Source organism: Periplaneta americana, chromosome 10 (genome assembly GCF_040183065.1).
Source record: "Periplaneta americana isolate PAMFEO1 chromosome 10, P.americana_PAMFEO1_priV1, whole genome shotgun sequence".
Classification (NCBI taxonomy): domain Eukaryota; kingdom Metazoa; phylum Arthropoda; class Insecta; order Blattodea; family Blattidae; genus Periplaneta; species Periplaneta americana.
In genome coordinates this window covers 47652406-47940763 of record NC_091126.1, presented here as the reverse complement: position 1 = coordinate 47940763, position 288358 = coordinate 47652406, and the positions used below count along the sequence as shown (strand labels likewise).

Genomic DNA, 288358 nt, shown 5'->3' with positions numbered 1-288358 from the left:
GTCATGCTGCATAGTATATTGACATGAAGTTCGCGGCACCGTAGATACAGCCAGTGCCACCGTTTCTTGCGTGAGAAATAAGTAATGGCAAGTTGAGAGCGAGTGTCTTATCTTTGTCACAAAATGTGGGCGAGAAAGCTGACAACTATGACGTCATATCTATTTAGGAGGTGGTACCACTCTCAGCCAAAGTGGCAACAGTAGTCACCGACTGGACAGTGTACTCAAGGACACGCCCCAGAAACGCGAAGTGCGAGTGTCTTGCCTTTAACGCAGTGGGCAGATTGCTGACGAAGTTTTGGGTGGTACCGTTCTCAGCTGCACTGACTGGCTTTTTACTAAGGACAAGCGCCAAAAGCGCCTCACTGGTTATACCGCGTCTCATTAAGGCACCATCTGTCCGAGGGAGCTACACTCCCTCGTCTGACGTAGTCAGCTGTGGAAGCCCTACACTTCTCTTGGATTTGTGCAGCTACCCCAGACAGATGGCATCTGCAGGCGAAGCACGGCACCACGTCTGTAGTCTCCTGTAACAAAACTATTGAAGATGATAAAGTTGAAATTTAATGAAGGCAAAATGAGTCCGCAGTCCAATGCCGAAAGTAACCTAGCAATTCTGCTTCAAATGATTCAGGGAGAAAGCCTCGGAAAAAACTCCAACCAGGCTACTCGATCAATCATACTGTATATAGAATCTGGGCCCGCTCATTACACGGTGAGACATGCTAACCTTTACTCCACAGCAGCGGACTATGTAGATATTATTATGTAATCTAAATTCGTGGTTCGGCGCCGAGCTGACCCCACGCCACTTGTCTCAACTGTGTGTCAGTGTAGTGGAGATAAGAGTCCAAAATATAGTAGCATTGATATAAGCTTCGCTGGGAATATGACGAACTCTTTATACGAAACATAATAGAACTGTATTTTATATCGCTTTGTAAAGGCACATTCAATATACAATGATTTTCAAAGTAAGTGGTGAAACAGTCCCTGGAGCGTTGCGACCTTTGATCAAGGTTGCCATCGAAGTTTATTTGACAGGGTGACGACCGCACGCCGTGTTAACATTCTGTGCGCTTGTGATCTCTAATTAATATCTTCATCATTCCAGTTCGTTTTTTCCTCCACAGACTTTCAAGTCTTCAGAAATTTACATATTGTAACGAGAAACACTTTAAACCAGTTCAGAAAAATGAATGAAAATAATATCCATTAAAAAGACACATGTAAATGAGAAAAATTACACTATATTGTAAAACATTTTTATTTAAAGACATGAGCATGATGTAAAGTTTAAGGGAGTCGTGGCCAATGAAGATGAAAAAACCACAAGACCGCATAAGTAGAAGCAACAAACATACGGTCTGAGGCTTATGTTTCATAATAGTAAAGTAAAAATACTCTAGTAGTTTATTATGGCAAATTCAGATTTGTACCAAAGTTCATTTTCATAAATTTTTACTATCTCTGCAAAATTTTTACTCTAGTATACTATAGCCTATTGGACAATACTTACGAATACACCATCTAGTAGGATGACATGTGAATATAATAAGAGCCCATGGCTATTGTTCATGTTGAAAGAGTGTAGCAATGTTTTCTAGTGTCATTTGAAACTGATGAAAACTTTAACCTGAAAAGTTCACTGAATTAATAATTATTTACAAATCTATCAAACTCTGTCACCTGAATCTGAAGATTATTTTTATAATTTCCTTCCTTTCGCTTGAATATTGTGCACTAGCAATTAATTTTAACCAGCTATGGAGTTTAGTAAAACACCTCAACATTTAACAAAAGTAAAGTTACCGTATTAAAATATAAGAAACACCTTCTTGTTTACCTTATTAAAAAACTGAAGTAAGTGCGAGTTCCTCTTACAAGCAAACGTTCTGATGGGGGCAGATAAAGTTAAATTTTTTTCTTCCACCATATTAATAATGTCGAAAGAAGTGCTTTTACAAATTTTGGCCACTCGACTGCAATTACGAGGCCGTCCAGAAAGTAATTTTCCCTGGGGCCATTTATAGAAAAAAGCACAATTGCAAAAAAATATTTACTGAAACAGATACAGCAGTTTTTGCGCTATTTGTCAACATATCCCTCACTGGAATTGAGACATTTATCATACCATGGGATCAATTTTTGTGTCTTAGAAGTCAGCCGTCTCAGATCGGAACCAGCGTTTGACTGCGTCTGCACCTCTCTCTGTCGATCCCATGATATGAGAAATACCTCAATTCCGATGGAAAATATGTTGAAAAATAGCTCAACAATTGTTGTGTCCGTTCCAATAAATTTGTCCAATGAAATTGTGCTTTTTTTCTGTTAGCGGCCCCTGGCGAAATTATTTTTTACGGCTCTCGTAATTGCGGTCGAGTGGCCAAAATTTATATAAGCACTTATTTTGACATTATTAACATGGTGGAAGAAAGAAAATTAACTTTTTTATCTGCACCCATCAGAACGTTTGCTTGTTAGTAGTTACTATAGTAGGCCTAATTATTATTGCCCTAATAGTTATATGAAACGCAGGTTAGTAAATACCATAGTAGGGTGAAATTTACTATAGTGATTATTTATTTAACCCTAGTTATATGAAACACAATCCAGGAAACTAGTTTGGTAATAACCAAGACTTACCAATACATACTATAATAAACTTTTATGAAACAGGCCCCTAATGTATTTTTCCAACAATGAAACTAACAAAATCTACTTTTCAGGTTGGCTTCATCTTCTCATGAACACAAACTAATTTCAACGTTAATTTCCACCAGCAAGTCGCTCTAAAAGAATAATTTAGAACTCTTGACGTCCTTCCCCATTCCATTGTAATAATGGGTTCTATGCGTGCTGAAGTTATTTTACTGTAACTATTGAAATACTAAAGTGAGATTAGTTCTGAATCCTGAAAGAAACGCAGTAAACTCTCCCCAGCTTGAAGTATCTTATAGAAGCAATGATATTGTTCACTTCTTGACAACTTTTCACTGAAAGGAAAACGGTACAATGTACGGACGAAGTTATTTCGACCGACTGGAGGAGGACATGAAGTAGGGGACGCAGGCAGACTAGTGTGCAACTACTGCAATAAAATCCATCACAAGATATGAATGCTGGGTTGCATGTAATTCTTTTACTTGAGTATTTAAGTACGGTAACTTGCATTTAGTTCGAGTCCTCTGAAGAAGAATCATATTCCTCCAGTCCCCTGCGGTAGTGGCTGAGTGGTCATACATTCAGCCTGTCACTCAGATACACCGGGTTCAAGTCCCGTTAAGAACTGAGATTTGTTACAGAAAAATCTAGTGACAAGGTCGCAGTTACGGATTTTCTCATGGTTCTCCCGTTTTCCCATATTAGGCACCTACATCATTCCGTCATTATTCCACAGCATTTCCCGAACATCGGCTGGCGACGCATGGAGGGGACTGACCTAAGTATGGGAGGGTTATCTACTCTAATCCTGCGTAAGCAGCGAACCTTAGTGCAGTCTGCCGGTGTGGGTTAAAAAAATTATGATTTAACGACGCTCACAACTGCCGAGGTTATATCAGCGTCGCCGGTGTGCCGGAATTTTCTCCAGCAGGAGTTCTTTTACATGCCACTAAACCTACTGACATGAGCCTGTAGCATTTAAGTACACTTGAATACCATCGACCTGGGCCGGGATCGAACCCGCAACCTCGAGCACAGAAAGCCAGCGCTATACTGACTGCGCTACCGAGGCCGACGTGTGGGTTTAGAAATGTTTCATGTTTGAGGGTTAAAACAATAGATCTTGAGAGGTCGCAGTGCCGGGTAGTTAATTATGGTGATACACGTTCTATGTTGTTACATAAAGCATGGAATTCGTTCTTTTTTTACCACATGTAACATGTACAAATCGAGAGGCGAGACCTGGCATGTGAGCTACTCGAGAGGGAAAACGATGGGAGATCAGAAACTAAGTTTATTTCAGTTCGGTTAGTATTTGACGAATCTACAGACACGGAAATTCAATTCAGACTACACCTTATTTCCCCCTTCCATACCCACTGGTGATATAGCCATTTCGTGTGATGAGGCCACAGGACAAGTCTTGGCTCCTCTACTATAGCTGGGCCAATGAATGTTGGTGTCGTCTTCATTAATGACATTTCCAAGTAACTCCCAAACCGAGACACGTCTCTTCCCAACGCCAAAATTTAATCTCGTTCAGATTCCATTGCCGGTATTCGTCTGAATTTGAAGCCAGTGGACATAACGGTATTCTTAAAAGTGTTATTTTATGGTATGGGAATCAATGTTCTGTATTTTCTGTTTTCTATCGGAATGCAGAACGTATCTTATCGATGATAGACTGTCGTCGTGCATTACAGGCTCTATGTTCGGTTCAAGTTTGTCGAGTATGGCGAAGTTAGACATTCGCAGATGTCCATCTCTCGTGTTTGTACCAATAGGCCTATATCTGCAATGCTCGGGAAAAGTGACATACGTGAATTTCCACAAAATTTTTTATTAGTTTATTGACAACTTACGCAACATCTGCTCGCTTGGAAAAACAGACAAGTACTGTATTTCTCCCATTAGAATAATTCATACAGAAGAAAATCAAATCGACATATACCAGTGTGAAGACAGTTTTTCCCTTCTGTAAAATTCACATTTTTTACTTGTGCCACTTTTTCCGAGCTCTACAGATATAACATTGTAAAATTCTTTTGCAGAACTTATTCTGATCAAATTCCTGCACATTTGAAGCGCAAAACTAAAATTCTTTCAATCATATATCATAATACACTGCTCTCTTAAAATGACCTGCATATTGGGAATTAAATCAATGGCTTTCTCAAAATATGCTATGATACGCGTCATATAAAACAAGTTTTATCTCAAAAAGAAAGCAAAAACGATCAAATTTGTATTAAATATTTTTGTTTGAAATATCTCAAAAAATAACCTCCTGAAATTTACGACACTACTTACGGTTAATTGCCTTCTTTTTGCAACGAAACGATTGGGAGCTCAGCTCCAATTTCACTGTAAATTTACTACCAAATGCTCGGAATAACACAGTTCTTGCACTAAAAGGTCGGGCATATTTTTAACGTATGAAACAAGCAAAACATTAATTTGATCAAAAAGTGGAGTCACCCCTTTTTTGCAGAGAGCCCTTCAATTAATATATTCATTTTTTTAAATATAATTTTTATTTATGCATTGTCCATGGCCAGTAACAATTATCGAAAACCAATCTCATTGCACTCGCGCTCGATCGCTTAATCCAAGGTTCTGCAAAACTCAGTTTTAACGTTATTAAGGAAATAAATCTCGCCGGAATAGGGCTCGAACCTATTCCCTTCCGCATAACACGCAAACGCTTAAAGCCTTGGTTTTTCTGAACCGACGCATGCGAATTGGGAGGCCTCGCACAAATCCGGAATACACAGAAGATAGTGAGTGGTTTCTATAACCTTTTAGTTACAGAAAGCACTCACTATCTTTTGTGTATTCCGGATTTGTGCGAGGCCTCCCAACTCGCATGCGTGGTTCAGAAAAACCAAGGCTTTAGCCAACTTAGCTATTGAGATCAGACAGGAGGCTCTTCTGCGAGGTATGTCGAGCTCGTCAATAAGGTCTAAATTTCGATGTTACTGCAGGGTTTTGATATGAATTTATTTATTTTTTTTTTTTTGCACGATCGTGCTTTTGTATCTACAGATACTGTTGTTAGGCCTTGAAAGTTAGAATTTCGACACAGAAACTTGTTGCTAGGGAAACCATTCTTCAAAGCAAAACTATGCTGAAATAGACCCATTACAGTGCACTTATTGTTACTTAGTTACCATTACAGTGCAGTTTTGTGAAGGCTTTAGAAATAATATTGCTCTTAAATTTTCAATATAAAATATACTGCATTTGCATTTTTAAAAATATGATCGTCCAAAAAAATGTTGTACAATACATGTTTGTGAAGTGCATTACAAAATCTCTGAAATTTAAAAACTCGCCCTGTTTTTTTTTCCAAACTTCTCGATTTTGCAAAAAGCACTTCCCCACCTTGTGTCGTAATATATTATTACAACACAGTTACATTTTTTGCAGTTTTCAAACGAGTTTCGGAATGAATTCCCACAACAAACCAAAAAGAATTAATCTAAGTAAATCAGTTACGCGTCATCTTGTGTAAGTATCTGTGTTCCGAGTCTCCGATCATGCGCAGTGTCTTGTATCAGGGCCTTGGAATATTCCAAGTTCTCATTCTTTTTGGGGACTACATTCAATCTGCTCCAACACGACTAAATCGTGCACTTCTCCCTATTATATTAATTTAATAATTACTTCTGATGAGTTTTTATTATTTTTATTTTAGTTGGTTATTTAACGACGCTGTATCAACTACTAGGTTATTTAGCGTCGATGAGATTGGTGATAGCGAGATGATATTTGGCGAGATGAGGCCGAGGATTCGCCAGAGATTACCTTGTATTCACATTACAGTTGGGGAAAACCTCGGAAAAAACCCAACCAGGTAATCAGCCCAAGCGGGGATCGAACCCGCGCCCGGACGCAACTTTAGACCGGCAGGCAAGCGCCTTAACCGACTGAGCCACGCCGGTGGCTCTGATGAGTAAAATTAATAATGTAACAAGTAGATGTTTACAATAAAAGAAAAACTCAAATTCCACAAAAAAAATAGCAGCAAAAGTAACTATCATTACCTTTAATAACTTAATAAAAAATATTTGTGATTACTTTGAGGCTCCTGATATCGTACCTGCCTCCCCTCCTTAAAACACGCACGCACGCACGCACGCACGCACACACACACACACACACACACACACACACACACACACACACACACACACAAAATCAGCCGTTCAAAATTACTCCCGCCCGTATTATAACTAAAACCCTCGCTAGAAATAACGTCACTTCATCCCATTCGTTCTATTGTAGCCTACATCATTGAACATTTTCTCTCCAAATTCGAGTTAAGTTTTATTTTCTCAATCGTACTATCAGGGACTGGAATGCTTTACCTGCAGATTTATTAAAGGCCTTACCAATAACCAAAAATGTATTTAAAAATAGGCTTAAGGACTTTACTAATAGACGGTAGTAACTATTTAAAATGTGTAATTGATATCTTGTTATTTGAAGTGTTCTATCAGTGAGGAAGTGTGTAGTGTCAGTGAAGTCTATTGTGTAAGTGAAGTCTATTGTGTCAGTGAAGTGGCTGTGCAAAGTATTTGAACAGTGAAATGGTTAGAAGTGTTAATGAAATCAGGTAGAATCAGTGCAGTGAGTGAGTTGACAGCGAAATAAGTGTAGTGCCGAAAGGTACTTGTGTAGGTATGAACCTGTCACACTCGTGGGTCTTAGTTCGAACTTAGGGTTAAGATACAAATTAGATTTACTTTAAATGTTATTTTAAGTGACCATGCTTCATTTAATTTAGGATGCTCCTTGTTGTTGTTGATATTATTATATTATATTATTATTATTATTATTATTATTTATTGTTTTTATTAGTTGTGTTTATTATTAATTGTCATTATTGAGAGTAATTAGTTACCACTGCCACCGGGTATATACCCATTTGCAGTGTGAATAAATACATACATACAAATATAAATGTTCTTCTCATGGAGCATGAAATGTACTTCGAGATAAAGAATAATTCTTCTAATAGGTTCTCGAGTTGCAAAACTAATTTTACACACATATTATATACAATGTTTCCGGGAAATTAACATTATATCGACATATAGAAGTTCGAGTTACGTAAGTTTGACTGAAAAAATATACGAATAACTCTTGCGTCCACTGCTGCGGAGTAACGGTTAGCATGTTAGAACCAGGCCCGGGTTCATATCCTGGTTGGGACAAGTACCTTGTTCGAAGTTTTTCGAGGTTTTTCCTCAACCCAGTAAGAGAAAATGCTTTCATTTCTGTAAGACGTCAGATAATCATCGCAACTGATAAAAGATCGTAAAATAAACCAATTAAAATAACTATTGCCAACATCAATTTTTACCAAATTAATTACACATTCCTAATGAAACTGTAGATTTTTAAATGAAGTGAGATATCTTATGTTTCATGATCATAAAAATGTTGTGTGTGCAATAGGTTTGCTTTCTCTGTAGGTTGATTCTGAAAATATATATATATATATATATATATATATATATATACGCAATAGACGGAAATATATTTCGGAACACGATAAAGTAACTAAATTTTTGCAAAAACGTACAACTTATGAGGAAGTATGCCACGTCTACATGATGCAGATTCTTACATTTTCATGCAACGCTGACCTTTCACATATTTCTTATCCAGCGGTCAAGATGCTATTCACAAGTATTTCACACATCTTTATGTACTGTGCAGGCTACAACTTTACCTTCACATTCTCACGATTAAGACTTGTAAACCATATAGCAGAAAACTGCATTGTCAGTGGCGGCGGATGTTTCGTAATCCGTCAGCTGAGCATTTATGTATTACAGTGTGTCGGCAATTTTCAGCAGCTCCCGATTGTATTTTTTTTAACTCAAAACGCTGATCCCTACCACCAACTCGTCGCTGATTGCATTGTCATCTAAGTACTGTATGTCATTTCATGTCAGTCCCGACCAAATCGGAGTGTCATGAGTTCTTTCATTTACGACTGTCGCTATGCAACTTTTCGCTGACGTTTCAGAATTCTTTACAACATGATCCAATATTGCTCTGAATATATGCACATAATCGAAATGATTTTCATATACAGAGTGTTTCAGAATTGAATACACGAATCTGGAGTAGTTTGGGAGGCGAAGGCAAACACTCGGCGTTATACTGCTACGCGAAGATCAAATTGTATTAGTGAACAACTAGTTAGAAAAACGCTAGAACTTGGGTCCTTAAATTACTTACAACAATGTTTCAAAGTGTCTAATTCACTTGCAAACAAGTTCACAGCGGTGCACCATGGATTCTCAATTTTTCAACATTCCTGGAGAATCACGGATTGTTTGTGCTGCTGCTGATACTTTTATGGAGAACTTCCATGTCATTAACTGCCGAAGCGAAAACCAAATTGCTGATATGGTCCCACAAAAAAGAAGTCCAAACGGATTAAATCTGGTGATCTTGGTGGCCAAGCAACCGGTTCAGCGTGGTCAATTCGTTTGTTGGGAAAGGTGGCGTTGTTCCGATTGTTCAGCATCTTGACGTTTATGACTTTAGGCCTTGGAAAAATTTCATTCGGAAGTTCTGTGATAGTGTTTTGTCACTTGGCACAAATATTATATTGCATCAGAGAGATAATGTGATAAAACTGCAGTTCTTAATACAATCAGTTTTCATCTCTTACATATACGAATATGTTTAAATAACTTATGGATGGAATGAATCCCGGTACCTTGACAACAAACCTGATAAATTCTTCACTTCCGTAGAATTCTGCTTTCACATTGATGTACAGTACTGCTCTAAAACTGACTGTGAGAAACTTACTTTTCTGAAATGTTAGTGGTGCAAAATTCCACTGTGTTTTGAGCATTTTTACAGCGATTTCCGCTACTCTAATCAGTAAAATGAGTAATTTCAGGTACTTATGCTTATATTTCTCTATCATTTCTTCATAGATTATTCTGAAGTTAATTTCATGAGTATTATGTATCTAATATGTAATTTTGACAACTTACACTATTTAAGGAGATTTTGACAGTACAGTATGCAGCTAGGGGATATTTATTGCCTGATATGTCTAGCACATAGCACTGTTTGCATTATCTGTTATACCTCTGGATTGAATAATTTGAAATATAATCTCGAAAACTAGGCCCTTTCCTGATGTAAGAATTTATAGAGGTTTCTTATTTCAAATGAAACGTATGCGGGGGAACAATCGTTGTGAAAATCCATTATCACTGAGAGTCTTCCTTGTTGTTTATATGTATTGTCCCATCACCGCCGCCACTCTACGAAACTTGTACAGAGCATTAAGCGCCGAGTTGGATGATAGCACAAACGCCGCTCGCTGATTCGCATTTCAATGGCTCACCTTGTGCAAAGAACGACCTATTCTGTTCGAAAGCTCCTTCTTGGCAAAGGAGACATCTTTAATATGTATTTCTGAATTTAAAAATCAGATTTCTTCACAGACCATATTATATTATCTCACACAATCTCTCAGGAATCAAACTTACGCACTAGAGGTGCAAATTATTCATTGAAAGGTTGGTGGTATCAAGCTCTTGTGCATCTCGTACGTGTAGAATTGCATCGGCGGTCTCACAGCCTCATTACACAGGTGAATGTGGATCAGCTACATTATTAATCAACCAGTCTCTACTATTCTTCCGTCAGATAGGTCCTTATCTTCCCAAAAGTTATATGGGTAGCATCTGTTACCATAATTTGACAGCGGGATACAGTGTATGCAGCTATGCAATTTATTTTTAATTCAACTTTATTATCCTAAAATCAATTTTCCGCGCAAGAGATCGAACTCGCGTGCTTTAAATCTAATTAAAAATGGCAACCATTACACCACTGAGGACGATCGTGATTATAGTGAGAAGGGAAAATTTATAATGTTAACATGTTAGAGCGAAAAGACTTTACTGGTTCATCCACAAGAATCCTCATTCCGACAGTGTTTTTACAGGTATCCATGTTAAAAATAGGAAATTACTGAGTCACAGCACGAGTTTTCCTGGTCATAATTCTACCAGAGATTTTCAACGGTTTGATTTTCTTAAGCGCTACAAGCAAAAACTAGCAATTTATTCCTAATAGCTACTAAAGTGTTCTTTACACATTTATTTTTCCTAAATAATAAAATTAGGCGCGCGGTATCATCGCTGTTTAGGTGTAACGCTGCAGCACCGTAGGTCGCGGGTTCTATTACCGATGGAGTCATGGATTTCCTCCATTGATCTAGCCTAATCCTTCCGACCGCACTATAGCGCTGGGATATACACTCAAGCCAGTATTTAACAGAAATTAGTAACAGGGTTGTATGTTTTGGGGTAAAGTTGTCTTGCACATAACACTGAGATGTCTATTGTCATTAAGGGGTGAGGACGATATTTTTTGGTAAAAATGAGTAAATATTTTTTTCTTTAAAATACCCTGCGATGTATGTGGAATACATTGCATAACATTTTGTGGGTATTTGTGCTTTTACCGGATGTTGAGGCGCCATTTTTAAAGTTCGTGCACTCTAGGTTTTTTTAATCACATAATCCCTTTGATTGTTTCCGGTAACTTCTTTTTTTTTTTGCTACACTGCCAGACAAAAATGGATGTAATTTCTGAACTATTAAAGATATACGCATGAAATTTAGAACACACATTCTCTATACTATTAGGAAACGTTTCTCTGCAACAGAATTTTGCTAACTGATTTAATTTTAAAAAATATATATCTGTTTGCAAAAAAAGAAAATAAAAATGTGTTATTACATTTTAATTGCTTATTTTACAAATGTAAAGGCTAACATCAAAATTCTGTTACATACAGTTTGTAGAACATGCTTTTATGTAAAAAAACTGCTTAAATTTAACTTTAAATATGGCTTAGATATATCGGTTTTAGTAAAATCCAGCATTGTGTATTTTTTTTTTCAAATCTGAGCCCCCAAATATATGTGTATATGTATATATATATATATATATATATATATATATATTTTTAATATTCATATTTGGTTGAGTTGCTATAGACATGAGCTCTCTACACACAAAAATTAATATTTTACACCAAATAGGAAAAAAGTTAAAAAAATTACAGTCTTCTTCCCTTAATATCGGTTGTCTTTAAAAGTGGGAGTCAATCTGTGGTTCTCAATGACCTGTAATGAAGATTTCCAAACAAATAAAACATTCAACGCCGTACCAATTTACAAGAGAAACTTACGTCTCGATTGGAAAAATCTTCAAATAAAATATCAAGAGGTGCATGTAGCCTAAATACATTAGTCGTTTTCATTCCCTCAACACATGATCATCAATAGTCATTCTCGAATGTTACTAGTCTAGTAGAATTAAATTCCAAATTTGAGTTGGAGGCAATTATAAGAAGGAATTATTTTTTCTAATGATCGGATAACAGACCAAGACTACTACTTCATTTCACATTTTCAGATATGATACCGTAAATAATCACAAAGAGTCATTTGCAGTTGAATTTTAAAAATGTAATTACATCAGAAAGGCAGTTTAGACCTGGTTATATTTTAGTAGTGGTCGTGGTAGCATCAGTATCATTATTTATTTTACCTGCTAGAGATAAGGCCATCAAACCTTCTCTTTCCCTCTCCCAGGGGATTATAACTACAATATGAAGAATATAATTACAATTATAATTGCAATTATTATTAAATCTACAATTACAATTGCAATAAAAATGAAAAAAACTAAAAGATTACCTGGTTGATAAAGGCTAGACAATTTATTGAAACTAAGGACAAAGAAATTTGTTCACTGAAGTACAAATTAAACCTAGAATAATAAAATTTTTAATGAAAAAAATACCGGATATTCAAATATTTTGTGCTAGAATAGAAGAGAACTATTTACAAGAAACCATGTCTGAACGAGTCTCAATTACTGACCTAGTGCCTAGTAAGTTTACGATTGAATTCAATTTTGTTTCGACAGTCCATGATGCTAGCAGGTAGTGAATTCCAGACTTGGTAGGACTGTTGTGAAAGAGGATGAGTATGAGGAGATGGTAAACTATCCATCACAAATTTAGTGGCACAGATTTCAAATTTATTTCCCTTCAGAAGGAAATTCTAGTCTTTTCTCCTTTCGAAAATGCCAGGTTTTTGGGTATGAACCGGCGATAATTTGCCCAGAGACAAGAATGGTAATAATTACATTATCGTACACGACAGAATGAATTGATGTAACATTTACTGTTATAGGAATCGAAAACTGATAAGAAATACCGCTTTGTTTTAAAACTTCTGACTAAAGTCGAGTAGCAGATAGATTATTTATTCATTCATGTATATAATGTAGCCTATATGTATGTATTTATTTATACTGCAAGTGGGCAAGCACCCGGTGGCAGTGGTATACACAATATAAACAATACACAAAAAAATGATAAGCAATACACAATAAATTTACTGTACACAATACAATTATACAATACACAATACAATTTTATACACAATATAATAAGAATACCCAATTTTTTAAATAACAATGATCAGCGAGTTGCGGTTAAGAATGTTTGCCATGACGGTATTGCTTACAGAATATTGAATATTATTCCAGATTTTTTCTGAAGAAGACGAAAATTATAATTCTCGTTTTTCGGGACATCCTCTCACTACTATCTTATTCGATTTCTTTGGTGTGAACACTCGTAAATGATTTTCTAATAATTAACACAAAATATATAACGAGAAAGGAATGTGCGATGTAGGCTACACTGCATTCTTTACTTAGCGGCGAAAGTAAATCTTTTGTTGCCAGAGTCGAGACTTCAGAAGGAAGCATACGTATGGCTCTCAAGACGAGTCATTAAATTTCCGTCCATGTAGGCTGAAGCATGTGCGGGAAGAATGTTAGTACAGCTGCTGATTTTCTCTCTCGTAGATGACTCAAATCACAAAATTTCTCAGCGTAAACATTGTTTCTGACAGTTTCCCACGCGAAAATTCCGATAGTGTCGTATCAGAGCGCCTTAAAAGACAGGTTACTTGTTCAAGTCTTCCAATCCACTGAGCACGGCACACGACATTCAGAGCACGGACGTTCGACTTTGGACAAGACTAACATCCATCGACGTGTGAAGACAAAGTTTACACAGTGCCTTCCCCTCCACAAGTAAAGTATAAATCGTGACGCACTAGGCTTTATGAAATTCATTTCCACAACATTTATTTTACGCAAATCAAATTGCGTGTTTCCAGCCAAAAGTCAAGTCAAATGACTGTCTTTCACAGAAAATATTTGTGTTCGAGATTTGTGGCTACAAACTGCAGTGAAACGTGTTCAGAAAGTATTTCCTTTCACATGTCTTCTATTCTCAACATGTTACGTCAAAATCTCTGGATATTAATATACTGTATAAATCTCCAAATACAATAAGCAATAAAGTTAAACTACCTGCAATGAACAAGGTACAAAATTTATAGATATAACAATGATGTAAAACTTTCGCAGAGTTCAACATGGCGCAAAATTTGTGTTATATTTCGACTACATCAGAAAAGAAAGCAAGGAAAGGAATCTACTGTATCTTTCGGTCCGTTACCAAGAACTGTTCATCAGGGCTAGCTTGGCTAGACTTCGAGGACTTAGATTTGCCTTGGTCTAACGTGCGCCCTATTTTATGACTAGACTTCGAAGTTCAGGTCCCAGTCGCGACGATACAGTTTAACTGATAACGAAGTATTGGGTGTAGGTGGGGAAACAGGCTCGGGTTTGTTTACTTTTTCTGTCTTATTCACTGTGCTGTCTGTCTAGGTATGGTTAACACGGAATGTTTCGTACGTACAAACACTGAAGTTGAAACTTGGGACAACGTGAAGTCATTGCGATATCGAAAGCTAATTGCAATTGGAACAAATTTAAAAAATACATTGTTAACTTTCTTTGACAAGAAAATAAAATTAGTTAAAACTTTACAAGAAAATTTATAATGCATTATAATTGCTGACAAATAATTAGGCCTTAATTATGGACTAAACATTTGTAACATGATTTTAGAAGATACAGTATATAAATTATTAGGAAATTATAACATATATTAACAAACTCAAAAATGGAAGAGAGATTTAGAATACGTAATTGAAATTGTTATTAATATATAATTGACCGATACTTTATAATTCGTCCACACCTTTGGAGTAACTGTCAGCGCGTCTGGACGCGAAACCAGGTGACCCGGGTTCGATTCCCGGTCGGGGCAAGTTACCTGGTTGAGGTTTTTTCCGGAGTTTTCCCTCAACCCAATATGAGCAAATGCTGGGTAACTTTCTGTGTTGGACCCCGGACTCATTTCACCAGCATTATCACGTTCATCTCATTCAGACGCTAAATAACCGAAGATGTTGGTAAAGCGTCGTAAAATAACCTACTTAAAAATGTATTATAATTCAACGATTCTAAATTTACTCCATTTTATTACCAAGTTAACCTACAGAACTTTCATTTTGACTTCTTACTAATATTATATTCATACTAAATACAATATTCGAATTATTTTCAATTTAAATATGCCATTATCTGTCTTTCTCCGTAGCAATTTATTAACCTATGTACTCTATGCTCAAAGTTGCAAATTTTATTCATACGGGAGTTATATTTATAGCAAATAGAACAGAATATTTGTTTTTCCAAATGTTTATCCAAATGTTGCGTCTTTAGCAGTAATATTATTTCAAGACAGATTTATTTGTGTGATTTATACTTTACAATTACATTATTTATGTCGTTTCTCTTAATGACAAATTGTATGCTACAATAATTTTTTAAACCGTACTACCACAGTCTAGTATATACAGTCACGAAGTTCAATACGTAGTAAACATGCATCCATAGATAGTTGCTAACCACTAGGATCGCTACTATCGCCTCATCAGAGACATTGCGAAATAGTACCGGCCCATTCTATTGTTCCTAGCCCTCTCAACTCAAGCTTCGTGACTGTATATACTAGACTGTGGTACTACTCTGTGTAACTCTTTATGGGCCCAAGAAAATGTTGCTTTTTACATCTGAGAGACATTGTATTCTGGCCAACGGTATGCGTATGATGAGAGAGCTCTATAAAATAGTAACAAAGCGTTCCGTTGTCAGTCTCTCTGACATCACATGGGTTTAGCTCTTTGTAACAATGCCAGAAAGTATGACAATTTTCTTACACCGTTGTTCATCTAACTAAAGATATAGGTGAATCCAATTTTCTAAACTTTATTAAGGTTTCAATAGACTTCACTAACAATGGGACAAATACTCGTACAAGCTGCACCATTTCTGAAATGCACTATGAAATATGGTATTAGAATGCTTCATTTCTAATTTACAATACAAAGAATGAATAAAGAATACAAATTGAAAATGATCACTCCTTAACAGGGTATGCTCATAAATAGTACAATGTTTATAATTGTTCCAAATTCACGTCCCTGAATTCGTAGGCAGATGTATATATACTCGCTGCCCCACTGACTTTCTAGCGCCTTTCAAATCGATCAACTCGTTTTCCAATAAATTTGCAGTGACGAACAATTTGTCGCTGCAGTGTCTGTTCTAACAGGAATGTTATAATGCACTAGTGACACAGCAGGTAGAATTCCAGGGTACACCAAGACTAGCAACGTTGCCGACCCCACGATATATTGATAAAATTTGTTTAGATAGACAGCACTGAAGTAATTCCTTGTTAACAGCTGAAATGCATAGGAGCACCAATGTGTTTAAACAATAAACTGAGATCGAGAGAAACAATACCATTTGCTGTTATTTCTTAACACTGGAATTCTGAAATAAAAACATTTTAGTTAAAAAGCGGTTGTTACAAAATAGTAATATACGTTACAAGGGCGGTATGTTGACGTTTTCATGGTCGAGGAAAATATTGAAAAAGCGAAACCTAGTTGAGCTTTTTTAATTTCCAAGAACATGAAAACAAACATACCGCTCGTATATCGTACATTATTTTGTGCGAAGATCGTTTATTACATATCTGAAAGACGAATTTCTAATTAGTTTCAATGAAATCTCCATCTTGGTTTCTGTTTAATGACGGTAACTTCGGAAAACCAAAATATCTTTCTTCAACATTGTTGCTATAAAATGTTTTCTGTGTTTACTATACTCCAGCAGGCCGTGATATAAGTCTGTCTTTTTTTTCCCAGTCTATAAATGCGAACTTAAAACAAACGTTAAGGTTATGTAATGATTTATTTTTCATTTTAATATTTTAACAATATTATTTATATAACATATTGCAGTACTAACATCCGCATCTGGAATCTTATTGATTTTTTTCACGGCTTCCTTAATGTTACTTGTTGTTTGAACCAATAAATTATTGAGATTTGCAATAAAATAATGAGTCTAGGAAATTGTATATTTAGTATGAAGAACTACATTTGTTTATAGATCTTTTGTTATATTATTAAGTTTTGTACCTGTGAACTATATCAATAAATCAATATGTCAATAATGTTACTTGTATCAGGAATGCAATAAGTTTCGTGGAGTAATACACTTTACTTAATTTTTGCAAATATTTAAAAACAATAATTAACATTGCAATTTAGGTGAAATTGCAGTGGTAAGTTTCCAATTTATAATTATTACTATGTTAAACGTCTCTAAAAATAATACGTTAAAAGCCTAAAGCAGTAAAATGAATGTCGCGCTTAAGCGGTAAGAAGAGGGAAATTGTTATGTGTGTTACGTTGGGAATACTGAATGTGGTATTTCACACTTACCGCGTATTGGTTCTGTGCGGAAAACAAGCAAATACGCACGATCTCGCACAAATATATAGCAATGAAGTTAAGATTTTCAAGTCTCTTATTTTCGAATGGCATATTTGCAATATTAGTTTATTTTCTTAAACTGCTATTGTAAATGTGTAAAGGACATCATTTAACAGGCATCCAAATGGGTATGTAACATTAGTTTTCTAAATTATACACCAAAGTCCTATTTCATAATCGCAAAAGTAATGCATCATACTTAATTTATAAATGTTATGGTTTAAGCGAGTATGTAATTAATTTTCCAGAAATTTACATCTGAAGTTATATGCATATTGTAATCCTTTCTAATATTTTTCTCCATTACGAAATTTGGAATTTAGGAGTGACATAAAGGTTACCACATCAATATATAAATGATATTATGACATTAAGCAAATTCCTACCTTTCCATTCTAGTCTTTCATGACCTTGCTTCAGTAGTTAATTTAGTCTATATGTAGAAAATTCTTAATCATTCACCCAGTTAGAAAAAACGGTAGAAGCATAATTTCTCTGGAATAATCATCAGTAATGAATTTTTACTACGCTCTCTTATCTTCAACATTAATCCACATTTCTGGGGAAAATATAAAACTTTATGTAAACAGGAAACGTATCTTTATTTTCGGCAAAGAATCGCATGGTGAAGCATGTCCGCAAAATTTCTACACGCAAAAGTACTGGTAGTGGTAGTGGCAGCAGTAGTAGCAGTAGCGGCGGAGGCGGCGGAGGCGGCGGAGGAGGCGGCAGCAGGCTATTAGTAGTACTATACTAGCAGCAGCAATAGCAGTAACAGCGGTGGTGATGGTGATAGTAGTAGTAGCAGCAGCAATAGCAGTGGCAGTAACAGCAGTAGTGTTGGTGGTGGTGGTGGTGGTAGTAGTAGTAGTAGTAGTAGTAGTAGTAGTAGTAGTAGTAGTAGTAGTAGTAGTAGCGGTGTTTTTACTTCGTTTTAACGACGTTATATCAACTACAAGGTTATTTAGCGTCGATGGGATAGGTGATAGCGAGATATTTGGCGAGATGAGGCCGAGGATTCGCCATAGATTACCTGACATTTGCCTTACTGTTGGGGAAAATCTCTGAAAAAAAAAAACCATGTAATCAGCCCAAGCGGGATTCGAACCCGCGCCCGAGCGCAACTCCGGATCGGCAGGCAAGCGCCTTAATCGACCGAGCTACGCAGGAGTTTGTAGTAATGTCGTGGAGAGAAGTCGTGATGGGCTAAAGCACACTATCCGACTACTGGCATCCCGTCCACGTCTAAATAGAGGTAAACGATCTTCCAATCATTGCGAAGGTAACGTATGGTCGGAACGATGATCCCCCCGCCGTTACAGCTGGCTTTCGAAACCGGATTTCGCTACCTATCGTGGCGACAAAATTCTTGATGTTGAGTGGGCACCGATCCCATACCCTGGCCGAAAATTTCGTGAGAAAATTCCTTCCGCATGAGGACTCAAACCAGCGCTCGTTCCGTAACGGGAGTCGAGGCATGATGTTTTAGAGCACAACTCAACGGCGCGGGACTCACCCTGACAAGTAAAGTCTGGTCCACAATAAACCGAGAACGGTTCATCGTTCCGTTCTCGTTTCTATTCCCGGTTTATTGTGCACCGGCCGTAAGTAATACCCTTGCATAATTATTCGGCGAAGTTCATGGGAAATGCATCTATTATACTACTTAGTGCAATTATTGAAGAAGTATCGGTGAAGTAAGAAACGTTACAGAGGCATAAAATGATCCTCTCTGACAGTCTGCACGTTCCACTTGTTTTCCAGGTATTTTCCAGCCCGCTTGAATGAATGCATTCACCGTTCGGTCAACGCGTTACACACGCTGTCATTTTCAATCGTCTCGATGTACTGACCTTGCCAGTATAAGGAGTTCACATGTCAAAGCAGGGCTGTACAGTGCTGAAGCTTTACAAACTCAGCTTACAAAGCCTTCAACACGATTCGCAGTCTTAAAAGCTTCAATATTTTACTCAGCAAAATGTAACATGTTTGTTTCATCTACCGATCAAACATTTTCCTACTTCTTTCATGGTTTCATCTTAAATACATATTTAGAGACACACTTAACACCAGATATTACAAACAATGATCAAGAACTTTATCCCTATCACAACTTTAGAAAGATTCGTCAAAGTTTCATCAACGTTCGTGATCTCTGACATTCATCAAATAGATTAAAGTTCATATTTCGGCCCAACAATTGAGTTAGTGTCAAAATCGCTGTAGTAATTCATAACTGTTTACCGTTTATAGTCGTACAATGGATATAAGTCAAGGGTGTTTTCCTGAAGTAGGTTATAAATTTCAGGAACATTTTCGGTAAAATGGCAGAACTCAGCCTGCGGTATGGTATCTGGAAAGTCGCTCAATCAATCGCTCGATGAAATGAAGACGAACTGAAGGAAATTATTAAAATCCCCTAGATTCAAAACCTCCTAAGACCATTTCCCTCACAATTCTGTTATGCATACCAATCAGTTCTACTATTTATATAGGTCTAAGTTCCAAAGTCACTAAATTTCGTGCAAAAGGATTGTTAAAAGTAACTGCTAGGTTCAAAATCCCCTCTAGGTCTATCCGCCATCAATTACTTTCAAAATCCTTGAATTTATGAAAGAAGATGGAGGTTCTTTAATCTATAGCAGCCCTGGGCATAAAGGGGAAGGGAAAAGGAAAGGAGATACCCCCGTCTATGTCCACTTCGCTTACACCGCTTTAGAAAGAAACACACAGTTAGGCACAATGCATTAGTAGTGAATTTCAGACGACCAGCGAGAACCGAAAGCTATGGTGTCTGTCTTATACAATCCGCCACTCAGCAATGCTTGCCTTCCTGCCTACTCGTATGCGTCCGAAAAATGTCTCAGTCGGGAAAGATGGATTGGGGAGTTAAGGAGTAGTGTGAAATGACTCGATTGATGTATTAGATTCTAGCCTCATAGAGGCCTATAGATTAATTTAGCGGTACCCGAGCATGCGCCCTTGCAAGGGATTTGGGGCTGTGAGAATGAATATATGTGGGCTCCAATTCAGTAGGCCACTTGTCTCACTCCATTGAATGGAAATAGAATAACTGTTAAGGAAAGAACTGAAAATGGGTATAACCTAATAGGTATCATGTATGGTGAATGGATGTCGCAGAGCACCGTATCGGAACATTATTTTACAGCCGCAGAGCAGTGTCATTTAAGATGTTGGACGGCAGAAATCGAGAGGCGAGGGCCAAGGGAACGCCAAAATTCTCACTAGTCGAGGGAACCGAGCTCTTAGATAAAGATAGAGAAGGCCAAGCAAACTCGCCAAGAAGTCTCTAAGGCGGAAAACTTGGAGAGTCCATAAAATATAGAGTAAAGATGAAAAATATTAAGTTAGGAAATATTATGTTGGCTTTAAATTTCATAGTTACCGCCACGTGGAAACACTATTTTTTGTCTGATATCTACTAGAGAACGAGACTCGGTAAACAGTTAAACTCCACAGCAATTTTTAAGTGATTTCAATGGAATTCTTGTATCAACTAACACGTCTTGTGAGACACTCCATTTCCATGCAAGTTACAATATTTTACATAACACGTTCGTGTAGTGATAACGAACAACTCTATGTCAGTCAAGTTACGCTCATAACAGTATTTTCAAGTAGCTTATGTTCTATGCTGCCGATTATTTTGGACAAAACCTGTGTGTAGTTTCTCTTACTATTTTAATACCTATATATTTTAAACGCATAAGTACATACATAATATACTGTACAGACATGTACATAGAAGTACGTATGGCTTACAGAAAAAGAGCAGGTACCGATGGTAAAACATGGTTAGGTGTCTATTAGTCTGAATGAAATTGTTCTTTACCACCTGTATAGGAAATAGAAACATACAACCACATCATCAACACACAACCCACACCACATCGCCTGAATCGATTACAGTATTAGTAAAGGTTTTGCATGTATTGGTGGACGAGGGTCATGCCAATACACACATCGATGCATCATATTTTATATACGCACAGTAACTTCTTGTAAAATTGAAAGTAGTTATCTGAACTATAAACATAGCTTACCCGAAAGGAGAACATTTTCGTATGAACGTCAATTTTAAATATACATAGTCATTCATTGTAATGGATTTAAAAGTCCTAAAATGTATTGTTTTTTATGTTTGAACAGAAGTTGTAGTTTTGATTGTTGCGAAAGTCTTGTTATTATAAACACTCGTATATATTTCTTCTTATAATATAATAATCACAGTGTTTTGCAGATAAATACACTAGTTTCTTTCGTAAGCTGAATGTACAGTTGCAAAAGAAAAAAATGGCCCCTCTCTAGAAACTAAGCTCCCTTCGGGTATCTCCGCTACAATTCGGAGACAGGCGATGTTCTATGTTGTTGGACCACACTGCCTGATATCTACAGTTATAATTGAAGTGCTGTCTGTGTTACTGTTGTAGCGTAATGGTAGCGTTTCGGGCTGATATTCGTGAGGCCGTGCGATCAAATACAACCTAGTGTTTTTTTATGTTTTTTTATGAGAGAGAGACAGAGAGGGAGAATTATAATTGCTGCTCTTTCTTTTATAAAACTGTTTTAGTAATTAATAATGTGTGTATAAACTTGTAACGTAAATTTAATTTTAACTTTATTGTAACTTTATGAACGAAAGACAAAATATAGCTCATAAACTTGTTTGATCCTCGTGGGGTTTTAACGTCGAAAACGCGTATTATAGACCTAGTCAATACACCGTGAGGTGCAGACAGAATCATTTGCCAAGGAGAACCCTGTCAAAGCTGCTAGTTAAAGTAAAATTGCCTTTGTCACTTCGAAGTAATTTATCGCCATTATTTGATTATGTTATCATTTAAGTGTATAATATCGTTTTATAGCGATGGACTTTAAAAGCACAATATCTTTTATCAAAGTTAAAATATCGTCGAGCGTAAACACAAACTGCTGATTGTTAACAAATGTGCATCATAAGAAACGACTCGCTGTTATGGGTTGGTTAGTAAATTGTCATATTAACAAGACACAAAATTAGCAAAATATTATGAGTGATAGTGGAATACAACTTATATCACGTAAAAATAAAAATAAAAAATTAATGAATATGCGAGGACCGAACACGGTAACCTTTTTTCCATTGTCCACAATTTTACCCATGGGCCACCACACACTTCGGCAATAAATATTTACCCATGTCCTTCCAATATGCATGCGAGGTAAAAACCGCGAGCACCTGGAAAATTTTTATTTGTTGTTAAAGTCGTGTATTTGGAAATGTCGTGAGTTATATCGTTATCAAAATTAGAGACATAGCGGCAGAACAGAGTTAAATGCATTCTAAAGGCGTGGAAGGGAAAACAGTGAGTGAAATCATAAAGATAATAATATAATAGTTATTTATGCAAGTGAATAATCTTGGCGATTATGGCATGAGTGAATGTTCACTATCGTTCGTGAGACAATTTTCACGAGTGTCATAATAAGATTATCCACGAGTTTGATACAACAATTTATGGCAGCTTTGCATTATAAATTGTAGGAAATAAATTATGAAATAATTCGGCATCCATAACTGACATAAGTGTTGATATGTTCCTATCGATCGTATTGATTAGTTGCGCCTGGCATTGGCATCGAATAAAGATACCTTGCAGGTATTGCAAACTCTAGTTATACCTCAGGTATCAAATTTTATGTTACAAATATTCCTTTATTTTGCTAATATAGTTTCTCTGAACCACAAGACTGTTTTATGTGATGTTACAAAAGTGATACAAAATTGTTAAAGACTGGAAATAAATGACACCTTACCTCCTGTCCTACATTTCATTTCTTGTTACGTGGCGCTTAGAAGCGGTAAGCAAGAGAGCCAGACGAGTTGCATGCATCTACACCCAAGCGTTCTGGTAATGCGACATAGCTAATACGTCTTTCCTATTATTGGCACGCGTGCCATAAGCAGATTACGCACAATACTCCATGTAGTAACAACCTGTTTATAATGCTAGGATGGCACAGAATACTTTATGTATATAGCTGTACTGCGTGGCCACCATGAAGACTGTTCCCAACCGGCCAGTTGAGATTTATAATTAACTAAAAGTTTCAAAGGAGAAAAATATTCACTAAATATATAATAATAATAATAATAATAATAATAACAACAATCAAAATAATAAGCCTAATAATAAAAATAATCCGTGGCGCTATAGCTGGTCTCGCGCCCACATGCCGAAGCAGAGATGAACGATCATCAAACCAGAATGGAGGTATCGTGTGGATAGCACGATGATTACCCCAGCCGTTATAGCTGGCTTTCGCAACCAGATTTCGCTCCTCAAGTGCATCAAGATGCTGGGTGGGCAACGGTCCCATACACTGGCCGGAATTTCATAAGAAATTTTCTTCCCCCATGAGGATTCGATCTAGCGCGTATTCCGTAACGCAAGTCCTAGGCAGGATGTCTTAGACCACGACGCCACGGCGCGAGAAATATACTCTATTTAATATTGACGCACATACCTGCCGTTTTCAGGAAATATAACTGTCACCATTTTATGTGCACGCGCAACTTCTCTTTGTCCCTTCTTTAGTTGCATGATACCTAGACTTCGTTGAATTGCCACACGCAGCATGCAATCAGGTTGCCGATGTACGGTAGTATTGAGGAGGTGAGCGACCGCCCGGTTTCGTAGTATAAGCAGTTCATGTTAAGAGATGTGACCGGTCCAAATAGATGGAGCAGCTACAGCTAATGTATACCTATGTAAGCACTTGTTTTTGTGTTACTGTGGTTGGAATAGTCAAAGCTTAACATTTGTTCAGTGCAGACAAGAAATCAATCAAACATACTACAATGAGCATGTTGCTGTTCCAAACAATTGCCTCTGGAATACCCTTACCACCGCAGCCAGTCTTGACCCGTTGGGGAACGTGATTGGATGTTGTTAATTATTATGCAGAACATTACGGCAAAATAATGGAGGTAATTGATGCATTGGATAGCACAGACAGTTCCGCTGTTGCAGCTGTAAAATCATTGCTTTCTGAACAGTTATTAGAAGATATTCTGGTCATTGATTCTAATTTTAAAATCCTGTCCAAAAGCATTATCCTGTTAGAATCGTCTAAACTACAACTCTCAGAAGCCCTTAATATAGTGGATAAAGTATCACAAACCGTTATCCAAAATAACAATTCACTAATTTCAGAAAAAGTGAAATGTAATTTGAGAAACATTATTGCTAAAAATTCTGCCTATTCACAACTTCGTATTATAAATGATGTACTATCAGGTCACGCCAAGATGTCTGAAGTTGGTGTACTAAAAAGTAGTGACTTTCCGTTCTTAAAATACGTACGTATTACATCGTGTTATGTTGAAAGTATATTTTCCCTATATAAAAACTGTCTGGGTGACCATCGAAGGAGGTTACTTTGCAGTCGCTCAAAATGTACGCAACTCTTCATTGCACTGCACATATTCAAGGATGATGCGAGTATCTTACATTTAAGAGTTAATATATCCCACTATAAAATAATTGTGTATTTACATGTTTAGACATTTCCTACTTCAATAATCATTCAATACATTTCTTGAATGCAGGATACAAGTTTTATTGTAACCGCAGTATACTGCTCAGTGTTTACATCAGAGGCATACTCCATCCTTTGCACGCCCCCTTCTCATACAGTCTATACTGCGTGCGCAGTAAACCTTGCGAGTCTCGTGGCAATTCCACGAAGTCTAATGATACCCGAAGAGCAGCAGATGCTCCGGAGTTGCGCTCTGACTCGGGTTCGATTCCTGCTTGGGCCGATTACCTGATAGTTTTTTCAGAGGTTTGCCCCAACCGTAAAGCGAATGACAGGTAATCTATGACGAATTTTCGGCTTAATCTCACCAAATACTATCTCGCTATCACCAATCCCATCAACGCTAAATAACCTAGTAGTTGATACAGCGTTGTTACATAGCCAACTAAAAGCAGCAGATGCAGTGTTTATCGAGGATTAATTTAGACAATGTGAAAGAACATATTGGAAAAAGAAAACATGAAGTGGGGTTAAAGTAATGGAGTGCAGACAAACACTTCACGTGTGTTAGAGCCAATACCAATGCACTTGAAACTGCACGCTCGAATTATGAAGCTTTCCCAAAGCTTAAGGACTGCCGTACGTTCACAAGAGCACATCAATATCAATACAGGTTGATTCACAAACGTCTTCACACATTTTAAAGCTTACAAAAATTATTGGAAAGTCTTGCACGTCTTAGAACAAGTGAGGGATAGCTTTGTTCGCAGCCCTTCGAAATCAACGCTGCGTACTTCTCGTGAGACTGGGGTTCGAAAGCATATTGATTTACAATGGTGCAGCACATTACAGTAATTGCAGAAGTGACGCCGAATCTTCTGCGTCGAGTTTGGGACGAAACTGACTTCAGGTGGAATGTCTGCCGTATGACCAATGGCAGTCACATTGAACCACATTGAATGTTTATGTGTCAACTTAATGTGTTCTGCCATAAAATGACATTAAATGCAATTATGTTTCTCAAATTTTCGTAAGCTTTCAAAGTTGTAACATCGTTTTTAATCACCCTGTATAATTTAGGACTTCGCTCATGCAGTACCAGGTGAAGAAGTATGTATTTATCTAATTTTAAACCCATCCGTCCACATCTGTGGAGTAACAGTCAGCCCGTCTGGCCGCGAAAACTGGTGGCCCGGGTTCGAATCCCGGTCGGGGCAAGTTACCTGGTTGAGGTTTCTTCCGGGGTTTTCCCCTCAACCCAATACGAGCAAATGCTGAGTAACTTTCGGTGCTGGACCCCGGACTCATTTCACTGGCATTATCGCCTTCATTTCATTCAGACTCTAAATAACCAGAGATGCTGATACAGCGTCGTAAAATAACCCAATAAAAAAATTAACCTATCCGCCTCACCTGGGATTCAACCCGCTGAATCCAATGGCTACAGAGCAAAAAAAAAAAAGACAAAATCTCATGCAGTAGTGTATCAAGAAGTAGGATATTGTCTTAGTAGGTTATTTTACGACGCTTTATCAACATCTTAGGTAACTTATCGTCTGAATGAGATGAAGGTGATAATGCCGATGAAATGAGTCTGGGTTCCAGCACCGAAAGTTACCCAGCATTTGCTGATATTGGGTTAAGGGAAAACCCCGGAAAAAACCTCAACCAGGTAACTTGTCCAACCAGGATTTCAACCAGGGCCATCGCGTTTCAACGTCAGACATATTAGCAGTCACTCCACAGCGGTGGATTCGAAAACTATTCGTTTGCGGACGAATGACAATTTTCTTGCTTACTTTTATGTGTGGTTTCACTATTCACAGTTTTACAATTATTTATTCATCACCCTGTGTGATTATCCAAAACTCTACTTGTGCCTTATATGCAATTTCAAGATCAAATTCAAAACAAATTGTACACATTGAGACGTTTAGTTATACATAGTATTTACTTTCACGTAATAAAACAATAGAGTCCACACCTGTGGAATAACGGTCAGCGCGTCTGGCCGCGAAACCAGGTGGCCCGGGTTCGAATCCCGGTTTGGGCAAGTTACCTGGTCGAGGTTTTTTCCGGGGTTTTCCCTCAACCTAATACGAGCAAATGCTAGGTAACTTTCGGTGCTGGACCCCGGATTCATTTCACCGGCATTATCACCTTCATTTCATTCAGACGCTAAATAACCTAGATGTTGATACAGCGTCATAAAATAACCCAATAAAACAATAGAAAAATTGCAATGAAAGTCCGAGAACAGCCATTTGCGATACAAGTGTTAAAAGTTACATTTTAATTTGTGAGTAGGTCTGTTTGCGAAACGAGACCTCTGGTCGATCTGAGCGATCCTATGAACGAAATAATATTTTTAACATGTGTGTCGTACACTATTTTTTTAGACAACCGTTCGTCCGTCCTGACATAGATACAATTCCCCCCCCCCCGACTTCTCCACTGCTGTAATCCGCCTCACTATAACAGTGAAACTTCATCATGTTAAAAGCAACCGGTGTTATAGTTCAGTCATAGAGCTCCACGCTACAGAACGAGAGGCTCGTAGTTCGACGCCAGATGCCTCCTAATGTCTTAAATTTAGGTTAAAATATATCACTCCTCTTAACACGCTTGCACAGCGTTAAAAATCTTATTTTAGGAATAGCTATCGAAAGAAAAAGAATTTTCGAACAGAGTTATTTGCTTTAACGTTCATGCGACTCAAATAATAAATCCACATTTGAACTTTTTCTCCTCAACTTTTGGATTTAACTTAAGCCGACTCTCAAATGTTACGAATTTGTAAAGTGGCACACCTAGTCCCTGAAATTCCCAATCTCAACGCGATTTTCAACTAGCTTTGAAGAGATGTCGTTAATAGCAATTCGATAACACACCCCTGTAATAACATTTCTAGCCAAGCCGCTTAAATAGCATCGATTTAACAGAGTTAATAAGTCCGCCAAGGCCTTTATCGGTTGTGATTTCATTACTTGTTAATTGAATCAACCCAGTTAAAACCGTAAGAAGCTCTTGCAGACAATCCAATTGCATTTCAACGTCACAGAATTGAACGACAAAGTGATTGGCTGAATGGATGATTGAAAGACTGACTCAGTGATTGAATGACTATGAATGACTGAACTATTGAGCGATTTCACTTTCATCAAAGTTTCTATCAAACTTTCACTTCGTTTTAAGGCTTATTAAAATAAAATATGAGGACAATTACGATTTCAAATAAGTCAGACGGAAAATCTTACTGAATTTTCATGCTCACATATCCGCCATTCATTCACATCGGTTTTAATCCATTACGCATTGGTCACTTACTCGTTAGGATATGTTTTGCTCAGGAATTTTATAATGATTATCGGTGACTTGTGAATTTAATAAGTTAAATTTTCGCTGTCTACTACAACAATGATGAGTCATAAAAACGCTACTGACTGATTAAAACTTAAAACCCGATATCAATCCTGACCACTCATATACACAACAGAGAAAGGGGTTAGCTTCCCAAAAGTTATTGGTAGTTTCCACGCATTTATTGTAATTCCAACCATTTTATCGTCAAAATTATGTACTTATATTCATATATATCTTTTTCCGAAACGTGTGCTCTTAGGATTAAAGGCTTCAGTATTGATAACGCCTGCAACAGGGATCATATTTATTTACTCATACCTAACCTTCCTTCCCTCCCCTACTGTCACACCGCTTGAAGATCGCTTTGCCACGAATAGCAAAATTTAGTCTAATTAATGCACTTTCGTAAGTAAAATTTCTAGTCTATTTTACACCACACGATTAAGGTCTTTATTTTTTCACCTCTCTGCAATAACGGTTAGCGCATCTGGCCGTGAAACGAGCGGGTCCGGGTTCGACTGCATCCGAATTGGCTCCGAGAATAAAATATATCCGGGTTGGCTCCTATTTTTTTTTTGCACTGGCTCCCAAGGAAAGCAATTAGAATTCTAATAGGCTCCCTTACACAGACACATCGGAGCGTTTAAAATGTTTCTATCAAAGGTCACTTACAATTAGATGTCGCTGTTGTCACACACTATATAGCCAAACACGGTCCACATCTGTGGAGTAACGGTCAGTGCGTCTGGCCGCGAAACCAGGTGGCCCGGGTTCGAATCCCGATCGGCGCAAGCTACTTGGTTGAGGTTTTTCCGGGATTTTCCCTCAACCCAATACGAGCAAATGCTGGGTAACTTTCGGTGCTGGACCCCGGACTCATTTCACCGGCATTATCACCATTTCATTCCGACGCTAAATAACCTAGATGTTGATACAGCGTAATAAATAACCAAATAAAATAAAATCCAAACACGGTATGTTTCATTGCGACGAGTTCAACCAATTTAGTTCTTTTCGAAGTTGAATTCTCAATTTCATTCCGCTCATTCCAATATTTTTCACTTTACTAATGTTTTGATTTCTATCCAAAATAACACACATTAAACTGTACAGTAATAAGCAGTATAGAAACAAATGACTTAAAGATAATTTTATCAAAAGTGTTATGTAAGAATACAGAGAACGTGACATTACACTGTGCAGTTTTTTAAAAAGGCGAGTTTTAAGTTTTTGCCGAAAATGTATAGAAGACGAAGCTAATAGCTGAAGTACTGCACAACTAAAATAGCACTTTTAACCAGACCTACGTAATGTAGATACTCCCAAGTCCGTTAAACTGGGAAGGAAATATTGATACAATTGGGGTCGGTACAGAATAGCAGTTTCGGAGCCAATTCGAATGTAAACCATGCGCCAACTCAGTAAATCGGAATTTATGCTCTAGGAGCCAATTCGAGAACACCGCCGGGTTCATATCCTGGTTGGGACAACTTACCTGTTTGGGATTTATCCGGGGTTTTCCCTCAATCAATTGAAACATAATTGCTGGGTAACTTCCGGCGTTGGATCTCGGACTCATTTCACCATCATTAATTCACACATCATCCATACAAAAGCCCAAGTTAAGTATACGGGGCGGCGTGCTGTACTTGTACAAGTGCGCGGCCGTTCGGCTACTCATTCACAGAATAGAAGTGGTAAGCACAATAAGCTCAGGCTGCAGTGCAAGTCTTAAGAGTCCCTCCTTCGTAAAAAAAAAAGTATTTACTTAAACACAATTCTTATACCTCAAGTTAATGAGCCTGTTTTTTTCGGTGTCAAGAATGTTAGAACACATAAGGCTGGTTCACAATAAACCGGAAACGAGAATCTGAACGAAAACGAAAATGGTAAAATTGATAAAAATGTGTACATTTAAATGTGAGCATTCACAATTAACGAAAAGCTTCCCGGAGCCCAGGATCGGAAACGGAGAGTTGGCCAAGTTTCAACTTTGGCGTTCACGTTTCCGATCACAGCCCACTAGATTCATTCTATTGCCATCTAAAAGCTATTTTGTCGTCGTATATTTTGTAGCAAGAAGACCGTGACATAACCTATGCATTATTTTGTTCTGTGCTGTGCATCATGGAGCAAGTTTTATTTGATGAGATTCTAATATTTAGTGTTGAGGGAAATCCTCACGTTTACGATAAGCCTCGTATAAAGATGAGAAAATGGAGAATACGTGGCTTTCAATAGCTGCATCTTTGAACACCGAACGTAAGTGAATCATATTTTATTACTGTATTGGTTGTATTACACACTACATATTCATGCTTCAATTCAATAACTACTGTTGTGTTCATTTTTGTTCTATTACAAATATTTCTTCTATAATTAATTTACGTTATGATAGACTTAAAATAGGTTGTGATAAATATGCATGGGCATATTTATAGTACCGTACCTAATGAAATGTTTCAGTTGAAATTTCGAAGTTGGTTAACCTGTGTTTATGTTGACTGCCTTGTACTCATGAGAGAACGCCATTGGTCAATTATACACAAATAACATCAGAAAGCGTAATATCGACTTTACATATCGTTATTGACATGCATATCGATATGCATAGTCGTCTACGTTCTCGGTTTATTGTGAACAAAAAATGTTCATATTCACGTCCTCTGCTTCTCGTTTTCATTCCGGTTTTCGTTCCCGGTTTATTGTGAACCAGCCTTTACAGTCTTATGTATCTCCATGGAGACGCATTTACTCGTACGTACCGTTTGTAGGTTACGGTTCTGTGTACTTCTAAAAGATGAAAGAAAAATACCGTACAATCTTTTCTTAGAAACATCTCTGTACGTCATTATTTCTCCTGAAATAGCCAAGATCTGAAACAGTTTCTGCAATAAGAAGATTGATATTCAAGTATTCAGTAACTTTCCCGCCTGTTCTGGGAGTTACAATAAAATATCGAGATTATAATAATTGTGAAAGGCCTAAATTCCACTGATTTTGGAAAACCAAATTAAATGAATAAACTTTCCTCACAGCTATAAGATCGAAATCTCAAGCCTTTCGTGTAAGGCCATTAATTGAACTTACTGATTATGTGCAAAATTTCCATTGACAGTAAAGGCCGATAAACAGTTGTAAGAGGCTGCATATACAAGATGGAGGCAATATATCTGAGCAGATTTAATAGCTTACTCCTTGGACAGAGTGCAACAGAAAATTCTATTATCACATCAGTCCCAAATAGCAATTTTCTAAAAAAAAAACTCAATGTTAACACCGTTATACTCGATAAGTACTATAAGAACGATTCTGACTTTTACTCGTATCTTTAGAGAAACTGATTAGAAATAATTTATCCCTTTACACTATGTTTATAACTAATCTCCGATATGAAGTAATGTGAATCATCTGAAGGAATACTTTGAGTCGATGCAATGTAATACGATGCAATATAAGATGGAAATTTATTCTTCAAACCACTAATTTTCGCACTCATTGCAAGGTGATATAACATTAAAGCTTTGGTTTTTCTGAAAAGACGCATGCAACGTGCGAGGCCCGCCTTGCACAAATCCGGACTATACGAGAGATTGTGAGTGGTTTCTATAACTGCGAGATGCGAGGTCTGCCGCACCTCGCAACTATAGAAACCACCCACTCACTATCTCTCGCGTCTCGCAGTTAGAGGAACCACTCACTATCTCTCGTGTAGTCCGGATTTGTGCGACGCGGGCTATGAGTATGTGCATTAAAATAAAAACATAAAAAATGACGAAAAGGGATTCCAAACCGAACTTCATGCACCGACTACACTCGTGTCCAACGAGTTGCCATCTGAGCCATGCCGCCACATCATTTCTTGTTGGAACAATAAGCAATTAAACGATGAAAGAGTAATGGAACGGAGAAAAATTCTCTCCGGCACCGGGATTTGAACCCGGGTTTTCAGCTCTACGTGCTGATGCTTTATCCACTAAGCCACACCGGATACCTATCCCGGTGTCGGACAGAATCGTCTCAGTTTAAGTTCCAACTCTTGGGTTCCCTCGCAGAATATCTGCATGGAAATATCATATGTACTTCGGTACATTAAAATATATCTGATATGCGTAAATCACTTCGTGATTTAAGACGGCGCTTATTCCGTCGGATCCCGGCCAACTAGTCACTCATAACCAGTGCACCTCAGCACATGTGTGGACTTCAGTCCTACGTTCATAGACATCTATGACGTAGTGCAGAAGGCGGCCACTAGAGGGAACCCAAGATTTGGAACTTAAACTGAGACGATTCTGTCCGACACCGGGATATGTATCCGGTGTGGCTTAGTGGATAAAGCATCAGCACGTAGAGATGAAAACCCGGGTTCAAATCCCGGTGCCGGAGAGAATTTTTCTGTTCCATTACTCTTTCATCGTATGATGACGCAGAATATCTGCATGGAAATATCATATTTACTTCGGTACATTAAAATATATATAAGCAATTAAGCTACAGTAGCTTAACTCGTAATTTCCCCATACTTTTTTCTCTTGAACCCAGGCCTATATGAAAAAAAAAAAAGCAGAGACACGTGTCTCATGGATTTGGCCATACTTTCACCCAAACTTTTCCCGACCCGAATCTCGACATCAAAGTGGGGCGGTCCCCTTGTGAGAGAAAAACTGAACTGGACGTGTGTGGGCACAACTATGTTTTTCCATCATGCTCATCAGTTATTCTCGTCAGTTGGGTTCTCAGTGTTCTCGTGTAAATATGAACAAAAGAAGGGCTGCAATTTGTTGTTTGCTTCCCGCTTCATATAATATATGCTATCCGACAAGCAGAAGAAAACAAAGCGAAAAATGTAGAGAAAATGTGGTATTCATGCAGAGGGTGTGCACGGACGCAGCTGAAACAGCGACAGAGATACGAAGTAGGAGGACGGAGAAGCAGCAACAAACAATACCATTACTCTTCAATGAATAAAGGTTTATTCGAAAAACCAAAACTTAACCCTAGCACTACTAAGGTGCGGTATGTCACGTTTTGTTTTGAATTTTTATTGGACTAGGAGTTACTTCACTATGTTACCACACAATTTTTATATATCAGGAACATCCTAAAAGACACAAATATAAGACTTTGTGAAACTAATCTAATGCAAATGTATTTCTCATATAGACTAACACTTAGGCTGTTTAACTTCAGACTTTTCTGTACTAAATCAACAAAAACATATTATTGCAAACAAAGAATAGCAAAACTCAAACTCAGAGTCATAAATTGTTTAATTATCAAGAGCTTTGTTTTTGCATCACTTTCACTTTCACAATTTGTGCATATGTCTGGGGGGCGGGCAAAATTTCCCGCACTAAAAATAAAGATTATATGCAGATTTAAATAATTCATAAAAATTATAAATCCATGTCATTATGTACTTGAGATATTAATCTACAACTACCTAAAATCTTGCTTCTTCAGTTCAACAATTACAGTAATATTACACAAATAAAACCAATACTGCGGGAAATTTTTGCCCCCCTCCCAGCAGTGCTAGGGTTAATTTCACTCTACATTATTATTCGGCGGCCGGGTATCTCAGTTGGTAGAGCAGCTGGCTACGGACTGGAAGGTCCGGGGTTCGATCACAAGTGGTGACAGGATTTTTTCTCGTTGCCAAACTTTCAGAACGGCCCCGAGGTTCACTCAGCCTCCTATAAAATTGAGTACCGGGTCTTGCCCGGGGGTAAAAGGCGGTCGGAGCGTGGTGCCGACCACACCACCTCATTCTAGTGCCGAGGTCATGGAAAGCATGGGGCTCTACCTCCATGCCCCCCAAGTGCCTTCATGGCTTGTTACGGGGATACCTTTACCTTTTTTTTTTTTTACCTTTACCTACATTATTATTCATTCATAGTTTTGTGACCAAGGGTAGGTCTTTCACTCCAAACCCAGCATTCTCCAATCTTTCCCACTTTCTGCCTTCCTCTTTACCTCCGCATACGATCCATATATCTTAATGTCTTTTATCATCTGATATCTTCTTCTACCCCGAACTTTTCTCCCATTCACCATTCCTTCCAGTGCATCCTTCAGTAGGTAGTTTCTTCTTAGCCAGTGATCCAGCCAATTCCTTTCTCCTCTTCCTGATCAGTTTCAGCATCATTCTTTCTTCAGCAGAACTTCATTTCTTATTCTGTCTGTCCGTTTCATATCCATTCTTCTCCATATCCACATTTCAAATGCTTCCAGTTGCTTCTCTTCACTTCGTCGTAATGTCCATGTTTCTGCCCCATACAATGCTACAATCCACACAAAGCACTAAACTAGCCTCTTTCTTAGTTCTTTTACCACTACGACTACTGTCATTATTTTGAGACTATCTTACAACCCGAGACCCCTGGCGGTCGCTGGGTTTGCCAATGCATTAAAACGCACTGAATAAAAGTGAGTAGGCTACGGTAGCAGTAGCAGTCATGGTCGCGGCGGAACGCAGACTGAGGAATCGTACAGCCTACACAAAATTTTACCGGCCGTCAGAGTCAAAATCTCACATTGGAAAACGTCGTGCTTATTTCGTGAAGCGGGATATACTCGCACGGAGTTGAGCAATAATAGACCAACCGACAATTTGAAAAAAAAAATAGATGTTTGCACAAATCTGATGATGGCAGACTAATTTAACTCTGAAGAAATCAAGAATGCGATATCTGAATTTTGCTGCTCTTTATAAGCAAAAATTCGTTTATTGCATAAAATTCATTCATTTATTTATTTTATTTTGAAATATTAATTCAACCGCTGGTCTCTTATGAAAAATCGGTTAGCCTCTTTTCGTATTATTTGTGCTATTTTTTTTGTAATAATATGAATTTTATAATACTTCTTGCATAAAATGTTTTATAAAAAAAAAGATTTCAATGGCCAATATCTAGATACAGGTTTTTGGCGCTAGGTCTCCTATTGCATAACTCCGTCCAATTATAATTCAGGAGGACATTGCAATAGTTTAAATATATTATATATATATATATATATATATATATTCAGTTCTTTATCGTGGCTGCGAAAGAGATGCGTGCGCAATTCAAGCGTAACTATAGGAAGTTCATACAAGATTGGCATTAATTACATACAAATGGATAACTAAAATAATTACGGGATACTCTAGTGTGATTTTACACAGCATACCATCTATTTGATAATAGGTCTGTGGTTCATATACAGTTCTTCACCTGTCCTTTCATTTTATTTAGTGCATTATTGTAATAATATTATTATTATTATTATTATTATTATTATTATTATTATTATTGGATTGACTTGCAAGTTATTTCATTAGAGACATTTTACAGCAAATTGTACTAACTCCATTATCCTAATTCCTGTGTAGACGTTAGATGCAATGATAGGAATTTCTTAAAATTCCTGGTTACTTTTTCGTTTTGAAAATGCTAATATTTTATTTTGTAAATAAATCCAATCAGTTTAATGTTGACGTTTCTGTAAAAAAAAAAAGAATAAAAAAGGATGGACAGATGCAGAGGAATGGAAACGGCTATTAGTCTGAAGGAACCTAAAACAAGTTTTACAATATAACCCTGCAGTGAGAGTCTGTCAATTTAAATATTAAATAAAATGTGTGTGCACATTACTGTAAGAGGTGATCAAAAGAGAACTTAAAAACACCTGCTATAATGACCAACCTTGCAAATATCGAACGTAACAGTTTGTAACCGCCTATCGCTACTTGCTATATGATTAGGTAGAGTAGTAAAGCAATGACAAATGAGCGTGTAACATTACGCTTATTAGTCATTTCGGGCGATTATTCTCACAGGAAAGTGTTGTTCCAGGAATAAGTGAAAACAGTCTAGCTTCAACTCCGTTTCATTTCGGTTGTAAGTATGTCTTAATAAGTAATCTCGTAAATTAAACAGAAAAATTCAGCTTTACTATCGATAAAAACTGACTGACTAAAACTCGACTGTTCAGGAGCAATAAAACCAAGACGGAATTGTATAGTCAATGCTCTCATTCATATGCACGATGCTGAAACGTAACAGAGATTTATCAGATCTATCACTCAATACCACTTCGGTTTTTTATTCTAAAGCAGAATTGATTCGTGTTAACGACAGTGCTATAAACAGAGCCAAAAAGAAAATAAATATTCATTGTTATACGAGTACCGAAGAACCTACAGCAAAATATTTAATATGCTTGTAGAATGCAGCATCATTCATCTAAAATAAGCTTTCTATAAACTTTGTGTTTATAAAAGATAAACTCATATAGCAGTGTTTCCGGTTAAAAATCCTGTATATTTGGATTCCATTCCCGACGAGGAAGTAAAGCTTTTTCTCCCCCTAAGAAGCGCACATTTTGTCCGTATGTCTGTTCCGATTTGTCTGCAACACTAACCCCGCACCATTCTGACCACATGGCTGGAGTCACGCCATGGCGATGACAGCGAAAGAGGAAAATATTGCGAATGTTCTTGGTATGGCAACAGAATGTTTCAGATTCCGCTCACTTGTCAGAAAAACAAATTCTAAATACCCGATCAACAACGAAGTTAGTGTGAAATTTATCTATAGTTCCTTTTTGCTTTGTTTATTAATAACAATTTTCGCGCTAGAGTTGCAGGAAATATCACCTCACACAACAACCAAGCACAGCATATAGTTATTTCATGAAAATATATTAAAAATTTATTCCTTTTGCCAATATCGTGCCTGAGTGGTGTAATATTTTGCAAGTGTTTTAATAAATACTGTACACTTATCACAGAGACGACGATCAATTAAAAAACTCATAAGAATGATATGAAATTTTACAAATTTGAAAACTTCCCGCCGAAGGTTTTACAACATATCAAGGATTTTATTATCTTACAATTTAATATCTTTCACTAAGGTACTCGGGTATGATAATTGCATGACGCCGTGCAAAATGAACAGCAATTTCTATTCCTTATTCAAATACTTGAGGCCTAGGCCTACTATAAGCAATAAAGCCTTGGTTTTTCTGAACCAACGCATGCGACGTGAGAGGTGCGAGACCGGCCTCGCACAAATCCGGACTATGCAAGAGATAGAGAGTGGTTTCTATAACTGCGAGGTGCGCAGACCTCGCAACACTCAGCCATAGAAACAATCACTATCTTTTGTGTAGTCTGGATTTGTGCAAGGCGGGTCTCGCACCTCGCACGTCGCATGCGTCGGTTCAGAAAACCCAAGGCTTAAGAAGAGCTCCTGACGGGAAGTCAAAAGGTGGATAGTAATGGAAAAGATAGTTTTTAATAGAAAAAGGAGCATCTTCTGCGGACCTCTAGAAAAAGAACTAAAGAAAAGACTAGTGAAGTGCTTTGTGTTGAGTGAGGAATTCTATGGGGAGAAACATGGGCATTACAAGGAAGTGAAGAGAAGCGGCAAGAATCATTTGAAATGTGGATATGGAGAAGAATGGAACATGTGAAATGGACAGACAGAATAAGAAATGAAGCTGTGTTGGAAAGAGTGGATGAAGAAAGAATGATGCTGAAACTGATCAGAAAGAGAAAAAGGAATTGGTTAGATCACTGGCCGAGAAGAAACTGCCTACTGAAGAATGCACTGGAAGGAATGGTGAATGGGAGAAGAGTTCAGGGCAGAAGAAAATATCAGATGATAGAAGACATTAAGATATATGAATCGTATGCGGACACTAAGAGGAAGATAGAAAATAAGGAAGTTTGGAGAATGCTGAGTATGCAGTAAGACATTATGTGTGTATTCAAAAATACTGCATTTAAGTAATATTCGTCGGAAGTCAAAATTTGAAAAATATTCTAAATACTACTACATTAAATAGCTGCAGAAATTCAAAGTATTAGCGAAAATCACTGCGAATTCTGTTCCACAAATTCTTAGAATCAATATGTTCCAAAATTTAAGAATAAAAAAGAAACATTAAGAATTTAGAGAATATTGTGGCACGAAGACGGACAATTAATGTTTCCCAGATATGCTTTCCTCTTAAAGGTTTCGAAACAATTTCGATCAAAGTGTTCGAACGTATCCAAAAACAAAATATTCAACGCCAGTTATTCTGGCACTTTGCTATTCGAAATAATCCCACGTCATAGGAACTGTATGCTCTTCGATTATAAATCGCGTCTGAGATCTTGCAATGACATTCGTATCTCCACTACAGTGTAACACAATTCACAGAAGATATATTTATACTTTCAGACAGTGGACATCGGAAACGTCCACAGAGAGAAGACCAAATCGATAGAAAAAAAAAACAACGTATATAAAGTGGTATGGGAATATGTATTTCCCACTATCTGAGAAATTGTCCCTTTGATCTACTGAGAGCAAGGAGAAACACTCGCCTCTCAAGTCTCTGTACATGACAAAGGATTTTCAGGCAGCAGCACTACACGCGTGTTATATACGTAAAGAGTAACGCCAGAAATGTAAGCACAGAGGCTTCGATGTCGGGGAACTTTAGCTTTAATACTAAACGAGACAGCCATTATGTGCGATGCAGGAATGGAACGTCGACGGAAATTTTTATGTCCAACATAAACTTGAGAAGCGATGTTTGATATTCCAAACCTAAATTATTTCTCATTAAATATCAAATTACTTACTAACTGCAAGTCAAGGAAGTACTTTTCTTTGGTAAGATTATGTGGATTGTTAATTTTAATAATTTAAAATGAATGTATGTTTAAAATGTATTATTTTACCGTATTTTCGTAATTTCTGTGGAGAGACCTTGAAGGTTTTGTAGACAGTGCAAAACCAATACAATCTGATGCAAGCTGGGTCGCGTGACGTTTGTGGAAGGTCACCTGATTGTGTGTAAAACATTTCTAGTATTTCTGGACAACTGCAGTACAAAGAGTATTATTGTTCTGTTGTGACATTCAGGTAGGCCAGACAAGTGAGAAAGGAATAGAACTGCCAAAGTACGATTATAAATGCATACGCTACATTCCTAATAGGATAAAAACAATAATTTCTTGAAAACAGTGGTCGCATATTCGCTTGTTTATTTAGAAAAAAATACCAATATTACTAAAAGAATTTATGAAAAATTTCTGCATATAATCATCTCCAATATCACCATCTGCGCAGCCACCGCCGTAACTCAGTCGGCTGAGGCGCTTGCCTGCCGATCCGGAGTTGCGCTTGGGCGTGGATTCGATTCCCGCTTGGGCTGATTATATTTGCACCTGGCTCTAAAGCTACTTGTGAAGGTATGAAACTACGCACTATCATGCTGAAAATGTTTATATACATTATTTACAACAAAATGTAATTAAATAATTACCGGTATATAATAAAATACACTACACACGCATTATTTATATTATAGGTAATAAAATTTTGACTGCTAAATGGAATTCAAGAAACTCTCCAACATCTTCGCCGAACCCGTTACCGAAATTTTTACTTTCGTCTATTGATATCCTATTTATTTTTTATCTACTCCTACCAGGAGGTAGGAGGCCCTTACGCTAAAGGGATTATCTTAGCATACTATTTACCTTGTATTACTCAGTACCTATTCTCTGATTGAGGTTCTGGCTCATATGTACAGTAGTGGCAAAAAAACCGGATCGATCCTTGTAGCTGATTTCAGAGCCTTGTTCACTCCAGAGCACGATAGCCTGGTAACTAAGACTTTCGTGGTTCGAATCCTGCCTGGGAAGGAAACTTTTTTTTTTTGTTCCTTATTCAAATTTATTCCCAATACTTTTCGATACAGCGATATTGCACTACTCAATTAACTTATTATTCCCAGAACATGAATTTTACCAGCTTATTTTCTAATGGCTTTCGAAATAGGCTACGTCAGCAATGAAAACTATAACAATTTCAATAGATTACTCGCCATCTTGTGAATGCGGGCGTGGCATGCGCAGTGGCTCATTTCGGCGACTTTGATTATTCCGTCGGTCCGGTTTTCTTTTGTCACTACTGTACATCTATTTATCAGGCAGTACATCTCACTTCACGATATGTGTCAGATGAAGAACAATTTCTTGAATACAGTCCACACCTGTGGAGTAACGGTCAGCGCGTCTGGCCGCGAAACCAGATGGCCCGGGTTCGAATCCCGGTCGGGGCAAGTTACTTGGTTGAGGTTCTTTCCGGGGTTTTCCCTCAACCCAATACGAGCAAATGCATCGGTAACTTTCGGTGCTGGACCCCAGACTCATTTCAACGGCATTATCACCTTCATTTCATTCAGACGCTAAATAACCTAGATGTTGATATATCGTCGTAAAATAACCCAATAAAGTAAAAAAAAAAATAAAAAATAAAAAAATGTTTTGTATACTAGGTTAGGTTATTTTACGACGCTTTATCAACAGCTTAGGTTATTTAGCGTCTGAATGAGATGGTGATAATGCCGGTGAAATGATTCCGAGGTCCAGCACCGAAAGTTACCCAGCATTTGCTCATATTGGGTTGAGGGAAAACCCCGGAAAAAACCTTAACCAGGTAACCTGCCCCGACCGGGAATCGAACCCGGGCCACCTGGTTTCGCGGCCAGACGCTCTAACCGTTACTCCACAGGTGTGGACGTTTGTATACATCTGGAGTCTGATTAGTGTAATATGCAACTAGTCAGCTATGTATGCAATGGAGGGAGAAAGGAACTAGCCACCCTACTCCATTATATCCTGGCCCAGTTGCCTCGTAAGTGATGCCTTGTTGGTGTCGCTTGTGGAATCCAGAGCTGTCTTCGGACAGTTCACTAAACAACTACTCAGCAAGTAACACTACTATTTCCACAAAGTTGCTTCGCGAGTAATTTATTATTGGTGTAATTTTCCATGCAAGCTGTAATAGAAAGAGTGTGCAGTAACGGGAATATCAGCATGCACTAACATGCGATAAATTTTGATTAAATTTCAGTTTGTTTTCTTGGAACTCATGGCATTGAGGGCATACCTTACTCTTCTTTCGGTCGTAAAAATTAAACCTGCACTTTGTGTTTTGTGCTGTTGTATAAACGTTGTTTGCCTTTACTAATCTCTAATATGAGAGGTATCATACATACACATCTAATTTTGGTACAATTAGTCCAAAAGTACTAGGTTCCGAATTCCTTTACAGAAAAAATGCTGTCACAGAACAGGGAATTCCTGATCTGCATATTTGGACTAAATTTAATGTAATTTAAATTTCACAACAACAGATATTTATGTAGGGCAACACAAACGACCTGTGCTCCATACACACATGACTGACGACTTATGTCCGGAAAGGGATTGTACAGACTCGGAAACAAGACAGGTTTGAATCTCATAAGCGACACCAATAAGGCATCACTCATGAGGCAACTAAGTCGGGAAGTGATGGGATTGGATGGCCAGTTCCTTTCCCCCTTCATTGCGCACATCGCTGATTAGTAATATATTACACTAATCAGACTTCAGATATTGCTAGTCTTTATGTTAACATGATTCCTGTGTTCTGGGTCAAGTGATCTCTAGTTATAACACTTGAATTTAACATAAAAAATAGGACATTTCCTTGATAATGTTGTAGTATGGCGCTAAAAAGACACTGAAAACAACACAGAATAAGAAGAGAATAGAAGGCCTGATGGCCTTATCTCTACCAGGTTATATAATATAGTATATATATATACATACTTACAAATGGCTTTTAAGGAACCCGAAGGTTCATTGCCGCCCTCACATAAGCCCGCCAGCGGTCCCTATCCTGTGCAAGATTAATCCAGTCTCTATCATCATACCCCACCTCCCTCAAATCCATTTTAATATTATCCTCCCATCTACGTCTCGGTCTCCCTAAAGGTCTTTTTCCCTCCGGTCTCCCAACTAACACTCTATATGCATTTCTGGATTCGCCCATACGTGCTACATGCCCTGCCCATCTCAAACGTCTGGATTTAATGTTCCTAATTATGTCAGGTGAAGAATACAATGCGTGCAGTTCTGTGTTGTGTAACTTTCTCCATTCTCCTGTAACTTCATCCCGCTTAGCCCCAAATATTTTCCTAAGCACCTTATCCTCAAACACCCTTAACCTATGTTCTTCTCTCAGAGTGAGAGTCCAAGTTTCACAACCATATAGAAGAACCGGTAATATAACTGTTTTATAAATTCTAACTTTCAGATTTTTGGACAGCAGGCTGGATGATAAGAGCTTCTCAATCGAACAATAACACGCATTTCCTATATTTATTCTGCATTTAATTTCCTCCCGAGTGTCATTTATATTTGTTACTGTTGCTCCAAGATATTTGAATTTTTCCACCTCTTCGAAGGATAAATCTCCAATTTTTATATTTCCATTTCGTACAATATTCTGGTCACGAGACATAATCATATACTTTGTCTTTTCGGGAATATATATATATATATATACACATATATACACACATACATATATACTATACTAATAAACATTAAGACAAAAGACAAACACCAATTAATGCATCATATAGGTAAACCTCCACTTCCTCGCTGAGAATAGAATCCAGATCCGCAGATATATAGGTGTTTCAAAAGTGATTGTAATTTTTATGTCAGAATTATTGACAAACTAACCCAAACAAAACAGCTCTAATAGTCCGCAAATTAACCGTTGTCTAGATAATGCACATTTCCTGTCGACATTCCTCGCTGACTAAGAGCAGACGTGCAGACATCCCTAACTGAATTATATCTAAATCATGTGTTCAAAATACTGTCCATGCATCTGAACGCAACGTTGTGCTCTTCTGTGTAGTGAGCTGCGAATCCTCTCGGGCATTCCTGGATCATTCGTTATTTGCTGAAAGGCACGTTCAATCCGAAACCACAATTCCTGAAGTGTGTTGACCACAGAAGTTTAAACAGGCTTGTTACATCACCCCAAACACAGAAATCAAACCGGATTTAAATCCGGTGATCTCGGAGGTCTTGGTACAGACCATTCTCCACCTAAGAAAATATCGCATGAACGGTTAATTCGCGGGCCACAGTAGAGAACACAAATTCAGTCGTCCTACTAGAACTATGGCAGCAGAGAGACTTTGATGGCAGCAGAGAGACTTTGATAACAGCAGATAGAACTTCTGATAAATTCAATTCAAGAAATAGTGATTAATACTGGAACTGTATCGAATGTGTTTCTCAAACTGCAAAAATCTTGGTATAGTTAACATCCGGAGTATTGATATCCCATTTTTTTTTTAATTTCGAGGACCCGTCCACTATCCAAACCAAAGTACATTGTAGCCATTTCTTTACCTTATTGTGTTCGCCTTCATATTTTCTACTTTTTCCATCGCACATCCATAATCGTCTCTGCTGTTGCTGTTTCCGAAAATCTTGATCTACACAAACATTTGCATTCTCAATTTAAATCTCCAGTTATATAAACGTCTGTTCACGAGGCAGAGAAATTTGTAGAACAATGGACAGCTCACCAGTTGGCCAATAAACGTTGTCTCGAACTGTCAGTTACAGGGTTCTTTTACGTACTACAAATCTGCTATATGGGACTTCTTGCTTTACTTTCCTTCCAAAAACAGGAGGAAGAAATTTTATTGCCCTTTTGAAACGAATCGCCCTAGCACAGGTTTGAACTCGCGAATTCTGAATATTTTTAATTGGCCATTTAACTACGCTGTATCAACTACGAGGTTATTTAGCGTCGATAAGACTGGTCATAGCGAGATATTTGGCGAGATGATGCCGAGGATTCGCCATAGATTACCTGGCATTCACCTTACGGTTGGGAAAAATCTGGGAAAAAACCCAACCAGGTAATCAGCCCAAGCGGGGATCGAACCCGCGCAACTTCAGACCGGCAGGTAAGCGCCTTAACCGATTGAGCCATGCCGGTGGCTAATTATGAATAGAATCACAAACGTAATAACCAGTAGACCTCGGAAAACAGACCTTTCCATCTTTAGTCTAATGCTATAAATGTTTAGCCGTTTGGTAAATGTAATGGAGACTCTAAAACACCACATTCAAAACACGTTCCGATTAGCTGCTAATGCACCATGTTAACATGGACTAAGAACAGTGTAGCGTGCTAGGTAAATTATTGCGAAAGTGTTGTCTGCAATTGTTACTTCACTGAAACTAAAGAGTTCCATGTTTTCTTACCTATTCCCCAGAAGTAACATGATGACCATTGGATCCAAGGTTGCGGTTTCAATTCCTGCCGACGAATGAATTTTAAGGAGATGAAAATGCAAGTAACAGTATTCGTGTATGTTGTGCGTAATGTCCAATGTCCTGCAACTCCTTGCATATTATTTGACACTATTTGGCACAGAATTCTTTGTCGCTTATCTTGAAATCAGACCTCATGAGCATTGCGCTACAATTTTAATTTTTTTGACATATCATAGTAAATAATTAATCAAGAAACGCGAAGACGAATAACGAGCTAAAGGTGCATATACATGGTTCAACTTTTCTTTCAACTTTAAAAATTAAAGCAATGCATGCGAGAGTGAACGAAACGCATTGAATTGTACTTGCTTTTTCACTAAAATGAGAGCGCATGCGGCACAGTGCGCAAAAACGCAAATGTAGCTGGACAAAATTAACAACTCCGAATTCTAACGGATTATTATGGAACTTTGTACAGACCTTATAGGTAGCACATATTATTGTGTGAAAAATTCCACCCTTAACACAATGTTATTCACCGCATCGGGTAGCTACGCTGTCTAAAGCGCGCTCCACTCGGGGATCGTGGGTTCGAATTATGCCTCGGGCATAAATGGATGTCCCTTGTTAATTTCCTGTGTGTCTCAGTGGAAGCCCCTACGCTCCGCCGACCCCAGGCTAGGGGAGGCCCACAAATCTGTCGATGTTTAATGTGTTCATCCACAGTATTATTCCCTCCCCTACAGGCACTGGTATGCAAGACCTACAGTATAAGTTATAACAGGAAAGGTTAAACGACCAATAAAAAATACAACTTTAACTCCCAAATGTAAACAAAAAAGTAAGGGACCAAAAGAAAGACGGAAAGAAGAGACGAAAGTTGAAGATGCGTTTGGTAAGTGTTTGGCAGATGACGTGACTTCGAATTTTTACTCGTTCAAAAGTAGCATCCAAATTACATAAAGTGATAGATTAACGGTAATAATAAATTATGCTACGTTGCATTTTTTCAAATTGGTAAAAATTGTTGTGAGTTTAAAAATATGATACCTGCAAGAACAACGCCTCCATCTACATCAGCAACAATAACAGTAGAGGCAGCAGCATTATCATCATATCGTAGTCATCATCAGTATTTTAGCATCAGCAGACACTACTACCACCAACAGCAGCAGCTTTGCTGTTTTGAAAGACTGACAGTGTGAAATATCTCACAGAGAGAAATGCTTTAAATAAATGTTGACTTTATGGGGGAAATCAAATTGCGTTATTTAAGTTGTATTTGAAGGACGTTTCGAAGGTCATTTGAAGGCCAATCTAATATTTTAAAGGAAAGCCATAAGTTTTTTTTTTAATTTTTTATTCTTGTTCTTCATACAAAAGTAAACAACGTTTGTAAGAACAATTTTTCAATTTGGTGCGTAGTGCCACAGACTTTTTAAAAGTAAAAAATAAATAAATAAATCAACAAATGAAAGAATTGCGTATATTTATGAACATCTAAATTATAATAAAATCAAGGAAATAACATTCAACTAGATTATTTAAAAAGATAGGTACGCAGAGTGTTATCCTAACTGAATACACTTTCAATTCTTTCTTTGAAGAAAATGTGATGTGTATGAAAAGTACAGGGACATCATTTTATTTTTACTTCAATTTTTATTGTACCTGAGTTTTTTAATGTACTTCACTCCCACCCCCTCTATTAGTAAACTTCCAACCGTTTTCAACACAGAACCAAGCGTATACAGTCAAAGTCGCCTTACGGTCATAGTAAACATAAACAGTATAGTACGTTCCAGAAATATGTTCGCATTTTCCAGTGACGAAAGAGTTTTCAATATTGAATCATATTCTCGCACAGATATTGTCTTCCGTTTGCCTATGTCGCATCCCGGTTTCCCCCCATCTGCTTCTGCTCGCCCTTCTGTAAAGACTACTGGCTGGGCTGTCTTAGCTCTTTTCTGAAAACATTAATTTCTGTTAGGAATTGGTCGTCTACGTAATATTATACAACTGTTTAAAATAGCTTAAATAAAAGGGCCTCGTTAATTAATTAATTAACTGTCACGTCATTTCCTTCAACAGTATCGTACGTAAGGTAATCTTTTATAGAGCAGATACAGAATTATTTCAACATGTGTTACTAGTACGAAGGACAAAACTGGTAATTGAAATTAGGTACAATAATCGATAGTGCGATAATATATAAAAAAAAGAACTGAATCCTGTATCGAAATGAACGGCCACCATTTTCAAAATTGTGTTTAAATATCCATATTATGATTATTTTTCAATTTAACTTTATTCTCTATATTGTACGCTAATGTGCTGTAGACCGTATAATGTATACTGCATAATGAATACGTCCGAATGGATAGGTCAGTTCGTAAGTAAAAACATTTATTATTAATACAGTACTGCATTTTGATTAAATAAAAACCTAATAAAATCATCAAACTCAAAATCGTGATATTTCCTAGTTTACGTAAAAGGGATGAATTACTTTTCTTCCCTCCTATACCTAGTAAAGTGATTTGTATGTATTTTACGCCAGTATCATCCAACTCCAGTCGTGGAAAGGGGTAGCAAACGGTGTTTCCAGTTCCAAAGGTATAGCCAGGTTAATATTAGAAATGTTATTAAAAATAAAATTATGTCCCTGTACAATCACAATAATTAATAATAACACCCCTCCCCCTTGAAAAAATTCTGCTTATGCCACTAGTTATGGACAACAGTTCAAGAACATGAAGTATGAACAATAATATACTTCGCAACAAGGTAAAGTATGTGAATTCTAACGAAACGCATGAAACATATTGAGAATCTGTGTGTGTATGACGTAGCATTATAAATATTTATTATGCTCTAAAATGACTGCCTTTTTTCTAAAAGGCCTCGGTAATATCCATACAATGTTTTGAGACGTGGTTCAAGTGCAGTAGGAGAGTTGTGAGTAAAGGGAATGGTGTCACCAGAGCTACTGGGATCCACAATCCTGGAGTGTGTATGACTGCTACGCAGACATCAAGGTCGGGTGAGCCAGCCAGTCATAGTAGTTGGCCTTCAAAGTTTTCGAGGTTCCCTCAGTCACTCCAGCCACTTGCCTCGATATATCTTTAATGTAGGTCACGGCCGATTCCTCCCAAAAAGTAAATTATGTGTACTTCATCTCGATTGTAAAGGAACTTTCAACCTTACTCCAAATGGTAGACGTAATAATACTCAGAATTAGTAGACGAGTTTTCAAACGTGTAAAAATACACAAAAAACAAAGTTATTTCTGAATAAGCAGCACATAGTTTAGAAGCAGGTAATATTCAGACTTTTTGTACGTGACCTCGGTGTCGATGGCTCTTATTTGCTCCTGAACCGAACAGATATAAAGTCAAGAACCGTTTTCATCTCGGGATGAAAACTTTTTATTGCACGACGACGGATTTTATTGCGTCGGATACGTTGATGTGACGAATGGGGTTCGATTCAGTTTATAGACTGAATATTCTGATGCGCCGTGTTCGTTCAAATTCAAATTTAGACATATCCGAGCTAGAATTCCTGCTTGATAACGCAAGCGGGATTCGAATTCACGTGCAATCGTTCATATCGTCCCATTATAGGAGTATGGGCCAACGTAACAATTTGTTGACTTTACAAGAGAGGAAGAACGATTAAAAAATCACCACTTTCTTAAATTTTCCTCATAAAATGTTGATATAACTCAGCATTTAAGCAGTTGCAACTGCTTAAAAATACGTAACAGAGTTTATTTGTAATTGTAAAATTACTGTTAAAACTGAGACCTTAACATTATCTTTGAAACACACATTTAAAATCTTAATTTTGCAGAGCTACTGAATACAAAAACACAAAACACTGAATGAAATTCAAACTTACTTTTAATTACTGCTCATTTTTAAACATTTGGCGGCGACTATTACACTTTTACTACGTCATACTACTTTTGACCAATGACACGGCACGAAAGGACGTCTTCCGACAAATCATGGCTGCTTATCGCACAATTTTATCGTTTCCCTAGCATTTGTTTTATCACTACCCTAGCATTTGTTTCTTTGTTTGCCAACATTTCAAGCTGCAAATTCTTTACGGTACTATAAAACATGCTTTGCGATCTAATTTGTTTCCCGCATAGATAGTCGACTGAAAATGGCGGCTCCGTTAAAACATTTTGGTGAAGGTAATTAGTGAAATAGAATTTAGTAAGTAAATTAGGGTGTTATTCATAGACATTTCGCTAGCCCGCGCTACGAGCGTGCTAAACTAGCCCGGCTATCGACTGGTTACTTGTACGGGATCCATATATCATATCATATATATCATATAGCTATATAATATCGCTAACCCTGGTTTATGAATATGAAAAAAGTTAGTTCGCTGATCATCCACCGGAAGCCCGCGCTAATTGAGAAGCTTTTGTCATCTAGTCTGTCAAAAAATCTGACGTTAGAATTTATAAAACAGTTATATTACCGGTTGTTCTGTATGGTTGTGAAACTTGAACTCTTACTTTGAGAGAGGAACAGAGATTAAGGGTGCTTGAGAATAAGGTTCTTAGGAAAATATTTGGGGCTAAGAGGGATGAAGTTACAGGAGAATGGAGAAAGTTACACAAAGCAGAACTTCACGCATTGTATTCTTCACCTGACGTAATTAGGAACATTAAATCCAGACGTTTGAGATGGGCAGGGCATGTAGCACGTATGGGCGAATCCAGAAATGGATATAGAATGTTAGTTGGGAAGCCGGAGGGAAAAAGACCTTTGGGGAGGCCGAGACGTAGATAGGAGGCTATTAAAATGGATTTGAGAGAGATGGAATATGATGATAGAGAGTTGATTAATCTTGCACAGGATAGGGACCTATGGCGTGCGTGAGGGCGGCAATGACCTTCGGGTTCCTTAAAAGCCATTTGTAAGTAAGTATTAATTGTACGTCTGAATATTCAGCGTGACTTCTTGTAATGACTTCTGTTGCTTCTAAATACTCTAATTGAACCGATGAGCAAAGGAGAAAGAAATTATTCCTCTTCCGATTCCTTATGAAATCATATGTTCCTGCTTGTAGAGACAGGGCTTGTAGAACGACATGATACCGCCACTGCTTGTTTTCAGTACGTGAATGGGACAGACAGATGTACAGAAAACTTTCCTTATCCGTTTGAATGTCTGTGATTACACAATGTGATCACGATACCAGGTCTGGTCACCGCTGCTCTACACGTTCACCATTTTTAAACTGTTACAATATACATTTTAAATGAACAATGTGAACAGGTGTGATTACACATTTTCTGTATCAATTTTGTGGTTTTCGTGCAATTTACTCGAGACACCGACACAAGTTCGTTATTGAATGTCAACTAATCTATTTCAAACTAGTAGCCTACCTTGTCGATATAATTTACTGAAACTGCCAATTACCTAGTTCCGCGTCGCTCCATTAAAATGAGCTGACAGATAGGGGAAAAAACATAAAATGCTTCACGTATACATGCTATATGGGCAACTACGCGTAAAAACATAGTCTACCTAGTTAAAATGTGTTGATTTCAGATCCATCCCATCGAATTTAGGAGAGAATGTAAGGCACAATAAACCAATTACAATTAATTACAGAGAAATACGTTAAACGGTTTGCTGTTAACCTCAGGAAGAACTTTAAATAACCATGACAACGAATATCTTGTATATTCTGTCCTCGCCATCACTTCATTTCACCCCTTTGATTTGATTACCTGGTTGGGCTTTTCCGAGGTTTTCCCCAACCAAAAGGCAAATGCCGGGTAATCTTTTGGCGAATCCTCGGACCTCACCTCATCTCCCTACATCTCGCCAAAATATTGTAAAAAATTGCACAAAATTGTAAAAATTTTAGAAAATCACTAAATTGTAAAACTGTAAAAATTGTAAAATATTGTAAAAATTGTAATTGTAATATTGTAAAATTTTGACTTGTTCATCTTAAAGCTTCATTGCTCATGTAAGATCAATGGAATAGAATGAATGAATGAATTAATTAATTAATTAATTAATTAATTAATTCACGTGTAACACAGTCTCCATCTACTCTATTTTAAGGCAATTGTGTTCATTAACACTAGAAGTTATTTGTGGCTTGCATCTATGCACGAAATGTAAATAATCCCATTTTGATTGATTTTAAGATGGAACTATAATAATGGCGTTCTGGTATCTAACGGACAATCTCATCCATGCAATTTCGATAGAATATAACGTTAGGAACAGAGGCTGCACGCAAACGAAGCATGCCAATACATCACAACCACGACATAATATTGATAAAACTTTTTGTTAAATATGATATAAAGTACATTAAGAAGTCGAAGAAATCTGTTTTCGGTACAATCACGTATGTGCAGAGCTAAAGTGAAAGGCATACATTTTGTCATCACGGCTGAGGTCTGTACGCAACTCCAAATCTAAAATTGATATTTTTATTAAATAAGATATTTAGCAAGTTTGCAAAAATGTGTCACAAAAATTGGGGCAAATAAACATAGTGAATTCCTATCGACACCTCAATAATTAATTACGGCATTCTTCTACCAAATACAGCCATTATTTTAATTTCAAACACCCTAATACTGCCTAAATTACTTCTTAGTTATCGAGAAAATTAGAGTCCTGTAAATATGATCTATTATTTCACCCTACGGAAAGTAATTATTCACCTATTGTAAATTTCTAATAGTTTTGCTAACATCGGCAAACCGCCAGCCGAACCGCTAGAACGTCGGCTTCTCACACGGGTAGCGCGGATTTGAATTCCTGTGGATCCAAGTGAATCTCCTGGTGAACAAAGCAATTTGACCACATTCTGCAGAAAGGAATCTACCCACAAACAAATTTAATGTCTCAATAATTAAATAATTCCAAGGATCCATATTTTGAACAAAGATACTTCGTACAGCGGAATCTCAATTGTAGGCACTGATTTTAGGCAGTTCGATTCTAGGAGAGAGCACTTCGATTCAGAGTTCAGCCACCTTACAGGGTCCGGAAGATTAATGTTCACTATTACAGGTTCTCATTGCGTATCGTAATTTTACCAAGAGAGAATCGAGGCAATTCGTAAATTAGATCGCAAGAATGTAACAAATAGGCATATTTCAAAAGAAATTAATTTATTGCCCTTGAATTTAAACATCTGATAAATAAATGGACGATTATTAAAACAAGGAAAAATTTTGAACTTCTGTGACATCTGTTATTACGAAAGAACTCTGCACTCTGAAAAAAAAAAAAAAAAAAAAAAAAACGAACGCTGCTCATTCGGTCCTCAAATTTTATTAATATTGTTGTATCCTCTTTTTTTATATGCATGTATTATTTTATTTATATTTCTATTGTTGTAATTATATCCTTTAGTCTGTTTTATATTATGTATTCTATATTAAGAATTTAGAAAAAGAAACTTAAAATACAATTACCGATTTTCTATTACAGGGCAAATAAAAATATTTATATCACAGTACATACTGATCCTTTTGAGAGAGCAAAGCAAGAGCATAATCTCTCCATTGTTTATAGTTGGTCTCTTTACTGTTTTCTATGTTCAAGAACTGAACTGGAAATAGTATCAAAATCACTGTTGCCAGTAATACTCCTCTTTCACTTCGTTGTGTACTCTCTGGTATGGACAGTTCTATAGCTAAACTTGCCACACTTTCACCTTTCTTTAGTCTCTATCACAGTGAACTTAGTTTTCATTGAGTAGGAATGTATTTTTCTTTTAAGCGTGGTTGCGCTCAATATAAAACAACAGACTACTACCAAGAGAAAACTGTACACGAATACCTCACCTTCGTTCACTCACTCCCCGCCCCCTACTGTCTTATAAAAAAAAGGATAAACGAGGCATTTTCCCTGCCTACAATTGAGGCTCCAGTGTATATTACGCTTTTGGGTAAATCAATAAATATGTACAGGGACATCATTTTATTTTTACTTCAATTTTTATTGTACCTGAGTTTTTGAATGTACTTCACTCCCACCTCCTCTACTAGTAAACTTCCAACCGTTCTCCACACAGAACCAAGGCCGGATATGTAGTCAAAGTCGCTTTACGGTCATAGTGAACAGCACTGAGTTAGTCAGTATAGTATGTTCCAGAAATATGTTCGCGTTTTCTAGTGACGAAAGAGCTTTCAATATTGGATCATATTTTCGCAAAGGTACTGTCGTCCTTTTGTCTACGTCGCATCTCGGTTCCCTCCACCCACTTCCGCTCGCCCCTCTATAAAGGCTAGTGGCTGGGCTGTCTTAGCTCTTTTCTGAAAACATTAATTTCTGTTAGGAATTGGACGTCTTCGTAATATTATACAACTGTTTAAAGTAACTTAAATAAAAGGACATCTTAAGTAATTAACAGTCACGTGATTTTCCCCCTTTCTACAAACCCACTTGGACAGACAGTAGATAGCATGTCTCATAATTTTATCTTTTCGGATCGGGAAGAAAGGAAGATTGAATTTACAGTACGCAAGGTACTCTTTTATAGAGTAGGTACGGAATTATTTCAACATGAGTTACTAGCACGAAGAACGAAACTGGTAATTGGAATTAGGTACAATAGTCTATAGTGCGATAATATGAACAAAAGAACTGAAGCCTGTATCGAAATGAACGACCACCATTTTCAAAAATGTGTTTAAATATCCATATTATAATTATTTTTCAATTTAACTTCAGTCTCTAAATTGTACGCTAATGTGCTGTAGACAGTATAATATACACTGCATAATGAATACGTCCGAATGGATAGCTCAGTTCTTTAGTAAAAATACTTATTGTTAATATTGTACTGTATATTGATTAACCAAAAAACTAATGAAAATTATCCAACTCACAATCACGATATTTCCCAGTTTACGTAAATGGATGAACTACTTTTCTTCCCTCCTATACCTAGTAAAGTGATTTGTTTGTATGTTATGCCAGTATAATCGAACTTCAGTCGTGGAAGGAGGTAGCAAACGTGTTTCCGGTTCTCAACCGTTAGTTAAAAGGTATAGCCAGGTTAATATTAGAAATGTTAGTAAAAATAAACTGATGTCCCTGTAGTTATATTTACTGCTTGTGAATTTATCACTCACGTTTAACTTCAAAATACATTTTTCTCAGATTTAATATCATGTGGGTTGGTTCCTTTCTGGAAAATGTGGTCCAATTCTTGGTGGTAAGTATTCGTGAGTAGCCTACTCAGGTTTCCTCTAACAGCATCCCATCACTGCTCCATTTGTCATAATCATCGCGTGCATTGTAGATAGTTTCCCATGGTGCACCGCAGCTGAAAGATCTACGTATAGTTACGGCAAGTCACTCCTAAAGGGGATGCTTAGGTGAATGATGTAAAGGCAAGCACCCTCCATTATAGTTCAATATTTAAACGCGATTTAAATTGTCAGCTGTTAAAACGAGAACAAGAAAGAAGATAATAGCCATATGGTTTCTTCTAGACTAATTTTTTGTTATACAGTGGCTTTCGCTGTCAAAGTCGCCCGTCGCACAACGGCCGGCGATAGCAACCTTTGATAACAGAGCTCCCAGCACTGCGGCAGACTTGATTCCCTTCCCCTTCGAAGGAGCGCGGGAGTCATTCAATCAGTCTCACAGCGGTTTTGTTTCAGCGTGGTCGTGCTTTGAAGTGCTTCGTATGAAATGTTATTCCTGTATTAGTGCTATAAGTGTTATTGTGCCTGGTATTAAATGTGATTTCTGTATTAGTGCTATAATTTACATAATGCCTCGACATACACATTACAACAAATAATTTTTTTGTATGATTCGTATGTGTTGTCACTAAATTTAAAGAAACGGGGTCTATTTTTGATAAGAAGCGAAGGATAAATAAAAGTGAGCTTACTGAGGAGAAACTAGACGAAGTGGGAGAAAGATTAGAACATACTCTACAGAAATCCCTTCGATGGCTTGCACAGGAAACTTAAATTTAGATTACCTCAGCATGGCGAGCTACCAAACCCTTAAAATTGAAACCATACAAGCTCACTGTTGTTCACGAATTGTTGCCACGTGATCATGAAAAAAGGTTTAAGTTTTGTTAATTGAATTTTGCAAAACGTTCATGATGGAGTAATTGACCCACGCTTAATTTTCTTTTCTGATGAAACATGGTTTCATTTACATGGGCATGTGTCCATTCAGAATGACAGGTACTGGAGCGCAGATAAACCCAATTTTATACACGAAACTTCCTTACATGATGAGAAGATCAGGGTTTGGTGCGCAGTAAATGCATATAAGGTTATAGGGCCTATATTTTTTTTTGAAACTACCATTAATGCACAGAGATACAGGGATGACCTACGCCATTCTTCGAACAGTTAACTGACACTGAACGTCGATCAGGGTTTTCCAACAAGACTCTGCCACGGCGCATACAGCTGACGAGATGTTAAATTTAATTCAGGATTTTTTTTTAATCTAGGACCATTAGTAAAGAATTATGGCCGCCACGATCCCCCGATGTTTGCCACTTTTATCTACTGGGGGCACTTAAAGTGTATGCAAAGAACCCCCACACATTAGAAGAATTGAAAGAAAGTATCAGGCGTGAAATTGACTATTTTGGAAGATTAATTAATTCGTGTAAATGCACATTTCCTTTAAAAAATGTGCCAGACATGTGTGGATGAAGGAGGACAACATTTCCAACATCTCATGTTATAAAGTAAGTGATTATTTTTCTTTGTAAAATTACTAAATTGTACATGGTCATTTTCTTTGTACATTGTATACTTGTACTGAATTGGCTGAGGGTAAAATCGGTTGCTATCGCCGGCCGCCGTGCAGGAAGGTTTTGCTTTCGATTTTCCGGGAACTGAACTATCATCGGTTGCTATCGCCGACCGCCGTGCAACGGACGACTCGACAGCGAAAGACACTGTATTATAATCACGTAAAATGTAAGTTCTCCGAAACACAAAGGTGTGGGAACATAGACTACTGCCCTTACCATTTTGTTGTGAGTTAAGTGGGAAACATTTTAAGCAAAAATGTTGAAACTATATTCCAGTAAATCGCCATTTTGTGTGTTTCTTTTTTTTTTATAAGCCAAATGGATAATTCCCGGCTGAATTCACTTGCATATGCTAAACTTGAACTAGTCTAGTAGTCCTCGAGACATTGCTGTAGACAAACGGCCAAGATGTTAAAACGAAACTAATAAATTGTGACAATCAGGAATGTTGAAAAACTGTATTTGTTAAATCTCAAAATGTATGTTGTCAACATTACAATACTGTGTGTAATTTATACAGCAAAAAAGTAAAATGATTAGGGATCCTATTTTATGGTAAATGAAATCTCAAATTTCGGTATAAACATTTGCTTAATTTCGGAGTTATTTCGCAGAAAAATACATAAATTCGGTATTATTTCATGTTTACAAAATACAACTTTTTTGTCGTACAAAATACATTACTGTATATTCCTGTAAATACTAGATGTCTTTAACATCAAGGAAATCTTAAAGCTATTTGTACATTTTAAAAATACTTAGTTTTCTATCGGCACTTACATGAAGTGTGTAGAAATTTGTGTAGCAGACTCGCATCCTTTGTGTGGATAATACATAAAACTATAAACTAATAGGCACCACAAAACGTCCACGTTATTTCTACTTCATATTCAAAAAATGAAGTCACTCTAAATCCGGTATCAATATTAGATTCAAAACTCTGTGTTGAAATAGGGTTGAAATTATTAAATTCGAAATTTTGCACATAAATATCAATATTTGTACACTTTGTAAATAAAATATTTCTCTTGAAAAACCATTTCGAATAAATTTGTGCTAAAAACAAAAACTTCGCGTAGGCGCAAAATTTCGCGAGTTAAAACTGACGATATTTTGAACTGTAAATATTTACCAAATAAAAGGTTTGCTTTTAACAGCTGAAGAACTGCACTTCGCGAATCCGTGGTTTGCAAAATCTAGGCATCTCTAAAAATAATTCAATGCTGCAATCTACGCCATTCTATAATGAAATGAACCGAAAAAGAACAGCCTTCGATGGAGAAATTTTATCTATTAGAAGAGCACTGAACCAGTTACATGTAAACATAGACGAATTCAAGAAGTGTGCTATATTAATTGATTCAAAATATGCAATTCAGGTCTTAGCCTGTTGTGATTTGTCCAAAAGTCCTGACATACACGCCAAAGAAATTGTGTAACTCCGGACTCATTCCGCATCTTAAAGCCTCAATGTTAATGTGATATCCGTGGAACACAATAAATGAAAAGTAATACCAGACTCTACAATCGAGATACAAAACAATGTCCTTGATCACTGCGGTGTAACTGAAAATGAACTAAAAGACATGCTATAATATACAAGCAAGAAAAGGCACTGAAAGACAGGAGTTCCCAGAGATACTGTAGATGTCAGTCCAGCAAAAGATAGAATTAAGAAATCATATAAAAGATATTCATTATGAAAGAACTCGCCCAATGTTTACAAGACAACAGTGGAAAGATTAGAAACACCATACCCAACAAAACAAGAAATGAAGTTTTTGCTACTTTCCGCTTCGTTGCAAGACAACCTTCTAGGAAAACAACTACACCACATTTTTTTATTAATTTTCTTAATCTCGTCTTTTGACGGCTCTTTTAAAGACTTGTATTTTCCCTTAATATAAAATGTTAAAAATATACAACGAGGCACAGAGTAACAAACAAATTTCTATAGAGCTTATCATAACTTTTCAACAAAAACATGCATAAAGGCTCAAAATAATATTGAGATGCTAAATATTATAACATAACATTTCAACTAAACATACAAACAGCCTGATAGTATCAATGACCAGTTTTAGAGTTTAAAAACATTACCTTTTACAAAAACATAGACATAGAGGCTCAACCACTTGAATCGCACAATACCATGCAATTTTGCTAATCTACGGGAACATAATTATGCATAGAAACATCTCAAAAATTTCCAGCATTCTCCAAAACAATCGAACGTACAAAATATTTGAAAGCACGACATTTATTAGAAAGTGTGTGACTTAGTTCACTGTTCGCTTACAATTAGAATAAATAAATACTCAAACGCGAATTAAAGAAGGAAAATTCTAACACTAAATAATTAAGGTACATAAGCTTTGACGTGTAAAACTCAAGGTAGTGGCTTAAAATTTCTCCTACAGCATAGATAAGTGTGACTAAGGGTGCTATGCATTGACATTTCGCTAGCCCGTGCTAAACTAGCCCCGGCTATCGACTGATTACTTGTACAGGATTCATATCATATCGCTAACACTGGTTTATGAATACGAAAAACGTTAGCTCGCTGATCATCCACCGGAAGCCCGCACTAAGAATATCTATGAATATGGCCCGACAACAACAAAATCCTGCTACGGGCATGAAGAATGAAATAGTTTTTTTATTAAAGTTCTTCGTTAATAAAAAATATTTAAGTAAAGACTGATTATAGGTCCTACAAAATTCATCTGTTATAATAACAATAACAAAAAATACTTACTCGTACTGATAGCAGTTTTGTCAACCACAAATTTTACAAACTTCGGAGATTGAATCGCTATCCTCCTGACAATCCTACGTCAGATGATTACCTGCGACTATTTCAGCTGGTTTCGTAAAGTTCATCAGGTTAGTTGAAACTGGTCAGGTACCAATGAAAATAACGACTGTGTACAGTAACGTCAAAGGTTTAAAAAAATTATGACTAATTACGCATTGCAGAGGTCGACGCGGACAACATAAAACGATGTAAATTAATTAATTGCTAAGTAGAAAGAGAAATAAGTATGTCATTTCATTAACTGCTCCCACATAGGTAACAAGGAAAATGACACACGTCTAACTTGCGGGAACTGAAAATAAACTCTCTAGGCTTATTTCAAGAACATATATCGCAGCTACTTACGATCACGACGAATCATTCGATCTGGTGCGAAGTTTCATATCGGTCGTATTAAGAACTAATGTAAATTAACAACTGATGTAAATATCCTAAAATTGCAATGGAATAACTCTGCTGTAAAATGGAAATTAAATTTTTACGACATCCGAAGTCTCGATTTTGTGTAGACTTTATACCTGCAACATGCAGGTGTGGTTAACTATTCCCATAGTCAGTATGTGTTCGGAAAATTATATTTCATGAAACTTGTTTGAATCTAAACCGGTTTTCGTTCCTCTGTCAGTACTCACGACTTCTAAATTTCTATCTCTGCATTACGATACCCTGCAAACAAAATAGTTTAGGCTACAATTAATTTACCGTTATTGCATAAAAATATACGGTACTTATTGGAATATTAATATTTCATCTGGAATTTAATAACATATAAACCTCCTAACCATAGGCTATAATATGTAGAGCATATAAGAGTTTGTTTTCTAACTCTTAATGAAATATTTTCGAAAGATACTGTATTTCTTAGGTATTTCTTACATTCATGATAAATATAATTATTCGCAAAGCGCAATTAGCGTGTGTTCTTTCCACTTTAAGTGTTATTTTAGTACAAAGAATATGGCTTTAAATATTATTTCTAACGATATGCTTAAATATAATTATATATGCTCTTTTTTCGTCGTTAAGCCAAAAACAAACAGAAGAAAGTTCTCATTTCTATAGTGAATTTTGCATTGAGAAATTAAATACAAATCAGTTCATAATGTCAGTATTGTAAGCTTTGTTTCTTGTACGCATGAAGTAAATTACGTAATTAGTAAATGTACACATACAAAATAGAATTTCTAGAGCAACTTTCAATGATATATGTATGTATAAATTCAGACTTCGAAACTGCCAACCCGGAGATTAAATTTTAAGGTATTCCAAATATTTCACTGAAATAAAATAGAATACAAATTGATTTGTTTCTTATATACTATTGTAATTCGTGTTGACTAAAATATTGCTAAAATTTTGTGACCGTAAAAAAGGCTGTGAAGCGGTGAATGAAAAATTCTCGCGGTACTCCAATTCTATATGCATACTTAAAATCAATACTGGTTACCCGAGATACAAAGCCATGTGTTTGTAATACGAGGCTGTTTTGTGAGTCTACACGCAAAGCATTCGCTTCTTGTCCGGTATTCCAAAATCCTTATGTTATAGGGTCCAAGCACAAAACTGTCTGTAAACTAAATTCAAGTACTTAAACAAGGCATTATGATTCGATATAAACAGCTGCGAGTTTGATTCCTAGAAAAGGAGTAGAAATTTATCTATGTAAGGTCTTGTGTTTGCCCTGTGTTATTTTAAGCGTGGCCTTGCACCATGTTATCCCCATCACTTTGAAGTCCCGCTATTCAAGAACGACCAACACTGCTTTGCTATCTAAATGAAGTTCAACGGCGAAAAGCCTCAATGAGTTCTAACGCTAAACAATAATGTCCGTTTTATGGCATTTAATTCAATAATAATAATAATAATAATAATAATAATAATAAACTTTAAGGATTAGGATTTTTGGTCATTCGTCCTCATACTTGAGAAGAAAATGACAAAATTCTAAAGAAATAGAAACTTTTTGGTTATGGTAAGCACAGCTTAAGGCCACTTTCAATAAAACGCAGGGCGAAATGAGATAAATAATATACACCAATTCCCAATGTACGATAAATGTCCACTTTCCTGAGAACAGTTTTTTTTTTAAATCAGCTTAATACTCCAAACGGAATCTTATACGTTACATTACGGTGTAAAGGTCAAACATCCCGCTAAAACGCACGTATAACAATGTCTATATTCGTACACAACAAATAAACCTACAATTACAGTTTCCTATACACTAACAAACTCTAATCTAAATTAATATGACCTAACACAATGCTGGAAAATTAGTGTGATTACAACAAAAATACTGTGCCATATGACGATAAACGCATGAGAAACTAACGTTGCCATAATTATTCCATATGCAGCAACAGTTCTTTTGACAATAAGAGCCTGGAACTTACTGGAAAAGTAAGTCACCAGCTTTAGCCCCGACTTCTTAAGCCCTACCCCCAGAAATTGAACCCTGACTCACATGATTTATAACCTAGTAATGCTAGCGCACGAGTCGTGGCAATTTGTAAACGAACAAATTTAGTTAACAGGGCAGCGTTACAAAAACCACGAATACTATGAATTTAATCGTATTACGTAACAATACGATGTTATTCCTAATCCCTTCCTTTATTTCTCTTTTATGTTGTCTCTCTTTTAACATTTTAACGAACAGAAAAGACAATTCCATTAATAAACGCTAAAGAGAATATTTCTCGGTTTCAAAGGGACGACGTATTACGTAGAATTCAATGACTGACACAGCAGGTAATCCTCAGACTTGTAAACAAAAGGGCACAGTGACGAGGCATGCTACAGTTCCCTTTACCCTGGCAACATAAAAAATTGTTAGCTTCAACTGCTACAAACATTTGAGAACTTGCGTATTTGCTGCGTACATTGATCACTAGCTTATGACATCTATAAAGGCACTGTATTCACATCTAGGTTAAAGAACAGCGATAATGACATTTGATAAGATATTGGGTATACCATTCTCCCATCGTAGTAGTCAAAGTACATCATTCCGCCACAAGCACCAAAATACAACAGCGTCCGTGTACAGAAGCAATGAAATAGTTTTTTCTCAAACGACTGTATGCTTTAAAAGCGGGCTACTACATTGTAAGGACATAACGTCGAAACTTAAAAGTACCGGTAAAAGACTAACTTAATATATTCGTTTATACATATCAATTGAAGGAAGCATAATTCAATATTATTTATGCCTGACTTCTAAATTTATATTCTTGAAATTACAAGTAGAAGCAAGTACGATATTAGAGCCACTACAAAACAGAATAAATGTCTCGTAAAATATTAACAATTATACGTATTTACGTAACGTTCGAATATATCAAAATGACAACAATGTGCGCTCAATATAGGCAACTCAGGGTAGCCTTCAACTCGTGTACCGCAGGCACCAGATTAAAAAAAGTGTGCCACCTGCTAACGAAACGAATATCACAGTTCTTTTAAGCGACTTGACTAATACCTGAATACATGTTTACGCTTAAGCCAACCTGAGAAATACAATTCATAAATTCGAGTACCGTATATAAATTTAATTACGAATTATTAATACTTTACTCATGTGCACAAAACAATGATCTGTTTATATATCCAACCCAAATTTACAGTCCTTCTTTCAAATAAAACATACAATATTTAAATATGTAATCAATAAAGATAAGCAATCTCTTAAGAATATATATATATATATATATATATATATATATATATATATATATATATATACTTTGATAGCAGGATAGAAGGCAAACTCTTGACATAACTACAAACTTATTTTACTTACGTTCCAAGTAGCTCCTTCAAGTTGTATTTATCTTCCACTGAGGGTTGTTTATCTGAATCTTTTTTAGATTTTTTCGCGGAATCCTTTTTACCAAAGAGAGGCATCTTTTTCTTAATATTTTTACATTCACGTTAAAAATTGACAGAACTTGGTTGGACTGACACCCTTTCAAGTCCGTTTCGAGGCTGTCAAATTATCGGATTATTTAAAACTCTGTAAATCCAAGCGCGGAAATGATTAAATGCGCCTACCGTACAAGAAACAACGAATAATGGATAATACACATTGTTTTAGGCCGCTCATACAAATACGAAAGTGCTCTGTGCTCGTCCCGTCACCCGCGAACTTGTTCACTAACAGAAGAACTCTTGGAACCACGCACGCTACCTCGTCCCAGCGAGTGTCTGATTGGTCGGAATACATGTGTGCGCACCATCTCTTGGCGCAGAGTTTTAACAATTATACGATCAGGCTGCCATCTTTGGGTAACAGATTTAAAGTTCAATTCACAGAGCGCGGGTCAGTGTAGCGAACGAATTGGTAGAAATAAAATGAAATTACTGTTGGAACCAGTGACTCAAGTGCAAACGATACATATTGTACATTATAGCTCCCGTATGTTACCCTAATTTTTAATAATCTTCCAGCTTCCGTATTTTTCTTCTCTTCGAGCACTTTTTTACTTTTTCTCCCTTATTTTTGCATAATATAAAATATCTTTATTCTGAACATTTGATTTTGCCGTGAATGGTGATTTATGTGATGCATTTTTTTGTTCAAGAAATGCATTAAATTGTACAGACTTTGTAGACGTGCCAGAAATGCGTTTTAGTTTCTCATCCGTTTAAAATCAGACAAAGTTACTTTTATAAATTAGGGACAAACTGACGAGTTTTCTTCTACGCATACAAAGTAATAGTGCTCATGTAAAAAGGATGTTTCATGTAATGAGCAATAATAAACAGATGTCCGAAACAGGAGCACGACATATGTAAGCAAGTTATAACTGCAAACTGCAGTCGACTTTAACTATTACGCCAGACGAAATCTGTCTCAAAGTACTCTTAATTTAAGCCTAGCTGCTGAAATCTAGAATAAAATTATTTTTTAGTAACTTAACAGAATAATCTGTCAAATTTCTATGTGAAATTTTGTAGATTTCTTACTCTCCCTATTTTCTTCAAAGTTGGCGACCCTAATTATATCATAATTAAATTGAATAATCCTTTCGAATTTTGTAATTCAATTTCTACATTTCAATAAAATTGTTTGGAACTTTATTGTATAATTTTGACTTACAGTGGCTCAGTTGGTTAAGGCGCTTGCCTGCCGGTCTGAAGTTGCGCTCGGACGCGGGTTCGATCCTCGCTTGGGCTGATTACTTGGTTGGATTTTTTTCGAGGTTTTCCCCAATCGAAAGGTGAATGCCACGTAATATATGGCGAATCCTCGACCTCATCTCGCCAAATATCATCTCGCTACCAACAATTTCATCGACGCTAAATAACCTCGTAGTTGATGCAGCGTCGTTAAATAACCAACTAAAAAAACAACCCTCTTCTTTATCAATTCCTGAAATACATGTTAGTAGTTTTAACGTCAACAAAATAAAATTTAGTGTACGTACAATTATTTACTCATAACTGAGATCGCACTTGCTACATTAAAGCTATAAGAAATACATAGAACTTATCAGCAAGCTTCTCAGTGGTAGACGGAAAGTGTATACTCTACCGATAAAATACTTTGAAATCTCTTATCATATTATGCAGTTTAGAAGAATAATTAAAGAATAAATTAATATATATATTCAATATCCTAAAATACGTATCGATTTGCTACAGATATATATCTTAAGGAATTAACAAGTGCAAGAGAAAGTGGAAAATAATAGACTGTCACTGCCATCGTGATCTAATACAGGCCGTAAGGCAGACCATGTAACTCGCTCAACCTGATCACGAAGGGCGGCGTTTCAACCATATAAATTAGTTGGAATGCATAAAGAGTAACATATATTTCTCTAAAATGTAGTGTAATTGCATTAATAAAATTTAAAACAATGATTATGAGACACTTCAGGCATAAATCACTTGCGAGTTAAGATGAAATATTATTTTTTGTGTGAAAATTACTTTGTTCGTATGTGTAATACTTTCCTTTATTTTGATTAAATATTGCGAAATTCTTGTACATTCGTTTATGCACGATTCAATAATTTTCAGTTGCACCGCACGGATATTTAGATATGTTTAAATTATAGGTTATGTTTACTGTCCCAGTTGCCCCTTTCTGTCTAATTTTAGTGGTCTCCAATGCCCTGCCATTCATATAGAAATATTATAGGTATGTTTACTATTTCTTATATTCTTAAATTCGCAATTATACATTATAATTAAGCATAATGTCATGTATGATACTCCGCACATTCAATTTGTCTGTATTTTAACACTACAATTGAGTATTGAATTATTGTATTTATCTACTACCTAAGAGACGAAGTAACAATCGTACGTACACTAATTTCATAGGAGTGGTATGGTAAATGTTCTGTCTTTATTAAGGAAGGTAGATGTGCTATATTAAATCACAATATAAATTCTTTTTATTAAACCTCAAAATAGCTTCCATTCTAAACTTAAAATGTTGATGCGAAAAGATTATGTTAACATGTAAAATTCTTTTCACATTAAAATAACACAGTTCTGTAATTATTTCTGCAACATAGGCTATTATGCAACAAGGAGTAAAGGGAACCTATGGACACATTACACTAAATAAAACTTAGCTATGATACGCAATAAAGTTATAATATAATAATTCACTGAGCTCCATACACTGAAATAGAAAACCGGAACATAAATTACGGCCTGGTCTAGATCGAAAAGGCATTGACTGTGCAGTATTTCGCATTGTTGTGAAAAGTTGTGTAAACTGTGAAATGTTCGTTATCGGGTGTAATAACTGTAAATGGCTAAAATACAATAATTTGAATAATAATATGGGACAAGGAGACGTTTGTAGCACTATAAATTCTAAGAAAAAGAGGTCACAGTTATCCTTCTTCCGAAAGATCCAGGAAGGTGAGTTTATAAAATATAATATATACTTTATGAAAACAATATATATACCCTTTTGTATTTCGTATTTTAATAGTGGAAGGAAGGTGTTAATTTTTCAAAAGAATACGATATCAAAAGTACAATACATTTTATCGTCTGCTAGGGAAAGAGTCTGGGATGAGGCGATAGTAGCGATCCTGGTAGCTAGCAACTACCTATGGATGCATATTTCAACTGTCTATGTTTGCATATTTAGTAAGTATTGAGCTTCGCAACTGTATATACTAAACTGTGATAATTACCATGCTGATCAGGTGGGTCCGCTCCACGAATCTCGAAAACTCGGGGGTGTCTCTGTCCGGGTGTCGGCACATGATTAAACACTTTCGAAGCTATTAGTTCGCATCATACATCTTTGGGTGAAATGTCAGAAAAATACTAACGCCCTCTCATGACGGGTCAGGGAAAATTCCAAAAGCGTACTGATCACATAAGATTCGATTGTTTTCTAAAGCGAATCGTTAATCGCTTCATGGTACATAGCCTACTTTCTAAACCTTCAAGCGTCCGTTTTTGAACTAACACTAACATAACTTATACACTTTTAATCATGAACCAATTTAATATGATGCTGCTTCAGAGCAATATTCCTGGGTTCGAATCTCTCTTATGTGATGGATATTACCTTCAATGCAACGTCATATCGGGAGCTCAGAATGACAAGTGTCTATTTGACATTTTTAATAAAATCGAGATTTTTACTGCAGTGAGTGGTAGGCCTGCTACTTTTAGCACTATCTACCATATAAATTTTATGTTGATATTACATTTTTTTTTGTCGTAGGTACAAACAATTTGACAAACTTGTAATTGCCCTCTTGAGTGTTTCATGAGAGCAACAAGGGTCTATTTGAACGTTTCTTTTAGAATTGTGTAAACCAACATAATCAACATTTACGAATTTTAATATGTCACAATAATGTCTAAAATCAGTTATTTAATACCATTATTCGTTTTTGTTTATTATAAAACAAGATTGTTCAATGAATACATAATATTTGTAGTATTTTAAATCCAGTTTAATAAAAATTTTAAGAACAATAAGTTTAGTACTATTGGTAGCATTGCTACACTTAGTCCGCTTTCTTAATGTGTCTTTGTTGACGATTGGTGTTTATTTGCAATCATATTTAACAATTTTTCATTGTATAGTATTGCGAGAGATAAGGAAATGGTAGAAATGGTGTTATCGAATCCTTTTAAAAAGAAACTGGATTCAGACACAAATTCTGACGACGATTATATACCAGAAGCCCGGCGATTAATAAAGTAGTAATTAATGAAGAAACATTTTTTCTTCCTCATCAGTTTCAACATTAGGTATTATTTCTTCACCCACTCTTTCTAGCACAGTCTCCTTTCTTATTATATCTGTCCATTTTCAATTTCACACGCTCCACTATTTTTAATATCCACAATTCAAATGCTTCTAGTCGCTTCAATTCACTTCGTCGTAATGTCCATTTTCTGCCCCATACAATACCACACTCCACACAAAGCACTTCACTAGTCTCTTCCTTAGTTCTTTTTCTAGAGATAGGCAGCATATGCTTCTTTTTCTATTAAAAGCTTCCTTTGCCATTGCTATCCTCCTTGTGAATTCCTGACTGCAGCTCATGTTACTGCTTATACAGGGACATCATTTTATTTTTACTTCAATTTTTATTGTACCTGAGTTTTTGAATGTACTTCCCTCCCATCTCTTTTACTAGTAACTTCCACCAGTATTCCACACAGAACCAAGGCCGCATATGGAATCAAAGTCGTCTTACTGTCGCAGTATACAGTAATGTGTGAGTATAATACGTTCCAGAAATATGGTCGTATTTTCCAGTGAATGGAGTGCATTCATTGTTGAATCATATTTTCGCACAGGTACTGTGTCCGTTTGGTTACATCGCTTCCCGGTTTTCCCCACACATTTCTGCTGGTCCCTCTGTTAAGGCTAGGCTGGGCTGTCAGCTCTTTTCTGAAAAGATTTGCTGCCAGGAATTGGACGTCTACGTAATATTATAAAACTATTTAAAATAATTTAAATAAAAGGGCCTCGTTAAGTAACTGTCATTATTCTTATTTTCATTTTTATTTATATTCTTCCAATGATTAACATTACAATTTAATTTACTTATTTCAAATTTATTATTATTATTATTATTATTATTATTGTTATTATTTCTATTTCTTCATTATTGTTATTTTCATTTTTATTTATATGCTTCCAATGATTAGGCTTAACATTACAATTTAATTTACTTATTTCAAAATTATTATTATTATTATTATTATTATTATTATTATTATTGTTGTTGTAAATTAATTGTATTCACAATTTAATTCTGTTTATTCTGTATTATTATTGTATCATTTGCGCTGGGCCATTATTGGCTCATGACTGTTGACCAGCACATTAATATTATAATAAATAAATAAATAAATAAATAAATAAATAAATAAATAAATAAATAAATATTGGTTAGTATTCTCTGCTTCTAATTATTGCATTTCTGATCTAATCAATTTTTATGAACTGTAGAAATATTTCTTTTTTCAATGTATTTTATGTTAAATACTGTGCTCATCATCATCATCATCATCATCATCATCATTATTATTATTATTATTATTATTATTATTATTACTATTAGTAGTAGTAATATAATTAGGAATATTAAATCCAGACGTTTGAGGTGGGCAAGGCATGTGGCACGCATGGGCGAATGCAGAAATGCTTATAAAGTGTTAGCTGGGAGGTCGGAGGGAAAAAGACCTTTGGGGAGGCCGAGACGTAGATGGGAGGATAATATTAAATGGATTTGATGGAGGTGGGATATGATGATAGAGACTGGATTAATCTTGCACAGGATAGGGACCAATGGCGGGCTTATGTGAAGGCGGCAATGAATCTCCGGGTTCCTTAAAAGCCATTTGTAAATAAGTAGTAGTAGTAATATTAGTAGCAGCAGTAGTAGCAACAGCAGTAGTAGAAGCAGTAGCAGTTGTTTAATTATTATTATTATTATTATTATTATTATTATTATTATTATTGTTTATTGTTGCTGTTGTCTGCTTATAACTATTCATTTGTGATTAAAATAATTTTATGAAATGTAGAAACATATTACACAGGAATTAATAAATATTACAATATTTTAAAATTGTAATACAGAATTGTGCTTTTAATTTTGTAGCATTTTTATAAATAAAACTAAAATATATTTTAAATGTTTAAAGCCACTCAACATGTGACGATACATTTATCACCTACCTCAGGGTATAGAGATAGTTTTAACTCGTCAACTTTTCTCTTGTGATCTTCGCCAACAAAATCATGATACACAGCTTTATGTATGGTGTCGTAGTGGCGCATTGTATTATGTTTTCGTGTTCCTCTTATAATTTTCTGCGAATATTCTCCAGCTGCTAAAAAAATAACAGCTTTCCCATAACATATGAAAAGAACATGGTTGGTGATCACGTTTCTTTCATTTCCCTACGTCCATTATGCACTACAGGTAATCACGAGTCAAGAGACAAGAGAATATTGAACAATTCTGAACAGTTAACTAGACCACCCTACTCCTCCTCTTCCACCGGAACGATACCACCCCTACTCTGCGCTCGCGAGTTATTTCTTCGACTCCCCTCCTTCAGCTGAGTGTTCGCCTTCAGTGAGCACCGTTTGGACAGGGTTGATATATCCATTCACTAATTTTCGTATATCGCATCATCAACAATTCTTCACACACGAGCGGTAAATAAATAAATCAAATCAACTTTTATTTATTTACTTAAAAGTAACGAACTATCCATTATGTGCTATGAGGAAATAACTAAATATCTTATTATGCCTGTACTCTTTCTAAATTAATTTTTTGGAGTGGAGATTTGTAAGATAACAGGAATTAATGTAGATAAGACGTAAGCGTGAAAACCATTTCTGACGACTTCCGGTTATTGCTCTGAGCGCCACTCGTGGGGTCGTGGAAGAACGCGAAAACATCCATGGAGTAAAGTACGTATTCAAGCATTAACCTATACCGATATGCAATTTATTTACACTGATGTATAGGCCTAATTAATTTCTCACCTAAGAAACATTTTCTATATGCTATTTATTTATATTCATGTATACATTAATGTCACCTACCTTGTTCTTTGAAGACAAAACTAAAATTTCTATAATTTATTTTATTATATTTTCAGAATCGCCGCCGACTAATAATAAATGAATAACACCTATCGAGAAATACGAATAATAACAAATGAATGACACCTATCGACAAAATGACAAACGGCTATCACACATGAAAATGTTAGCGTCCAAAAAAGGGTATTTATTTAAATTAAAAATTATTAATAATAATAAAAAATTATTAATAATAATAATTTTTTTATTAAAATCGGACAAAAAATACCATGCAAAACATGTGTTAAATGTATAACAAAATCTCGGAAATTGGGAAGACTCGACTTCGCGTCATCTTCTCTAGCTTTTCTTCGATTCTGTTATAATGGACTTACCACGCTTGTATCGCAATATGCTATTTACATACTTAAGAATTTTAGAAAATAAAATTAGAATAATTCACATCTCTTTTGTTTTTACACACATATACAAACATCCGGTTTTGTCATTGTTCGTGAAAGTTTCATCTTTTAAATGTTTATGATATTCTCTAGAAGTAATTCTTCCGATGTCAGTTTTGCTGGAAACTATCCTCACAGTCTACTATATACAGTCACGAAGCTTGAGTTTTGAGGGTGCTAGAAACAATAGACTGCGACGGCACTATTTTGCATTGCCTGTAATGAGGCGATATTAGCGATCCTAGTGGTGAGCAACTACCTAATGTTTGCATATTTGCTACGTATTGAGTTTCGCGACTGTATATACTAGACTGTGCTATCCTCTTAATGGACTCCATGTGAGAATCTGTCAAACGTTGTCTTCGCCTAGTTTTATTGAGATTACGGTAATCTATGAAAAAAACTATACGTACCTATATGTGTTCCCAAATATTGACATTATTTCTGCTGCAAACTTATGAGCGGAATGGAATTTAAACTAATAAATAATAACCACAGTAAAGGTTTTGAAATTCTTAAAAACACAGCGATATAACTTTTAGTTAGATTTAGTAAAATTCTGGACTGATAGTTGAAAATGTTGTATACGAGGCTGAGTCAAAAAGTAACCTTAATATAAATAAATAAAAATCAGACTCACATACAGGGTTGTTTCCGATCTCTGGAAACGAATTTCTAATGACGTCATATGCATCAGGCGTCACACGACAGCTGAACTGTGGAAAGAGGTGACAGACCAGTAGTGAATGATTTCATAGTCAGAGTGCACGGTGTCTCACAGCAGCAATGCCCAAGAAAATCGAGCCTCTTTGGGAGGGGTACATTGCGACCCTTTCCAATGCCAAGTACAGTTTAGTGAAAATAAAAGAAGCCTGCAAAAAACGTGATTTCGTTATTTCTAAGAAAGGCATCACCTGTGTACCTAATAAGACTGGCAAAGCTCGGATGGGATTAATTCCAGAGGGGAAAAAGCAAGCAAATCCACCCTCCGCCACAAGCCGCAACAAGCTCAGTCGCTTAAGGCGCTTGCCTACTGGTCTGACGTTGCGCTCGGACGCGGGTTCGATCCTCGCTTGGGCTGATTACCTAGTTGGGTTTTTTCCGAGGTTTTCTCCAACCTTAAAGTGAAAGCCAGGTAATCTATGACGAATCCTCGGCTTCATCTCGTCAAATACCATCTCGCTATCACTAATCTCATTGACGCTAAATAACCTAGTAGTTGATACAGCGTCGTTAAATAACCAACTAAAAAAAGTATATGTATGTATATAATAGAAGCAGTATTTTATTTAACGACGCTTTACTTGTAGAGGATATTCAGCTTCGACATTCAAGTTGTGCGAAAAATGACAGACGAATGTTGCCTACTGGCCTCTATAACGGACAAAGTTATTTTACATGCAGTAAAGAAACAGAACCCACAGTCTTACTTCCCAATCTGAGGAAGCCATACTAAAAATTGTATCGTCATTTATATTTCATCGTCCTTGGTTTAGTTTGAACACGAGAACATCAAACCAAACGACTGATAGTGATAACAGTAGTAGCAGTAGTAATAGTAGTAGAAATAGTAATATTAGTAGTAATAACACATTCCTTCTCCGTATAATATGACGTCACGGGGCACACAGAAAATTGCCTCCCTACACAGCGTATTCCGAATCTCACCGGTCCGGTGGCATCAATGACGTCACGTTGCAGCGAAATATGGAACAAAACTGCTGGAAGGATCGATGGCTGTCATGGCGACTGTATAAGTTGTTGCCTGTGCTACGATAGCAAAATTTTTCGAAATTTCCGTACTGCCATCTCGTTAAAAGAAAAGATAGCATAAACAATTTATTTCTTGAACCAGTAGTAATAACGGGTCCGTTGACATGTTCGCTCATAAGCCATTAACATATTGTTTTTACGTTGTGCTCATTACAAACAATGCAGCAGAACACACCGCCATGACACAAGAGTGCACGATGTTATTCGTCTGCTAATTCCCGCCCTATACAAGAACCAATCAGATTCACTGATGGCGGCTGATGGAGACTGCCACCAATTCTGCAAGTTGATGGCACCGGTGTGACACCGGTGGTGCATCAATGACGTCATCGGTGGAATTCGGAACACCGTGATGCCATCGGATTGCTCACCGGTGAGATTCGGAATACGCTCACAGTGCGGCTGTTATACATGTCGAACTTCAAGTGTTTCCCGGACGTTGCATGCCAACAGTCTATTTTTTTTATTTTAGTAGGTTATTTTACGATGCTTTATCAACGTCTTAGCGTCTGAATGAGATGGAAGTGGTAATGACGGTGAAATGAGACCAGAGTCCAGCACAGAAAGTTACTCAGCATTTGCTCATATTGGGTTGAGGGAAAACCCCGGAAAAAACCTCAACCAGGTAACTTGCTCCCACCGGGAATCGAACCCGGACCACCTGGTTTCGCGGCCAGAAGCGCTAACCGTTACTCCAAAAGTGTGGACACCTCAGTCTATTATGAGCTATTAAAGGGATTACCCATTCACGCATACTGTAATGCAAAATATTACATTTTCTATTTGTTTGGAAACACTCTATAGGGATTACTCGTTTGTTCGTTATTCTTTTAATTGATTAAGAACAGTAAAGTGATTACTCATTCGTGCGTATTGTTGTGCAAACGATTGTGTTTTTTTTTCTGATTGTTCGATGGCAGTGAACAGCACATTGCAGCGAGTTTTGTCTTTTTAATTTGTGCAACATCTGGAAGAAAATATTGAAATCATTTCGAACATTTCGCAAGAAGAGATTAGACGAGTATTTCAGAACAATCTTCGGAGATGTCTAAAATGTACTTAAGTAGAAGAAGGGCATCTTGAATATATCTTGTGACATGCGTACGATGTACTGGCGTTTATTTAATTTGTCTATAAATTTTTTCCCAGTTAAGGGGAGGCAGAGGTGAAATTTTCGAACAAAACTGAAGAAAATATGAAAATTTGTTTTTTTTTATTTTTATTATCTTTATTTTGATATTCCGATATTAGTTTTTGATTTTGTGCCCTTAAAAGTATGAAATTAAAACCAAGATAACTGTATTACTCTATTATTCCCATAATAAACTAATACTTATCATTATTTATATACCTTCTCGGAACATATAAATAAAAAGAAATATTGAAAATTTCTTACAATATGGTGCATGGAGCATTTTATATCAAACGATATAAAGTTTTATAAAATTATTAATATTTACAGAACTATTGTACTTAGAAATTTGAAATGTGGTATGTCCATTACTAATAACATACTTAGTATCCATGATCAATTTCAAACAAATCGGATAAATTTTGTGGATTTTGAAATATTCACCTCTGCCTCCCCTTAAACAGGTTTTAGGATTTAACTTAAAGTTACTGTCGTAGAAACGGCGGCCGATTTCGTGATAACAGTGCGAGGAATATAACATAAAATGTACGTTTGTCTCGTTGCAGGAAGAGTTTTGTGTCCAACTGGAAGTACCTATCGAACAGCGACACACGAGCGGATAAATCTCACCCTCGACTCTCTTCATTGCGCATGCGCGGTATTTTACAAAGTATGTGATAAAGTTAGTGGGTTAGTTAAGGGGATATATAAGTGTCGTGAGGCCGAGGAATATGTGAAAAGATTTCAATTATTTAAGACCCTCGGATTCACGTTACTTACATATCCCCTGAACTAACCCACTAACATTGTCACATACCTCGTAAAAGGCCGCGCACGCGCAGTGAAGAGAGTCGATGGTGTCGGTTTTCGATAGGTACTTCCGGATGGAAACAAAAATTTTTTTGCAATGAGACAAACATGAAAATGTTGCTGAGCTTGCAGTGTGGGAGAAGCTTCATATATGAAGGAACCTGTAGTAGTAGTTAGTAGTTAGTACGTTTAGTAGTAGTTGTGGTGATGACACTCGGGAGGAAATCAAACGCAGAATAAATATGGGAAATTCATGTTATTATTCGGTTGAGAAGCTTTTGTCATCTAGTCTGCTGTCAAAAAATCTGAAAGTTGGAATTTCTAAAACAGTTATATTACCTGTTGTTCTGTATGGTTGTGAAGCTTGGACTCTCACTTTGAGAGAGGAACAGATATTAAGGGTATTTGAAAATTCTTAGGAAAATATGTGGGGCTAAAAGGGATGAAGTTACAGGAGAATGGAAAAATTTACACTACGCAGAACTGCACGCATTGTATTCTTCATCTAACATAATTAAGAACATTAAATCCAGACGTTTGAGATGGGCAAGGCATGTAGCACGCATGGGCGAATCCAGAAATGCATATAGAGTGTTAGTTAGGAGGCCAGAGGGAAAAATACCTTTGGAAAGACCGAGACATAGATGGGAGGAGAATATTAAAATGGATTTCAGGGAGGTGGGATATGATGATAGAGACTGAATTAATCTTGCACAGGATAGAGACCGATGGCGAGTTTATGTGAGGGCGGCAATGAACCTGCGGGTTCCTTAAAAGGCATTTGTAAGTAAGTGGTAGCAATAGTATTTTTATTTAGCAACGCTTTCATTTACAAAGGTTATTCAGCGTCGAAATTAAATTTTTGCGAGAAATGATAGACGAAATTTGCTTGGAGCCCTCTGTCAGAGCATATCTACGACAATTGATTCCTTGTCTATGGTAAATTATTACGTAACCGAATATCGACTGATTTTAGTTTTCCTAATAACAACTCGACACAAAATAAATGTATCCTCATCCTGTACAGCAACAGCAAGTTAAACAGACCACATAAAAAATTCTGTACCTAAGTCGTAAATTTCATAGAATACATAGAAATATTAACTTCAAGTTATTATAAACTAGATAGCACTAAGCCAATTACGCTATAAGCCTTCTAAGCCCTCTTCATTAATTTATATACTACTAACAAACGTCAAGAGTCCCTGCATTGGCTCAGTCATAGAACGCGGTGCATCGATTCGGGGAACCGGGTGCCATCCCCACTACTGAGTACAGTAATGCTTATGAAGGAGAAGAGCGGGAAATGAGGATTTTTCACAGAAGTACTTTTGTTTCACTAATTTTTTTTTTTTAATTTAACTTTGTCAATACTTTTCCATTTCAATCCCTCTTCCCCAAAAATGAAGAAGATGAAGAAGGGAATTAGTTCTTCATAATAATCTACTTTAATTGGCAATTCACTTGCGTCCTGAGCACAGTTCTTTTATGTTCTACTTATAAACAATAAAAGTGGAGTTCGCTTAGTTCTGAGCACTATACGGGGTGTCTCAGGAGCCAGGATAATGTAGTTTTGGTTAACCTACATCGATTTAACCTGATATACCTACGTCCACAGTCTAATGGTTGGGAAGAAATTAAGGAGAGATACATACCCATGCGTTGGTTGAGTGGTCAGACCTCTGATCTGTCACGCAGGCGGCTCGGGTTCGAGTCCCGGTCAGGTCTGGGATTCTTCTTTTGAAAAATCCATAGTGACACTTGTGGCGGACAAGTTCGCAGTTGGGGTTTTTGTCGGGGTTCTCCAGTGTTTTTCCCCATATTAGGCATTCACATCATTCCGTCACCATTTCGTCATCATTCCATAGCATTCCCCGATCGCCGGCTGGCGACGAACGGAGGGGACGGGCCTAGTGACGAGGTGGGTTGCCTGCTCGACAACTCGGTACGCAGCGAACCTTAGTGTAGTCAGCCGATGTGGGTTTGGGAATGCGCTTAGCTTGAGGGTTAGCGCAATAGACCTTAACAGGTCGCAGTGCTGGGCCATAGTGCCCCCCTCCCGTAAATTCAATGCAAAAATTTAAGGAGAGGAATACATGTATTGGAACGTCTTGCAGTTTCGTATATTATAGGCCTACTTGACGTGTTGCACCAGATCTTTTGCACATACGACAGCATCTGAGCACCGCAACGTCAGAACGACATATACAACTGAACGTGATGGGAATATTATATTCTCACCACGCAACTGAATACATGTTCACGTGATATTTAATTCGTGTATTCGCATATCGAGGATGAAGAAATGCGTTTTGTTTATGGATTTTATGATGGCAATGTACTGGCTGCAGTTGAGGAATGCAGACGACCTTTTTCCAATCGAAGCGTTCCATCTAGCTCCGTATTTTCCCGTGTTTACGGGATGTCATCTGAAAATGGAAAGCTACCAAGTGTTTCACTGAGGTCGGTCGGACGGACAGAGAACCGGTACAGTTACCTGATATAAATTTACAATTCATGGTATCTATAAGAATGGCAACCTTAGTAATTTGTCTTGTGTAATTATTTTATTTTCTTACTAAGTTTGTACTTAAGTATGAAATACAGTCCACACCTGTGGAGTAACGGTCAGCGCGTCTGGCCGCGAAACCAGGTGGCCCGGGTTCGAATCCCGGTCGGGGCGGGCAAGTTACCTGGTTGAGGTTTTTCCGGGGTTTTCCAGCAAATGCTGGGTAACTTTCGGTGCTGGACCCCGGACTCATTTCACCGGCATTATCACCTTCGTTTCATTCAGACGCTAAATAACCTAGATGTTGATACAGCGACGTAAAATAACCCAATAAAATAAAAAAATAAAATGAAATACATTTATTGGAACAACAGAAGATGAAGCATTTTCAATAATTTATGCTCGACCTTGCCGAAATGTAGTAATTATACACCTGGTAGCAGTCCTTTAATGCATGTCATTAAAGTACACCTACTCATTAAAGTACAGGTGTTTTCAGCCAATGACAACTCAGCTTACAGGTGTTCAGCCAATAACAAGTCAGCTTTGTACCGTTATAAAACCGCAAGTATCGATTATTCTCGGATATGCAATCGAAAGAGAATTAGCGAAAAGTCACGGAGGCTGGAAATCCAATACTGTCGCAGAAGGTTATGTTCTGTTACTATAGTAATTAGCGTTAATTGTAAATAATATTCAAATAAATTCAATTTGTCATCTCGTTTTTCAATGTCGAATTCAATAATCAAGGTTATACCAAGTTTAACGGGATTACACAAGGTCAATGACATTATTGTTCCTCGGAAAAAATCAATACTTTCGCGTCTGCGCACATCTCACAATTCACGACCTAGAACAAGGTCACTTCCGATCTTGTCAGATACAAATAAAATGTATACATCTGAATTTATTTCAAGTTAGAAATATGGTCGAGCATAAAAAGTCGTATGAAACTCGTCTATAATGGTAATTAAGAAGCTCGTATGAAAATTATGAAATTCGCTTGCGCTCGTTTCATAAACATCCATACTCGCTTCTTAATTACTATCATTATAGGCTCGTTGCATAATGTACTATTATCATATCACAAAGTTGTAAATTATATAAATACGTCTATAATGCCTCTCTTCATTTAAAAGTTCGCTCAACAATAACTTTCCAACTATTACATTTAAGACATAGGTGTATCAGGTTAAATCGACGTAGATCAACCAAAACTACATTTTCCTGAATTATTTTACATTCCTCCTGTATAATCTGAAATCTAAACTCTTGAGCCATAGCTATGTAGTGACCTGGATACCACATTTTAATGCATGCGTGCGACTAGTAAAGTCTACTTTCGGTTTTTTTCAATGATACAAATATTGCCCACTAAAATTGACATTAGAAATCAAAAAATTAATAGCTCCTCGCATTATCTCACATCACACACAGATCAAATATTCGAATTACATATGGAAGCAAACTGCAGAAAACTGCATCAGAAGAAATGTCTTTATTTCATTCCTAGATGATTTAAAAGGACAATTAAATGAAATATTCATTAATCATAAATCAATGATTTTATTATTATCTTTGAAACAGCCAAAACAATGTACTGAACAGAAAGCAATTCGGAGAGTGTACAGTTCAGTGATATTATTGCATCGTTTTCTATGTTTTTCCACAATGATGGACTGAAATCAGAATTTGAAATATGGAAATGTAAATGAAAATAGTTCCAAATGTTGATTGCCCACATTGTACGCTTACAGTGTTATTTCAATCTAATGACTTCTTTGTAAACATGAACTCTGCGTTACATACCATAGCTACAATTTCTCTATCTACAGCAACACCTGAAAAATATTCTCTACACTAAGGAGGCTGTAGAATTATTTGCGAAATTGCATCAGTGATGAAATTTTTTATGACCTCTTTTAAGGTATGTTCATAGGAGCACTGCTATTCAAATAAAATCTGAAGAAGTGATAAAGGAAAAGGTAAAGTCAAACCTGTGACAGGTCAAATCGGCCCAAAGGGTGACGAGTGGTTAAGGCTCCGAACTTTAGAGACAATAGGCATTTAATGACAGTAGGAATGTCAGCCTTTTCTCCTAAGGAGATGCCCCTGATACTCATTTCTGTTAGAGGCTGAGTAGCCCAGGACCATAGAGCGGCTGGAAGGAGTAGATCAATGGAAAAATCCATGATCATATCGGGAATCAAACCTGCGAACTTCCGGTTTGCAGTGTTACACCTTAACCGTGACGCTACCGTGCGGCCCTGAAGGAGTGATAGTAAAGACTACCAGTGTTATAAGTTCGCGCCACGGATTTTGGCAGATGGATTTTGTTAATGTGAACTCGAGAGCGAGTTCCTCACCGCTGCAAGATCGGTTATCTCTGTCGCAGCTGGAATGGGTAGGACATAAGAGTAAACACGCACTCCCGAGTGTTCTATTAGACTCTGGACAGTCACCTCCAAAACCTAAACAAATATTACAGTAGTCTATATGTGTCTCTGGTATTCCCAAGTAACTAGTTCGATTAATTAAAATGTGTCTCAATGAAACTTACAGCAGAGTCCGTATAGGCCAGTTTCTATCTGATGCTTTTTCAATTCATTGTGGGCTAAAGCAAGGAGATGCACTATCACCTCTACTTTTTAACTTCGCTCTAGAGTATGCCATTAGGAAAGTCCAGGATAACAGAGAGGGTTTGGAATTGAACGGTTACATCAGCTACTTGTCTATGGGAATGACGTGAATATGTTAGGAGAAAATCCACAAATGATTAAGGAAAACACGGAAATTTTACTTGAAGCAAATAAAGCGATAGGTTTGTAAGTAAATGCCGAAAAGACAAAGTATATGATTATGTCTCGTGACCAGAATATTGTACGAAATGGAAATATATATATATATATATATATATATATATATATATATATATATATATATATATATATATATATATGTGTATGTATATGGGAATATGTTAAACCTTAGTCAATAGATAAGACTGACTTTTACGAAATACGAACATTAAGAGATGGAAAATGGGAGGCAGTAATAATCGAAATAATTATACCGATTTATTTTTTTTAACCAGCAGACGTGCAGCCTTTAAATTTAAAACGAAGATTCACTCATAAAATTGGGTTAGACTATTCATCTCATCTCTCAGAATTGTTTCTAAAATGTATAAGGAAAGTAAAAAAATTCAATTCCATGTAGGCTATTCCATTCAAATAACTTCAGGTTTTTTTTTTTACTTCCGAGCAGAGGAGAGAGAGAAAGGAGTTGGCGATTTTAAAAATTCACTAAAGTATATTTAACTAGAGACGCAAAATTTAAAATGAAGGTTACTCTCTACAATATTGATTAAACATTCTTACATTTTTTAAATACCATATCCTAAGGTACTGATGAAAAGGCAGAAGGGAGTAAGAAATCTCATGTCATCTTATGTCGATGAAAGTCGATATCTGGGGATCTTTGCAATCACAGAATACGAATAAGGTATTATTTTGTTCGACTTTGTCCCTAAAGTGGTGGAGTGGGACAAAAATGGGTGCAAATTAAATAAGATAACTTAGGAGTTTTCGAGACGAAAATTACGAATAATACAATAATACATTTTCAGTACTATGAATTACGAGGCGCATCCAGAAAGTAAGTTTCCCGATTTCTTCCCCTTGAAAGTAAACGTAATTAGCCGTATCAATTGCGCATGAGTAACAGATCTATGACGTATCAATCATATGCCAGCCGGATAGGTCCCGCCTGGTGCCAGTAGCGTGGCAGCAGTGGTCCGAAATGGAAGCTCTTATTCCTTCTCCCGCCGCCAGCGACGTTCGATCGGTGATAAAGTTCTTTAATGCACAAAGCATTGCGCCAATTGAAATTCATCGGCAGCTCTGTCAGGTCTATGGGCCGAACATCATGAGTAAGCAGATGGTGCGTCGCAGTTTTCCGAAGGTCGTCGAAGTGTCCATGATGAAGAACGCAGTGGGCGACCGTCCCTCATCAATGATGATCGTGTTGAGCTGGTGCGGCAGTGCATCATCGAGAACCGTCGCTTCACGATTACGGAGCTGAGCAGCCATTTTCCGCAGATATCGCGATCCTTGTTGCATGAGATTGTCACTAAGCACCTGCTGTTCAAAAAAGTGTGTGCCAGGTGGGTGCCGAAAAACCTGACACCCGAACACAAAATGCAACGTTTAGGAGCAGCACTGACATTTCTGCAACGGTATTACGATGACGGCGACGAGTTCCTCGACAGGATCGTCACGGGCGATGAGACTTGGATTTCGCACTTCACCCCGGAAACCAAGCAGCAGTCAATGCATTGGCGGCATAGTGGATCTCCGGTCAGGACGAAATTCAAACAGACTCTGTCGGTACGGAAAGTGATGTGCACGGTGTTCTGGGACAGGAAGGGCATTCTGCTCATTGACTTCCTTCCAAGAGGTGAAACAGTGAACGCTGACCATTACTGTGAAACACTGCGAAAATTCCGAAGTGCCATTCAAAACAAGAGGCGTGGAATGCTTACTGCAGGTGTTCTGCTCCTCCAAGACAATGCTCGTCCACATACGGTTCGGCGCACAGCAGCTGTTTTGACGGAATTTGGCTGGGAGTTGTTTGATCATCCACCGTACAGTCCTGATCTTGCTCCCAGCGATTTTCACGTTTTCTTGCACCTCAAGAAATTCCTGTCCTCCGGTGAGCGTTTTGGCAACGACGAAGAGCTGAAGACATATGCCACACGCTGGTTCCATTCACAGGCGGCAGAGTTCTACGACAGAAGGATACAAAAGTTGATCCCACGATACGACAAGTGTCTCAATTCTGATGGTGGCTATGTTGAAAAATAGCTGAAACATTGCTGTACCTGTTGCCAATAAATTTTTTCCTGAAAGTGTGTGTTCTTTTTTTTTAAATAGGGAAACTTACTTTCTGGATGCGCCTCGTATATTTAAACAAATGAAACATCGGGTACCGCAAATATACATAAACACAGGTAACACATGTACAGTATTTAAGGGGGTATGTAATACCTTTTGATAGTAGGCCTATACATTTAGTAAAATCCAAAGTGTAATTTCTACATATTCTGAATGGATTTTGTGCTGGAATTTAGTATAGTCATCAGCCAATACCTCTAAATTAATAAACAATTTTTTAGAATCCATAAAATACAGTATTTATTGTGAATGGTAATTATATTTTTCAATTGGTGCAATTTGTGCAGGGAAAATTAGTTTCTCCGATATTTTGTACGATTTTGAATATTTTAAAATGCTTCCTTCTCTGTTCTATTCACAATGTGCGTGTTAAGAAATTATTACCCTTGTAATATCCATTACAATCCTACTTATTATACCTTTATATAAATCTAACTTCCGCAGGATGCAATTTTACCCAATTAACCAAATTATATTTTGATTAATAAGAAGAATCGTAATTTTATTAATGTGAATTGTCGCCCACCAGTAGAAGATCCCTAGATTAGTGCTGGACAAATCTTGTATATTGATCTGGTAAGGGTAGGATTATACATATGAAGAGTCCACTGCAAGAATGATGGATGTCACTTTCTTGTCGAAAATGAACCAAGACTGTCAATGCATAGCTTAAGACATATAGAATGTACAGCTGTCAAAAAAAAAAAAAGTGGCCGCACTCGTGAACAGCGAATATTTTCAAAGTCCACTTCGGTTCGCGGCGATGTTACACGATGCACGTGCTTGTACAAGCGGTTCCCGAACTATGAAAGTGTTCCACGTCTGCGCCTCGTAGGCCAGCGGTAGCGTGCTTGTTTAATGATTCAAAGGTTGTGGGTTCGGGCCTTCTTCAAGTTTTCATTTTATTTTTTAATCGTTCTTTAGCGATGTAAATGATATTCAAATTATCATTTATATTCAGTTACCGGTATCGTTCTTTATGGATATCACGTTATTTATATTTTGTTATCGTTCTTTAGAGATATGAATAAAATTCAAGTCATCATTTGTATTCTGTTATCGTTTTATAACGATATGAATAACAATTATTATTATTGTATCTCCAATGGCGGTTAGCCCTATTTTACATATGTATGTTAGGGCTATAGTTTCATACACAAAAAAGATAAGCATAAAGAGAAATAGAAAAGAAAATTAAATTAGCTTACGCGATGTAAACAAAACATAAACAAACCGTAAATTAGGCATTGCGATTGCAAAATAAATATCAGGTATCAATTTGAAACATACAAAAACATTAACAACACACATACGTAACACTTCTATAACACAAATACGCAGCTTTCCGTACCATACATCATAAATTAATACACAATAGTCACACAAACACAATCAAGCTATAATTACGACATTGCGACGACATCAAGCATCACATAACTGACTCACATACATAACAAATCAAGCATCCGTTACAACGCATACACTTGAACATAGTAACCACACTTTTAAAAGTTACAAATTTGGCTCCAAGAAGAATAAATAGGACACTGTTGCTAATTACAATTCTTCTAAAATTCTTAAATACATCAGTAATAAATCTGTGAAATTCCGATATGAATAATATTCACGTTTTTTTATATTCTGTTATCGTTCTTTAGCGATATAGATAATATTCAAGTTATCATTTATATTCTGTTTTCCTTCATTAGCATTATAAAATAATATTCAAGTTATTTATATTGTTATTGTTCTTTCGCAATACAAATAATCTGTATTTTATGTAAGTAATTATTATAACACAAATAACCATCTTTCTTTGTAAAATAGGTTATTTTGTTTAGATAATTAAGTAAGTATTATATAATATCTTATATTAATTAAACAAACCGATATTTATCATTTATATTGTTATCGTTCTTTAGTGATGCTGTATAAATAATATTCAAGTTATTTATATTGTAATCGTTCTTTAGCGATATAAATAACATAAATTTAATATTAGGTTTGGAAAAATCCAGTTGCATAATACTGGTATTAGTTTTTCTTTTTGTAGTATTACATTATACTATCTTGAACCACAATAAAATGAAAAGGAGTAACGAGGAATTGAACCTGAGACGTTGACATCTAAATTCCGACCTTCGTCCGCTGAGCTACGAGGGCAAAAGTGTGGAAACATTTTCGGAAAAATTGGCCCAATCACACTCTAAGATTTTCTGATGATTCGTAGAAGCTAGTCCAGGATGCGGGGGGCAAAGGCTAATTGAGATTTCCCAGTCTCTGATCGGGTCAAACATCCTGATAGAATTAATATTTAACCCTTACCGTGACTTTCGGTGAAGTCCGGAGGGCCCAATTAGTCAAATCCACTCTCCTCATCTCCACGCTTGGGTCCCCTGGAATTTAATAAGATGCGAAAGAGATAGTGGTGTGCGGAAAGCAACGAGATGTTACCGCATTTAGGCCTATCCTTCCCAAGAAAAACTGCAAACATGAACAAAGGAAGCTTTTAATAGAAGAAGAAGGATATTCTGCGGACCTCTGGAAAAAGAACTAAGGAAGAGACTAGTGAAGTGCTTTGTGTGGAGTGTGGCATTGTATGGGGAAGGAACATGGACATTACGACGAAATGAAGAGAAACGAATTGAAGCATTTGAAATGTGGATGTGGTGAAGAACGGTGCGTGTGAAGTGGACAGACAGAATAAGAAATAAAATTGTGTTTGAAAAAGTGAGTGAAGAAAGAATGATGCTGAAACTGATTAGAAAGAGAAAAAGGAATTTGTTGGGTCTCTGGTTGAAAAGAATAATAGACGACATTAGGATATGAGGATCATATGCGGAGACTAAGAGGAAGGCAGAAAATAGGAAAGATTGGAGATTGCTGGGTTTGCAATGAAAGACCTGCCCATGGACAGAACACTTATGTATGTGGGTATGTTCAGAATGCCTGGAATATCGTGTCTAAGAATAGTCGCTATTTGCAAAGACTAGTCGATTCCATGCCCACTCGACTGCAAGATGATCGAGATAAGAGGAAGATAGACTTAATATTGAATTGTGGCTTTTTGTTTGTTTTTTGAACGCTTAATTGTTTGAATGTTTTAAGGCCGACGCCAGTAAATTTATTTTGTTTATAATACTTAAGATATTTTTATTGAGAATAAAATCTTTTTTCTTTCCATTTGCAGCCACAATATCATAATGATAAAGTCATGGCATAATATATGAATGAACCTGATGTTAATTATTAAAATAATCGTAAAAAAGAAAGGAGCCATTATGTATAGTTTGTCTCTCTCAAAAACATAACAAAAAAGAACATAAAAAGCACGAGGTTGTAGTTGAACGCAGGACCTCATAAATAAGAGGCCTGAATGTTACCATTACACTATCGAATCACAGAGAGAATACTTCAATTATAACTGTAGATATCAGGCAACGTGGTCCAACAACATGTAACATCGCCTGTCTCCGAATTATAGCGAAGATACCCGAAGGGAACTTTGTTTCAGGAGAGCGGCCACTTTTTCTTTTGATAGCTGTACATAGAGAGTTAAATGGCATTAACACTGATAGTCATTGTCCAGTCCAGTAATGATCGGAAAATCACAGTTAAGCTTTCAGCGCTAAACATTTCAAACTTTCAATTGCTTCTCTTGCCAAATGGCATCCATCATTCTTGCAGTGGACTCTTCACATATGCGCAATGCAATGCTTTTTCCTTTTAATTTAGAAAATGTAGGAGACGTGTTGTAAAATCATTGCGAAGGAAAGTCATTTAACTTATATGTATTTAAGGTATTCTTTGAGTCGGACTGTACTGTGGTGTGTTTATTAATTAATAACAACGATACGAGAGGCGAGTGTGAACATATAAACAAGGACAGACAGCCTTATCGCAATTCATTCTCGCAGTTCCCACAAAACATTGGCTCGCCTACTGGAAATGTCATTGAGGTCATCTGCCAAAATCGGTGCCTCCGACTATACTCCTCGTAAACTATGATAATTTAGTCAGGCATATCTTTTCTTTTTTTTGTGTACCGTATTGAAAAAAGCGCATGACACTACATAAGATCATTGTGTTATTCCCTCTCGAAAATTAATTCTGGCCACGGTCCTAAAATTGTCTGATTATGAACAAAGAGATTCTGGATTCGTCTCTAACCAAGAAATATTTCAAGGGTATAGGATCGGGAACAGGTTCAACTCAGTCCTGTGTTTGGAAAATTGGTAAAGTAAATCTGATTAATAACTAGAGTCGGAAGGTTTAGTCCCTATTCTAGCCCGCAACGTGTAGCATTGCGTCTGTTTACTGTTGCGCCATGCATAAGGTACGTACAGTCAACTCACAAAGTCACTCATGCAGCAGCAGGACCTGTCAAGCTCCCTGCAGCGAGGTCAGTCTAATAGGGTTTGTCCGTGCTTAATATGATTAATCACAAATGTTCAGTTATTTCTGAAACTATCACCAGTTTAGAATCATCACAATTGCGTATGTATGTATGTATGTGTGTATGTATGTATGTATGTATGTATGTATGTAAAATGTGTTTAAATGTTATGTTTTATTTAATGACGCTCGCAACTGCAGAGGTTATATCAGCGTCGCCGGATGTGCCGGAATTTTGTCCCGCAGGAGTTCTTTTACATGCCAGTAAATCTACCGACATGAGCCTGTCGCATTTAAGCACACTTAAATGCCATCGACCTGGCCCGGGATCGAACCCGCAACCTTGGGCACTGAAGGCCAGCGCTATACCAACTCGCCAACCAGGTCGACTGTATGTATGTATGTATGTATGTACTTATTTTATTTTATTGGGCTATTTTACGACGCTGTATCAACATCTAGTTATTTAGCGTCTGAATTAAATGGAGGTGATAATGCCGGTGAAATGAGTCCGGGGTCCAGCACCGAAAGTTACCCAGCATTTGCTTGTATTGGGTTGAGGGAAAACCCCGGAAAAAACTTCAACCAGGTAACTTGCCCCGACCGGGATTAGAATCCGGGACACCTGGTTTCGCGGCCAGACGCGCTGACCGTTACTCCACAGGTGTGGACTGTATGTATGTATGTATGTATGTATGTATGTATGTATGTATTAACACTACAATTGGGTATACACCCGGTGGCAGTGATATATAATATACAATAATAACATTACAATAAATATTAATATAATTTACAATAATTACAGCAATAAAAATAAACGTAAATTTTATTCTAACTATAATTAAATAGATGCAATAAACTTAGGCCTATAAATAAAAACTATGCTATAATAACGCCTAAAATAAGTAAAAGTAAACATAACTTATAAGTACTTCTATTAAACCCAACTATTACCAACTTAAGTAATTACATGTCACCTTAATTATTTACATATCAACTTACATATCATTTTATTACTTAATTAATTACATGATACAACTTAGATAATTACACTGCACCTACAATTACATTACTTAACTTGATTAATTACATGATCAACTTAATTAATTACATGATACAACTTAGATAATTACACTGCACCTACAATTACATTTTCAGTCTAATCTTCTAAACCTTTCCTTAAATGTATTGATTTTGAGAGCACCACCCTGAAAGATTGCCGCAAGTAAGCTGTTCCATTCTACTATTGTGCGGTTAACAAAGGAAAATTTTGCCACGTCCGTTCTTTGTTTTCTGCATTTAAACTTCCTAATATGATCAGCCCTGCCTAAGTATGATGGTGTTACTAATGTAGCATTGATGTCGGTCCATGCTCTGTGTCCCATTTGTGCCTTAAACAATGCGGTCAGTCTGGTTTTTCGTCGCCTTGATTTGAGAAATTCCCACCCTAAGTCTTTTACTATCTCTTCACCATGTCCCTTTCCGATTTTGACATATTTCGCAGCCCTGCGTTGGACCTTTTCTATTGACTGAAGCTCTAAAAACAAATGGACAATATCTCACATAACTTTAATGGGTTACGTAACGGAACAGTTGTCGCAAACTTAAAACAAGAATTTGATAATATATTTAAGAATAATTGTGGCTATGCAGTTATATCGGCTATACGAGATAATAATTACGTTGAGTGGTTCCACACCAGTGGCGGCTGATTGACTGAGGCAAGTGAGGCCGGGCCTCAGTCACTTGGCTTAACTGAAATCAAATTTTGTGTTTTTATATAATGTATTAGTTATTTGAATGAAGCATATATCGCTGTAGAAGCATTTGAAAACTTTGATGTATATAGACCTGTTTTGCAGTAAAATTAGTTCCTAAGGCCGAGATCGCTCGTGCCGGGTCTGGCTTGTGATGTATATAGACCTGTTTTGCAGTAAAATTTGTTCCTTAGGCCAGGATTGCTCTTGCCGGGTCTGGCGTGTGATGTATATAGACTTGTTTTGCAGTAAAATTTGTTCATGAGGCCAGAATCGTTCGTGCCGGGTCTGGCTTAATGCATTTCGTGTCCTTTCGCGGGCTTTGAGTTTACGCTTAAAACGTTGTAGCTGAGGCACAATTCGTCTGGCCTGGTCAAGTTTCACTCGTCCCATCCATGGGCCGGCCTCAAGGGTAGAGTGGGGTGGGAATAGCAGTGGTGACTTGTCTTCTTAACTAGGCCATAAATAACAAAATTCCAGCTCTTTGGCAGGCAGAGACCCACTTGATTCTCTCCCCTTATGTCTCAGTTTATGACATAAGCGAGGGTGTTCTACTATTGTACTTGGTAGTACAGTAGTGAATCTGGGCTAATGTTATGTATTTTTGGAAAATATAAACAGAAACAAATGAGAGAAATAATGCTGGTGCAGTTAATTCATTGTTAGAGTGTCCTTTTTCGAGATGAAATACTATTGAAAGAAAGGAAGTTTTAAATAAAGAGAGAGATTACCGAGATACCTACGACATCGCTGATAATTTTTCTGACACATAATCTTAAAACGCGAGTTTCTATTGCATCCTGGTATGGGCAACATAAATGGTTATGTGGTAATGTGATGCAAAATAAACTTCTCTTGGCCTTGTTTGTTGCTGTCAAAGGAAAAAAATAAAAAGAAAAGAAAGAAAGGGGAATTTCAGCACATAATATGGGATGCTTCATCACACTGAAACTCAGAGCATAACAGCTTATTTGGTGAGTGAAATTATTATTTTTCATTGATAGTAATAAGAATAGACTAATAATAGTAATAATAATAATAATAATAATAATAATAATACAGTAATAATGATATTAATAATATAATAACAATAATAATTAATATCATAAATATTTCCTATCGGAGGCACTTAAACTAGTTGCATCTGGCCTCACCGAGGATTTCGATCACCGGCCGCTACTGTTCCACACATGCAAACCTGCAGGAATATAACTTGTGTGGAAGTGACTTCTCTTACTTTAGATATTCTCCTATTACGTCATGTGGTGTGGAACGCTTCTTTCCACAATAAAAAATTTGTCTGAGTCTGAGTGAGCATCGCAGAAAAGTTTCTTTCGAGACTTTAAGAATGTAGGCCTACGTAGGTACACTGTAATTCACTGCAATGCTAATTGTAGTGAACACAGAACATTGTTATTGTCCCGCTATTAGAAGAGGTTATAAGTTGAACAGTCTTGTATTTTAATGTTCTCTATCATCTGTTACCCACTTCTGTCCCGAAATTTTCTTTCGTTCACCATTTCTTCCAGCGCATTCTTCAGTAGGCAGTTTCTCCTGAGCCAGTGGAACAGCCAATTTCTTTTTCCTTTCCTGATCAATTTCGGCATCATTCTTTCTTCACTCACTCTTTCTAGCACAGGTTCATTTCTTATTCTATCTGTTCTTTTCACACGCTCCATTCTTCTCCATATCCGCATTTTAAATGCGTTTAGTAGTTTCTCTTCACTTCGTCGTAATGCCCATGTTTCTGCCCCCATACAATGCCAAACTCAACACAAAACACTTCACTGGTCTCTTCCTTAACTATTTTTCCAGAAGTCCGCAGAAGATGCTCCTTTTTCTGCTAAAATCTTCCTTTGTCATTGCTTTACTTCTTTTGACTTTCTGGCAGAATCTCATGTTATTATTTATAACACACAGCAAGTATTTGGAGCTGTACATTTGTTCCACTGCCTTATTTCGAATTCGCAATTTTGGCCTGCCTTCTTTAGTTTTCTTCTCATAACCATGGTCTTCGTCTAGTTTGCATGCGTATGTATATAAAGTAAATATGTAAATAATTGTGTATGTAGTATTTTAATTGGGTTATTTTACGACGCTGTATCAACATCTAGGTTATTTAGCGTCTGAATGATATGAAGGTGATAATGCCGGTGAAATGAGTCTGGGGTCCAGCACCGAAAGTTACCCAGCATTTGCTCATATATTGGGTTGAGGGAAAACCCCGGAAAAAACCTCAACCGGGTAACTTGCCCCGACCGGGTTTCGAACCCGGGCCACCTGGTTTCGCAGCCAGATGCGCTGACCGTTACTCCACAGGTGTGGACGTGTATGTAGTAAGTAATGTAAAATGTAAATAATATATTTAGCCTATTATGTTTGTATCCCATCTTATGTATAGGTGTCGCAAGCAGGGAATACCGACGGAAGGAATGCGAATGAAACAATGCGATAAGGAAGAGCTGGCGACAGGAAAGGTCACGAGATAGCATGAATGATATTCAAGAGTACAGTCGGAAGAGAAATTACATCGATAGAATCAGTCTTGCTTTATGATAGTTACATTACGACTTTAGTTTGTTCTATTGCATGTGAATACGTGTCTTGTATAGCACGGTGTTATTATTTCATTCGTAAACATATGTTGTGCGTTTAATTAGCTCCGAATTTTTCTCTTGCTACGCTCTTTATTTCCACAGCGATGTCCTCATTTGTTCATTTTCTTGGAAGAGACAGTACTTCCATCGGCCAGCACTTCTCGCCCCCTCAGCATGCCTACATACATACTTCAAAACAGACAGCAACGCCACTATTGCTTTTCGGTAGTTGTTCCTCGTACGAGCTATACTGCACATTTATATTCTTTGAGCAAAATAATGTTTTATTCCAAAGTTTTACAATATATATATATATATATATATATATATATATATATATAAATGTGACCAGCCTCATGGGCTAGTGATCAGAGCTTCTGATTACAGTTCATGAAGTCTCGGGTTCGATTCCCAGTTAGAACACAGGAATTTTTCCTTAAAGGGGAATATTCCTGTGTTTGTCCATGGTCCAGAAATTAGGTTAGGTTTAGGTTTAAGACGTCTCCTGGCACTTCATAATATCCTATCATCATCATCATCATCATCATCATCGGGGCAAGGTAACTCCGCCTTTCAGGCGCCTCAACCTCAGAAGTGAGTTACAAATAAGCCATTGTCAGGAGAGACCAGAAATGTCAAATGACAACCTGGTGCCATTGGATAAAAAAACATATGAATGTTAGTTCACCTGTACAACTGAATATAATTCTCTGAACGTTAATATATTCAATAACATTGTTTATTACCAGTATACTGCTTTTATTAATCATACAGGGACATCATTTTATTTTTACTAACATTTTTAATATTAACCTGTCTATACCTTTAGAGAACCGGAAACACCGCTTGCTCCCCCCTCCAAGACTGGAGTTCGATGATACTGGCGTAAAACGCAAATCACTCTACTAGGTATAGGAAGGAAGAAAAGTAGTTCATCCATTTACGTAAACTAGGAAATATCGCGATTTTGAGTTTGATAATTTTCATTAGGTTTTTCTTTAATCAAAGTACAGTACTGTATTAAGAATAAGTGTTTTTACTCACGAAGTGAGTTATCCATGCGAACGTATTCATTATGCAGTGTATATTATACTGTCTACAGCACATTAGCGTACAATATAGAGAAAGAAGTTAAATTGAAAAATAATCATAATATGAATATTTAAACACAATTTTGAAAATGGTGGCCGTTCATTTCGATACAGGCTTCAGTTCTTTTGTGCATATTATCGCACTATAGACTATTGCATCTAATTCCAATTGCCAGTTTCGTCCTTCGTACTAGTAACTCATGTTGAAATAATTCTGCACCTACTCTACGTACTGTAAATTCAATCTTCACTTCTGCCCGACCCGAAAATATAAAATTACTCAGACATGCTACCTACTGTCCGTCCAAGTGGTTATGCCGCAAGATTGTAGAAAGGGAGGAAATCACGTGACAGTTAATTACTTAACGAGGCCCTTTTATTTAAGTTAAATGAAACAGCTGTATAATATTACGTAAACTTCCAATTCCTAAGAGAAATGAATGTTTTCAGAAAAGAGCTAAGACAGCCCAGCTATTACAGAGGGGCGAGCAGAAGCAGGTGGGGGAAATCGGGATGCGACGTAGGCAAACGGACAGTACCTGTGCGAAAATATGATTCAATATTGAAAGCTCTTTCGTCACTGGAAAACGCGAACATATTTCTGGAACGTACTATACTCAGTAACTCAGTACTGCTTACTATCTGCGGTCTTGGTTCTGTGTGGAGTTTGAACTTCCTTAGGAGAAGGGGTGGGAGTGAAGTACATTCAAAAACTCAGGTACAATAAAAATTGAAGTAAAAATAAAATGATGTCCCTGTATTATTACGCACGGACAAATGCTATCAGACTGACCGGGTTGCCTGGAGCACGAGTTTCTTCTGTGCATCAGTATTTTTGTGAGTTGACTGTATGTACCTTATACATGGCGACGTTGCGGGCTGGAATAGGGACTAAACCTTCGGACTTTATTAATAACACACACAAAGCATTCTTATCCCCTAATGTTTATGAACGTGGACAAATGTGTTCGACAGGGAAATGCGTAGGGAGAGAACTGCTATCTCTTTCGAACCGGTACGGTGCTAAGAACTGCCCGAGCCTCCTCTCTCTCTTGTAGTTCCGGATGTGAAAATATACTCATCGAGATTATTAATCTCATACTTATATAAGCGTGTACGTTATCCATAGAGCCAAGGGGAGACAGTAAACCTATGTTAGGAAAATCTGTCTACCAAAAAATAGCATTATTTGAGAGGAATCGAACCACTAGTACCGAAAAAACATCAGGATTTAGCTGTATCGATTTCGTATGTAGTATAAATCGGTAAAATGAGTATTTTGATATATTCGATTCATTTACAGTAAGAGTAACCCTAGAATGTTATCGTACCGTAGGCCTACATAATTTTGACGTATAGTGGTTAAACAATTGAAGGTTTTTTTTAAAGAACCATAGTCCAAAAAGTGCAAATTTGAGACATTAAGCATGTGGTGAGCGTATTGTTGCGGCCATCTACTGAGTTAGTTGTTAGTTGGAAAAAACACCATAGTCCTATGTTATAGGAGTGGAAATTTTCAGTTGTTTTCATAAAAGAACCATAGTCCAAAGACTTTTTTTGTGAAAAAAGCCGTTGTCCAGGACGACGATACCATTTACAAATATTCCATTCATATCTTCTTGAAACATTTATACATACAATTTTAAACTGTAGTATATTGGCACTACTGCTTTTTATGTACGCAGCAAAAGTCACCTCAGAGAAAAATACTTTAGCACGTGAATTGTTGTATTAGTTATGGAGTCATCTTTAGGTGTAGAAGTAACCCCATGGTAGAAACGTAAGCAACGAAAGGAGAATAAACAGGATATAATAAATATAAGAAGATTAAATGAGAGACACACTTCGGCCACAATACAGTTTTTTTTCTTAAAACAGCCATTGTCCACAATTGAGGGGTGCTCTGCAATAACAAGGTATGTGTAACAAGTGAGTGTTTGGCAGTTATTAAAGTAACATTGTTTTCATTAACAAATAAATGCTTTTGCAAATCTGCGTTTTTAATTAGTATTACTGATAGTTTATATGTATAAGTTTTATGTAATATTCGTCAAAATCTCGTTATTGAATTTGTTATTTTGATACATTAATAGTGGCGACTATACCGAGGTATGTGTACAGTACATACATTACTAGAGGTGAACAAAACCAACTGCCGCTCTCGCTCGCTGTGTTCGTTGCATTTGTCTTTCGAGTCTCGTCTCGTCATTCTCGTGCGTTTCGTGTCTCGCTCATCATTCTCGAAATAGTATTTGGTGCGTGCAAAGATTTCGTAACTTTGAATAACACACGTCATTGAAATAAATAATATTATAAATGTTTAAATGAGACAAAAAGACAAAACAGAACAGTATCTTAGTTATCAAAATATTCTGGTTCTATTATGTGATATTGCCTATGTTTATATAAAGAGAAAAAAAACAATTCTCAAATAAATTTGAATTTGTAAGAAATATAAAACATAACGTTAGTATCTTTTTACTTGAGATTGCACACTTGATCTCAAACATATGAAAAGAAAATTCATAGCCTTTTAATAAAGGCCTAGTAATTAAATAAAGACTAAAGACGGATTATTATACACTGAAAGGTAGAGATGATGTTTCAAATAGGCTACTTGATTGTTTATACATATATAACAGTTGCCAAAGTAGATAAAAGTTCAGTCAGGTATAAACAACTGTGACGATTCAAGGCTGCTTGACGTTCGGGACTTCGAGAGTGATCAATCTCGGCGTCTCGAAACACTCACAAGCAATCTTTACGTCAACGACGCGACGTATAGAACATAGTCATGCGGGTTTTCGGCTTTGCTGGCGCTGTTCGTCTTGCTTTGTCGTTCGTTGCTCATCTCTAGTACATACTTTGTTATTGCAGAGCACTTCTCATTTACCTACATTTACACATGTATTTCTATGAGACAATTTAATTTATAAATGTAATTCAATTTTTCCAAGTTTCTACAACACCTTAAGAAATGGCATGATTAATTTCACACAACATCCATGCCAGATAGTTTTTTTTGTTTCTACTGAAAATTTATGTTTTTGGACCATGGTTATTTAAAAAAAACTTTAAATTCATCCCCATTACACTTCCCGCCAAGCGAACCCCTTTTTCTTCGAGCTATGCTTCCATCAGTCTGTTGTTGACTAGCAGTCGTGACGGCAGGTTGCAACTTGTAGGCTCAGTTAAGTTTTTATGTGATATATTTAGAAGTGTACGTCAGATTTACGTATGAGTAGTATTAATAGAAAAAGTTCTGTCGGTGCAGTTTATTTATTTTCTTATAAGTTTGTTTTGTGTTAGAAAGTAACAATGGAAGATAACTTAAGTGATGATCCTAACACTATTATTATACAAATTATAGATGAAATTTCAGATGATGGTGCTGATAACAATGTAGAGGTTGAAGATGAAGTTTATGACAGTGGCAAGGAATAGTAATTCATACCGGATGAAGATACAGCTCATGGAGAAAAAAATATTCGAAGATGAAGTAACATAAATTGAGAATATTATAGGAAACAGACGAATGAAGAAAGAAGAAAGAAAACATGAAACGAGAAACTCACCTTTTCTTAAGGTGCCGAATTGGAATGTTGCATCTCCTCTTAGTAACACTAGCACGATAGCGTTCACCGCTATACTAGTACCACAGTCTAGTATATACAGTCACGAAGCTTGAGTTGTGAGGATGCTAGGAACAATAGACTGTGCCGGTACTATTTCGCATTGAATGTAATGAGGCGATATTAGCGATCCTAGTGGTTAGCAACTATCCATGGGTGCATATTTACTACGTATAGAGCTTCGTGACTGTATATACATATTAGACTGTGCTAGTACATCAAACATTGTTTTGACAGGTTTTCTTTTAGGAAAGTCACTAGTACAAACATTCGTCCACCGCTGTGGAGTAATAATGTCTGACGTGAAACGAGCGATCCCGTGTTCAAATCCTGGTTGGGACAAGTTATTTGGTTGAGCTTTCTTTCCCTCAGCCCATTAAGAGCAATGATGGGTAACTTTAGGCGCTGAACCCTGGACGCATATCGCTGGCATTATCACCTTAATCACTCAGAGGCTATATAACCATAACAGTTGATAAAAAATCGTAAAATAAATCAATTAAGAAGTACCAAGATTCATAGTAATCCGTTGATTTTCATGTAAATAAATTTAGAAACAAAAAACAAACCAAATTAATAAAATTTAAAAAGTAACACAAATTATATTCTGAAATATTTTCTTGTAATTAGATTTACATATATGATTTTTTGTTTTCTGTAAATTTATTTTCACATAAATGAAAATTAGGTACAAAAACGGACGTAAACAAATAAAACTACAAGAAAATAAATAAGATACATTCGGAAACAGAGCTCAAAAATCATTCTTTTCGTCTACGACGTCATTTTTACGTATCAATAGCAACACAGTACTACACAATGACGACAGTATTCTGGAGTTAATGCCTCAAAACAAATTTACTGCGTGGTAAATAGCACTTCATTCTCTATCGAAACTCAATCGAAAGTCAAATTGTTACAACTCGAATGTGGAAACGATTTTAACTCAACAAATTATTTATTCACAAATCAGCTATGTGGTGTCATCTGTTGACCCGGCTTACACGTCTTTACGGTTCCAATGCAGTCCCACTACATTGTCCTTCCCATTGTCCAAGCACCGGATCGAACTTCGGCGTAGCTCAGTGGTTAGAGCACTTGGTACGTAGAAACAAGGACCTGGGTCCGATCCCCGGCGCCGGAGCGAATTTTTCTCCTCTAATAATCATTGTTACCATAACAGATATGTTCTGTAGGACCAAAAATTAATCTTTACGTAGATTCTTTCCCCAACAATGCATATTACTGTGGAATCTCGGCCACCAAGTCACTCAATTGAGTGCGCTCCTTGTATAATGGCAGTTGACTTAATATTTGTCAACATATATGTCGAACTTGGAGTGAGGCCACAAAGGGAAAAACACTCGAGGAGAGGGATTCGACCCGGTACTGTGGATTGAACTTCGGCGTAGCTCAGTGGTTAGAGTACTTGGTACGTAGAACCAAGGACCCCGGTTCGTTCCCCGTCGCCGGAGCGAATTTTTCCCCTCTAATAATCATTGCCTTCTTTTTTGCCAATTCTGGCAATTTTACGCCAGTTCATTAGTAAATACTTTCGTGGTGGGCCTAAAAATCCACAAGCAGCGGTTCATACTGTGAATATAGATCATAGTCACCACTTGGTACAGCACAGAGCAGAACACCATCATCATCATCAATGGCACGACAGCCCTTCATGGGCCCTGGCCTTCAGAAGTTTTCGCCATTCCTCCCTATCCAATGCCAAACTTCTCCAATTTCTAACACCCAAAGTCTTGATATCATCCATCACACAGTCTTCCTATCTCAATCTCGGTCTCCCAACCTTCCTTCTTTCCATCGGAATAAATTTAAAACTCTCTTCGCAACACATCATCTTGCATTCTCACAACATGCCCGGCCCAATCCAATCTTCTTATTTTTATAAATTTAACAATGTCCGGCTCATTATATAATCTGTACTGTTCGAAATTATATCTTTTTCTCCATGTTCCGTTTTCTCTAACTGGTCCAAAGATTTGCCTAAGAATCTTTCTTTCAAATGTACATAATAATGTCGCATCTGACTTCGACAATGGCCAAGTCTCAGATGTGTAAGATAGTACAGACCTTATAAGAATTTTATACATCATAATTTTTGTATTCCTAAATATAATTTGAGATTTCATATGTCTTCTAAGACCATAAAAGCATCTATTGGCAGATAATATTCGTTTTTTTTAATTTCAGAACTAACATTATTTTTGTTATTAATTTCAGAGCCGAGATAGATAAAACTATGGACAGTTTCAAATTTAAAAGAGCCTATTTCCAAGTAAGGGGATCCATTTATATTAGTTCTCGTGACTGGCATATACTTTGTTTTTTCTTCATTAATTTGTAAATGCATCCTTTTTTGCTGCCTTTTCCAGCTTAATAAAGGCCTCTTTCATTGCTGTCTGACTTCTTCCTATGATATCTAAGTCGTCAGCGTAAGCCAGCACCTGAATCGACTTATAGAAATAGTTCCCCTAGTATTGATACGTGAATCCCTCATGATTTTCTCCAGTGCTATATTAAAAAGGAGACAAGCTAGTGAATCTCCTTGTCGGACGCCACACCTAGTAGAAACAGAGCAGAACACAATGTAAGGAATATACTTTCAATCCCTATCGAAGATAATAAGTCTGCATTCTCATGCCTGTAATCGAATTCTGACCCTCTGAATTCGTAGTCTAAAACGCTGGGTATGAATTAGCGCAGAGAGGGTCACGAATCGAAGCGTGGGACTATGTTTTCAGACTCGATAATATAATTGCAAGGGTCTGCGCGCTCACCATCTGGTTGCCGTGGCAACCCGCTAACACGACGGCAACATATTGGTTTATTGTCTTGTAATGGGAGGTTAGTAATTGTACGAATGAACCGCTCCAGGTTCGTAAACATATGGATGGCGAGACGTATGTGTCTACGTTGATTCTACGTTGGTAAAATTCGAATGGCTGAACGTGAAGATAATTTTCAAACCAAGGTACTGTATTTGGAATTTATAGTACAATTAAATTAATCCACATTTGAATATTGTATTTCTTCAGATGTTAACTCATTGCACACAAAATTCACTTAACCCACCAGCTAACAAAGTTTCTTACAACTTACTAGTACTGTGACAATCACAACTTGTAGCTATGTTTTCTATCATGTCAAAATTATATAGCTTTAAAGGGATTACCTTTAAATGGGAGGCAAGTATAATTTTTCTATATATATTATGTTATCTCATAATATCACCAATAACATAGGCTATCTGAAAATAATTAATTTTTGGTAAACATTTTTAATTAAATATTTTAGGTATTTTGAATCACCATCCATTTTTAAAAATAGGACGATTATTTTATATTTTTGTACATTTTGTGTAGCCTCACACTCAATAATATATAAATTATTAAGCTACAAATTAAATTTCAACAGTGAACTGAAATGATTCCCAACTTTTTTGGGAGGAGGGATGATGTTCACGGTTGTATAGATGGAATTTCTGAAGTTTAAATATTCCAATACTATCTATATAACCGTGAACATCTCCAAAAAGTTGGGAATAATTTCACTTTATTATTGAAATTCAAATATTCGGACACCATCAATACGGAAATGAACATCTCCAAAATAGGCTCCACTAAATAATTTATAATATAATAATCACTTTTAAAATAACCATAATACACAAAAATATGAAAATATTTTTAAAAAATCCATGGCAATAAAATAAGAATATGAATAATTATTAAAAGATGACACAATAACAGGCAATTTGAAAGTAGACCAACTCAAAAACGAACAAAATTATGCTACAAATTAATTTAATATCCCAGAAATTGCATGACAATGACTACCAAAGGAGGTAACAAAATCACTCCACATAAATAATGCGAATTACTTCTTGAAGTGGAACAATTATCTGTGTTGTTCTTATTTCAAAATATTACTAAATATGTAACGGACAAATATATGGAATTAAAAAAATATGCCAAAAAGAATTAAAATAATATTGAAAATCACCAGTGGGGTAGAACTATTATCCCCTTTGGTAGCAGAAATTTTTAAACCTTATTGTATTTATTTTGGCTCATGTAACATAATTCAAAAGAAACAACAGAATTTCTAATTGAATTTCAAAGATAATATATTCATTTCATAAGTCACTCTATATTAAATTAGGAACTACTTCTGGTGACAAGAATTACATATTTAATCAAGTTTATTTAAGGACGCTGTATCAACTACTGGGTTATTTAAACTCGATAAAATTTGTCATAGCGAGGGAACATTTGGCGAGATGGGGCCGAGGATTAGCCATGTAATTACCTGACATTCATCTTACAGTTGGAGAAAATCTCGAAAAAACCCAACCAGTTGAAGCATGCGGACGAAGAAGAGTCTATGTTACGTTAAGTGGTTCCTAGATAACTAAGTTTGAAACCAGGACACTAAAATATTAGCCTACGACCAACTGCACAACATAGACCCTTATTCGACTGCACGTTCGTAAAAAATTTTCAGATTTAATGCCTAGAAATTACAGTATAATTGATGAGAGTACTAGGAACAAATAGACTGTGCCGGTACTATTTCGCATTGTCTGTGATGGCAGTAGCGATCCCAGTGGTTAGCAACTATCTATGGATGCATATTTCCTACGTATCGAGCTTCGTGACCGTATATACTAGACTGTGGTATAACGGTTGTAGTAGACTTACTACTAAATTATTATTATTTCTGTACTATCTTTATCTTTATTATGTTGAAACGAGTCCTGCGCCGTGGCGTCGTGGTCTAAGGCATCCTGCCTAGGACTCGCGTTACGGAATGCGCGCTGGTTCGAGTCCTCATGGGGGAAGAAATTTTCTCATGAAATTTCGGCCAGTGTATGGGACCGGTGCCCATCCAGCATCGTGATGCACTTGGAGAGCTACCATAGGTAGCGAAATTCGGTTGCGAATGCCAGCTGTAACCGCTGGGGGGGGGGATCATCGTGCTAACCACTCGATACCTCCATTCTGGTTGGATGATCATCTAGCTCTGCTTCGGCATGTGGGCGTGAGGCCAGCAGCCGGCTGGTCGGTCTAGGCCCTTCACGGGCTGTAGCGGCACGGATTATTATTATTATTATAATTATTATTATTATTATTATTATTATTATTATTATGCTGAAACGAATATAAAGTTGTAGTATACTCATGAAGAAAAACATCATTTAAATTTAAAAAAAAACTGTACTCCCACCATAGCAAAATGTAACAACTTAACGAAATTAATGTGCGTCTCATATTATTGATATTGCTTATATCACTTTGCGATAATGAAACATTATTAGCACTATCTTGTGATCAGAGGCATCATGTAGGAGGAATAGGGGGGAAATTTCCCCTTTGAGTTTCCTCCTCTCGAGTTTAGAATTACTTGCACTATTAAAAGTGTGACAACTGCACTTTTAATATTAAAATATTTGACTTTTACAAACGCTTAAGAAATAAAAGACAAGCTTAACCCAGATGAGCCTGAAACTTTTTTTACTATGAATTTCATCATATCCTTATAAAATGTACTTAAAATATTCGTTTATATAGTTTTTTAACAACCACTGTGTATCATGGCATTGGTTTTTGAAATAAGTGGCGTCCTACATATAGGTCGGTAGGATATAGCGAGAACATATGGGCAATATGCATTAGTTGTCCGAAATGTAGGAGCGAATGCAGATAAAACGAGTTGTGATCTCAATGTAAATCAAAACTACAATAATATAGTGCAACAATGTAATTTTAGACTGAATACTTTAACTCATTCTCGTGATAATATATTATAAACTGTAAACACAAATTGTTTTCTCTTATATATTCCTGAAGTGAGCAAAGTAATAATATGAACATTCAGTGTTCATTACTGTGAATTGCAACAAAATAAATCCACATATATAATTCAGCGGTAAATTGTGCAATATTGTAACTTGAAAATGAAAATTAACTAATCACAGTGATGACATAAATAACCTGTCACATACATGCGAAGTTCTGAATATTTACTACACATTACTGTGATATACAAGAAAACACTTGACATGTAAGCCAATGGCACACTTCCTTCCTACAGGAAGCCTTCTGATGACACACTCTACACCTGGTTTGACAGTTCTGTTAGATCACCAAATGTTCGAGCCTGTCGTACCTCGAATCTGCATGTTCCATTCGCGATGCCTTGCTTGGGCCTCTTTTTGTTGAGCGCTTATTAGTCTTCTGAATGCCAGATGATCCAGCTTTCCGTCATTATTTTTGTGGAGAAGCCATGCATTTTGCTCAGCCATGTCAATACACTGCATGATTATGGGGAACTACCATTTTTTACCACTAATGACAGCTCTATGCAATGATATATTCTGATATGCACGATCAACTCCACCCATGTGTTTGTTGTAGATAGATATATTTCTGGGCTGAGAAATTTGAGTTTTCTTTTTCTCAAGTCTTGAATATCTAGAGGCACTTTGCAGTGGGTTCACAGGCACGGCATTTTATGCTACAGTAATGACACTGTTATCGTTCCACTTGCAAACGACAACTTTTGCTTCAGCTGTTTGGAAGTCATAAGATCCTCTCTATCTTTTCTTCATCCCAAGAGTAGTCACCAAGGGACAGTTTGACTTCCTGTTGTCTCGAATTGTAGCAGTAGCTCTGATTTTTCGCTTTCCTAGCTCCACAAATAGAGGAATACTGGTGAAAAAGTTGTCGAAGAAAAAGTGATAGGCTGCATCAAGGTGCTCAAAACTTAACACGTCAGAATACTGTAACACGATGCTACCTCCAAGCCGTATTGTTGATAATCTTCTTTTATTGGGGTTGAAGCCCCTTGATATGGCTCAAACCAAATGACGAATCCATTGTCTGTAGCGCCAAGCCAAAATTTGAAGATCCTCTCTATCTTTTCTTCATCTCAAGAGTAGTCACCAAAGGGCAATTTGACTTCCTGTTGTCTCGAATTGTAGCAGTAGCTCTGATTTTTCGCTTTCCTAGCTCCACAAATAGAGGAATACTGGTGAAAAAGTTGTCGAAGAAAAAGTGATAGGCTGCATCAGGGTGATGGGTTTATCCTTGATAAATTGTTTTCAGCCATGGTATTCTTGAAAATCTGCTCTTTTATTCACTATGTAATATACATATTGCTGGATTACAGAATTTTAAATATTAAAAAGACAAAATTATTTTAACAAATGTACGCGGATCATCCTACCGTCCTACATATAGGTCGCTTCAGTTTAGCCTATTATAAACGCGAAGTAATCACAGTAAATTGCAATCTCACTTAATGATACGTTGTATTCATGTCTTATAAGTGTACAAATAAAATTACAAAGTTCTAGTTCCACTTAAAAGTAAATAAAATAAATTACACTTACAAAGTGTTTGTCATGGTAAGACACAGACAACTTCCAAACACAAGTATACTACGATATGAACACTTGCAACATCGGCTGTCTCATCCACAACTAAATAGATGTCTGTAACATTAGCAACAGGACTGCCAGCTTGTAGGAAGTCAAAGAGATAGATTTAAATTGAGAAAATATATGCCGTCCTACATACAGGTCAGTAAGTTTATCTGGGTTAATGGAACGAAGGCATGACGCTTTGCTGCTACATTAGTGTTTGTTACCTATAGTAAATAAAAGTACAATTATTATATTTAATTTAAATTAAAATTTCTTTATCAATGAAAATATGTGCGTTTATTTGTACGCTTCTACATCATAGTAACAGCAAGTGCGTGTAAATTATGTGTCGTATTCTAAGTAAGATAAGTTAAAACTAGGCGTTTGTATGGAAACTGGAAATTTTCTATAAACTGGGGTAAAATTCACTATAAAACAAAATAAATTAAACCTATAAAACAAAATAAATTGAACCATATCGGCCCTGTTAGTGACTTAAAATCATTAAAAATACTTATGAGACGAAGAAAAATAATGAACTTTAGAGACATGTTCAGTGTATCTGAATCATGGTTAATTTGTTTATGGTTGAGTTTACCCCACTTTACGGTTTGCAAAATAGTTTATTTCAGATGAAATAGGAAGAGAATATGCCCCGCGATTTACCTTATAAAGTCTTCCCTAAATAAATCTCCCCCAAGCAAAAAATTCAATGACGCCCTGTTTATGTTTATGTTTACACTACTTTTACTCACAAGGGAATCGACATTTACGTCTAAAAACACCATATTCTCTACACTACGGTGTACAGCTCTGAACATAGGTATAGGGCTAATGGCCACGTGCTTTACACTATTAATGTAACATAGATCTTTATTCTAAATAATGTTCCCGTGTTTTAGCTACCAGAATACGAAGTTGTGTGGACATCTGGTGAGATCATTTTTAAACTTAATATGGTAAATGACAGGAGTAAAACCAGAGACCTCTATTGCACTGTAAATTGAACATCAGATAAAATGTAACATAGACATTTATTCGGCCGCATTATTCAGTTAATAAACCAAGCGGGAATCGAACACGTACCCGAGCGCAGCTCTTAATCAATACGTAAACACACTAGCTCTTGAGCTACGCCAGTGGTTAGAATTGCAACTTAAACATGCTATTCTCAAAGAAGGAAAAGTATAACATTACTGGAATCTTCATTCTTCGTACAGAAAATAAAATTCTAAGCTTTTACAGTCAGACAGGATTTCGAAAAATGAACTCTAATGTCCAGGCAAAGATTTCTGTTCCTCTGATCCCAAAGAAGTCGTTTCACTTTATACTATATATTTATACGGCGCAATTTATTTAGCAGTACGCATTACAATTTGTTTAAGGAGTTTAAATGCTGCAGTATATTTAAAATGTTTGCATTTTTGTTCGTATATCAACTAAAATATAAATACCGTACTTATACTTGAATATTAGCGCATGTAACACTTTATTAGCTTCTGTTTTTTCAGTTGCTCTCTTTTTCTCATTCACGAATAAATAAGTAAATAACTCAAATATGCCAGTGTACCAATAATACTTCGAAGATAAACAGTCAGTGATATTTTTCCTATTATACAGTCCCCCAAAAAAGAAATGAGACGATGGAATATTCTAAGTCCCAGATACAAGACACTGCGCATGATCGGAGGTTCGGAGCCCAGATACAGAAGATTTAAATTCAACCTCTTTGGTTTGTTGTTGGAACTAGTTCCGGAACTTACTTGAAAAACTCAAACAAAAAAAAAAGTTAATGTGTTGTATATTATATAAATTGTGCAGTAACATCGAAAATTGAGCCTTCATAGCGAGATCGACATGTCTCGCAGAAGCTCAATAGCTCATTCGGCTAAGGGTTCTTCGTGTCATGTGGAAAGGAGCAGGTTCGAGCCATATACCCGCGAGTTCTTTTATTTCCTTAATAACGCTAAAACTTAGTTTATAGAGTCCTAGGATTAAGTGGCGATCGCGAGCACAATGAGACTTGTTTTCGATAAGTGTTAGTGGTCACAGACAATACAAAATTAAATAGTATAATACTATAAAAAAAAATAGAAGACTGGAAGTGGGAAACGCTAAAAAGTGCCTTAATTAATTTCAGATTTTCGATCGAAACCAATGAATGTGTGAAGGCGAATAATTTGAGAAATGTTGGAAGTACCAGAAAGGTTTCCTTGTAGTTCACTAGATGAGCAACATGAGAACGCTGAATATACATAGCGTGCCTAACAGTGTTACAGTGTGTGTATGTGTGTATCCAATGCCCACCCACTTTATTTGCGTGATTCGAGTTCCGCATACTGCGGATAGATGACAGAACTGTGACCCATTTTCTAGTTGTACACCACTTCGACGGGTCACACTGTAGCCTTTTTTTTATTTTAGTAGGTTATTTTACGACGCTTTATCAACATCTTTGGTTATTTAGCGTCTGAATGAGATGAAGGTGATAATGCCGGTGAAATGAGTCCGGGGTCCAGCACCGAAAGTTACCCAGCATTTGCTCATATTGGGTTGAGGGAAAACCCCGGAAAAAACCTCAACCAGGTAACTTGCCCCGACCGGGAATCGAACCCGGGCCACCTGGTTTCGCGGCCAGACGCGCTGACCGTTACTCCACAGGTGTGGACCACTGTAGCCTACATGTGTATCTGTGGAGAGTTATGTCGTGTACTAGGGTGAGTGTATGTGTAAGTGTTCGTGTAAGTGTAGTGTCTGGAATGAGTGATGATGATGATGATGATGATGAGGAAGGGAGAAGGGAAACCCCGGTGCCGGCACGTAGCCTACTCATGTCGAATAGCACCAAGAGGGCCGCCAGGATTTACGTCCCCATCCAACGGACGAATCACAATCAAGAGTGACATGCCTTCTCTTCATATGCACTGCGGAAAGATTTGGGATTTAACCCAGGCATATTGGTGCACAGTCTAGTGATTAGAAGTTGTGCACCGCCATCTCTCCTAGTCCCGAGGTAGAAATCGAATCGAACCCGGGCCGTGTTGGAGAGAATGTTGTAACATGTTTCCCGCTCGTGCTCACATAACACTAGTGCATTGACATTCAGTATATTACGTATTGTTTGCTACGTGTTTCTTCAGTGCTTAGTGCATTTAGTGCATTACGATGTTGAGGAAAGAAATTAATTGTGACTCAAAAACTCCGCGCTAACAATTCATGAAACGTCATATTCAAAAAAAAAAAAAAAAAAAAAAAAAAGGACAGGTGTTGCTCAGAAGCAACCACTGACAAAGTTGGAATCATTGGTATTGCACTGTGTAGTAGAGGTTGTTGTTTAGTCAACTGTCCGAAGACAGGTCTGAACCTCACAAGTAATACCAATAAGACACCACATATGAGGCAACTAGGCTAGGAGCTAATGGGGTAGGATGGCCAGTTTCTTTCCCCCTGTAGTAGAGTATAATGGAATAAAACACAATATTATGATAATTTTATTTTTATTATGAAAAGATGTTTTAATAGTAACTCTTTATTATTATTATTATTATTATTATTATTATTATTATTATTATTATTATTATTAGCATTATCTGTTAGTTAGGAGGCCGGAGGGAAAAAGATCTTTGGGAAGGCCGAGACGTAGATGGGAGGATAATATTAAAATATATTTGAGGGAGGTGGGATATGATCATGGGTGGGCAACTCGTACTCCCAAGGCGCTGAAAACCTTGGCACAAAAAAGCACACACCGAGGCAGCCGCTGCAGTTACAAGCCGCCAATCACTGTAGACGCAAGCGAACCAATAACCACTCGTGTTGCAAGGCCCTCGTACACTGCAGCTAGCACAGAGTTCGTTCTACCTGACTGAGTTTGTTCACAGTTTGAGAGCACGAGTTGCCCACCCATGGATATGATGGTAGGGGCTGAAATATTCTTGCTCAGGATAAGGACTGATGGCGGGCTTATGTGAGGGCGGCAATGAATCTCCAGGTTCTCTAAAAGCCATTTGTAAGTAAATAAGTATCATCATCATCATCATCATCATCATGTTCCTTTGGTAAACTGAGGACTGACACATGTCAATTATGCGATAAGCTGAATATGAATATGAAATCACCTCAGTTGAAGGGCCTACTTAACACAGTAGAATTTCTTGACGTGAAATACAGAGAATTTTATACCTTTTAGTGTCAGTGATATTACCCTGCAAAAATGTTGAGTGTAATGACGCAGAGCACATTCAGCGTTTTCTTGGGATTGCAGCATAGCACATACATCTTTACCAAAATATATGAGAATGTATCGCAAAATTAATATGATTTTGAGACATTGTTCAAGTTAGGTATTAAAAGTGATGTAAAACTATAAGCATTTCCATCTTAATTATATACAAATTATTTGTAATATCAATGTGTATGTTTTCTTTTTTTTTCGTGTTTCCCGATATTTAATGTTTTGCACTTTCAGCGTTTACCATTTCCAGTCTTTAATTAATAAATGCGTTAATTATGAGAAATATATATATTTAAAAAAATGCATAATGTTTTGCTAGCGGTTGACATTCTGATAAGTTCTATTCAATGTCAATGACAAATGGGAAATGGACGAAGAAGCACTTTAAAGGCAAGCGAAAATGCTTCCTTGTAAGGAAATTTGGGGGCTGACAAAAACTGAATATGTAAGCTGCAAGCCCCTTGGCCATTGTTTCACTCCGATTTTCACCGTTACACTTAAGGAACTTTAGAGAATGTGAAGGGGGAAAGCCAAAAATTGGACTATCCCCATAGCTATCGCAAGGGGGGGACAGACAGACAGACAGACAGACAGACAGACAGACAGATAGACAGATAGATAGATAGATAGATAGATAGATAGATAGATAGATAGATAGATAGATAGATAGATAGATAGATAGATAGATAGATAGATAGATAGATAGATAGATAGATAGATAGATAGATAGATAGATAGATAGATAGATAGATAGATAGATAGATAGATAGATAGATAGATAGATAGATATTTTATTAACCGTTGGAATACAATTATTCATGGCATCGTCAATGTACATTAATATAACATTGATACAATAAATATTACAGTCATCTTAATCTATGGTAACATGTCACATGCTTATTTAATAGAATACTAGTTACTTAGAATATAATGTATTTAATCACTAAGCAAATAACGTACTACTAATACTACTAATTCAGTCAGTAATGCATAACACACTAGAATAGTTACTTGTAAATAAGATGTTGAATTTATTTTAAGAGATACATAATTAATTATTTTGTACTCACACACTAGCTCACAAGATTTAAAAGCCTGCACATCGAGTGTGACGCCGCAAACCTCGTAAGAAAGACAAGGGTTCCGAGCTGCGAATGTATAGCGACGTGTGACCTTACCTTATTCCGATAATCTTTGGTAGAAGAAAATGTGTCCTAAAACTATCCTTTCCTGTTCACGTCTCCTGGTATTATAACACGTAAGTGTGATCTCTTATATTGTTTGTAATTGTTTCATGTAACACATGTTTTTTTAAAATTAGATATTATAACAATTTATCTCATAAACATCAAAGAAAAATCTGGAAAAAACCTTTTTACCATGTTCATTAGTGGTATAATATTAAAGACTATTTTATTATAGTAGCTACTGCCTACACCCACTTTTGCCATGTTGGTTTCCACGTAGACCCAATCTAGCGAAGATAATAATTATTCTTATTCAAGTTTTCATCGCATTTAATGACATTATTAGGCAGAATTAGGATTCTTGCAATCCAATTTTCTTTCGCTTAATAAGGATATGAATTACTACTGTATTTCAAATAATGGAAGTAAGAGGTATTCAATGTTCAAGCTTTGCAGTCTTTGATACTTGGATCGACAGCGATTGTTCAGACAAAAATGAAACATTTCACTTATGTGTGTTATATTATACCAACTTTAAGATTATGTTAAATGTTATGTTTTTTATTTAACGACGCTCGCAACTGCAGAGGTTATATCAGTGTCGCCGAATGTGCCGGAATTTTGTCCCGCAGGAGTTCTTTTACATGCCAGTAAATCTACTGACATGAGCCTGTCGCATTTAAGCACACTTAAATGCCATCGACCTAGCCCGGGATCGAACCCGCAACCTTGAGCTTAGAAGGCCAGCGCTTCTTTAAGATTATATAGGAGAATTCTACTGAAGATATTTATGTAGAATGTAATTATGGTACCTATTATATCACTACATTTCGTGACTTTATTGTAATATTTGTTTTCCAATAGAGGCCTAATATAATACACAGCAATATAACTTAACCAGTGTCGCCAACCAAGGAACAAGAAATCCCCCTATATCATATTAAAAATCCCCCTAAAATTCAGAGAAACCCCTTAAATTATTTAACTTGTACTTGGAAAAACGCAACACAAAAATTAGCAAATGTGATTACACACACACACACACACACACACACTTGAATAGAAAAAATATTCACACATCATGAACACTGATATGCAATAGAATAGGATACTCACAGTTCATTCCTGTATGTCCTTGCACTGGAAGACCATTTCTTGATAATTCGATTTTTAGGCCTAAATGTTTCGTTTCCATTAGTTGCACACTGTGTTGAAATATGGCATTCAAGGGAAAAAAAGGAAAATATTTTTAAAAATATTCAAAGCTCTGGGAGGCAAATCCACTGTTGAACGGTAAGTTAATATTTTGTATCGACTTATGTTACGAAGTTGATATTTATACATGGTAGTACAAAAAAAGAGTTATTTAATTTATGTGCAAGGATTTTTAATTATTAAAGTAAGATATTTGTTCCAAACGTACATATCCTTGAAATTGCTTTATAAATAAATTGATAGGCCTAAAAATACAGTATTAATATAAAGATATACATTATTTTACGTTAATGATTTCATTTCTTTGAATTTCTCATAATTCGTGCTCGCATTACGAACTGGTTGGCTCTTGATGTATCGGGACAACAATGTGTTGCATTTTGCAAGTATTGTCACAGTACACTGAAAGTCCATAACACTTGGATCTTGCTGAGTGCCGACTTTTACTCAGGCAAGCAGACTTAGTTTCAAACTAAAAATGTTATTCATAGCTGCTCACGTGATTGGAAATTGTTGCGTATAATATTTAATATAAAATGAAATCTAATTGAGAAAACATAGATGTAGAATATAAAGGAAATGAAAATCAGTTGTATCATAAGCATAAGCATAAATTTAGATTTGGGAAACTGTTTAACTGCATTTTACTGCAGACACTATTGTTGTGTAGGCCATGACTAAAGCAAGATACGGAGAACACGGTGCAACGCGATGACGAGGGGAGGAGAGCATCATAATATTATAATACGAGTAATAAAGTGGGCAAGTGAGAAAAAATGCTTGCAAGATGCAATACCAGCCGAACAAAGGATTCATGATTATGATATTGTTCAATTACACAACACAGTAGATTCTATAATTCATTTTAAAAATAAATCTTAATGATGTAGTTTAGAAAAACACCCCAAAAATCCCCTTTAAAATTTATCTTTCCCCTGAAAATTCCCCTAACACTTTATTCCCCCAAACCTCCCCCTGGAAAAGTATTTTCCCCCCAAATTTGGGAGGAAAACCCCCAAGTTGGCAACAATAAATTTAACTATGGTGATTTCAAAGAAATAGTGTGGAAGGCAAACTGTGAAACACATCTAATGACATCATGCTTATATGACATTATGGCCTACAATAAAAAAGCTCAAAAAGCCACTTAAAATGGTTTTTAAAAACATTGTTAATAATGATAAAGATATGCACATTGAAATTATAAAGGATACGAACAAATTTCACCTGGTTCATTATTATTCTTGTCCAGTGCTAAGAAGTAAAGGTTAGACTGTCTGACCATGAAACCAACAGACCCGGGTTCAAATCCTGGTTCGGACAAGTTACGTGGTTGATGTTTTTTCCGAGGTTTTCCCTCAACCCATTAAGAAAAAATGCTGGGTAACTTTTGGCGCTGGACCCTGGACTCATTTTGCTGGCATTATCACCTTCATTTGACTCACACGCTAGATATATAACCATTGTAGTTGAAGCATCTTAAAATAAACTAATGGAAAATAATAATAATAATAATAATAATAATAATAATAATAATAATAATAATCATGTGTTTTAATACTGTAATATTTATATCGTTTTTATATTTTAATCGGAAAATAATATATAATTATTATTCGTCATCATCTAATTTTGTAGTCAAACTAGTTTGTGCTACAGAAGGTGCGGTACATATTCTACCTGACTCGTATGTCCTCTGTCTGTTTCGATTTGAACAATATAGAATGCTAGGTAAAATAAATATTCAAGAAATGTTATAAAATTCTAATTATTTCATTGTCTGTATTTTTATCTAGTTGATACTATGCGACGTAAATGCACAAATACTGGAAGTATAGTAAGTAGGTTTACGTTATATGGTTCTTTTCAATTTGTCTTAACTAAATGGTTAAAACATTACGGCCCGTATTCATAGACATTCTTAGCGCAGGCTTTCGGTGGATGATCAGCGAACTAACGTTTTTCGTATTCATAAACCAGTGTCAGCGACATGATATGATATGAACCCTGTTTAGCACGCTCGTAGTGCGGGCTAGCAAAATGTCTATGAATAGTACCCTACGTTGCTAGTTAGAACATGGAACTGAAGTTAGATCGAATCTTGGCTAAGTTGGTGAATGTAATTTTAAGTAAGTGAAATATACAAAAATAAGACAAAAAAAAGCATGGGAAAAAGAGAGAGAGAGTGTGAGTGAGTGAGTGAGTGAGTGAGTGAGTGAGTGAGAGTGTGTGTGTGTGTGTGTGTGTGTGTGTGTGTGTGTGTGTGTTGTGTGTGTGTGTGTGTGTGTGTGTGTGTGTGTGTGTGTGTGTGTGTACATACACATAGTGGGCTAAAAAAACCGTACAAATTTTGAAAGCTTCTGACTTTCGAAATAATGAATTTTTTTTAAATATTCTTTGTCTAATGAAAAGAACACACTTTCTAGATTTAAAAAAAATATTTTATTCACATTTCTACTTCCTTTTTCCATTCAATTTATAGGGGGCAAAACAAGACATTGCTAAAAACCGAGTTTCCGTAACAATTTTTCATTAATGTGTTATATGACAACATAGCGTAATTATTTTTTTTATGGAAATTCAATTGGCTATTAATGGAAAAAGAAATTAAATATAGGACTCAGTATGACCACTGTCATACTCCACAACTTTCTGTAGCCGTGTTCTCCACTTGTCTATGGCAGAGACAATCTGTCTCTGGGAAAGCTGGAACCAGCAATCACGTATGCGCTGCTTTAAATGGATGATGTCGCCAATGTTCTCCCAGTCATACAACATTTTCTATAGCTGATTCCATACAAAGTAGTCTATAAGGTGTAAATCCAGACTACACGGTAGCCACAAATCTGGAGGAATGAAGCTTGAACAATTGGTTTGAAGGTAGGTAAATGTTTCTGCAGCTCAGTGGCATGGTGCTCTATCTTGCATAAAATAATAATCTGGCATAGCATCTTCAATGTTTGGAAGCATTTTTCTGAGAACATCTTCACAGTAGGTTTGACTGTTGAGTTTAAGCTCGGTGAATATCAGGTTAGTTTTTCCTTCATATGAAACTCCTGCAAGTTTAACAAAAAAATAAAATATGTAAAATAAATAGATACACTCATCAAATTTCCTTTGAATCATATGTCATAAATTTGTCAAAAGAAATCTCAAAGTATATTACAATTGAATGTCAGGGCTTTATAGCACCATTTTCAGTGGTCAACAAGGAATAGTCACCATTTTTATACAGAAGATGAAAGTACCGGTATACTGTTAAATTAAAATAATAGTCAAATTGGATTGTATAAAGATATATCCTTCCTGTGGCATAAAAAGATTTTTTTTGTCAAAAATCTTGAAATGTATAACAAAATATTATATAACTGTTACTTTCTAGTACAGTAACTTCACACCTACAGTATTATACAAATGCAGTCTTTCTGACTATAAATATATCTGCAAAGTAAAACGATAGTTTTCATGGTTGAAGTTGTTCAAAGTTTTGCTAAAACTGGGATGCATGGACATTCTTCCTTCCTGTAATTCAGTTTTCGTAATGTTACCTTGTGGAAGATTAATAAAGTAGCTGAGTTTTGAAGGATGGTGTTATTCAATGTGTGATAAATAATAACTTGTATGCTTTACGAGTTTAGTCCTTTTCCTTCTACAATGAATTTCAGTGAATATTCCCGATGTTTCTGTCATCCAACCAGTGGCAAGTCCCTTCCGGCTACTATTGCTACTTGCATCCACGAACTCATAGTGGTTTATTGGATTAAAACATACATAGTGTGTTGTAATGCCTCACGTGTTAGTTGTGCCAGTCAATATTGCCAATTTATCTATTTTCCCATTTGATCTGGTATATATATTTTATTTTATTGGGTTATTTTACGATGCTGTATCAACATCTAGGTTATTTAGCGTCTGAATGAAATGAAGGTGATAATGCCGGTGAAATGAGTCCGGTTTCCAGCACCGAAAGTTACCCAGCATTTGCTCGTATTGGGTTGAGGGAAAACCCCAGAAAAAATCTCAACCAGGTAACTTGCCCCGACCGGGATTCGAACCCGGGCCACCTGGCTTCGCGGCCAGACGTGCTGACCGTTACTCCACAGGTGTGGACGACCTGGTATATTTCTATGTTAGTTTAGAAGGCACTTATCAAATGAGTATTGTCTACATAGGGGTTTAGCAAAATTGTTAACCCTTACAGCAGCAAAATTATCCATTTTTACATTAATACTCTATCGATTTAGCAGCTTCTGCATTGATTTATAGTAGGCTTTCAAAAATGGATTTGGCAATCAGCACTGGTGCCAGTCTGTCCTTTACAGCTGACAGTAAAGGCACGCAATGAGTCAGCTAAGAATAATTGCAGTTCATTCTCTTACGTGTTGTGTTTTGCAATGATTAGGCCTACATATTCAGTGTGAGCCGCCATGGTGGTCTCGCGGCTAGAGTGCTGGACTTACAATCCTGTGGACCCGGATTCAATCCCCGGTGTACCCCAATTTATAACTTGTGTTAGGCAAGCCCGTGGTCCAGGTAACACAGGGGTTTTCTCTGGGAAGCTCTGGTTCCCCTGTGGCTTCTCAACAACTCTCCATAATCATCTCATCACGGGTGTAACATAGACCAGCCTCCTATGGCGCACCCTGGGCAATGACTCTGTCGGTAAATTGGTGTACATAACTGGCTCCATATAGGTGAATGACGTAAGTCCAGTACCCGTCATTGGTTAAAAAAAACATATTCAGTGCGTGAACGTGTTCACATTTTGAAAACAAACATACATACGGAAAAAAGAATCATGTAAATTTCCTGGTCGCCCATTTCTATGTAGAAAAACAATAGTGAATTTAGTTTTATGCTGGAGGAACTTAAAAAAAAGTATCATTTGAACATAAATTCGCTCTAGTACCGGTACAAAGAAACTGATACGTGTGGTGGTTTCTTACGATGATGTGAATTATGTATTACACAAGATGGATAACACTTCCAGCAGCTGCTGTAAGAAGTGTGAGTACAGAATGTTAATAATGTAGCACAGTACATAAGTTTAAATCCAGCAAAGTGCCATGAGTTTTTTTTGGATTCAAGCAGTTGTGCTACCATGGGGGTCCTGCCACCGGTCAGCTGATAGACACACTGGGACTCACTGTAGATAAACGACAAAACAGCCTATAAAAGCCATGATGGAACTCTCATGCCATTGGAAAAGTGTAGCTCAATTTTTCATACTTGCTTTCTTTCCCTAAAAATATAGCAAGCACAGTATCTATTGCTAGATTGTGAGTGCAAAAGGAGGACGTGAAATGATGCCGAAGCAGAAAGGTCAACCATTATCCAGTAAAGAGACCCATCCACAGCGACATACATATGAAGCTGTGGAATATACGGTAAGAGGACCTGTGGCTGTCAGCCTAGATGATGAAGTCACAGCTCCGGGATGTCTCGTAATTGACCTGCAGTTCTCCTCACCAACACAGGTCAGACTTTCAAAACTGTCGAAATAGTTCTTGCAGAAATAATTTCAAGTATTTAAATATTTCACTTAATTGAACAAATGCTGAAATAGCGATTTCTCGCAAAAGCAAAAATACAAAAATCATTAAAATATGTGTACCTCATATTTTCATTTTTTCCATAAATTAATCAATTTGCCATTTGGTATTTAAATGAGAATTACAGTTTTGTCAATCATGTATTTAACTGGCACCATAATGTGAGCATAAGTACTTTTACTTAAAGATAAAGGGGTTGCTATGACGACATTGCTCACAACATTCGAAAATATAGATGTGCTTTACAAACTTTACTAGTAATATAATTCAAATTTCCAGAATTTTCCCAAGCAGACTTGAAATGTGTAATACAGATTTGAGAGATTAGCATATTTACTCAAAAATAAGACCCTCCTAATTTTTAAACTATTGTTTTATAAAAAAAAGTATTTTGTACGCGAATATTAGACTCGTAAGAAAATATTGATAATGGAATTCTAGTACCATATTCTAAGTGAGACAGAAATTGTTAGTTTTTCAGAAAATCGTTGTCAAAGGAATATAATAGAGCCCTAAGTCAATAGAAAGAGGTACGTGAAATACCGTTAGGTTCAGCCCAAGGACAGACTTCATCCTTTTTCAGTAACTTTTTGTGAAAACAATGAGATCGCAGGAGTGTGGAAGCTGGCTGTTCCATTTATCCTTTCTACCTGATCATGCCTTTCAGCATTACAGCTCATAAAGTCAGTAACTACCGGTTATTAAATAAATGTTACATACTTAGTTATGTAAATTTAAACATCTAAACTTTTTTAGATTTAGTTTGTGTTAATACAATACAATAATATTTATTTAGTTGCAATCTAAGTCCTCAAATTGCATTTTCATTTTTCTATATGCTCCACTTTAAGACCCGATGCAAATATAAGACCCTCCCAAATTTAAAGACAATCTGGTAAAAAAATGGGGGTATTATTTTCGAGTAAATACGGATTAATTATCACCTAACTGTAATAGACTGAAGGGAAAATATCACGAAAAATAACATATGTAAATTGTTTCATGTTCTTATTTAATGATACCCCCGGGAAAAAAAAAAAAAAAAAAACAAAAAAAAAAAAACAAAAAAAACTCCTGAAACTGAAATATGACAAAGCCACTTTGGGAGCACTTATCGAAAAGTGAAATCATAGTATATCTTAAAAACCTTATGTGATATGAAGAAAAGAGATGCATTTTCCGATTCAGCGCACATCAGACATAAGGGACACATTGTTTTAAGTCGGAGCAAAATCCTTGTTGTTCAGTGTTAACTATCAGACGAAAAGTGAAAATACGAGGCGCATCCAGAAAGTAAGTTTCCCGATTTTTTCCCCTTGAAAGTAAACGTAATTAGCCATGTCAATTGCGCATGCGTAACAGATCTATGACGTATCAATCATATGCCAGCCGGACAGGTCCCGCCTGGTGCCAGTAGCGTGGCAGCAGTGGTCCGAAATGGAAGCTCTTATTCCTTCTCCCGCCGCCAGCGAGGTTCGGTCAGTGATAAAGTTCTTTAATGCACAAAGCATTGCGCCAATTGAAATTCATCGGCAGCTCTGTCAGGTCTATGCGCCGAACATCATAGGCAGTTTCCCGAAGGTCGTCAAAGTGTCCATGATGAAGAGCGCAGTGGGCGACCGTCCCTCATCAATGATGATCGTGTTGAGCTGTGTGGCAGTGCATCATGGATAACCGTCGCTTCACGATTATGGAGCTGAGCAGCCATTTTCCGCAGATATCGCGATCCTTGTTGCATGAGATTGTCACTAAGCACCTGCTGTTCAAAAAAGTGTGTGCCAGGTGGGTGCCGAAAAACCTGACACCCGAACACAAAATGCAACGTTTAGGAGCAGCACTGACATTTCTGCAACGGTATTACGATGACGGCAACGAGTTCCTCGACAGGATCGTCACGGGCGATGAGACTTGGATTTCGCACTTCACCCCGGAAACCAAGCAGCAGTCAATGCACTGGCGGCATAGTGGACCTCCGGTCAGGACAAAATTCAAACAGACGCTGTCGGTACGGAAAGTGATGTGCACGGTGTTCTGGGACAGGAAGGGCATTCTGCTCATTGACTTCCTTCCAAGAGGTGAAACAGTGAACGCTGACCGTTACTGTGAAACACTGCGAAAATTGCAACGTGCCATTCAAAACAAGAGGCGTGGAATGCTTACTGCAGGTGTTGTGCTCCTCCATGACAATGCTCGTCCACATACGGTTCGGCACACAGCAGCTGTTTTGACGGAATTTGGCTGGGAGTTTGATCAACCACCGTACAGTCCTGATCTTGCTCCCAGCGATTTTCACGTTTTCTTGCACCTCAAGAAATTCCTGTCCTCCGGTGAGCGTTTTGGCAACGACGAAGAGCTGAAGACGTCTCACAAGCTGGTTCCATTCACAGGTGGCAGAGTTCTACGACAGAGAGATACAAAAGTTGATACCACGATATGACAAGTGTCTCAATTCTGATGGTGGCTATGTTGAAAAATAGCTGAAACATTGCTGTACCTGTTGCCAATAAATGTTTTCCTGAAAGTGTGTGTTCTTTTTTTTTTTAAATAGGGAAACTTACTTTCTGGATGCGCCTCGTAATAAGGGATGTCAAGGTAAATCCTCTAATATTACTGTCGCATATGATAAAAGGCATTGTTTGCCAACTACTTCATTATGAGGAATAATGCAGGAGAAAGAAGAAATTTTTAATGCCATGTTTCAGTTTGGTTTGGGTTCAACCAAGTGGAAAAATGTTCGTGCCTCATCATTTGAAGAGTTAGAAAATATTATAATTAAATGTATTGTAAATAATAACTGTAGGCCTAATTAAATAATTATTTGTTTCGTATACGGTATAACACGTTATTAATAGCCTTTCCTTCTCATTTTATGTAAATCCCCATTTAAGGAAAATGCCTATATAAGGAAAAAAAAAAGTAATCCCTCAGAAATTCGTTAAAAAGGGTTTCTACTGTATATTTGAAAGAAAGTGGAAAAACTATACTTTCTGCTAAATTAATTTTGAACTTCTGTTACATTTGCCATATCTAAAAATCATGAAGTAAGAATATCAGCATATCAAGTAATAACAAGAGACTCAAAAGAATAAATTTCTGATTTTCAGGTGGGAGAACTGATGTTTCGGAACTATTACACGGCATGGTTGGCTGTCCTAATAAAAAAGGACACTAAATTTTGTGCTAAAACCTACAATGTCTGTGATTATAATGGAAAACAATATGTATCTGCTACTGGTAATAAAGTATTGGGAAAAAACACAAAACAATTAGATGACCTGGGAGTTTGGGCTGTTGCTATACCCCGTAAAACATTGATGTCAAATCCTCATTTGGAAGAAGGCAGTCAAGATCTAATAAGTATTTCAGCCACTGAGGTAAGTGAGATACTTTCTATCTGTTTAAGAAAATAATGAAATGAACCATATTCTGAAATCAGATTAAGAATTTATTATAATGGGAACTGAACTTATGTGAAGATTTAGATTGATTTATTTGTAAATAAATTTAAAATAAAGATGGTCTATATTTCGTGCATTCCCTGTTGAAGACAGTTTATAAAATTTTCGCTCAAGAAATTAATATTATTTATTTACATGATTGGATATGTTTAATTAACTGAGTAAATGAAAAGAATAAACAAATTCAAATGACTTAATTTTGTGTTTGGGATGAGTGAATAGTCTGAAGCAGTGAGATGCACATCATGTTGATGGTGACTTTTTCATCAGTGGCAGTGAGTGCATAAGGGCAACTGGGCTGCAGCCCTACCTAATAGTAAGCCATTCTTGAAAGATATACCTATGTATTGAATATATTATTTATTTCTATTGTCCTCGTCTTCAGCAAAATGCCGGTAGATACTTTTGTCAAGCTATATGTAGCACACTGCTGCCAGAACTCTTTGTCAAGCTATATGTAGTGGCTCAGGCTGTGCCCACATGATGCACTTATAGGTTGGCTTCTGCTTGAGAACAGTGAGGTCGGGATATTGGTGTTGTGAATAGCAACAGCTTTGGACTGCAAGCACTGTTTCAGTTTCAAGATGATTATGAATAAGAACAGTTTGCAAACTATCAGTTTTTCATCACTATCGTTTGTAGGGAAGAGTAAAAGAAAGAATAGGTGGTGACACTCCTGACTTAGTTATTTCTCAGGCATCATCGAGCAGAAATCATACTTACTTCAGGAAATTTAATTGTTCTATTTATTATAAGCATAAATGGTTGTGTAGCTGTCCTGAAAAAAAAAAATGCGCTATTTTGCTTTCCATGTTTATTGTTTGGGGGTGATGCATCTTGGACAAAAGCAGGGGTAAATGATTTAAAACACTGATGATGATTTAAATGATTTAAAAAGCCCAAAATGCTGAAGTTTTAGCAGAATGCATATTAGAGCAGTTGAATACCGGCTGTATGGTTGTGAAACTTGGACTCTCACTTTGAGAGAGGAACAGAAATTAAGGGTGTTTGAGAATAAGGTTCTTAGGAAAATATTTTTGGCTAAGAGGGATGAAGTTACAGGAGAATGGAGAAAGTTACACAATGCAGAACTTTACGCAATGTATTCTTCATCTGATATAATGGGCAGGACATGTAGCACATATGGACAAATCCAGAAATGCATATAGTGTGTTAGTTAGGAGGCCGGAGGGAAAAAAACCTTTAGGGAGGCCGAGACATAGATGGGAGGATAATATTAAAATGAATTTGAGGGAGGTGGGATATGATGATAGAGACTGAATTAATCTTGCACAGGATAGGGACCGATAGCAAGCTTATGTGAGGGCGGCAATAACCTCCAGGGTCCTTAAAAGTCCTAAGTAAATAAGCCGACAAAGCTAAAAAAAACAGGAAGATTCTGCAAAATATATTAAAGTATGTCATTGATTTGGCTGTGTTTGGGAAAGTAAACATCGTAAATCAGCCAAGTGATGCTTACAGACAGCAAACAAACATAATGAGAATGTGAGACAAAATCGAGAAATTCTTTCGAAAATTATAGACTGTATAAAGTTTTGCACGAAATTTGAACTTCCATTACGTGGCTATGACAAAACCTTACAGTAATCGAATCTTGACGTGTTTCGAGGATTACTGGAATTTGCTGGGTAGTTAGATGAGTCTCTCAAATACCATTTTCTGAACTCAAAATGTTTACAGGAACTTCCAAGACAATCCAAAATGAACTTCTTGACTTATTCTGGAGGTGTGTCGTGATGAAATATCTGCTGAAATACAACAATCTAAATTTTTGTCAGTCACGTCAGAAGATACAACCGATGCATTAGATCATATGCAGCAGGTTATTGTTTTCCATTACGAATTAATTGGAACTGTGCATGAAAGATTGTGGGGGTTGTTTATCCCAAAAGCCCAAAATGCTGAAGTATTAGCGGAATGCACTGTAGAACAGTTGAAAACTGGTACAGTTCTGAATGGCGACCGTGACAAGCTTATCACCCAGATCTATGATGGAGCAGCTGTAATGAGTGGAGAGAAGGCAGGTGTACAAACAATTAAACAATTCTATAAATATGCACATTTTGTGCATTGTTATGCACATCAGCTGAATCTAATCATACAAAAGGTAGCATCACAGAATTCACAAGCTCGTATTTTTTCAGTAATCTTGTTGCTATACCTGCATTTTTTCTTAAGTTGCCCTCACGATTAGCTGTACTGGATAGTGTTCCTAGACGAATACCTGAAGGACCAAACATACAATGGAATTTTCATAGCCAATTAGTTGATACTGTTTTTGAAAATAAGAAGAGTTTAATAGAATGCTTTGAGAAATTTCGAATTGAAAGAAATCATTTCACTATACAAGGAGCTACAAGGATTCTTCATATGTTGAATAATCAGGACTTCAACTTTTGGCTAGAATTTTTTCATCATATCATGCCTCATGTAGATATTTTTTATAACCAGCTGCAACATCGTAATGCGAATTCCAGCAGTATCTACAATGCAGTAAACTCATTCTTTGAGGCAACCATGAAAGAAAGAAACAAACTTCCTTCTGTTACTCAACAAGAAGAAACTTCTCCCATGAAAAAAAGGGAAAGTAAGTCGCAAAATCTTGTCTCTGCGAAAGAGGTGTGTGATATCATTTCTTGTCAGGTAAAAGAGAGATTTATTTTCAGTAAGCATTTGTCGACAGCAAAATTGTTAAATTTCTCTCTTTTCAAAAACAATATAAATTACATAGTACAATTTTCTTCAGCTGAACTTGATGAAATCATTGAAGCTTATCCTTTCTTGTGTGAAGAACGTCTGAAAACTGAACTACCTGTTTTGTGCGAGAAGCAAGAATTCCCTAATATTTCTACGAAATCATTTCTGCAAAGAAGTGTTCACTCTCCTCAAAATAATTCTTACTACTCCCATGACTACTGCTAGTTTTTTTCTACACTGAAGAGTGAAGACTTTTCTAAGAAGTACAATGACACAAGACCATCTTGCTGCTTTGGCAATGTTAAGCATAGAAAAAGTTATGATTGAAAATATTATTAATTTCAATGATAAAGTGATTAATACATTTTCTAATCGCAAAGAAAGAAAGCCTAGACTTAGTGTTCAAATAAAATTGTGAATCAAAGAGTGAAATGTTATCTCCAATAAAATTAATGACATAAACCAATTTAGTAATTTTAAATTAAATTTTATAGTGTGTAGTGTTTCAAAACTTCAATTATAAACAAACATAAATATCAACGACACAACAGCTGCAGCAGAATCAAAGAGGACTGAATCAGCGGTTGATTATGGCTTCAGCTTCAATACAGGTAAAATGCATTAATATAATTAATTTTTGCTGTGGTACATGAGACTTAATAATGCTATATATTGAAAATTTTAGTGCAGCCCTACAAAGCTAAAATCTCACTAGCCGCCACTGTTTTTCACTCCATCATTTTGTTTATCTTGATCTCACTGCTACAGCATCATGTTGTTACTTCAGCAATACTGAATGGAATGCATCTTTAAAAAGAAGTATAAAATACAGAACAACCATAGGCCTATAGGTACGCAATATGTATATGTATTATAAATATGTTTGTTTTCACTACAGGATCTATATTTTATTGGTACTGAGTATAACTGATAAATCAGTTATAAGCTCATTACGCTTTCTATCGTCGACTCACATACTTCTAACACCTTGTAAATCCAATTTTTCCCGAATGTTGGATTATGGGTGATATCTGTGTATATTTTCATTATGCATCTACAAATGGAGAGCTTACTTCCAAACTCTACCTAAGTCATTTTTTATTTTTATTTTTATTTTCTATTTATTTATTTATTTATTTATTTATTTATTTTTGTTAATAACTCTTACTAGTATTAGATACATGTGCTTCACTATAATATCATTCAAAACTCCTTAAGTCACATTGAAATTATATTGGGAAAATTCCATTTTCTTCCAAAGCCCACTCAAGTCATGAAAAAATTTAATTCCAAACATCTCTCAAGTCACAGAAACCCTAGATCCTCTGACTTCAGTGATTGCTGCACAATTCTAATCTTTGCTGATTTTGACATTTTAAAGTTATAGTTGTTGTAGAGAAAACTGTTGGAAGTATAACTGCTATAATTTGGCTATCTTATTAAGTAGTATGAAATGGAAGGTGAAGTAGTAGATTTCAAAAGTCAAAAGGAAAGAAAACATTCTAAAGATGAAGAAAACTGGGTAAAGAAGATAAAACAAACAGCCAAAAATAGTAAAGAAGCCCATCATCCACCAAGATTGAATTGCCAGCAGGATCACAGAGTAAGTAATAATGACATCAAATACTTAAATACTATTAAAATTTGTGGATGACAATGATGACGAGCGAGCTTTCTATGAAGAGGCACTCAGTACTGTACCCTCCGAGAGCAAAGAGGGACAGGTATTCTACCAAAGTGCTGAGGAACCATTCCTAGAAGGTATTCCATAACTCACACTAAAAGAAAGATTTTTGTTCAATATTCAATAATATATTACATTCGTTAATTTCCATGAGAATGTAAATTGTTCAAGTTAAGTGTAATTAGCATAAACTAGCTTATTATTGTCCATTATTGTGAATTTTTTCCTTAAGTGTAACGACTTAAGTGGCTTCTGGAAAAAAAAATATATTAGAGATGCCATTTGGACCCTAAAGCTAAAACAAATTTTTTTCATACTTTAGTATGTTGTTATACATAGCACTACCTAATAGATACAGTTAAAATAAATTACATTTAAAATAGAATAACAGATGTATAAGTTTTTATGTTCCTCCTGATAATCATAAGAAAATGACTTAGGTGGAGTTTGGAAGTAAGCTCTTCAAAAGTTACTATATTTTATAAATAACAAATGCATACCGGTAACAGTTGTATAAAAGGAATAAAGAACTTATTTTGCTGTCCTGTACAATTTCCTCTAACAGATTTACAAGGTTTTACGAGGGTAATTAAAAAAGTAAGGTACCAAGCTCTCTCATGGTTGACATATTTCCCCTCTTGTTCGAATTTTCCGTCAGGGCCTATGGACTGACTATGGACTAGAAGTTCTGGGGTTTGATACTGAGTAGTGACAGGATTTTCTCGTTGCCAAACTTCCAAAATGGCCCTGAGATTCACTCAGCCTCCTATCAAACTGAGTACCGGTTCTTTCCCTGGGGTAAGAAGGGGATTTGAGCATGGTACTGACCACACCACCTCATTCTAATGCCAAGGTTAAGAAAGCATGATGCTCTACCCACATGTCCCATGATCCTTAAGTGCCTTCATGGCATGCATATACACTGTATAAGGGATACCCCTTTACCTTTTATTGTCAGAATATTAGTATTTGATATTTAACATTGGTATCAATATGATGTCTTTAATGTAAAGATTCTAGCAATTTTTCATGTAAATTTTAATCTTCCTGTTGTTAACATTTCAGAGCAAAGTAGAATGGCAAAATCTGGAAACTATGAGATTAATCCTCAAGCAACCATCACCTGTATGGAAAACTTTTCATATAGAAGAAATCAGCTTAAAGAAAGAAATCCCACGTCGTGTGCCCCGACCCATTCAACATACTGACCCAGTTCAATGTCAGGTAACAGAGTTCTTCGGAAGTTCTTTTCATCACATAAATAATTGTATTTCAGTAACTATATTGTAAAATCAGGGGTTACTGAAGAGTGAGCAAGTTCATTTAGGATGCTGAAAGTAATAAGTTACCGAAGGAAAAATGTGAGGCTATCATATTATAGTCTCCAGGAAGAAAGAATAACCTTGTTAGCAATCTTTTAGACGTGAATACGTCCTTAAAATCAGACTGACATATAGGGTACCAAGATGGAAACTGTGATGTAACATTTGCAGGGTAATTCATTCCGACACTATAACTTCGAAACTAATGAGATTGAAATAAATGTGGTCTCGTTTGATCGGGTATACGACTACGATGTGAGCATGACCTTCAGTTGACACTGCGAATGCGCGAGGTGCTGGAGGGGACCTGCAGAGACTGGCACCATTTTGAGCATGGAAAAATATATCCAGGCAGTATATCTTGCGACTCTGATGTGCTAACATGCTGATGTTGGTGCCAAATGAGAGATCTCATCTAGATCTGTCGATTTAAGCCAGACGTATTCACATAAAGGCTACACAGCCATACACCATTTTTTATATTTTACACTTTAGACCCGGTGGTAGTTCTAGTACAATTGACATTTAATTTGCCAAGAACCTGGCAATATTACTAGTACACCCGTGTCCTGTATGCTTGTTAAAATGTGCAATTTTTTTTATTTAGCAAACCAACTGTAATATCGACGTGAATTATTAATCATAATCCATTTTATCTAGGAATCATGGTAAAAAAAATAGATGTCCCTATGTCACATGCTGCCACCTCACGAAAATTTTTCGTAATGGGGGCATTTAAAAGCACTGACACAGGGATATGCTGGATATTTAAGCACCCCCATACTTAAAGTGTTACATTTGATTATTCTTGTGTATTTTCAACATCTGTGACAACTGATTCTTCAACTTCGACCAAAAAAAAAATCAATTTCAATATTAAATTCCTTTGCATTAATTTGTCTCTGAATTTTGAATGACTCATAATATTACAATTTCGTTTTTAATTTCACCAATTAAGAACACAACGTAATAATATTTTAAGGTATATACACCATGCCTAAAAGTCCCAATACCATTTCAAAACATCAGTATACTGCAACCATATGACACAGAGCAGTGCTGTCTTTGCAAAATGTTCTGCCAGTCCCTCTAAAAATTTCCTACACATCCAATGAACCTTAACATGTGCTCCCCTGGCGGCCCTCAGGATGTCAAGGCAATAATCCACTTCTGCCCATATGATATGACATATTTATTTCCAACAGCTTACATCGATCATGATGGCCCTTTACATTACTGTATACAGTGCCAACACTCCTTAGAATACATTTTCTACTTACATTTTAATCAGCCGGCTTTAACATAGATATGACCCTGACCACTTTTCTACCTCTCTCTCTCTCTATATATATAACCTCCCTTCTTCTACTTTATACCCTCCATTTCCCATTTATTTAGCCTATTTTACTCTTTCTAATCTCATTTAGCTATTAACTATATCCTCTCCAGTCATTACTCGTATTTACTAGTTCTAAAATTGTTTTTCATTAAGTTCATCTCTTTCGCAATTGCCCTAATATTCAGTCACTTGATTCGCTATCATTCACTAATCACTTATGCCATCTGAACTGTTTATTTTACCGTTGCACTATTTTATAGTTTCACTTTATTCCCACTCCCACTTTCCTTATTATACAGTATTTTATTCACTCCTATTTTCTTCACTCTCTGACCTTTTCCACTATTATTCCCTCGCATTTCATCTTTTTATTTTCCCCTATTACAGTTTCTACTTTCACTATAACTTTCTGGTCACCATCACCATTTGCACTTTATCACTTTTCTCAGGTTTTGTTTTCCTCTGCCAGTGTTTTGTCACTCAAGCACCAACCTCTTAAGTTGTAATTTTTCTGTCCCTTCTTCCCATTGATGTACCCCTATTTGTTGGCACTGTCGTTACTTCTTCACCTCCTCTTTTTGGAGAATCTTGTCTTATCTCACTCTCTTCCTCTTCCCACGACTTTCTTTGTAAGTAACTGCTGACCCAGATTCTCTTTCCTATTGGTTTCACTGCCCTCTTTTTGCTGTTCTCTCCTTTGACTAACGTTTATTATTCCCTGTCTACATGGTGACGTTTTCAATATTTTTGTCCAGGTGTTATCTTTCCTCGACTGCTTACTGACGTCATTCCCATCTGCCGCTCTCACTTTGCTCTGCATTTTTCCTCTGGTCCTTGTCCTCTCTTCCTGGTTGCTGGAATCTGCTGACGCATTTCATCAATTGCTATTCTTTCCTGTGTAATCACCTCTCCTCCTATTTTTTCTACTAGCTCTCCCATTGTATGTTTTACTACAATGTTCCTTAGCTCCTCTTTTAGGTCTCTTCTTTTCTTTTCCTTTACATTTGTCCCTCCTCTGCATGGTTCAAATTTTCTAAACAGAATTTCACATCAAACATCTCCCCCATTTATTTTTAACTTGTCTGTGTATAATCCAGCAAAATGACCATTTTTTCTTGCAGCCTTCATAAATAACTTTTCCATCCAAAGGGAAATAAAGTCCTTTTTATTATCTCTAAACCGAAATTACCATTTTTCATTTTGGTACAATTATGTTAAAGTAATAGAGGCTCTGCGAATTTTTGGAAAGAAACGTATCTGTTGGTGGTTATGTACAGTTCATTTGACACAAGGTTACATAAAATAGCAGCTTTATTAGTTACTACATGAATTATACGCGGTTTCCAATCTCGAGCTGCCCTCAAAACATACCAGCTGTTTCCCAGCCTTACTATAATGAGACCAGTGGCGGTTCCTCGGAGGAGGGAAGGGAGGAACGTCCTCCTAACATTTTCTTCTTTTGAAAGTAAATACCAAATAAAATATGTGCCTCGAAATTCGAGAAAGATTCGATAATTTTTAAGTTCACAGCTATAAGAAAAACTCGGTTGATCGAGTTTTAAACGACGTGCGCTCATGTGCTGTAGAAAACTGTGAGGAAGATGCAAGATTGTCTTTGTAGAGGAAAAGCACTCCATTCCTCCTCTACTGCAGTTAACACACATAGACAACAGCGCACTAGCGGCCAGAGAAAGAAGCAGAGTTTTAAAGCAAGTAAATGAACGGAGAGGGAGGAGATCCTCCTCTGAATCAGAGCATGGGCGGGAAATAGAAACCGACTGGTCATGCAGCAAGCTCGCTAGCGCTGCCATCTAACGATGCTGCATTCAACCAGACTATAACACATCTAGGAGGAGACACAACAAAAACAGTTTTAACGCAACGCTATGAAAGACACCATGTAAACTTTTTTAAAATTATAAATCAAAAATATTATTCATTGCACTTTATATAGGCTATTATTCATGGTTTGAAACTTTCGTGGATATTTGAAAGTTAAAGTTTATGTAAAACAAAGAGGAAGTAGTTCTACGTAGTTGGCCCCTGAAATTCACTTCTATTCATTGTATACTAGACAGGGCAACAGCCAAGTTGTCAGTTTTGTACAAATATATTTGAAATTGAAAATAGGTACTCCAAACTACCTTATTTTAACATAAAAAATTAATCGGCCACCGGCAGCTTTGAACAATAATGATAGTATGACTTTACAAGAACTGACATTCTTCAAAAGGATGTGATAGACTACTGAACTTGTAAAATGTACATGTGGCAACACAGGCCACATGGGTGAATGCAGTGTTCTCGCTTTCCTCAGATTATTTCCCATTTCCATTTCCATAAAACGGTTCCTGTTACGTGTTAGTAGCTAGTCTCTTCCAACACGTGTAATGCTGTAGTGTGCTCGAAAAATGCTACGAGGTTGTGAATTTCTTCGTAATTGTTAATTTGTGCAATTATTCAACAATGAATGGAAGTGAAAACATAATATATTTTGGAAAATTTAGGAAACTCAGTTTACAAGAACAGATTATTGCTATACAGAAGGGAAGGCCAACCCCAACACTACCTGGTCTTACATGTATGCATGTAGGCTAATTTGTAGCATGTTTCATTCAAGAAAGTGTCATTTCCTCCTCTTAAGAAATATGCAGGAGCCGCCACTGAATGAGACCCACTTTCACCACGAACTATGGAATCAAGCTGTAGAAACAAAAGAAGAAGTAGGCCTATGTGCGGATCCTCGTGAAAATTCACATCGTTTTGCTAGAATATTGAAAGATTTTCTTAGATTACGGTACTTTTTAATTCTGTTCTAATTTCGTCCAAATGTCTTCTTAAAATTCTCCTGTTTGCTTTCACGTCCAACACTGGACCATTACTGTAAAACTTGTAATAAAGTCTAATATTGACTTGATTGAGACATTTACACCAGAAAATTCTCACAAATTTTTATCTACATTGTACTTCATGTTTTAAACATAACCTGGACTGCGATAAATACAAGTAAACGCCCTACTATCAGGTATCATGTTGTAAGTACAGCATCAGTCTTATCACCTGAACACCAGGAATCGTGGACGAGCTTCCCAATATAGAGTTTCCAGGAGAGTGTGGGTGCTCGAGATTGAAGACCTGTAGCCTATAGTGAGAAAGTATATACTGGTACAATTTTCATCCGATTTTTGTTCTTTTATGTAATCATAGAGTTGTACCATCTTACAAATCAAATAAATTATTGACTTCTAATGAATCTGAATATTTTCTATGAAACTAGCATTTCCTCCACAATAAGCACTTCATAGAAATATTTTATATAGAATTGTTTGCGCACATTATCCATAAACTGATAGCTCAATGACAACTAGTTTTCCTGCCCACGTAAATCTTACCTGTTCGTAGTAGTACCAGTACAGATGATAAGTCAAGTCCTTCATTATAGTAAGTTCATTTCATGTATTAGGCGTCTTGTAACAGGATCTCTTGTAGGTGAATATTTAGTCTTAATTTTGAAAGTGTGCTTTTATCTTCTCAACAGCAGTATGACACACTTTTGGACACAATTCGAAAACAGACAATTGCAGCATTAGATTGGACACCAGAACAACAAAAGGATTCCTCTACAATAAAACATGTAAGTAAAGTCGAGTTATAAAATTCGAAATCATAAAATACCAATTAGCAGAATACTAGTTACAAGAATAAATAGTGAATTTCAAGTTAAGTATCAAAGTGTTCACATTTTTAGCACAAAGTTGCAAGGGAGGAAAGAGGTATGTATGGTTTACTGAGAAAAATTTAAGTATGACTGGGTCAGATATGAAATAAAAGTTGCAATGCTTGACTGAAAGAAGTAAATACAAACACTAAATGTAAAAATAATTCCTAAAATCAATATGTTTCAGGGAACAAGTTACGAGTTCTTTGCGTTACCCCAGCTTTGAATGACACTTCTTGGAAGAAAAGAAGAATAACATAATATTTAGGCGTTAACCTCCAAAATTTCTTGTAAATAGAAAATAAAGCCAACCATGCTGTGAGTGTTGATACGTCTGAATTTCTTAACCCTCTCTATTCCTACAGTATTACACAAAGTACCGCATCCATACAATTAAGGCAAATTTCTATTAGTGTAACTTAAGTTATTTTACATTCTGTTATATTATACAGAGTCATGATTGTGATGTAAGAATAAAGACAAAAATTACACCAAAGAATAATACGTATGATAAACCATAATAATACTGAAATGTGAAATAATTTTAACAAATTATTTTTTGTTTTATTACAACATACCTACATTAACTAATCAAATTCTCTGTTGACCTGAACATCCTGGTTGTTGAATGTTATGTCTACTTCAATTTTGTAAGACATTTATTTTAGCAACAGTAATCTCACTGAGGTTTTCATTTATCTAGAGAAAATCAAAACCCGAATGGGATTTAATTGACTATTACACGATTAGAGGAAAGTATATAAAGATTAGAAGAAATAAAGTACTCTAATACAATAAAATATTAATTGACTTACTGAAATTCTATTCCACTAATGTTAGCTTCACCAAAATGTTTGAACGGAGCTGCCATTTTCAGTTGACTGTCTATGTTGTAAACAAATGACGATCGCAAAGCATGTTTTATAGTACCGTAAAGAATTTGCAGTTTTAAATGTTGACAAACAAAGAAACAAATGCTAGGGTAGTGATAAAAACAAACAAACGCTAGGGAAGTGATAAAATTAAACAAATGCTAGGGAAGTGATAAAATAATGCGATAAACAGCCATGATTGGTTGAAAGACGTCCTTTTGTACCGTTTTATTGGTCAAAAGTAGTAAGACGTAGTAAAAGTGTAATAGTCAGAGATAATAAGTAACTGACAATGAGCCAGAAGATAAGAAGAATTATTACACATGAACAAAATGAGATGAAAATGCATATATTTAGCAGTAAAAGAATTACAGTCTTACCGATACACTTAATTTCACGGGAAAATTCTTCAATATTCTTCTAATAGGAAATAAATTTAGAAACATAATACATTTATGATATACCTAGTTGATATTAATATAAAAGCTTTTTGTTCAAACTTGATATATTAAAATATATTTTGGTTTACTTTTGGTGTTTGTTCAAATTTACGTCATATTTAAATAATTAGTCCATACATTGATATTTTGTTGCTGCAGACATTACAGTATCTTTATTTAAAATCTCACACCCTAAATTATACAGAGGAAATTATTCAATACTGGTACTTATACAAAACACAGGGACTCATGAAAATGAAATAAAATTTCAATTTTCTGCCACTAAATCCCATTGATCGACATACCATAATTAATAGTTTTAAATAGCTTAGAGCACATGATTAAATTAACACATGTACCTACAGTAGGTAATGGTTGTGCTGAAAGGGCTAGAAATTAAACACCATTTAATTATACAATTTATTACAGATTGAAAAACTAAAAGAAAATATGATACTACAGAATAAGAATTTTCGCACTTATTAGTCCATAATTTTATTTGCACTTTTAAAAAATCTTAACAATTAGTGAGATTTTAAAACTTTTCTGTATTTTTTAATATCTAAAAAGTAGTTGCATAATTTTATTTACACTTGTAAAAAACTGTAAATATACTGGAGGTACTACACATTCTTCCACCACATTATTCTGTCACATAAATGACCACTTAACTCTTATTTTGTCTTGAAAATATAAACTTTACATACCTTTCACATTGGACACGTCTGCAGTCACCAAGTCTTTTTCTATCTTTCATTAACATGTGAAATTTAGAAGTAACATTTCAAAATAAGATCTGAAGTCATGTTTTTTTCTCTGAACATGAGAGTAGGTACATTTTTCCTTAAGGTCGGAAATTACATACAAAAATTAACTTTCGATTACATTTATAGTTTGTAGAGACAGTTTAATCAAAGCCATAGCTCCTAACTTAGCATCTTCAAGAATAACATCTCTCAGACTTACATATTAATCTCTGTAGTAAAAGGTACGAGGAAAATACTTTGACAAACAACGGAATTACGAATATAAATTAATATCACATGCAAATCTCGAAAGCTATTCTACCAGTTACAACATTATCATCTTTAAATTATTTTTTAACCCTATGTATTCATTTTCTTTCACAAAAATTCATCATTTTCATCTGCTGGGAGTACCCACTGTAGTAATAACAATAAAGCTCTGAAATAGGTGTAAGTAACCTACATAGTTTGTAAATTTCTGTAAAGCTTAAAATGTGTTCACTTGTATGACACCTGTGTAAGGTGATTTGAATCAATACCAAATTTAATTCTACTATCTCGTATAACCATGTTAGATGTAATGGTGCAATATCCGAAATGTCTTGGTTTGCATCATATTGTAATGGCGAATTGGTTGGTGGAGACTATTTTCTAGGTTAATGTACGAAAATTATATCAATGTTATAAGCCATGCTAGCGATCACACTTATATACATCATTCCAATTCAACTTTCAAGCTACTGGTACATCTATTTTATTATGTCTTAATTCACGCATTTTCATTAAATGAACTACTACTAACGCACAAAGGATCAAATTAAAACATTTTACGTTAGGAACATACAGTTGCCTCATTCGACTTATATTGAAATATAAACTCAATTAAACTCCTTGTCATTTGATGTTCTCTAAAACACAAAAAGGGGGAAAGGAACTGGCTACCCTACCTCATTATCTCCTAGCCTGGTAGCCTTATGAGTGATGCCTTGTTGGTGTCACTTGTGGGGTCCAGACCTGTCTTCAGTTGATTAAACAATAATAAACACAAATAACACAACACCTAAAGCAATATATATTTCGGTGAGAAATCTATCCAGAAGCACGCATTTTTTCCCTTTTAAACTTATGAATAAATAGTAAAATATCGCACCAATTTTTTTAATCACCTTCCTCTTGATTTATAGTTTTTATGACATTAGTATTGATACTTATTTCAATAACAAAGACTTCAGTTTTTCATTCACTATTACTCACTACAGCTCAGTATATATAAAAAAGAGAAATAGTATTAAATGAATCAATAAAGAATTGTGAGACATTTAACAATTTTAAGTATGATAGACGAGTGTGCTTTATGATGATAGAAAAATAAATTTGTCAACTGGGATGCAACAGTTTTACAACACATCCAAAGATACTGATGATGACGCCACACCAGTGTTGAAATGGGCCAATCTGTCATTAAGATATATTATTTTTTTAACATTTTTTTAAGAGATACTTTTCAAGTTTAATTTTAAGAAAGTTTTATATATTCATATAAGTGTTAAAGTAAACAACAAATACAATATCTAAAGCACTGCCATACAAATAAATTCTATTATCTACTACAAGGTCCACACCTGTGGAGTAATGGTTAGCGTGTCTGGCCGCGAAACCAGGTGGCCTGGGTTCGAATCCTGGTCGGGACAAGTTACCTGGTTGAGGCTTTTTCTGGGATTTTCCCTCAACCCAATTTGAGCAAATGCTGGGTAACTTTTGGTGCTGGACCCCGGACTCATTTCACCGGCATTATCACCTTCATCTCATTCAGATGCTAAATAGCCTAGATGTTGATACAGCGTCGTAAAATAACCTACTACAAGCTCTTGAGATAGCTTGAAATAGCTCATTAGATCACATATACCGGTATGTGCAACTCTTATTAGTAAGAGTGCAACTAAGTCCACCGCTGTGGAGTAACAGCGCATCTGGCTGTGAAATGAGTGGGTCTGAGTTCAAATTCTAGTTGGGACAAGTTATCTGGTTGGGGTTATTTCCGGGGTTTTCCCTCAACCAATTGAAGCAGAGCTGCTGAGTAACTTCCGACATTGGATCTCATACTCATTTCGCCATTATTAATTCATATAGCATCACCATCGTTGTCCATACAATAGCCCAGGTTAAGTTCACGATGCGGCATGCTGTACTTGTACAAGAGCGCGGCTGTTCAGCTACCCAATCATTCACAGAATAAGAGTGGTAAGCACAATAAGCCTCAGGATACAGTGTAAGCCTTCAGGTCCCTCCTACGTACAATGTAAAAAAAAAAAGAGTGCACCTGGTATTCGTAAGACTGAAGATAAAAATCAGCGCAACTTTATTCTAAATAACAATGAGAGTGATACACACTCAAACGAAAAGTGGTATCTAGATGGAAAAATACTTTCTTCAGTTCTAAATATCTGGAAATTTCTCTGAAAGTCAACTAACATAGATATTTTCACCTGTTTATAGAACTGCTTAGTTTCATCAAGGAACTGAAGGGATTATTCTCTCATCTCACATTTCTTATCTTCTGAGAATGATAAAACATAAAGCAATACTTCGCCAGCAAAACAACTAATAAAATGACGACAAATTTGTTAGAAATTCGTCTCCTCATGAAATCCGATAGGCACTTGGAATGAGTACATTAAAAACTGTAACTCATTATTAAATAGAGGTCGTTATAAGTACTAGAAGAGGTAATTATTTTAATATAATTTTTGTATATGTACTGAACTACTAAATAAAAGAAGATGAAAACAGCAATATGCACTGTGGTACAAAAATTGTTCAATGAATTTAGATATCAATGGTCACAGATTCATTACAGTAACACAACTCTAAAAAATTGTATGTTAAAGACAAGAAACAATATTTCAGCAAAGTGAACATTTTCTAGCTAAATATGAAATATATATTTTCTTAAAGAATGCAACTTTTCACATCATTTGGCGTTCAAACTGTATGTTTCTTTATTTTATATGTATGTACTTGAACAGTGAAGCTAATGTAGTGTAGTTCACTCTAGAAGGAAATGGAAATATAAAAGTGAAGAAATTTATGACAGTATAATTGAGAGCATACAGTTATTTTATATGAACGTGAAGTATTCTGTATTTTTACCTGGTACAAGGTAAAGTCAAATCGGCCCAGATGGTGGCGAGAGATTAAGGCAGTCCTACATGCCTGCCTCCTTAACCCCCAAGGAAATGCCTCTGGTACTCATTTCTGTTAGAGGCTGAGTAGAATCGAGGGCCATAGTGCAGCTGGAAGGATTAGATCAATGGAAGGATCCATGACCCCATCCAAAATCGAACCCACAACCTTCCAGCTTGCAGTGTTACGTCTTAACCACAATGCTACCATGCACCCCATTTTTTACCTGGCTGTAGGGTTATCACTGACTAGAAGAACAATTGTGTTATTTCTCTTACAAGTCCACGGTTGTGCAGTAATGGTTAGCACGTCTGACCATGAAATGAGCGAACCAGGATTCAAATCCTGGTTGGGACAAGTTACCTGGTTGAGGTTTTTTCTGGGATGTTCTCTCAACCCATTGAGAGCAAAAAAAAAATTCTCTTACAATGAATTTATGTCGTATTCCATATTTTAATATATAATTACTTTATAATTGTTAAAACTTACAAATCTCATTTAAAGTCGGAGATGAAAAACTGGACTTATTGCGTGGAGTAGATGATGATGATGATGATGATGATGATGATGATGATGATGATAGTTTATTAGGTTTATAAATATAACAATTTTGTTTGAACATGCTTGTTCTAAGCTTGGACTATTCGTAGACTGTACTACTGAAAAGTCTACTGCATTTCTTCAGTAACTGAGAAGACTCTGTTATTTACACAGCCAAACACGTCAGAAAGGTGCCATATAGATTCATATTTCTTAAGAGGAAAAAATACTGGTATACATTTTAGAACTTTGTATTTAAAAGTTTATATAGACATAATTTTTTCTTTCCAGTACAGGTAATTTAAGTTATTTACAGTTCACATAATTCATTCAAAATCGTTAGTTATAAAAATAATGTGGCAACCACGTGAGATTCGATCTCACGACCAGCAGAAGGAGGGCACGCGTGGAAGGATCAGGCGACGTGGCAAATGAAGTTGCACATGCATCTACTCCCTAGGGCATGTGCTGTGCGAGGAAAAGGGGGGAGCTGGAAGCAACCCGAACTGATTGTTGTAACGACGAGAATGATCCCGAAATCCTGGTTTCTGGAAAGTATGGCTTAACTTATAAAAAGCGAGCAGCCCTCGAAGAGAGTTAGTTAGTTGCAGTTGCAGTCGTTGCTAGTTTTTGGTCAGCAGCCAGTCAGTGTAGCAGTGAAGCCAGCTTCAAGACTGGAGTTCGACTTGTGTGAGTGTGTCCGCAGCTGTGTGAGTGCAGTGGACTGCAGTTGGGGGATCTCTCTGTCTCTGGAAGACTTCGGCTCGATATACTGTGAACTTGAGTGAATGAGCTAGACGAACTACCCAAGCAACGAACTGTGAACTGAGAACTGACAGTTTTGTTTTGTAAATAGTGCTTTGTGATCATTAGTTGAGATTAGCAGTACATTGTTGTTTTCAATAATCCAAGTGAATTGTCATTGTCGTCTGTGGAGTGCAATAACGAATACTGAGTTACTGTGTGGAGTGGAAATCCCATTGTTGATGGGAGCATTTAAAGTAAATTATAGAAAGTGATTATTGTTGTTTTGAATAAAGTTACATTCTTGTTTTGAATAAAAGTTACTCATGGTACAGTCTTAAATTAATATTTTCTTGAATACAGTACAGCCTTGTAAATGGTCACTGAACTTCTGTAAACAAAAATAGCGTAGTTTAAAATAGGCTTCAAAATGTGCATTGCAAATGTTCACCTTTTATCAGTGTGTAACATCTGAACTCTGATTGAGGTTGAATGTCAGACTTCCAAAATGAAAAGGTTTCATAATGCATGTATGTGTCTGTTACTACACTGCAGTAACTTGCATGGAGGAGTGCATGCGAGATTAGAAGTCTGTGCTGAAAATAACTACAAAAACAGAATAATGTTAAGCATAAGAAATAATGGAAAGTGACTTGCAGACCTCAGGTGATTTTCTTGACGACTTCTTTGCTTTGCTCTGTTGCTTCTATTTTTGAGGTTTAGTGAAAAAGACTATGACTATTGTCAGTTACATTTATAAGGATGTCAACATTTAGGATGAAATCTTTCGCCATTTAACATTGAAGAGTTCTACATCAAATTAATAGCATTAAATTAAAATTCACATAAAACATTTATTCAGTGTTTTTAAATAATTAAGATATTACAGAAAAATAACTGTATAAAATGTAATACACATTGTTTACAAATCTGTTCGGAATTTCTGAAATGTAGGAAATGTATGTTGATATTTTGTATGTCTGATGTGTTTTTTAAGAAGCAAAACTTTTGATCTGATTTATTATATTTTCAATGGTAAGTAGAATTTTAGTTTATTAATATGACCCCAAAATGAGTTTCTGTACAAAGATTACGTTTATATTAAAATATGACAGCCTGATTGCCAATGTTTATGCATTACAGTAAACTTATGTAGTACCAGTGCTATAAAATATTTCTGAAATAAGATGATGTTACTGATCTCGTGTAACACATTATGCATGAAAATTTTTCATTATGGAAGCCTACATTATTTTTGAAGTTAAAAGAAAGTACTCAAGGAGAAATAACTATAAGTGAATTAATTATTTCATATTTCATTAAGACTTTTTTTTAGATAAGCACGTTTCTTTCACAATTACCAGCCATGATAAATAAACAAAAAGTAATCTTCTGTTGTAAATTTAAGAAAATATAGTGTATTTATTTTGACAAAGTGATTTTCATGCAAAATACAGGGCTACGACAAAAGAAATAGACAAGTTTGAAGTTCTGTAAAACAAAAAAATATTCATGGTACCTGGAAGCACTTTACACTGTTTTGTAGAGGAAGTCTTGAAGTTTAGTTTGAGAACTCATAAATGTTCAATGTGTGATCCCTATGTCACACGACACCCATCAAGATGATAATCAAGTTCATTCTAAACCCAATGTAACATAGCTGCATCGACACTTGCCACAGGTCTTCTGATACTTTCTTTCATTTCATCTAAATCATGTGGAAGTGGAGGGACAAAAACTCTGGCTCTGACAAATCCCCAAAGGAAAAAGTCACACGGCGTGAGATCAGGACTCCTTCGTGGCCAACGTGCAAGAGCATTATTGTCGTCTATAGCATTGGTCAATCCAATGCTGTGGTAGAATTTCATCTTGTGGAATTTGTAACACTAAGCTTGCCCTTGCTATCGATTTCTGTGGACTTCTTGTGTAAGCAGCATGAACATGTTCAACTTTCTCTTGCCAGGCTCTTTCCTTTGCACAAGCAGCCTGTTGTCTCAAATTTTCTGTGCCACTCATAGATCGACTGTCTAGTCGGTAGTGGTTTTTGGAAACATGTTCTAAGATGTCGTTGGACAACAGTTACAGAATTTATTTTAGCAAATTGTAGCACACAGTATGCTTTTTCCACAGGATTCGTCATTTTTGCTATTTCTGCTTCTGCAACAACAATCACATATAGGTTTACCAACTACAACACTACCATGCAAACTTTCAGAGTTTCTCAACATAGCACCGCGAAATGTATGTTGATATCACACATAGTTTTTGTTTTATAGGACTTCAAACTTGTCTAGGCTTGGAAAGAAGTCTCATATCAAAGTATCTGATTGCATTCTTTCATCCTGAAAAAAAAAACTACCTTTCATTTCTTTAATCAGATTATGTAATGTATTATTACTTTTCCAATTCCTACCTTATCCATACATGTGGTTTTCAAAACCCTCCATATTCATAACACAGTCGCATAACTCACTATATGCAAATTATAACTATTTCATGCATGACATTTTCTTGTAAAAAGGTTAAAATGTTATCAAATTTTATATTAATACTATAAAATAATAAAGAAAATAATATATTTCAATTATTTTCCAACTGCTTCCGAAGAAAAGTTTTTTCTTTCCTTCTGAAAAATGTATAAAAATTGATAAGGTGGATTTTGAAAATGGATGCCTAACTTATAATTCCTTAATTTCATAAAGAACTATGAAAATTGATGGGAAATAGAGAAGTGTTCGCTGGAAATTACTTTTATTTGCATATACTGTGAGATTCAACGTGTGGTGGAGATCCCAACTGTGCACACAATTTCACAAATGTGGACAGGAATGGCAGAAAATCCTGCCAACAGTTCACATCCTAGTTCAGTGGAGTGGGAATGTATTGGACGCGTGTTGTGTTCATTGTGATATTATTTATGAATGAGTGTTAGTGTTTGGCAAATAAAGAAAATGAAATGGCTTTCACTGTAGCTCAGAGAATTTTTATTATGGAACATTTAGTGAGAAAAATATTTTCAAGAAATTAAAGTGACATTTTAGATTAGAGTATAAAGAAACACAAGATCCTTCACAATTGTGGGTTTTTAAACTTCTTTATAAGTGAAGATCTACGGAATTTGTGTGTAATAAATAAAGGACCGTTGTAAAAAAAAAACAACTGACAGATGAAAGGGTTAATAACATTCGAGTGCTCTTGAAATTTAGTCCCAAAAAATCTTTGGAAGTGGTGCATGGTCACTTCAAGCAACACATCTGAATTTAAGCAGGCTTAATATCATATTTTATTTATTATTTATTCATTTCGTGTATTTCTTTATTACTTCCTCTGTCCCATAATAATTGTCCGGTACACTTTTATTTCTTGTCCCATAATAATTGTCCGATATCCATAATTTTACACTGGCGTTTACATAGGAGCAAAATGAAACACATGAATGAGTAATACAACTGTATTACTACAGAATCAGTACAAAATTGTCACTCAATTAGCAAAAGAAAAAAATTATTAATCCGGGATCTGTATAAATAGGCCAATCATTGAGCCAAAAAAAAGAACATGAATACTACTTACACAAATTTATGACTCCAGGATCAGTACAAATTGGCTAGTCATTGAGCCGAAAATAAATACTCCTAGGAGTGCAACTTTATTAACTGCAGGAGTAGTACAAATTGACCAAGAAGTGAAAGAAAGAAAAACATTCTCCTACGAGTAAAGACTAAAAAACTGCCTGTTAGACCGGGAAGGTTGTCATTCTATCAGTTTGCCTAGAACCATAGATCTACTGCTGCAGTGCTACTGTAGCCTCGTCGTAAATGATCCGAGGACACTCCAAGCGAGATGGCAGGATATTGAGGTGGTCCAGGTGCCCTTTTTGCATATGGGGAATCTTGTTGTTGTTCCCGTCATTGACTTTCATTATTTCAATGAGATGGGACTGCAAAGTGAGGAAGACATTCTTGAGCTTGTTGCGTGTCAACTGAGAGAAAGCTGTTTCAATGGCGGCTATCAGCTCCTCAATAGTTTGTGGAGCTGCCTGATGCTGGAGAGACTGAATTGCCCGGAAGTACCCCAGATCTAAAACATTCATATCCGGGCTGTTTGGCAGTTGGCACACGAGTTCCAAAGTGATTCCACTGGCTGCTGTAGCATCCATCCAGGTGCGGTCATTGGGAGCGATATGTGGACGCACATTGTCCTGCTGAACTGACACCTGAATTCTCCCTGTGCGCAGTTCAGGAGGCCATTTTGCATTTATTGCTGGGATTAATTTGGTGATGAACATGGATCCACTTTCCAAAGATTGCCGTCCCCATTGCCAAATGCAGCGTGCTGTCCTTTTACTGACATGAAATTTCTCGGCCGCACCTGTTATGGCACCTTTCTTCACTACGTCAGCCATAGTGTTTTTCAACAAAAACTCCTATACCGCCTGCCGTTCACTGTCTGTAAGGTTCTTGCTACCCATGTCACTCACTACCACCAGTTGTGTTCCCAGGATGTCCATGTCTGTTCAAACGCATGTACTCACTGCAGGAGTATGCTCTACTAACGATTTCCAGCTTGCTTTGCTACACTGGTTTGTATATAGTGCCACACCGGTGAGTTGCAAACCAATACCCACTTTCAGTAATCTTCTGGGTGGTGTGTGTTGCTTGTCTCAATAAGATCACGTTATTGCTCTGCATAACCTTGTGCACTGATCTACTGCACTTCTCTTCATGCGTGCACTTCTCGTTTTCCCCGTCGTCTGTAATTACTGTAATACCATTTCGGCGTACCGGACTATTATTATGGGACAGAGGGAGTAATTATTAATTCAATTAATTATCCATTATTTTATTTATTTAATACAATATTTTTACACATTGGACGAACAAAGACAAAACTGAATGAACTTTGTAACTTCTTTACTGTGTTAATATGAGAAATTTACCTGGCTAACTAATTTCGAAATGATATTCTTCTAGGCTTCCGACAATGAAAAATATCACTTCGAAACTAGTCCTATTAACTCAGTAAAGAAGTTACAAAGTTAATCAGTGTTAAAATTATATTATGTATATAGAACAATGAAAAATTAGTGGCTGACGATAGACTCCACTTTCGTTGAATTCCCTTGTAGTTATGCAAATTCCGTGAATGTAGCTGAAATACGTTTTGAATTTAAATTTTGATACATTAAGGATACGGTAATATAATAGGAACCTGTTTAGAAAACAGGAGCTTTTGTCATATACATACAACTGACTTCATGTCCTATGAACAGATTATACAAAACTGGAATGTGTGATTAATGAGTGATGATAGTTCATAAATAAGATCGATCTGTGTACAGCATATATTTAACAATGCAATTTCCTCATTCTAGTGTTCTATAGTTAACATTTTTATTTAATACTCCTGTACTTCATACAAATGTGAATGACTTTCAGCTGACAATATATTAAATATATACCAATACATTGAGATGGTATTTGCTCATATGAATTCAGTTTTATACACTCTCAATAAAATATCTGTTCCTATTTTAAAAGAATTGAAAAGTTTAAAGTATATCAAAGCTCTCTTGGAAGATGTTTTCTTTAAATTTTTTTCAATTGCTGGTGGAAATCACTCAAATTATATTTATTGTTTAGTTCTGGAAATTCAAGCATTATTAATTTATCGATTAATTACTGGAAAATATGTATAGAGATTATTGAAAAGAGATAAACCAAACTAAGGATTAATCTTTTTTAAGTCTTCAGAGAAAATTATTACCTTCTATTAAACCCAATGTATTAATGCCTCCATTTAGATTAAAATACCTTCGAAGCTTTCTTTCAACAGTACAATACACTGCACTGTCCCAAAATTAACTACGGTAATTAAAAAATCAACAGTGATGTCCCACTGTCCTAAAACTAGATAATAATTCGGAAAGTATATTGACAGCAGTGGAAAAAGTTCAAAGAAATTTCTTCCATAAGCTAAAGTAACATTAAAGTTTCCTTTCAAATATTTGTCACATGTTTCAAGGAAGACTTCTGCAGAATTAACATTTTTATCCCACGTATCAAGCACACTGTAACTCGATAAAACATTGCACTAAAATATAAATGGCACCCCCATGTAATACAGACATTTGACGTCGTTACTACTGTAGATAATTATATGGACTGACATTGTTTACCAACTTAAAACTATATTATATTCAATACTAGTATAAAATAATAAATATATATTCACTTTTAGATAACAGAGTACAAAATAAGCAAGTACCATTCAAGAGTCCAATGACATGTACGTACCATAATTTAAATGTGGTAACAGGGACCACATCATTTGTACCAAAGATCAGAGAGTCTAGAATTGAAGTGTGATCATTAGCATACTAGTTTGGAAAACTTTATGCTTCTGATCAGATAGAAGGAATGTTTACAGATGTCTAAATTTACATTAGGTTTCTGATATGGGAATTCACACGCACTTACACACTTGAGCAAGTAGACAACTTCACAAGCACCATATCAGACTTTGGAAATAAGATTTCTCATACATTTATTTTCACACCAATGGAAAAAAATTCGTTACCTACTGACACTAACTCTTAAATTGGTATATTGTCTGTTTCCATAAAAAAAATATTAAACTCTTCCCATATTTATCAATTTCTTAAGATAGAGACTGATACTCTACATTGTAGAGCGTTGTAATACAATTATTTAAATATTGTGTCACTAAGTTAGTACCGTTTAAATGTTTCACATGTAAGCAATTATGTTGATATTTCTGAACATTTGAAAATAGCCTAATGTTACTATGTATGTTCCTTATACCAAAAAAATTCATGCCTTCCAGTTTTCTAAAGTAGACGCAAAATTTAAATGGGTATAACCTTCAGTACTGACAAGTCTGCAGCGAACAGAAAGTCTGCAATGCTGCCCAATTCAGTTTGGCCATGCTGTCACTGAGTGAGCAAGAATTTATTTCTCAGTTCACTTCGAAAATCTTTTTCATTGGCTATTCAGAACATTGTAATTTCCCAATATACAGAGTGGTTCAGAACTCAGGTTAAAGACGAATATGTTAGAGAGAGGGTACTAAACAAACACTTTTTATTAAGCAATGTGTGTCCTGTCTCGCTGGTAGAACGCTATAGTTGTTTTAGTGTGGTGGCTGTTTGCCACATGCATGGGTCCAGGACTTCTTGTTGTTGCCATGTGCACAGGTGCGTGATCTTTATGTACGTAAATTCGTTCAAAACTCAGTCATCAGAGAGTCAACAGTCGAACAGATAATTGTGCATTATTTGGTGATGCATAGGTTATCATGGTCCTGTCCCATGGCCTGCACAATCACCAGACCTTAATCTGCTTGACTTCTCCTTTGGGGACGACATGTAAAGATCCTCATGTGTGTCACACCAGTAGACCATGTCGATGATCTTCTTCCATGGATTGTCGTAGCCTGTAACACCATTTGTACTACACCTGGCATCCTTGAACACACAAAAATCAGTGCTTCGGCAATGCCAATATTCTGTAGAGCAAGGAGGGCGTCATTTTAAGTCTTTTTTTGTAGTAGGTTGTTTTACGACGCTTTATCAACATCTCAGGTTATTTAGCGTCTGAATGAGATGAAGGTGATAATGCCGGTGGAATGAATCCGGGGTCCAGCACCGAAAGTTACCCAGCATTTGCTCATATTGGGTTGAGGGAAAACCCCGGAAAAAACCTCAACCAGGTAACTTGCCCCGACCAGGAATCGAACCCGAGCCACCTGGTTTCACTGCCAGAAGCGCTGACCGTTACTCCACAGGTGTGGACATTTTTTAAGTCTTTCTGCAATGCACAGTATTACATGTTGTCACTGGCTCTTGCATGAAACAACTCTAGTCCTGTACCGGTGCAAGATGCGACACATTTTTCTTACTAATAAAGGTTTATTTTAGTACCCTCTATCTCCTATATTATTCCGTAACGTAAGTTCTGAATCACCCTGTACATATGGTTCTCTCCTGAAGTCCTTAATCTGAGTCCCATGTTTTTAATGCATTTGGTTCTCTAGTTACAGACAGGTAGATTTCAATCAATGTCTTTGTTTCGCTCAGAAGAAAATAAAGTAAACACATTATTACACTCAGCTGGAGTGCACATAAGGGCAACATTGCAATGTAATGTGAAGAGTGGTGTTAACTTTAAGCAGTAACAGGTATAGACGAAATGGGACCGTCAAATGCTTATCTACTAATATAATATTGATATTTTACAATTTATACAACACAGCTGTGTGGACATAATATCACATAAGTTCATTTAAATCGTACACAATGATTATGTCGCGTGTCACCCATGTTTCACCATTGTTAGCACATATTAAGCATGTACAAAGATTATTTTAACATCTGAAGATGGCACAAAATGATGCCGAAAACGTTCATGTTGTATAAATTGTAAAATATCAATATTATATTAGTAGATAAGCATTTGACGGTTCCATTTCGTCCATACCTATTTGTACTCTGCCTATCGGTCTATACTCCAACAAAATGAAAAATTTAAGCACTAAGGCGTACTTATTTCTACCGGAAGTCACTGTAGCACCTTGTCTGTGATCGTTATATAGAAAACTATTGCGAGTCTAAAAGTTTGTTTCTATTAGTATTTTCCTTTTACACTCTCCAGTTCAATATGTGTGGTAAACATAATTTCAAACATAAAATTTGACATAATATATATATCTTGATTACACAACTTTTAACACTGTATCACTTCGGAATATGTATTATATGACTTTCTTGTGTTAAATTCAACACAAGAAAGTTATATAATACATATTCCGAAATAAAATTTGAGTTTACAGTGAGTAAAAGTAAGTATAGAAAGTGGTATGGGGACAAGGAAGAAATATGTATAAAGTTTATTCATTTATGAAGTCAGTTTCATCAGTGTGGTAACTTGTGTATGGAGAAGCAAAATATTACTAAGAAGAGAGTAAATATATCTCAGAAGAAACATGATACACCAAAACGCGTAAAAAAATTATACGAGTTTGAAAAATTCGTCTTACAGAGAACAGTTTTTCTGTTTCATCATCAAAGAAAGCACCCAAACACTAAGAAACTAACTCTTTTAAATGAAATGTATAAGATTTTAAAGTCAATGAGGCTTAAATACAGGAAAACAAATTAAGTGTGCCAGTTTCTCTTGAAATAAAAGTTATTGTACTAGCGAAACCAAACTGCTTGCATGTCATTGCAGTGAATATCTACTGGCAAGCATTTTCACAGAATGCAGTAACCTAAATTTTAATTCTGAAATAAGAACATTTACTTTTCTCTTTTTCAGTCTCACTATTATGCTTTTTATAGTTATGTTAATAATTAAGCACCGAGGGCAACCGATTTGCAAAACCGGGGGCCTGTGGCCCAAAGTTTTGTAAGTTCTTGAGATGTATTAATTAGGTATTAATAATTCCAGAGTTGCATACAATAATTTATGTCTTGTTTCTTTACTAGAAAAGGAAATAAATTTTAATATATCACATTAATTTGATAAATGTCAATTTTATATACATTAGAGTTAACAATAAAGTTACTAATGAAATGGTAACTATACCTTGACCAAAACTACTTCCGACTTGACAGTTTACAGAGAAGGGGGAACAGTGTTGTCATGTTGCCCATCTTTCTTGTAAGCGAGCGCGCTGCCGATAGAGTGCAGTAATGAACGGCTGACATGAACACATAAATTTCTAACTAATTTGTTGAACACTAGGCATTAAAAATTTATGTACATTATTATTATATCAGTAGTAGTAGTAGTAGTAGTAGTAGTAGTAGTAGTAGTAGTAGTAGTTATGAGTGTCTGTATTCTTCAAGGTAATATTGTTAGAAAGTCGTTGAAAAAAATTGTAAACTAAACAATATTTATGATTAAAAATCTGCACGGCTTTTTCTTTTCCAATATCGATAACAGTGCTCTTATTAATTTTAACACAAGCAGCAGTTCTCATTACAGCTTCCGCCAAAGGTAAAAGATGCCCGCCATTATCTTTTTCCGTCTCGAAATACTCTCTTACATAACCCACCATCTCTCACGCCTGACTCTTTAACAGGGCACCTTGTCCAATATTCTTTGTTCTCCGCCTACCTTTCCTTCCTTCCGACATTGCACAAGTCACCTGTTTAGAAACTCTCGCAGAAACTAGAAAACACACACTAGCCACACACTCCATCAATGACAACGAAGATAATACGTATAATATAATTTAAGTACAATAATTATCGATACACTAAAACAATAAGACAACTAAATATTTTTTATTCACACAAAGCACTCGCTAACCAGCCAACTCAAAGTCATTCCGGGCACTGTATTCACCACTAGGTCGTGGTATTCAAGTGCAACTTGTAAACATAGACACGGCAACACCGTCCCGTTACCATGGTTATGGGTCTCTCGTGATTGGTTGATTTGAATGGTTGCCATGGTAACATGCTAAAGGCGCCATTTGTCAGGTCGGAAGTTGTTTTGGACAGACCATAGGGAGTTTTTTTATTAACAAACTCGTACAAAAGAAGTTTGTGAATTGGCTACTGAAGCTGTAAAAAATTATTATTCTCTTGCAATTGTCTGTAACCATATAATTTCTATTTCAATTCCACTAAAGACTAATTCGTGTTTCATTTTATTCATTTCTGTATTTTGTATTTCGTTCAGTTTTAGAAGTTGTGTAAATTGAAAACATTACTCCCTTGCAATAGCCTGTAACCATGGGAAACTTTAATAGCTCATGGGCATGTTATACATCTCTAATGCCTGCACGGGCATAATGTACTTCCTTATACATCTCGTATCCAAGGAGTAAAACTACTATAATGTATACCGGTACATAAGGCAAATGCTTTTTTCATGCTTGTTCACCTTCGTCTTCACTGGGAATAGGACACATATCTGAAGGATTATCACATGGTAATATATATTGGCTATTCATCATCTGATTTTAAATTCTGCGTTTACTCTCAGAAGACATATTAAATGTGTACAGTATATTCCTTTCAGTTTTTAAACTAATATGCCAGATCTTGTAATTATGGTGATTTAAATTTCTGGAAATATATGCAGAGAAGTGACAATCATTTTTTGTAGATCCATAAATTAAATGTTTGCAAGAAAATTGTTTTCCTGGATTTACATATACCTTTTACAATCTGGATTGTTATCAAACTTATGTATCTAGCATTAACTCTAACACAGCAGATCATTGGTTAAAGGCTCTCTTTTGTTCCTTATTAATAAAATCTGTTTTACTTTGGACATTTCATCTTCAGGACATAATGACTGGTGAAATAAATATACTTCAATCCTATACAGTTAAGAATTTTCCATTGAATAGTTTAAGTGTACTTACAGCTCGCGCGAAAGATCTGAAAGCTTCGAGACCGTTGAGATTTAAAAGAAAAGATGCCCTACCAGTTCCTGGTCAGGTGTTAAATCCACTTGCAAAACATTTGCCAATTGTTCGCTCGCTGATAGGTGCATGTAGTGAATCTCTTTGTGTTACTTTACGGAAGTTTTATAAATATTCTGTAGATGCATTTATAAGTGTGTATGTATTTAAACTGTGTATACAGAGTTTAAATGTTTGTAATTTGCAATTGTTGTTAAGGAAATGGTTCCGGCAGTTATTTCAAAATTAAATGGGAAGAAGCTTCATAGTGAAACCAAAGAAGTTATGAACGATGTATTGGTGTTTACATCAAAAGAAGCTTCTCAAGGAAATGAAATTCCTCTACACATAGTTTAAAAGCGAGTGGTAATGGCTAGAGGCGTGTCCTGTAGCAGTATGAAAACATGTTGCAGAAACGAGGAAAATTGAGAGTGGTAAGAGTGGCAATGGTACATCTTTCGAAATGCCAAGTGACGTAGACCAGGCTTTCAGATCTTCCACGCGAGCTGCAGTTGCTTAACTAATTCAAAACATACCGGTATATCAGTAATTTTAATTAAACATTTAAGTACATACAGGTTACCAAGTACAATGAGCACCATGTTCTGAGAACAAAAACATTAATCTAACGCCATTATATTCCACTTCCTGGACTGAGAATTCATATCACATTCTTTATATTGAAAAATCACCTCTAATTTGTGCCAAATAATGTCAAGAATTTCAGTCCTTCACATTCTTCGCGATTAGAATTTCCTTATCAATGAAAGGAATTCTGTTACCAGTACTATTAGTTACTAGCCACTTCAATATGATCATTGTTGATAGCATTGACTGATCTTCCATCCAGTGTTTTATCAGCTATTTACTTCAACGTAAATTCCTATTCCGTATTTTTGGAACTGTGTCAAATATTTAAATGTGCATCAGATATAGACAGAATTATGTTCTTTCTGAACCAATATATGGCAAAATGTCGATTGTGACTAATGTGTACTTTACAGAATGGTTAAGTTGATTAATATAACAAATGTTAACAGTAGGAAAAGAAACAAAAATTAATATTTCGTTGTAAAAATATTGAAAAATATAATGTAGACTATTTACCCCATGAACAGGAAAATTCGGGACATGTTTTGTTACACATATTTTCTCAGTAATTTTTGTTATCTAAGGCCGAATCATGCTCCTAGAAGCCACAAGAAGTTATAGGTTATAACATTTAATACAAATGTAATGTGAAAGCTAATATGGTGTATGATGCTAAGGTACTACAGCAACAGCGATAAGTACAGTTTAAATCTGAAAGGGTTTTGGTTGAGATAAGTGCATTAGATTTCTTGGTTAAACGAGCGCTGAGATAGTTCATTTCCCATTTCGCTTGTGCATCTTCAAGTGTCTTGAAAAACACATGCACACCCACACATACACACACTATGCCTTGCATATACGAATCTGTGACAGGTTAGGTTAGTTTGGGCTTTTGTTATGTCTTGTATATATGAATCTGTGATAGGTTAGGTTAGGTTAGGCTAGGCTAGACTAGGTTTTTGTTGTACCTTGCATATACGAATCTCTGCAGTATTTTCAGTCTGGTGAATTTTGTTTGGTGATGTCAGTTCCCTTCCTTCACTAGAAAGCACAACAACATTTGCACTTTCATTATCACGCACCTCTCATTTCACACATAATTTACTACATTTTCCGAACAATTTCCTTTATCTTGAAATATTAAGCTATCCCCGTCACATGCCATGAAGGCACTTGGGGGCATGGAGGTAGAGCCCCATGCTTTCCATGACCTCGGCACTAGAATGAGGTGGTGTGGTCAGCACCACGCTCTGACCGCCTTTTACCCCCGGGAAAGACCCGGTACTCAATTTTATAGGAGGCTGAGAGAACCTCGGGGCCGTTCTGAAAGTTTGGCAACGAGAAAAATCCCGTTACCACTCGGGATCGAACCCTGGACCTTCCAGTCCGTAGCCAGCTGCACTACCAACTGAGCTACCCGGCCACCATCTTGAAATATTACCCTATAAAGTCCTTAACTTTTGAAATCCATCTTCGCAAGAAATTCTTTACAAATTCAACCATTTTCACTTCCAAAATCACCGGAATTACCTGAACGCTCGTTTCTCTCATTTCTTATATAAACAATATTGTATCTAAGAATCATAATTGCTCAGTTGTTTGGAGAAGCATGTTAAATACCAGGACAAAGTGGGATACCCAAAAGCCTACTTCTGAACTTAAAAGAAATGTCATAAAATAGAATTTTATTTAAAATGGGATTATATGAGGTACAAAGAAAAGAATTTCAAAACTGTTAACTGGATGGATAAATCGTCAGCTTTACATGCCAGAGACCAAAGATGAAACCTGACAAAATCAACTAGAATTTTTGGTGAAACAAGGTCCCTCAATGGAGCAAGTTACCTTGCAGTACCAGTACCTCCCTTTCTTTTTGTCATAATTCCATTACCGTAAATCTCCAGTCATTAACATCCAAAAAGAAATTGGTAGGCAAATTGTATTTCATCTGTGTTGTACATGTGAATCTATTTACCAGTAATTGGTAAAAATATTAGCAATCCATTAGGGGCACCTTCACATATGTCACAATAATACCGTAACAAAAGTAATTCCTACACGAGACAAGGTTATATCACAGTCCAGTATATACAGTCACGAAGCTCAATACATAGGAAATATACATCCATAGATAGTTGCTAACCACTAGGATTGCTACTATCGCCTCATCACAGACAATGCAAAATAGTACTGGCACAGTTAATTGTTCCTAGTACCCTCAAAAACTCAAGCTTCGTGACTGTATATACTAGACTGTGGTTATATTTCATATTAATCAAATAATTCCTACATAAAGAAGGTTATATTCCGCATTGGTCGAACTATATGCAAAAGAGGGCTATGCTTGTTAGTAATGCAACAGAATAATGCCGTACCTTGTATTTCAGCAGTCATGGAGACCTGATGATGAATTTCACGCTCATATCTACAGTTAAAAAATCAAAATATTTTCCTTTTATGATGTAAATATATAACAAAATTATTAAATTAAATGCAGAATTATTGTAGCCAATACCAGATTGGCTTCAACGGGGACTTAACATGGAATGGTGCTGAGTGTTACTTCTGCAGTTGCTGAGCATCATGCTGCTGTTGGCGTGCTTGTATCTTGCGCCGAAGAGACAGAAGTGTGGCGGGACTAGCTCCTGTGCCCGGTCTCACGTGTTTCCCTGTTAGTGGTCTTGTCTGCCTTCGCTTGATATCACAAGCGTCTTCTGAAACATTTGGTGCTTTGGATGTGGCACTTGCTGCAGTCCCTTCCACCTGTAACAAACATAACCTACATTACAAACTGTTCTCATATATAATTTAAGGTTACCAGATGCCCCCATGATCCCGGGACAGTTCTCGAATTTTTCTTTTTGCCCCCGAGCAAAATTCGTTCCCAAAATGTCCCTGGATTTAATAATATGTCTGCAGATATTCCTGCATTTTCAGTGTTAATTTTTAATAGGTACCAGTATGGTTTAATGATCCTTGCATATTGGTATGGATGAATTTTGCTAATGCAGCTTTTCTGCTTTTTCATGATGTAACCAAAACTGGAAAGAGGACGGAACTGCAGTCGAGTTTTCCATATTGCTATCAAGATTAATAGAAAAATTAAATTACCAGTATAGGAAAGAAGGTAAATTTATTCCACCATCAATTAAGCAACTTTCGATATCTTTATAAGATATAAGTGGTTCATATTCTACAACAGAATTCTCAGTCTCTCTTGTGAATTTTATGAAAATGCTGTTGAATATCTTAGTCACTGGGTTATTCATTCACTACACAAGGTACCAGTATAACTATAGTGTGTATATTGCTGAGATCTCTTCCAGAAAGGGAGATTTGAAGACATATTCCATTATTTTTCTTAAAATATATAGATAAACTTCACATGGATGAAGATAATTTGATAAAATTTCTTACTTTAAGAAGTTTCTTCAAAGAAATGTTAAATGTTATGTTTTACTTAACGACGCTCGCAACTGCAGAGGTTATATCAGTGTCGCCGGATGTGCCGGAATTTTGTCCCACAGGAGTTCGTTTACATGCCAGTAAATCTAGTGACATGAGCCTGTCGCATTTAAGCACACTTAAATGCCATCGACCTGGCCCGGGATCGAACCCGCAACCTTGGGCACAGAAGGCCAGCGCTATACCAACTCGCCAACCAGGTCGACTACTTCAAAGAAAATATTGCTCAAAATATAAATACATTTTGTAGATTTTCTCTGAGAAAATGATTCCATGTGCACAACTCCAGAAGTTGATTGAATTATATCTGTGTCTTCCTGGGAGTAATAGGACCTACTTCAGTGGAGAGTGTGTTTACTTCAATGAACGTGATGTGAACAAACCAAAAATCCAGAATCACTTTAGAAATTGTTCGAGCCATGCTTGCTATCGTAACCAACTTGAGCATGATCTGTCAGGAATTTGCTGCACAATTGGAGATCCAAAGAATAGCTGTTAAAAAAAAATCACTCTTATGAAAAATACCTGTACCTAGTTCAAGTATAAGATAAGTAGACTGAGTGTTTTTAATAAGTAGGGCCTAAATAGAATGAATCTTTTAATTCTTTATATTGTGTAAAACATTCTGAGTGAATCACAAGCTAACAGAAATAATGCTAAAAAGTAGTTTTTTTCATATGCTAATCTATATCTGTCTCCAGAAATTGTGAAAAAAATCTGGTAACCGTAATATAATTACATCATTGAATAATAATAGTAAAAACATGCCATTAATACAACATTTATAAATTAGAGTTATAATATGAAGTACCAATCAAGTAATTATTAAAAACTCAGGATATGGATGTAACAATTTAAACAGATTAAATATCTCAAGTGTCAAAAACAAAATGATTATCATCAATAAAATTGAGAATGAACACCATTTTAAGGTTATGTACAGTAGATTACTGGCTGTTCCAACTTTCTTGCATAGAGCCGAATGTTGGATGCTCAGGGCCAGTAGAAGACAGAAAATTCCACTGTCTCAGATGAGATTTCTACAATTAGCTACAAAATATAAACTGCAAGACAAATGTAAGAAATGAATTAAATGTGGTACAGTACCAATAATTATGTAATTGTACAATCTCAAGAAAAATGGCGACAACATGTGGAAATAATGAAATGAAGTTACATTCCAAAATATATTTACCCAAATTCACAACTGAAGGAAGTAGAAACACAGGGAGACCATTTCTTTACTGTGAAGCTGCAACAGAACATTCAATCTAATCGCTAGAGTTAGCAGTGGTGGTGATGATGGAAATGAGGACCACACACTGGTTGATATATTATAAATGAAGGTCATATGGGATAGAAACTAGCACATTTAATAGATTTATTGTAAGAAAAAAACAATTTTATAAAGTAATCATTTATGAAGCTGTAAGTAAAGGATAATGAAAAGTAAAATATCACTATGTTATAATTCAGACTATATTAACCTTCACACAATAGAATACAATAATGGACAATGAACCAGAATATTAGAATGTGAAACATGTAGGACTAGCAGTAATGTAACTAACAAAGTTAACAATAGAAACCAGCACAACGTGAAAGAGTTTTTTTGAAATTTATTTTGGCAAAATATGAAACAAATATTTCAATGCTAAAATTTCTTCTTTCCTGAACTATTTGGGGCAGGTTTATATTTACACCATTATTTACAAAATAAGCTTACAGAGATTAATATTTCTGTCCATGTTTAATGTGCTACCTGTAGCAGAAAAAAACAATAAATCTGTAGGTACCACTGATTGAGGTTCTGGATGATAATTTATATATATTATCAGGCAGTACATCTCGCTTGACGATATGTGTCAGAGTAAAAACAATTGTTTGTATGCATCTGAAATCTGATTAATGAAATATGTAGCTAATCGGCGATGTATGCATTGGAGGGGGAAAGAAACTGGCCACCCTACTTCATTATCTCCTGGTCTAGTTGCCTCACGAGTAATGCCTTATTGGTGTTACTTATAAGGTTCAAACCTGTCTTCGGACAGTTGACTAAACAACAAATCTGTAAGCCTATGATTAAACAGTTTTTCAGCATCATATCAAACCTTTACCTGAATGCAAGAACTAGGTACCTAACTCAATTTTTTACAGTGAAAGGAACCAAAAAAAAGTTACTTATTACATTAACTGTACTCAATGCTGTTTACAATAGAATAAGTTTCGAATTTTTCTATATTTTCTGGCAAAAGGAGTTAATATTGTTTTATACAATGATAAAGACTGCTCCACATCACATGATGTAATGCATACTTGTATCGTGCTACATTTGGTAGTTCAATATTTGCTAGTATTTCATTGCTCTTACCTTCAAGCATCTGACTAACTTGGTAGAGTGGAATAGATGGCTTGAGTTTTTCATTGTTTCCTGAAAAAAATCTCTATTGTCTCCTTATATATGATCTAGAACGTTTGATTCAGTGGTAGTTATAGAAGTATTAGGTAACGTACAGGAGGAAATTATGCAAAACATGAAAAGTATGAAAATTTTGAAGAAATATGAAAATTTTATTCAAATATTATGAGGTGTCAAATTTTTTTCGAGTTAATTGCATTCTACACATCTTGAAAACCCTTGTTACCTTTCTGTTAGCAGGCAGGTGTGGTTTAGAATATGGAATTTCATATTAATTTGCCTGTCACTGGTTATTAATCAGTGTCCACATCTTTATCACACCCAGACTTGCTACTTACTTTCATGACACTTCAAACCTCAGGAGGTTTTTAGCCTCATTCGCAGGCTTCCTTCAGTTTATCTCACAGACACTGAACAAAATATGAATTTAGAAATGAATAATGTTATGTAATTCTAAAATCAGCCAACTGATTATTATAATCTCTGTAAGAATACTATACAACTATAAAAATAAACCTACCAAGTTGTTTCTTCAGATTTTTTGAAGTTCTCATATGAAGCAGAAAGAGGAAGTACAGCGTTGCTGCTAAAAATAGATTTCGAGATTTTTTCTACAATATGCATTTTGAGCATCATTGATACCAAGAAAGTGGTTCCTGCCTGTCTATCTATCTCAGCTTACATCAGGTACTGGACGAATTTTATTCATATTAATTATCTACAAACCACTGGTGTCAGTGGAGATGGTATTTGGCGAAATGAGCTAGATAATTCACCATGTAATTACCTGACATTCGTTTTACAGTTGGGGAAAACCTCGAAAAGAGACCAACCAGAATATTAGCTCAAGCTCAAACTCACACCCAAGTGCAGATTTAGATTAGCTAGCAAATGCTCCTAACAGATCTCTCAGCTTTACTTCCTACCACAAGAAGCTATTGTAGGAATTTTTAACACATTTTAATTGACAGGTATTGTAGCATTGAACCACAGACACAAAATAAGACACTTTTTTTTTATTTAGATTGATTTTGAAGCAATTTCCTTGCACTTATTCGTAATTCTAACTTCTACACTGTTGCCGTATATTACTCTCTCATTTCCCTATACAGAGTGTTGCAAAACTCCATACTCAAACTTCTAGGGATGGTTTAGGAGCCCAAAACAAAGATTTTTGTTATATAACCATAGGTCGGAGAGCAATAGTTATGTCAGTCGTCTCCTTCGAATGCAGACATTGCTGACAGACATCGAAAGTGTGGTAATCATTTAAAATGATTTTGGTGACGTTTCGCTTACAGGTATTGTTCAAACGTGCGGCCTCCTGCTTCAATACATGATGTACAACGACGTGATAATACGTCCCTCATACGTTGAAATACTCCATGTTGATGTTGTAAGTGATAGGCAGCTACAAGAATCCGAGCAACGAGATCTTCCTCTGACACAATTGGCGTTTCATATACTAAACTCTTTAAATATCTCCACACAAAAAAGTCGAGTGTGTTAAGGTCAGGAGAGCGAGCAGACCATGTAATGGGCCCACCCCAGCCAATCCAATGTTCTGCCAAAGCTGTGTGCAGTCGGCTAATTGTGAAGTGTTTGTGATGCGCAAAGATGCTTGTTTCTACTCAGTGATGCATTCGAAGGTAACAACTGACGTAAATCTTGTCTGCGTTCGAAGGTGACGACTGACGTAACTATTGGTTTCCGACCTATGTTTATTTAATGAGAAATCTTTAGTTTGGGCTCCTCTACCATCCCTAAAAGTTTCAGTATGGAGTTTTTGTAACACCCTGTATGGGATCCTGCAAACTCGCATGTGAACTGCCATTTCAAAACAAGCCCATTATATCTTATCAAGCATGAGAAAACGATGCCCGAAACACTTTACAATTGATGGGAAATATAAAGAAAACAATGTGTGCTGTTTTGCCGTGTAGACCCACATAAAGCAACGCTTAAGTCTCAAAGGAAACAGGTTTGAATGTGAAATCATCGTCTAGTACTCCAGTGACTGCACCGTGGGTACCATACAACGGATGATCTATTTTGAACATAACACTAAGCCTCAAGTGATAATTAAAAGTGATTTGCCTTGGTAAAGTTTTGGCAAGTGTCCGTGGCTTTGGAATAATTTCGTACTGGTCAAGGTTAGAAATATTGTGTTACGTGATATTGCCTACTTTTGTTCCTTAATTAACAAATTACAGAAACATTCCTGTACAATCTGAAGCATACGTGGGCACTGTATACACTACCCCTTCATTTCTCCTTCCACAAATATTCTACTGTACCTTCTGCGTGCGCATACTGTAGGTAGAGGTTGAACTCTGTATCATAGCGTTCTAATCAGGAGTATATAAAGTGGTAGAATGTGGAAAATAAACTTTTAGGTTTCGTTTTAATTTAAAAAACTGGGAACAAGACTATTTTATTATTATGAATAAAGGTAAAGTTCAATGCCTCAACTGTTGAGTCGAGATTTATATAAAACATTATAATATCAGATGTTACTTCGATCTTGAACATAAGAAAGATTTTGGCGAACATAAACTTACTTATGAGTAAGAGTTTAAAATAGGATTGTTAAAAATGCTTATATTCATATAACAGAATCACAATATTGAGAAACCCCACATGTCCCTTTTTTACGAAATTGAATTAGGGGAGAGTCGGGTAGTATCGGACATCGGGTAATATCGGACAGTGAGTTTCTTTCGTCTACCACACGATGATAGTACCTGATTGACATGGTTACGTTTCTGTGATGTCGCATAGAGAACCGTAACCACGTCATTCAGGTACTACCATATGGTGGTAGATGAAAGAAACGCACTGTCCGATATTACCCGATGTCCGATACTACCCGACTCTCCCCTATATATGATTTCGTATTCTCAACATGTAGACTCATGGTTTTATAAAGAGAAACCCCACATATTCCCATCAACATTCATTTTAGCTAAAGTGTTAAGAAAAAAATTATTTTAGCACAAATCTAGGACCTGAGATGTTTTTTGTTATCTCCTGAAAAGTTTAGTTTTCTAGACATGTGGGGTTCCTCAATATTCCGGTTCAATAGTTGTTAAATGCGATAAAACAATGTGTTATTTTAATGTAATTTGTTGTGCAGGTTGAAATAGTGTGAAAGTTTCCAATAACCTAGAAGAATAATTTGTTAATGAAAAAGCCAACCCACAGTACTACTAGCTGAAAATGCAGTTCAATCAATGTATAGCATTTCAAACACATAGGCGAGTTATAGAGAACAATACCCTTTTTCATAGTGTGTGTGTGTGTGTGTGTGTGTGTGTGTGTGTGTGCGCGTGAGTGCGCGCGCGCGCACGTATTCAGAAGATGCTGCATTCTTCAATGATGTTACAACTTTAATTTGTCATCGGAAAGTACCAAGGAAACTACGATTCCCACTTGGTCAACCAGATCTGTTATTGCCATTTTCTCTACGTTGTTGATCTCGGTAGTCTTTGAAATTCGATTTTCACTAACACGGATATATGAAATGGAATTATGGATGGGGACACTATGGCCCAGCACAATTTTAGCGTTGTCTTTAAATATGTAGAAATTTGATCCGAATAAACTTAACATTTTAAAATTCCTTTTCAGAAAGAAAAGTTACATTCCTTCAGATATAATGTCTGCAAGTTTAAGGGAACGCATAGGTGATTTTTTTTTCTCAAAGACCAAGGACACCAGAATAAAATTATGTGACACGTTTCCTTATTAAGATGAAATAAAAGGCAGGAATTTTTTTCAACGTGATTTTCTTTAATTTTCGACGCGTGGAACCATTTATATATTAATTAATTAAATTAATATATAAATGGTTCCACACGTCGAAAATTAAAGAAAATCACGTTGAAAAAAATTCCTGCCTTTTATTTCATCTTAATAAGGAAACGTGTCACATAATTTTATTCTGGTGTCCTTGGTCGTTGAGAAAAAAAATGAAAACTGTAAGATTTAGTAATTTCACCTATGCGTTCCCTTAAAGGACGAAACTAAAATTATTTCAATCACTTATTACCATGATACACTGCTCTCTTAAACTGACTGAGAATATTGCAAATTAAGTCAATGGCTTTCACAAAACACGCTATGAAATATTTCATATAAAACAATTTTTATCTCGGAAAGGAAGCAAAAACAAACAAAGCTTTATTAAACTTTTTGTTTCGAAATATCTCACAGAATAACCCCCTGACATTAATGGCATTACTTATTTTATTTTTTTATTTTTTAAATCCACCACCAACAGAAGCATGCTTCCAATTACAGGTGGCTTACACAGATGTATACACAAAATACATAATAAGAGAGAGAAAAAAACAACAACAAAACAATGGTTCACCCTGTGTATTTAAAGTCCCTTTTTTATTGTTTTCAAAGCCATTATGAGACGATTAATGCTCATATTGAAATAAAAGTACAGTTTTGTTCGAAATATCTCACAGAATAACCCCCTGAAATTAATGGCATTACTTATGGTTCACTCTGTGTATTTAAAGTCCCTTTTTTATTATTTTCAAACCCATTATGAGACGATTAATGCTCATATTGAAATAAAAGTACAGTTTTGTTCGAAATATCTCACAGAATAACCCCCTGACATTAATGGCATTACTTATGGTTCACCCTGTGTATTTAAAGTCCCTTTTTTATTGTTTTCAAAGCCATTATGAGACGATTAATGCTCATATTGAAATAAAAGTACAGTTTTGTTCGAAATATCTCACAGAATAACCCCCTGAAATTAATGGCATTACTTATGGTTCACTCTGTGTATTTAAAGTCCTTTTTTTATTATTTTCAAACCCATTATGAGACGGTTAATGCTCATATTGAAATAAAAGTACAGTTTTGTTCGAAATATCTCACAGAATAACCCCCTGAAATTAATGGCATTACTTACGGTTCACTCTGTGTATTTAAAGTCCCTTTTTTATTATTTTCAAACCCATTATGAGACGATTAATGCTCATATTGAAATAAAAGTACAGTTTAAATAAGAAAACTGGGTAACAGACGAAAGTAATCAGGAAAATCCTGTCGCTGTAAGTAAAAATTTAAATTATGGTTTATTTAACGACGCAACTGCCGAGGTTATATCAGCGTCGCCAGTGTGCCGGAATTTTGTCCCGCAGAAGTTCTTTTCCATGCCAATGAATCTACTGACATGAGCTGTCGCATTTAAGCACACTTAAATGTCATCGACCTGGGCCGGGGTCGAACCCGCAACCTCGAGCACAGGAGGTCAGCGCTATACCAACTGCGCTACCTGTCGCTCTAAGTAGGCCTGCATTCATGGCATATTAATATTTGAATTTCAGTATTTTAGGAGAGAAAATCTGTGCTAAGTAGAGGTGATTTTCGGAAAGAACATGAAGAATCTCTAAACCCTTCACTTCGAAAAGCTTCTTGTGCGTCCGTGATGGAATGAGTTGCGTGCGTACCGTACTGCCCTGCTAAGCCCATCCCCTGCCCGTACTCCACACTATGCATTCTTCTTCAGGCATCAAATCCGTATGCGACACAATGTATGGTACATAATTATTATGTATGACACCATACATTAATAATAAATGGTCTACAAGTGATGTCATAATAATAATGACGTGTATACAGGCTGCTTGCATTAGTATCTTACGCCTGTAATAAGAAATGTTCATCTTTCTTATACTTACTTACTTACGTACAAATGGCTTTTAAGGAACCCGAAGGTTCATTGCCGCCCTCACATAAGCCCGCCATTGGTCCCTATCCTGTGCAAGATTAATCCAGTCTCAATCATCATATCCCACCTCCCTCAAATTCATTATAATATTATAATCCCATCTACGTCTCGGCCTCCCTAAAGGTCTTTTTCCCTCCGATCTCCCAACTAACACTCTATATGCATTTCTGGATTCGCCCATACGTGCTACATGCCCTGCCCATCTCAAACGTCTGGATTTAATGTTTCTAATTATGTCAGGTGAAGAATATAATGCGTGTAGTTCTGCGTTGTGTAACTTTCTCCATTCTCCTGTAACTTCATCCCGTTTAGCCCCAAATATTTTCCTAAGCACCTTATTCTCAAATACCCTTAACCTATGTTCCTCTCTCAGAGTGAGAGTCCAAGTTTCACAACCATACAGAAGAACCGGTAATATAACTGTTTTATAAATTCTAACTTTCAGATTTTTTGACAGCAGACTGGATGATAAAAGCTTCTCAACCGAATAATAACACGCATTTCCCATATTTATTCTGCCTTTAATTTCCTCCCGAGTGTCATTTATATTTGTTACTGTTGCTCTGAGGTATTTGAATTTTTCCACCTCTTCGAAGGATAAATCTCCAATTTTTATATTTCCATTTCGTACAATATTCTGGTCACGAGACATAATCATATACTTTGTCTTTTCGGGATTTACTTCCAAACCGATCGCTTTACTTGCTTCTAGCAAAAATCAATGTTACTAAAATATTTTTCTGAACATTGTTATATAACCTTGCAATTCTGATATCTTATAGCGTATTTTCGAAAATGTAACATGAGAAAAGATATTTTTCAAGGCAATCCTAGTTTTGGCTTCATATGAATTGCAGTAGTATCAATTTGAGTTAACAGACTGCGTTGACAACAATATTCCGTTCTTCCACTTTATAGCACAACCTTAAACGTTCATTAAACTCGAATTCTATTTTAAATTGGAAAAATATTCTTTTTTTATTATAAACTCATGATTTTCATAATCATCGCCATTACTTTCACTGCTACTAGACCACATACGAGTCATACGTTACATTTTGATATAACACTAACAAAACTGTTTGAAGATAGCTACTCTTTTACTAGCAATATTAGTTTTCTTTCATTGGTAGAGAAAACTGTACTAGTACATATATGAACTAATACTAACACCTATATAAAATGAAAATATTCTCAATCTCCCAAAAGTACAATAAGGCATAACTGTTAAAACAATCACAACAAACAAACAAAATTACCATAATAATTATAACGAAAAATACACTCTCTTGCTATAATCATCAATACACACATTCATAATCTTAATAAAATCAAACCAAAAGTAATCAAATGTTGTGGAAGAGAACAGTGGTAATTTCACTTGTAATTTATAAGTATGTTGTGACGAAGTACAGTACAATTGTACACTGGCGTTCAAAGATACCTGACCTCTACTAATAGAGAGTGATCGATGATTTGTTCGTGTAAGTGTGTCTTCTTTAGTTATTATTTCTATGAATAGATGGCGAAGATAACAGTCAGTGTCGCCAATAGTACATAAATATACCCGCATTATAAAATTCAAAATTTCATCCCCCTCTAATGATTGTAAAAAACACTAGATTTAGCGGGAAATTGTGAAAATAATTTATACTTAAGCTAAATCAACATTTTTCCAAATAATTTTTTACCCGTCCCAATAATGGTCACCTATTGAGAACTAGCGGAACTAGTTCATAGTTAGTCAATTTGTTATGTCTTTGGTTCTGACTTTTCCTGTGGTTAAAATGTTCGCTTACACGATCAGAAAATTATAGGGCAGATATCTTTGAACGGCAGTGTACACCATACTTCTGTGAATCACAATCTTCATATTACATATTACAGGTGGATTTACTTGTTATGTTATACCTTACTTTGGTAGAATAGGGCCTAGAAAGACAGCAAGAACCTGACTGGCTTTTCGATACTCCTGATACAGAACTATAAGTCGTCTAGAACTCACAAACACTACCGTCTTTGGGCAAATCCTGAGGAATATTTATTGTGGCCAATGGCGAATCTAACATCACACAAACACAGGAGATGCAATATTTTTCGAAACGAAGATGATAATGAATGGCGAAATGTAGAGCGCGGTGGTGGAATGACGAGGAAAAAAGGGAGAACTCCACAGCCTTTGTTTTGTCCATCACAAATATTACAACTCCGTCAATCACGAGATTTGAACTAGGGTCTGCGGTCATCGTAACCCAGCGCTCATACCAACTAAGCTACCAAAGCGGCTTCCAGTGGTAAGCATATCTTCATTAAAATAAATCTTCGAAAAAAATAATTTCTTGTATCTACGTAATTTCGGTCTCTCGGAAATTAATACTGAATGTATGAATGTGGAATGGGAGGAGAAGTATTTATGTGAACTCCAAGCCTGTTGGCTACTTGTCTCACTCCTATTTTCGCCGTTCCTAATGAAGAAATAGAGAATTCTAAAGGAGAAAAGCGAATAGTTACAACATGATTATTAATATTTCGTTCGTATGATACGTACACCTACGTCAATGTGTGTATAAGTATTGAAACTATAGTTCATCTCCATTATCCAATTTGTGGTGGTTCCCCTCACATACGGTGTGGAATTACATTGTTTTTTTTTTTAGTTTGTATCAGACGTGATGCAAGTACACTATTCGAAGATGTAGCGAACGTGCAGCCACATAAAACGGTCACAAAACACACCACATACAGGCACATCCCGTAGAGGGCGGCAACGATTTTTAATGGTATCACTGATTCGATTTGATCCATTTCAATAGAGCAGGGCACTGACCAAATACAAGGACAGTTATAGTGGTCCAGTACAGGCACCGCCAAATCATAAGCAGAACGTGACATTTGTCGAAAAAATATTGGGAGGGTAGTGCGACATTTCATCACCATTGCAGAAAAATATTTGCAAATGTTTCGTCATGAGGCTGAAAAGAACAGGAGGTGGAATTCTCCGGAACTTCAAGGCGAAACACGTACACGACTTGGAAAGTTTGTGAAATACTGTGTCATTTCTCTTAACATATTTACATACTTTCTTCCACTTCTCAAAAGGGTATATGTACTGTACGTGAACGAACACAAATATTATCATAAAATGCAAGCTCTAAATTTATAAATTTTATAAGAAAATGAACTCATAATTGGACAAATATTACAAGGTACCACAACAAGACTTATTAGAAGTTAAATATCTGATAAAAGTATAAAAAAGATTACTAATAATATTTTTCAAACCAGTTTTTATCAATGTATAAAACAAATAGAAAAATTTTGCAGTTAAATCGTTTGGTAACCATAACATTGTTATGGTCTCTCTGACATCTTTAATATTTTTCCTGCATGTAATAAACATTTATTTCTGAAAAGTAGACTACTCTCAGACATGTAGAGTTGTTTATTTTATTACAATGAATTTTGTATTTGTCCTATATAAAATATATTAAAATTTACATAATGTTTTGTGGCCTAATTTTTCTATTTTCAAAGAAATGGGCATTACTGCAGTCCACCTTTTTCATAAATTCATGTTGAATCAGTGTACAAAATTTCAGAATTCTATCTCTAATGGTTATGGAGTTATTAAATAATATGTGTGAAAATTGTCAAATTTTGGAAAATTTAATTTAAGGTAAAAAGCGAATTCAAAAATATTATTAGTAACCTTTTTTATACTTCAACTAGACTTCGAAGTTGAGGCACATTTATTCTGAACTTAAGTACACATATACTGTAATAATAAAGTATTTACAAAGTAGCTCGCAATGTAGTCCTTTCCCCTCATACACATATTACGTCAGATGGGGTTTTTGCAATACAGACCCAGCAACGAAAAATATTAAACCTTCGCCTGAAGGATAAACATAAATATTATGTCGGTCAGAATACATTGCATTATCGTCTCTTGGGCGTAGAAACATACTACTGTATTTACCTTATGCCTATAAACAGTTACACAGTGAACTACTATTTTTGCAAAGGTACTTTGTAACAATTTTGTAATAATAATAATAATAATAATAATAATAATAATAATAATAATAATAATAATAATAATAATAATATAGTGAAACCTGTCTAAAGCGGCCATCTGAAGTTACCTTATAAAATGGCCGTTTTATCAGGTGGCCGCTTGATTAAGGTTGCTGTTTTTGTGAATCAACATGAAAATACTGAATTTCATTGACTTTTTAGTACTGTGCGCGTACAAAAATCGTGCATATTAATGTCAGCCTCTTCCATTCTTGCAACTAGCCATTTCAAAACTCGCTTGCGGTACCTCAGTTTAAATGACTAGACAATACCTTGATCAAGGAGTTGGAGGTGTGATGTGGTATTTGGGGGAAGAAACACCAATTTCACGGATCACATTGCGATTTTGTCGTTCAATCTTCGAATTGAAATCGTATAGCAAATTCTCAAATGATGTCATTAAAGCTTTATTGTTGGCAGTCCACTTCACCCCCAATAAGCCCATGTCAACATTTTTCAAACATCTCGGTTTCAATGATTTCCCTATCATTAAGAGTGCTTCTTTTTCTCCTGCAGCATTACAACAAAACAGCAGGTTTATTCTGCCTTATGCCAACTTCTCCCCTTTACACTCTTTTTTCTTAAAACTTAAAGTTTTGTTAGAGAGGGCCCTGAAAAAAAAACCTGTTTCGTCAACATCGTAAATGTCTCTGAGTTCATATTCCGCAAGAATTGAAGGCAGTCTATTTTTTCCATTCTTCAATAACATTGGTTGCAATGTCACCTCCTTCACCAGACACAAGAACGAAATGCAATGTTATGCCGTTTTATAAAGCACTCTAACCACCATTACTAGCAACGAAATTGCTTACATTGAGTTCTTTGGCAATTTCAAGAGCTTTCTCTTGAATCATAGGCCCACTTACTGGCAATTTCTTCGCCCTCGCACACTTGAACCATTCGTAAACGAAATCATTCACATTACTAAACACAGATTCTCTCTTCCTTTTTTGGCCACCACGCTTATTTTCCCCCACTCTTTTAATATTTCATATTTATTCTTAATTATACCGTTTGTGTCCTTCCACTTTTGAATATTTCTGCAATTTTTCTCGCAGATGTTCCCTTCTCACTATCTTCAACCATTTTTCGTCGCACCTCTAAACTTAACACCACACTACATTTATTGTTAGACATGATTTCTCTCTCAAACTAACTTCACAGTTCCTCTGAACCAAGTGAATGAAAAGAAGAAACATTCGTAAAAGCTGGTCCAAATAGAGAAAGATAGAAAGAGGAGAAAAAAAATTCGAATGGTTAACTACTGACCTAAAACATACTATGACATTTTCGATAGAAAAAGTCCGTGTTTCAATGCTTTAAAAACGAGTAAGAATATACAGCTGTGCAGGGACGGAGTGAAAAGTGACAAAAGAGTCATAAAACAGTAACCAACTAACCCCAAGATGTGAAGGGTGTATTGTTGTACACTTAGCTATTGTCCCCCTGTCCTCTAACCATCGAAAAAATAGGTCAGACAGTATCCGTGAAAAGATTTTTTGTTGGACAGTGACGGTTATAGTCAGGTTCCAATCCAAATAGATCCCGGCCGCTGGCCGGGGCATGAGGTGGCCGCTAAATAAAGAGAGAATTTGTATTGATCTTATGGAAAATCCAATTGGTTCCAGAGAAAATTGGCCTTTTGACCAAGTGGCCGTTTAAATGAAGTGACCGCAAAGACAGGTTTCACTGTAATAATAATAATAATAATAATAATAATAATAATAATAATAATAATAATAATAATAATACTTTATTATTAGAATATCAGAACACATTATTATTGTACACACATTACAATATTAGGAAACGAAGCGATATAATTGCAGTAATTATAAAATATACATAGGTCATAGAAATACAGTACACTTGTCTGAGAAGAATAATATTAGGCATACTACAAAAATTAATGTTAATATTGTTACCATAAAGATGTATTCTGTAGGATCAAAAAATAATAATCTTTACGTAGATACTACAAAAAGCCACCGGAGTGGCTTAGTCGGTTAAGGCGCTTGCCTGCCGGTCTGAAGTTGCGCTCGGGCTCGGGTTCGATCCCCGCTTGGGCTGATTACCTGATTGGGTTTTTCCGAGGTTTTTCCCAACCGTAAGGTGAATGCCAGATAATCTATGGCGAATCCTAGGCCTCATCTCGCCAAATACCATCTCACTATCACCAATCTCATCGACGCTAAATAACCTAGTAGTTGATACAGCGTCATTAAATAACCAACTACAAAAATAGTATAAAAAACTATTTAAACAATAATGTATTCTGTTTAACCCCTTCAGACTTGAATTCATATTTAAAAAAAAAATGAAAAAAAAAAAGAACTGCCCACATAATCATTCTGGGGATCAAAAATTCTCAAATCAAGTCTTCACAGAAAATCAAAATTTGGGGACAATTTTACCCCTGAGGCCCCAAAATTTTAAATTTTATTTTTAATTCAGGTATAGAAATGTTTCAAAAATAATATTCTCCATTTATATCACACAGAATTTTTCAAAATATTTAAAAGTATCGAAGACATTCCAAAAAAGGAAAAAATGAAACAATGTACACTATAATGTACACCAGGCCTGAAGAGGTTAATATAAATCTATTCTCCTTATGTGTAAAACTCGTGTTCGAAAATGAAAATAATTAAGTATTGTATTTAGTACGAATTTATTAGTAATAATTCAGAATTAAAGTTTTTTAGGTTAATTTCATAACAGAATAGAGTAAACTGAGAATGAGGTGAATTATAATGAAGTACCAGCATCAGAAATTCAGTAAATATATAAAATATACAGTATGTTAAATACAATATATTTATGCCAATTTAAATTACGTATTCTAAATATCTCCTATTTCTAATTTGGATTTTTACGTTTGGTTGAATTCCCAATATGCTCAATCAATTTAAGAGAGCAGTGTATTGTGGTAATAAATGAATGACAAATTTCAATCTTGTTCTTTAAATGTGAAAAAAATGTTACCCGAACGAATGCAACTTTTCGTTTTCAATGTTAAATTTCTTCGGATCAAATTTCTGCACATTTAAAGGACAAGACTGAAATTCTCTTAATCATATATTGTCATAATACACTGCTCTCTTAAATGGATCGAGCATATTGCGAATTAAATCAATGAATTTCCCAGAGCATGCTATGAAATATTTAATATACTGTAAAACAATTTTTATTTCGAAAAGAAGCGAAAACTAGAACATTGTATTAAACCTTTTATTTGAAATACCTTAAGGGGAGAGGATGGTATTTTTGATGAAAAATGACTAAATTAAAAAAAAATTCTTTAAAATACTTTGTGATATGTGTGGATCGCCATTTTTAAACTTCCTGCGTTATGGATTTTTGAATCACTCGCCCACTTTTATTGTTGTTTCCGGTAAATTAAATTTTCAAAAAAAAAAAAAAAATTCTTTAAAATACGCTTTTATATGTGTGGAATGCATTGCATAACATTTTGTGGGTATTTGTGCCCTTATCGGATGTTGAGACGTCATTTTTAAACTTCCTGCGCTATGGATTTTTAAATCACACTCCCGCTTTTATCGGTTTCCAGTAACTTCATTTTTTTTTTGCTACATTGACAGACAAAATGGATATAATTTCTGAACTATTAAAGATACCTCCATGAAATTTAGAGCACACATTCTTTAGACTATTAGGAAACTTTTCTCTGTAACAGAATTTTGTTAATTGATTTCATTTAAAAAATACGTCCGTTTGTTTGCAAGAAAGGAAATCAGAAAATTGTTACTAAATTTTAATTGTTTATTTTACAAACGTAGGGACTAATATCAAAATTCTGTTACAGACAGTTTGTAGAACATACTTTTGCAAATACATTGCAAAAACTGTTTGAATCTATCTTTAAAAACGGTTTAGATATATCGGTTTTAGTACAATCCTGCATTGGGTATATTTTTCTCAAATTTGGGCCCCAAATAATTTTTTTTTTATTTTTATTTGGTTGAGTTGCCACAGCTATGAGCTCTCTAGATACAAAAAATTAATAATTTACACCAAATAGGAAAAAAGTTTAAAAAAATACCATCCTCTCCCCTTAAGGAATAACCTCCTGAAAATAATGACATTACTTGCGGTTCATCCTATATTTATAGGTATTTTATTCTCGGTAAATAATACAAGACTGATAGTACACAAAACGGATGTACAGAATACCTTTTAGCTAGCGACACACTTATATTGCAAATCTCATTTCATCGTTTTGTAAGTTCGTTTCATATCTTCTCTTCAGTACAGAACGAAAGGGACGACCGAAAAGCAATTCAAAATGTTCCTGTTTCGTAAGTATCGACTCCTTCCAGCTGAACAGCTGAACATATTCGAAACTTTTAATAAGATCCGGAGGATATTCTATTCTTGCTGGCAAGAAAATTTCACGTGTCGTACATTGTGTAGGAAAGCATAATATTCCCAGAACTGTATTCACTTTTAACAGTCTCGGTAGGTTTCGAACTCGATCTCCTACAAGAAAAGTCAATGCACTAGTCATTCCGCAACTAAAACAAATAACAAGTAAGGTAAAGCTATGAACGGCTCGGGAATTGAACCGAATTCACAGCCCACGCTGTGGTTGATGTTCCGTGAGCGGTATAAATGTTAACAGTACTACTTGACTTCATACGTGGTGTGACCGCAGTGTATTGTTGCCGGAAACGTTATGGAAAAAGACGGATTTCCAAATGAGAAAGGAACGCCCTGTACTTGGTTGGTCGGCCACTCGAGCCGTCGTGACCTGTATAACCAGAGACAATGCCGCCGCAGAAATTCCGCGTTTCTTGTAGCGTGCAGTATGCAGAGTGAAGAAGGTCAATCCTCAGACATAATCTGGGTTACATGTACCTTCTTTCCTAGCACCTTTCACGTATTGTTTGTTCGTGTAACTTGCCATACATTTTATGTCGGATTCTGAGACATGTTGTAATAGTGTCTGGAATCCCGTCATACCTTTAAGAAGACATGAGCTATCTTCGTGTGACCAAATGTTTTCAGTCTTAGTGAGTTTGTCATTACTGGAGTCTCTTCGTTAGAATGAAATATAAATTGGAATTTCTTTTGACAGCTGTTTTAACAGAAATAGTTGAAATGTATTATGTCTGCAAGTTTCTTTTTTCCATTTGAAAATCTCGCCGGGATAAGGATGTAACCAAAAAAAAAACTGTAATTCATGTTTCAAGAGAAAGGAAAATAATTTCAGAGGCATATTTCATTAGGCCTGTATTTACTATCATAGCCATTTGACTAAACAAAGATACAAGTTTATTCAGCCATTGAACGCAATAAATAAATGCTTTAAAATTACTTTTTCCACGTACATGACATGTTTAAAGAATTTAATGTTACATCCTTCTCCAGGGGAGGTTTTTATTTAAAGTAAATATTGTAGTTTAATAATTTAAATGTAAATATGCGTTACGAATTAGAGAGAATGCTGCAGTTATTATTAAAAAAAACATTTCATGGAAAGCTAAACAAATTAAATTTTTGAAACTTCAAAAATAAATAAGGAATAACATGAAGAAAAAGAATGACTCAAGAAAGAAATAACCTAGGAAAAATGAAATAAAAAGGTAACAGGGCCAAAGGAGGACAGACATACACTGATACAGAGACAGGCAAAGAAACAGAAGGAAAGGAAACAAGAAACCTCAAAGAAAGGAGGAAAGCAAACAAGGAAAGAGAAAGGAGGGAAGAAAGCAAGCAAGAAAAGGGAAAGAAGAGAGGAAAACAAACAAGAAAAGAGAAAGAAGGGAGGAGCAAACAAGGAAGAAAGGAAGAAAGCAACAAGAAAGAGGAAAAGGAGAGGAAAGCAAACAAGGAAAGAGAAAGAGGGGAGGAAAAAGCAAGCAGGTAAAGGGAAAGAAGGGAGGAAAACAAACAAGAAAAGAGAATGAAGGGAGGAAGCAAACAAGGAAGGAGGAAGGAGGGAAGAAAGCAAACAAGGAAAGAGAAAGAGGGGAAGAAAAAGCAAGCAGATAAAGGGAAAAAAGGGAGGAAAACAAACAAGGAAAGAGAAAGAAGAGAGGATGCAAACAAGGAAGGAGGGAAGAAAGCAAACAAGAAAGAGGAAAGCAAACAAGGAAAGAGAAGAGGGGAGGAAAAAGCAAGCAGGAAAAGGGAAAGAAGGAAGGAAAATAAACAAGAAAAGAGAAAGAAGGGAGGAAGCAAACAAGGAAGGAGGAAGGAGGGAAGAAACCAAACAAGGAAAGAGAAAGAGGGGAGGAAAAAGCAAGCAGGAAAAGGGAAAGAAGGGAGGAAAATAAACAAGAAAAGAGAAAGAAGGGAGGAAGCAAACAAGGAAGGAGGAAGGAGGGAAGAAACCAAACAAGGAAAGAAAAAGAGGGGAGGAAAAAGCAAGCAGGAAAAGGGAAAGAAGGGAGGAAAATAAACAAGAAAAGAGAAAGAAGGGAGGAAGCAAACAAGGAAGGAGGGAAGAAACCAAACAAGGAAAGAGAAAGAGGGGAGGAAAAAGCAAGCAGGAAAAGGGAAAGAAGGGAGGAAAATAAACAAGAAAAGAGAAAGAAGGGAGGAAGCAAACAAGGAAGGAGGAAGGAGGGAAGAAACCAAACAAGGAAAGAGAAAGAGGGGAGGAAAAAGCAAGCAGGAAAAGGGAAAGAAGGAAGGAAAATAAACAAGAAAAGAGAAAGAAGGGAGGAAGCAAACAAGGAAGGAGGAAGGAGGGAAGAAACCAAACAAGGAAAGAGAAAGAGGGGAGGAAAAAGCAAGCAGGAAAAGGGAAAGAAGGGAGGAAAATAAACAAGAAAAGAGAAAGAAGGGAGGAAGCAAACAAGGAAGGAGGGAAGAAACCAAACAAGGAAAGAGAAAGAGGGGAAGAAAAAGCAAGCAGGAAAAGGGAAAGAAGGGAGGAAAACAAACAAGAAAAGAGAATGAAGGGGGAAGCAAATAAGGAAGGAGGGAAGAAAGCAAACAAGGAAAGAGAAATAGGGGAGGAAAAAGCAAGCAGGCAAAGGGAAAGAAGAGAGGAACACAAACAAGAAAAGAGAAAGAATGGAGGAAGGAGGGAAGAAAGGAACAAAGAAAGGGGAAAGAAGAGAGGAAAGGAAACAAGGAAAGAGAAAGAGGGGAGGAAATAGCAAGCAGGAAAAGGGAAAGAAGGAAGGAAAACAAACAAGGAAAGAGAAAGAATGGAGGCAGCAAACAAGGAAGGAGGGAAGAAAGCAAACAAGGAAAGAGAAAGAGTGTTGGAGAAAGCAAGCAGGTAAAGGGAAAGAAGGGAGGAAAACAAACAAGGAAAGAGAAAGAAGGGAGGAAGCAAAAAGAAAGGGGAAAGAAGAAAGGAAAGCAAACAAGGAAAGAGAAAGAGGGGAGGAAAGAGCAAGTAGGAAAAGGTAAAGGAAGGAGGAAATCAAGCAAGGATAGAGAAAGAAGGGAGGAGAGAAAGCAAGGAAAGGGAGAGAAGAGAAGAAAGGAAACAAGTAAAGAAAAGGAGGAAAGCAAGTAAGGAAAGGGAAAGAAGAGAGGAAACCAAACAAGGAATGGAAAAGAAGAGAGGAAAACAAACAAGGACAGAAAAAGAAGGGAGGAAATGAAGCAAGGAAGGAAAAAGAAGGGAAGAAGTTTAAAAGGAGAGGGAAGAAGGCGGGAAGGAAAGGGAAAAATGGGGAAAGTAAATTAGGAAGTTGAAACAAGAAAAGAAACAAATCAAGGAAAAGGGTAGGAAACTTTGGAAAGGAAAAAAATTGGGATAAAAGAAGAAAAGAAAATTAAGGAAAAGAAGCAAGTAGACTGAAGAAAATGGAGGAAAAAAAAAAGCAAGTAAACTGGAGGAAAATTAGCAATTAAATTGAATAAAAGTAACGGATGAAGAAAAGGGAATGCAGAAGTTAAAGAGGATCGGATGAATATAGAGAAAGAAAAATAATGGAAAGTGAGGGGAATAAATAAAGAAATGGCTGGGAAGAGAGAAGGACGGAAGGATAAGAGAGGATAATAAATTTGATATAAATGAAAGATTGAAAATGGGGGAACTAGGAAAAGTAATGTAGAAGGGAAATGTAAAATCGCAAGAAGAAAAAAAAAACAAAATTTTGCTTTTGTCCTTTCTATTGCTGATCGTTCAGTCTATATATTCTTTCATTTCCATATTAGTAAATATCTGAAGCGGAAGACGTCTTGAATACCTATAAGTAACAATGCTTAATATCTATAAAGCAATGGCATATATATTCCTTTTGCAAAATGCACATCTTGTTCGAGATCAGCGAAGAAAAGCACTACGTGACAGACATCATCTTTGTTTTCAATTTTCTTGAAGACAACGACCCGGTAATATAGCTAGGGCTGAAATGACTGGACTCGTTACCTTAAATGAGCGGTCCACTTTTGACGTAATGCAAAACTGTGAGCCTGTGTGAAAATAACAGTATAATGCTATGAGCTAGCGCGCAAAAGGGGTCAATGCTCTCTGCAACATTGCTCTGACGGGTATGCAATTCTCCGCCTGTTGCCATAACCATCGCCTTACGTCAAGATACATTCATATCATCACCAGCATCATTCACTTCAGCTTTATTTCTGCACGTATTTGCGTATCTGTTCAACTTTTTCGCAACAAATTACCTTCTAGAAACATCTTTGTTGACATTGTTTCCGATAAGTTAGTAAATAATATACATAAACTAATTGAGTTCCGTTTGTAACGTATCCAACTTCAATTTATTAAAATACAAATATGTCACATAATATTATGAAAGGACGGACGTTTCCGAATTATATAAAAGTCATCTTCAGGTCAACAGAATCACTTCAAAACACAATATTATAGTATTTTACATTTTGCATGTTGGTTATATGTTTTATTGATCTTAAAAGTATGTATCATGAGCAGCGTAATATACCATACTATGTTGAAGTACTTACAACAAATACAAATGGCTTAGAATGAACGCGAAGGTTCGTTGCCACCCTTACATAACCCCGTCATCTGTCCCTATACTGTGCAAGATTAATCCACTCTCTATCATCATATCCCATCTCCCTCAAACCCATTTTAATATTATCCTCCCATCTACGTCTCGGCCTCCCCAAAGGTCTTTTTCCCTCCGGCCTCCCAATTAACACTCTATATACATTTCTGGATTCGCCCATACGTGCTACATGCCCTGCCCATCTCAAACGTCTGGATTTAATGTTCCTAATTATGTCAGGTGAAGAATAAAATGCGTGAAGTTCTGCGTTGTGTGACTTTCTCCATTCTCCTGTAACTTCATCCCTCTTAGCCCCAAATATTTTCCTAAGAACCTTATTCTCAAACATCCTTAATCTCTGTTCCTCTCTCAAAGTAAGAATCCAAGTTTCACAACTATACAGAACAACCGGTAATATAACTGTTTTATAAATTCTAACTTTCAAATTTTTTGACAGCAGACTAGATGACAAAAGCTTCTCACCGAATAATAACACGCATTTCCCATATTTATTCTGAGTTTAATTTCCTCCCGAATGTTGAAGTACTGAAAAAATTAAAGTTGAATATTAAAAACATTACATTTATAGTGATGCTGCAGTTGTACATTTTAAATATACAATAGGCCTATATATGGGCAGCTGAACAGTAATCGAATACGAATTTGAAATTAAAGCTGAAATATCAGTGAGTTCTCTTATGTAAAATGTGTTACACGATTGCATGTCTACATCTATGTTTATGCATTAAACAGAGCTTGTAGCACGAACGAATCGGCGACGTGAAAATGTTTACAAATTTTTGTTCCAACGGAAGAATGTAGTAGGCAGAAAGGTTAAGCATAAACGATCATCTTAGTTTTTCGTACTCTATGCTCAGTTGTGGCCCCGAACATGAGTTTTACTCATAAGGGAGTTAGATTTATATTAAACAGAACAAATTATTTTTAAATGTTTTATGCAAATGTTGTTTCTTTTATATTAATGTTGTTATTCTCAAACAAGTCTATTTTGTGACCTATATTTTATCATTTGCTTTGTTTCCTTATATTGTGATTTACGTACAGTCTCAGAAAAAAAAAGTCTTATCGCACAGATACTTTAAGTCCCAGAAAAAAGGCAGTCCGCATGATCAGACATACAACAAAACAAAATTAATTTTATTACCTCAACTAGTCGTTCTCTTGTGGCTCAGGTCGCTCGTCCTCTGATCCTCTTCCTAAGACTGTAAAGGGTGTTTGATTTAAGCCGTTCGTATTTATTAAGGCAGCCCAAATATCAGTCCAGACATGTGGGAAGTATTTAATGGTTTCGCAGGCGGTAGAAATACCTCGCATCTGGAATTCGTTACCTAATGACGTCAGGGACTGCCGGACTTTATCACAATTCAAAATTAAATTGGAAAAAATTTGTCTTATTCAATGCTTTTTAGGTATTGCTGGAAGTGTTGATTTGTGTTTCTTTTTTTTTTACTCTAGATTAAAATTGCAAGTTTCTTGTCTATGTTAGTTAATTGGTTAGGATACAATTAATTATGATACTTAATCACTCATTTAAAGTTTGTGTGACTGCAACCTGTGTATATTTTGTGGCTTTACTTTGTTTATAGTGTATTTTTTTTCCTTTTATTTATATTATTGTATTTGTATTTCTGGTGGTGTGGAAGAAAAGGCCTGATGGCCTGAACTACACCAGAATTAATAAATAAATAAATAAATAAATAAATAAATAAATAAATAAATAAATAAATAAATAAATAAATAAATAAATAAATAAATAAATAAATAAATAAATCAGGAGTGTGTATTAGCGTCCATGTGAATGTCTTGTATGATAATGTTATGTTAAATATGTGCAGTCAATCTGTTGTTTCTTTTCTATCGGCTTTCCAACGTTTCTTATTGTCGCGTTTATCATTGGATAGTGTTTCATTGAGTCATTTGCTCTTCTTGAGTCCCGATATTATTTCTTAATGCGTAAGTTATCTAAAGTCTCTCAGATTAAATTATTTTCTTTCATTCGGAAAAACTAACGGCTAAAGTCTCTCAGATTAAATTATTTTCTTTCATTCGGAAAAACTAACGGGCATAATAGAAAAGTGTCTTTAAAAACAGGAAGCGCAGAGTTTTAACACAATTTGTTAATTCATTTAAATATGTCACTCCTAGCGACACTACCATGAGAACGTCACGACCTGGGTTTGCCAAGAAAAACGTTGGATTCAGACTATGACAGACCATATGGTCCACGACAGTGGTATACCTTATTTTATTTCAAGGAGTGCAGTTCGGTGTTCAAAGGAGCCACCGAACTGCACGCCTTGAAATAAAATAAGGTATAATCAATCTACGGTACGATTATCTCCAGAGGTACGCGGTGTTATCTCAAGGGGTACGAATCCCACTGACTATATCTGTAAAAAATGCTGCCATATTTATATTATTACACTTGTTGATAGTTATTGCAGTTTATATATTTTCTTTTGCAATATCAACAATTGTTTTTCTTTGCTTCAATAATATTTTACATAATTCATTACATCATTGCTATCATTACTGTGTCAATAATTACTGTATGTATAATAAAGATTTATATAACATTCTTATTGAATTTGGTATTCCCAAGAAACTAATTAAAATGTGTTTCAGTGAAACATACAGCAGAGTCCGTATAGGCCAGTTCCTGTCAGATGTTTTTCCTATTCGTTGCGGGCTAAAGCAAGGAGATGCATTATCACCTTTACTTTTTAACTTCGCTCTAGAATATGTCATTAGGAAAGTCCACGATAACAGAGTCCTTCCCCTTAATGAAGTAATTTACAAAATAGTATGAAATTAGTAGAAAAACACGGATAGGGAAGTGATTAGTTCGAATGATTTATAACATGCTAACCTTACTTTAGGTAAATGTGTGTATATCCAATGCCTACCCACTTCACTTGAGTGATTCGGGTTCCGCATACTGCGGATAGATGGCAGAACTGTGACCCATTTTCTAGTTGTACACCACTTCGACGGGTCACGCTGTACATGATGTGTATCTGTGGAGAGTTATGTCGTGTACTAGGGTGAGTGTATGTGTATGAGTAAGTGTTCGTGTAAGTGTAGTGTTTGAAATGAGTGATGATGATGATGATGATGAAGATGAGGAAGGGAGAAGGGGAAACCCGAATAGCACCAAGGGGGCCACCAGGCTTAACGTCCCCATCCGACGGGCGATTCAGTGACATATGCCTTCTCTTCATATGCACTGCGGAGAGATTTGGGATTTAATCCAGGCATATTGGTGCACAATCTAGTGATTAGAATTTGTGCACCGCCATCTCTAACCCCGCCAGGAATCGAACCCGGGCCGGCTAGTCTGGAGGCAGCCACGCTACCACAGAGCTAACTCGGCGGACACTTTAAGTAAATATAAAATGACGACTTGGACGAATATACAGCTGAATGGAGAGTTCAGAAACAAAAGCTGCAACATTTTTTCTCATATTCATACGGTTCATCTAAAAACAAGGGAAATTAGATATGAACCGTTGAGAGCAGAAGTGGTGTAAGTAAAAAATGGGTAATGAGAATTAAAATAAACATTCTGTAAAATACAGCGCAAAGCAGCAATCAATATTCAATTTATTTAAACTATTAGTAGTCAGTGGATAGCACGAAGAACATATTAATTGCTACTTTTGCTACATTTTACAGAATTTTTACTTTAAACCTCATTACCCAATTTTGACTTACACCACTTCTGCTCTGAACGGTCGTTTTCTCGACAGCATATTAGATAAAATTGTTACCTGAGCAAATATGTATACTGAGAAACAAAGACCTACATTTTCTAGAGAGCGTGATGCGAGAGAAATTACACGTATTGAGTTAGAAAGTGTTGCTCTCTTGGGCTGGAAACAATCGGTCTGCTCACATAAATGTAGAAGACCTTTTGGGCGACAGATGGCACTGGCATTGAGTATTTTCATACTACAATGTCCGTCAAAACATTTCGCTTCATTCTTCGATGCCTGAGATTCGATTACATCAGAACAAGATAGACTGGAAAAGAAATTGACAGACTTGTCCCTATACGAGATGCACTCGTATTTATGGAAATCGTTGAATCATGTGAGAGGTATGTCGGGTGAATGAATACGTCACAGTCGATGAGATGCTTGAAAGTTTTCGGGGAAGATGTCCCTTTCTGCAATATATGACATCGAAACTGACCAAGAATAGAATTAAGATTTTTTGTACTAGTTGATGCCCGCACGTTTTATATAAAGAACTTAGAAATTTACCTGGGCCTATTTTGCAAAGAAACTCTCCAGTAGACATCGTAGAGAGAGACTAGTGTAACCAATCAGTAAATGTGAAATAAATATTATCATTGAGCTTATTTTCTTCCATTCCTTTGGCAGAAAAACTTATTGATAAGCACAATCTAACGGTCGTAGTAACTACCAGGAAAAATAAAAAATAATTGCTTATCGAACTATTCAAAGCGTAAGGAAGAGCTGTCGGTTCCAGCCGGTTTGTGTTCAATGATTACACTTCCGCAGTATGACAATTATGTAGGCTAAGATTAATAAAAATTAATATTTTTCTTATATCGACCATGCATTTTGATGATGTATATCCGAGTGGAAAGCCAGAAATGATCACAATGTACAATAAGACAAAAGGAGGCGTCGATTTTGTGGAAAAGATGAAAGATACATATTCAGCGAATATTTTATTATATAGGCCTATACAGGATGATTCACGAAGATTGTCCAGTACTCTAGGATGTGATTTCTGACATTCTGATGAAAAAAGTGAATATATACATGTGTCCGATTTTGATAGTTTCGGATAAAATCACGTGTCTTTCTTCCGTAACACGCATTCTTGTGATCTCTCTCTCTCTCTCTCTCTATCTCTCTCTCTCTAGATGTCTGCAGCTGTATGTGTTACAGTCGAGCCCCTACCACGCCGTAGCGGAGAAGTGAGAAATATGTTCCCAAATTGAAGCAGCAGAAAGCCGCCATTTGTTAGGTAGAAAACGCGCGGGATTTCGAAACCGCTATTTGAATACGTGTTGTATTGCGTCTCCGAAAGCTAAATGTTTTTGTTTAAAGCAACAATACTTCCTTTGCGATACCTTTAATACCGCGTCTTTACTGTCAGTAGAGTTGCTAGGTTTTCTGCGAGGGAAGTCGGGATATCAGAAGCTAACCTAAGACTTGTCAACAATTTAGCCTATCATAAGATTTATAGCAGTTTTCTGCACAGTGTTCACGTGCTTTTTAAAGTAGTAGGGCTATTCGCCTTCGTGAGAAACACTAAAATACGACGGACACACAGTACAGTGAACACTACAATTATTTTTTCTCTTACTAACCGCGAATAGCCTATGTTTTAACAATTTGCTAATAAATTAATTTTGGAACCGGTACTGCAACAGTTTCACTATCGAACGATGAATCCATGTTTAAACATATTTCACTAACGATGGAAGAGTAATGGAACGGAGAAAAATTCTCTCCGGCGCCGGGATTTGAACCCGGGTTTTCAGCTTTACGTGCTGATGCTTTATCCACTAAGCCACACCGGATACAACCCCGACGCCGAACAGAATCGTCTCTGATTGAGTTCCAACTCTTGGGTTCCCTCTAGTGGCCGCCCTTTGCACTATGTCATAGATGTCTATGAACATCGGACCGAAGTCCACACATGTGCTCAGGTGCACTCGTTATGAGTGACTAGTTGGCCGGGATCCGACGGAATAAGCGCCGTCTTAAATCACTTCGTGATTTACGCATATCATATATTATTTCAATGTACCGAAGTACATATGATATTTCCATGCAGATATTCTGCGTCATCATACGATGGAAGAGTAATGGAACTGAGAAAAATTCTCTCCGGCGCCGGGATTTGAACCCGGGTTTTCAGCTTTACGTGCTGATGCTTTATCCACTAAGCCACACCGGATACAACACCGACGCCGAACAGAATCGTCTCTGATTGAGTTCCAACTCTTGGGTTCCCTCTAGTGGCCGCCCTTTGCACTACGTCATAGATGTCTATGAACATCGGACCGAAGTCCACACATGTGCTCAGGTGCACTCGTTATGAGTGACTAGTTGGCCGGGATCCGACGGAATAAGCGCCGTCTTAAATCACTTCGTGATTTACGCATATCATATATTATTTCAATGTACCGAAGTACATATGATATTTCCATGCAGATATTCTGCGTCATCATACGATGGAAGAGTAATGGAACTGAGAAAAATTCTCTCCGGCGCCGGGATTTGAACCCGGGTTTTCAGCTTTACGTGCTGATGCTTTATCCACTAAGCCACACCGGATACAACCCCGACGCCGAACAGAATCGTCTCTGATTGAGTTCCAACTCTTGGGTTCCCTCTAGTGGCCGCCCTTTGCACTACGTCATAGATGTCTATGAACATCGGACCGAAGTCCACACATGTGCTCAGGTGCACTCGTTATGAGTGACTAGTTGGCCGGGATCCGACGGAATAAGCGCCGTCTTAAATCACTTCGTGATTTACGCATATCATATATTATTTCAATGTACCGAAGTACATATGATATTTCCATGCAGATATTCTGCGTCATCATACGATGGAAGAGTAATGGAACTGAGAAAAATTCTCTCCGGCGCCGGGATTTGAACCCGGGTTTTCAGCTTTACGTGCTGATGCTTTATCCACTAAGCCACACCGGATACAACCCCGACGCCGAACAGAATCGTCTCTGATTGAGTTCCAACTCTTGGGTTCCCTCTAGTGGCCGCCCTTTGCACTACGTCATAGATGTCTATGAACATCGGACCGAAGTCCACACATGTGCTCAGGTGCACTCGTTATGAGTGACTAGTTGGCCGGGATCCGACGGAATAAGCGCCGTCTTAAATCACTTCGTGATTTACGCATATCATATATTATTTCAATGTACCGAAGTACATATGATATTTCCATGCAGATATTCTGCGTCATCATACGATGGAAGAGTAATGGAACGGAGAAAAATTCTCTCCGGCGCCGGGATTTGAACCCGGGTTTTCAGCTTTACGTGCTGATGCTTTATCCATTAAGCCACACCGGATACAACCCCGACGCCGAACAGAATCGTCTCTGATTGAGTCCAACTCTTGGGTTCCCTCTAGTGGCCGCCCTTTGCACTACGTCATAGATGTCTATGAACATCGGACCGAAGTCCACACATGTGCTCAGGTGCACTCGTTATGAGTGACTAGTTGGCCGGGATCCGACGGAATAAGCGCCGTCTTAAATCACTTCGTGATTTACGCATATCATATATTATTTCAATGACGTAGTGCAAAGGGCGGCCACTAGAGGGAACCCAAGAGTTGGAACTCAATCAGAGACGATTCTGTTCGGCGTCGGGGTTGTATCCGGTGTGGCTTAGTGGATAAAGCATCAGCACGTAAAGCTGAAAACCCGGGTTCAAATCCCGGCGTCGGAGAGAATTTTTCTCCGTTCCATTACTCTTCCATCGTATGATGACGCAGAATATCTGCATGGAAATATCATATGTACTTCGGTACATTGAAATAATATATTTCACTAAACTATAAAACGCAGCAATTGTATGTCTCTGTTATTAGTGTAAAGTACGATATCAAAACGCTATCTTTCTTGCCAGTCAACGCACTTGAAATACACAATGTTTACTAATTGCAAGTACAGCGACAAGAATAATCAACAATGCTGTAGAACTAGAAGAAGTATTATTTTGCGAGTTTAGTTGCCTTGACAATCAGCTGGGCTACCTCACAGACTTACTAAATATCCGCAGGTTATCTCTGTGTTTACAATGTTACCATTTGAGTCAATATAATTATAAATAAAAATATCGGATAATGGTAAATACAGACTAATTTTTTTAATATGTTCAAGGCTAATATCTGTAAAATTTGGATTTTTGTCAATCCCGAATCCCTTTAATCGGGACTCAATCAGGAAATTGGGAGAATCCCGCCTAAATTGGGATACCCGACAACCCTGGGTGTCAGGCATGGGTATTGTGTTCAGACTTGCATCATTTTCATAGGAACTCTGAATGTGAACATTCATAACCACGGTTAATAAAAGAATTAATATGTCAACTTTTTAATTCAATCTCTAGGTTAAACTGCTGTATGAAGTCATAAAAGTAGTAGCAGCAGTAGCAGGAATAGTAGTAGTAATAATACCAGTAGCAGCAGCAATAGCATAAGAAAATGTTTCATTAATCCGTAACTAAGACAGGAATTACTTTCAATCAGTTATATTAAAAAATATATATATTTTTATAATTTATGTAGTTTCTGTATGTTTAAGTTCTGTGAATAATTTTATTATTCATGTATGCACTGAAACAACAGCTGTTTGAAGGAAATAAATGATATAGAGTGACTGGAGGACAATAACAGTGTATAATAACGTAGTTTGAAAGGTAATTACTATCTTCGAAATGAGTTGAACACACTGAATGATTCATTGTAGGGTATAAATTCTCTCTGAGGTTTGCACCTATCACTTTCGGTTAAGGGAATCTTTTCTCAGAGGAAACTTGAAGCATAAAGAGTCACATGGCAAGTACAATAGTTCGTCTTCTGTAACATAATATGGAGAACAAATCGTCGTAGAAATTAAAGATTAACTAATCAGTGAAATATAACATTCCTTCCTTCTTTATCGTTACATCCGTAAGCATTGCTGCAATAAAAAGCAGCACAAGAAAGAACCATACTTATTCAGCTCTACCAAACAAATGGCCGCTCGTCGACTGTTCAATTTGGGAACATAACACTAGCGCCAGTGAGCGGTCCAGCGGCTATTTAGTAAGTCTATGGTTACAGTACAACTGATAGCAGCGACACAAAATCTCCTGTCACCAGGGTCAGGGTTAGAGATAACTCAACACCGGTACAACGTATCTACCTAGCATCCGAACAACTGAAGTTAAGGAATGCAGCGCGCGCAGTTCACACTCGGGCGGCTACGTGCATTGCTGCAGAAGGTGGGGTCTTTGAAAACATGCTTTTATACAGATTTTTCAGGTGAGTAATAACGTGAATGTTCTTTAAAGAATTTATAATACATCCAATAGACTACCATTGTTGTAAATAATTTAAATGCTTAAACCTTCATAATATCTACGTTCATGTTTAACATTCAGGAGGGCGTGACTCAATTTAAAACATATGACATATGTTTATATGAACTTTTTAAATCAGAATGATGCCAGAAATTACATCCTAGACTATTGCACAATCTTCGTGAATCACTCTGTATGTTATTTATATGAATGTATGCCAGGAGCAGATCATCCTGGCTCAGTTTATATTGAGTTAATTATCACATAGATTGAGGCTGTAGCATTCTAAATGTACTAAGTGCCAAGAAAACTTTCTGAGATATTGACGAAAAAACACAGCGAAATGCATGTTGAGATACCTACAACACCGTCTTTTGGAGCATGAATGAGTCACAGTTGAGCTACGACAAAGACAATTTAGTATGATATTCTCATATGGAGCCTATTTTGCCAACCAAAGCTTATTTAAAAGCAAACTAATAACAAAAGAAGCCAAATTAAGATTATATTGGACTATAATAAGGCCAGTTGTCACCGACGCCTGTGAAACTTGGGTATTGAAAGAATCAATCAAACAAAAATTGTTGTTTTTTGAAAGGAGGATTTTAAGAATAATCTTTGGACCCTCCAAGGATGGAGATGGCAACTGGAGAATAAAAACTAACAAAGAACTAAATGAGTTAATACAGAATCAAAATATAATAAATTCATCAGGGCTATGAGGTTGAGTTGATTTGGCCATGTTAAGAGAATGGAAGACCAGAGGCTAGTGAAAGGTATATACTCGTATAAATGGAAACCCCTGGGAACTAGAGCAGCGGGTAGACCGAAAAGCCGCTGGGAAGATGATATTGTGAATGATTTGAGGAAGCTAAGAATCACGGATTGGATGATGGTCATACAGAATAGAAGTTCTTGGAAAAAAATTGTTGAGAAGGCCAAGACATTCAATTTTGAAGTTGTAGTGCCTTGAGAAGAAGAAAATTCTCATATGGATGTTCCTCCCTTAGACTGAATAAAATGAAATTCGAAAGATTGGCACTTAGCACATTTAGAATGTTATATCTTCAATTATTCATTGTAGTTATTTTTGTTTGTATAGTCATTGATGCACATATTACTGTACATTACGTTATTATTTTTATGCAATAATAAAATGTAATATATATATATATATATATATATTAACAATTATTTACCGAGAGTGACCAATAAAGTTTGTCCGGCTTTACTAAAAGTCCGGATAAGCGATGCCATTAGTTTATGCAACACTTAATGAAAAAGATCGAAATTTTAAACATTGACTATTTTCTCCTTGGTCGATAAATTTTCTATTTAGTTTATCTGAATACAGTTCACTTATTTCGAAGATTCATGTAAGCTTGGGTAAGCTCTAACAAACATTTTGGCACATATAATGAAGGTGGCAAAAAGACCGACACGATAATTTGCGTTACAAAATTTAGCCCGCCGTACTAAGGGTTAAAATATTACATTTTTGTTCGGACCAAATTTCTGCACATTTAAAGAGCAAAACTAAAATTCTTTCAAACATTCATTATAATACCCTGCAATCTTAAGTTAACTAAGCATCAGTGGCGGTTCCTCGGGGGAGGGAAGGGAGGAACGTCCTCCTAACATTTTCTTCTTTTGAAAGTAAATACCAAATAAAATATGTGCCTTGAAATTCGAGGAAGATTCGATAATTTTTAAGTTCAGAGCTATAAGAAAAACTCGATTGATCGAGTTTTAAACGACGCGCGCTCATGTGCTGTAGAAAACTGTGAGAAGGATGCGAGATCGTCTGTGTTGAGGAAAGGCACTCCATTCCTCCTCTACTGCAGTTAACATACATACACAACAGCGCACTAGCGGCCAGAGAAAGAAGCAGAGTTTTAAAGCAAGTAAATGAACGGAGAGGGAGGAGATCCTCCTCTGAATCAGCGCATGGGCGGGAAATAAAAACTGACTGGTCGTGCAGCAAGCTCGCTACCGCTGCCTCCTAGGGATGTTGCATTCAACCAGACTATAACTCATCTAGGAGGTGACACAACAAAAACAGTTTTAACGCAACGCTATGAAAGATATCATGTAAACTTTTTTTATTATAAATAAAAAATATTATTCATTGTAATTCATATAGGCTACTATTCATGGTTTGAAACTTTCGTGGTTATTTGAAAGTTAAAGTCGGGTTTATGTAAAACAAAGAGGAAGTAGTTCTACGTAGTTAGCCCCTGAAATTCACTTCTATTCATTGTTTACTAGACAGGGCAACAGCCAGGTTGTCAGTTTTGTACAAATATATTTGAAACTGAAAGTAGGTACTCCAAACTACATCATTTTTAACATAAAAAATTAATCTGCCACCGGCAGCTTTGAACAATAATGATAGTATGACTTTACAAGAACTGACATTCTTCAAAAGCATGTGATAGACTACTGAACTTGTAAAATGTACATGTGGCAACACAGACCACGTGGGTGAATGCAGTGTTCTCGCTTTCCTCAGATTATTTCCCATTCCCATTTCCATAAAATGGTTCCGGTTACGATTTGGTAGCTAGTCTCTTCCAACACGTGTGATGCTGTAGTGTACGCGAAAAATGCTACGAGGTTGTGAATTTCCTTGTAATTGTTACTTTGCGCAATTATTCAACAATGAATGGAAGTGAAAACATAATATATTTTGGACAATTTAGGAAACTCAGTTTACAAGAACAGATTATTGCCATACAGAAGGGAAGGCCAACTCCAACACTACCTGGTCTTACATGTATGCATGTAGGCTAATTTGTAGCATGTTTCTCTCAAGAAGGTGTCATTTCGTGCTGTTAACTTCTTTCCTCCTCTTAAGAAATATGCAGGAACCGCCACTGCTAAGCATATTGAGAATTAAATCACTTTCTCAAAACACGTTATGAAGTTTTTTACATAAAACAATTTTTATCTCGACAGGGAAAGAAAAAGGAGCAAAATTGCACTCAACTTTTTTTTTGTTTAAAATATTCCGAAGAATAACCCCTTGAAATTAGTAGCATTACTTCACTCCGTATATAAAGCCAGACGGTGTGCTCAAAGCCAAATTTTCGTAGTAGGACGCTGAAAAAATATGTGTAATTTATTTCCGTGAAATCTCGAATTGTATCTTTTAGATATAGTAACATTTTCTCTTCGTACTTTGTAAATGATAATGTAGAAAGAGGCTGGGGTATTATGTTAAATACGATATAGTATTGTGTACTCAGACCACTCCTGTTGACATGATTGAGTTTTCGCATGAAGGTTAACATAGCCTATTCTCTCTGTAACGTTTGTAATGTTTCCACTTTCCCAAGTGGCAGATGGGCTACTCTATTATATCACCCTTACCCGTGTTCTTCTAGAATAGTGGTATTCAATCAATTGTAAGCGGAGTTGTCTCATGGGGTACGCGTCCCACTGATTATGTGTGTAAAAATGCTGACATATTTATGTATTTTGTGCGAGATCGTGCGTATTTGCTTGCTTTCCGCACAAAACCAATACGCGGTAAGTGTGAAATACCACATTCAGTATTCCCAACGTAACACACATAACAATTTCCCTCTTCTTACCGCTTAAGCGCCATATTCATTTTACTGCTTTAGACTTTTAACATATTATTTTTAGAGACGTTTAACATAGTAATAATTATAAATTGGAAACTTACCATTGCAATTTCTCCTAAATTGCACTGTTAATTATTGTTTTTAAATATTTGCAAAAATTAAGTAAACTCTACAACACCACAAAAGTTATACTGCATTTGTAATGCAAGTAACATTAAGGAAGCCGTGAAAAAATCAACAAGATTCCAGATGCCGATGTTATTACTGCAATATGTTATATAAATAATATTGTTAAAATATTAAAATGAAAAATAAATCATGACATAACCTTACCGTTTGCTTTAAGTTCGCATTTATAGACGGGGGGAAGAAAGACAGACGTATATCACGGCCTGCTGGAATATAGTAAACACAGAAAATATTTTATAGCAACAATATTGAAGATAGATATTTTAGTTTTTAAAAGTTGCCGTCATTGAACAGAAACCAAGATGGAGATTTCATTGCAACTAATTAGAAACTCCTCTTTCAGGTATGTAATAAACGATCTTCGCACAAAATAATGTACGATACACGAGCGGTATGTTTGTTTTCATGTTCGAGGAAAAGATTGAAAAAGCGAAATGTAGTTGAGCTTTTTTAATCTTTTCCTCGAACATGAAAACATCAACATACCGCTCTTGTAACGCTTATTACTATTATTATACTTGTTGATAATTATTGCATTATATTATAGTTTCTGTTGCAATATCAACTCTTTTTTTTTTCCTTGCTTGAACACCATTTTACGTAAATCATTACTATCAATAACTTTATTATTATTATTATTATTATTACATGAATCATAATCTTTTATTAATTCTTACATAAATGCAATGCAAGTTATAGATAACTTTGCTGTCTAAGAAATTATCCGCGATGCACTCCATGGAATTAATTCGACATTACCTCGAAGAGGATGATGGTGGTTATGATGACTTAATGAGGAAATGGTACAATGACATCTGGGAAGTATTTACGAAAATCTGCCCCGATACACAATCTACCTTCACCAACCATTTCACTTAGAATTTCGGGATTTGAACCTGAAGTTCCGAGTGAAAAAATACTTCAGTATGCTTTCTAATAACGGATCGTCTCTTTTGTAAAAGATTTTGTATTATTTGAGATTTCCCATGTTATGGAAGTGAAATACTTTCACACAATCGACTTTGCGTGCAGCAGAAATACTTCCTACTTCGAAATTGATGCCAGCGTAAGTACATTTGAAATTACCATTACGAACAGCAATATTCTACGCATTATAAGCATATGACAAGCAGGTATCACATGAACTTTCTGTCTATATTTCAGTGTAGCTGCTATCGAGCATGTCACACTCCCAGTGAAATAGTGTCGTAACTCGAAAATTATGATTCGTAAAGATATGTTACTTCCTAACAAAACAATGCTGTAAAATATTTAAATAAATACGTATCAAAAACTTTGATAATTTACTATTTTATTATTGGAATTTCATATCTCCAACTAGTAAAAGCGTTGGAAATAATTTACGAAAATAATGCGTGATTTTCGACTTGCAACAATACTTTACTGGGTGCGCGATGTGTTATAACTAGTGCTCGAAATTTGGTACCAAAACAGTTGTGTGAGCTTTGAATATGTACAAGTAACTACCGAATGAATAGTAGCGCAGCTGTCAATGTCAGTGAACCAGAACGACAAACATGTACAGCTGGGTGCTAATCACACATGTGTTCCAAACGTCCACGGCCTTAGAACAAGAAAATAATAAACGAATAATAAAAAAACAACAATTTGTAATTATAAACTTCGTAACACTCAATCTAAAATAATTTACTCATACATACAAAAATAACGTCAAAGTATACAATTATGATTCTAGCCTCATTATAACAAAATGTTGATCAATGTGGTGACGTTGGGGTCGTATTGGTGTTAGTCAAGTTGTGACGACTATGACGTTAGTGAAGATGGTTACCACGGTGATGTTGGTCATGAGTGGAGACGACGACGACGATGATGATGATGATGATGCTGTCAAGGTGGTGGTGACGACGATGTTGGTCAATGTGGTGACGACGACGGTGTTGGTCAAGGTGGTGGCGACGACGATGTTGGTCAATGTGGTGACGACGACGGTGTTGGTCAAGGTGGTGGCGACGACGGTTTTCGTCAAGGTGGTGGCGACGACGGTGTTGGTCAAGGTGGTGACGACGACGGTTTTCGTCAAGGTGGTGGCGACGACGGTGTTGGTCAAGGTGGTGGCGACGACGGTTTTCGTCAAGGTGGTGGCGACGACGGTGTTGGTCAAGGTGGTGACGACGACGGTGTTGGTCAAGGTGGTGGCGACGACGGTTTTGGTCAAGGTGGTGGCGACGACGGTGTTGGTCAAGGTGGTGACGACGACGGTGTTGGTCAAGGTGGTGGCGACGACGGTGTTGGTCAAGGTGGTGACGACGACGGTGTTGGTCAAGGTGGTGGCGACGACGGTTTTCGTCAAGGTGGTGGCGACGACGGTGTTGGTCAAGGTGGTGGCGACGACGGTGTTGGTCAAGGTGGTGGCGACGACGGTGTTGGTCAAGGTGGTGGCGACGACGGTTTTGGTCAAGGTGGTGGCGACGACGGTGTTGGACAAGGTGGTGGCGACGACGGTGTTGGTCAAGGTGGTGACAACGACGGTGTTGGTCAAGGTGGTGGCAACGACGGTGTTGGTCAAGGTGGTGGCGACGACGATGTTGGTCAATGTGGTGACGACGACGGTGTTGGTCAAGGTGGTGGCGACGACGGTTTTGGTCAAGGTGGTGGCGACGACGGTGTTGGTCAATGTGGTGACGACGACGGTGTTGTTCAAGGTGGTGGCGACGACGGTTTTGGTCAAGGTGGTGGCGACGACGGTTTTGGTCAAGGTGGTGGCGACGACGGTGTTGGTCAATGTGGTGACGACGACGGTTTTGGTCAAGGTGGTGGCGACGACGGTGTTGGTCAATGTGGTGACGACGACGGTGTTGGTTAAGGTGGTGACGACGACGGTGTTGGTCAAGGTGGTGGCGACGACGGTGTTGGTCAATGTGGTGGCGACGACGGTGTTGGTCAAGGTGGTGGCGACGACGGTTTTGGTCAAGGTGGTGGCGACGACGGTGTTGGTCAAGGTGGTGGCGACGAGGGTGTTGGTCAAGGTGGTAAGAACGACGGTGTTGGTCAATGTGGTGACGACGGCGGTGTTGGTCAATGTGGTGACAACGACGGTATTGGTCAATGTAGTAACGATGGCGGTATTGGTCAAGGTGGTGGCGACGACGGTGTTGGTCAATGTCGTGACGACGACGGTGTTGGTCAAGGTGGTGGCGACGACGGTTTTGGTCAAGGTGGTGGCGACGACGGTGTTGGTCAAGGTGGTGGCGACGACGGTGTTGGTCAAGGTGGTGGCGACGACGGTTTTGGTCAAGGTGGTGGCGTCGACGGTGTTGGTCAAGGTGGTGACGACGACGGTGTTGGTCAAGGTGGTGGCGACGACGGTGTTGGTCAATGTGGTGGCGCGACGGTGTTGGTCAATGTGGTGACGACGACGGTGTTGATCAATGTGGTGACGACGGTGTTGGTCAAGGTGGTGACGACGACGGTGTTGGTCAAGGTGGTGACAACGACGGTGTTGGTCAAGGTGGTGACAACGACGGTGTTGGTCAATGTGGTGACGACGACGGTGTTGGTCAATGTGGTGACGACGGTGTTGGTCAAGGTGGTGACGACGACGGTGTTGGTCAAGGTGGTGACAACGACGGTGTTGGTCAATGTGGTGACAACGACGGTGTTGGTCAATGTGGTAACGATGGCGGTATTGGTCAAAGTGGTGACGACGACGGTGTTGGTCAAAGTGGTGGTGACGACGAAGGTGTTGGCCAATGTGGTGACGACGATGTTGGTCAAGGTGGTGACGACGGCGGTGTTGGTCAAGGTGGTGACGACGACGGTGTTGGTCAATGTGGTGGTGACGATGATGTTGGTCAAGGTGGTGACGACGAAGGTGTTGGTCAAGGTGGTGACGACGGTATTGGTGAAGATGGTGACGACTGCGGTGTTGGTCAAGATGGTGAAGATGACAGTGCTTTTCAATTGGTTTATTTTATGATGCTTTATAAATTGTTACGGTTATGTAGCGTCTGAAATGTGAGTGAAATGAAGGTGATAATGCCAACGAAATGAGAATCCAGTGTTCAGCGCCGAAAACGACCCAGAATTTGGGTTGAGGAAATCTCCTGAAAACCTCAACGAAGTAAAGTGTCCCAACCAGAATTTTAACCCTGCTCGCTCTTTTGACTATCAGACATGCTAACCGTTACACTACAGCAGTGGACTATGATGGTGTTCGGCAAGGCGTTGGCGACGATGGTGTTCGGCAAGGTGTTGACGACGATGGTGTTAGTCAATATGGTGACGAGGATGGTCACAATGCTGTTATGACAAATTTATCATTCTGTTGATGAAGGTGACGACAATTTTGGTGGTGTTGAAGATGTCGACGATGTTGGTGTGGTGACAATGGTGGTAATGAAGAATCTAGTGGTATCGATGGTGTTAGTAATAGTGTTGGTGACTGCAGTGGTAATGGTGGTGATAGTGGTGATAATGTGACGTTAGTGGTTAAGTGATCGTGATGGCCGTGACGACGATTATGGTGTTGAAGTTGATGATGGTGGTAAATATGAAGTTGGTGGTGGTAGTTGTGATGATGGTGATAGTGTTGACGACGGTGGTAGTAGTGTTAATAATGATGACGAATGTTATGGTTTATTTAACGACTCTCGCACCTGCAGAGGTTATATCAGCATCGCCGGATGTGCCGGAATTTTGTCCCGCAGGAGTTCTTTTACATGCCAGTAAATCTACTGACATGAGCCTGTCGCATTTAAGCACACTTAAATGCCATCGACCTGACCCGGGAATGATGACGATGGTGTGTTGTTGTTAGTGGTTTTCATGGTGGCAACGGTAGTGGTAGTGCTGCAGATGATAGATGTGGTGGTGACAAATGTGTTTTTGTGGACGATGGTAATGGTAATAGTGATAATTTTATTCACGACATTGGTAGTAGTGGTGATATTGATTGTGGTGACGGTGGGTGGTGGTGATGATGTTGATACACAGACGGTATTGGTAACTATGGTGCTGATTGTGATAACGATGGTATTGGTGGTGAATTAAGTCTATCTTGATTATAGTAGTTACGATGATAATGAGAACATGATATTGTCAGTTATAATGTTGGTAATAGTGTTAGCGAAATGATGATAGTAAGGACATCGATAAATCAAACGGAAGTATCTGGACTGTGCCATTCTGAAAAAAAATATGGTTTTCGGCTGGGTGAGTTTTAAACCCTGTCATTCTCGATTGTGCCGATATTATCCGCCATGTTAGTCTGGGGGTTCTGAAAAATCTTTAAATGAAATAATGAAATACTAAGCACCAGGTGACTACTCTGCGTTGGCGGCGGAATGAACTTAATCCTTGCCCAAGTGTCTGGACTCAAACCTAACGCGTAATTCCGTGATTCGCACGAACGCTCGTAAGGAAGTTGAGCTTTTAACGCGGTTGGCGATCTCAGGTTTAACCGTAACGCAATGTCGGTCACGACACGTCAAAGACTTACCGACTATTTGGGCTCTACGAGTTGTCATGACGTGAGTGTTTTTCTTAATGCCATTCTGTGATTACTTTATAGCGGCTTTGTTCACATGTCCCACATGATGTGTCGCCATTGGTGGAGCTCTTACATGTCGAATGAAAAAAAAAAACTTCGCAGTCATGAATTCTATTTCGCATTCCGCTAGCAAAAACTAATACACTTCCATCTCTCAAACATTTTCAATAAAAAGAGTTGATGTTTATGAATACAGTCGAACTTCGATATCTCGAAATGCTTCCGGCAACTGGTAATGCTTCGAGTTATCGAAATTCCAGATACAGAAAACATGAAAAGAATTCCCAAATATTATCGTTTAATTTTCAACATAGAGAAGTCGAGGTTGTCCATAAACTCTTTCTTCGCTATTCAGGACAACGATTTTAGCAATTCATAACAAAGTTTCAGAAGAATAATGTTAATATTATTATTAATTGTATTGTGTATTGTATAATTGTATTGTGTATTATTTATATTGTGTATACCACTGCCACCGGGTGCTTGCCCATTTGCAGTGTAAATAAATACATACATACATTAATATTATTACTAGTATTATTACTATAATAATAATAATAATAATAATAATAATAATAATAATTATTATTATTATTATTATTATTATTATTATTATTATTATTATACGCTCTTAAAGAGTACTATTAAAATTTATCTAAGTTACCAGTTAAACTGAATACATTACAAATGTAAAGATAATTACTTTGAACTAAAATTTTCATAAAATGTAATTATTCAGATATTAAAGTACAATCACTGTTAACACATTAAGAGATAACCAATTCAGTAAACTAGTCTGAAAACAAACCTCAAATTATTAAATATTACTTTAGGAGTGCATCAGGGAAAAACAGTCTAAATATCTGGTTTGAAATTAAATTCAAACCCTTAAATGTTACATACGGTATTAAATTAAAAATAAAGCACCATTGAAATTAAATAAATTCCTTCAATGACGGCTATATGTTTTGACATCATTCACCTCAGCGCCTACCTCTATATAGCGTTCGGAGTTCAGAAAATACTATTGATACACAGTACATGCGTATTCTTAGCTGACATTTCCCCTCTTTAGAATATAACTACAGTAAAATGATTTATTTATGTATTTTCTAACGTAATAAAATAATAGAAGTAAATTGAAATACTGTAAAGAGTTTTACATAGTTAACCGCAAGTAATGGCATTAATTTCAGGGTGTTACTCCTTGAGATATTTGAAACAAAAAAGTACAATATAATTTTGTTCGTTTTTGCTTCCTTTTCAGAGATAAAAATGGTTTTATAAGAAACAATTTATAGCATGTTTTGGGAAAGCCATTGATTTAATTCCCAATATGCTCAGTAAATTTAAGAGAGCAGCGTATTATGACAATAAGTGAGTGAAAAAAAATTAGTTTCGTTCTTCAAATGTGCAGAAATTTGATCCAATTCTTTGCAAGACGAAAAGTTACATTTGTTCGTATCAAATTTCTGCACATTTAAAGGACAAAACTAAAATTGTTTCAATCATTTATTGTCATAATACACTGCTTTCTTAAAGTGACTGAGCATATTGGGAAATCAATCAAAGAATGTTATGTTTTATTTAACGACGCTCGCAACTGCAGAGTTTATATCAGCGTCGCCGGATGTGCCGGAATTTTGTCCCGCAGGAGTTCTTTTACATGCCAGTAAATCTACTGACATCAGACTGTCGCATTTAAGCACACTTAAATGCCATCGACCTGGCCCGGGATCGAACCCGTAACCTTGGGCATAGAAGGCCAGCGCTATACCAACTCGCAAACCAGGTCGACGAAATCAATCAATGGCTTTCCCAGAACACGCTATAAAATGTTTCATAGAAAACAATATTTATCTTAAAAAGGGAACAAAAGAGAACAAAACTGTATTGCACTTTTTTGTTTGAAATATCTAAAAATATAATCTCTTCAAATTAATTACATCAGGTTTACTCTGTGTATTAGCCTAGTGTGTTTTATTTTCAATAACCGAACACATTGAATAGGTTTACTTCTATTGCTTTTATGCACAGTAGACCTACATTAAAAAATGTAGATAACTTATTTTGGATATATTATAAAGAGGGGAATGTCCACTACGAAGGCACCTATATACCCAACGGTATTTTCTTAACTCCAAACTTTCTGTAGGACTAACGCACCTTAGTTACATCACAGTCTAGTATATACAGTCACGAAGCTTGAGTTTATATGGGTACTAGGAACAATAGACTGTGCAGGTACTATTTCGCATTGTCTGTAATGAGGCGATAGTAGCGATCCTAGTGGTTAGCAACTATCTATGGATGCATATTTACTACGTATTGAGCTTCGTGACTGTATATACTAGACTGTGGTTATATAGTGTTTGCTGTCGTATCGGTAGTCTTAGTGCTCCATGGGAGGCGATCTACATCTATATAGCATCAGATGATTAATAGAGCAATGATGGAATGTCGGCAAGAGAAACTGGAGTACCACGTGCAAATCTACCACGAGAAACGACTGTATTCACCACAAATTCCACGCCCTACCGGAATTCTAACCCGATTCTCTAGCATGAAAATTAGACGTTTCAATCGTTCAGCTTACCGAGTGTGCATAACACAGTACTAATAATATTACTGCATGATATGGAATAAAGTTGCACGTTTTATGGAAATGAAATCCCATTTAAAATCATTGTTTGTTACAGAGAAATTTTAAATACGAGGGAAATTTATCCGCAATTGTTACCATCACTGCCTAGCATCGGTGTCGGCAGAAAAAAATCTCGGATCTCTGCTCGCCAATGCGCTCGCAGCGTCCTTGATATCTGATCGCGTACTGATGTTTGCAAATTCGGTGACCTTCAGCTAAAACGAGAGGTGAATATTATGTCATAGTCTAATTCGAATCATGGAAACAAGATTCCTGAACTTGACTGCATATGCCTGAAGTCAAAGGCTGCCGAACTTTGGTTTCTTTTAAATATAAATTAGAAAAATATCTTATGATGTGTTGCTAGACCTAATGCGTTGCAAATATGCGTTGTTAATGCAATGTATTCCACTATGTTTATTTTTTATTTTTTGTTTCTTATTTTTATTGTGTAAGTACACTGAATTCAATCGCCTTTTTAAATGTTATTATGTAAATAGTATTTTCTTTTAATTTAATGTTCATATGTTTACCGCAGCGTTCATTTTTGTGTATTCTTTATTGAAATCTCTATCTATGGCTTTGTTATGTAAATCGTGTTCATTTAACACCTAACACCAATATGTATTCCACTATAGACATTATTATTATTATTATTATTATTATTATTATTATTATTATTATTATTTCAGTACATGTCATTGTGACTTTACCCTTTTTGGTGATATCTGGTATTAGTTGGCAACACTGAAGAGACCGCCAAATTAGCTTTTTAGGAACTGCTCTTACGTGATTCTCACTATAATTACAAATTTGGCATTCTAACGTCTGTTTCGGCGAGGTGTGTTCGACGGCACTGGAACAATCATTTCTACTTGCGTTAACATTATTTACTTTTGCGATGCTGACTTTTTACTTGCGATTAACTGTATAATTATTATATTATAAGTAATATTGTCATATTTATAATTACTCACATAATTTGGTTTCTTAATATGAATTAACAAAGACGGTAATATACAGAACATATTGGTTGATTAGGACGTCTCTAAATAAATTGAAACCAACCAACCTAATCACAAATTTGCATCTTTTACAAAGCAATCAGCAGAAGAATATCTATGGCTATATTCTGAGACAGTGTCTACAAGCACCAACCCAGGCTACGTCCTTGATATGCAATTATATGAATTAAGCTAAATTGTGCACAAGCATTACACTAAATACTAGTTTAAATAAAGTAAAAACTAAAAGAGAAATAAAGCACAGCAGAGGCTTATCCGTTTCCTGTACACTCTGCGAAATAAATAAACCACATATTTCCCCTTCTGAAGAAACATGACAACTTTAGGACAGAAACAAGACTGCCAAGTTAGAATTCTGAAATAAGCTGAAATTTGTGTTCAAGAAAGCTGGCAACAAAAATAAACTGACACCACTAATTACTAATTATTTTCGTAAGATAAAACTATAAGTAAATACAATACCATACATACAATAAAAATTATTCAACAATGAAAATTTGAAACACACAACATATACAGCCAGCATTAATTTTACTATACTCTTTAGCTGCAGGTCTGGCTTCATTAAAATATTTTTCAACAAACATTTGTTCATGGCACTTTCCCTCATAGTTTAATTTGCAACATACAATGGAAGAGAGAGTTCTGTCTATCTTCATTAGAAACGAAATTGAGTCTTATTTTGTCGTTTCTATAAAATTTAAATTGAAAATTTAAATAAACCGAACAATACAAAATAGAGACTGACACAACACTAGTGAAAAAAAGCTGAGAAACAGGTACTGACAAGCTGACAAACCTTACAAAACGCTAATATCAACTTTAAAAGCTGACACTTGGCAGCCCTGCAGCCACTGTAACGTAAATTAAATCCTGGAAATTGGCAGGCAGGTAAATTTAATGACAGTTAGCTTCTCCGTTCTTAATGATATCATAGTCAATATTTAGCGGTCCTGTTGGACAGGAGACAAATGACACCAATTTGGATATATTATAGAATAATATATGTCGTTGGTATAGACACTTGCTTATACTTTCATCGAAAACTGCTTACCTTGTCGTCCTGAGATTCGCGCTGGTGCTGCAGGGCGAACTGGCGCAGGAGTTCTTGGGCTTGGAACCGATGTAGCAGTTGAGAGTAGTAGCCTATGTAGATCCACGAGGACTTGAGGAGCGCACCATTGCTATCTGTGAGCTGAAGTCTCTGGCGTAGGTCCTCTTCACTGAGGTGATCGGGGGGGCTGTCCAGGCCCCAAGATTCGTCGTGTGCATTTGCCTCTAATGTGGCCACCGGGATGCGAGATTCGCTCAAAGACTTGTGTCGCTGAAGTGAGGGTAGAGGAGTTAGTTGGGGCACACTCCTGGCGCGATCCAGCCGCGGAGCTCCTCCCCAATTGTCTCCACTTCCTAACCGACTTCGTTTAGGGGAGACCTGATGGTCTCTCCAGTCGTCATCCTTGGTACTTTCCTGTAGTCTTTCTGGCACTGTTTCTTCGGATTCATTATTCACTAAAGATATTTGCGAGGGTAACGCGACACGCTTCGTGCCCGCAGTGTCTTTGTTAGGAACTCGCCGGTGGTGATATCCGGAGCGTAGGAGACTAATTGGGATGAGAGCAGGTACGAGGCGAGTTGCTTTCCGAGATGGTCGGCTCAAGTCCATCGGTTGCTCATCCCCTGGACCCGACACCATTCCAAGCACTCCATCTGATTCTGCGGCCATGATCTGAATCATGCGTTAACTGATCATTCTGAAAACACAGAAAATTTCATTACTGAAATGAAACAGAGCTGAAAACATTAATAAAATACTTTTTGCACGATAGTGTGTTTTCTCGCCGTTACAGCAAACGGTCGCCACGATTGAAAGTTGATTTTGTCCTGCTACTGGACTTGCGTTTTGATTCACTGTGCGTTTGTTAAGGTTAGATAAAACTGTGTTCAATATATTTTTAACCTGATGATCAATGTCATGTGAATAATTTTGCGGGCCTGAAATACTAACACAGTGATTAAAAACTTCCTCATTCCGTGACTCTTTCCTGCTTTTAAGCCAAACATGGAACAGTTCCGCGCAAATAGTCATAGTAGCTGACGCGCCCTTTTTAAATCCCACTAACTGGAACAGTTGACACTGCGTTAACGTGTGCCCCGCCACTGAAAACAATTAATTACTGATAAATGCGCAAGAACGCGCAAAGTTTAAAACAAGGATTCGCCACTCTAAATGATGTATTAAATGGCAAAATAATTATTGTAACAGGACATAACCGGCTGTATTAAAAATTACACTTTATAACACGCATTGAACACTCTAAATGGTGGTGTATTAAATGCTAAAAGAATTATTATAACTGGACATAACCGGCTATATTCAGAATCAAACTTTAAAACAAGGATTGAACACTCGAAATCAGCGGTCATCAAAACACAGAGCACCGTGTGGCTAGCGTCTCTTACCCGCGGAGAACATACTGCACTATGGTGCATTCGTAGCTGCTAGCGGGTATGCTCTCTACCTCTTCCTGCTGCACGACGGGGCACACGGGCCGGCTCCGCTTACCCTTTACACATTTCAGCGAGTGCTGACGACCACTGCTCTAAATGATGATGTATGAAATTGTAACAGGACATAACCGACTATATTAAAAAATCAAACTTCAAAACAAGGATTCAACTCTCTAAATAATGATATATTAAATGGTAAAAGAATTATTGTAACCTGATATAACCGCCTATATTAAAAGTTACATTATATTTGGAGAACTTCAAAAATTATATATTTTGAATTGCAATATTTGAACTCTACTGTAAGAAGAAAAGTACATTACAAATTTAAAATTTAAGTTTAGTTAGTAAGAACATACCTTTCTGAACAGATTTCATGTCTCTCAACACAATTCACTAACAAGTGGCACCTTTTCACCTGCCTCTCTGCCTACGACTTAACAGGAGCGAGACATATTAGAAAGAACTCATTGTTCACACCCTTCTAAAAATAGCTTCTGCTGATAAAACAGTGAAAGCTATCCCTCACAAGATTCTCCAAGTGTTAAGCAACATGAATTATTCATATTCACCTATGCCTAACTAAACAAGTTGGAATTTGATTTTGTCCACCAGATTGTGAAAATTGCATACTGTACGTAGGTTCGATTCTAGCTTAAGCTGAACCTGCTTGGATTTTTTCGGAGGTTCTTCCCAACTTTAAGGAAAATGTCAAATAATTCCTTAGCGAATAGTCTGCCTCATATCGCCAAATACCACCTTGCTATTCCCAATTCCATCGACGGTAAGTAACATAGTTTTTATGCAGCGTCTTTAAATAACAACTAAAATTAAGACATGAATTTAATGTAGATTTTACTTAAAAGAGGATTACTCATATCTTTTATCAATGAATTCAAATGTGATGTATGAGTAGAATTTAACCCCATCAAATTAGTCGAGCAACGCAGCAAGTTTTAGAAACAATGGATCTTAAGGGAGAACATATTCATTCTGATGTTCTTGGATGAATAATTAAATATAGATGTAAAACTGCAATATAGTTTTAAGGCGATGCGCTACTCAAAACAGTCGAATTGTGACAAGTTCTATCATTTTTATTGTCACTCTAAAAAATGTAGGCTAGGCCTACGGTTTCATGGAAATTTTATTCCAATACCGTAATTATAAGTATACTCTTATATAATTGGTAGAAGTTGTGTTAATATACGAGTTGTGTGTAACCAAAACTTTAATTTAATTTTCTCAAAAAAAAAAAAAACAAACAAACAACAAATTTTCTACATTTTCAACGGCAAATATTAATTTTAATTATCAGAGGTAATAGCTAGAGTGACGTAACTTGGCATACTTATTCATTAATATCTCTGTTGTAAAATGGAGCATTTGATTGGCTGTATTCAGCATAATTTTATTACTAAAGCATTATAAGTAAAGCAATATTATTTTTATTAATGTTTGAACATTGAAGAAATTAGGTTTTTTTTTACAAAAGAACAAATTAGAGTAGGGCATTACTAATGCTCTATTACACAATATGCAGTGTTATCTTTAAGAAAAAAATAGATTAAAAATAATAATTCTTTTAGAAGTAGGATTTTCACGAAGAAAATTTAATTAAGACAAAAAAAATTAATTTATTTTTTTAAAAGTGTTTATGAGAAAATACTGAAATTTACAATGTGTGGTTATGATATTGATATGTATATTTAGTAAACATTTTAACTCTCTAGCTCAAAAATTGTGGATTTTACTAATTTCAGTGGGGAAACGCCTTAATGTGATTATGCTATTTTATTACCACTGTCCTGGTGATACATGCATGTACAGGAGTGGCAAAAAAAACACGGACCGACCCTTGTAGCTGATTTCAGAGCCTTGTTCACTCCAGAGCACGATAGACTGGTAACTAAGACTTTCGTGGTTCGAATCCTGCCTGGGAAGGAAACTTTTTTTTTTTGTTCCTCATTCAAATTTATTCCCAATACTTTTCGATTGCAGCGATATTTTACTACTTAATTAACTTATCATTCCCAGAACATGAACTTTACCAGCTTATTTTCTAATGGCTTTCGAAATGGGCTACGTCAGCAGTCGAAACTACCACAATTTCAATATATTACTCGCTATCTTGTGAATGCGGGCGTGGCATGCTCAATGGCTCATTTCGGGGACTTTGATTATTACGTCGGTCCTGTTTTTTTGATACTACTCTACATTGAAAAGAAATGTAAATAGAATTATCGTAACTCAGAGTTGTAAATTCGATGATACATTTCACACCAAACATGAGAGATGAAATATTACACGCTCCTGGTACACGTGTGCATGCAGATCTAAAAATATGTAATTGTCAAAAGTATGCTAGGACTGTAAAAATCCGTAAAAATATGAACGTGTTCAAATTTTATCAGATATTAAACGTCTAGGTCACTAATATATTTATATTATATTTATATATTAGTCCTACTTTTCACGTGCGATATTATTCTTCTCTAGTGTTAATATTATATTATATAATTCCATTGCCGCTGTAATTATATTTTAGTTCCTATTTTATTTTACTTATTTATTTATACTATTATTATTTTTTTATTTTAATATTATATCTGAACTGCGACCGAGCACGAGCGCTGCTCATTCGGTCACAAATTTTGTTAATACTGTGCTGTGTCTTCTTTTTATATTGCTTGTATTATTTTATTTGTATTTCTCTTTGTTTGTTTTGTAATTATATTTCTTTATTCTGTATATTTGAATTTAAATAAAAAAAAAACAGGTGCATTCTTCAGATTGAGTGGTGTTGGTTCCTGATTGCGAGAAATCCACATTGTATTTCCTCATTAAATATAATAATTAGTTTCTTAAATGGAAATCTTCCGAATTCAAGTGGAAATTCCTTTTCAAAATTCATACATAAATAGGCAATTATAAATGAAAACTTCATACCGTGAATCATTCTAACTGGAATTCTAAAGAGAATTAAACAAAAATAAAATATTTGAAATTGTAATTAACCAGTAAATTATTTATTTTATAAAATACATACCAATAACATAATTATGCAATAGCATGCAGTTATGAGTAATGGATGTGCTGCCATTTTTCACCCATACTCACACAAGTTTAGTCTACCAACATAAGAACATTTTTCAACATTTTTGCTAGTGTTAAACTTGAGTATGCTCCATGCGTCGACATTGTGAATACAGAAGCGCCAGTAACACACTAAATTTTATACAGTAGTGGCAAAAAAAACCGGACCGACCCTTATAGCTGACTTCAGAGCCTTGTTCACTCCAGAGCACGATAGTCTGGTAACTAAGACTTTCGTGGTTCGAATCTTGCCTGGGAAGAAAACTTTTTTTTTTGTTCCTTATTCAAATTTATTCCCAATACTTTTCGATGGCTGATAAAATACATGTTCTGGAAATAATAAGTTAATTAAGTAGTAAAATATCGCTGCAATTAGAATTCTACTACAAACCTAGCAATCTTCCTCATCTCAGATGTGAAGACGGCAAAATCCACATAATACGATGAAAAACAGAAATCTCCCAATGAAAAGCTTTATCATCTTTTCCCGCAGTAACTTTAAAGTAAAAATGCTATTTAAAATTGCTTTTCTGGTGTTCATTTGTCTATACAAATAGTTATTCTTCAAATTTTCATTCCGTGAACATCCCTAATAGTTTTTGCTTATATTGTAACATTTTCCGAAGTGGAGATTGCTGACTTTTTTTCTAGGCACCTCAACTGTTATTTAATAATGAATGTCTTGAGTTGTACAGTCCACACAATGTAGTAGTCCCAATACTTATTGATTTCTAGTGTTGATACAATGTCCTTATAGGCCTATGGATAGGAATGAGAAGGAAACAATGACATTACCTAGAAATTTATTGTTAACACGACGGCAATGGAGAGGGAGAGGTCGAAGACGGAGACAATGGTAAAGAAACGACAAAAAAAGATAGTGAAAACGATAGGGAAGGTCACGAAGGCTACGGAGAAATTAAAGGAGACGAAGGGGGCACTGGAGGGAGCCAAGACGGCGCCGGCGGCGGAAAAGCCGACAACGGCGAAGACGGCAACGGAGAAGGCGTCGTATGAAACAATGAGGACAATGGAGAGGATAACGGACAGGACGTCGGATGGGTCAATGGAGGACAACTGCTATGACTAGGTAGAGCAGTGGTATTCAACCGAGGGTACGCGTACCTCGCGAAGACTTTTTAGGGGTACGTGAAATTTAAAAGAAGCATACACGTTTCACGAATGATCAGAGGTAATGATTGAATTACAAAACAACAGACGTCAATTCCTCTGAACGTTCTTTAAAATTGAAAGAAAGTTTCTATAAATTTCTGTTGATAGTGCACTGAAAATAACATTCTAGAACTTGTCTATTTGTGATTTTTATTGTTATGCTCGCCAAGACTATATGGACTTAGTGTTACCACCATTTCACACCTTCTGTCATTCCCCTCTACTTGTTTGTTTAAGCGGGGTTTCTCAGCATTGACGTCAATCAAAATGAAATACAGAAATTGCTTGAATCCAGACCCAATTCTGAAACTCGCACTCGTGGAGATTCGACTAAGAATCGAGGAGCCGGCGTACAGAAAACTTCAAGCATCCCATGAACAGGACAAAACCATTTAAATTAAGAATATAACAGTTTTTTCTATGATATCTGTAACTTCAGTTTTTTCTATGATATCTGTAACTTGTTTATTTAATTATCTATTTAATAACATCGTTATTTCTTTTGTAGTTTAAAAATATGTGATTTAATAATTGATTGTTGAGTTTAATTAAGTTTGGATACAGTTATATATAATTTGAATTAAAACTTTGGAGTACAAGATTGGGCAAAAGTGTCTATAGGGATACGGGGTGAACAAATGTTTAATACCACTGACGTAGAGGACGATGGTTGCAACGTAGACGACGGAGGTGACAATGGATAGAAACACGGTGATGACTATGTTGAAGACGACAGGGGGGGTAAGGACGACGAGAAGGACATAGAAAACGACGGAGGGAAAGGACGACGTAGAAGACAACGGTAAGTACGACGATGAAAACGACGGGAAAGACGGACACGTCGACGGGAAGAACTACGGAGAAGACAACTGGAAGGACGATGGAGAAGACGACTGGAAAGACGATGGGAAGGACAGAGAAAACGACGGAAAGTATGACGAAGAAGACGACGGAAAGGATGACGGAGGAGGCGACGGGAAGGAAGACGGAGGAGGCGACAGGAAGAAAGACGAAGGAGACGACGGGAAGGAAGACGGAGGAGGCGACGGGAAGGAAGACGGAGGAGGCGACGGGAAGGAAGACGGAGGAGGCGACGGGAAGGAAGACGGAGGAGGCGACGGGAAGGAAGACGGAGGAGGCGACGGGAAGGAAGACGGAGGAGGCGACGGGAAGGAGGAAGACGGAGAAGGCGACGGGAAGGAGGAAGACGGAGAAGGCGACGGGAAGGAAGACGGAGGAAGCGCCGGGAAGGAAGACGGAGGAAGCGCCGGGAAGGAAGACGGAAGAGGCGACGGGTAGGAACACGGAGAAAGTGGCGGGAAGGAAGACGGAGGAGATGACGGGAAGGAAAAAGGAGGAGGCGACGGGAAGGAAGACGGAGGAGGCGACGGGTAGGAAGACGGAGGAGGTGAAGGTGAGGGGTAGGAAAACGGAGAAGGCGACAGGTAGAAAGACGGAGAAGGCGACGGGAAGGACGACAGAGAAGACGATGGTAAGAAAGGCGGAGTAGACGACTGGAAGGACGACGGAGTAGAGAACGGAAAGAACGACTTTGTGATTGCGATAGAAAGACGAAGAATGCGATGACTGCAGCGATGACAATAAAAAAAAGAAACAAATACATCTTTGGTACTGTTATGACTTCGTAATGAAAACTTCCATCAAATAGTAAATCAGACTAATATATTTTGTTAACGGGAACAGTTAGTCTTGTGTTGCATCACGGCCAGTTAATATTCAAGAAGTATTCTCATATAATAATATATCACTAAATTTCATATGCACTGGCATCACATGTGAGCGTCCCTAAGGCAGACGGGACCAGTCAGATTCGTGCTTCTTGACCGTGCCATTGAATTAGCCACGACTCTTCATGTAACGAGTTGCGAGTTTTTTCTTTAGTGACCGTAACAAAGTAAATACACTCACAGAGACGCAGCCGTTTGGTATTCCAGCCCAACCGGTATTTAAACGAGCCGCAAGGATCGCTTTCCCGAGGCTTGTGCTACTATTCCGTACTACGCACTCCACAAGCAACGGCTTCGAGTCCCGGTTACAATACGAATTCCCACACAATTTATTCCAGTCACTTTACGACATGGAGATTTAATTGTGAATACGATTCTGAAATTCTTCTACAGTTGTGTCACAGTATCTGTAAATAGTTACGAAACATTGGAGAATAAATTCGCAAAGCACAATATTTTGGCCACCGGCGTAGCTCTGTCGGCTAAGGCGCTTGCCTACCAATCCGGAGTTGGGTTCGGGCCCGGGTTCGATTCCCACTTGGGCCGATTACCTGGTTGGATTTTTCCGAGGTTTTCGCCTACCTTAAGGCAAATGTCAGGTAATCTATGGCGAATCCTCTGCCTCATCTCGCCAAATACCATCCGCGATCACCAATCCCATCGACGCTAAATAACCTCGTAGTTGATACAGCGTCTTTAATAACCAAGTAAAAAAAAACAATATTCTGCAAACAACACTACAGATAGATTTTAATTCCATGCTGATAGGATTGCATGATATATCTTGAAATTTTGCATTCAACTTCGTGTGATCGAAAGATTTAAGTTCTGCCATGTTAAAAACCGCTCACTAAACTGTACAACTACGCTGAAAACGTTAGCACGTAATAAAACTGCTTCTCTGCTGTGCATATTGTTGCAATGTAGTTACGAAAGCCATCCATCCGCAGTTGCGGATATACTGTGAGTTTTTTATGTGAACAGAGTATAGTATACACAGCAGACAACTAGTGAGATGATCTATATGCGTGGCTGTACACAACTTGAAATCTATGTTTTGGTACGAACTTCCTACCTCTAAGTTACGTTATTTGTCGTAGTAGCCAAATCTCGTTTCAGAATAGTGTCATAATATTTCAGGAAAACTCCCATAAAACAAACATTTCTGGTCCATGGATTATAACAATGCTAAAAATATATTACTTATATTAGTCTTCACACAGAAGCATATATTTGCTTGTCCACTTTTCAAAAATCGAAAATATCGGTATATTTATGACACACACTCAAAAGTTTTTATCAGTTACAATAATGCGAATTTCAAACGTCAAATTCCAAGCCAATTTTTGGATATATTCACTTCGAATTTCAACATCAACAGTCTTCTTATTCAATCTCTATCATCTACGTTAAGATCAATTTTTGGTCCTACAGAATGTATCTGTTATTACAATTACAATTGTTATCAATCTCTATCATGTTAGACAATTATAACATGAAATAAAATGTGTTCCACAGAGTTTACATTCCATGTAGATCAAAGAGAACAAAAAAATTGGAGTTGTTTTCAGAATAACTCCACTTTACGATACTTATTAATTCGTTCGTGTCTTAAGTTACAAATCGCATTGTAGATAAAGCAGTAGTAAAATAAGTTTAATCAAATAAACATTTATTCACTTGCTCTTCAAGAGATATCTTGCGCCACAAGGCAAAAGGAAGTAGGCGCCAAAACATGGATTTTTGGTTAATATGTAGGAATTTATGCCTGTTTTGATGCTGGTACTCCAAAATTTCAGGATTGGATAATTGCGTATATTTTTCAATATTCGAAGAATATCTTGGAAGAGAAAGGGCCAAGCGTCACCCATCTAATAAGGAAAAGTTTAAGAGGGTTCTTGGATGTGTGATCTGAAATTTCCCCTGAGACGAGAAATTTTGTTCATTCATTGCCAAGACGTCTGGAAGCTGTCATCCGTGCTAATGGTTTGCATCCCCAGGTACTGAAAATACATTACAGAGACCTATTATATGTATTACTATAATGTACCAATACTTTTATTTTAAATAAGAAAAAAGATTTTCTTTTGTAAACAATTTTGTGTTATTGTTGTGATTTCTGTGAAAGATTTTTAGTTTTAGATTATATTAAGAAATAAACATTTTATTTTCTTAAACTTGCCTTTTATACAAATCTTATAGGGAAAATATTGAGTGTGTCAATACTTTTTTGATGCCGGTGTAAATATATAAGCTACGTGCAGAATGCGAAAAGAGGATAATCTCGAGGTAAGTGTTATGAAGATAATGGCAGCATCTCTCAGAAATATTCGCAAATCGTCTGTTAGTTCAGCTAGATTGTTTTAGAGGAAACAGGTGAATCTATTATTTTAAAAAATGTTTCAATAATATTGAAGAATCCATTAAGACATTCCCATATTATGTAAACTTTGTAAGTTTCGTAAACATATTCGTTTTAGAAGCTATGGGAATTGGTACTTCGTTGATGTCTAGGTTAAAACACGTAAAAACAAAGACTGTTTCAATTGAAAGACTTGATATGTATATTGATTCGAAGGTCATATTTTTCTCGGAAGTTGAGAAGCAATAAGAATGGAGGAAACAAATCAATTTTTTACGTACACAAACATTGAAACAGTATAGAGGCCTAATAGACTGTTTATGAATTCAGGTGTTTTTGCCCATATTGCTTTACGAAAAAGGGACCCAAAAGCTAGCACCGCAACCTGGAATGGGCTTACTGTTTCTTCCCAATTCTTCATGTAGCAATGGATGTTGTGTCCGAATGGTCACATTCTTTGTGGATATCGTGATTCAGTTATATGGTACAATCTGTCGATTCAGCCATGTAGCCTGAAGGTCCGATGAAGTCCCACAAGGATGTATTTTAACCCCTTAGAGCGTATTATGGCTATTAAGACTGATTCCATATCTACGCCAGTCTGAATACAACGCCATGCCACACCATTTTGGCTAGATACTATTGAAGTGGTCCACCATTGTGACTATATGGATGGCTGTTTATATTATTATTATTATTATTATTATTATTATTATTATTATTCACATTCTAAACCATTCCTGCTAGCATTATGGGAACAAGGATTTTCACGATTCGAGATGCGTAGAATGCAATTAACGACAAAAAAAGCTTCATATTTCGTAATGTACTGGTAAAATGTTCATATTTCATAAAATCATTATATATATATATATATATATATATATATATATATATTTGCACGATTCTTCCCCTCCGTTATTATTCCTGTATCTACCACTGCAACGGGCTTTTCAGATATTACAAGGCGACAATAGTGGTGTTTTGCAGGAAACATTAAGATCCATGCCACCATTCTAGGATTCCAAAGGGCAGTAAAATCTTCAAATTGTCCTGTCATTGACCTCGTAGCGTCAATTAAATCGAGAAGCCAAAACAAAACACGTTGTTTCTTTCCACCTTTACACACACCCAGTGAAATTCTATTCAGTGTTGCCACGTCTACTTGTATACATGTAAATGAATATTTTTAATATTACAGATATATTAATTTGTCAGCTGGCTACGGACTGGAAGGTCCGGGTTTGATCCCAGGTGGTGACAGGATTTTTTCTCGTTGCCAAACTTTCAGAACGGCCTCGAGGTTCACTCAGCCTCCTAAAAAATTGAGTACCGTGTCTTTTCCGGGGGTAAAAGGCGGTCAGAGCGTGGTGCCGACCACACCACCTCATTCTAGTGCCGAGGTCATGGAAAGCATGGGGCTCTACCCCAATGCCCCCCAAGTGCCTTCATGGCATGTTACGGGGATACCTTTTAACTTTACCTTTACCTACAGAATTTATCTGTAAAGGGGAAACTTCGAAGGAGGATAGTTCTATCCGGTGCTGTCGATTAAATTTGGCGTAGCTCAGTGGTCAGAGCACTTGGTACGTAGAATATTAAGTGTTAATATTTTTCAATTATCAATTTTGCTACCTACATGATGTCTCATTGTTTTTGCAACTTTATGGGTGATAGAACTTTTTATTGTACAAAACAATAGGCCTACTAACTGTCAGAAAATACAGGAAAGTTACTTGTGTTATATTGAAATCATGTTTAGCCCAGCCAAAGTAAGAACCATTTCTTTTTTGTTATCTTCAGTGTAAAAATTGAGTTATCGAGTTCTTGCATTCAGATAAGTGTTCGATTATGCTGAAACCTGTTCGACTATGCATATTTATTGTATTTTGTTTAGTAGCGTGCTAAATATAGACAAAACTATTAACCTCTAAAAGCTTATTCTGAAAATAATAATGCAAACGTACTTCAAATGGCTTAGGAACGAAGATGTTTTTGCACTGAAGTATTTATTTCATATTTTCCTATTTTACCAAAATAAATGTAATGTTTTTGGCAAAAGTTTACACATATTGTGCTGATTTCTAGAGATTATCATACCGTTGTGATATAAGTGGCAGGAAGTGAAACTCGTGATTCAAGGCTGCTGAGTTCGAATCTCTCTTCGGTTGATTACTTGGCTGGATCTTTCCTAGTTTTTTTTTTCTAAGTTTTACTCATGGTTCAATGTTAGAGAAAGCCCCATGGCCTTAACTCTTGCCAGGTTAAATAAAACCATTATTATTACAAGTACTATTTGTATTACTAAGTCCATCGACGCAAGAGAGCAGAATACTCCATACAGAATCATTAAATAATCAATAAAAAGATACTAGAAACTGATATGTCATTGAACTTGCGTCGGTGTAGCTTACGATATTAGTCTAAGTAGAGATTAATTTTTGGTCCTACAGAATATATCTGTTATGGTAACAATAATAATAATAATAATAATAATAATAATAATAATAATAATAATAACAATAATAATAATAATAATAATAGCTTTATTTAACCTGACAGAGTTAAGGACGTAATTAGAAGAAAAAATTCGCTCCTGTGCCGGGGATCGAACCTAGGTCCTTGGTTCTACGTACCAAGCGCTCTAACCACTGAGCTACGCCGAAGTTCAATCCACAGTACCGGATCGAATCATCCTCCTCTAGTGATTTTCCCTTTGTGGCCATACTCCATGTTCGACATATATTAAGTTAATTGCTATTATTATTATTATTATTATTATTATTATTATTATTATTATTATTATTATTATTTTATTTCCGTATCTGTACAATACACTTCCAGAAATGACCCGCCTGAATTTTCCAAGTTTCAGAATCAACGCATTGCGAATGCTCAGTGCATCAAAGCAGTGAAATACACGAGAGCAGCGCTTTGACAGTTACCGAAATTCATTTTACGTCTTTTGTTGTCGAAAGGGATTTGAAAAGTTGCGATGAAAATTGATTTATTCTTAATAGCTCATGAATATTTATTAATCGCGCAGTAAAATAGAATGATGATAAACAAAATTAACCTGCATAATTAATATAAAAAATAACTCTTTCCTCAATAATATCCGAACCCTGATCTTTGTACAGGGACATCATTTTATTTTTACTAACATTTTTAATATTAACCTGGCTATACCTTTAGAAAACCAGAAACACAGTTTGCTACCCCCTTCCATGACTGTAGTTCGATGATACTGGCGTAAAACACAAACAAATCACTCTACTAGGTATAGGAGGGAAGAAAAGTAGTTCATCCTTTTAAGTAAACTAGGAAATATCGCGATTTTGAGTTCGATAATTTTCATTAGGTTTTCGTTTAATCAAAATACAGTACTGTATTAACAATAAGTGTTTTTACTCACGAACTGAGTTATCCATGCGAACGTATTCATTATGCAGTGTATACGATGCTGTCTACAGCACATTAGCGTACAATATAGAAAAAGAAGTTAAATGGAAAAATAATCATAATATGAATATTTAAACACATTTTTGAAAATGGTGGCCGTTCATTTCGATACAGGCTTCAGTTCTTTTGTGCATATTATCGCACTGTAGACTATTGCATCTAATTCCAATTGCCAGTTTCGTCCTTCGTACTAGTAACTCATGTTGAAATAATTATGTACCTACTCTATAAAAGAGTACCTTACGTACTGTAAATTCAATCTTCATTTCTGCCCAACCCGCATAGATAAAATTACTCAGACATGCTATCTATCTACTGTCCGTCCAAGTGGTTATGCCGCAGAAAGGGGGGAAATCACGTGACAGTTAATTACTTAACGAGGCCCTTTTATTTGTTTTAAACAGTTGTATAATATTACGTAAACGTCCAATTCCTAACAGAAATTAATGTTTTCAGAAAAGAGCTAAGACAGTCCAGCTTTTACAGAGGGGTGAGCAGAAGCAGGTGGGGGAAATCGGGATGCGACGTAGGCAAACGTACCTGTGCGAAAATATGATTCAATATTGAAAGCTCTTTCGTCACTGTAAAGCGCGAACATATTTCTGGAATGTACTATACTCACTAACTCAGTACTGTTTACTATATGCGGCCTTGGTTGTGTGTGGAGGACAGTTGGAACTTCATTAGTAGAAGGGGTGGGAGTGAAGTACTTTAAAAAATTCAGGTACAATAAAAATTGAAGTAAAAATAAAATGATGTCCCTGTAGTTTGTGAGCAAGCACGCTAGCACAGAGCGATGAATGCACATAATCGGGGTTGTCGTAATGTGTCGTGTTTTTTATAATTACTCTTAGACATTAATTTGATCCTAGTTTCGAATTCATTTAGTGTCTTTTGCATTACTTGTGAGATACCTTCCTATATTTCTATTCTAAAAATACTGGGTTCAACACCGTTGTTAAATCTTTGTGATGTGAATTGTGCTCTGTAAGGAGCTCCGGGAGTTGGGCCTTTTTTGTTTCTGGTACTGTGTACTACATCATAACGCATTTCTTTTAAACAAATACAAAATTTCTAATAGTTTGCAATATAGCCAACAAGTTAAATTAATGTATATAAATAAATGTAATATCGGGTAATTTAAATTTATTATCACATTTTTCAGTCTTTGCATTCACTTCTAAATTCAATATTCATTCACTCATAGTTTTTTGTCCACGGGCAGGTCTTTCATTGCAAACCCAGCATTCTCCAATCTCCTTCTTTCCCTCCCTCCTCTTAGTCTCCGCATATGATCCATGCACCTTAAGCCTTGGTTTTTCTGAACCGACGCATGCCATATGCGGGATGCGAGGCCCGCCTCGCACAAATCCGGACTACACGAGAGATAGTGAGTGGTTTCTATGGCTGCGAGGTAAGCAGACCTCGCATCTCGCAGTTATAGAAACCACTCACTATCTCTCGTGTAGTCCGGATTTGTGCGAGGCGGGCCTAGCACCCCGCACGTCGCATGCGTCGGTTCAGAAAAACCAAGTTTTTAATGTCGTCTATCATCTGATATTGACTTCTGTCCCGAACTTTTCTCCCGCTCACCATTCCTTCGAGTGCATCCTTCAGTAGACAAGTTTCTTTTCAGCTAGTGACCCAACCAGACTTCAATATTGGAATATTAATCTCCAAGCATCTTGTGGGAAAAAAAGATTTGTCCGAATTATCGCGAGTTCCGAATTACTGAAGTACGAATGTGGGGTTTCACTGTATATAAAATACATTTCTCGCATCACGTTGACAGTAGAAGTCTTTAACAATTAAAGAAGTGAAGCTAAACATATAGACTAATGCACACAAACATGCAAAACACACACGCATTCAAAGGCACTTTTGCACAGTTATATACACGCAGTCACACACAATATATTACGTTTGAAATAAAATAAAACCTCCGACTGAGGTTCTGGCTGATATCTACATCTAATATCAGGCAGTACATCTCACTTGACGATATATGTCAGAGGAAGAACAATTGTTTCTAAACATTTGACTCGGACTGATGCTTATTATAATAAAAAATATGGTTCGATTTAAATTCACTTGTAATTAATAAATATAAAACAATAGCTATCCCATTTTGTTTAAATAATAAAGGTAATAAACCAATTTCATCTATACTACAAATTAAAATGCATAATTCTGATTGTTCCGACATAAATTGCAATTGTTCAGTTATTAATGAGGTTAAATACTTGGGTATAATTATTGATAATCATTTAAAATTGAATAATCATGTTTTGTAATAAATTACGTAAAATATTATGTTACTTTGTTATTCTAAGAAATATTTGTCAATTAACTGTTTACGTGTAATTTATTTATCATTATTCCAATCTATATTTATGTATGGTATTATAGGTTGGGGTGGAACTTATAAATCCAACTTTTATCCGTTAATTTTACTACAGAAAAAAGTATTAAAAATTTGTTTAAAAAAAGCAGAAAGATTACGCAATGAATTATTGTTTAAACATTTCAAAGTTTTCAACATTAAACAAATGAAGGTTACAGAGAAAAAACGAATAGAGTCACAATTCACATTAGGTTGACAACATCAATTAATGTAGTATATTATTGCAAAATTTATGTGTTTTTCTTATCAAAACTGGTGAAAGAGAATTATCACTACGTATACAATTATCCTTTCCTACTTTTTCATTAGAACAGCAATAAATTTTGCAGTAGTATACTGAATTAGATGATGACATCACCCTTAAGAAAACTGTGACTCTGTTCGTTTTTTCTCTGTACCCTTCAAATGTATTATTTTATTTTATTAAAATATTTTCATAGAAATTTTAATAACTTTGAAAGGTGTATACATAAATATAGAACTAAAAATATGAATTCTCTGCGTTTGTCTGAACCAAAATGTAAAACCAATGCAGCTTTTTATCATATCATGAGTCAAGGTCCCAGATTATTAAACAAATTTTATTCCAATAATATTTCAACCACAAATCCTCTCCAAATTAATAAAAAAAATATAAAAAAATTGTATTGGATTTATAGTTTGGGTTTAAACATATTAAACACTATTTAATCTGTCTTCACTCTCAATTTTAATTTTATTTTTGTCTGTATCGGAATCTCCTCCTGAGCACGAGTCTTACTCATTCAGGAGTAGGCTAGTTTATCTTTCATTCTATTTATTAACTTGTATTCATTTCAAACTTACTAGCAATAAAAATGAATAAATAAATAAATAAATAAAGAAATAAATAAATAAATAAATTCGAAGTATGACTAGTGTAATATGTAGCTAGTCAGCGATGTAAGCAATGGAGGGGGAAAGAACTGGTTTAGTTGCCTCCTGAGTGATGTCTTATTGGTGTCACTTTGCGGTTCAAACCTGTCTTCGGACAGTTGACTAAACAATAACATCATTATAATAGTCATTTCAAAGTATATGAACACATACGTGCGTCAGATGTAGGCCTAATAACATTTTGCAAGTGTTACTGTACAGTCCTATCAGAATGTTCTGTACTCGACAGTTCGCCCAGTTTCATTCCCTGGTTAATGAGAGTACTCAATGGAAATAAAATCAATGACCTCTACTGCAGATCTTTCAACGCAAAACACAGTCGCAGTTTCCACACATGCGGGGCAATACAAATCTCTCTTAAAAGGCGAGTCGCGCTGCCGTCAATGAATCTGTGGTTGCAGCGGGGAAAGGCAGGCTGTACCTAATTCATTCCGATCACACACTTGTCTGAGGCCACTGTTACATAGTTACATATATGTTACCCGAGACAGTTTCTGTTCAATCTTGTTGGGAAGGATGTGCTTGTATCAATGTTCAACTAACATTCTTTCCAATAGGCCTATTAAAAAGTGTACAGTGAAACCTCTCATTTACGGACATCGAAGGGACGTAACAATCTGTCCGCATCTGGGAGGTGTCCTTTATTGGGAGGGAGGCTCCCCAATCTAACAGTAAATTTATAATATGCATTATGTATCCCTTCACGCTTTAAATGTAATGTATTACTGTAGTTTAATTCTAAATACAGTCTACTCTACTACAGTACATTCTTTGCAAATTTGAATTACAGTATATAAGACCGAAAAAGGAAAATACAGTACTGTGCCATGCAATTTTATTCTAGGTCTACAGTTATGCACTACTGTAATTTACAGTTTTCAACTTAAACTTTACGTTCAGGTGCCATGTCTGTCGAAACAACACAACTGATTGAAGTGAAGAGAATAATCCTACCAACCCCATCATGTGTCGAATACAATTTCACGATCGTGGAAACCTTGGATCCATCAGACAGGTTAAATTTTATGATTTTGTTTATCCACCCGCTTCCTCAACACAACTGATTGAAGTGAAGAGAATAATCCTACCAACCCCATCATGTGTCGAATACAATTTCACGATCGTGGAAACCTTGGATCCATCAGACAGGTTAAATTTTATGATTTTGTTTATCCACCCGCTTCCAGCTAACAAGGGGTAGCCGACTGGGCTTGTGGTAGCCTACGAGACCCTTATTGGCTTATTTCATGTTAAAGAATTTCTGTAAAGTTCTTAAACCTAAATTTTCCATTTTTGTAATACACTAGACCTTGAAATCCAAGTTCTGTCCGCAGTCAGGAGGTAAAGCAAGCTTTAGGACTGTGAAACAGCTGTCCGCGTCCGTGTTTGAGAGTGTCCTTAAACGAGAGTTTAATTTATTATTATTTCTATATTATTTCAGTTGGTACATAAAAATCTGTCCGTATATGAGGAGTGTCCGTATCTTGGAGGTGTCCGTAAGGAGAGGTTTCACTGTATATAAAAGAAAAAATACAGTAGCTATTCTGGCCAGCTCAAAACACCACATTCACTGAAGGCTCCTCATTCAAGGAGTGATACTATACACCAGCGGTGACCAAAGCGGGTGTCGTGATTACATCGTGTAATCACAGACATTCAAACGGGTACGAGGGGTTTCCTGTACATTGCTGTGTGATTCATTCACGTACTCATGGCAAGCAGTGGCGGTATCATGTCGCTCTACAAACTCTGTAAGAAGTGGTTTCGTAAATAATGAGAAGGAGAACTTCTTTGTCGTTCTGTCGGACAAAATGTAATAACTTATGTTTACTTTGCTCAACGGTTCAATTAGGAGTATATAGAAACATTAATTGCCGAATAATGTATTATTATTGTTATTATTATTGACCACTAAGTTTGTGTTTCTATAATTCTTCTGTACGTGCATGAATATTGATATTTTTAGATCTTCTCCCTAGAAGGGTATAATTATTAGGTTTTATCTCAATTTTAATCTTCTTAAATTTTAGATGAGGCTAACTATTTATTAGTTATTCATTTAATAATAGTATTGTAGAAAAACTGATTCAATATTATGTGCCAACGAACTGTTAAACACCAGGAATTGACATGTCTTAAATCATATTTAAATATTTCGTGCTCTAAAGAATTTTAATAGAATAGAACTCCTCAAAGGAGTAATGATTAAAATAACTTAAATAACTTGCCCATAAGAAGTTTTTAATTTTGAAAAACTATGAATTTCTCGACCAAGTGTCGAGAGAAGAATTTAGATAATTCCTGATTATATTCAAGAGGAAGGTTAAAAAAAGAAGCAAGAAAAATCGTATATTATTCACTGGCTCTTGATGATAGCAGTAACATTACTGATACAGCAAAGCTTGAGATTTTTATCCGCGGGATTGATCAAGATGTTAGTACAGGAACCACCACTGATTGTAGTTTTCATGCCAAGTACCTTTCCTCCGTCTCCTTACTTCATAGGCTGTCTGTCGCATGTAATCACTGCAGCTCGAGTTTTGGTCACCGCTGTTATACACACAGTGTAGACACAGTCTAGTATATACAGTCGCGAAGCTCAATACGTAGTAAATATGCAAACATTAGATAGCTGCTCACCACTAGGATCGCTACTATCGCCTCATTACAGGCAATGCAAAATAGTACCGTCACAGTCTATTGTTCCTAGCACCCTCAAAAACTCAAGCTTCGTGACTGTATATAGTAGACTGTGGTGTAGACCTATTCGTATCTCTCTTATGAAGCAGGGTCAAGTAGAATGTGTTTTGTTTATTTTTTCTCATTATACAAAAAATACAGCGGAAGTTTTGTGCTGTGAAAAAAATAGGTATTGAAATTTTCGCGAAAATATAAGAATTCAGCTCCCATGATATCGACAAATTTGCTCTGAGTAAGTTATCTGTCTGTCCGCCTTTGAGATTTATAACAATTTATTCTTTCTTTATCCTTGTTTAACCTCCTACAAGCCAGTGCAAGTAGAGGGAAAACTCTTTTGGATCACAAACTAGACATTGACAATGGAGGGACTCGCCTGGTGGTGTAAACCTCAGTAGCGCAGTGGGTACAGGGCTGGCCTTCTGCGCTAGAAGTTGCGGGTTCGATCCCGGCCCAGGTCGATGACATTTAAGTGTGCTTAAATGCGACAGGCTCATGTCAGTAGATTTACTGGCATGTAAAAGAACTCCTGCGGGACAAAATTCCGGCACACCGTCAAAGCTGATATAATCTCTGCAGTTGCGAGCATCGGTAAATAAACCATAATTAATATACTCGCCTGGTGAGGGACCATCTCCTAAAGACAACACGAACATATGCATTGTGAATCGTAAGTAATGTTATTAATTCCATAGTGTTATTCTTTGAGATATTTCATACAAAAAATTTAATACAATTTTAATCGTTTTTGCTTCATTCCCGAGATAAAAATTGTTTTATGTGAAAAATTTCATAGCGTGTTTTGGGAAAGCCATTAACTTAATTCCCAATATGCTCAGTCAATTTAAGAGATAACTGTATTATGATAACAAATGATTGAAATAATTTTAGTTTTGTTCTTTAAATATGCAGAAATTTCACGGGTTCGACGAGGTGGACCTCATTCATGGCCTCCACGGTCACCAGACCTCACACCCTATGATTTCCTTCTGTGTAAATTTATGTAACAGCACATTTTTCAGACAGAGTCTACGTCTATAGATGACTTGAAACAAAGGTTCACCAACGTTATCCAGCATATTCCACCTGCAACACTTTCAAACGTGACAGAAGAATGACAGGATCGAGTGAGGCACTCTTTTCAAGTAAACAGAGCACATTTTGAACATTCGCAATAGTGAATATACTGTATGCAATTGAATTTTCAGTTAGAGTAATGTTTCCCATTTGTCAACTGACTTCTGTGTCACACCGTATATAATGTGCACTGAAAATATTTAGGTATTACATCATTGAAAATAGTTAATGAAAACTGAACGTAAACTCTATATGCACCGAAATTTGTTTAAGCTTTGTACTGTTGCCACACCTGCAAAAGTTTCGTAAATTTCGTTTTGTCGGACTAACTGGCACGAATTACATTACAGTTTCAATTACATTCACGCTTGCTGTAAAGTTACTAATAAAATTAAAAGTAAACTAAAATAATTTTTGTTTCGGATCAAGATAATTCGGAAGAGAAAAAAAATAAATCTGAGGCGCGACAGCCCATCAAGAGTCAAAGCCTATCAGCCACCTGCTGGACTCACGTCCACATGTCTCAGCTGAGGTAAACGATCATCCAACCAGAATAGGAGTAACGTGTGATCAACACGATCATCCCCAGTCGTTATAGCTGGCGCGCGGAACCCGGATTTCGCTCCTATCGTACATACTGTATGTGCTGAATGGGCACAGGTTCCATACACTGAGCAAAATTTCATAAGAAAATTCGGAAGAAAGGCCTTGTTTATTTGCAATTCCCTCCCCCGAAAGGAAGTCATTCCTTCGCAGCGTTGCACCATATTGTGAACATTATTTTACGGCGAAATCAAAGTTGAACTAATGAAGAAGGGAATGCAGAAAAAGGTAAAGCTGTGAATATTGATTTTCTGCGGGAAAAAAAGCGTGGATTTTTCGATTAGACTGAGTTACAAATTAATACATTATGCAACGAGCCTTTAATGGTAGTAATTCAGACGCGAGTATGTTCATGAAACGAGCGCAAGCGAGTTTAATAATTTTCATATGAGCGTCTTAATTACCATTATAGGCAAGTTTCATACGACTTTTTATGCTCGACCATATTTCTAACTTGAAATTATTCATAAGTATTAATGTTATTTTATCTGACTGGGGAGCGGAACTGACCTTGTGCAATATCTCGTAAATTGTGAGAAGTGCGCAGACGAGAAAGTATTGTTTTTTTCCGAGAAACAAATGTCATTGACCTTGATATAATCTAGAGAGTAAAATAAAGATTAATCTTGATATAACCTTGAAATTGATTTAGACACTGAAAAACGAGATAACAAATTGAATTTATTTGAATATTATTTAAAATTAACGCTAATTATTATAGTAACAGAACATAACCTTCTGCGACAGTATTGGATTTCCAGCCTCCGTCATTTTCGCTAATTGTCTTTCGATTGCATATCCGAGAATAATCGATACTTGCGCTTTCATATTGCTACAATGGTGTTTTCTGATGGTGGAATACCTGAACCTTAATGAATAGGTGTACTTTAATGAGGTCCATTAAAGGGCAGCTACCAGATGTATAATTACTACATTTTGGCATCGTCGAGCATAAAAATACGCAACCTGAGAGAGTGTAGTGGATAGGATTGAAGGAAGAAAAAAAAATTTATGGACATCTCTTAACAATGAACAATGACAAATGGCCAAAAAAGTGTTAAATGTTCAACACCAATGTGACGTAAAATATGTAGAGTACGAAAACTTGGAATGAAGACGAACTCCATGGAGGAAAAGAGCTTGGGCGTGCAGGGGGCAATGGACAGGAAGCGTTGACATCTGGAAACAGATGAGAGGCGTCTCTCAACGGTACAACTCATATTAGCAATACCTAAATTCAAAGTTATCATTAATACGTAGTTTGGTACAGGTCAAATGTTACTGAACTTTCTCACGTAATAAGTGGTCCATCAACGGTATGAAAGAAAGCAGTATGTCCACTTCTCTCTGTATAGAAGGAGTGCAAGTAAATACGAAATACTTAACGGAATGAAAAAGAACAAAAGAATTTACATTCCGTCTCAGCCAAGCCTTCTGCATGTGTGGGCGTGTCTATATTAGCATTCAGTGAACAAGCGCGTGCAAATACGTAATCGTAGGAAAATGCATGTGCTGTATTCAAAACCGGCGGCCGGGTAGCTCAGTTGGTAGAGCAGCTGGCTACGGACTGGAAGGTCCGGGGTTCGATCCCAGGTGGTAACAGGATTTTTTCTCGTTGCCAGACTTTCAGAATGGCCCCGAGGTTCACTTAGCCTCATATAAAATTGAGTACCGGGTCCTTCCCGGGGGTAAAAGGCGGTCAGAGCGTGGTGCCGACCACACCACCTCATTCTAGTGCCGAGGTCATGGAAAGCATGGGGCTCTACCTCCATGCCCCCCAAGTGCCTTCATGGCATGTTACGGGGATACCTTTACCTTTTACCTTTGTATTTAAAACCTGGCGCTCACAGTGATCTTATGGAAAAGGACCTACAGAAAATCTCTTTTCTCATTCCGTCGTTGTTCCTGCAGCAGCTCCTATATGACATTTATCCATTTTCAGATTTTTGCTCTATTAAATAACTTACATAGTGATACAGTAAATAATAAAATCTCCTATATGTAATTATATTTCTTTCTTTCGAAAATTTAAGAATTCCTATGTACAACTGCTATAGAATGAATGTGGTGTTTTTCTTCCTACTGAAAAATTTTATGTTTTGCACATAGAAGTTATTGCAGGAACAACGACGATATTATTTTAAGTGAAGCCTCTGTTTCCCTAGCATAGTTTCATATCAATGTATGAAGCTTTTTAAATACAGGGACATCATTTTATTTTTACAAACATTTCCTATATTAACCTGGCTATACCTTTGGATCAACGACTGAAAACCGGAAACACTGTTTGCTACTCCCTTCCACGACTTCGAGTTCGATGACACTGGTGTAAAATACAAACAAATGACTTCACTAGGTATAGGAGGAAAGAAAAGTAGTTCATCCATTTACGTAAACTAGGAAATATCGCGATTTTGAGTTTGATAATTTTCATTAGGTTTTTGTTTAATCAAAATACAGTACAGTATTAACAATGAGTGTTTTTACTCACGAACTCAGGTTTCCATGCGGACGAATTCATTATGCAGTGTATATTATACTGTCTACAGCACATTAGCGTACAATATAGAGAATGAAATTAAATTGAAAAATAATCATGATATGGATATTTAAACATATTTTTGAAAATGGTGGCCGTTCATTTCGATACAGGCTTCAGTTCTAATGTGCATATTATCGCACTATAGACTATTGTACCTAATTGCAATTACCAGGTTCGTACTTCGTATCAATAACTCATGTTGAAATAATTCTGTACCTACTCTATAAAAGAGACAAATGTACTGTAAATTCAATCTTCACTACTGCCCGATCCGAAAAGATAAAATTACTCAGACATGCTATCAACTGTCCGTCCAAGTGGTTATGTCGCAGGGTCGTAGAAAGAGAGGAATTCTCGTGACAGTTAATTACTTAACGAAGCCCTTTTACTTAAGTTATTTTAAACAATTGTACGGGTATAATATTACGTAGACGTCCAATTCCTAACAGAAATAAAATTAATATTCTCAGAAAAGAGCTAAGACAGCCCAGGCACTAGCAAGAGAGGCAAATAGAAGCAGGTGGGGGAAACCGGGATGCGACGTAGGCAAATGGTCGACAGTACCTGTGCGAAAATGATTCAATATTGAAAGCTCTTTCGTCACTGGAATACGCGAACATATTTTTGGAACGTACTGTTTACTATGACCGTAAGGCTACTGTGACTGTATATGCGGTCTTGGATCTGTGTGGAGGACGGTTGAACTTAATTAGTAGAAGGGGTGGGAGTGAAGTACATTAAAAAACTCAGGTACAATAAAAATTGAAGTAAAAATAAAATGTTGTCCCTGTATAATATTTCCATAGGATGAAGGTTGAGTGGAACAGAGATTCTCTTCGGTACCGGGATTTGTACCCGGGTTTTCAGCTCTACTTGCTGTCGCTCTATCCACTAAGCCACGAGTGCACCTCTGCACATGTATGGACATTGTGCCACTGTCTTACATCTATGACGCAGTGCATGAGGATAGGACACTAGAGGGAACCCAAGAGTTGGAACTTAAACTGAGAGGATTCAATCCGACATCGGGATGGGAATCCGATGTGACTTAGTGGATAGAGCGTCAGCACGTAGAGTTGAAAACCCGGGTTCAAATCCCGGTGCCGGAGAGAATTTTTCTCTGTTCCACTCATCCTTCATTTTATGATGACGCATAATTTCTGCACGGAAATATCATATGTACTTCGTTACATCGTAATAATATAACATTTTCACTTTTTCCCTTTATGGTACAGGCACAGATATAAAAAAATGCGAAAAATGCAGTATTATAAAGAAAATGATATATCTGCTCTCAATAGTATCACAGAATCACAAATCTTGTCTTAAATAAAAGCTAAAAGACTGCTAATCAATTTTGTTTCATTATTTTTTTAAGTTTAATTTTTATCATCATCAATTCTGTCAAGGATTAAGCCTTCTGGCTTGTTCCGCCTCAGGTGAGCTGGTCTTTCCATCGCTTTTCGGCCTTCCAAATCCGGCTTATCTCCTGAGGATTACGAGTATTTATAGGGCCGTATTCATAGACATTTTTAGCGCGGGCTTCTGGTGGATGATCAGCGTTTTTCGTATTCATAAACCAGTGTTAGCGATAGGATATGATTTGAATTCTGTACTAGTAACCAGTGGATAGCCGGGGCTAGCGTAGTACGCTCGTAGCGCGTGCTGCGAAATGTCTATGAATAGCACCCATAATGTCCTCAGAACGGAGTAACAATCCACCGCTGAGTAAGTTCAGTTATGGGGCTGCCACCTTAAGGCCTCTGAACCTGCCTGCTTTTCTGTCTGGGGTTGCTCCCATAGCCAGGTGGGTCCGGTTTTAGAGCGCCGGATTATCGTTCTCATCCTTTCCCATTAGCTATAACCAAGAGACTACATCGCCCAGAGGTCGTGACGTGGACGTAATTTTTATATTTTTATTTTGCAATTTTATTAACAGAAAGAAAAATTACATATCTATTTTTAACTTATTTTTTAATTTGCAATTTGACAATTTCCTCTTACAGAATTATTCGTGTATAATGTGAGAATATGTTATTCAATTATTTCCATTATTGTCCGAGATATTACCCATTAAATGTTGAAAAATGTGAAATAAACAGATTCTGGATATTAAAGGGTACTGGAGCGCAGCTGTTATTTAAAAATGGCCTACAAGAAATTATTTAATTCCTAAGGACCTTGAAATTTCGCTCAAATGAAGTCAATATTATGAAGTACGGTATTTTTAAGCTAAATAAATGTTAATTCAGACGCATATTTGGTCATTTCTGTAAGTCCCTCCCCTTAAATATTTTTTATAGAAAAGGAAGAGTGAATCACATCATGCTGTACCTACATAATATTTAGTGCTGTTCAGTTTTCTGTATTGTTTATTGCGGTGGAGTTTATTATGAACTGTTCAATTATATAAGCCTAACGAGTCCTCATCATTTATAATGTTTATGAAAATATGGCGATTGTTAAGATGATGATGAAGCAATTACGAATGTAAATGACAAGAAAATACCAGTTTCTGGAGGAAATTGAAAGGCTCAGTGCCAAAGGCGACCAACCCACAATTTTCTATTGTTCATTATTAAGCCCTTTTTTTTTCAAAACTATACATTGTTGTTATAGATTCATGCTATATTTTTGTATTTATTCAATGTAGACGAATTAAAATAAATTGTGAAACCAATCATTTTTTGTCAGGATCCTCTTAATTTCAACCCTTATTTACTCATTTTGTAATTGTGGGTTAGTCGCCTTTGGCTCTGAGCCCTTCAATTGAGGACATGCCTGGAAAAACAAGTTAACCCACACTTTCTTGTGAATAAGACAGAAAGATATTACTAATTGCCCATCCATGGTAATGCACTTTACGGACCCATCTGTGCTGTTGTAGTCACCCTTCCACAAGGGTCATGACGTCATTTATACTCCGTGTACTCTAAACCTCATACTGGTTACTTTGTGTCCCTAGACCGAAGCCTGGTATTGAGTGGTGGGTTGACAACCATGTTCGTGCGTCAACTGTTTTTCCGAAGTCATGTCTTGAAAACAGCCCTCGTTTTACCGATATGCAGTTGATATGACAACACGATGGAGCACCACCTCATTTTCATGTAGGAGTGAGGGACTTCTTGGACCAGCAATTCCATGAATGGATTGGCCGTCGTGGCACAACAGAATGGACACCCAGATCATGCGACGTGACGTCATGTGATTTTTCGCTTTGGGGTATCCTGAAAAATGATGTTTTTTTTTGCTCAGAAACCACAGAATCTGCATCAGTTGCGACAGTCACTCGTGAAAATCGATGAAAATTGTGAGTTACGTTCTGTCATCTGTAAATCAGTATCTAAACGTTGTGAATTGTGTATCTAGAGACAGGGCCTCCATTTTGAAATGTGCAGTCAAATGTAAATTTAATGTAATTATATGTAAGAAAATGTATGGGGAAAGCGAATTTTGATCCACCTTGTATATAGCTCTACCAAAGAACAATTCTTAGCCAAGAAAAAGTCCCTTGACAGAGTTGGGAATCGAGCCTGAGACCGCTTTATTGTACTCATCGTTACTAACTCACACTTAGGCCTACACAATACCCTCTATTTATGTATTGTATAATCCATTTTGTCAGAAACATAAAACCGCAGGATAAGACACCACATACAAACAACTACGCTAATCAAGCGATAATTAAATAACAAGTTACGTAGGTACATTTTTATATCTTATTATACGACGCAAACATATTACAAAACGAAATAACAAGCGTATTTTATAGCATCCAGAGCTCTATCTTTTCCTCCTTACATAAATGTCACGTTCATACATCATTTAAAGTCTTGCAGTATTAACAAACTTCGGTCAATTTATCGCTGTATCACAGTAAATTAAATTATCAAATTAAATGGCGAAATGAGTTGCAACGTCGAATGCAAACTGAATTCCTCTCAGAATGCAATGTAATACTCTGTGTTATTTCAGGTAGGCCCTACAGTTCCGTCACACTTAAGTTGCATACATAATTTTATTTATTACCACGACAAAATGAAATATTTTCTAGAAGAAATTATTCTAATTTTCTAATATAAACATGTTCTTCTATCATGTAGAAAGCCAAGAGATTCTTTAGTAGGTTACTGTAGACCATGGAAAGATGTAGCACGTATGGGCGAATCCAGAAATACATATAGAGTGTTAATTGGGAGGTCTGAGGGAAAAAGACCTTTGGGGAGGCCGAGACGTATTTTTTTTTTATTTTAGTTGGTTATTTTACGACGCTTTATCAACATCTTAGGTTATTTAGCGTCTGAATGAGATGAAGGTGATAATGCCGGTGAAATGAGTCCGGAGTCCAGCACCGAAAGTTACCCAGCATTTGCTCATATTGGGTTGAGGGAAAACCCCGGAAAAACCTCAACCAGGTAACTTACCCCGACCGGGAATCGAACCCGGGCCACCTGGTTTCGCGGCCAGACGCGCTGACCGTTACTCCACAGGTGTGGGCCCGAGACGTAGATGGGAGTATCAAATTAAAATGGATTTGAGGGAGGTGGGATATGATGATAGAGAGTGGAGTAATCTTGCACAGGATAGGGACCGATGGCGGACTTATGTGAGGGCGGCAATGAACCTGCGGGTTCTTTAAAAGCCATTTTAAGTAAGTATAATGTGTTAAAATGTAATTATAGCTGTCTAATTCATTTAATATTATAGGTCTATTAGTATTAACTAATTAATTTATTATTTATTTATTTAAACTGACAGGATTAAGACCACAAGGTCTTCTCTTCCATCCTATCAGATAGTAGGCCTACCCTGTTAATAGAAAAAAAATCATTTTCGTTTTTAATAAATTAAGGCTATTAGAGTTTGGATAATCTTTAACTTATTAACTAAACAAAATACATAAATGTTAATACTGACATTAATGAGTTGGATAAGCCTGCCAATTTTTGCACAGTTGTTCTATACTTGGATGTATGCTGGTAAGCTGAAGTCAGAGATCGTCACACACATCAAGTCAATTTCGGTGCTTTGTTTTTATTGGAGTTAGTGATGAAAACCGTTTCTCACACAAATACGTAAAAGCAAACTGAATTATAATCTTAAAGCATCATTGTACAGTTCACTATATTCTCTCTTCACTTGTGATGAGGTCCAGAAATTAACCATACCTTCCGCTTGGAATTTCATTTTAAGTCCAGTGTCATTCGAGAGTTCAATTAACTGTTCTCTTTCACTCAATGAAAGTTTGTTATTTTCAATATCGCAATGAAAGGGATCACGAACCTATGAAAATTCATCATATTTACTTTGAAAATAATTTTTAATTGTGACATCAGAGTTTCGAGATGCGAACATATGTCATTGCACAATTCTTTTCCAATAACGAAATCATTTTCAACCAAGAAAAGACTCTAGAGTTGGAAACAGTAAAAAAATCCTCTGTTTTACGGAACTGACCCGCAAACCAAGTTTCCTCTCGAACCCCTTTATTTTCTCACGCGCACTGAGAAGAGTCAAAGAATTACCTTGTAGAGAGAGATTTAGTTCGTTTAGTTTTGAGAATACATCTGGAAGATATTATGCCAATACTTAGCCACATGTTATCAGCTGATATGCAGGGAAAAGATGGCGAGAAACACCACGTTCATAGTGCTTTAAATCCCTCTTTTGTTGCTGATAGTAGAGTGAGAAGTCGGTAGACAGATAGGGTAATAAATTTCATAAAATGTCAGTATTGGGAGAAAAAGTGAAAGGCGATTGCCATGCGTCATTTCCAGACTGAGATTTTCAGCTGTAGTGTGATACGCAATTCGTTTGAATTTTATTTTTTCTTCTGTCCTTCTTGAAGGACCACAAGGACAGACATCCAGGACCACAGGTGGTCCGCGGACCATACTTTGAGAAACGCTGTCCTGTGGAATAAAATAAATAAAAAATAAATAAATTTCCATTCTCGCCACGCATGACTACTTAACATGCACAAACTCATCACTAGACTTCGTTGAATTGCCACACGCAGCATGCTATCAGGTTGCCGATGTACGGTAGTATAGAGGAGGTGAGCGACCGCCCGGTCTCGTAGTATAAGCAGTTTATGTTAAGAGTTGTGACCTGTCCAAATAGATAGAGCAGCTACAGCTAATGTATATCTATATAAACACTTGTTTTTGCATTACTGTGGTTGGAATAGGCTAGTCAAAGCTTAACATTTCTTCAGTGCAGATAAGAATTCAATCAAACATACTACAATGAGAGTGTTGCTGTTCCAAATAATTTCCCCTGGATTACCCTTACCCCCGCAGCCAGTCTTGACCCGTTGGGAAACGTGGTTGGATGCTGTTAATTATTATGCAGAACATTACGGCAAAATAATGGAGGTAATTGATGCATTGGATAGCACAGACAGTTCCGCTGTTGCAGCTGTAAAATCATTGCCTTCTGAACAGATATTGAAAGATATTCTGTTCATTTATTCTAATTTTAAAATCGTGTCCAAAAGCATCATCCTGTTAGAATCGTCTAAACTACAACTCTCAGAAGCCCTTAATATAGTGGATAAAGTATCACAAACCGTTATCCAAAATAACAATTCATTAATTTCAGAAAAATTGAAATGTAAGTTGAGAAATATTATTGCTAAAAAGTCTGCCTATTCACAACTTCGTATTATAAGTGATGTACCATCAGGTCACGACAAGACATCTGAAGTTGGTGTACTAAAAAGTAGTGACTTTCCGTTCTTCAAATATGTACGTATTACATCGTGTGATGTTGAACGTACATTTTCCCAAAATAACAACTGTTTAAGTGACCATCGGAGGAGGTTACTTTGCAGTCGCTCAAAATGTACGTAACTGTTCACTGCAATGCACATATTCAAGGCTAATGTGAGTATCTGATATTAAATTTTAAGAGTTAATATATCTCACTATAAAATAATTGTGTATTTACATGTTTAGACATTTCCTACTTCAATGATTATTCATTATATTTCTTGAATGCAGGATAAAGGTTTAATTGTAACCGCAGTATACTGCTCAGTGTTTACAGTATATTAGAGGCATACTCCATCCGTTGCAGGCCCCCTTCTCATACAGTCTATACCGCGTGCGCAGTAAACCTTGCGATTGTCGTGGCAATTCCACGAAGTCTACTCATCACATATCAACACTCCTTATGTAGGGGCAACAATTTTTATAAACGATCGAAAATTGAGCGTCGGAGTATTATCAAAGGAGAACTCACCAGGTATCGCAGGAAGAAATCAGCGTCGCACCAGGTTCCTGTAAGTCTCGCGCCCAAGTGACTCACTTCGAGATTTGTACGACCCACTCACAAATGCCTTCTGGTAGCTGTAACGCTCGGATTTTATGTACAGTAAGTTCGTCAATAAAGTTATTTTTTCAACAGCTGTAAGATGAATTTTTAGTAAATACTAAAATGCACTATAATGAGGAATACAAATAACATTCCCGTTCCCACATAGTTTTCTACTCTGTTCAAAAATCAGTTCTCTTTGATTCTTTGTAATTCTTTGTATGTTATTGCTCTCTTAAACTAAAAATAAAATATGAGTTGATTCCAGAGTATGTGTCTTGAGTTTTATAACCCGAGAACATAGAGAACGAACTTTAAAGTCAACCTGCATATTAATCATGACTCAGAGAACAAAGAGCACATGAGTAATTAAAGTTTAATTAGTTCATAGTATGTTGTGCCCCAAGGTTAGACTAAAAACAAACTGAATTTCGGCTACACATCTTGTCGAAACGATCTAATTTTTGGTGGAATGTGCCCTTTGAAACTGGCGATTTTTACGAAAATACGATAAATTTAACTCATTAAAATAAGAAAACTAAATAAAGGACTTACACGAGAACAGTTCACGCAGTGAAGTATCTTCTGTCCCTCTATACATGTATTTTTTTCGACATATTACATTGGTAATGTTTTTTATGTCCGATTCCACATGGAATGTCCCATATGCACAACACGAAAAGAAACAGGAGGAAATTTTTTTGCTAAGACTGAGAGAAACTCATTATTGCCTGTGTTCATACCGTACGGCAGGCATGTCAATTGATGCCCACAGGAGCAAGCGTGCGCTTTAGAGCCCAGGAGGGCCTGAGCGCTTTACAGCGGAAAGGAAAGAGACAGACGAAAGAGGTGGTATATGCCACTTGGTCGAACTATATTCAGGGATGGCCAGCACTGATTTTTATATATATATATATATATATATATATATATAAAGGGAAGAGAACTTATTAAAACTGTATCCATGTTAATTTTTAGATTTGCTTGAGAAGTATAAGTGCATTATAAGAATGTAAGTTTTAAGTTTAATGCTCATCTTTCACAGGTTTGATTTGTTTTTCAAAAGAAATATTTTCTCAACTTTTCGTACAGAAAAGTAAAATTTTCAGGTATAGGCCTATTTATTTAGTAGCCTTACAGAATGTTTTCATAAATCTAATATACCGTATATACGTATTACTGAAGATAGTGTATTGAAAATTTTAAAAATATTCGCATGGAAATTGTTTGTAAGGAAATGAATTAACAAAGCAACTACTGTTACATCATAAGCAAAAGATACGTGCCCATGTGTTGTAAAAATGTCAGCTCTATAGCTTCAGCAGATTTTGAGAAAATAATTTAATATTCTGATGATAGGAAGTTGCTCACGAATATCACCTTAAAAGGATAATGCGATATGAGTTTTGTTATGTAATATTAGTTACACTTAAATACACTTAAAACAGATACAGTAAATAGGTAACTTTGCTTTGTACTGTAATATTGTTTTGATTAGTTTATTGATTACTTTTGTAAGGCTAAAGATACCACCATCAATATAAATTCCAACTTATCATGTCATACTCAATCTCTTTCTTTGGAATATCACTTTCTTTATGAATGATGTGTTTTATCCACTTAATACAGTGTAATGGAATTTAAGTGAATATTGCTTCTTAACTCTCTATTATGTTATTAAGATTTAAAACACAAGTGCAATATTAAGAAATCAGTGTTAGTACTTTTGTTTTACAGACAATATAGATAATATTAAACAGAAAGAAGCCATATAAAAATAACGACATAAAATTTCACGTTCCGTTTGAAGTTTGTGCACCACTGTTTTCTTAATCCAACAGGTTGCTTATTCATATACACAACCCTTCCTCTTTGCATACTTAGCGCTTGCTGCCCGCGCACGACGTCAAGGTCAGAAAAATGCGCTTGCTTTGACATCACTGCCGTACGGTAAATGGTATGCATGTCGATTTACTGAGTTGTGATGCAAACGTGAGTTTTGAGCATCGAGTATAGGAAGACATAATGCTTCCACCCTCAGCCTCTTCCACTACCCCCTGCATTACAGAGGAACGATGGTATCTGTGGCGCCTGTACCTTCGCAATGTTTATATCGAAGTCGTGTTACTCCGTAGCGATAAGATAAAGAACTTCCATCCACAATGGGAGAAATTTCTTTTTAGAAGGAAACAAATGTTAAATACCTCACCTGCCAATATAAAACGCCATTTTATCACGTGTCACTCTCGATATTCGGATTTAAAGGGTAATTTCCACCTACATTATTATTATTATTATTATTATTATTATTATTATTATTATTATTATTATTATTCTTCTTTTGAGAAGATTAACTACATATGTAGATGAAATTATTGGGGATCTTCAGTGTGGTTTTAGGCGTAATAGATCAACTATTGATCAGATATTTTGTATTCGACAGATAATGGAGAAAAAATGGGAATATAAGGTTACAGTGCATCAGTTATTCATAGATTTCAAAAAGGCATATGACTCGGTTAAGAGAGAAGTTTTATATGATATTCTTATTGAATTTGGAATTCCCAAGAAACTAGTTCGATTAATTAAAAAGTGTCTCAGTGAAACGTACAGCAGAGTCCGTATAGGTCAGTTTCTGTCAGATGCGTTTCCAATTCACTGTGGGATAAAGCAAGGAGATGCACTATCATCTTTACTTTTTAACTTCGCTCTAGAGTATGCCATTAGGAAAGTCCAGGATAACAGAGGGTTTGGAATTGAACGGGTTGCATCAGCTTCTTGTCTATGCGGATGACGTGAATATATTAGGAGAAAATCCACAAACGATTAGAAAAAACACGGGAATTTTACTTGAAGCAAGTAAAGAGATAGGTTTGGAAGTCAATCCCGAAAAGACAAAGTATATGATTATGTCTCGTGACCAGAATATTGTACGAAATGGCACTATAAAAATTGTAAATTTATCTTTTGAAGAGGTGGAGAGGTTCAAATATCTTGCAGCAACAGTAACAAATATAAATGATACTCGGGAGGAAATTAAACATAGAATAAATAGGGAAATGCTTGTTATTATTCGGTTGAGAAGCTGTTATCATTCAGTCTGTTGTCAAAAAATCTGAATGTTAGAATTTATAAAACAGTTATATTACCTGTTGTTCTTTATGGTTGTGAAACTTGGACTTTCACTTTGAGAGAGGAACATAGGTTAAGGGTATTTGAGAACAAGGTACTTAGGAAAATATTTGGGGCTAAGAGGGATGAAGTTACAGGAGAATGGAGAAAGTTACACAACACAGAACTGCACGCATTGTATTCTTCACCTAACATAATTAAGAACATTAAATCCAGACGTTTGAGATGGGCAGGGCATGTAGCACGTATGGGCGAATCCAGAAATGCATGTAGAGTGTTAGTTGAGAGGCCGGAGGGAAAAAGACCTTTGGGGAAACCGAGACGTAGATGGGAAGATAATATTAAAAGTGTCTCTGTTATACTATGTTGAAAAGTGATTAAGTGTTTGTAGTCTTATTGCACATATTCAATTAAGAAAACAATAATTAAGGTTACTTTTTGACTCTCCCTCGTATTTTATACAAAACGGTGATGCCGAAGGACTTATATTCAATTCTAATGTAGAAATGTGCAGTAGTGGCAAAAAAACCGAACCGACGGAATAATCGAAGTCCCCGAAATGAGCCACTGCGAATGCCACGCCCACATTCACAAGATAGCGAGTAATCTATTGAAACTGCTGTAGTTTCGACTGCAGACGTAGCCCATTTCGAACGCCATTAGAAAATAATCTGGTAAAATTAATGTTCTGGGAATAATAAGTTAAGTAGTAAAATATCGCTGCAATCGAAAAGTATTGGGAATAAATTTGAATAAGGAACAAAAAAAAAAAAAAAAAAAAAAAAAAAAAAAGAAAAGAAAGTTTCCTTCACAGGCAGGATTCGAACCACGAAAGTCTTAGTTACCAGTCTATCGTGCTCTGGAGTGAACAAGGCTCTGAAATCAGCTGCAAGGGTCGGTCCGGTTTTTTTTTTGCCACTACTGTACGTACAAAATAGAATTAAAAATCGACAAGGACATAAAGAAATATATTTTTATCTAACATTTAAAATGTAGAATAAATATTAAATGCTTGAGTCAAATTATCCACTTAGTTTTAATTTAACATGTTGTATGCTTAAGCCTAATATTAAATAAAAATTCTGCATTAAAAATTATTGGAATTATAAAAAATTCAAAATAAATACGACATGTATCACAATACACTAATTTAATATTATATTATTTTCCCAATAGCGAACACTTCTCCATATCGGAGATTTTTTAATTCCCAGAAGATTTCCGGTATTCAGAAATTTCACTGTATAGTTCTTAATCTTATTATTTGTGTTGTCCGAAGCGGGTCATTATAGAGAAATATCGAGATTTTAATTTGAACTCAACATCTTAAAATTCACGTCCTACACAAAGTTCGGTACATCATTGGATCACGAAATAAATGAATACATTCTATAGTTTTATGTATTGGCGTACTCATTTCTTTAAGTCTCCCAATATCAAATTCATTTTTAAATTTACGACTTCATATAGAGTATTGTACTACAACATAATGGCCATGTTACAATTTTATTATGAACGCCTCAGAACTTTATTTTATTTCACATAAAAATAAACAACATGCATCCAAGTTCAACGGCTCGATTCTGTTTCCTGCTCGATTGGTTAGAGTTTTACTACTGTATATAGGTATGTCGGTTTGGAACAATAGTCTCACCTCTGCACCTGTGTCTGCTTCTGCCATAGGTTTCAGATGAACATCCGGTCAGTTACTCTATTTCTAGCAGTATGGGAAAATAAAATTGACATTTACGATGGTCCTTGGGACAACTGTCGTATATTATGTCTCCTAAAGCTGGGAGAAGCCATTTCCAGCCAGACGACGCACTGTGATTTTTACGCTATCTGGCCCCGCAAAAATTGATTCAATACTAAAATTATGTAGAAACATTAAAATAACAATTTGTACTTATGTTAAGCATTTTTCTTATCCATATCGACATGATTCGAATTCAATTTAGGCTTAATATTAACTCTCAATCAAAGACAGATAGGTATTCTGTAGGCTACACTTCAGGTCTTCATCACTGCATGTATGAAATATGTAAGTAAAATACATGGAAGAAATCAGTTACATTATAATTTTTATTTTAATTGCACTCTTAACTTCACACATGACACTAATATTTCAGTAAAAACACTGTGGGTGCTATGCATAGACATTCCGCTAGCCCGCGCTACGAGCGTACTAAACTAGCCTCGGCTATCGAGTGATTATTTGTACAGAAATCATATCACATCATATCGCTAACACTGGTTCATGAATACGAAAAACATTAGTTCGCTGATCATCCACCGGAAGCCCGCGCTAAGAATGTCTATGAATATGGCCCTGTATGGTTTTCTTTGTGTTAATCAAGTAAATAAATTCATTTATTATTATGTTGTTCCGAAGTACATATGATATTTCCGTGCAGATATTCTGCATCATCATATGATGAAAGATGAGTGGAACGGAGAAAAATTCTCTCTGGCACCGGGATTTGAACCCGGGTTTTCAGCTCTACGTCCTATCCACTAAGCCACACCGGTGGAACTTAAACTGAGAGGATTCGATCCGACATCGGGAGGGAATCCGGTGTGCCTTACTGGATAGAGCGTCAGCACGTAGAGCTGAAAACCCGGGTTCAAATCCTGGTGCCGGAGAGAATTTTTCTCCGTTCCATTCATCTTAAAGTTTGTGTGACTGCAACCTGTGTATATTTTTGTGTGGCTTTACTTTGTATATAGTGTATTTTTTTTCTGTTTATTTCTATTATTGTATTTGTATTCCTGGTGTTGTGGAAGAGAAGGCCTGATGGCCTTAACTACACCAGAATAAATAAATAAATAAATAAATAAATAAATAAATAAATAAATAAATAAATAAATAAATAAAAATTTCATTCATATATAAATTCACTACAATAAGTACATTTTCTTTCCATCGGATAGTGGGTCCGTCAAATTTAACAAGTTTATCATAACATAATACATAATACATTAAACCTAGACACATTTTCTATATTTATATATTCACAGTAATGATTTTAGCTGTACAGTCGCAGTGAGGCACGTGCCATTCCTGCAGCTATGTGCAACTTAAGTGGTCCTTCCAAGGAGGGAGGTATTGTAATCAAGCATTTATTTTGAGGGATGTACCACACATTTATCACTTCAGTATTTTCTATTATGACATAGCTAGTTTTATTATAAATTGTGAGGAAAATTTTGCAAGTATAAAGTAATGGGGAAGTTGACATGACGTACACTAATAATGAACAGTTGTCACTACTAATTTTTCTTTAATATAATTCAGTGTTAAAAGTGTTTTCAATAACATTTAGTTCTCAGTGCTGCTGTAAGCTTCAGATTAAGTTGCTGAAGCGGGTGCGGGGTCTTGATAAACAAAGTACTTCATTGCGTAGGCCTATAGGTCGACTTCTCTTTCGCGTTTTCTTTGAGAGACTGCTTATTACACGATCTGACGATACCAAAAGCATATTCAGCATTAGATCACAAGTAACTTATGGAAACTTTTTCTATATTTTGTTCATATAAAACAAATTTCTCTCTAGCCAATTTTTTAGTGAATGGAATTTACTCAGGATTCGGTGACATGCAAGCAAAATTAACAATCTTAAGCTACGGTTTGTTTACGGCGATCATCGCCGGACGTACATCGTCGTCGATTATAAACGCTGGCGATGATCGTCAGGAAGTGGTTTCTTTATCAGCGTACATCGCTGTCAATTCTCATTTGTTTTGCTGCCATAACTCGGTTCAATATTTCTACATGGACTTCTCTAAATAACAATTATTGAACATGTATGCGGCGATGTGAGTCCTGAATTTGCTTCAGAAGCAACCTCCAGCGATCTGCGTCGCGTCCAACGATTCATTTAACTGCTAGCAACTCCAGGCGACAATCGCCAGCGATGTGCTCCAGGCGATGATCATAGTAAACAAACCGCAGCTTTAACAGTATATTTAAAACGGATTATCTGTAAGTTTTTGAATCATTATTTTACAGTAAACAGTTAAATAGTTCATTACTTCTTTCTCTCTTGTCATCTGTATGGCGCCAAACATGACAAAGACCGTTCCGCGATATATCTTCTGAGAGCACTAAAACCTGAAAAAAGGCAAAGTTGCAAAAAGTAGCAGCTAGTTTTTATATAGAAGAAAGAATAAGATATTGGCTTTAGTCTTCTGAAAAAAAATTGACCAATAGTTGATAATTCTAAATTTCCGGGTGTAAAAATACTCAAAACTAGAAGTTAAAATAGCAATAATCTCTAAATTTTCAAGCAAATTTCACTTTAAAGCAGTAAGTTCTGTGGGATTTTTAAAATATCACAAATATAGCACATACATTGGTCTCCCATATGCACCAGTAACCGATGAACATCGTAGAAAAAGAACGTCCTTTCAAGCACAGTTATCGGCCGGAGATGCGATAAGAAACACCATACAGTACTTCTGACTTCTTTTCCAACACAATGGCTGCACAAATAAGGGTAACTATAACAAATCTCGTATCGTCGGATGTTATAGTAATTAAAAACTCCATAAAACATGAAAATATGTGATACTCAATTTTTGCATTTTGTGCGGCCAGATAGCGAAAAATAATCACTGTGCGACGGTTCTCTAGTGATAATTTCTAATGATTGACTGATGTCAGTCAAGGGCATAATAGGAAGAGAAATTAAAAGATTAGACGAAGACTATCTGCCTGTCTGCCTGCCTGCTTGCCAGACTGCCTGTCTGCCTATTTATTTCATCCACTCAGCAATGTAATTACCAGGCTTCGAGACTTCGGACCCAATAGAGCAGTTCAGTGGGAAATTCGCATAACGGCGTACTGAGTATAGTAGTAAAGCGTACAGTGGGTGGGGGTACTTTAGAATGAATGCCAACAAATATGCAAAGGAAAACGCTCTGGATTTGAAGGTTCTGACGAATAATTTGGTTTTCATACAAACTGTGTCTGAAACTATTACACGGTTAGAAAAGTCAGAGCAAGAGATGCCGGAAGCCCTCAAATTAATTTAGAAAATGATGCAGAGAATTAATGAGACATCAAGTACACCGGTTACTGAACGTGTAAAACAGAAGTGGAAATCAATTTTATGTAAAAATAACGGATATGGAACATCGTGTAACATAAACAGCAAATTAGTCGACATAGAGTGACCCGAGAATAAAGGACTGTCTCTTAGAGACTGCAATGATGTTAGGTTTTTTTCATTTTGCTCCTATCACGTCATATGCGACGTAGAGCGCAGCTTTCTACAGTACAAACTTTGGCAGATAACCGAAAAAGATTTACGTTTGAGACACTGAGAATGTATCTTGTAGTAGGTACATTGCAATTCGGTACTGTAACTGCACTTCCTAAAGACGACCAATAGGATAAATGAAAAAATTAAAATGCTTATAAAAGACAGGAGAATAAATTCTTTTCACATTCTTTTGACATTATCATTGTGTAATGTATATTTACTTTCAGAATGTACATACTGTATGTGTGTTTCCCCATACTACCGTACTCTACTCTAAATAGCAACGTTGTTACCTCAACACATCTCTATCTACCTGCAGGGAGTCAACAACCTATAGTGCATGCACAGTAAGCTTATTTTATCGGGTCCAAAGTCTCGAAGCCTGGTAATTACAGAGTAGAGAATAGTGATAACAGTAGCAGTGGCGGCTCGTGAACTTGTGCATTGGGAGAGCTGCAGTAGATTTTGGTACATAGGCCTACAAATTTCACTTCTTGATACCATTACTAATAAGTATGGGATAAAAATAAATGCACTACATATCGACTTAGTTGGGAGATGTCTGTGGCATCATTTGCTAATCGCTAAAAAAAATTTTACCATCGATTTCAGTCTGAATTTCAGATCGGCAGACACTCAACTTGCAATCTACCAGTGCATTCTGAATTGTCTTAGAATTACCTTTCAACAGTGGCATGTTCCAAATGATTTTTGAAAGGTAATCTAATTACTCGCGAACTGTAGCAACCCACGAAATACATCAGGGTTCTTCGAATCGTTTCTTCATCATGTCCCCTAAGGGGAAGTTCATATTGGCCACAAACTTTGATACAATCAATATTTTTTTTTTAAATAATTTCACGATTTTTTCTCACTTCTTGATTATGTTTGAGAATGTTAGTTGTTCGTGTCACTTAATTGCACAGCAATATTAGTTTTGCCTAACATAGCCAATGAAACAACATTTTTCAGGCGAGACTGCGAAGATTCGTGCATTTTGCTTTTTAGGGGAAAATGTCCTAAATGTGTCACACCACTCCTAGTCCATGCAGCATCACCACCGAAGAGGAGGCAAGGAAAACAAAATACAGATTTTTTTTTGTTCACATCCACGTAACCACAAATGCTTAGCGTAAATTTCATTGTTATACTTCCTTACATATATGCACTATTTCGGCTGGATGAAGCTTGAATAAGATTCAAGTCGGGTAACGGACGACCCTTTAATTTCACTTCATTACATCAATCTTCTCCGCAAGGGAAAGTTGAGAAAAATAAAATTAATATTCTGTAATTCACACACACTCATGCTTGCACATTTGCACTGGTTAAGTTACTGTACTAAGACGTCACACCAAAGCAACACTCAGATATACTGGAAAAGAAGTCTCTTTCGTATTTTACGTGCTATATCAAAAGGATTCTACTCGTGCAATGATTTTGAGTTAAGGCAAATATTAGGTTCTTCTTGGGGCTGGATATATACGTAATAATAAGGCAAAAGAGAATATTAATTTCGTTATATTAACTCGATAAGATTCTACAACAATAAGTATGTGAAAAGAAAATAAAAATTTTGTCATTAAGTTTCAAGGGAATAGAGAATCCATTTGACGCAGCATTACAATAGCGGTGTGGGAGGAGAGGAAAGATCTTCCCTTGTAGCCTGGCTCTGCATGCCACTGCAGCGAAATATGGGTTTTAAACAGCGGCAGTTTCCCTCTGCTTCCCTTCACCTCTCTACCCCCTGACCAAGCAAGACACACTCGCTTACGAGCTGTCCCACCCTGCAGATTCCAGGACGACTTTGAATGCAGTGTCAATTCCAATACAGTCGACGCGCAAAAAGATTATGCATAAGATAATAGTACATATTCCCGGCCAGATGAAATATAAAGCAATTTACCAATAAAAGCTGTAATAATTCTTCTACAAATTAAAATAAATATTATTTTTATTTTCCTGACAAAGCAGGGAGTGCTGCAGCACCGCAGCTCTTATGGACGAGCCGCCCCTGAACAGTAGTAATACATATAATAATGGAAATTTTAACTTAAACAGTTATAATCCATTACGACTCAATAATAGACATCATGCAAATATAACATGAATTGGATTATCTGATGAAAATGCTGTATGCAACATCCTAGCAAACCGTCCATCTCTCTCATTTCAATCGTACTGTTTCACTTAAAGTACTTCGAAAGGAAATGACAAAATTTTAACGTAATTTATGGTATATGTTAATATGGAGAAAACTAATTAAAACAGGACAGGCACCAATAGCGAATTCTACTCTCTCACGGGAAGCCATATGACTTCTCTTCAACCATTCATTGTAGGCCTACTATACCGCTACAGTTGAAGTGTTTCTCGGGAGTCTCCAGTTTCCCCAATTAGGCATCTACTTCATTCTGTCAACATTTCTCCATTTCGTCATCATTAGGGACCGTACTTTGACTGACGGCTCACGCGAATCTTGTTTTGTCAAGTGGGCCAGAACGAAACATGGGCCACTTTAACCATTACACTAATATTTAGAATTTAAATTATTTACACTATGTACATTAGAATACGCTATTTTACTATTTACACTACAATAAAATGTAGGCCTACATTGATCAAACATTATTTACAATATTTAGCTTATATACATTGTTATGTATTATAATGCTAAGTATTTTAATTCATAATACTATAGCACACTTATTTTGTAAATTCTGTATAATAGTGTAAATAATGTTTGATCAACATAGATTAGATTAGTAGATTATTTTACGACGCTTTATCAATATCTTAGGTTATTTAGCGTTTGAATGAGATGAAGGTGATAATTCCGGTGAAATGAGTCAGGGGACCAACACTGAAAGTTACCCAGCATTTGCTCATATTGGGTTGAGGGAAAACCCCAGAAAAAACCTCGGCCAGGTAACTTGCCCCGACCGGGAATCGAACCAGGACCACCTGGTTCCGCGGCTAGACGCGCTAACCGTTACTCCACAGGTGTAGACTTGATCAACGTAAGCCTCCATTCTTTTAGATAGTGTAATTAGTGAAAATAGCGTATCTTAGGGCTGTCAGACATTTACTACTTTCTAAAGCAGATTGTCAGAAAGACTGGTTTTCGTGTACAGAATATGATCTTTCTTCAAATGTTACTTTTGTAGAATATTTATTTTTAATATATTTATTTTCTTTCTTTATGTTAATCATTTCTTTGGTCCAAATTCTCTTATTTAATATTAATTTTTACTTTTTTAATTCTTAAAATTACATGTAAGTAAACACATCTACATTTTGCTCTTACTATTATTATCATTGTTTACTTATTATTATTATTATTATTATTATTATTATTATTATTACTATTATTATTATTATTATTATTATTATTATTATTATTATTGAGAGAGTATTGAAGATATAAAACCCAAAGAGTGAAAGTTGCTTTCCCTATCTTGATTGTAGAGGCAAGGTTAATGGCCTATCCTTCTCAATTCTGTTTTCAGAGAATACTGCATTCCTTTCCTTTGTATTCTATCAGCAGCCCCCAAGAAGGTTGTGCCAGAATAGTGACATGTGCCACCCATCTGTTGTAAAAATCGTACAAATACCTTGTAGCTCTACATAAATTCGAGGAAAAAATATGGATTTACTTCACCGATTTTGAAAAGGTGAGTTTTAGACTATTTTTTAGGTCTTAACGGCCTATTTAGCCGCTTTTAGGTTCAATAAAATTCACATATAGCAATCTTATGGGTATAAAACACAAAAATATGTTGAAATTATCTGATTAAAATGCAAGGAAAAATGGGTTTAAACTAAGAATTCGTGCCCTAGTTATAACAAAAGTCGTGGGGGAATTTACTTACGGAATACAGTGCTAATTAAATAGGAAATTTACTCGGACTATGAAGATGACTCTCGTCTAATCAATAGCCTAGATACAGTGATATGCAAAACATCATCATAACTTGGAAGACCCAGGTTCGATTCCCGGTCGGGACAAGTTACCTGGTTGAGGTTTGTTCCGGGGTTTTCCCTCAACCCAACATGAGTAAATGTTGGGTAACTTTCGGTGTTGGACCCCGGACTCAATTCACCGGCATTATCACCTTCATCTCATTCAGACGCTAAATAATCTAAGATGTTGATAAAGCGTCGTAAAATAACCTACTAAAAAATAACTTGGAAGATGGAGCGAATAGCCTACTGTTGCGCTTACAACAAATGCATAGAAAACAAAATAAAGGCGTATGAAAAAATGAAAAATCAATAAATGTTAACGGTAAATAATGAAGTTGTTGGAAGACTTTTGAGTTATTATTCAGGCGCAATTCTTACACAGAAATGGAGGTTTATTTTCAGTTACTGATTAGAGGTTAAATAAAGTAAAATCTGCCTTCGCTATACCCCATCCTGTGTAGAAGACGACATACATCTGTCAAAATTTAACGTTCATACTTTTAATACTAACAAACTCTATGAATGTGAAACCTGACTAGTGACTGAAGCACCACCAGGTAGGATACAAACATTTGTAAGGCGTTGCCTAAGTAAAATGTTTGAAATATATTGGCCTAATGTCGCAAATAATTTATTAACAGTAAAATTGACACAAAAACACCAATCCTAAATGAGATTAGAAAAGAAAATGGATGTGGATGAGGCAAGCATTCAGGAAGCAACAAGGCGGTGTGGACAAAATTTCGCTCGATTGGAATCGTCAAGGCAACACAAAACGAGGCCGGCCACCAATTACATGGAAGCGTATAATGAAAAAGAAACCAGAGACATGAGATAAATGGAATTCTCTGAAGTACGTCGGGCAAAATAGATGAAAATAGGTCAGCACAATGTGCTCCAGAGAGAAAGCGAATTTAATAATAATAATAATAATAATAATAATAATAATAATAATAATAATAATGTTAAATGTTATGTTTTATTTAACGACGCTCGGAACTGCCGAGGTTATATCAGCATCACCGGTGTGCCGAAATTTTGTCCCGCAGGAGTTCTTTTACATGACAGTAAATCTACTGACATGAGCCTGTCACATTTAAGCACACTTAAATGCCATCGATTTGGCCTGGAATCGAACTCACAACCTCGAGCATAAATAATAATAATAATAATAATAATAATAATAATAATAATAATAATAATAATAGCAATAAATTACCAGGTTTAAAACCGCTTCCAAATATTATACATAAAAAGATACTGTAATCGCCCAGTTTAAACACTCTCTTGAGAATTCGTACACGAGAGAATGTGCTCTACCAACTGAGCTACCCAGGAACTTCACCCGACACCGTCTCAATTATTCAAGAATATTTTATGTAAATTTTCATAAGTCTGTGGCGAACCGCAAGAGTACTGGTATTTGATCAGGAGTACATATACATAGAGTAGAAATGATATAACTTTGCAGATTGAAGAGGTAATAAAATGCATTAAAATAAATAAAAAACCTATTGTGCGTTTTATAATTAAGTGCGCGATTAGTAAAAAAAAGGCCGAAAATATGCTCAGTTTGGCAACAGCGCGTTTCCGCCTCATGTTACAAAACACACACGCATTATGTCTGAACAACTGAGTTCCGTCCCTTGGTCACTCCAGTAGGGTTGTCAAACTTCGTAATGGCAGGAAATAACTATAGGCCTAGGTGTTAATATTTTTATTTAATTTGCGAGAAAATCGTTCATTTTATTGAAAACTACAAAGGGATACCATTCCTTATATGTTTCTCTAATGATACAAATAAAATTCAGAATCTTACGGATAATATTTATCGAATGAAACAGTTTTAACATCTAGTGCAGCGGTCCTCAGCGCAGAGCACCCTGGGGCTAGCGTCTCTTACCCGCGGAAAAACAGTGCACCATGGTGCACTCGTAGCTGCTAGCGGGTATGCTCTCTACCTCTTCCTGCTGCACGACGGTGCACACGGGACGGCACCGCTTACCCTTTGCACATTTCAGTGAGTGCTGACGACCAGTGATCTAGGGGGAATATATATTTTTAAGAAAGTATTAATTAGGAACTAAAGGCTGTGTGATTTATCTTGTCTCACTGTGAAAAGAGAGAGCAAGGAGATATATCTTACCTCGTCTGTATTGTTACGGCGGTGGGGGAGTGGATCGGTGCCGTCCATCCATCCAGTGTCGGAAGGGACTAGTTGATACATTCTGGAGCGCAAAATAAAATAAAATATCTCTTTTCGTACTGTGTAGTTCCGTCACTGAGCTTGCCTTTCAAGAAACAGTTCCGGTAGCCTGTACAATAACAAGGTTTTGAAAGTAATCCTGAAAATTTACAACCCTCCTATAATTACCACCCTCATTTGAAGGGACTTGGTTTTATTGCTACTGAGACAAGATAAACCTTACCAGGTATAATATGGTATTAGAATTTATTGTTGTACTATGTCAAAGGAATAAGCTGTTAAAATCAGCACAGTTACATTACTTCCATTCTGCATATGAAACGTTGGCTGCATCTTCATCTGTGACACGGTGCAGATACCCAATAACCTCGCACCACGTTGATCACCGAGAAACTTTTAAATAATAATATAAATGCTGTATTTCTTCTGTGTATGGGGATATAACATTGAATTTCTCCACGACAAATTACAGAAGCTGCCAAAAGTATATCTAAGAATTGTCACTGGATTAAGTAGCACTTATTGCTTATGATGTCTCATTGATCTGTAGTACCGCGGCCTGAAAACACACAAAAGGATACTGAATGTATTTCCCCTACAAACAATACAATTGCAAATTTTCCCTTGACAATGAACGAAGCAAGAAACTAAAAAAGTATTACCTCAGAAGGATATCGCCACTTATAAAGTGTACAGATCGAGAGAACTGTTTATTGGCTGTTAAAATTGTTAATTTTCACGGTCGAAGAAGATGCAATAATACGAAAGATTACATTGATATTTTCATAAATAAGCGTGTTCAAAATAATGTTATCTTTGCCATGCTTATTTAAGGGGGACACTTTTACAATTTTCATCCAAACTTTATGAATTTTAATCTATATAAAGGTGCCTATTATACTATTCATCTGTACAAAATTTGGTGCCATTAGGGTCAACAGTTTTTAAATTTTATTTTTAATTAATTGATTAACTAGTGGATTTACTCGTGTTAATTATGTAAGATTTGTCCGGCTTACAGCTGTTTCAGTGCTTCACGCACCATCCTCAGAGCCTACTAAATCACGGCGTCATCTCGAACTTCTTAGCCTGTTATGTGGGTGTGTTCGATTGTTGAAAGGTGTTGAAGAGTGGAGTCAAATAGTGTGTGTGTACTGAAATTGATCTGTGTGTTGAGAACTTGATCGGGGTGTGTTTTAGTGTGTTTGTATATTTCGTATTGTTCTAGTGTGTTGAGTTTTTGGTTCTTGGGTTGTATGGGTAGGATTTCCATGTCTGTATTTATGTTATTATATGTATGGTTAGCATTGGTTATGTGATCGGCGTATGTAGATGTATTGTGTCCTCTGGTTATTGCTTTAATGTGTTCTTTGTAGCGTGTTTGGAATGATCTGCCTGTCTGTCCTATGTAGAACTTATCGCAACTATTACATTTGAGTTTGTATACACCTGTGTGGTCGTATTTATTTGTTTGTATTTTTTGTGTGTTGAGATGTCTTTGTAGTGTGTTTTCTGTTCTGTATGTTATGTTGTATTTCTGCTTTCTGAATGAAGATGCGATCTTATGTGTGCTTTTGTTTTCATATGTTAGTGTGATGTATTTCTTGTGTTCTTGTGTTTGTGTTGTGTTTTGCGTGTTTTTGTGTTTGTTAAGTTTTTGTTTTGTCTTTCTTATGATGTTGTCTATTATATTTGGATTGTATCCGTTTTCTTGTGCTATGTATTTGATTGTGTTCACTTCTTCATTGTAGTGTGTTGGTTCATGGGTATGTTGAGTAATCTGTGTACCATTGTCCTGAATGCAGCATGTTTGTGTTGTATGGGGTGGTTAGATGTGTTGTGTATGTGTGTGGTGGTAGTGGTTGGTTTTCTGTATATTTTGTAGGTATGTTTGTTGTCGATTTTTGTTATGGTGATGTCTAGGAAATTTATGGAGTTGTTGTTTTCAAGTTCTAGTTTGTATTGAAGTTTTGGGTGTAATTTGTTTATGTATTGGTGTAGTTTGTGTAATTGTCTTTTGTTTCCTTTGTATAGTATGAGTATGTAGTCTTCGTATCTGTGCCAGTATATTATGTTGTCTGCATATTTGTTGTGTTCATTGTTGAGTATGTATTTTTGTTCTATGTTGTATAAAATATATTTTATATTGACTTCACTACAAAGTCTCTTTGCGACAAAGTCTTCAAACATTTTATTTCATATTGGCTCAAAAGCTTGAAATTATTATTATTATTATTATTATTACTATTATTACTATTACTATTATTATTATTATTATTATTATTATTTATATATACACATAATTTTTCGTCATTATTTCACTATTGTGTCCATCTTAATAATGAAAAATGTATATTAACTTGCGAATGCATCTACTGACAGTAATTCAGTTTATCATGCGATAAAATAAGACTAAATTCAACATTTTTTCAACAGTAATCTCACTAGACGTTTTGATTTATCTAGAGAAAATCAAAACTCGAGTGGGATTTAATTGACTATTACACGATTAGAAGAAAGTATATGAAGATTAGAAGTAACGAAGTACTCCAATACAATAAAATATTAATTGACTTACGAAAATACAACTGTCTTTAAAGGTATTATTTTACCATCTCAACATTACAAATATTACGCTAGATGCATGCTAGATTGCAGTAGTGAGCAATGCCTTCTCGTCGAGAAGTTCTCGATCTATTATACACGATGGCAATGTTACTAGTCAAGAAGGCTTTGTTGATTCAGTTTCATTTTTATTAAAACAGTTGCATTCCACTTCAATTATCCGAATCCCAGTAATCAACGTCACTTGACAGATGATTTTCAATAAATCTTAATATTAAACAATCTCTGATACGTGACTATCCAGAATATCATATAGCAGAAGCTATAACATAACCTAACTAATATACACAAGTGTTAGAAAAGTTTTAATTAACGACGATGACATAAAAAACATGAATAATATTAAAAGGAATAATTATTGAATGTACAATTTTCAAATTCGAATGTGGTTGGTGGTTCAATTGATGTTATATTGGACGTGTGCGTAATAGAAGTGGAACTCGTTGATTTAGGCCTACATGGTGTATTCAACTTATTCAGAATTTCCGAATGAATAATTTTAAAAGGAATAATTATTGAATGTACAATTTTCAAATTTGAATATGGTTGGTGGTTCAATTGATATTATATTGGACGTGTGCGTAATAGAAGTGGAACTCGTTGATTTAGGCCTACATAGTGTATTCAACTTATTCAGGATTTCCGAATGGTGCTCTTCATTTATTTGTAAATCGGATTTCAGAAGATGCACAGGTATGATCAGTGATTTTTATTAATTCTTGTTCTTGAATGCCAATGCGAGTCATATTTGAAACTGCTGTGCATCGACTGGAGTGGTTTGTAATTATATATATATATATATATATATATATATATATATATATATATATATTGACGTCCAGACCAGCGCAGTTTCAAATGTTGGCAAACAAAGAAACAAATGCTAGGGACGTGATAAAATTAAACAAATGCTAGAGACGCGATAAAATTGTGCGATAAGCAGCCATGATGATTGAAATACGTCCTTTCATACCGTTTTATTGGTCAAAAGTAGTATGACGTAGTAAGAGTGTAATAGTCACCTTAAATTAACAGAATGACAGCTAATTTTTTTTTTTTTAAAGAATGTCTGGTGACCAATTGAGAGAAGTTTCACTGTACGATTATTCTAATTTAATTGGCTTATATTCTTAGTACTTTTATTATTCAAGACTGTTAATTAGTATTCGTATTATAAAAAGCGTCAATAAAATCAATTTACTAACGTCTTCATTTCCGTTCCTACTTTTAGAGAAGAAACGGGTGCAATTCCCAAGTTACTGTTAAATAACGTTATGTAATTTATTTGTATATGTTTTGAATTTGAGTAAATATTAAAATTACCATATATAAACGGGAACCTCATCAATTTACGTTCAGGTTATTGTTGTCTATCTTTACCGGTCACTGAGTTATTTACATTTAACAATGTTACCCGAGTGATATATTTTTTGTCTAGTTCACTATGGTGTATAAGCTTTGTTCAATGTTATTAACAAATCCCATTTAGGTATTAATTATAGAACAAAAATGTCATTATCCTTGTGTTACATTTTGTAATTTGTGACAGGAAAGAGAGATTTATTACAAGAGATGGGACCAAGCTTAACCACTTGTTCGTTAAGTGTTTGACTGAAGTGTTACATATACAGAGTCTGCAAAAAAAATGTATATACTTTGTAAGACTATAGCAGGATATTGATATTGTGAATAGATTTGAATTACGAGTATGTTGTAGTATGGTCTTTCGCTCAACAATGGCTGGACATTGGATTGGACGAAGAGGGCCCATTGAGTTCCCCGCACGGTCGCCAGATCTAAGCCCTATGGATTTTAACTTGTGGGGAACTGTGAAAGATCAAGTCTATCGACGTAAGCCGCGCACGCAGGAGGACATTCGCCAGGAGATTACAGAGGCATGTGCATCGATCTCCATTGAAACATTGACCGACGTAGCCGCGGCGACCGCTCGTCGTTGTGTTATGTGTTTGGCCGCCAACGGCGAACATTCTGAACATCTAAAGTAACCATGTGCTTAACTGAAGACAGTACTACATGTGTGATCAGTATTTAAATGTAAAACAAACACAGAATAAATAGTTTTCGTTCCTTAAGGGGACACTCAACTATATTTTGGAACTTTTTTCCTATTTGACCAATCTTTTTCAAATTTGGAGAAAAAGTTTAATATACACATGGAAAGTAACATGCAAAATCTCAGCTCATTAGATCCAATACTTTTCAAAATAAAAAATATTTCAATTTTTAATTAATCATTAATTGAAATAACACTTTTAATTATCATTTTTTATTTTTTGGCTTTGTGCATTTGACTGTGACTTCTCATTGAATAGGGGAAGAATTCTGCGTATTGATTTAGTTCTGTCACGTAAATTAGTGTAGAAATTTAATTTTTCATTTCTATGACACTTTTTCTCCAATTTTTAAGTTGTGTCTTCCCTTAAAGAGTATGCATTTTGTTTGACGGACTCTGCAGTTTTGAATAATACAATTATTGGTTTTATACACATTCTGTGACTATAATATACACTGTACTAGTAGTTTACAATAGGAATCTGTAATAAGAATTTGAGCCCTAATGGCTTAAGTGTGAAATTGATAACGGGGAGGGGGGGAAGAAATTTGATCTATGTCATCTACCAGCACTGATTTGCGTCGAAGTTCGTCTTTCGTAGGAGAAGGGGAACCATACAAAAGAGAAAAATAATCAGTTACCCCAAATTAACAGATCCATAGAAAAACGCCATTCTGTACTTCAAACAACAACGGCTATTGTTATGGTATTACCACAGTCTAGTAAATACAGTCACGAAGCTCAATACATAGGGATTATGACAGTAGAACTTTAGTTGCTAGCCATTAGGATCGCTACTATCGCCTCATCACTAGAGGGCGGATTTTGACATATTTGCATGTTTTATTCCTTCAAGTTTAAAGATATTCATGTGTGAGAGGAATGTGTTTAATGCTATGGGAAATCAACGGGGGAAGTTTTATTGTGCATATAAATGCATATTCAGGGGATTAGTGCATACTTCTCAAATATTTGCATGTGGATGCATATATTACACTTTTTACCCGAAGATCGTTACTAATGAATGACTTCTCAAACCTACATTTAAATATTAACTGTTCATTGTTTGAAACCCTCTACTCCAAAGCAGCGACAATCATTTGTGATCGTTGAAATTTTGAAATTGTTCCAAACTGTTAGAATAACATTTAATAAAACTGAAAACACAAGTTTTAAGTTTCAAGATAATTCACTATTTTTACGCCCAAATCGGCATTTCTTTGTGTATGACATTGACAATGCCCCGCGTGGGTCAGGTATAAATAGCAGAAGTTATAAATCTTCACAAGTCAGAAAGCAAAAGTGGTGCCGCAAGGGGACGCACCAAGAACGTGCTTCCAACAATGGACAGTTTATTGCTGGTCGGAACTCGCCTTTCTTTCTCTATAGTTCAAATCCTTGGCAGTTTCTTGATCATTGTCTTGCAAGTGTGAACAGTCATAATGCCGAAGGAAAAAAGTAGCAAAACATATTTGCTAGTGGATTGAGCGGAATCCTACATTATCAACGGATGGAAAAATTGTCCTCTGCCAAGCCTGTGACAAAAATGTGAGTTAATTTTATTATAAATCTTTATATTATAAATTACAATGTCAATATAACTCTATAGTTCTGTAAATATTTTTTTATATTATTTACAGTAAGTTTAATCTTTTTCTTTTGCCAGAAAATTTGGAGCAATATTTAGTTGTGTATTGTAACAAAAACAATTGATCAAGTGATCATGAAGTGATTGGTGAATGATATTTGATATAATGAATATAATTATTAATGACATGAGCACATGACTAATGATAATTATGTAAGTAGGCCTAATTATAATTTAATCACCAAATAAATTCTATGAAAGAATCACATCATTCCACTTTTATCATTAATTCATTGCAATTTTTACCTGAATAAATTTATGAGAAAATTGTGAATTTCATTGAAAATCAACACTTACGTTTTTGGTGTATATTTCTTAATTTTTAGAGCATTTTTCCAACGTTTTTACAGCATAAATGCATGCATATATGCATTAGTTTTAGTGCACATAAATCCGCCCTCTACTCATCACAGACAATGTGAAATAGTACCAGCACAGTCTATTGTTCCTATACTGTTTTCGCTGTAAGAAAAATCCTAATATACTGTAAACATAAGCACGTTGCTGTCATACCTGTGATTGGCTCCCAGTCGAAACACTCACATGACGCAGGAAAATATAGTTCGTATTTGGAAACCATAATCTTGTATTATTTGAAAATAAAAAAATTGAATTCTAGTTGTTAAATACGATGAAACATGTAACTTCACTCATATGTAAAACGCTATGTAAAAGAAAAGCTACTTTTATATTTGGTTATGTACTATGAACGCGGATGAATACCAACAGTAATACCAAGGTAGTCTGTTCTTGTAACAAGTTGGCGTCACTTGAGCTCGTAGTTGTTCACGTAAGCACGTGGTATTGAAGCATGGCTTCTGCATCCTCGGTGTGTATGGTTATTAGTCATAAGATTGGAAACCCTCTCAAAAGCGGAAAACAAATAGTCTTAAAGATATATAATAAGTTATGTGATAATTTAATTGCAGTAATTATAAAGTAAATGTTTTCTAATCAAACGAATACACAGTAGTGAGGTTAGGCCTACTTGATGAGTAACGGGAAATGTTTAACATGAAACAGAATGTACAACAGTAGGCGGTAACACGTACTGAGAATCTATGGCGCCAAACAGTGGCCAATGAAGCCTCACTTCAGTCACGTGCTATTGTTTACATTAGGAATTTTTTTACTCTTAGTTGCTAACCGCTTGGAGTGCTGTATCGCGAGAAAGGCAAAAAAATCTGAAGCTTCGTGACTGTATGGTATTAGGCTGTGGTATTACTCTACGTACAGCTTAATAATATACCGTGATATGCAGACGCATGTATAATGTTTATGCAGGTTTTCCCCAATACCTGACAATTATTTCAAGGTTTTTTCCAGAGTAAAAAGTTGGGGAAAGGTTGCTTTAGAATGGCCTTCAGTAAATTAGCTTACTATGTCTCAGACAAAGAATTTTCAAGCGAAAACATATCCCCTTCCAGCCACTTATTCACTAGGGAGCATACCAGACTACCTGAAACCCACAAAATGGTTTTGGGTTAACAGAATTATTTCCAGCCGCTTCCGGTGGTTACCTGCCCATGGGGTGTATTTTACTCTATGTTCCTGCCGAGTATCTCGGAAACATAAAGCAATGTAGAACTTCTTAGTTCATTTCTGTACTGGTAATATATACTGTTTTCGCTGTAAGAAAAATCCTAATGTAAACATAAGCACGTTGCTGTCATACCCGTGATTGGTTCCCAGTCCAAACACTCACACGACGCAGGAAAATATAGTTCGTATATTGAAACCACAATCTTGTATTATTTGAAAATAAAAAATTGAATTCTAGTTATTAAATACAATAAAACATATAACTTCACTCATATGTAAAACCCTATATAAAAGAAAAGCTACTTTTATATTTTGTTATGTACTATGAACGCGGATGAATACCAACAGTAATACCGAGGTAGTCTGTTCTTGTAACAAAATGGCGACACTTGAGTTCGTAGTTGTTCACATAAGCACGTGGTACTGAAGTATGGCTTCTGCATCCTCAACTGTTCATTGTGAAGAAATAAGACTTAAAAATAATTTAATTGCAGTAATTATAAAATAAATGTTTCCTAAGCAAACGAATGCATAGTTGTGAGATTAGGCCTACTTGACGAGTAACGGGAATTGTTTAACACGAAACAGAATGTACAACAGTAGGCGGGAACATGTACTGAGAATCCATGGCGCCAAACAGTGGCCAATGAAGCCTCACTTCAGTCACGTGCTATTGTTTACATTAGGATTTTTCTTACAGCGAAAAGATTATAGGTGGTAGTCAATTAGGGATGAAGGAATTGGAGAAGGTACAGAAAAATAATTATCCAAATTGGTCATTTCCATCGCACATGGAATCTCGAATCACTTTTATCAACTGTATTGACTCCCTAAGTCTGAGTCAGAGACTGAAGATCGTCATCTTGCTTCCCAAACAACTCTCATTTCTAAATAGTTTACTGTGTTGTTATAAATTGATAGCAAGTGTATAGCGTTAAAATAAAACAGAAAAATTGTTTAAGTAGCCTAAGTACATTTTTTACAAGTTTTGATAATTGTTGTGTGCGTGTGTGTGTGTGTATATTCAAAGTACACGAGGTCTAATTGAATCGCCCCATGCAGAAAGGGCTTCAGTCCATTAGACCTAGTTTTGAGAAAACTAAAGAAAACATTCTGTACACTCTATTCCTTTCTGCATAGAACTCTGAGCCTGACTAACCAGTTTCTATTTTTCCAAGCATTGCATTGGACTGAATACCTTTCTGCACAGGCCGATGGAGCCACCCATAAAGATATGATTTCCGTTGATATTTCGTTTTTCAAAATTTGTGACTAAAGCCCTTTCTGCATGGACCGATAATTATTACATTTTGTGTGTTTCGACCGCCTACAAGCACTGTAGTGAGAAAGATACAGGATTTTCCCATTTCCAAAAGAGAAGAATAAATCCATGAAATGGATAACTACTATTATATTTGCATAAAGAACGTACCTTAATACACAAATATCAAAGTTAAAATTAAGAAAATGTATGCTTAGAGCAATGCTTCCATTGTACATGATTTTATGTGTTGTTTTGCAGGAGAGCTGACAGAGAAGCTTCAAAATACTGCCTATTTTCAGTTGTCACTTTAAAAATGGCATTAAAGAAAACTTTCTCTCACTGAGCATGCGCAGTATGTTAGAACTGGAACTTGAAAATTTCAGGTGGATCAAATTTTGTTTCTGGGTCTGTACAACAAGAAAACACAGGAAGGTACCGACCCGTTATTATAAGGCTATACTACAAAATTACAACGGAATGATCATCAGCTTATCAGTTCTTAAGGATTGTATACCTCATCAAATTGTGTCCTGCAAGGACTCGCTGAAAGCACATGGGAATATAGAGAGATACATCCTCATCACTGAAAGGCTATGTTTGAAAATATAATAAAAATCTTATCAATTCATTAAGAATGTACTCTCTCCCAGAAAGTAAGTCCTACCCGGAGACAATAATATGGAAACGTATTGAATGCAACAGGTACAACCTTCTCAGTTTTATAAAACCAACGCTATAAGCTGAATGGTACGTAGGCTGTTTTAAGTTTCTTATTCTTCTACAAATATATAAAAAAACAACAGAACATTTATCAGCTCATCACGAATATATACCTCTTCATTTCGTGTCCTACAAGGACTCAATGACAGTGCATAAGAATGGTACAGACCCCATGACAGCAAGACCATCTTCGAAAATACAACAGAATCTTGTCATTTCATTACGAAAGTTCAAATAAATCAGTCCTTCTATACTCCGTTTCATAATGTCCGACAGGAAATGTAAACGTTGCCGGCAGAGGAGGAGAGAGGCAGAGATATCATTCCACGCTTGACTTGAAGTAATTGACACGGGAGAGAATTTCAATTTTAGGAAATTCAGGAGACAGCGAAGAACCTACATACCATTCAGCTTTCACGTCGATTTTATAAAACTCTGGTGTTTGTACTTCTGTACTTAATACGATTTGATATCATGGCTTTTACTTCGTTCCACAATATCTGAGAGGAGAAGTAAACATTGCCTACAGAGGAGAAGAGAAGAATAATTGCTATTCAACCAATGGCAGTGGTTTCATTCCACGCTTGTCTAGAAGTTGAGCGGAGTTAGAACACTTCAGACCACCCAACTTCAAGTCAAGCGTGGAATGAAATCACTGCCATTGGTTGAATAGCAATTATTCTTCTCTTCTCCTCTGTAGGGAATGTTTACTTCTCCTCTCAGATATTGTGGAACGAAGTATAGGCCAAGATATCAAATCATATTAAGTACAGAAGTACAAACGCCAGAGTTTTATAAAATCGACGTGAAAGCTGAATGGTATGTAGGTTCTTCGCTGTCTCTTGAATTTCCTAAAATTGAAATTCTCTTCCGTGTCAATTACGCCTATATGGCAATGTTATGGTAAGGATGACACCGAAACTAAGAATTCTGCAAACTCTCCCAGCTGTTTCGTCTGCGGCAAATCTCACAATGACTATAAATCTGCTTGGAAAACAAAGGCAAGTAGCCCATTAAAGAGACACAGATTGAAATTGATACTTTTTATATCTAAACCTTAATTACAACCATTATTTTTTCTCTTTGTAAACCACATGACAATTGAGACATCACACGTAGTCTACGAGCTTTTAAATATCTTGGTCAAAAAACTTGTTCCCAATGACAGGCAATTATTCACCGCTTCTTTCAGGTCCTCACTCATGAAACTCTGTGAACTTATCAGTATAAGCTTTTTGAAGTAGGAGAGAGGTGGTAATCGCTCGGGTGCGGTGATGTACGGGAAGTGATCTTCCAGGTTCCACTTGTAAATGCGTAGGATGTGAAGGCGTATAATGTATTTATTTACACTGCAAGTGGGCAAACACCCGGTGGCAGTGGTAACTTAATTATACACAATAAAAATAATACACAATACAATTAATACACAATAATGTCTGCCTCCTTTGTCTTGAGGTAGCATGCTGGACTCCTGATCAAGGTGGCCCGGGTTAGATTCCCGGTCGTGAAGTCAGGGGGATTTTAATTCGGACCTCTTCACGGGGACTGGTTGTCTGCCCATTGTCTAAGTGTGTGTGGTGTCTCGCAGTGGCCCAGGGTATCCTGACCCAGCACACGGGGGAGTCCTGCATTGTGTGTGTGTTCAGAAGAGTTGTGGGTCTAGGCACAATAAGCCTCGGGCTGCGGTGCCGAAATTAGTATAAAAATACACAATAATTACGATTAATAATACATAAAATAACGTAATTTTCCATTACAACCTACATATGTATAGCCCCTACATAAGCTTCACATTGGTATGATAATCTTTCACTTCACTGGCACTACGACACATTTCACTGACATTATACAACACATTTCATTGACACTATAAATTATCACTGATCGAAACTATTCACTGCCACTGTAAACCATATAGTTCCGGAAGAAAATGGCCCGCCTGAATGTTCTAAGTTCCAGATTTATCGCATTGCGTAGGCTATGTTCAGTGCTACAAAGCAATGGTACACACGAGATCGCCTTGACAGTTTTTGAAAGTAATTTTATGTCTATTCTTGTGACCCGAAAATCATTTGAAAAAATGCTAAGAAAACTGATCCATTGTTAAGAGTATATGGATATTTTTATAAATCGTGCAGTAAAGTAAAATCATGGTAAATGAAATTAACCTTCATAATTAATTTAAAAATCTCTTCCCTTGACAATAACCGAACCCTGAACTTTGTAGTCCGTAGTTAGAACAGGTATCGGAATCCTCGCGATTAATCGTCACTATCGGGGTTGTCGTACTGTACCGTGCTTTTAAAAAATAATTTAGTGTTACTTTGCATTAGTTTTTAAATATCTTTTTGTAATACTATTCAAATAATACTGAGTTTAAAACGTTGTGGTGTGAATCGTACTCTGTAAGGAGCTTTAACAGCCGGGCTATTTTTTGTACATTACCATGCAAAGTGAGAACCTACACTAGAAGTTAGCACATAAATTCCTTTGTCTTTAATTCCTCACGAATGAGAGCATAAACCTCATAGATGGCGGGATTCTCAATTGTATCTTTCAATTTCAACAAATATTTCACAACGACCGCTAATCACACAAGCTCACGAATTGACACAGGGCTTCCAAATGATTACGCTTAACACACTGGGAATGCGCGAACCTATTCGGTAATCTTGATCACTGGTAGTACCACAGTCTAATATATACAGTCACAAAGCTTGAGTTGTTGAGGGTACTAGCCTAGATCATATACACCCAGATGTCGACCTGGTTGGCGAGTTGGTATAGCGCTGGCCGTCTATGCCCAAGGTTGCGGGTTCGATCCCGGGCCAGGTCGATGGCATTTAAATGTGCTTTGGTGACGGTTTTGACGGTAACAACTTTTGACAGGTTTACTATGCTGCCATCTAGTTGTTACATAAGGAGTCACATCGTAACTCCCATTTGAATTTCATTAGCGACTATACTGCCATGTCGTGTTCGTTTACGGCGGATGGGTGGCGATCCTGGCGGTTGTTCTCTTCAAAGTGCAACCGATTTTATCATAGGAATAAGCAATCTATATGTGATCTGGGGTACTAGAAACAATAGACTGTGCAGGTACTATTTCGCATTGTCTGTGATGAGGTGATAGTAGCGATCCTAGTGGTTAGCAACTATCTATGGATGCATATTTACTAAGTATTGAGCTTCGTGACTGTATATACTAGACTGTGGTAGTACTATACAGACCCAAGCTTTCCTCGTGTTTTTATCTTTGGTGAGAAGTCATCACGCAGCTTAATTTCGCACTGTCTCGGGGATTTTTCGGCAAACAGTTTGGCCGTTTTCACACACAGATTAAAAGATTCTATTACGCATTTACTATTGGCTGTCTCGAAAGTTATTCTAAAGATTATAGAGCATAAAGATATTCCTGTATCGAAAGCAGGTAACTACCGATCGGCTGAACTATCTTTTCCGTCCTTTTATTATATTCTTGTAGTTGAATCTCTTCAGAGCATACTGCATGTGCCAAGAGTTGAAACTACACGCAGTATGACTCAGTACAGCACGAACTCTGAACAACTTTCCATGCTGTGACAAAATCTACCTACACTAAAGGAATTCCACGGACCATAATGACAAACAATTCTCGCCCGGATTGCTTTACTTTAGGTAACGAATATAAGAAACAGGTATGGACTTTCGTCCTTAGTTCTACAACAAGTGCTTTTATCTTAAAAAAATAACGAAGCTAAATTATCATTTGTTGCAAAAGAGAAGGATCCTGTAATAAATTATTACATATTGTGAGCAGTAAAGTTTTTACTAGAACGGCAATAAAGATATTATTAGATGCTTGCGTAGGAACATTACGCGATAAAACTGTAATGCACTGTGTGAAATCACTTTTCTGTCTTCTTCTCTGGCTCCTCCCACGTCAACACAAGAAATCTTAAGTTACGACTCAAAATCAATTTAGCCAGCGCAAAATTAAAACTGTAGGCCTATTTATTCTTCAAAGTAAATACAAATCCCTGTTTTACTTTTATACTGAAAAATGGTGGATATAACGTGCATATGTATCTCCAGCAGTGACATAGAATTACACACACACACACACACACACACACTCTCTCTCTCTCTACTGATTGCCAAAAGTGCAACACTCAGAAAGAATGGCTCGAACGACTCCAAACTCGGCAGATGTGTAGAACAGTGTACCACCAATAATTGATTACGTTTCCAGAGAGACAGCATACACTATGCCCAACAGTGACGTCTCTTCTGTCACCAGCAAGGTCAGTTCTATGCCTTTCTCAGTCAGTGCAAAGCTTCCAAACGAAGTGGAAACGTGAAAGCTAGTGCAGGTATATTTTTATTTTCATTTTGAAAAGGTATAGACCGATAAGCAATTAAATTAGATGAACATAGGTTAAATAGGGTCTGTCTTCTTGCTTATCATAAGATAAGCAAGAAGACGGACCCTATTTAACCTATATTAATCTAGTGCAGGTATGCCTCGTCAACGTGGAAGGGCGCAATATCAGCACTTGAGTGAGTTCGAACGGGGCAGAATGGTTTATCTCGGGGAAGTAGGTTCGTAACTTTTCGGCTCTTACAGGGCATACTGCTACGACAGTGATGCGTCTGTGGAACTAGTGGATAGAAGAGGGTCGTACGCAGAGACGAATGGATACTGGACCAGGTAATGTGACCACAGCACGGCTGACCGCCATCTTGTCCGCATGGCCGTGACAGACAGTACAGCTTCATCCACAGTGTTGAGTCGACGTTGGAGTACTGCAACGAGTGTGGACCTATCTGTGTCAACGGTTCGTCGACGTCTTTTGAGGTCTGGACTAGTGGCTCGAATGCCGTTGCGTCGGCTTCCATTGTGCAGAAACCACCAACGCCTCAGACTGCAATGGGCACGTGAACGAAATCACTGGCGTGCTAAGTGGAAAAATGTAGCGTTTTCGGACGAGTCCCACTTCAACTTGTCCTACAATGATGGCCGCATACGTGTTAGACGCTACCATGGTGAACATAATCTGAGAGCCTGCATTGTTGAGCGGCATAGCGGACAAACGCCTAGTGATGACTTGGGGCGTCATTGGATACAATATGCGATCTTGCCTCCTACGTATTCAGGGCAATCAGAACAGCAACCACTACATTACGGAGGTTTTAGAGCCCGATGTACTGCTCCTCCTTCAGGCAACTCCACATGCCATATTTCAGCAGAACAATACTCGGCCACATGTGGCTAGGATTGTGCAAGCCTTCTTCGGAGAACGACGGGTATCACTGCTTTCCTGGCCTGCACGTTCGTCAGACAAGTCGCCCATCGAACATGTCTGGGATATGGTTGGTCGGCAACTTGTTCATCATGGTCCTCCAGCACCCACTCTTGATGCTTTGTGGACTCGCATACAAACTGCTTGGAGGGAGATTCCCCAGGAACATGGCCAGGTCCTCTTTGATTCCATGCCACGACGCTTAGAGACTCTGATTGCAGCGCATGGAGGCTTAACACCATACTGAAATCTCACAGTCACAGATCAGGTACAGTTCTGTAATTCTGAACATTTGTGTATTGTCATGTACCTAATCTGTTGTCTCAATTTCATTTCAGTCACATGTAACCTTCTTGATGTTGCAATTTCCACAAAAATTACTTTAGTTTTAAACATATCTTCTTTTTGGAGAGGCGATAGTATTATTAGTTTCTTCCTACGAGGGGCGATTCGTTTACGTTTGTTTTATTAATTTTGAACATGGTTGATTTTTGTTTATAACAGAAGAACAGGAGTACTATGAGAAATAAACACTGTTAAAATAACTTCAAATGAGGATTCAGGTGTTGAAAATGCTGCAAATCCTGCAATTGAATGATAGCACCATCGAAATCCCGCGTATGATATAAAGCGGATTATAAAAATAATTTGAAGATTGGTGTTCCAAGATAACTGTAGAAAGTATGTACGCAACCAGTTAGGTAATAGCAGTTGCATAATGAATGTGTTTACAATATTTTTATTAGTGTTGTAAAGTCACAGTACATAATCAAAGTGGATAAAACTATTTTACAGAAGCGTGTGTAAAATGAATTGTGCGCAACCACTATAGAACGAGTGCCCTTTTGTTCTTAATATTCCGAACCACCCACTTGTTGTACAGTTATAATTTCAGTTCACAAAAAGAATATATTTTATGACTTAAGGAGGCGTAACTAAATACTTTTGCATAAATTCATATGATACAGCTATTCGCACATTGCGCTAGCTTCTAATTATTTTGCTTTTAAGAAACTCATGATTTCAAATTAATAGAAATATGAAAACTTATTCGTCCTTTGTAATGCGATTCTGTGCTAATTTTCAAGTTAACCAGTGAAGTGAACATAATTTATACACATGAAACTCTCCAATACAAAGCAGATGATTGCAACTGGTGTCAAATACAGGCAAGTTGGTTTGTCTTGGGTTAGGTTTTCTGAGGCACTTAGGCTTGCGTTGCGCGCCATATATATTGCGTTGATTGTCCAAGTCCAACAGATGGCCTGAGCTACATTCGTTGAATTCGATGCTAACAGATGAGCCATCCTGCCTCAGCCCTGACAGCAAAGTCTCATCCACAGGCGAGTAGCCTTATAACCTCAGTGCCCGGAGTCCCAAGTCCTTCCTATATCAGCATTGGAAACCCGTATACCACAAAGACGTCACCTCGGCCTATTTTTTATTGGAGATAAAGGATGAAATGAGTCCTCCGAGTTAGCTCTGTGATAGCGCGTCTGCCTTTAGACTAGCCGGCCCAGTTCGATTCCCGGTGTGTTCTGAAATGTTCATGTAAAATTTCTACCTCGAGACTAGGAGAGATGGCGGTGTACAACTTCTAATATTACTGGATTTTGAACCAATATATTGTTTCTCCTGCAATAATCATTGTTACCATAACATATATTCTGTAGGACCAAAAGAAAAAAAAATCTTTAAGTAGATTCTTTGCCCAACAGTGCATATTACTGTGGAATCCCGGCCACCAAGTCACTCAGTTGAGTGTGCTCCTTGTATAATGACAGTTGACTTAATATATGTCAACATATAGACTATGTTGAACTTGGAGTCAAGCCACAAAGGAGAAAACACTAGTGAAGGGGGATTCGATCCGGTGCTGCGGATTGAATTTCGGCGTAGCTCAGTAGTTAGAGCATTTAGCACGTAGAACCAAGGACCCGGATTCGATCCCCGGCGGGAGGCGAATTTTTCCATCTCTAATAACATTATCAAGCAGTAAGACAAAAGTTCATCCATTCACAGTTTTCCGACCAAGGCAGGTCCAGGTCCTTCACTGCAAACCCAACATTCTCCAATCATAACTTTTCCTCTTTTCTATTCGTCTTCATATACGATCCATATATTTTAATGTTGTCCATCATCTGATATCTTCTGCCCCGAACTTTCCTCCCGTTTACCATTCCTTCCAATGTATCTTTCAGGATGTAGTTTCTTCTTGGTCAATGACCACGCTAGTTTCTTTTTTCTCTTTCTGATAAGTTTCAGTGTTATCCTTTCTTTATCCACTCTTTCGAGCACAGCTTCATTTATTTTGTCGGTCCTATTTCACACGCTCCATTCTTCTCCTTATCCACATTTCAAATGCTTCCATTCGCTTCTCACTTCGTCGTAGTGTCCATATTTCTGCCCCATGCAATGCCACATTCCACACCAGCCTCTTTCTTAGTTCTTTCTCCAAAGGTCCGCAGAAAATGATTTTTTTTTCATTAAAACCTCTCTTTGATATTGTTATCCTCTTTTGACTTCTTGGCAGCAGCTTATGTTACTACTACTGCACGCTTTGTATTCTTCACCTGACATAATTAGAAACATTAATGCCAGACGTTTGAAATAGGCAGGACCTGTAGCACGAGAATCCAGAAATGCATACAGAGTGTCAGAGAGCCGGAGGAAAAGAGACCTTTGGGGATGCCGAGACGTAGATAGGAGGATAATATTAAAATGGATTTGACGAAGGTGGGATACTATGGTAGAGACTGGATTAATCTTGCACAGGATAGGGACCGATGGCGGGCTTATGTAAGGGTGGCAATGAATCTGCGGGTTCCTTAAAAGCCATAAGTAAGTAAGTAAGTAGAATTCAAATCTGTCCACTTGTTCCACTGCCTCATTTCTAATTCGCAATTTTACCGTCTTCATTTTTCTTTCGATAACCATGGGTCTTTGTCTCGTTTACATTGATAAGGCAAAAATAATGAACGACATTTAAAAGCAAGCAACAAATGAGATCAAATTACAGCTGGTTTACGAAATCGGATTTCGCTACCTAGCGTAGCTCTCCAAATTCATCACGATGGTTGGTGGACACCGGTACCATACACTGCCAGGAATTTCACTGAACAATTCCTTCTCCGAGAGCACTCTAATCAGGGTAGGGCCTATATCCAGTAACGTGAGCCGAGGCATGAAGCCTTAAATCACGACGCTATGGCGCGGGACAATTGCTCAAAAACTAACAGCATAACGTGATATAAACATACAGAGTAGAATCAATACAACTGCAGATTTTAATAGCTTATTACTTGGATAGACTCCAACAAAAAATTCGAATAACATATTAGTCCAAATGTAGACTATACTTCTTTTCAGGAAAAACAAATTCCCTAAATGTAAACATTGTTTGACTCCGTAAGCACTATCCATACAATTCTATTTTTTTATACTATCAATAGTAAAACTGATAAGAATGATTTATCCCTTTGCAGTTTTTAATAAAATAGACAGTTTTCTTGCAAATTAAGTGAAAAATTAACATGTACCTTATATCCTGTCATAGGAATTCTGACAACCCAACTGCAGTGACCCAAGGTAGGGAATTGTACTGTTCAGACCGAGAGCGTGTGTCTATTCATTGGCAGAAATTTTGCTTAGTTCGGCAATAGCGCATCGCAGGTTAACCTAACTTCCTAATTAAAACCAAGCACTTAACTTGAAAACGCGTAATAGCTTTTTTATTTGTGTTAATATATTCTATATTCTCCTTCAATATGCACAGTTAAATCACTTCCAAACCGTGTACACACATACGTGTCTGTGTGGTGTATTATAAACGTACTATCAATACATAATCTACCACATTCATTCATTCATTATTCATTCATTCATTCATAGTTTTCTGCCCAAGAGCAGGTCTTTCACTCCAAACCAAGCATTCTCCAATCTCTCCTATTTTCCGTCTTCTTTTTCCTCTCCACATATGATTCATGAATCTTAATGTCGTCTATCATCACCTTCTTCTGCCCCGAAATTTCTCCCGTTCACCATTCCTTCTATTGCATCCTTCAGTAAGCAGTTTCTTCTCAGCCAGTGGCCCAACAAATTCATTTCTCTATTCCATATCAGTTTCAGCAGCATTTTTTGTCCACTCTTTGTAACAGACCATTATTTCTTATTCTGTCTGTCCATTTCACACACTTCATCCTTCTCAATATCTACATTTCAAATGCTTTCAGTCGCATCTCTGCATTTCTTCGTAATGTCCATGTTTCTACCCTATAAATTGACACACTCCACTCAAAGCACTTCACTATCTCTTCCTTAGTTTTTTTTCAGAGGACCGCAGAAAATGGTCCTTTTTCAACTAAAACCCTCCTTTATCATTGCAATTCTCCTTTTGACTTCCTGATATTAGCGCAGGTTACTGCTTTTAGTACACCCCGAGTATTTGAAGCTGTCCACTGGTTCTACTGCCTCATTTCGAATTCGCACGTTTACCTTCTTTGTTTTTCTTCTGATAATACTAGTTTTTATCTTGTTTGCATTTATCTTCATCCCATATAGCTCACAGCTGTCATTTAGCTCCAGTATCATATAGCCTAATTTAATATCATCTCCTATTCTGCTAACAACGCCATATCATCAGCAGATTTTATGCACTTTATTCTTCCAATGTCACACACATAATCACCTCATTAAAATTAAATATAATATAAAATTAATAAAATAATAACAAACATAACTCAATACATATTTACGTAATGAATAGGACTAAAAAATTCCCTGTCAATTTTGCATTTGTAATTTCTCTGACATGCAGTTAAGTGGAGGCGAGTGACTTGCGTAGAAAATAGTCTGATCGTTAAACTAACGTTGTAGGCTACCTTGGCTTAGAGTTTCGAAATCCGGAGCTTGATATCCAGAGGCGGTCATCATGGGAATTACATCGAACTTCCTCTGCTTATCCAAGAAACTCCTGGATTACCTCGGGACAGGCAAAATCATTTCTATCCGAATCTCTTTCGGTCAGTGAATAAATGATAATTCCATTAACTCGCTAGAGATCATTAGTCTACGATATTTAACTGAGTCATTAAGTGTACAATTATAACGATACAAATTAAATTTTTCTCTTAATTTAAAATTACAGTAAATAAATACGTGGCTGCTACTTCGTTCCAGTCGTCACACGGATATTATATGACGGTTTTATAGCTCAAAAACGAATACATCAATACAGGCAGGAAAATTTGGAACAGAACAACCGTCAGACGGTCCATAACGTGCACAAATCCCGGCAAAGCTTGTCCGCCGCAAACCCGAATACAAAGGCCATTGTTCGGAGACTTTATGGGCAATAAAGTGTTCGGTTCCCGTCTCCGTCACTCGTAAGGCATGTAAGCAATTGAAACATTAATAAGCGTAGAATATATAGGATGAAGAGTAAGTAATGTCATTAATTTCAGGGAGTTATTCTTAGAGATATTTCAGATAGGACGTTTAATACAATTTCGCTCGTTTTTGCTTCCTTTTCCAGATAAAAATTATTTTACATGAAACATTTCATTGCGTGTTTTGGGAAAACCATTGATTGAATTCTCAATACGCTCAGTCAATTTAGGAGAGCACTGTACCATGATTCATTCATTCATACATAGTGTTCTCCCCAAAGGCAGGTCTTTTACTACAAACCCAGCATTCTCCAGTCTTCTATTTCCTGCCTCTCTCTTAGTCTCCGCATATGATTCTATATCTTAATGTCGTCTATCATATGATATTCTCTTCTGCCCCCGAACTCTCCTCCCGTTCGTCATTCCTTTCAGTGCATACTTCAGATGCCAGTTTCTTTCCAACCAGTGATCCAATCAATTCCTTTTTCTCTTCCTGATCAGTTTCGCCATCATTCTTTCTTCACCCACTCTTTCCAACAGTTACTTTTCTTATTCTGTCTGTCCATTTCACACGCTCCATCCTTCTCCATATCCGCATTTCAAATGCTTCTAGTCACCTCTTCACTTCGTCGTAATGTCCATGTTTCTGCCTCATACAATGCTACACTCCACATAAAGCACTTCACTAGTCTCTTCCTTATTTCTTTTTCCAGAGGTCCGCAAAAGAAGCTTCTTTTCCTGTTAAAAGCTTCCTTTGCCGTTGCTATCCTCCTTTTCACTATTTGGCAGCAGCTCATGTTACTGCTTATAGTACATACCAAGTCCACTTGCTCTACTGCCTCATTTAGAATTCGCAAGTTTACCTTCTTTACTTTACTTCCTGTGACCATAGTCTCGGCATTTATCTTCATTCCATACGTTCACAGCTATCATTTAGCTTCAGTAGCATATCCCTTGTTATCATATCCTCTTCTGCTAACAACGCCATATCATCAGCAAATCTTATGCACTTTATTCTTCTGCCTCCTACTATTACTCCTCTCATGTTCTGAAAATAGTTTACCACTAAATCCTACAAGTAAAGGTTGAACAGGATAGGTGATAAAGGGCAACCTTGACGAACTCCTCTCCCTATTTCGCTTCCTTCTGGCATTTCTTCTCCTGACTTTAACTTTTTGTTTCGTATAAAGGTTACTGAACAGCATCCTCTATTTCTAATCCACGCCAATTTTCTCTATTTCTAATCCACGCCAATTTTCTTTAGGTTCCCCATCAGTTTATTCCAGTCCACTGTGTCAAATGCCTTTTCTAAATCCACAAATACAATATACACTTCTTTATTCTTCTCTAGGTATCTTTCGCCGATTGTTCGTAGCATTTCAATTGCATCTCTCGTATCTTTTCCCTTCCTGAAGCCAAACTGCTCTTCTTCCAACTGTTCGTCGCCCTGGTTGGAGAGTTGGTATAGCGCTGGCCTTCTATGCCCGAGGTTCGATCCCGGGCCAGGTCGATGGCATTTAACTGTGTTTAATTGGGACAGGCTCATGTCAGTACATTTACTGGCATGTAAAAGAACTCCTGCGGGACAAAAATTCCGGCACACCTGCGACTCTGATATATCCTCGGCAGTTGCGAGCGTCGTTAAATAAAACATAACATTTTTTTTCCAACTGTTCCTTCATCTTAGAACATAAACGTCGAGTGGTATTAGGCTGATAGTCCTGAACTCTTCACATTTACTGAAATTTTCTTCGGTTTTGGAAGCAACACTGTCTCCATAATATCTTCAGTCCGATCGCCTTTCTGATATATTTCGTTGCATAATTACAGAATTCCTCTCTTGTTTTCACCCAAGCATTTCACTAATTCAATGGGAATTCCATCCACTCCTATTGCTTTCTCATTCTTCATTTCCCTACGATCTAGTTCAACTTCTTCCCTTAAAATATGAAATTCTTTTTCGTCTTCTATAGCCAAGTCATCTGGACGATTTCCTGTCTCATATAACTCTTCTACATATTTCGTGCATCATAATAAATGATTGAACAAATTTTAGTTTTGTCCTTTAAATGTGCGGAAATTTAATCCAAACAAATGTAACTTTTTGTTCTGAAAATAAATTTTGAAATGTAACATTTCTTCAGATCAAATTTCTCCACATTTAAAGAACAAAACTAAAATTCTTTCATTGCTTTCCAACCAAAAAGCCAGAAACTAAACACACTAGAACAATACGAAATATACAGACACACAAAAACACATCCAAATGAAATTCTCAACACACAACTCAATTTCAGAACACACGCTCTTTGACTCCACATTACACTACACAAACACCCCCCACAGGAAACAAAACAAAAGGCGCCAAGACCAACAACAAGCAGTTCTGAAGAAGGCCCATAACAGGACAAAACATGTTAACCAGGTACGACAGAATTTAACACGAGAAAGACATGTAATACATATTCCGAAGTGATATCTTAGTGTTAAAAGTTGTGTAATCAAGATGTATAAAGAAAAATTTGTTAATAGAAAAGGCAACCCACAATCACTACTAATTGCAAATGCAGTCCAATCAATTTATCGCATTTCAAACAGCTGAGAAACAGAGAACAACGCCCTTTTTCAAATGCCAGTTTAAACCACCAAGGAATTGTATTAATTATTACCTAATGGCAAGTCTCTTAATTTACGTAATTTCGCAGCCAAGAAGTTGGTAATCTTTGAATCCACGTGCAGTAGCCTATATCTGAGAACATTTATTTAGTGACCCTGATGAAAAGTATTGCGCGTACACGTCTAACAGTCTACCATCTCGTAACTGCTTTACGTTTATATAGTAATTGTATTCATCTTAATATAGACAGACTCGTCCTGACCAAACAATATAGTCGCTCAAGAGCTCATAAGCGATTCTTTATAAGGAGTGTTACGCCATAGTGATCATATGAATGCCTATATTACGTACTTCACTTGATTTGAAATGTTTAATGTAATGGCATGCCGCAATAATTTTGTAGATTCCTAAGGGAAAGAAAAGCCAAGTTCATGTGATGTAAACACGTCGGAAATGTTGTGAAAGGAGTGAACTGGATCATATTACCTCCCCTCCGTTATGCCCATGCCTATACTAAAGTTGTCCACACCTGTGGAGTAACGGTCAGCACGTCTGGCTGCGAAACCAGGTGGCCCGGGTTCGGATCCCGGTCGGGGCAAGTTACCTGGTTGAGGTTTTTCCGGGGTTTTCCCTCAACCCAATACGAGAAAATGCTGGGTAACTTTCGGTGCTGGACTCCGGACTCATTTCACCGGCATTATCACCTTCATATCATTCAGATGCTAAATAACCTAGATGTTGATAAAGCGTCGTAAAATAACCCAATAAAATAAAAAAAATATACTAAAGTTTTAATTACCATCTAAAATTCATAGTCATCGGTCAAATTGGGCAGAACAAACTATAGACCACTTTAGCAATTTCACTAATATTTATAATTTATATTATTTACACTATGTACACTAGAATATACGCTTCTCTTACTATTTACATTATGACAAAAATGTAGGCCTACAATGATCAAACATTATTTACACTATTACGAATATGTACAGTATTTTGTATTGTAATTAAATATATTTTATTTCATAATACTATAGCATACTTATTTTGTAAACAGTGTATACAGAGCTTCAGACAATAGCTACTTTCAAAAGCCGATTATCAAAGAGAATGCTTTTCGTCTCTAGAATATGATCTTTCTTCAAGTATATTTTATTTGTAGAACGTAATTTTTATTTTTAATATATCACTTGTCCTTCATTATGAAGTATCATTCCTTTGATACAAATTGTCTTATTTAACATTAAATTGTAATTGTTTAACGCTTGAAATTACATGTAAGTAAAAATTCTACGTTTTCCTATTATTATTATTATTATTATTATTATTATTATTATTATTATCATCATCATTATTATTATTAAACTGTTTTTTGTTGCAATTATTTATATTTTCTATGATTTTTTATATTGGTTAAGTGGAAGAAAACACCTTATGATCTTAACTCTGCCAGTAAAAATAAATCAATTAATTAATGAAAAAAATAATTTAAATTGTAGAAAACATCATCGTAGTATATCAGTCTTTATCACTGTAATGGATTTTAAACAGCTTATGACGTCTAGTTTTGGATCATGAATAGAACGTCAACTTCAGCACAAACAAAATGCTGCGATACGCGTCAAATATGACGTTGCGTCAATATAGTCAATGAACAGCTAACCTTATTCCCGTACGCCCTGGGACAAAATACGGTCCCTATTAATGACAGAACAGTTTTATAGGATTATCACCACTTCATTGAAGCCAATTCCAAATCCCAAAAATATAATACGATACAACTTTGTAATTAGACTTTTGGATAATCCGCCGCGTCCTAGAACTTGACATTTCCAACGTTTCGGAACTACATACAGTTCCCATCATCAGGGAAAGATCAGAGAAGTCGCCTACTCTGCTGGGGTCGTTACACCAGGCTAATCCGGACGACTGACGTAGTTTCGAAACTTTGAAAATGTCAAGTTCAAGGATACGGCGGATTACCCAAAAGTCTAATTCCAATCGCAATCACTGTGAAAGCCAAAAAAATCTCATATACGATGCAACTCATCCCTAAATATTGGGTAGGCCTATATTCATAGTGATTCACGAGGATTTGCTGTCAATTACGGAGCTTATTTCCGAAGACATTCTGAGCAGAAAAATGTCATATAACATGTGTCCTAATCTCAATATTTTCAGAGTTACACTAATTTGAAGCTGTTAGTAAAATACTATTTTTCTTTAGTTTTAAGAATAGAAGAATATCACAAATTGAGATTGAACCATTCAGATGTAGGCCTATCATTCCTTTAACTGGCAAGTGTTCTGAAGCTGAAAAGCGTTGTTAATTGCTTTGTACAGATTTTGTTTTTCAATTTTTAACTGAAAATTACATTATTCTTACGCACTTATCACAAAAATTTTTACAACTCATATGACTTTAGGAACTTGACTCTTTACAATTTCATTATGCATCCTAATGTACAGTAGTAGCAAAAAATACTGGACCGACCCTTGTAGCTGATTTCAGAGCCTTGTTCACTCCAGAGCACGATAGACTGGTAACTAAGACCTTCGTGGTTCGAATTCTGCCTGGGAAGGAAACTTTTTTCTTGTTCCTTATTCAAATTTATTCCCAATACTTTTCGATTGCAGCGATATTTTACTACTTAATTAACTTATTATTCCCAGAACACGAATTTTACCAGCAATCGAAAAGTATTGGGAATAAATTTGAATAAGGAACAAAAAAAAAGTTTCCTTCCCAAGCAGGATTCGAACCACGAAAGTCTTAGTTACCAGTCTATTGTGCTCTGGAGTGAACAAGGCTCTGAAATCAGCTACAAGAGTCGGTCCGGTTGTTTTGCCACTACTGTACAGTCTTGAAGAATTTACAAGAGTGGCGTGATTTGTAACCTTCGTTGTGATAAACGCGTAAGAAAAATGTAATTTTGTAGTTAAAAATCGAAAAAAAAAAAAATTCTGTAGTAAGGAACTATGAAATTCACAACACATTTTTAGATTCAGAATAGTAGCTAATTAAAGGAATAATACTCCTGAACAGTTCATTCTTTATCTATAATATTCTTTTACCCTTAAAGCCAAAGAATAATGGTGTTTTACGAAAAATTTCAAATTAATGTAACTCTGTAAATATTGAGATTAGGACAAATGTTTATATGACTTTCTTTCGCTCAGAATGTCTTCGGAAATAAGCTCCGTAAATGACGGTAAATCCTCGTGAATCACCCTGTATTTCAAGATATAACAACCCCTCGAATTACAGTTAAGTAGACTTTAGGTTAGTACTCAACATAATCTGGCAATCCCGATTTTTTGTCATATTATAGGGCTAGATACATACACTTTTATTCTAGTAACAAAAAAACAATTTTTACCAAAATGGCAGTCAGACGGTAATTTACTTCAAGTCTTTAATTGAATATGAGGACTATCTTCTTTACGTAAATCTATGATACAGTACATTCCTCCTAGACTTACTTTTCTTTTAAAGGAAGTCATACTAAATTTATTATTATTAAAATCATACCATACTCTCAGTTCTGAATTCTCGTACTTCCGAAAGAATGGAAAGCACAGAAACCGCTTCATTTTCTATGACGGCAAGAGAACATTTCTCTGTTACTTCCACAGTTACTGTGAGACTAGAATCTTCCTTGAAATTGTACAACCATATATATATTAACCCTATACAAAATACTACTGGAGAGACGGAAATTTACCTCAAAGCAGTGAGGGCACACCTATAAATATCTCGTCCAAATGGCACTTCGAAGAAAGAGCATCGAGGAAGCTTGCATTGTGGGTACACTCACGCCCAGTTCAAGGTCAAGCTTCAAATTGTCGAAGTATTGTTTCCTGCTGTCATATGCACGTGTACATTTAACAACAGGAAAAGGATATTTGGTCGTTGCAGATCCTGACCGTGACCTCAGCCTTAATGTACCTAAATTTAAACATTTCTACATAGTTCAAATTTGATCAATGCCCTCCGATTAGTGTCGAGGTTAAACGTATTTTAGACCATTCCATTTTTTACAAAGCCAGGGTTTTTCTAAGTCTCAGCCGGACACACTCTCTACATCTGCTGGTTTGATATTCCTTCTAGCATCCTTATATAACCTATAAAGCACATATCATACATAAATCAAAGCGAACTTCAGTGTTTCGATGTCCACGTGAATGTCACCCTTGCTGCTTGCATTGAATATAAATTTCTTATGCAGACACATCACTCATGTCTGTATAATTTCAGCAACAACCTATAACATCTTTGTCGCTGTCATGTTGCCGCTTCCATGAACATAAATTGACTGGAAAAAACTTATTTTTTACATAAGAAAAAGAGAGCGATTGTGTCAGGATACTGAGTGTCTTTTACGTTAAATGCTGACAGAGGATGCTATTTGAAACAAAACTAATGTATTTTTATTCATCCAATGTCTTTGTTTGCAATTTAATTTCCTTAACATGCATATATTCAGTTCAAGTAGCATACTCGCATATTTTAAAGACTGTTCTCTTTCTCTCGCTCTCTGCTGTGCTTCTAGCTGCTGTTTTACGTTAAGATAGACTCTACCCCACCCTCTGGCAAAGGTATACTTTCTAGTAATCTAGAAGTAGCTCTGTAGTACTGGTGACAGACTACAATCGCTAATCGCGATTAGCATTATCGCGATTAGCTCCGATCGCGATTACCGAAAATATGGTGACACACTAGGTCATGCTTGGTCCTTTCTGGTCAACAGGTGACTTACCATAGATGAAACAATTTTCTCTATGTACATACGTAAATGTTTGTTTCCCTCCTGGACAACATCTAAAGTTTATACAGGGACATCATATTATTTTTACTAACATTTTTAATATTAACCTGTCTATACCTTTAGACAACCGGAAACACCGCTTGCTCCCCCCTCCAAGACTGGAGTTCGATGATACTGGCGTAAAACACAAATCACTCTACTAGGTATAGGAAGGAAGAAAAGTAGTTCATCCATTTACGTAAACTAGGAAATATCGCGATTTTGAGTTTGATAATTTTCATTAGGTTTTTCTTTAATCAAAGTACAGTACTGTATTAAGAATAAGTGTTTTTACTCACGAAGTGAGTTATCCATGCGAACGTATTCATTATGCAGTGTATATTATACTGTCTACAGCACATTAGCGTACAATATAGAGAAAGAAGTTAAATTGAAAAATAATCATAATATGAATATTTAAACACAATTTTGAAAATGGTGGCCGTTCATTTCGATACAGGCTTCAGTTCTTTTGTGCATATTATTGCACTATAGACTATTGCATCTAATTCCAATTGCCAGTTTCGTCCTTCGTACTAGTAACTCATGTTGAAATAATTCTGTACCTACTCTACATACTGTAAATTCAATCTTCACTTCTGCCCGACCCGAAAATATAAAATTACTCAGACATGCTATCTACTGTCCATCCAAGTGGTTATGCCGCAGGATTGTAGAAAGGGAGGAAATCATGTGACAGTTAATTACTTAACGAGGCCCTTTTATTTAAGTTAAATTAAACAGCTGTATAATATTACGTAAACTTCCAATTCCTAAGGTAAATGTTTTCAGAAAAGAGCTAAGACAGCCCAGCTATTACAGAGGGGCGAGCAGAAGCAGGTGGGGGAAATCGGGATGCGACGTAGGCAAACGGACAGTACCTGTGCGAAAATATGATTCAATATTGAAAGCTCTTTCGTCACTGGAAAATGCGAACATATTTCTGGAACGTACTATACTCAGTAACTCAGTACTGCTTACTACCTGCGGTCTTGGCTCTCTGTGGAGTTGGAACTTTCTTAGTAGAAGGGGTGAGAGTGAAGTACATTCAAAAACTCAGGTACAATAAAAATTGAAGTAAAAATAAAATGATGTCCCTGTACTTTCTTTTGATGTTTGTTCATTGGTTTTTTTTTTTGTTTCTTGCAGCTTGATATGGGAATTTATTTGTTAAAATTGTTATATGATTTATAATGTAAACTGATAAAATTTATATCATTACTATTTATATTATTTTGAAAAGAGATTTTATAACCTATAAAATTTGTATCATGCCAAAAATTTATATTATTTTGTAATAAAACATATTTTTAAAATCAACCTTAACCTCAACGATAGCGTCGTAATGGAGACTGAAATTTGAAAATCTGAAAAAGAAACCAGTTCCAGTTTGTAATCCATTATTTATTGAAATGAAACATCTTTCAGCAGCCTTCTATTGCTCTCTCTCTCTCTTTCTCTCTCTAATATGAATAATTCGTCTGTCATTTGTTAATATATTTCTTTTTACTTTTCTCACATCTGCATTAAATTTCTCCACTAATAGTAGCCAAAATCATTTTCTAGCCATTCATTTTCGTTTCTATTTCATATAATACAATGGAAGGGGTAACAAAATTCCATAGCAGAAGCTATCACGACTTCCTAAATAATATAAATAAAGGTGATTCGAAACCAAAGATTACTAAAATGTTACTTTCGTCCACTGGGCCGTGCCTCAGCGCGATTATCTAGTTCTGGAAACAGGATTTAGCTCCTGATCGCGATCAGAACGGTGACACACTACAAACACGATCATGATTAGGTCGATAATCGCGATTAGTGACTGTAGTCTGTCACCAGTATAATGGAGTTTCCCCTAACGAATAGCAGATGTGAGAAATATGGAAACGGACAAATGTATAATAATCTATTTTTTCCCTTTAGTCTATCACTCCTCACATTCTCTGTATGTATTGGGTTGACGCAAAAGTTCACAGCGTTTTCTTCTTTGTAACAAAAGCTTTCATTTGAGATGAATGTGAAACAGAAATTAATAAGTAATATACAATTTTCCTACATTGTCTATGATTCTGCCAACGCTGGGGTAGTTTTAGTTTCCCCGTCTGAAAAAAATTCTGCTGGTTTGGAGTTAAAGAACTCGTCAAGACAAAAATGTAAAGCATTTTGGTTGTAAAATAAGTCCCCTTGAAGATTATTAAAGAGAGAAAGGAAAATGTGAAAAACTGATGGAGCAAGATAGGGAGAATATGAGGGTTGTGGACTCCCCTCCAAACCAAGCTCCTAGATAGCTTTCATCATGTCAGCGGAGTACAGACGTGCATTATAGTGTTACAGCAGTACTTAATGCAGTTTTCCTGGTCGTTTTACTTCAATTGTAGCCATTAGGCGTCTGAGTTTTTTTTTTTTGGCAATAAATGTCACCAGTTACGGTTATATTCCTGGGAAGCAATTCGTAGTACACGCCTTCTTTATTTCACCAGATTCATGATATCATATGGGAATGCACCAACTTTTGTATGGGGTCTTGTGTAAAGAAATGACAAAATCATTTTCTTGCACTGATTTCTACAATGACATTATCCCCGTACACGGCACAAAAGTTTCGAGCCGAATCCACTGCCTTTGCTCCTCTATTAAACTCGGAATTGTTCGTTTTTCCACTTGATACTCCATGTTCTTTAGCCCACAAATTTGTGTATGTATATACGTATATATAAAACACAATTTCATAAAAAGTTTTATTGAAAGAGATACAGCAATTGTTGAGCTATATTTCAACATATTCCCTATCAGAATTAAGACATTTGTCATACCGTGGAATCAACTTTTGTATCCCTGTGTTGTAGAAGTCTGCCGTCTGGGATCTGAACCAGTGTGTGACAGCCGTCTGCAGTTCTCTGTCGAATACCATGATATGACAAATGTCTCAATTCCATTGGGGAATATGTTGAAAAAATAGATCAACAATTTTATCTGTTCCAATTAATTTGTCGAATGAAATTGTAAACGAACCCAGGGAAACTTATTTTTTACGGCCTTCGTAATTGCGCTTGAGTGGCCAAAATTTGTACACGGACATCATTTTATTTTTACTTCAATTTTTATTGTACCTGAGTTTTTTAATGTGCTTCACTTCCACCCCCTCTACTAGTAAACGTCCAACTGTTCTCCTCACAGAAACAAGCGTATATAGTCAAAGTCGCCTTAAGGTCGTAGTAAACACAAACAGTATTGAGTTAGTGAGTATAGTGCGTTCCAGAAATATGTTCGCGTTTTCCAGTGACGAAAGAGCTTTCAATATTGAATCATATTTTCGCACAGGTACTGTCGTCCGTTTGCCTACGTCGCATTCTGATTTCCCTCACCTGCAACTGTTTAAAATAACTTAAATAAAAGTAATTAACTGGCACGTGATTTCCCCCCTTTCTACGATCCTGCGACATAACCACTTGGACGGACAGTAGATAGCATATCTGAGTAATGTTATCTGTGTGGGTAGGACAGAGGTGAAGATTGAATTTACAGTACGTAAGGTACTTTTTTATATAATAGGTATAGAATTATTTCAACATGAATTACTAGTGCGAAGGACGAAACTGATAATTGGAATTAGATGCAATATTCTATAGTGCGATAATATGCACAAAAGAACTGAAGCCTGTATCTAAATGAACGGCCACCATTAAAAAAAAAGTGTTTAAATATCCATATTATGATTATTTTTCAATTTAATTTCATTCTCTATATTGTACGCTAATGTACTGTAGATAGTATAATATACACTGCATAACGAATACGTTCGCATGGATAACTGAGTTCGTGAATAAAAACACTTATTGTTAATACTGTACTGTATTTTGATTAAACAAGAATCTAATTAAATTTATCAAACTCAAAATTACGATATCTCCTAGTTTACGTAAATGGATGAACAACTTTTCTTCCCTCCTATACTTAGTAAAGTTATTTGTTTGTATTTTACGCCAGAATCATCGAACTTTAATCGTGGAAGGGGGTAGCAAACGGTGTTTCCGGCTCTGAACCATTAATCCAAAGGTATAGCCAGGTTAATATAAAAAATGTTAGTAAAAATAAAATGATGTCCCTGTACATGCACTTTTTGTGACATTATTAACACGGCGGAAGAAAAAACCATTAACTTTTTTCATCTGTCTCCATGATAATGTTTGCTTGTAAGAAGTCCAATCACAAGCCTTTACAGAGGAGCGAGCAGTAACGGGAGGAAGAAACCGAGATGCGACGTAACAACTCGGATGGAGAGCATGTGCATGTGCGTCGTTTAATTGGTAACCTAAAGAAGTCGGATTCCATTTTCATAATTGAATTATCACCCTTACATTGGGACTCACGTCTTCATCTCAGTGTTCACTTCGGCTATGTTGAAATCCATGCTTTGCTCCATGCTGACACATATGATCAAGAAACTTCGAAACTTATGTCCCTTTATTAGTTCATATACTTCTGATTGAGGTTCTGGCTGACGGTACATCTCACTTGATATGTATCAGAGAAAGAGCAATTGCTGCATACATCGCATGTCTGGTTAGTGAAATACAGTATGTTACTAGTGTCCACATCTGTGGAGTAACGGTTAGCACGTCTGGCCGCGAAACCAGGTGGCCCGGGTTCGATTGCCGGTTGGGGAAAGTTACCTGGTTGAGGTTTTTCCGGGGTTTTCCCCTCAACCCAACATGAGCAAATGCTGGGTAACTTTCGGTGTTGGACCCCGGACTCATTTCACGCGCATTATCACCTTCATCTCATTCAGATGCTAAATAATCTAAGATATGTTAAAGCGTCGTAAAACAACCTACTAAAATAAAATAAAAAATGTTACTAGTCAGCGAAGTATGTAACGGAGGGGGAAAAGAACTGGCGACCCTATCCCATTAGCTCCTGGCTTAATTGTCTCATGAAGGACTCCTTATTGGTTCCACTTATGATGAGGTTTCAACTAATCTTCGTACTGTTTACCAACATACATTAGTTCATAATTCTCACACAAATAAAAACTATGCATGAAATGTCAGCCTGCTTTATTCATGTTCATGATTTCATGGCCGTCTAAACCGGCCATACAATTAACAAAGCTGTTAGAAACAGTTGAATGACGAATCTCATTATGATGAGTACTACATGAAACTTAAGAATAATAAGGGATAAAATGTAGATATGAATGTTAAATGTATTACTTATTTGTGTTACGTTTAATATTTAAGTAATGAAAGATTGAGTTAATGCATTAATTTCTTACTGAATGAAGTTTGTACAGTTGTCAAAAAAAAAAAAAAGTGATCGCACTCGTGAACAGCGAATATTTTCAAAGTCCACTTCGGGTCGCGGCGATGTTACACGATGCATGTGCTTGTACAGGGACATCACTTTATTTTTACTTGCATTTTTATTGTACCTGCGTTTCTGAATGTACTTGACTCCCAGTCCTTGCAGTAATGTTCTTGCTCCCGTCAGCCACGCAAACTTACGGCCGCTGTTGCATTCGAAGTCTGCTAGCAGTGAAGTAAACAGTACAGAGTATAGTGTGTTTCAGAAATATGGTTGCGTTTTCCATAGAATAAAGCGTCTCTATTATTGAAGCTTATTTTCAGGGGCAGGTATTTATGGAGATTATTTTTATCATTTGTGTTTTTAATATTGGTGTCGGCGGAGATTGTTGGAGATTGATTTGTACTTTTGTTGGATATTAATGGAAATTTTGGAAAATACAATTTTTTGAAATTGGAATATTAACTCAGTATGAATATTACTTCCCAAGTAACATTAAAGGTTCATTGGATTCTGATAAAGGTGCGGTATGGCCAATAGACAATATTTGTTGGATTGAGACTGTATTTAACACATATTCATTAAAAACGAAAAAAAAAAAACCTGTAGCACTCAGATTAATACTTTCAAATTATTAGTGAAATGTTGAATTCTCCGTCTTTTGAGTTCACTAATGTAATGAGAACACCTGGAATACCATGTAATGTAGCCTACTTGAATGTGCAACAAATTCAAATAAAAAATGTCCGAAAAAGAACTCAGAATATGAAATTCGCTATAAAACGACACTATAATAATTGGCGAATGTGTCCATATTTCGCTATTAGAACTTCATTTCACGATTGTTTTATCAGCATATTATTAATCAGAATCACTTAATTCGTAAGGATTAGTAAAAATCTATTGTATATCTATTATGTCGTGATTTTCGCGATCTCCGTATAAATACCCGGCCTGCTTATTTCGCACAGGTACGGTTTGTAGCATGACTGAATAACTTTGAAGTGAAGATTAGAGTTACCGAAAGTACGGTAATATGCCATTATATAATGAATGAAACCTCCTGAAGAGTTGAGTTTGTGAAAAAAAAATGTTACTACTCTACTGTATTTTGATAAAATACCGTAAAAGTAATGATCAAACTGAAAATCCTAATATCGTATTTCCCTGTAACATAAATGGATACACTACTTTTCTCTCCTCCTATAGCTAGTAAAATGATTTGTATACATATTGCACTAGTAACACCAAACTCCTGTAATGGAAGGGGGTAACAGTGTTTCCGAGTATAGCGAGGTTAATGTTAAAAATGTTGGTAAAAATAAAGTGATGTCCCTGTACAAGCAGTTTCGGAACTATGAAAGTGTTCCATATCTGCACCTCGTAGACCAGCGGTAGAGTGCTTATTTAATGATTCAAAGGTTGTGGGTTCGGGCCTTCTTCAAGTTTCATTTTATTTTTTAATCGTTCTTTAGCGATGTAAATGACATTCAAATTATCATTTATATTCAGTTATCGTTCTTTGTGGATATAACGTTTTTTTATATTTTGTTATCGTTCTTTAGAGATATGAATAAAATTCAAGTCATCATTTGTATTCCGTTATCGTTTTATAACGATATGAATAATAATAATAATAATAATAATAATAATAATGATTATTGTATCTATAATGGGGTTAGCCCTATTTTACATATGTATGTTAGGGCTATAGTTTTATACACAAAAAAAGATAAGCATAAAGAGAAATAGAAAAGAAAATTAAATTAGCTTACGCGATGTAAACAAAACATAAACAATCCGTAAATTAGGCATTGCGATTGCAAAACAAATATCAGGTATCAATTTGAAACCTACAAAAACATTAACAACACACATACGTAACACTTCTATAACACAAATATGCAACTTTCCGTACCATACATAATAAATTAATACACAATAGTCACACAAACACAATCAAACTATAATTACGACATTGTGACGACATCAAGCATCCCATAACTGACTCCCATACATAACAAATCAAGCATCCGTTACAACACATACACTTCAACACAGCAACCACACTTTTAAAAGTTACAAATTTGGCTCAAAGAAGAATAAATAGGACACTGTTACTAATTACTATTCTTCACAATTTCTTAAATACATCTGTAATAAATCTGTGAAATTCCGATATGAATAATATTCACTTTTTTATATTCTGTTATCGTTCTTTAGCGATATAAATAATATTCAAGTTATCATTTATATTGTTTCCTTAATTAGCATTATAAAATAATATTCGAGTTATTTATATTGTTATTGTTCTTTCGCAATATAAATAATCTGTATTTTATATAAGTAATTATTATAACACAAATAAACATTTTTCTTTGTGAAATAGGTTATTTTATTTAGATAATTAAATACGTATTATATAATATATTATATTAATTAAACAAACCGATATTTATCATTTATATTCTGTTATCGTTCTTTAGTGATACTGTATAAATAATATTCAAGTTATTTATATTGTAATCGTTCTTCAGCGATATAAATAACATAAATTTAATATTAGGTTTGGAAAAATCCAGTTGCATAATACTGCTATTAGTTTTCTTTTTGTATTATTACATTATACTATCTTGAACTACAATAAAATGAAAAGGAGTAACGAGGAATTGAACCTGAGACGTTGACATCTAAATTCCGACGTTCGTCCGCAGAGCTACGAGGGCAAAAGTGTAGAAACATTTTCGGAAAAATTGGCCCAATCACACTCTAAGATTTTCTGATGATTCGTGGAAGCTAGTCCCGGATGCGGGGGGCAAAGGCTAATTGAGATTTCCCGGTCTCTGATCGGGTCAAACATCCTGATAGAACTAATATTTAACCCTTGCCGTGACTTTCGGTGAAGTAGTCCGGAGGGCCCAATTAGTCAAATCCACTCTCCTCATCTCCACGCTTGGGCCCCATAGAATCTAATAAGATGCGAAAGAGATAGTGGTGTGCGGAAAGCAACGGGATGTTACCGCATTTAGGCCTATCCTTCCCAAGGAAAACTGCAAACATGAACAAAGGAAGCTTTTAATAGAAGAAGAAGGATCTTCTGCGGACCTCTGAAAAAAGAACTAAGGAAGAGACTAGTGAAGTGCTTTGTGTGGAGTGTGGCATTGTATGGGGAAGGAACATGGACATTACGACGAAATGAAGAGAAACGAATTGAAGCATTTGAGATGTGGATGTGGTGAAAAACGGTGAGTGTGAAGTGGAGAGACAGAATAAGAAATAAAATTGTGTTTGAAAAAGTGAGTGAAGAAAGAATGATGCTGAAACTGATTAGAAAGAGAAAAAGGAATTGGTTGGGTCTCTGGTTGAAAAGAATAATAGACGACATTAGGATATGTGGATCATATGCAGAGACTAAGAGGAAGGCAGAAAATAGGAAAGATTGGAGATTGCTGGGTTTGCAATGAAAGACCTGTCCATGGGTAGAACACTTATGTATGTTCAGAATGCCTGGAATATCGTGTCTAAGAACAGTCGCTATTTGCAAAGACTATTCGATTCCATGCCCACTCGACTGCAAGATGATCGAGATAAGAGGAAGATAGACTAAATATTGAATTGTGGCTTTTTGTTTTGTTTTTTGAACGCTTAATTGTTTGAATGTTTTAAGGTCGAAGCCAGTAAATTTGTTTTTTTTATGCCACGAAAGATATTTTTATTGAGAATAACATCATTTTTTTTTTTCGATTTGCAGCCACAATATCATAATGATAAAGTCATGGCATAATATATTAATGAACCTGATGTTAATTACTAAAATAATCGTAAAAGAGAAAGGAGGCATTATGTATAGTTTGTCTCTAAAACAGAACAAAAAAGAACATAAAAAGCACGAGGTTGTAGTCGAACGCAGAACCTCACGAATAAGAGGCCGGAAAGCTACCATTACGCTATCTAATAACACACAGAATACTTCAATTATAACTGTAGATATCAGGCAACGTGGTCCAACAACATGTAACATCGCCTGTCTCCGAATTGTAGCGAAGATACCCGAAGGGCACTTTGTTTCAGGAGAGCGGCCACTTTTTCTTTTGACAACTGTACATTGAATATTTCATGTTCTTTGGCAGTGCGTAAAATGAATAGTAGTGCCTAAAGATATTACTTACTTTTTTACGCACTAGTGTTTTAAAAGCTCACTTTGGACATTGATAACAGAGGGTAAAATGTAACTTTACGCACTATCTTAGAAAAAAAATATATTGTTTAGATATAACACAATACGCTTATAATTGGACAGTATAGAATTTCACATTAATTTCGAAAAAAAAAAATGCAATAATAATGTTGTATTCCGCGTTTTATCACTAATTAGTTAATGTTAAAGCAATAATTTCATATAAATTGGAAAGGGAATTTTACGCAACAAAATAACAGTAGGGCCCTATATTACGTATTAGGTGTCAAAATAATTACAGTATAAAAGAGGTTTCGCTGATGCTTCTTTTTAGGAGCTACACTTTTTTCTTTAAGGTGCACATGATCGTTATTTTTTAAACAATGTTTAGACAGTATCTCGTTTCTCCTAATCTACTCACACATCACAAAATTTATACTTTGTTGGATACCTACGTAAAGACATCCACTAGCAAATTATTTAGCTTTGGAATGAAAATAATGTAACTGTCTACGTTCGACCCATCTTTACAACTGAATCCTGACAAAATTCCTAAAATAGCAACACCCTTGGCCTTAACACTAGCAAACAAAGCAACCTTTCAGATAGTACTTTTTCCTCTCTGCCAAGAGTCAATGATCGGGTTTGGAAAAAGGCTGATCTCCCAATCTCCTTTGGAATGTGTGTTTTTTCATTGTAGTTTCGGCTTATAAAAAAGAGTGGATATTAGATTCACAAGTTAAAGGTGTTTAAACGGTGCATTAAGCGTTTAAAAAAGTTATGAAGTAAAAATTTTTAATAATTTTCTCTCTTTTTTCGCCCAAATAATTTATGTCGCTCTGAGATGCATCTATCGGGAAAATTTGCGACAAAAATATTTTCATGTTCCCTATTGTTACAGACGTATCCGCAAAGAGAAGCAATTTTGTTTTTAATCAACAATCTGTCGCTTTTATCGCTAGTGCAAAATTATGTAGTCTACTTTTAATATAAGCATATTATTTCACGAAATTAACATTTGCATAGCTAACAGAGACCGATACTTGAACAAAAAAATTAACAAAGACTTCAGGCACGTAAGTATAACGATGAAAAGAATGTGAAAGCATCTAATCTAGTTAATGCCTTGTTTACAGTGTAGCCTATTTACTGCAATAGTTAAACACGTTGCCTGCTATTGCTGAAACTGCAATGTCGAGTCTTGCACAACTATTCACTGGCACATTCAAATCTATCCTTACATACAATCAATATGAAAAATATGTCTTATATGCAATTAGACATATTAGTACACTTAATTTTTCAGATTACAGTGCAAAGGTATCGTTCCAAATTCGAAATGCTTAAGACAAGTTTTCTTATCCTGTTTCATTTCGGACGTCCTCGATAACGAATTTTAAATGCCATTTTAATTATTACATCATTATAATTGAAACACATGGTCACAATTTCAATAATATAGGGACACTTGCTCTTGCCTACTAAAGCTAGGCAATGAATAGGATGTTAAGAAATACGACAGCATTCCTAATACTGTATATTACCTGAGAAGCTATCTGGGCCAAGGGTTCTTCAACCTGAATATCTTAAGACTTAACAACAATGAAATGTGAGAGTTTGTGTAGATTTTTAATACCAACATAGAATCCTTCGTTTTGTAAATAGCACCACCACCATCGTCCTCATATAAAATTCTGATTCTACTACATATTTTGAATAGATAAACATTTTATGTTGTTCACAGTTCTACGAGTACATTTATCACTGAATTTATCACTGAATTTCCTGTATTTAATGCCAATGTGATTTTCCGCATAAATATATCGTAATACTAATAGTAGTAATAATATTAATATAGGGTAATTACTTTAGTTTAGATGATGGCGCATTTTCGCGACGAAATTTATTCAGAACTCCTTAATTTTACTTTGAGATTATGTACAAACTAGTAAAATTGAGACGAAAGCAATAACTTTCATTTTATCTCATTACTTTTTCGAACTTTAAGTTGTATAATCTTGGGTATACTTCAGTGTGCGATATATTTAACGGGGAAAGACTGAAGTTTGTCTGTTTATTGTGTTCGTCACACATTAGTGTAGTGTCCAATCGTGGGGATCGTGTTGCATTTAATTTTATCCTCCGTCGGCGTACATTTCCGTTAATAATCGTGCCAAAGGTTAGGCTAAGTTTGGTTAGGTTAGATTAGGTTAGGTTAAGTTAGGTTAGTGTGTTAAATGAGGGGATAGCTAAGTGACAGGAGACAAGCGACTATAACAACGTTATAGTGGGTTAGTTAAGGGGATAGGTAAGTGACTTAAGACCGAGGACTGTGACAAGTTTATAGTTGTTTATTATTGCTTTCCGCTCAATTTCAGTACGAATCTTCGATCCAGCTACACAAAACGTACTGGAGGGAAAAAGTACTGAGTAATTAAAATACCCTGAAAATTGTAGCACTTTGCGCTGAAGACAGGATACGATCACTGCGAAAACTCTGAACTCTCCCAACCCGCCCAACATATCTCTGTTTTTTACACAACCGGCGGATGATTTTCTCACACATTTTCACACGAAATCACTTAACCCAGTTGTACCAACATTACGTTGCTCTACGTGGGAAAGCAGTCCTTTCTTCGGTCCAGGGTAAATCTATTTGTATACCTATACACTGCGGCCGGGTAGCTCAGTTGGTAGAGCAGCTGGCTACGGACTGGAAGGTCCGGGGTTCGATCCCAGGTGGTGACAGGATTTTTTCTCGTTACCAAACTTTCAGAACGGCCCCGAGGTTCACTCAGCCTCCTATTAAATTGAGTACCGGGTCTTTCCCGGGGGTAAAAGGCGGTCAGAGCGTGGTGCCGACCACACCACCTCATTCTAGTGCCGAGGTCATGGAAAGCATGGGGCTCTACCTCCATGCCCCCCAAGTGCCTTCATGGCATGTTACGGGGATACCTTTACCTTTTACCTTTTATACCTATACACTAAAAATCGTACTTGCAAGGCACAGTAGGAACCTGAACAAACTAAATCTCACCTGTCACTGACCTTCAACCTTACGAAATATAGCTTATTTATTTTTAAATATATATATATATATATATATATATATATATATGTATATATATATATATATATATATATATATATATATATATATATATATATATATATATATACTTGTAAAGTTATGTTATCTCTCAGTTTTATTTCATCATGAAATAACGCAACATAAATCAGATGTCAGTCCCGTCTATGGTGAGTAGCGAGATCGAAGATTCAATAATTTTAGTTATTTGTACGTATTCCTCACCCCACGAAGTCAAATCAAGAAGCTCTTAATACATTTAGTAGAGAAAACGTGCCGTGAGCCGTAACCTAAGGTATTTTTTTTTATTTTAGTAGGTTACTTTACGACGCTTTATCAACATCTTAGGTTATTTAGCGTCTGAATGAGATGAAGGTGATAACCCCGGTGAAATGAGTCCGGAATGCAGCACCAAAAGTTACCCAGCATTTGCTCATATTGTGTTGAGGGAAAACCTCAACCAGGTAACTTGCCCCGACCGGGAATCGAACCCGGGCCACCTGGTTTCGCGGCCAGATGCTCTAATCGTTACTCCACAGGTGTGGACCCTAAATTAAATAATAATAATAATAATAATAATAATAATAATAATAGTAATAATAATAATAAGGGAGAAAAGTAATCTTTTCATTATGAAGAACAGTTCTTCCGTTCTTTACTTCTTGATTATGAAAACTACATGCACTATTAATAACTAGCAAGACTTCTTCACCATGTGTTCAGCATTACACGAAGCCATAAAGAAGACATATTCGGGACAAAAGACAATAGAGTCAAACAAATAATTCTCCATTTCGTAGCCAGAAAATGAACCAGGTTTCGTTGGATTCACAAACCGATTTTGTCAAAGCAAATGTTACCAAAATTTTAATACGGTTTTAATACTCGCGTACACTGTTTCATACAACAGTACACTACAAAATCACAGACAATCATTAAACGAATTAAAAAAGGATAACGTTTCGTTAATGACGGAGTATATAACACAAAAAAACGCATACACACATTACTGCAAGCTGCTTCTTTCATATAAAACACAAGATTAATGCTAAAAAAATTACTGCAAGTTAACTATTTTAATCTAATCTCACGATATTCTTCATACGTATGACCGAAGTTGTATTCGCTTGTGATTAAAATCTAGAAGGATCTCATAAAGTGAGTAAATGAATTATTTATTACACCTCTAAAGTTACCTCAAATGTCGTAATATTTTCCCACAGCTGTTTCAACGCTGGTAGAGTGAATTCAGCTGTTCGCAGCTATACCAACATTAAAACGCATGTGGCATCCACAGCCACTCAACAGAGGCCAACATTCAAGTTAAGCAGGTGGTCAGTTCCCTTGATTCTATACTAACGAAAAATGCGTTAGCTTTTGAATCTCTTTAAAAAACAAATGACTTATAATGCACATAAAATTTAATAAAATAAAATAATATATTGTAAAGTTTATTAAAAACAGTATCTAAAGTATGTCTTGAAATTCTATTAACATGAAACTATGAATCAACCTCTTCGATTAATATGATTGTCACGTAACTAAATGCTGTCAAAAGTTTTCTCTTTATGAGAACAAATAAAGACACAAGATTGACCATGCCCCTGATCAGCACGGGTGTCCATTCAGAACAAGGTGTGAATGGAGAGAGAACCAGTCGCCTGACCTCAAACACTAATCAAGGAAGTGGAATGTTTGTCGTCCATGTTAACTCAGTCTCGTGCATTCATTTCAACTTATCGGTAAACACATTGCAATTGACACTTCCATCAGCGTTCGTTACCCTCTATCCGGAACTAAATACTGAAGTAACGGACTTCTGAAAGTTTATTGTTTGTCAATTTAATAGATTAAGTTTATGAGCACACCAATGTGGAGCTGTGCCTCATCCAACATTCAGCTTAAACATGTTGCCCCATGTTTCATCACTTTGTGCATTACTCACGTCTATTTTAAATTCAGCTGCTATTTATTAGCAACCTTTGAGAGACGATCTATGTTTTAAAACTACATATTGTAAAATACGTCGTGAATAATTTCTGTATCCTGGAAAACAATCCCGGTTACCGACCCTGCTTTGTTTTTTTTTTATTTTTGGCTACATGCTTATACTGTCATTGGAGTCTCCAGTCGCCCCCCTCCACCGCTACCCCAGTCTTCCTCGAACTTGAACTCGTCTAGGACTATAGCCCTACATATGGAATCCTCACCTTATCACGTTGCTTTGATGATATCAGGTTGCTGTAGATAGAACGTGTCCACTGCTCATGCACCGAGTGAATCACTTCACCACAAGGAATATCACGTCAGACTGCTAGCGTCTTGCTAACGATTGTACAATGCGCAGGTATGAAGCTAGACAAGGTATATTACGGGGGACGCAATTCACGTCATGTCGGCGCAAGCTGGCCTCTGGTGGTGGTATGGAGAAACGCTGCCAGAATGGCTAGCTTTCTGTCTGCCGCCTAGCACTACGTAAAACTATGTGCACCTGGACTACATTTTAAGCACTTTACGAGGGCTATTTTGTGTATGTTTTCGACGGGGAACTATTCGAAGGAGATTTCTAGACTTGTAAATTAATTTTTCTTTTTGTGCGATTATTAGCAACGTCACATAAAAGTGGGTCACTGAAAAACATGCTGGAGTCCAATAGTGTGTAGGTAGGGTGTCCAAGCGACCCGCAGTGTTCCCCGTAATTGGTAGCACGTGACGTGGGAGAGGTCGCGTATTGAGGAAATTTTGCAACTATCTGTTACTCTTTGCAAAGCATACAACTTATTAACGTAAGAAAATTGTATATGTCCAGAAACCCACTTTTATTGTAATATCGAATATGACTGCATTGCCTATGCAAATACAGAAATTTTATAGTGTAAAAGTAAACTTTATTTCTACTGATCATCGTCGTCGTGGCATCATAAGCATAATCATCATCATCTTCATCATCATCATCATCATCATCATCATCATCATGGCTTTTGTTCCATTTCATTCTCACTAATGTAACTTTGACGTAATATTCAAAAGTAACGGAGCTCTCTGAGTATGTAGTCAGCACGGTGTAAGGAGTAAGGCAACATAAAAGAAACACAAAATACTGTACATAATTTCAGTCCATGTGGAAAGGAAATAATTTCTATTTATCCACAGCGAATCAAACCTGTTTCCACTTTAATTGTCGCTGGAATCGCTATCAACCCATATTGGCTGACAAGGATCATATTCTGTATTTCATGTGACTACGAATCCGGTGGACTCTCATTCGATTCCCGACAGAAAATTGAAAATTTATCTTCTTTCCATTTGGACTGTGTATGCGTCCCTTGCAGTGTACCGTTTTGGTATTTCGAGGGCTGGAAACAGAACGGGTTCTGGCACTTGGATAACTTTGGCCCATTCTAAGTCTTATATGCGATTACTGTCCAAGTCTGACAGGTAGCCTAAGGTGCTGGTGGGTGGGCCGTCCTACCTCAGGCTTGACAGAGATCCCCTCCCCCCAGACGCGTACTAGGTCCAGGAGCCCCAAGCACTTCTTATATGAAAATCGGAAAGCCGTAGCCCTATTGCCCCCAAGATTTAAATCCAGCCCATTTTTAACAACTACTGCAGATAACAGATGGAATGAAAAGACGGTGGAGTGTCTTGGATTGATAAAGGGAAAATGGATTATAACGAGAAAACACCTATGCAAAGTGCATTTGTCCACAAACATTCCATCATAGCCGGGGATCGAACATGGGGCACCAGGATGCAAGACCAGCGCACTAGCACCGAAGCAAAGACGCTAGTCTTGTACTGTCGTATATAGTGACTTGTGCCAAGGAGTGTAAACTTCCAATTAGACTATAGGTGTGATAATTTTTACAAAGTTCATGACACTGTATACAACATTATGATGGTAGTTCCGAATCCCTAAAACGGTAGGAATGTTGACTCTTGCCAACGCGATGTCGTGTGTAAGGTTGCAAACTGCTTTTGAGAAAATACGGGAGACTAAGCGATATTTCACATAGAAAATAGACAAATTATTTAATTCAGTTAGCGGCACTAAAAACAACTTTATTCTAAACTTAGGCTTAAACTAGGAGTATTCTGAGACACTTCTTCACACGTTATAGTTTCGAACAAATTGTAAAAATCCCCCACATGAGTAGTTTAAGTTGATTGTTATGCGCAGTTCTGATTTGATTAGATGTGTCGAGCTCCTGTTTGTCATTTTAATAGTCTATATGTAGGCTTTAGTTGAATGTACACTCCATAGAGGACTACCAAGAGCAACAACTTTATATTGGTTATATTTCACTCCAAATGTTCCCAACAGGTAGTGCGTACTTTTATGTTCCACCGAAGTATACTGTACTTTGTATGTCTGAAACTTGCTCTTGTTTACATCTGACCGCTGTGCAGAGTTCAGAGACACCCACACTGTATAGTTGAAACGTAGGCAACCTCGTGTCCATGGAAGGAATTGTTTCATCTCTACTTATAACACAAATCACTAGTTTCTTTTTTATATAAATTCGTAACTCTAACATTGTTTGATTTTAAACTAGTGAGCCCTGAAACTATTTTCGGCAAGTATTAGCTTCTACAAAGATTGCACATTTCAGTGCATATCTGTAACAATAGAATTCATCATATAAATAACTTTCAATCACACAAAAATTAAGTGTTTAAAATAGATTTTTACATTATGCAAAAATAGGGAGAAAATGCTCGAAGGGAAGAAAAATATGAGAGTCGGGTGACTTAAAAATTAGGGCTAAATACGAGATGTCCCGGAAAATACGAGATGTCCCGGAAAATACGGGAGTGTTGGCAATCCTAGTCGTGTATCAGAGGTGCCCTGCATCATATCAACTCTGCGTCACAATTATTGCGTGACAAATTTATTCTTCTGAGTTCTGAGACCTTTGTTGTTTTATTTTTAAAGTTCAATATAATTATGCACTTCAAAAAAAAAGTCACTGACATGAGGAAAAATGCTGAAAAAATTCTGCAGGATACAGTTGGAGCATGAATGGAGGTATATTATACTATACTTCGGGTCTCTGCACATACATTTTATATCATAATCATGAAGTATGATATAGCATACTATACTCTCAGCACTATCGACCTATAAGACAGTTAAACAATATTTGTAATATTAATAGTAGTTTGGAAGTCCTGATATTGTCGCTCGGAAGAAGGCAAGGTCTGTGTAGTACTTGTGTCGCGAGGCAATGGTGGGTAAGTTCGGAATAATATGACATCGAACACAACAGTGTATTGTAGCTATAGAGTTATAGGTTTAATTTGAGAGAAATTGAATACCATACTAGTTTAATTGTTCGCGTGATGGAATCTTTCACTATATTCTCACATACACGAGCAATAATTGCTAACTTGAATTAAAGTGTTAATCAATTAAAGAAAATCTCCTGTTACTATTGGAAATACTGCTTACTTATTAGCAGGCTTAGGATCCGGGACACTTTAGCAACCAATATACGCACAACTTGACTATAGAGTTCCTTGAACATAGTAGACAGATGTACTGTGAATGTAAACAAGATGTCAATGTGCTTCGTTATATTCTACAGTTAATAGTATAATCTACTGACGGTAGAAAATGAAGTAGGATACATACCTCACAAGTTTTCATGTCCCTCGGCGACATTGAAGTCGTAAGCGTTACAATGAACAACCATATAGTACATACTTGCAACTAGTTCGAAAAAACTGTTCACTATATATTATTATGATGTACCGAAGTATATATGATATTTCCGTGCAGATATTCTGCGTCATCATATGATGAAAGATAAGTGGAACAGAGAGAAATTCTCTCCGGCACCAGCATTTGAACCCGGGTTTTCAGCTCTACGTGCTGACGCTCTATCCACTAAGCCACACTGGATTCCCATCCCGATGTCGGATAGAATCCTCTCCTCTTTCATCATATGACGACGCAGAATATCTGCACGGAAATATCATATTTACTTCGGTACATCATAATAATATATGATATGCGAAAAATAATCACTATGGGTGCTATTCATAGACATTTCGCTAGCCCGCGCTACGAGCGTGCTAAACTAGCCCAGACTATCGACTGGTTACTTGTACAGGATTCATATCATATATCGCTAACACTGGTTTATGAATACGAAAAACGTTAGTTCGCTGATCATCCACCGGAAGCCCGCTCTAAGAATATCTATGAATACGGCCCTTAGTGATTTAAGACGGCGCTTATTCCGTCAGATCCCGGCCACTTAGTCACTCATAACGAGTGCACCTCTGCACATATGTGGACATTGTCCCAATGTCATACATCTATGACGCAGTGCATGAGGGTAGGCCACTAGAGGGAATCCAAGAGGTGAAACAATCTGAGAGGATTCTATCCGACATCGGGATGGGAATCCGATGTGGCTTAGTGGATAGAGCGTCAGCACGTAGAGCTGAAAACCCGGGTTCAAATCCCGGTGCCGGAGAGAATTTTTCTCTATTCCACTGACCTTTCATAATGTTCACTATATATTGAAAATACACTCTGATGGCCTGAGTTCTTTTCGTAGGAGAGACGGAAGACTACTGTACCTCTCTCTGATCACGAACCGGATTGTACCCTAACGCACACGTAAACAAATCTCACCGCGCCACCTCACTCCATCTATATTCTGTTGCACTGTTAACTTCACTTCATTCTTAAATTGTCTTGGATTCTAAGCCTGCTTATTAGCTATTTCTTTTTGTGTTTCAAAGAGAGAGTGTTACATCGATGCATAATTCCTCAAATAAAGGCAAGTTATCAATTTGCCTAGTTAGTAAATAAATAGAAAAGTTACGTTGTACAGTACTTAAAATAATTTTGAGTTTTGAAGGTAACTTCACATAGTTAATGTATTGAAAATTACATTCGATTCTTTAAAGAAAGTGTTTATTTTTATATAATTATTAAATTTATTTTACGTTGTGCACAAGAGACATAATATGAAAAACGTAACACATATTAATTGTGGAGTCATAACATAATTTATTAGTACAAATTTATCATGTAACATATTTTATCCTGAACGTATTACCATCCCTAGCTTATGTTCTTGTGGGCAATAGTTTAAATCACTGGTTCTGAACATAAAAAGCGAGTCCATTAAACATATTACGGATTAAAATATACCATGCAGGATCCAGCAAGAGTTTTATTTGCTGTGCATGTTGCAATAAGAATTTGTGCTTTCATCACTGTATGAACAATTCATAGTTTTCTTCTGTTTATGTTCAGTGAGACTGTAGTGTGTATAGACAACCAGAAAGGTGGAGAGAATAAGAGAAATAAAGAAGGGATAGTGACAGGTTCTAAGAAAGACAAACCTGTGTCGATGAGTTTAATTTGTGAGATCATTAAATACCTTACCAATGTAATGTACTATCAGTTTGTTTAATTGCATGAAATCAGTTCATATTTTGTTCGTAATGATGGACCCTATTTAACTCTGCGTTTACAGACTTTGAGTTGCAACCTTGTTTCTCCCTCGTCTCTGCCACACGCTGAACTCAAAAGGCTCCGCAACAATTAGATTCACATAGATATTCGGAACATCGTTTTTAATACCTTGCATATTATTTTCGCAAATTTTTGGCACATCTTACACTAATATGACGTATCAGTGTGCAAAATCTGAAGGTCCTACGCAACCTTCCAGTGTTAAACGTTCTCTTGTCAGTGGCATTCCCAACTTGACATGACACATTTCCACGAAAAACGAGGGAATGTTCAACGAAAATCATTCAAAAGTCCAATTACCACAACGTTGTCGAGA

The 288358-nt window shown here is 36.4% G+C and overlaps 3 protein-coding genes across 9 annotated transcripts in view; 1 reads left to right on the top strand and 2 right to left on the bottom strand.

The window, feature by feature from the left end:
• Positions 1–62376, bottom strand: part of CaMKI (Calcium/calmodulin-dependent protein kinase I) — a 940598-nt gene extending 878222 nt beyond the window's left edge. For all 4 annotated transcript variants that reach the window (XR_011334309.1, XM_069837369.1, XM_069837370.1 and 1 more), the window contains exon 1: positions 61977–62376. Coding sequence is in view for 3 of the 4 variants with exons in the window: in XM_069837369.1 (XP_069693470.1) it covers positions 61977–62080 (104 nt within the window). In the remaining variant the exon portion in view is untranslated. The remainder of the gene's footprint in view (positions 1–61976) is intronic.
• A 34812-nt stretch (positions 62377–97188) lies between these two features.
• Positions 97189–128540, top strand: LOC138707656 (nicolin-1-like). 4 transcript variants are annotated; one of them, XM_069837366.1, is made up of 6 exons: positions 97189–97328; positions 113677–113899; positions 117079–117348; positions 122900–123058; positions 128034–128129; positions 128401–128540. In XM_069837366.1, the coding sequence occupies exons 2-6, from the start codon at positions 113726–113728 to the stop codon at positions 128437–128439; spliced, it is 738 nt and encodes a 245-aa protein (XP_069693467.1). In that variant the 5' UTR covers positions 97189–97328; positions 113677–113725; the 3' UTR covers positions 128440–128540. The 4 variants fall into 4 exon arrangements, with proteins under 4 accessions (XP_069693467.1, XP_069693469.1, XP_069693468.1 ...); XM_069837368.1 differs by lacking the exon at positions 97189–97328 and adding an exon at positions 107194–107278 and having other exon boundaries at positions 113677–113809; XM_069837367.1 differs by lacking the exon at positions 97189–97328 and adding an exon at positions 107194–107278 and having other exon boundaries at positions 128037–128129.
• Positions 128541–149179: 20639 nt separating this feature from the next.
• On the bottom strand, positions 149180–282954 carry LOC138707655 (uncharacterized). The gene is made up of 3 exons (XM_069837364.1): positions 282755–282954; positions 194585–195281; positions 149180–149531 (listed from the first exon to the last, which is right to left on the bottom strand). The coding sequence occupies exons 2-3, from the start codon at positions 195263–195265 to the stop codon at positions 149328–149330; spliced, it is 885 nt and encodes a 294-aa protein (XP_069693465.1). The 5' UTR covers positions 195266–195281; positions 282755–282954; the 3' UTR covers positions 149180–149327.
• Between the last annotated feature and the right edge of the window lie 5404 nt (positions 282955–288358).

Excerpts from the sequence above, each read along its gene's own strand:
- LOC138707655 (XM_069837364.1), bottom strand. The coding sequence starts at position 195,265 with ATGATTCAGATCATGGCCGCAGAATCAGATGGAGTGCTTGGAATGGTG. Across the intron at positions 149,532-194,584 it reads GCGAATCTCAGGACGACAAG|GTGGAAGGGACTGCAGCAAG; the intron begins GTAAGCAGTTTT and ends TGTTTGTTACAG.
- LOC138707656 (XM_069837366.1), top strand. The coding sequence starts at position 113,726 with ATGATGCCGAAGCAGAAAGGTCAACCATTATCCAGTAAAGAGACCCAT. Across the intron at positions 117,349-122,899 it reads TAAGTATTTCAGCCACTGAG|AGCAAAGTAGAATGGCAAAA; the intron begins GTAAGTGAGATA and ends TTAACATTTCAG. Across the intron at positions 123,059-128,033 it reads CTGACCCAGTTCAATGTCAG|CAGTATGACACACTTTTGGA; the intron begins GTAACAGAGTTC and ends TCTTCTCAACAG.